This window comes from Aptenodytes patagonicus, chromosome 13 (assembly GCF_965638725.1).
Source record: "Aptenodytes patagonicus chromosome 13, bAptPat1.pri.cur, whole genome shotgun sequence".
Taxonomy (NCBI): domain Eukaryota; kingdom Metazoa; phylum Chordata; class Aves; order Sphenisciformes; family Spheniscidae; genus Aptenodytes; species Aptenodytes patagonicus.
In genome coordinates this window covers 10,809,945-11,098,302 of record NC_134961.1, presented here as the reverse complement: position 1 = coordinate 11,098,302, position 288,358 = coordinate 10,809,945, and the positions used below count along the sequence as shown (strand labels likewise).

The window sequence follows — 288,358 nt, the reverse complement described above, 5'->3', positions numbered from 1 at the left end:
TCTGGTGAGGAATTGAATAATTGCAAAACCCCCTTTTGAACATGGCATGGTAAGATGTTCCTCATATAAAGTGTGTCTTTTCTGGAACAAACAGAGGTGACTACCTCCTTTACAACCAAGGACATGAGACACTGTCCATGTGAGGACCAGTTATTTGGAGAGGTGCATAATATAAACACTGGATATGAGTCAAACAGCCTATTAGCACGCCAAGGTTTCTTCTTCAGTGTTTGAACCCTCTACAAAGATTAATAACCTTTGGATGTTTGAGCAGCAGGTCAAATAACTACTGTATTTTAACTCCATTTATATGTGTTTTATTATTTGTGGTATGTATTGCCTATCCATCTAAATTATGGGGTTTGGGGTTTGATTTTTTTTTAACTTTTCTATAGAAATAGGAACATGTCCTTCATTAATGCCAAGTCAAGTCAATGCTTGTTGGGATAAGGGAGGCAACCAGTTAGGAGAAAGAAGTATTTTAAATTCCTACCTTCTTCAGTCACTTTCTGAGCTTCACACAAGCATTCTCCTCCTGCTGTTTTACTGTTTCACATTTGGGCAAGAAATGAATGCAAGAAATATGTCTCAGACCCAACCCTGAATGGCTGCACATTGCCACTGATGTGTGGAGTCCCCATTCCGTAAAGCTTAGCACTTTTCCGGGTTGGACCCTCAGAAAGTCAGTAGAGAGGAGTGTCATTCGAGGTTACTTTTGTGAGAGGATTAATGCCTTAATCAAATGACTTGCTCGGAAGAAAAATTAACAGATGCTGCGGCGTTTCAAGTGTCCTTCAAAACACCAGTAAAAATTCTTTATGCTCACTAAGATCAGATACGTGTGTGACGGTCCCTATTCAACCTGTGTTTGCAGTTTACATATTTCTGTGTAAATGTGTGTCTTACAATTAGCTTGAGGATGTGCTTACAGTTGCTTTTACAAGTCCTCATTCTTGACAGTTTTACGGATGTTTGCACTAAGTAGCTTTTAGTGGCATACTGGTGAAACTAGGCACCTTGTTTTCCTTTCTTAAAGGCCCTTGGTTCTAATACCTACAAAGACTAATCCATTTGCCTCAGCTAATCCAGTCTAAAAGTACTCCAGTGCACTTGAAAGGATGTCCTGTGAGCAAAACATCTCACCTTGAGAATGGGGAAAAACTTGTTTTGGAGGTTGCTTCCCTCTGAAGCAGCAACTCCAATTGGCTAATCTATTTAGCAAAATTAATTAGAGGGCCATGGATTGAGTTTCATGGCAGACTAAAGCCCAGCTTTCTCAAAGAAAGGAATTCATTGTTGAACCTTTGATGGTCTAAAGGAGGAGAGGTGCATTCATATGTTTTGGGTAACTCCCTCATCATTACTAAGATAAAATAAAAAGGCTTTAAGGTTTCTTTCACCAATCACCCCACAAGTTGGCAATTATATAGGATTACTAGTATCCCATAGACCTGAGCTACCAACAGCTATTTTATTCACTTGTGTAATGCATTTTATGGTAATAACAAAAGAGCCCTTCAGGCTATTTTGTGGTCCATACAGATTTTGAAGCTGGGGGAGCTCTTATTTTTGTTTGTGTTTTGAGTGGGGGCGACAGGCAAAAGGGGGTTTGTTCTGCCAAGAGATTAGCGTGAAAGAATGAAATGAAATGTTTCGGTCTTGTTCAGTTCTAGTCTAATCAAGCCTACTCTCAAATTAATGAGCTCTTACCGGGGGGAACATCTCTCGATGCTGGAAGGCAGCAGTAAAGCTATGCACTTCTATTTTGAAAAAAATGTAAAGCAATATCCTTTTTGGCTTCAGATAAAACAGTGAAAGAAGCATTTTTCATCTTTTAAGGTTTGATTTAATGCTACACTGACTCACAGGGTTTGTGTTTATTGGAGGCATTTTTCTAGAGAGCTGAACAAATTGCCAATAATTTGAGGGTTAGTATTCTGGTCTATTTTGGCTCATGGTGAATGAAAAGTGTAGGACAAGGAAGTCTAGCAAAGGAAAATAAATTCCAGTTTTTTTGTGAAAAAGACTTCCTAAACCCTCTTCAGATCATACCAATCCTTCTTAAGTGCCATCTTCTAATAGCCCTTCCTTGTTCTTTCCTGAAGTTGTTCTGCGCTGCTCTGGCTAGCTACGGAAAAGTCGTTCAGCTCTGGTTCTTCCACGAAGGGAGAAAACTTTCCTTAAAATGTATCATGCATGAATGGCTGACAAGACCACAGTCTGAGGGGGTCCTCCTGGGCTGGGATAAAGCACAGGCACAGGTTTGTAGTGCCTGAGGGCTGTAGATCCTCATGTTGTAGAACACCACCGCATGAGAGAGTCCTCTGTGTGCCAACAGATTCAGGTCACCTTGAGGTATTCCACACTGCTTGGAGCAAAATCCATACATTTTCTACAATAACACCCACACACAGTTTTATACTACCAAAGCTAAGGCTGGCAAATCTCATACTTGCACAGTAGGAAATGCCCATTGAAGTCTCATGTGCAATTGTCGTTTGCCCTTTTGTGTGCCCATTATAGAGCTTTTATGAATTATCTCAACACATGCTGTTTTTCTCACTTTATTTAGCACAAAGAGTTGCTGGGGCTCACTGAAACAATGTGTGGTTTGTATTCTCTTGTAACCTTGTAATTTCAACAGTGTTTTCAGGTCTTATCTACTGTTCTCTATATCTAAGCATTGTACTGAACCAAGGTGTGTTCATATATTCTTTGAGTTTCCAATTATATTGCTACTATAGCTTGAGAATATTCCACAAGCATCAGTTAATCTTTACAACACCCCTGTGAGATAAGGCCTAGAAGGATTAAGCCCAAACTTGTCATATTTTCTAATGTGAGTCACGTAGGGGCTGACTAGCTAACTATACTGCACTTTGATAGGACAAAAGTAGAAATGTACAAATATAAACCTCATTGTTTCAGGTCTAGGTGAGATCCTCTTTTTTTTTTTTTGACAGGCTGGATCCTTCTGTGTATCAGGGGAAATCAGGAAAGGAGGAATTTACCATGAGTGAAGTCATATGGAAAGTTTCCTCTAAGTTATTTATCTAGCATCACATAGGAGCTCCCTGGCAGACTCCAGGAGAAAATCAATGATTTTGGTCAGGGATTCAGGTCCCTCAACCTCACCATCATCTGTGTTCTTCACCAAGGTCCCTGCCTCATTTACTGTCTGCATTCCAGTTCCTGGGATGTGTGAGGCAATGGCCTGGCTAACAACAGCCTCCTTCAGCACAAACCATGATTCATTTCCTCAATATCATTCTCAAATAGTGCTAGAGGCCAAAATGTCAGACACTACAATTCAGTTCTTCTAACGTTTGCTAACAAAATACCCTTGGATTATTTTTTTAAGAAGAAAAATGAAAAAAACAGGGCATATGCATAGCTTCATAGACAGCTCCCTGAAACTGGAAAACTCTAAGAAAGCTTTTCCAAAGTGAAAGCCATATCAAGTTGCCCTTGTTCATAGCATGCCCTTCTCTAGAGAAAGTAGCAAAATTAAGAGTTCAAAGCAGATGACAAACATCAACACACCTGAAATGGCTTAAGGACTTATTATTATTGCTATTATTATTATTATTATTATTATTATTATTACTATGTCTTACAGCAGTCAAATGCATTTCAGCTCAGAGACTCCAAAGTCCAAAAAAGAAAATCCAGCTGGAAGTACTGTCACATCTTTCTCCTTATCTACCTTCTCTTCAGATGCCATCTGACACATTTTCGTGCTTGCTTTCACGACAAACGAGAATCATTCATACATAACAGTGTCACTGAGACTAGCAAAATATCTCTGGCTCAGCTCACCCTGTAGCCTTTTTATGAGGCTGTCTATCACTCCACATAGTTGGCAATGATATGTGGACTACCACGGATCTGTTTCTGATCATATCTTCCAGTTATACTACAAATGAGAACTCCTAATATGGGGCTATCAGCAGACAAATTGCTTAAGCCTAACAATGCCACATGAAGAAGTGTAAACAACTGGAATCTGTTCCATTTAAGCAATGCACAATGCTTGCATTGTGTGCCCAAAAACAACAACTAGAAGGATCGTTTCTGGATTTTTAAGCCGGACTGTTGCCAAAGCAGAATGGGAAAGCACACAAAAAAGGGAATGTTTTAATGCATCCACTGACACCACTTCAAACTGGAGCAGGATCACAGAAAACTCCAGTACTTGGAAAAATCAAATGCTTTGCCCTTGAAATTCTCCCTGTGAAGTAGTGTTGGGAAGATTGGGAGGACTGAGAACAAACAGTAAACAGAAAAACATGTCATCCCTCAGAGTCTGGGTTTATTGGCACAACCAAATGAAGGTGCAGCTGGAAAACTGGTCATCCTATGAACGTTACCTGTCCTCCAGCTGCCACAGCTAAGAGGAGCAGAGAGGGCCGCACTGCAGATTGGCAGTCCTACCTTCAGCATCTTTTTTCTTGGCTCTCTTTCCTGTAGTACTGACACTTCCCTGACCATAGTATTGTGTAGACTTCTCTATTTTTTTCTTCTGTCCCTATTCTTCTCAAAACACAGGCAAAGAAAATTGGCTCACTCTCAGGTGACAAGATGTGGAGTTTCATCCTTTCTTTTAGGAGAGCACTGGAGGTAGAAGAAGGGGGCATGCATTGAAGGAACACGTTGTAAGATGCTGATATCCAGCTCCAAGGACTGAGAAAGGCATATGAACTTTAAGTCACCTAGATGACCCTAGCAGAAACTTCATTTGATGCAAGCTGGCCATGAATTCTGGACCTCTCTCTCACCACAGAGCCCTCATTTCTGTGCTGTCTTTCCCTGTGTTGTTGTTCTTTTCTCTACTAGAGATGAGGGAAAAACTGAAGGTGTGGAGAGAACTATTCCACACCTACCTACAGGGGAGAGTTGGAGGTTGAGATACTTTCAAGACAAGTTCTCCTTTTTTTGCTCCAGAAAGAGGCTACCTATTTTTTTACATTTTAGGAAGACTGATATCATTCAGTAAGCATAGCACTCTAAAACAGAGAGGCATCCACAGTCGCAGGATGTAGAGCCTGAGAGACCTGGCAAGTGCCCAAAGAAAAGCACCTTTGAGGGATAAAAATGTCCTCAGTTAATAAGGCTGTTTGTTTGGGCCTGTCTTGTTTGTTTGGGTTTTTTTAATGACAACAGGATGAAAATCTTTAGTCACATCAACTTGGAAGCTGATCTACATCTCCTATTCATAAGCCCTTCCTGCTACAATGTAGTTTGTGCAATCTCAGCTATGAAATCAAGCACTGTAGCTTTCTCCAAAAAGTTTTGTGCCATCCTTGGATGAACATGTCCCACTTTTGCTCCTTCTAAGAGATAACTCCCCAAGAGAGACAAAAAAATAAGCCTTTACCTCATGTACTGGCTGATGTTTATTGCTTCTTCCTAGTGGAGGAACACTTGGAGCTCCACGCTAGTGTGGTCACACCAGTTTTCTGTACGTGAAAGAAGGCTACTGGCTTGGAGCAAGATCTCAGAGGAATCATCAGTTATTTATTCCCCATATTCACCCAAAACCAGTATAAGAGTCTCCCCAGGAAACTGTAGCCAGTAGTTTCATGAAGACAGTGATCAACCCGGTGACACCTGGTCTGCTGTCCTCAGAACTTTCCCCTGCTGTGGCTCTCCATAAGTATGCTGCTTCTGACAGGGTTCACCTGGGGACATTTTGCTTGTGACCCACCATTCCTTACTTGTTATATAGCATAGCAAATTCTTGCAAAGAAATGTGAACAAAAGCATTCTTAATTGTGGTTAGGAATCACAGGTCGTGCCCCCGGGAGGAAATGTCACACCTTCAATGTGCATTTTTACTTTTGTAAAATTTAGAAAGCCTTGTGGATGTATCTATCAAGAGGGCAATTCCTCGCTGATTGATTATACACACAATTTTCATACAGCAAACCTGAAGAGAAAACATGTTGAAGTCAAGAGAAGGAAATGGACCAATGTATTCTCTGAAATTTCAGCCACCAGATCTTGAATCTGGAAGAGGAAAGCTTTTAATAAAATATGAAAGGCAGCGTTTAAAATAAAACAAAGCAAGTGAAGCTAGAACCCAAAAGACTGCAGGACTCAGGGAAATAAATGGGTTGCTTGATGAATCAACACTTTGTTTTCTTTTTGGGGATCTTTTTCACCACTGATAATTTTGCTCCTGAACAAAATGAAGCAGGGAATTGAAACTTCATTGCACAGAGATTTGGGGATTGCAGCAATTATATCATTCCCTTTCAGAGCAAAATTTATTTTCTTTCACATGGAAAACTTTTGCTTTGATAGAAATTAAAAGTTGTGTTTCACTCATGGCTGTTTTCTAATTTAAGGTAATATGTAATGTGGTATCGATTTTTAAAAACAAATGACACAATTTCAAAAGAAAATAATATGTCTGCGGGGTTTTTTTTCAAGTATGGAGCTAATTTAGGATGTTTCAACATTATTGGAACTTTTTCATCACTTTTTTTTTAATGAAATTTCCCCAAAAGCAACATGAGCTCACAAACTGCTTTTTTATTATTATTATTTTAGCACTACTGCATTTCACTGATGGGAAAAAAACCCTTCTCAATCAAAGTTTTTTTCCAATGAATACTACTCCTGAGTCAAGTAGGAGCGTGTCTGAAAATCTTTCAGATGGAAGATTTATTATGTATCATTGGGAAAAAAAAGCTATTCAGGGCCAAATTCTGATACAAGCTGGTTTGTGCAAATATACTGAGCTCCAGCCAGTGAAAATGAGGCCTTTTAAATGTACTTTGCACTCCTAAAAAAGAGAGGTACCCAGTAAAAAGGGTCAAAAATGTTAGCGTGTGTATGTGCATGTGCACACACATGTGTACGAACACAGCCACTCTGTTGCTGCTCCTGGCACTCAGGAAAAGCTTTCTAGATCATTTTAGAAATATATATGTTCAATGTGATGGTCCATAGCCATATGATTTTCAGGTGTTTTTATTGGCTTCCACTTCTTTAATGCTATTTTTAAAACAGCTTCTTTTTTTTTTTTATCTTGTGAGAGAGAATTTTATAATCCTATGAGCAGATATATCAACTAAATTTTGATACTAATGAGCAAGACCACATTTGCCAAGAAAATCAGCATGTCGCTTGCCAGTCACTAAGAGCTTCCCCACAGGACTGTTATTGGACATTAAAAAAACACTCACTTTGTGGAAGCACAACAATTTGTGGATTACAGAAGTTCCCAAACCAGCAAAAGGGTTAAGGAAGTTGTGGTAGAAGTAAACCAGCATGTTTCTCGAGTACAATTAATTATCCTCACTACAACAACTTTTATTTTTCGGAAGATGGTAAATAGAAAGATGTCTGTGTTGCCAAGCTTCAGAAACCCACTCAGCCCAAAGGTTGTCTGAGAATGTTAGTCTGATAATATGGCTTTACAGACACAAACATTGTGATGTGTATCGAAATATTGCAGAGGGGTAACTGCTCTGCCAAAATGAAAGCCAGCCCTAACAGATGTGAAGCACAACAAGCTGGGGTGATTCAATCCATTCCTATAAACAAGATGCAATGGAAAGAAGTTGCATAATTAACCCACTGCCCTAATAAACAGTATTTAATATGCCATCTATTTAAAATTAAACTGCTGTCAAAACCAGCATTTTTATTTCTCGTTTTAATTTTGTTCAAAGCAAATAAAGTCCTCTCTGCGGTATTGCCCTAGGCAATGACATTAACTGTTCCAAATGTGGCTTTTTGCAGCCTGATTTACAATGCTATGGAATGACCGACATTATATTGCTGTTTGAGTGACCTGGATACAACTGAGAAACACCCGGCCCTCATCTGGAGCAGGGAGCAACAATGACTTAACGCTCTCCTTGGGCCACCTGGATCCTGTCAAGTGCAGGCATAAATCAAAGCAACCTTCACATGACAGAGGCTTGTCCAGGCTGAGACTAGGTCAGATCCACTCCTTCAAGCAAACTAAAACTAAACTGTAAAAAGTTGTGGTATTATTATTTGCTTTGTAGTAGCTCCTAGAGTCATTTCACCATGCAAGCGGAGAAAGTCACAGTCCAGAAGGGTCAAACTCGTCTTCTTTCCTGTGCTCTGGACTCATTTGCACCTGCATCCACATTTCTTGGACAAGTTTGGCCTTGAGCGCAGGCTTGGCCTGCACTTCAGATGTAATATTGACACTACAACAGAGGACAAACAATTCGCCCATTTTCACACTACAGACTGGTGGCAAAGTCAAGGACAGGACTTAGGGCTCCGGAGGAGTCAATTAGGCTCTGCCCTGGACCCCAGCGCCTGCAGGGAGAACAGTGTTGCCAGTTAGATAGACCTGAGCTTTTCAGATGAGGTGATTGAGTCTAACTGAGAGGAAGATTTCTGCAGGTGGTAGAACTTCAAAATAGCACCTCTCTATGTGGTGGAAAGCTTCTAGTTCAGGACCACTTGATAATTACACAATTTTTAGACTTTCTGAACCTATCCAAGATAGACTGTAATAAACACTCATATGGCATATATATTTCATTTAGAGTAGTAAGTATTTATTCTTCTAGAGGTCCAGAGCTGAGCAGCACTGGATAATTGAGCTTATTCCTGTATGTACTGGCAGTCTTTGCCTACCCCAATGCCACCACATGTTTACTTCAGCTCTGACATGCAAGACCACCCTTCCATATTTATCCTCCATTGCGGCCATCATGTGAGTGGAGAACACCAATCACTCTGATCTGTGCGGAGCTTGTAGAAGGGCTTGTGTTGTGGTGACAGCTGTCCTCTGCAGTCAGGGAAAAGATTCTCTATAGGTGGTCTCTAAAAAAGGTAGATTTTGTGGTAGGTGGAAGCATGCTTCGCATTTTTCATATTCAAATACACAGAATTGTGCTTGAATCTGTGTATAAAAATGGCAAAGTGAAAGGTAGAAGAAACAGGTAAAACTACTGAAAACAAAGAAGACGTAATTGCCCATTAACACATTTTCTCCCTTCGCTGTTGGTGGAAAAGGCTAAGAATTATCTGTAAAAATCCGTAAAAAAATCCATCCCCTGCTGTGGAATTCTGCTTTATTTTTTATTGGCTCCTATGTAGTCCTTATCACCAGAGTATAAACCATTTCACTTCTGAAACATCATAAAATCACTGCCATTAAAGCCCTGGTAATTAAAGCTCATTTGAGATGGAACAGCCACAGAATTTGTAAGCCGCATGAGAAAATTCCTAAAGCCGTCTTTTACAAAGAGCTTTGATCAGAAACTCTTTCCAGATATGGGCAGCTGAAATGTTATAGAGACAATCTCAAGGCAATCTTAATTCATGTAACATTGATTTACTTAGGAGCTCATAGCTCAAACTAGGCTTTGATGGCAATAGCTTATCTCCTCGAATCTGATAAACTCTGAGGACAGATGTATTGCTACAATTAACATAAAGTATATACTGCAGAAAGCAAGGAGGAAAATAACTATGCTAAGAAAACAGGCACTCCTTAATGCCACCTCTCTTACACTGTACACTTCATAGCCAGGCTCCACGTTAATTGTAGGACTCACGAGTAAGCTCCAAGGAAAGAAATGTATACTGGGAGGCTCCCCATCATGTCTGGGCTCTTTCCAGAGGTGATTTTTACAGCCTAATTAACACCTGTCACCAGTCTCTTCCCTCATCTCTTCTTGGGGAAGAAAGCTCTGCTGTGGCCTTGTGTTTTGTGAAGCCAGGGGCAAACTTGAATCATTAGATTGGATTTCTGAATTGCTGGTTCAGTGTGATTTTGCTGTGTATTTATATTTTAAAAGTCCAGGCATTTGGAGAAGAAACTGAGGACATCTGTGATGAGACTGCATTCCTGCAGTCATCCCACCCTTTCAGACCCTCCTGAAGAAAGCTCTCCATTGTCCTGCAGAGACAGGTCTAGTAGAGAAGATGTCCCATAGTGTGGGAGTTGTCACTCTTCATTTTCATATATTGAGTATCCCAGGCACAGGCTATTGGTCTACGGTTTGGACTCTGGGGGAAGGTGGAGGAAAAGTGGGGCTGGGAACTACACTAAGACCATAACAACAATCTTACCAACATAAAGCAATGCAAGGAAGGCAGTCCCGTCTGTGTAAGTCTCCCATAAGATAGCATGAAACGTTATCTGAAAACCAAATGCTAATGTCTTCTCTAACACCAAAATTCTTTAAAAACTCTTCTTAGAGCATTCAGCAATGGTCGGAAATTGCTTCTTGGAGCTATCCCTCAAAACCACGTTGTCCTGGTTCCAGCTGTGGGATAAAGTTAATTTTCTTCCTCATAGCTGGTACAGTGCTGTGTTTTGGATTTAGGATGAGAATAATGTTGGTAACACACCGATGTTTTAGTTGTTGCTAAGCAGTGCTTACACTAGTCAGGGACTTTTCAACTTCTCATGCCCTGCCAGCGAGAAGCTGGGAGGGGGCACAGCCAGGACAGCTGACCCAAACTGGCCAGAGGGATATTCCATACCATATGACGTCATGCTCAGTACATAAACTGGGGGGAGTTGGCCGGGGGGGTGGTGACCGCTGCTCGGGAACTGGCTGCGCATCAGTTGGCGGGTGGTGAGCAATTGCATTGTGCATCGCTTATTCTGTATATTCTTTTATCATTATTACTATTATTATTTTCCCTTCCTTTTCTGTCCTATTAAACTGTCTTTATCTCAACCGATGAATTTTACTTTCTTTTCCCCAATTCTCTCCCCCACCCCACTGGGGCGGGGGGAGTGAGCGAGCGGCAGTGTGGTGTTTAGCTGCCTGCCAGGTTAAACCACAACACACATAAACACAATCAAACCACAAGTTACTGCTCTGTCTAGCTAGCTTGATGAAAATAACATGAGGGTGAAAAGCAAAGCATTTCCAAGTGACCAGTCAAAGGTTGCTTGTGCCACACTGTGTCACGGGGAAGGACTCAGCAGGAGAAGAGGTGCTGCTTCTCATGCGTTTTCTCATCACCCGACAAAATGGGTGTTATTTACTAGGAAGTGTCTACTCAGAGAAAGAAGGTGGGAGAAGGGAACATGAAGTAACATGGTAATTCCATAAAATTTCTCAGGTGCCTACCTTGGCACTGGCCCAGTGCCAGTCAGCAGTTGAAGGGTGTTTAGCAAAGCTGGTTGAAACCTGGAATTTCCCTTTGAAGCCAGGGATATTAAAAATCTTCTGGGTTTTTTTTCATACCTTACCTGAAAAAGAACATGAAAAGTTGAAATTTCCTATGAAATGGAAATCCTGAGTGATTTTGCTTTGATAGCATCAGAACATCCTATTGCAAAGATTTGATTCAACACGCCTGCAATCTTTGAAAGGTCACAATGCTTCACTTCCATGGAACTGTTTAGAGTTTTATAAAAACACAAATTCAGCAGGAATTTTTGAGTGAAAACACAATCTTTCGTTTTCATCAAAATGGTGGTTTTCAGTAACTTCCCCCTGAAAAAACAATTGGTTTGGCCATAGCTTTCCTTCATTGAATAAATATACTCTGTTGGAAAATTTCCACAATCTCAAGTCCGTTTCCAGTTAAGCCTATGCAGAGAAGTTTTGCAAGTGCTTACATGTTTGCAGGAGCCGCGCCATGGACATATCATTACAGTTCCAAGTTGTTTAATCTTTTGTCTAAATATAAATAGATGAGTGAATATCAGTAATTTCCTCCATCCCTCTAGCTGTAGGGAGTTTATCTGTGCAAGGGAAGGCTTTAGGATTAGGGCCAGTCATTGGGGCTGTTTCCAGGCTATCTGTTCAGGAAGGCTCATGAGCTGTTCAAAGATAACACCCCGTTCATATTTGGCCTGATCAGCCGTGCTCCAAAGGGCATCCCACATCAAACTGAAGCACCGATTTAAAGAAACAACAGCTCAGCTGTTCAGTGCCTTGCTGCTTCTGGTGCAAAATGGGAATTTTCCCACGAGGCTGAACTGACTAAAAGGGCATCTTTTCTTCCATTTGGTTGCTTGGGCCAACCTTCCATTTCTGTCATTCCCTGCTGGTTTGGTACCTGTCAGTGAGCAGAAATCACCTTTTCTCCATTGACCTGACTAGCCCAGTAAGATTGGAAGCTGTGGTTGGCTTTCTGCAGGACAGATCTCCTGGGGTTTCCTGCCAGTTTACAGGAGCTTTTGCTCCTATTGGCCATGGTGACCGCTCTTATCTTTTCCCATAAATGTTATCAATGTTTTTCTTTTCATCAGAAATGTCGTCTTTTTCTCCCTCTTGATCTCTGGTGGGCCACTCGCCTACCAAATATTCAGCAAAAGAGTGAGCATTCACCCTGATGAACTTGAATCCACATTTCTTCCCAGTCCCACCATTCTCCTCATATGACCCCAGTTTCTGCTTTCCCTGGCCAAGTCCTATAGCTAAAAAAAACTAACCCCATCACAGTGGCTAGCTGACATAACCAGATAAAGACGACACAGCTCACAAGGAAAACTTGGAAGGGAAGCCCTAAAGTTTGGATTGCAATACACAGGGAGTTAAACGTTATCAAAATAAAGTGCACCCCCTGCAAAAAAAATGTTCCTATGGGATCTCGTTACCCCCATAAGGATTAAAACCTGTGCTTAAGCTGGGCAACTCTCCTGCTTGGTAATGCCATAATTTATAAGTTTGCTGAGCTACAGCTATTTGTAGTTGTTAGACTGAAACGTCCTTTCATCTCTGCAATCTCATTCAGTCCCCTAGCATTGTGGGGACGCAGGCGAACCACTATAAATAACTGAGCCTTTTCATGTCAGCTGGTACAAATACCAGCCACTTCGAACAATCTGACCTTTCTTGGGGATTCTGACCAATTTGCAGTGGAAGACGGCTAATATCTTTCAGGATTTTCCATGGTTAAGGTATATATAAAAATTGCTAGCTGTTTGTGTGCACTCCAAATGCTTTCTGGCTTGTTTAATCTGGCTGTGACACTTTGTTCTGTGGTTAAAAAATGAAAGTAACGTCCCAGTTAATGATTTTTGATGAACCCATTATTCTCACAGCTATTTTTAAACATCACGGAAGGCAAATCAATCTAACACACCTACAAGACTAATATTTTAATAAACTAACAGAGGCAGTGGTCTAAAGCCATGGTATTTTTCCTCTGAACTCTTGTTTTTAAATGAAACCCTGTGAGGTTACCTTGGCATTCCTTTGCATGAAGAAAGCAAAACCTAGAAAATAAATTGCTGTTGGTGTCTCCTGAAGTTCATCTTCAGCTTTAAATGGAAAACAAAATAGAAAATGGCTTCAGCTTCATAATTAGCAAAAGCTGCTGAAGGATGTTACTGTAGAAGGTATTAAATGATTATGAGATTTCCTTTTCTTTCACACACCTGTTAAATGGAATGTGATAATGCCTCTCTCTTATTAATATCTTATGAGAAAAGTCAGAGGGGATGTATCCTTGATCCAAGAGATATCCATTTTATACTTACTGCTATAGTTCATTCTGGAATATAGGACAAATCTTGCCTCTGCGAGAAACTGAAGATATTGTCCCTGTTCTTAGTCATTGTGACCAGAAAGCTAATGAGAAAAGGTTATAAACTATGGAAAATAACCTAGACTGTGGCTTGCTTCCTAGATTTGCTAGAAGCTGTACTGAAATTTCAAGAGGATTTTTCATGTCTGGCATCCCCCCATTCATTCACGCTGTAGCTGAGAAGTTCACCCCCAGCTGCCCCATCTATAAGAAGCATAGCAAAAAGGATCACAGTTTTCACCCACTGGGAGAAACAGCTTAGGGAGGTAAACCCTGGGAAAAAATTAGACTATTCACAGAGCAAGGCACTACCTGACAGGAGCGAGAGTGGCTGTTTCTAGCTCACCAGATTTGTTAGGTTTCTTAAGCCACTTTGCAATCCCTCATGAGCATAGTGCATTTCAACTATAGGTGTTCATTTTTTTCAAGATAACAAATTTCCAAAATATATACAGAGAGCAGAAATGTATCTTGGTCTAAAATACATTTTAGACTTTTACCACGCCCTTTCTTGGGATTCCATTTTGCCCTTTTGCTGCTTAAAGGCAAGTTCCCTGTTGTTAGAGTTAGTTGAGAAGCTATGTACCTAGTAACAGAAGATGCTCAAGAGCACAGAACACCGGTCCTCATTCTGTAGGATCAATACATCTGGTCTGGGACTGCAAGATTAATTCCCTATCATGTCCTTATGTCAGCTCTTAAGTTGCCTACAAGTAAGCAAAGCACTGTGGTGGTGAAAGAGTATTTGCCTACTTGCTGTTGCAGAGTAAAGCTGGAGATAATGAAATTACTGCCACATTATGAAAGTGTATGCAAAAACATATTGTTTTCAAAAAAGTAGATGCTGATGTGAAATTTGAGAAGCCCTTCACCGGTTTAAAAATGCAATAGATTTGAAGGACATCAATGAGGAAAGGTGAGGAAGGACCAAAGGGAAGGGGATCAGCTGGAATACTTCCCCACCTCCCTGCATTGCCTTCCCTGCTCCCCAAAATGAGCAGGCAAGTTCTCCCACAGCTTCTGGGAAAAACTCACAGAGATCCTCAACTCTCCACTGCTCTGGGCAGTCCACAGCCAACGCAGCCACTTATTTCTTAGCCCGGCTCTTCCCATTGAAGCTCAACTTGCTCGTAGCTGTGTTGTGCTTGAGCCAGTGGCTGTGTTTTTACGTTTGAATAGACAAAATTTTCAGATGCATTTCTCAGGGACTGTGCTGTCGCTGCAGCTCAAGCCAGGAGCTGTAGCAGGGAGCACGGAGTGACCCCATGACCAGCATTAGCAGTGCTCACTCTATTAAAGGCAGCCCTCAGAAAAGGAGAGAGTTACTGAATGTCAATTAAAATGCTTCAGTGATTTGAGTGGGCAACTTCCATGCACTGCTTTGTAATGCTACACCCCTCCGTCTCCAGCTAACAGCACTGCTCTTACAGCAGCCCCTAGTCGGTGAATTTATGCAACAGCATTGACAGTGACCTTAAGGAGGGATCATTAAACTATTTTCCTCGCTTAAATTCATAACTCTATCTGCTTCCTCTGCAGGAGAGGATAAGACAAGGAGGGGATGGAAGGAGCAGCTCATTGACCACCCGGAACGAAAGAAGAACCTGAAATTACTTTGTTAGCCTTGATTCTTCTTGGTGACCACCCTAGGAGAACAGTGAGAGAAAAAGTTACAAAAAGCAGGAGATGTGATACCTGCAGTGGATAAGAGTTTACTAGTGTCTAACAGCAGAGCCAGAGGGGTCTTGCTCCCTGACGGAGCGGGCAGCACTCTGTAGGTTGGTGCAGGTCCGGGTGCAAGCGATGCTCCTCCACTGCCACTGCCAGGGAGGACAACGGGGCCCTTGTTCTCACCGAGCCACTGCTGTCCCCGGGCTCTATGGGCCACTGCTCTGCTTGCAAGCGCTGTCCCAGCAGCCTGCTGCCAGATGCACCACCAGCACCCGTCACGCTGAAACACGGCAAAAGGCTGGGAGGTGACATCCCGGCAGCCAGCACCACGCCAGTGGATGTTTCGGCAGCTGTGCCTGTTAACTTATGGGAAAGGATGACTTTTGTCACTTGTCTCATCTCAGACACGCTGCAAAGTTCGGCTGAAAGCTTTTAATGGTCCCTTGATGCTGAGCCTGCAGATACAGAGAGATAGAGAGCACAATAAACTTTCAAAATATGACCTAACTGTGTAACACATCAAATGGGTGTCTTAACTGTATCCAGTGGAGCTGAATGGAAACAAACACACCATTTCAAATCAGACCACACACAGCAAGATAATGCACATGACTAATTTTGATGACTGATTTCATATAAATAATGCACCGAGATTAGTAGATGCACTGTAATATCCCTTCATTCCACTCCTTTAATTAACTTTTCATTGAGACTCCAACTGGAAGTGGCTAATAAGGTGTTTGCTTTTTACTACTTAGATTAAAAGTACATCCTGTCCTTACCGAAAACAGTGAGAAACTGCATGAAACTTCGGGAATAGCCTGCTTAATGCCATTCAAAATAATGCTGGCATTATAGCTCTTAGCTGGGTGGCAAAGGAAGAAATAACAGGTGTAGATAAGGAGTGGGAAGAGTACAGTATTATGGTTGCTACACATTGTAAATTGCTATGGGAACCAAACAGTTTTGTTCTAGATCAGTTTTGCCACCTACACAAAAGGGGAATAAGACATAGATAACCCTACAGCTGAGTTCTGTTCTTCTGATGTCTGGCAATGTTTAAATGAACTCATGAAGGAAGTGTTGAGTAGCGAAAGACAAATGACCTTTTCCATCTGGGAAAGGTCTTAAAATCTTAAAGCTGCGATGCCTGTGTTTATCAGAAAAGAAAGAAGGGAAAATGCAGGTGAGGAAGAGAGAAGCCAAATCCTCACTATCTGAATTCAAACAGGATGGCAGGATTTAAAAGAGCTAGTGACCTTCAAGAAATTGATCCCGGTGTTGATGGATCACTATATATAGGACGCAAACTAATAGGTCAGCTGTTCCCTCTTCACTATAGAAAAGGTAAGATTTCTTACCCCTCCAAAGACAGAAACTTTAAATGGCTTTGAATGAAGCAATTTTAAAACTTATTACACCATCCGCAGGGATTTTCAAAGTATTTTGCAAATAAGGCAGGCAGGTAGGGCAGATAAGTCCTCCCATCCTGTCATTACTGATGGAAAAACTGATACAGAGAGATGTGACGTGACTTGTCCCAAAAAACCTCCCTAAGAGGGACTCTCATTGCTCGCTTCTCAGGTATGTGTTAACCACCAACCACCTTCCCCTTTTAACAAGTTTCATCGGCTTTCACATTGGAACTGTGCAGAACCACAGATTTCACATATTTTTTTTAATACTAAGCCATCAATTAGTCCAGGTTTACTCAAAACAGTGCCCAGGGTCTCTTTATAGGTCTATAAACCTGAGAGGACCTATTTGTGATCTTGGGCTGAGATTCAAGTTTTAAAGGAACAGTGAAACTGGGGCAATTTTTTTCATTACTTCAATTTTCATACTTAGTTCTCATATTCTACATTTGAATGTGCCTGAAGGGCTTGCATGGAAGGCAACTTGCAGATTTCCAAGGCCTTTTTCTGTTTCAGCCTTGATCCCAAATTTTGACTCTACTAAGGCTGGCAGCCCTTCCATGCAGCATTCGTAATACTGACATCTCAGATATTATTTGGATTGGACCTTCCAAGACACATTAGCAATCAAAGGCACGTTTACAAGATCCATCTGTAATGGGTATTGCCTGTCTGTCACACCATGGTGTAGGAGAGCAAAATACTACAACAGCGGTATCAAAGCTGGATAGGGGAAGGTAATAACAGCAAACAGAACAAGAAAAAATAAATAATAAAAGGATTACCCACTGCATGGAGAGCTTCCTAAGGCTCAGTATGACTGTGGGAAAGAATTCATAATCCCAGGTTTCATTCAGACCATTTCTGTGAACAAGAGCACCTGTATTAAAATCAGTATTGTTGATTTTGGCAGACCATGATCAAATAGAATAGAAAAGAATAGAAAAAATGGTCCAAATCTGATTATCCCTGGGCATATAATTCTTGGTGCTTCACACATCCTCTCTACCCTTCCCACATACATCTTGGCATGACCTGGTATCCTTTGTTTTGCACCACTTCTTTTTTGATTGAGTGAAAGCTGAGATCTGAAAATAACCTTAAGATGGTAATAGGGTGAGTATGAGAGAACACTCCGTAATTGGAGCGAGCAGGGTTCACAGGGGCAGCCATCCTATCTGCCAAGTCTCACCACAGTCTCCTGTCCCCTGGATCCTTTTGGAACCCACTCTGAGAAAAATTCAGTCGTATGTTTAGTTAATTTTAAGCTAAAAACCAACCAGAAGACAATCAGAGTTAATAGTACTCATTTAAATTAGAAGTTCTCCCGTATATGGAAAAAGTCCTTGACACAACTCCTCTCAGTCCATAGGCTCTGTCATAGTAGCTAAGCACCTTCCCCAGCACTTCTTTCTAAAGGCATCAAGAAAAGCAAGATGGGAAAATGAATAAATACTGGAATCATTCAATAAAATGTTAGAGAGATAAGAATAGCTAGAGATAATGCTAGCTAGTAAGGAGAAACGGGGGACTGGCACAGGATCCTTCCATGGCAAGGTGTGGAGCAACTGGGGACCGTCGCTGTATGGGCACCTCTCCTGAAAATAAAAATGTAGCACCTTAGCATGCCCCCAAGGCCCAAAGCTTTTTACAAGCAGAAAGAAGTGCTACCAGCTTAAGTGTCATTCACTACTGAACTGTAGCATGGAGTGAAAAACAGCATCTATTCAATAGCTGTTTGGGACAGAAAGTGAAAAACAACATGACCATTGAAACGGCAGGAGGAATTTCTGGTAGGCAGAGGGTAATTAGCCAAGTTGGCCTGTGGCCAAGACATGGAGGTTAGTCATCTCCTTTTGTGAAAAGTGCCATCAGATTTTCAATGACTAAGAGCATTCAGGACCTTGGGTTTATGTCTAATCCAGAAGATGGATAACAATGCTAAAGAGGAAACATCACAGGCGAATATGATCATAAACAGGGAGGATATGCAAGATATCTTCCAGATAGAGGGGGAAAAATGGAGCTCTAGGCACTGGCCAAAACAAACAGAAGTCACCATGAGTGGATGGGGGTCATTCCAGGCTACTATGCGAATTACATCAGGAACCGACACTGCCCTCCGCACGGCTTCACAAAGTTTGGCTTTAACACTTGAATGTCACTGGCAGAACAAGGCAAAAATGCTGCACCCACGGTCAAAGAAAGCCAAGAAGGAAACTCAGGGAGATAGAAATTAGGAGTCTGATTTCACTTGGGGGAACAATTAAGAATTATTTATCAAGGATGAACTAATGGATCTTTATTTTTAGAGGAGAGCTTTGGGGAATTTTAAGAGTTTCCCGCTCTTAGCTCGTATTTAAATAATAAATAAGTATCTATCTGAGTTCTGGGGAAAGTTCAAGACGGCAGTTCATCCAGTTGCAGCCAGGCCACAAGAAATTGTTTGCAAAATCGAAACGATGAGAATAACTAGCATTCCTGGAGCCAATTCAGATGTTCTGCCATCTTTTCAGAAAACACACAAGTGAATAATTTCACCTAGTGTTCTTACTGGGGTCTGTCCTGTTAAGACAGGAGAGTACCCCAAAACATACATTTCTGAAGTTACAGGATTGATCAGTAACACATCATTCAGCAAGAAAGTCTGCAACTGTGCAAAAATAATCCTGATCGATTTTCAGCCATCGACAGACTGAACAAGCCTGGATACAAATGCACTTGTATTGAAGTTTGTCTATGGCTCGTACTTGAGCTGAAAGAAGGGTCGAAAATCAAATCTGATGCTTTTCATCTGCTTCAGACTCTAACTAAAATGCAGACCCACAAAGCTAGCCCTAATTATTTACTTTAAAAACATTATGCACTTTGGTATAAGTACAGCCTTTAACTCTGTCTGCAAGCTATTTATAGGGATTGTGTCTTTCTCTATCCATTTCACACACACACTGCAGCAAAAGGTCATTCATAAGTATATATCAGAAGTGGAAGACAGTGAAGAGGCATCCTAATCAGACTTGCTCCTAACCACTTGCTGTTCAAAGAGCAGCGTGGGGCTAGATACTAATGTATATGACCCTTCAAAAGCTTAGTAGCCAATTAGCTTTCTAAAGGCTGTGACGAACTGCGCTCATTTACTGTGCATCCACACGTTCAACTGTCATGTTTAACAAGCAGCAGGACCACCTACAGCTGCCCAGCAAGGCCCTTTGCATAGTTAACGCTGAGGCCGCATATGTAGTCACTAGAGAGGAAAAAAGATGTAAAAAGCACAGCTTGGGGTGACTTCCACAAACAAAGCAATGTCACTCGCAAAACTTTAAGATTCCAGTCAGTTCCGTAACTTTCCAAAGTTTTCCTTGAATTCTCAGGAACGGCTCCAGAACATCAGTTCTTTTTGCTGCATCAAAGGCAGGTCTTATGTTTCCTTCCAGAGCACCATGGTCATAACCCCTGGAAAACCCCAGGTGATCCTTGACATCTTCATTGGAAAGTTTGTTACTAAAATGCCAGACCACATCTGAAGATGTTCACACGTTTGCTTGACATGTCTAACTCATGTTTCCCTCTGCCCTACCACAGTATACTTGGCCAATACTGGAGCTTATCATGTCAGAACACTTCATTCCCATCCATAACTCACAAACTGGCAGTGCAGATTTGCTGGTTTTCTTCTTAGATACCAAATCAAGCTAGCCAGGGCTCACAAAGCAAAGCCTAGGTAGATAAATGCAGAGACAGATTATCAGAGACTCCTTCTATCCCTCAGTGTCCTTCAATCGGTGCAGCACTTGCAGATCATCAAGGCTGATAGCACAGCAACCAAACGAAACAGTTGTGAACACCCTTTATCTGAGAAATAGCTGCACATACTTAGTCAGCTACTTGTGAAGGGCATTTATTGGTCTGGTACCAAATCACTGAAACACTTAACATATTCTTAAGTCACATATGTCCCACAAGTGAAGTATGTCCTTGGCAGGAAGCTGAATCCAAACAGACTTAAACACATGCTTAAATATAAGCACATACGTAAGTGTCTCACTGAACTGTGGCTGTGTTGACATTCGCATTACTAGCCAAGGTGTCAAGCAGAATCATTCATTAGTTTCTTCTCTCTCCCCATTTACTTTTTTTTTTGTACTGGAGTCTTCATAAACAGAAGTTGCACTTCATACCAAGTAGGCAGAACTAATCAGTCTTTTTTAATAAACAGAGAAATTAGGTGAGAAGGACAATGGTGGCTGTGAAATTGGAGAGAGATGTTGATGTCTTATTTTTAAAGCCCCTAATTTTTAAAAAAGTGCTGTATTTTAGCCATTGGCACCAGTGATTATGCAAAAATAAGGCATTGCGTTAGGCTACTTTGAGTTAAATTCTTCTTCAAAAATTTCCAGTAAGCTAAACTTAATGGAAAGTCAGGAGTGTTTCTTTCATGAATTAAAAGGAAAGTTTTCCCTTTTAAGTAGCAAAGCAAGAGGTGAGGAATGTTGCTTTTTTCTCAATATATACCAGTTATGCTGTTGTACTCTCAAAACTTCATATGCTTTTTATGTCTCTCCATTGAGCTGCCATGATCTGCCTAACAACATTTCAGTCCCGTGTCAATTTGAGGGCTACATCTAAGACTCAGCCATAATTCATCAGGCTCAGATGGCAGCCAGTCCTGAATGCATCTTCTGAGAGCTGGGACGCTTCTCACCCGTCATGGAGCAAAAACAATTATCTGAAGCTACCCACCTGCTCCAGGGCCACTCTGTCAAATACGATACTTCAGGGGGTGATACCTACCTGTCATACTGATTTTTTGGATGTTGACACGGTGGTTGGAGCGAACATCTGTTGCTGCTACTCTGCTGTGATCTCATTTAGACCCTCCAGAAGCAAAGATGAAAACATGTTTCAGTGCCTCCCTCCTGCCTGCTCCACCTGAGAAACCCTCTGCGCCTCGTCTGAGCAAATCTCACCACTAGTGGCATTACTCTGGGTATCTAGCTGTGCGTATGGCCATTTTCCCATCCTTTCATATAAATATGAAAGGAGTGAAGCTCGGAGTGAAGCTCCAAGGTTGGGTGTCCCACTGAATGGGGGTGTGCTGAGATACTAGGACAGGATAAGGGACCTAGTCAGTTAGAGCAACGTACTGGAAGCAATGGGTTGCAGCCTGCTGTCCTCCCTGCTATGGCTGTGTGCCTCCTGCAAACCATTTAGAGCAATGCATACTGTTCCTTATCTCTAGGATTTGCTCATTATTCAGGTTTTGGGGCTTTTGGGTGCTTTTTGTACTCTTCCTACTTTGTTCCAGCTGTGCAAGCAAAAAATAGTTCCTTTACTAAGCAGCTTCAGTGCATCTGGGTGAGTTGAAAAATGGCACAGGAGAGCAGGATCCACCACTGTGTGATGCTACTGTAAAAGAGACACAGGCAGGGTCAGGGAGGAGAGTTAGGCTGGGTAATGTAGAGACAACAGTCTATTTGGGTACCTGCTCACAATTAACCTGTGGGAAGCTGCCAGGGTCAGTCCTCACTCTGGATCTCAGCCTAAGTTACTTTTTTGGGCTGCAGGAGTGAAAACTCAAGCCAAAACAGCAGCCCTGTTGGGCTTTAGACTTAGATATGGTATCAACCCTGCTTTTCCAAAGCTGACAGCAATTAGAGGAGGATGGCAGATGCTTTCTCCCAACAGCCTCTTGCTTTAATGAGCACCTCCTCTACATCTAGCTTAAAATGTAGCTGAAGACCCTCCATGTCATGCACAAAGCTTACATACAGTGTCACTCAGTAAATAATAAAGACAGCAATATAATCATAGCTACCTCTGGGATAGATATTTTATCAGTGCGACAGCTTCCAGAAATTCAAAGCTTTGCAAGAACAGAGTACACGAAGGCTGTGTGTGTTAACTAATCAGTGTTTCCATCTCTATGTGATCACTTTCTAAATTGCCATGAAAGTGGCACCAAGAGCACAGAAGATGAAACTCTTCTGTCTGGGTGCTGTAATCACACTGAATGCATCTGAGCAGACTGCATAGCAAATGGGCACTGGAGATTTTAAATATCTCGGTTTTCATCATTAAACATCGCAAGCTAGTTCCTGTTTCCTTCCCAGTCACCTCTCCTGACTCCATCAGGCTATTGATGCAAAGCTGAGTGATATGTGGCAGCACGTTACTCTCAGTAGAGATTAATTATTTCTTTTTTAAGGCTTCTACAACCCCCACCCCCTCTGGGTCTCTCAGTTGGTAAAGTAGCATGTCAGAAACTAATGGGAAGGTGTGAGACGTGACATGACTTTACGAGAAAAGAAAATTTGGGCCAAGGGATATGGAGTTTGGATTTTGACAAGGGACTTTGTTTTTCTGTTTGTTTCTTCCCCCTAAGAATATGTTTCTATTTTTAAATCTGAATGCATTGCTGTGATTCATACTGTAATTGCTACAGGAAATCAGGAGGGACTGCACCTGTGTTGGACCATGAGGGAGCACAAAGTGATGCTGGTTCCTCCCCATACTGACTAATCCCCTTTGTCTGCTGTGCACAAACACCGCTACCTGCCCAAAACCCCTTCAGCCCTCAGATTTCCATTTACAGCTGTCTCCAGACTGTTGCAAGAAAAGATGATGGATGGGCAGAATTTTATTTCCATTAGAACGAAGCCAACTGAATATTTCCATCTGCTTTATTAAAAATACTAGTTCTCGCTTTGCTTAATCTTGAAAAATGCAACATGTTTCTGCAGCTGAGTTTGCATTTTGTCTAGGAAATGGATGCCTGAGGTGGAATGATTTTCTGTGGGAACAGAGCAAGGTGCAATTTAGTGCCTTCCCTCCCATGGGCAGAGGGCATCCAGCTTGGGAGAGAGAAGCTGATAGCCCCACAATTACCATCTCCCCAAAGGAGTTGTACTTCAGGTTTTCGGCAAGGTGGCCCCTGAAGTCCAACAACAAAGGCAGTCAGGGAGATAACTCAAACTGGAAACCTCCTTGTCATCTCAGCCTTGCCATCAGGCTCGCTGCTCCACTCCCTGACTATGTCCAAGCCCTGCAGAGCACCGCTTTCCCTCCTTGATGGGTTTCTATAATTCCTGCTCTTGACACACTGCTCGTGACTCGTAGCTGGCATCAGTTACAGAAGACTGCTGGAAGAAGTGAGCACTAAAGTCTTTGGGTTCAGTGGGGTGGGAAGGATGGGAAGGGAAACACATTAGAAGCACAGGAGCTTGGCATCTAAAATAGGGGCCTGAGGGAGTCAGGTGTGGGTGAACAACTGCTCTATCACAGTGCCTGTATAACTAAAACTCTGTCCAAAGAATAGAGTTTGTTCAAGGTTTTTCTTTTCTTGTATTGCTTTTTCTATTTCCCTCTTGTTTTCCCAGAAATAGAACATGACATTTATTTTTATGGACAGCATGATCTTATGGCTATTCCCCTGTGACAGGGTAATCTGAACACAATTATATTCTGTTGACAAAAAGTGATAAAAGTGCATTGTGTCAACACTCTGAACTAACAGATTTGTCATCTGCTTTACTCTCAGATAATAGAAACAGAATTAGAAAATGCTCTGACAGACTCTATCCTCTTCTATGGTTAGGTAAGCCCCAGCTCTGTGCTTGGTTACTGTACCCCAGCGTTCTCCCTCTTCCAGCAAAATCTGCCCGGCTGTGTTTTAAATTCAAATGTCAAATTTTGTTTTGATGGACTTCTTTTGGCAGCTTATAGCTTATATGCTTTGAAGTAATTTGACCTAAGTTCTCCATTTCACTTCAGTTCCATTACTCTCATATTTTTCCATGGCTTTGGAAAATCCAACTTTTTGTTTATCATTTTTTGCTCTGCCAATTTCCTTCTAGAAAATGTATTTGACAATAGTACCTGCATTACATCCTCCCTCCAGCTGAGTTCTTCATGAGTTCATGGACAGCAATCTACCTGGACTGTTGTTTTGCTGAGACAAGCACCCACATTTGCCCAAAATGTAGGGCCAGCCCTAAGCCCACACAATTTTCAGTGGGAAGATGTGCATAGCTTCTTAAAACACCATCCCATCCTAAGTCTGAGGACAAGTCTGCACTTCCAAGTCTTGGTTAGTTGGATGACAATTACTGCTTAAGAGCTGAAAGAATGATGATATCATTCAAGCAAAATAGAAGAAGCTTTTTCATGGCCAAAAAAAGCAATTTCCAAAATTTCTGTAAAACATTTTGTTTTGCAGCTGTGACTCCTGCACTGTTAAATGCCATTAAACAGCATTTCCATTCAAAAGGAGCACGTGTAATGTATATTAAGGCTTTCCAAAAATAGGAATCAATAGCCACCAGGTGCAAGTGTGGAATAAGTCAAGCATGATAGCATTTGGTCACCTGGCTAATGCCTGTCTGAAAAGATCATGAACATTGGCCTCCTCATCAGAGGAGAAGAGATGATAGGTGCCATGAAGATGCTCTTAGCTTACACGGCTGGTCCTTCCTCAGCTCATTCCTCCCTTCCAGGTTGAACACTATGTCAGTCTGGGACTCCTAAAATTCAGCTCTTTCAGGACCACAAGCATCAGAGTAATCCAAAGTCTACTCTGATTTGAGATGCGTGCTGGACTCCCTCTCTCCTCCAGCCTATCCACTACAGCCCACTTTGCTCCCCAACTTCTGCAGTGCCCCAGCGCATCCAGCCGCAAGGAGCTTGTCCCTGTGTAAGCTGCATTTTGCACAGACATTTCCTTTGGTTCGATACATTTGTTGTTCGAACAGAAAAATGCAATCAGTTTTGAGAGCAGGGTGAAATGAACTGAGTATGTGCACATGAAGCACTATTCTTTATTCCCCTGATCCATCTCCTGCCAGTGGGATTTTTTAGCGTGGGGGTGGAATCAAGGCATTTACATCCTGAAATGAGAATAATGGTCTGGAATAGTGGTTTAAGGTAGTTTGGCACCATATTCTGATACCCATAGCAACCTTTAAAGAAAATTGAGCTGGACATTGCAATGGAAACTTAGCACGATCTAAAATTTAATTCACAACCCAAATTTCCCAGAAGAAGCCACAGCTCATTACCACACCTACAGAACCACTCTTGAAAGAGAGCACAGATCTGACTCTTGTCTGACGACTCCTCTCTGACCGACAGCCTGCTCAACAAAAGGATGCTGTTGTGAGAAAAGAGCTAAGAAAAAAGAAAGGTGCTAAAGTTCTTTTCAGAATTGACTTAAATCAGTAAATATATTGTGTAATGAACAAGTTTGGATAAAATGAAGCAATATCAACAACAGATTTTTGCTTACTCACCAGGTTGATCCTCTCTCTGTTACCGCACCTAAGGCTTATCAAGTAAATCTCCTCGAATAAATGAGTATTTCTTTTGTTTTATCAGTAACTGTCTTTCTATCCTAATGTATTTGACCATATCAAAACAAGCTGCATATACCTAATGTGATTTATTTTACCAAAAACACTTGGTCCTAACTATAATAATTTTGTAAGTTTACCATCAAGGCGGTTTTTTGGTACGATTTGGTCATAATTTTAACACTAATCCAAAGTATCTTAGAATCCAAGATACTCGGCTTGTAGCACTTGAGTTTTCCACTGGAGTCAATGAGGCCATTATTCACATGCTTAAAATTAGGCATATGCTTAAGTGCTTCGCCTTTGGGATAAAGAGCCCATTTGGGACTCTTCGGTACTTAGCTCTGATAAAATCCATCAATCTTGCTTAGATGATTAAAACAAAAGCATCTTTCTCAGAACTTCCAACAGATGTTTTCATAAATTTTAACATACTTCTTTTCCCTGTCTCATTCATTTCCAGTACAAGTATTCCCTTAAAAGCTGAATGAGGAAATCTGTAAACTTAATGGACGAAATTTATTTGGATAGAAAGACATCTAAAGAAGTATAACAGCACTTGCAATGATCTCTGGCCAAATTCTGCACCCATTAACTTTCTTTATGCCTTTCGCCACTGCCAGATGTATCTGTGCAAATGAGATTTTCCAAAGTAACTATTGTCTTCTCTGAATCCCACAAAATCCTTGCTAATAGTCTCTGAGCAGAGTTTTTAACAAACCAAGTGAGTGTATAACTGCTTGCTCCATATGTCTGAAGTGTATCCTTCCTTCCACCCGCCCCATTTCATTCTGTCGACAACATGCGTTTTGTCAAACCTCTTACTGCAAATCATTCAGTCAATGAAACTGAAAGACATTTCAGCACATTTTTATCAACAGAATGTAATTTTGTGCAAATCATGCTGTCAACAGGGAAGAATGCCAAAAGAAAAGTGAAAGAACCAAAACTCATTTTGTCCACAAAAAATAAATTACAGTTTGCTTTTATTTTGTGCATGTAGACAAAATGGAAATAGCAAAACTTCCCCATCTGCGGACAAAATTAAGATTGATCTCTTAATTCAGGAGACCAAATGGTATTTGGTAGAAAATACCAACACTATGAAGGACAGCTGTGATGCTGAGTCAGAAGAATTTTTCCAGCACTGTACACCTTTCACTGTTTTCGTTGTATCGGTGAAATGCCACCTGAGTTATTTAATCCATTGTAGCAAAATATTCAGTGATGGGCTCGAATACAGGAAAGCAGGCTGAGCTAAAGAAAAACACAGATGCTATTTCACTTTCCAGATGATGAATGGCTTGGACTGCTCTGCAGGTGCATGCCCAATGTTGTCTGGACAGTGCTCTCCGGTCGCTGCTGCTCCTCACGGCTTTGTGCCATAGCTGCAGCCACCTTCCATTTTTCTCTGTTGTGACGCTTTCATCCTTTTGTTGCTGTCAGGTTTGCTCTTGTTATTACAAAGCTTGTTCTTTTGGCAATCATCGCCATACCTCGGGGTCCCGGGCTACCTGGCAGACTGATGGCTGGCACCACATGACACAGCCCTGTGGTCACTGAAGCTCTGCAGGTCAAAGCAAAGAGTGGTTTCAATAGCTGATCTGCAACTCTCCATCACAGGACTGAAACCAGTGTCTACCTGCCAACAAATAAAAGGCCTTTTTTGCTGGTCCACAACAGGGACAGGATTTCTGCCTGTCCCTCTGTTAACGCCCAGCAAAACCCACCTAGGCAAAACATTTGGCTTCTCTAAAGATGGAGTGAAAATTGGCCCCTGGGAGCAGAAGATTACAGGAGGATATTGAACCATTTGCTTTCCTACACCTACTCAGCTTTTACTTCAAGGTGTGCTCGGCTGATTATGATTATAAGCTTATTTTTTGTAAGGTTGGCTGTTCAATTCTCTTTAATATTTTAATACTATTTTTCTATGGAATGAAGTTATTTCTTAATATGGTAAAAGATAACAATAACCTTCCTGGGTTTTTTGGAGAATTTCACTGTGTTTTTAGATCACCTTATCCCTTCCAGTTCTTCAGTGAATTGTTCAAATAAGGCCTTGGAGAACTGACAGTCCCGAAGAGTTTGTGTGGGGTTGGAGGAGCAGAGACGGTGGCTGTTGTCCAGCATTTTAGAAATCAGAATGAGACTTACCACATGCCATTTTGGTATACGCTGTGGGGGACAACAGATCATTTTCTCCATCAGTCCCCAGTCTTTACTGGGGAAAACAATGATCCTGCCAAATTCCCTGAGTCCTGCTCATCCACAAAAGAGGGATGCACAGAGAGAAGGTACGCATTGTGCAGCATTAAAAATGTAACTGCTTTGAGACACGGGCCAACACACTGACACCAAAAGCTGGCAGCAAATATGTCAGAGGGATCACGAAGTTGGCATGAGAGGGTTTCAGCTAATACAAGAGATTATTTTCAGGGCCTTATTGCGTGCCAAACACAACACAAAGCTGGCCTCAGAGAGCAGCACTTCTGCTGGAGCCGTAGGGGGTGGCAACGGAGCAGAGCAGACACTCGGGGAGAAACCAGGCTTGGGTTTTTATCTGGGACAGCACTAGGGCTCTGCAGGGACCAGCTACTTTTTGGCTGTGTGTCACTGCTGTGTGTCTTAGTTAGTCTCTATTTGCAGCAGTCTGCCTAAAGTGCCTATGGGATGGGTCACTTTTCTGATTTTTGCGCCCACATTGACATAGTATTAGGAGGGGGACTTGGTGCATCCATTTGGCTGCGCCAGGCAGATCAAGTGAATTTCAGATTTGAAAGCCTTCAATTTTGTCAACATCAAGGACCTCCTCCTGTTTAATCCTTACCTGCCTTTCTATCCAGAGCAGCCCCAAAGGCAAGAAAGTATTCCTTAAAAGCATAGTGTCACTTTAAAAGTGGTAGATAGATTCAGTGGGAAGAAGTATCCTGAGGAATGAAAAAATTAATTTCATTCCATTTTGCTGTGCACTTCTCATGCCATCTTCTTGCCATTTTGGTTGTGGACAGTGCTGAATATTGAAAGGATTCATATCTGTGAGGCATAGAAAGCAAGCACTACAAAGCCTTTACTTGGTCTGGATCAACAGAAATTTTCCTCCTTTTAAAAGCTATTGTACCAAAGCCTTTCTGAATAAGTGGATGAGGGCAATGGCTGCACCTTCAGCCTGGCCATCCTTGTCCACAGGCACTAAATGCCCTCACCCTGATCAGTTCTGCTAGTGTGTGGCACAGGGCTTTTTCATAAGCGTAGTAGACAGAGAGAGACTGAAACTTGTGCATCCTCCTTTCCCCAACACTTTGTACTGTGACAGTCAGAATCGAGGTGTTGCTAACTAACCTGCTTTTTCTTTATATGTTGACTTCAGCTTGCACAAAATCCTCAGTCCTGTCCTAGTCGTGTCCACCCAACCCCACCTTTTCAACAGAATTTTGAACAAAAGAGAGGAAATGAAGACCTGGGAATTTCCTTTTTTTTCATGGCTGATTTATTGTACGCATGTTACACAATTAACTCACAATGAAAGCTGGAAAGCTTATATCAACATGAAACTACAGTACTCAGCTGTAGGACACCTGGAAATCAAATCAGTAATTGCTAACACAGAGGTAGATTGTACATTCCCTACTGGAATTTACCCACCTCCTCATTCAACAGCAACAATAAAATTATGGCAGTGGTAATCAGAAAAAATTATGCAGATTGCAACCTGTGTTGCTTGCCTATTATTCTGCCAAATGCAGCCCATCAGCACTTTTAATTTCGAGTGAAAAATTGGGCAAGGAACGGAAGAAAATGGGGAGAGGATCTGAATGGTTGCTTCACGGTTCAGCAGCGACTGCTGCAAAAGCCATGCCTTGTGCATGTTGATGGGAGTCCATGGAGCATCTGCATTGGTTCCCCCTTCACTTCAAGGGAGTGGAGGCTTGAGGTGAGTGGTTGAGAACAAGCTGTTTGCAGAAACTCATGAACTTTCCACCCAAGCAGCTTGCTGAAATTCACCCTAGTCCACCTACTGTCCATCACGTCAAGGAGATGGTTGCAAGGCCTCCTGGACCATCTTGCGATAAACATGGGACCTAGCTGCACACACAGCTGGCCTGTTCCAGGATAATCTATAAAGTGAATGCAAAATTTTGAGCTCCAGAATGGAACTAAGTCACTCCTTGGTACAAGTATGATAGTAAGGATTGAGCTGCTGGTTTGGAGATGTACCTATCTGTCAATGGAAATATGCCATTGGAGGAAAAAAAACTTAATGTTGTTACATGTAATAGCAACAGTCTCCCACATCATTGTGGACGTGCTGTTGTTGATATGCCAGATCATGGCCAGGAAGAAGTAGTAAATACAGTGCTCATGCAGAGCTGTAGAGAGGTGTGTAGGAGTACAGTCAGGGTCACCTGTTGAAGACTTTAGCTCCCAAACCTTCTGCAAAAAATGGCTATTTGTATTGAAAAGCTGAACTCCTGGTAGTAGAAACCTGGAAACCTGGGCATTTGTTTTTAAATGCCAAAAGCAGGCTACTGGCAATTTCTTGCAGAAGCACAGAACAGTTCAGGTTGGAAGGGACATCAAGACATTTCTGGTCCAGCTTCCTGCTCAGAGCAGGAACAAGGCTAAATTCAGCCCAGGTTGCCCAAGGCTTTGTCCAGCCCAGCCCTCCAAACACAACCTCTCTGGGAAACATGTTCTGATGTGGACAATCCTCATGGTGAATTTCCTTTTTTTTTTTTCACCTCCTTTGTCAGATAGAAACACCCCTCTTTCAATTTATCACCGTTATCTCTCATGCTCCCCCCATTAACCTCCTCTCTCTCAATTAGGGCTGATTTTCTTGCATACGTGTTACATGATAGAAGTTTTCAGTAATGGGAATCAATCAACATGCCCCAGTAATTCTAAGTGCACTATGGGGAAACAAAAATACAGCTTTCAGGCAGAGGTATCTGTTATGCAGCTAATTAATGTATAGTGGCGTTATGGGGGAGTGCGGCCCCATGAATCCAAAGTGATTTACTGTGTTCTGTTGTACATCAGGAATCTGCAAACCCTTTAAATGTCTAACATTTAAAAATATGTATATCTTCCAACATGCAAACCTAGAAAATGTTCACAGGCTTTGATGTTGATGCTTTTCGTTGCTGGGGTTTTTTTGTCATAATAAAATCAGTTCGGCTAATCACCATTCGTGATACGGAACTTATTTCATTTGATCTACAGTTCAGAGGAAAACAGTTCTAGGTTTTATTCCAGTCCCAAAATACCTGCAATTGAATTCAAAGATGTACTTCAAACCGCATCCTTTGCGAAAACCGGAGTTCAGCTCCCTGATGCTAGCAGTTGGATCCAAATCTGATGTCGCATCAGTCTTGGCAATCTACAAAAAACAGTGGCTTTCAACCCAAAAACCACCTGTATGCTAAATTATTTCTTAAAAAAACAAATCTGGAGCAGGTATCTGCAAGGGTAGGGAAATCAGCAGAGCCTGGCCTCTCTGCTTCGCTCAAACAGCTGGCATTCCAGGAAAGACGCCAATAAAGGACTCTGGGGCGATTTTTGCCAAGTTGAGTTTTTAATTTGTGTAGTTACATGACTGAATGCAACATAGATCTTTAAGGTTTGAAAATGAGAAAAGAAAATGGAGTTCACCAAAATCCTGTAAGGTTTAGTTGGGGTTCTTTGGCTCCTTCTTCCCCTTGCTCAAACACCTCTAAGCCAAGCTGGAGGGCCAAGTGGCAACCAAACTATTTTGACCTGAAGGGTATTAATAGGGGCTGATAATGTTCCCAGATCATTTGTAGCCAAATTAAAATCCTAGGACTCTGCTCCACCATGTGAAAAGATAAGCCCTGCAAAACTAAGGGGAGTGAGGGCAGTGGAAAGGGATGGAGCCTTCCAGCTCAGCAGCCACGATGGATTATTCATTAGAACAGAGCCAGCGAAAGATATTTTGACGATGCTGGGCTGCCCAATTTTCTCGTCTCCTCCATTTCATGCTTTCCTCGTAGTGCTTCCACCCAGTGATACAAATCACTGCCAGGGTGCTCTGCACTATCTGGGACACCTTGTGCATATGATCATTTTGGGGGGGTGCCTCTGAGCATTATACCTGCTTTCAAAAGACGGTGCACAACCTGTGCCCTGTGGAAAGCATTGCCAGTACTCCTACAGAGCAGGTGTAGCCAGCAAGCTCCCAAGCACAGTTATTTTAATGAGCAGGAGCTAGGCTTTCCTCCCATGTCTCACCCAGGGTTTTTCAAAGGCTCTCGCTTCGCATCTGAATTGCACTCGCTTCTAATGCATCCAGCAGATTTACACCTGTTTGTGGAGCACGCCAAGGACATTTTGAAATTACCTGGCCTATAATTTTGGCCTCCCTTTGCCTGCTGTGCATTTCCCTGATACATAGAATGAACTCATTCACTCCAGCTATTTGGATACACACCTCTCTCTTCCAAAACTGCTTGGTCTATTTTAGCATAACTTTCAAGAACGTCTCTTAGTACAGAGAGTCATTGAAAAGTACGGCACCGTTAAAGCACCCGACAACCAGCTGCATTGCTCCAAAACTGATTTATTGAAAGGGATTTGTGGAAAAAGGGATTTAACATGCCTACTCTTCCAATATAAATGACAGTGCAAAGCTGATTTGCTTTCCGGTTTGTTTGACTTACACGTTTTATATGGCACGTGTCCCTGGAGGAATTTATTAAAACGCACTAACAATTACAGTAGGGAAAGACATATTGTGGCCTGTTGCTTGCAGCCAGGCATCGGTTGAACTCCAGCGCTGACAGTGCCACGCACTTGCTGTGTGGCCTCTGGAAGTCATTTGGCCTCCAGGAATTGAGTTGCCCAGGTGAAAGGTGGCCTCAGCCCCCCCTTCCTCTCTCCAGCAGCCCCGGGCTGCTAACACTCTCGCCTAGGTCAGCTTGGCGCTGGATCCACTGCTGCCTGCACTGCCAATTGCTAACCACTGCCATCAAAACACGAGGAACGACACTTGTCTCAGGGGTATGGGATTAATTAATTTGCATGGACAATGGCATTTTGGAGATGCTGCACTCTGTCTAATTGCCAGGGACTGTAATAGGTCCCAAGTGCATGTTATTCTCTACAAAAGCGATGCTGCACAGACAAAACCATCTCCAGGCCCTCAGACTGCTGCATTATTACTGTGGCAAAAGCTTGTCTGATGGTGAGAGCCCTTTGAAGACGACGGCTGAATCAGCTCCCAGATGTCAAAGGTTTGTTCTGGTTGCCGCAACGCGCAACAGATTTCTGCTGCAGCATCTCTGGGTTAACCTCTCTATTATATTAAAGGTGGGAGCAGAAATCTCAAGACCCTAATGGTGAAAGGGAATTTTTCTGAAACTCATCACCATGTGTCCAGAAATGCTCCAGGCAGGATCCTGTTCCTCAGGAAAATCTGAGGATGGAGATATGAGAGTAATTCTTTCTGGGGCTGTTCCTCAGGCTCAGCCTGCATTATCATTTAAGAAATCATATGAAAGAGACTGGGAGAGGCTGGAGAACAGACACCTCAGAGCAAAACTAAAATTCAAACGTGAGATAAGAAAAGGTGGGGAAAAATGTCAGGGTTTCTCTGGGGAGCACACAGGAAAGAGCAGGCACTACCTGCTGCGGCTGTTTCGAGACATCAGGTTGTCTCCACCCACGCTGCATGCCAGCGAGCCTCAAACAGAGGCAAAAAAATACACCTGTCTTCTTCAAATCTCTGGGAGCATCACTTTCACCTTTTAAATGCTCCAGCCACCCAACCTGCGCCATCTGCGTGTCTCTGTGTAAAAGTCCAAACGTGCAAAACACAATAAGCCCCCCAAAGCAGCACCACAAAGGAAACTTCAAAGAGCTGCTGAAGCCAGCGAGGAATTTGCCTGTCAGAGGAAGGAAAAAATTAAAAGATGGGGAAAAGGAATTGCAGTAGCATATGGAGAGCTGTGACAGTGCGGGGAAACGCTTAGGAAACACTGCTGAAGTAGCACGGCCATGGAAGGACGTGCAAAGGGAGGTGTTATGGGACAGGCTGTTGGAGAAGCAAAGCCATGGTGGTCTGTAAGAGACGGGCCACCGCTGGAGCCACTGCAATGAAAAATGTCACCTGAGTCCTTCTGCAGGACCCAGGTGCTAGAGCAAAACCCACAGCAGCACCGGAGCTTGTTCGGAGGTAGCAACACCCACCTCCATGCAGACAAGCTGCTTTTGTCACGTAAAAGCAAGCTTTCTTTGCGCTCTGATGGGCTTTCACTCACACCAGTGAAATTTTGCAGCCTGAGAGCGCTGTGTAGGCGTTCGTTCAATCATTACCCAAACATGCCCGGCTTTCTTGGCAAATACCCCATGATTTACAGGTGCCTTAGCTGGGGACCTGTGCAAAGCTCCTCATGTATGTTTGGCATCCCTGGTCCCTACCCCACTGTCCCCATCCACCAGGCTCATGCTACCACTCCGACGGTGAACGAGCCATGGGGTTTTGCACAAAAGAAGGCCCTGGAGAAACACAGATGTAGGACTGGAGTCTTATATGCAACCTAGTGATACAAAATAAAGAAATAAAGAAATAAAGAAATAAAGAAATAAAGTCTGCAGTGCTTTCTCCATTCTTTCTGTCTTTCTCATTTCCTGTTGCTATGCCATTCCCCAGGCAAATACAAAAGAAACAGCTTCCTCAGCCACAAAAATGAGATTATTCAAAGAGCCCCTCTGTCTTCTCATATTTATTGTGATAGGCAGTGTTAGAAGTGTTTGACAACAACTCAATTATTCGCAATGAATAGAAGCAGGATAGGCAGGCAATTATCCACTTTACCCATATGAGAGACACCCATATTCAAAATCCACATTCAGAGAGATCCACATTATTTCCAAACCATTTTGCATATTTTTAATTACCAGCTTCAATTTAGCTGGATGGTTATGACTCCAATCAGTGTGCTTTGGAAGGGCTGAGCACTTGGTTTTAAGCCAGGCGAGCATTGTCTCATGCACATCAGCACGCTAATGTGCAATATTTGGACTGTTTGGGTTACATTTTAAGAAGCAGCCTCCAGAATGGTGCACATCATTAGAAAACTTGATTAAAAATTTTAATCAAAATACAAGAAAAGAGAAAAAATCCCTTGAATATAGATTTCAACAAGGTGGAAAGGTTATATCAAAAAATTAAATGACATGGAAATTTTCTATCATATGGACATTTCTTGAATATTTAAATTTTTTTTAGAACTTACTTTCAAAACAAAAATTATTGCTTTTTCTATGTAAATGTTTTTACTTAATATTTGAAATATTTCTACTTAATATTTTAAATGTTTTGAGCAACCTGAACTGTTCTTTCTAGAGGAAATATTTCTATGGTTTTGATTTTTTTTATTTACTGGGTGAGAACATTTCACAACTGCAGAACATCATAGGAAGTTGAAAATCTAGTTTCTACCTCTCAAGTAAATATATGGCCTTCTGTATTATTTGCTCCAAAACATGATTTCTTATTGCAGCCAAATTGGAGTTAAAAGGGAAATGACTAGGTAATTTTTACTAGCTTTCAGCTGAATAATAGTATGTTTCTCATGCAAAAAATGGTAAATCGCAGCTTAGGTGGCAGAACTGTTCACTCTTAAAATTTGAAATTGGACTTGTACATCCACTGTTGTGTGTGTTATCAGAACGTTCTGGCTACAGGAATCCACATTTCCCTGTGTGAAGGTTTTGAAGTTTCACAGTATCGGTATTATTCTTAACTCTTCAGCTGCTGAAGGCACAGGATTAGATAGGATTCACAGCTGCCTTTTTTTTTTTTTAAGAAAACCTTAAAACATTGAATTAAGCAAAAAGTATTACTAAGCATAATTTAAAGCCTTAGAACCAGAAGTCAAAAAATTTTCTATTATTTTAAGTGATTTTGTAACTGGAGGAGAAACTTCACTCATTATTTTGAATGTACAACTTTGCAATGACAGTGCTATAATTTTGATAAAGTTATTCCTAGTTTGCTGAGACATAACAAGGATCAGAAGTTGGTCCATGTTATTTTTCACAGCTTCTTTAAGTTTTTACCCTATCCAATTCAAACTCAAAGCACTACCAAGTGCTTACACATCTCAGAGCAACGAGGCTTCAAGCACATAGGTTGCTCCTGACTGCACAAATCTAACTGCAGCAAAAAGTCCTCCTTATGCCAGCTGTGAAGATTGGGTCAAACGAGATCAAAGGATCAAGGGCAAGGGCTTCCCACTGCTACCTCTCCAGAATATCATTTGAGGCTGTATACATACTAATCAATCCAAGAAACTCTCGGTTTCCATCCTTGCTATGTACTTCTCCTCCTTTTCAATTTTATTGCATGCTCTTCATCAATATTCTTCAAAATGTTGACTATGAGCTGGACAAAGAGTACATCTTGCCTGGACCTCACCAAGGTCCCAGACCTAGGACATCTCCTACATTCTTCTAGGAACTCCCGTATTTCTCAGCAGCAGCAGTCATCCACGGTACAAAACCACAATTCCTGGTTCCAAAGGCGACATGCAGAGCCTGCCTGGCTGGATCGAGCTGCAGCCAGGACCTCTGCAAAAACTGGGAGCCTGTAGTAAAATTACGCAGGAGATCCCAGTAAAAATTGAGCAGATCTGTTCCACTTTTTTTTTTTAATCCCTGTAGCAATACGTCTTTAAGGACATATTTGTGCCAAATGTGACATCGCCTTGTCTGCGTGGCACCACTTTGTGATTTCACTGTGTGTGTTTCAGGTTTTGCAGCACTGCAAGCTCTTCAAGGTAGTAAAGCTCCCTTAAGTCAATGAGCCTTGGATCAGCTCTTAAAAGTTTCAGTGCCGTGACTATTATTTACTTTTTATGTTTTCCTTCTCGTTCTCCCAGAACGTCAATAAGAAAACTTGTTCAGGGAAATCGGGGTCTATATTTGCATATTTATCCAGTAACATTGTGGGTAACATTGGCTCATGTTATACAGTGTGTTTGTTTTCATTGTGCAGATTTCATCTGCTCAGGGGGTTCAGTTATTTGACCTATATTAATATTTAATGATACAAATACTTAAAATAGAAGTCCAGGCACAGCCAAGGCTTTTGGTAACTCAGCTTTAAACAGCCACCCTTCGTTAAAATCTGGCTACGTCTGAAAAGTTTTGATTTCCTGCAGGGATTGAAACAAGGAGCAGTACTTTTGATGACTGTTTCATGACTGTTTGAATATTGTCTTGGCTAATATTGTTGTACATCAAGTCTACATTGTAAAGGACCTTTGTGCAGTTCTTGATTTACTGAGCAGAAGAGATCTGCAGAAAAATGAAAGAGAAAAACCTCAGCTAGAATAATAAAATCAATCATTGTATCAAAGCAATGTCTGTTTTTACTTTGCAGTCAGGCTAGGCCAGTATTTTAGCATGGGCAGTTACTGACAATGTAATAAAATGTTGCATTTCTCTTCCTTGTTTCCAAACTAGTAACTTCTTAGGTTTTTCACTAAGGACTGTAAAAAAAGATATTATTCCACTAACTCTGTCCTCTTCCAAAACAACGTTTCCTGGGTTGCCTTAAACTCCTGAATTTCAACCGAAAAACAATCTTTCCTGGCATGCCTGCGAAAGAAAATTCAGCCCATGGAAAGGGTAGGAGGCTTCTTGGCATCAGGATAAATTATCTGCATAGTACAGTTCAGTCTATAGATTTTTTTGCTATGAAGCAGCATGAAAGCAAGTGAATGACTTGCTATGAATCAACCAGCTGCTTTTCAGTACCTCTTTCATTAATCCAGCATATCTCAGCTTGCCTTTCACTCCCTGCACAGTGAAGAATATCCCTGTGTCTACCTTCTGTGAACAAAATGCACACTTTTGCCTCGGGCTAGGGATGTGTTCAGAAGTGGAAGAAAAAAACATAAACCAAGCCTCTAAAGAAAGAAAAACAATCTTTAGAAACACGCTCAGCGTAACTATATAAGAATCCTGAAAGCTGACCACATAAAGAAAAAAAAAGGAACTTAGAGCAAATGTGCAATCAACCTGGATATGATGCAGTTAAAAAGCACACAAAAGCTTTATACAAACTAATGAATTGATTTAAGGCTCCACTGGGTGATATACAATGACATATTATTTATGTAACCTGTAGTTTACTGTTCACATAGCAATTTCTACCTCCCACCCTGTCAAATAGAAGAAACTTCTTCACCTTAAATCTTAGATGATGATGAGACCAAATAGCAGGAGAGGATGTATAAATGAAAGTAATTCAATGAAGAAGGTTTGACTGACATGAAAAGACAATAAAAGTTATGATAATGTTAGGGATATCAAAGTGAAAGCCAGGTGGGCAGACGAGAATAGGCAAGTTCCCAAGTCAATCTGAAAGGCGTTCTTCAACACTGGGGAAAATCCAGCCATTTATTTTCCAGCTTATCACTCCGTGGGTCAAAAACTATGTATTAAATTTGGAGCACAAAGACCTGCCTTGTCTAACAATTGTACTTATTGTAGAGATGGGCAGGGAGGAGGGGGAAGGGGAAAACTTTCAAAAGCTCAACACATACTTTAGAGAAGATGATTTGGGATTTTCTCTCTAAAAAACAGACCATTTGAATCTCACCTCTCCTACTGTTCAGGGAGGCATATATTAAAATGCCCTTCTCTGGTGTTCATGATTGCTTTTTATTGGAGCATGGATTCCTGTTTCTCAGGTCGCTGGTTGGTAGTCACCATCTCCATTGAGGAAACAGCCTGGCTCCCTGCAAGTGTTCCCAGATGGGATTGCAAGACCTGGATTGTCAGAATAACTTCAGAAATGAAGCTCCTCAACTTCTCTGAAATTATTAAGCTGCCTACCTAATGCTTAGCGAGTGCGTGGCTTAGCCCAGCAACACAGTTGGTCTTCAGCTGAAGTGATGCAGTTTGGATAAGGCCCTTGCAGATGGCAAGTGGTTAAAATCCAGCAGATCAGTTCCCAAAATCAGAGTGCTGCCAGCCTGTAGAGAAGCCAGGCTGCATGAGCAATGGGTGCTAGGAACAGAAGGGCTGTCAGGTTGGGGTCCCACTGTTAATGTTGCAAGGACTCCCTTGCAACCCAACAGGAATTGAGTGGGGACCACCAGCAGCTGCCAACCCACAGAGATTTAGCTACTGGATTTGTACAGTGCTGACTCCTAGTTATACATAGAAGGGTCTTGCTCTTTCTGAGGTGGGCTGGACAGATGTTTAGACATTTTATAAATAATAACAGAAAATAAGCAAACACTCCAAAAACCCATGGCACTTCAGTTGTGTGAAGGATCCTCCACTTCAATAATATTTCTTTTCCTTCCTGTTGGATTCATTGATGGTTCTGACCCTGTTCTTATAACTGCCCTGCAAAAATATCAAATAAACAGGCTGGGAAGAGAGGTTTTTGCTTGAATCTCTTTCCATTTTAAGTTTCCATCTCCCCAGACAAAAAACAGAAAGTCCTGCTGAGAACGGAGTAAATAACAGTCCCAGTGATTAACTCCTTTCCTTTTAAAGCATACAGTCAGGTGCTCGGAGCACTGGACTGAGCCCTTCCAGCTTAACCCTGCCAAGTTGGAAGCAAAAAGGGTTTTTTTCATACTTTGGGGGGGGGGGGGGGAGGGGGGAAGTGCAAGACATTGTTCTCCAGGACAGAAAAGGCACGAATGTTTCTATTCTGAACCTGCTATTTTTGGGACCAGCCCAGTGAGTCAGCGGAGAGCCCCTCTCTGTGCTGACATGAAGGAAATCCCAGTTCTGGGTGTTGCTTCCGAACGTGCTCTGAGCTCAGCTGAGAACAATACAAGTGTGGTGTTTCCAGCAGGGACAGCTCAGCTCAGGCTGCTGCAATGGATGGATGGATGGATGGATGGATGGATGGATGGATGGATGGACGGACGGACAGCAGGGCAGCACAGCTGGTGGAGCAGTAAGGGAAATGGCAGGACCAGAGGGGACACGATCACATTGTCTAATTTAACCTGCTTTAGCTGGCAACCAGAGGTGCAGCATACAGGACCACGACAATTTACGGATCCTCTAAAGGCAAGGAATTGAGGTAGCCTTCTCTGTTGGGCCAAGTCAGCGCATCGTTCAGATGGCTACAGCTGGCATAATGGTTCCCAGTGGTACCAGTGCAGCTCCTCAGAGAGAGGACTGGGGAATTGCACCTCAACCCTCTCTCCTCTCCCTTATTCAAAGGATATTGCCAAGCAAAAAAAAAAAAAAAAGATCGAACTGTATGGTGAATCTTATATTAGCTGCTTTTAGGGCATTTGAGGCATGTCCTCACTGACATCCTCTCTGGGATGGCAGGGGACAAGGGACACACATTCTTGCACCTGTATCTTATATTTCCTTTACATACCTACGAAGTTAGCAAAGTTAGCATATTTCCTTTACCTCTCTTTTTTAATAATAAACAGATCTGGAGCCTTAAATTTCACACATTACCAAAACCTGGGTATACATGCTGGAAAAAAAATCCCTTTGTGCAGGAGCGCATACCGGGGCCACCTTGTGCCTTCCATCAGCCAGCTAGTCATGCTAGGACGAGTCTATACCAATGCTCCCCCCACGTGGAAAGACTGTGCTTTGGTCTTGGAGTTCAGTTTCCAGACAAACTGGGAAACAACTGCTGGTGTCTGAGGAAACACAAAATTCAGATGTTAATCTTGGATTAAACCTGATTTGATTTGCTTTTGTACCCCTTTTTTTTTTTAAGCCAGAACAACGTGGAAGTTTTGAGCCAAGAGCTCTCGTTCTATGCAAACATTTGAAACACTGAAAATTCAAAGTCTGTGAGTCATCCTGACAGTACAACCAATGTGTTAATCCATCAGGTTTCCTTCCGAGTACCAGTGAGAAGGGGAAATATCATCATAACAGAATGGTTTCACTTTCCAGCATCCACTTCCTCAAGAGGGTACTGGGTAACTAAAGATAAGGCCAAGTTTGCCAGCAGGTTGGCAGCATTCAGAGTCTCTAGCTTTGGGCATCTAATTTTGTCACTCAGACTGAGCTCCTTACGCAACCACCTTTGAAGACGTTCATTTAGCTACGCTGAATTGCCTCCACAACAACACAGAAAAGCAATAAAACAATGTTATTACATGATGAACAGACCTGTGGCTCTTTTCACATTTGTTTATTTGAGTTTCTTCAGTTCTGTTTTGAATATTTTTAATGCTTTCTGGTTGTTGGGCAATATTCTACATTGTGCTGGTGCATGGGTCAATTTTGTCGTGTGGTTTATTTTTAGCATCTCAATCAGCTGATCTTCATCTTGAATAAAGAAAGACAAGCTTTAGGGACCAGACTCACCTGTGAAGCAGCAGTTTCTGAAACCATTGGCTTCTCATCTGCAGCCCAGCTAGGCTGGGATCAGTAACTAATTCACAAACCTCTTTATGGGCAAGTGCTTAGACTGGGAAAAAGAGCCATGCCATGTAAACATAAGCGATTCTATGAAAGTGGTCACAGACACAACTCCTTCTGATGTTTGCGTTCTGCAAACACTTGTGTCGATACAAAACTATGGCACCAATGTTCATGGAAAGCAAAGGCACAGGAAGTGCAAAAATAGAAGTGATTCATTTTCAGACGCAAATAAATATTTCTGGGGAAAAAAATATTGTTTATCCATCCAGCTCAACTTGAATCCCTAAAATCAAAATAGGGTTACGGGGAGTGTTGACGGGAAATAGGAAAAGGTAAAATAGAGATACCTTGTTGAGACTTTAATTGATTTAATTGATAAGCAGGTTCCACCTGCATCCTTATAGCTAAAATGAGTTTATTCCTGCTTCTTCACCAACTGATGGAGCTCTTCACTGAGCGGTGTCTAGCAGTGATGAAGGTGATACTGTATCTCTTTGGAGAGGCAGCCCTCTCCGAGGATCTGTTAGTGTCATGACTTGCTAATGATGTATTGCTCTAAAAATGGTGCCTTCTACAAAAGAACAGGTCCTGGAGCAGATTTAGCCCTAATTACAGGAAGGAAGGAAGGAACAGGAGAGGTATGCAGATACCAGGAGATTCATCTTGCCAAAATAGAAAGTGTGTTGCTGCAAGCTGGAGAATTTAAATGGTGATGCTTTGGGAAGAGACCCATGCTAAACAAATACCTCCTTTGCAATAATCAAGAATTAGGCTAAAAAAATGCAGATATCTGAAACCATAATGTATGTGGTTTTTTAGATAAGAGATTTACTTCTAGCCAGAGAGACTCAAAATACCTTTTTATTTCATCTTCTAATATAGCACAGCGTCTCACATTGAATCTATGACTCAGTATCATACAATCACATCCTGTTTTTATTAGGTAATTTAGTCCTAAGTAGCAACTGAAGAAGTCCCACTCCCCTCTCGGTACTTCTCAGATTTCCCATATTTGTCAAATGAAGATGATTACTTGATATCCTGTGTTACTGCTAATTATCATTATTTTTTATACTAGACTTTTGCATTAGATTACCATGTTAGTCTAATAACGATGACACTCCCATGCCATGATACACAAGGGTGCACATTTGAGAGTTTTTTATGTATTTTCTCCATTTTACAGTGCAAGGCATAAAATGGTTGAAATTATTCTATGGCCTTAGACAAGTCATTTAAATTAGTAGCAAGCCCAGAAATAAAACCCAAGCAGTCTAAATCTCAGTTCCTACTGTAACCAGAGAACAACACAAATGTACCTCTGTATTGGCTCATTATTCTGTATCATATAACCACCAGTACATTGTCTTTGAGAGCTGAGCGTAGTAGGGACTAAGTTACTAAATGCTCTTATCATAAAACAGATATTGCAGTCCTCAGGTTTCCTCTGTTAATCTGTTTGTTTTGCTGTATCTGGAGGATAAAAAATGTAGGAGTATGAAACATTCATCTGTTAATTAGCAATTATAAAACAGTAATGGAGCTTGTGTGTTTTAAAATATGTGAGACTGTTTGATTTTATGCTTCATTTAGAAATATCATAAGGATCTAGGCATATTCTATAAATAATTTAAAACACTCTATATGAGGAGATACGTGTAATCAAATGAGAGAGAGACAAAATCCAGGCTGAAAATAATGACCTTTTTAGCAAAGGTGGGTGTGTTTGTGTAAATACAAATGTCTGGGTGCTAGCTTCGGCATTAGTACTTGCCTAATTCATTTAAACATATTCAAATGAATACAAGGTGTCAGGCTATACCAGTTAATTGCACAATGAGTTGAGCTTGTCAGCAAAATTTCCTTGCACTACCCTTCCTCTGCTCCACTGATAACAGTAACAGGACACTGACAGGCAGAAATATTTGTTCTTTCTGTACATACAGAGCTGAAGCATTTGGGGTTTCTAGGTGCTTACCTGACGGGGTGCAACTATCTTCATCATGGGGGAAGAGGAGAAGAAATCAGTCGCTGGTCCGCAGAGCCATTTTGTTTGACACTTGGTGGGATCATACATGTCAGGTTTAACCTGGCAGAGTTTCTGCCCCTCCTGAGCCATAAACTCCTGTTAGCTTCGTGCTGCAGAGCAACACCAGACAGAAATCCCCATGCTGAAAAATTTACACTGAGCCAGCAGGAAATTGAGCCATTTGCAAGTATGTTTGCCAGGGAGAAGCTGAAAGGAAAGGTCACTTTCAGAAAAGGATTGCTGTGTCCTGATTTCGTTGAGAGCAGTATTGCACTGGTAGGGGAAAGGCAAGCCCTGCAAGGTCTGCTGGCTGCGGCCAAAGCTTGCAGAGAGACAGAGCTGCAAAGGGCCATGGGCAGCAATGCAATAGTGCAAGACAGCAACAGAAAACCCGTTTCTTGTTAAAGGGATATTAGTTGGCCTTTATAACCAAGACATATCCACTTTTTTTATTTACTACTGTCAGGTGATAGACTGTGTGTGCAAAATAGCCTTTAAGACTTCTCTCCCAAACACTCACAGGAGGGGAGGAAACACATAATAGAACCATAAATGTTCATTTTCTAAATCTGTGCTGGTCCCAAATCCTGAGCACAGAGGAGTGCCCAGGTGGAATTGGGCTTTTCAGCCTGGAAAAGAGAAAAACAGGGGAGACAAAGAGGATTTGAGAAAGTGACGGGTGGCCTGGCCCTCTGAACTGACCACGAGCTCTGTTCATCTCACTCAAGCTGGCTCACCAGATACATACAGCAAGATGCACGAAGCATCCCTCACATACATGGTCAGCTCTGCTGTGAGGTTCCTGTTGTCTCCAGGCTTGTAATCCCATCTTATTTATTGTGAGATAGGACTTCTGCAATGCTTTCTTTGTCACTACGCCACATTTGGGGACTTTCGTGAAGCACCAAGGGCTTTGCAGCTCAGAAGGACTTCCTCACAGTCCAATGAACTGCTTTGTATCACACAAAAACTGCCTTATGAAAGGGTAGGAAAGATCTGAGTGATCTCTGAGATGACCGGCTTACTCAAGAGCTTAAAGAGTATGGTCAAGATGTTGAGCTGGCACAAGCAGTGACCTTGGGAGGGAGCAGAAAGGCACTGAGGAAGTGAGGCATCAATGTCCATTATTTCTGAAACTTCCTTCTTTGCCACTGCCTTCATTTCCAGATCCAGCTCGTTATGAGTGTACAGGGTTCCTCTGATGAATTTTCCAAGCCCATGGCCAGATCCTCACCTACGCAGAAATGGCATGCTTTAATGGCAAGCCAGAGGGAGCTGCCTTCCTTGCCATTAATGCCACCTGAGGATTGAAAATAATAGGAGTAAGTCTAGTAGGATGCCAGCCAAAGCATCCTATTGTTTCAGAAACAATGTGCATGTCATTAAAGCATGGCAGGGCAGTGCTCTCATTAGCTCCTTGAGACATTTCTCCCTTCCCATCACCATTTCCTTCCCATCACCACCCTGCCAAATACCTCCAGAAGTAGATGCTCTTTGTAACATCGACTGCTCTCCAGCAGGCTTGGTGTTATTTGTGTTAATCCCAATATTAATTATCACTATTAATCCCAGGGGAGTTGGGAAGGCAGTTATCAAGCTGCGTGCCAGAGCAATGCCAACAGCATCTCACTTCTGCAGGGAGTTTCATGTCCATCCATCAAAGGCAACACAAAGAGAGAGACTTTAAGAGGTCAGACATTGTAAAACCATAAAAAGCTTACACTTCCCTGGAGTACTCTGAATCCTATTCCCCTCCTTACTCTGCACCTTCTCTCGCAACTGCCCTGTATCATGGCAACCAGCTATTGGGACTGTGCAATAATAAAAATAAGCTCTGCAACCAGAAATAATTTAATATTACATATTTTCCCTCATTTGTGACTTTCACAAGCCCTTGCTTTTTTTTCTTTCTCTCTTCCGGCTGCCTTTTTCCTGAGGCTCTCCCAGGGGTTCAGACCCAAGCAAGCTGGACACAATTTTCAAATAAAAATAGCCAGCTTATTCATCAAACAGATTAAAACTGGTGGGTTTTTTTCTAAATTGGAGGTTTGGGCGAGTTCTGTGTATGTTGGACCTGAAGTTCAGAGATCCCATTTCACGAACCATGTGTCATGATGACATCCAAAGTGTCCTGGCTCTTTCGTCTTGGAGGAGTTTCCAAGGGGAAGCAAGTCTGCTTGCTCTTTTGAGAGACTTACCAGGGCATATGGGACACCAGTTGTGCTTTACTGCAACACACAAGCCTCTGCTGTCAACAAAACTATGCACTGCTAGAAAGAAAATAAAAAGAGAGGGGAAAAAATTAAAGTTAGCTTTTGTGGAAGGAAGTTGCTAGTTAAGAACACGGTTGTTGGAAACGGGTGTTAAACTTTACTGGCTCGGTCCCTGCAAGAGTCACACAGGGTGCCCAGCATCCCAGATGTCCCTGTGCTTCTTGTAATGTCATTGTCAGTTGCACCGAGAGTGAAGTGACTTCTCGTCCCTTCCCTGCCCTAAGAGACACAGAAGAAATAAAGGGGGAATATATTTGGCATGAAAGTCCTGCCTCGGTAAGTGCTATGCTGCCTCTATCTGCCATTGCCCATTACAAACAGTAACAGTAGTGATTGCAGCTCAGCTGCCAGACTAACTCAACAGCAAACTGCTAATATGAATTTTAACCAATGTATGATTTTCTGAGCTCTGGCCACGTTACTTGTCTCAAAGAAGTTCCTTCTTCCACTGCTTTAACACATCTTACGAGTTTGGCAGCACTGCTCCACAGTCCTGCAAACCTGCAAGAGGTTCTTGTGTCCAGGCAGGCTCATGAAAGGTTCATGAAGCAGTGGTGAGATGGGAGAAAGCTTTCAAGAAACTGCTCTGCATAGTGCACTAGGGCTATTGCATTGTACTTGATAACAGAAGGAACCTTCGGCATCGTACTAGACTTACTCCCACTCTTTCTGTGCGGGTAATAATAATGGCAAGAATTACATTTCCTTCCCTGTTCACCCACCGTACCAGGTGAGTCGATTTTTCAGACAGTATGATAATGTTCACAGTTACCTTATGAACAGATCCAGTTTGCAGCCATCAGCTGTAACACAGCAGCTTAAGTATGCAGCACACGCAGCTGTAACGTACATAGACAGACCAGCCATGTGTTATTCTGCTTCTGGTCTTGGGCAATTAAACATCTGCTTTCCACAGGGAAATAATCTTTTTTGTATAACCCTAAGGGAAAAGAAGCTGTTTCATTTCATTTTTCACACTACGCATTTACTCTTCATTAAGACAGATTACAATTAAGGCAGCCCAGCATAACTCAAACAATTCCTTTCCACCAGTAATGATAGAGGGCAATTTTTGATTGCTGGCCACTTCAATTGCCAAACTATCAATCTTTTCACAGTTACTGCCTGTTTATTCAAAGAGCCTTTGGGGAGCTACCAGCTAATGTGCTAGCTCCAAACACTCCCATGGCACGATTCACATCCCAGTCTCTTTGACCCACTTCTAATCATTACATTCAAATCATTATTTTTAGATTACACACTTATGAAAAATAACCTCTATGCAAGCCACAAAAGCCAAACTGAAGACAACTTGCAAATTCAAACCATCTCACACTATGGCAATGTCCAAAAACAGGGCCATAGAATCACAGAATAGTTGAGGTTGGATGGCACCCCTGAGTATCGTCCAGTCCAATGCGAATGCCTACGGTCACCTCTGCTAAGAGATACCATAAATATAAATCTGCAAGAACAGAGCAGAGAGATGTTGCTTAGAACCCCAGCATTTGCAATGGGATTTTTAAACTGAAATGTTTCCTGTGATGTGCACTTAGCTACAGACTTTTAGAAAAGCCAAGGGTACTCCTTGTAATAATTTGTCCATACAATTTCTTTTGTTAGGTATCCACATATGAACCCCCATACGGGCAGTCAAGACATAGGAGCCAAGCGCACACAGCTATTTACGCCCCGATACCTATTCTCTGTTTACTGCTGCAACAAACTGCATGTAATTGCTCATCTGTTTACCAAATGTGAACACAAATCTGGCCTCTAAACTTGCCCAGTCCATTCTGACACTTCACTAAACCACAGTGGCTCCCTCAGACAGGTCTTCACTTTCCCCATGTTTTCCACTTTTTACACATTTAGCACATTTCCATTTGCAATTTTGCACATTTTCCAGTGCAATCAAATGTGTTTTCAAGCAGTTGGGGGTTCACAGATATACACATATATTTTACACACTTTGAGACTTCTAAGGCAAGTGAAGAGAAGAAACAGTTTGGCTCCCCCTAAGCCGTCACGCGGATCTGGAGCGGACCCAAGAGGGTGTGCGTGCATGTGTGAAAGGAAGAGAGAGCACTAATGAGCTCAGGTTGCATCCAACACAAAACAGTTACTCATTGCCAGAAGCCAGCGGCTTTGCCTACTTGAGGAATTCCCATCCCTAACCTTTGCAGATAAAAAAAACCCATCGCATTTAGCCAGCCCCTCATCATCCTCTCATTTATCAAACACAAACAACTATCTCTAACAAGTCAACTAAAGCATACAGGGAAATGCAACGTTCCCAGCTCTTAAACCTATCGGTTACAAGCAAAGAGCCAGTGGCTAAACAAATAGAAGAGTAATCTTTCAGAGCCCAATTGGCTTCCTATCTATTCTGAGAGTGCCTGCAAATTCAACGGTGATTTATTAACCACTATTGAAGGACAGAGCTGTTAATAAAAGCTCACCTACAAATACCTCAGAAAATGTCAATACCCACTAATGACAAGTTCCTGAGATTCCCGTTTAGCCCTAAATCAGCCCAGCACAGTGCATAAGCAATTGCTTCCATTCTAATAATGTGCTTAAGTCCCATTGGTTTCTTTTATTTGAAATAAATATGTAGACCCAGAAAAAACAACAGCACTTTCCATGACTTAAGTTCTTAGAGGCACAGCTGGCAACTCCATACAGTTAAGATCACGTTCGGTGTTACTGAATCAGGATCAAACTCAAAAAGAAGTCTAAAAGTAGTGCCCAGAGGCTCACACTTGCAAAGATCGCTCATGTATTATGGCTTATTTGCATTTGCATGAAAACTACAGGTTTGGGGTATTTTTCATGTACACTGGCCTAAATTTGATGTAGTTCAACTGAGAGGAGAATTTGGCTTCATATCAGTGAAAGTGTTACGTGTATGATCTCTTAGGGTTTAATATTCCGTGTGTAATATCCTCTCTTTTTTGTGGAGAGCAGGATGTTATGCTAAGGGCCCTCTTCGTTCGTTTACAGACTTCTTTTTTAATGCTTGAAACATTTTAATAGTGCCAAGGACCATAAAGATGTTGTGGCAATTAAAAAAAAAATTGATTACATTTGTAAGTAAGGTACCAAAAATCATACTGTTCATGACTGCCAGAAATAGCAGCTTTGGATTTCTCATAAGAATTTCAGTACTGAAAGGAGAGAAAAAATGTCAGAGCAATCATTCCTCACTCTGGGAATCAGCAAAAAAGCTTAGTGGTCCAGACTGTGCAAGATCCACAGTCCAGACTCCCACCACTGTGCCCCTCCTGAGCTCATTTGGACATGTGCAAAGTAGGTAAAAACTTCTATTGCAGCAGAGAAATATTCCTGCTTTCCCAGTTTCCAAAAGTTTAAATGACAAAACTTATTATAGGCCAGGGGAGAATCGGCCCCATAATAGCAGTTGTTTAACTAAAACTCCCCAGATCTATTTTTTTTTTCAGGAAGAAAAATTCCCTGAGATTAGCTTTTTCTTGTATTATTTCTAATAAATTCTGGTCCCAACCCAATGAAAATACGTTGAAAAAAGCTTTTGTCAGACTTTTCCATGAAATTAAGAAAAAGGATCCAAGCAGAAAAATTAAAGGAAATTTTAAGAACTTTAATTTAATGTCAAAAATTCTTTCATTCAGGTTTGAGCTTAAATTAGGGGTAAAGCTTTGGTAGAGATTCCCCCTTACTTTATATAGGTAGTTTTGTTGGTTCTGACTTACACATCTAGAAGTATTTTCATTGCATTTGTCCCATGTGAGGGTTCATTAGACTGTTAAATCCGTTTTCAATAAAACATGTGAGGCTTTAACCGTGCATAGACTAATGAATGTCTATGCAATAATGATAGGAACTCTATCCAATATATGTGCTGTTCGCAGCATATTAGTAAATATCAGGCAGAATATGTCATTTGTCATAAAGGAGCCCATAATTTAAGACACCTAAGGAATTTCAGCACTTTGCAAGGCAGTACATGAAGTAACATGCAACTTATGCTGTCATTATGGCTTATTTGAGAGGTTTAGATAAAGGGGGAAAATGCCAAAAGCAAACTAACACTTCAGAGGCGCAGTTAAAAAATGACATGCTTTTTGGTGGGGGAGGAGGGGTTTTAATTTTTCCCTTGCTCTTTTTTTTTTTTTCAAATCTGAGTAATTATGACATTCCATTTCTTGCACAGCTTAATACCTCGATGTATTTCCCAGTCTGTGCTGCTCAAATACATTGTCAGGACACAAGCTTTTCTTTCCTAGGGCACAGACCGAGTGATCTGATCCTCCACTGTCAAACTACCCCGTTTGTTTCTGGAGCAGGACCCAGTGGGGAATACGCAGGAACCCTGCAGATCAGCCAGGAAGCACTCCAGCCCAGGAGAGACTTCCCTAATTCCCTTCTTAGGCGCCAGTGCCAACATAAGGTTTTTGGCTTCAAGAAGTGTGAGTTTCTGATTCATTTTTATTTTTAAATGAACCATTGCATGGTGGAAACCCCAAGTCTTTCCACTCCAAGAATTGTCATTATTATTAGTGACGAGTAGTAAGGGAACATTGAGTCTCACAAACGAAGGGCAACCTTTACTGGAGGCCAAAATACTATCTCAGATCCAAGCTGATAGCACTGTTTTGTGTGAGTAACCAGTTGAAGAAGGTGTAGGGAGGTCCTTCTGTCCAGGATGAGCAGGGTGAAGAGCATCATCTCTAGATTCATGATGCCACCATTGCTCACGGAAGAGGACAGGCTCCTGTTTGGAGCGCAAGGGCTTTTGGTGGGAGAAGGGAAGCTAGGAGGACAGATGTGGAGAGCGAATACAAAGAAACAGAGGCATGCAGGGTGGAGGGAAAGAGTGAAGGGCAGAGGAAGAGAGAGAGGAAAAAAAATTGGTGAACTCCCAATGACAGAGCAATAGACTATCCACTTCCCCTGCCCCAAATTTGCTCTGAGGCTTGCAAACACAGCAAGACTAGATGCTGCAAGGGGAAGTAACACTCAGACTCCTATTTCCATGGAGATACGACAGACTGGGCCTTTGCAAGCAGGGCACGCCTAGAATAGAAACTGCCATGCAGCAAGCACTGGCTTCTCTGCACCTTGCAGGCATGTCCCCATGTAAGACGGCTTTGTGTTTGGTTTTGGCCCTTTGCAGCATGGCTGCGAAGCCGTGGCTTTGATTGCATGCCTGGCTGTAGGCTACTGATTAATAGTCCTACCCAAAAGTGAGCTGGTGAGCAGCCCTAGATGAAGGAACCAACCTAAAGCTGTGACGTAGCTTTGGAAGCTTAATGAGATATGTTACTCTTAAGAGATTAACTCAGCAGAAGAATGGGAATCTCTTTGGAAATTTCCTTTTCTTTACATGAGAATTAGCCTTTTCTGCTCATTGTAAAGCAGACTGTGCCAGGCAAAGTCAGGATTGGGTAATCAGGGCTTGGGCTACAATAAATCTCACAAGGCAGTTGATACAAGCCGACATGAAGAAGCCAGGTAGGGTGTCACTCACCATGTTTTGGTTTGGGATATTTTTATTTTTTTTTATTTCCATTGATCTCACTTCAGGAAAAAAGGAAGCACACACCAGTTCAGCAGCTTCATGAGTGCAGTGTGTCACCCTATAGCCAGAGATCTGGGCACATCCCTTCCATCAGCTGCCCTGGACCCGCAGTCTGGGCTTCAAGGTGCAAATCTTGGTCAACACAAAACTATGCTCTTTCACATAGGGATACTTAAGTATGTAGCTGACAGCCCTCACCTGCATTTTACATTATAGAGATGGTAACTCTGCAGGCACATCAGCATTTAAAACACTCTTGAGTTACCGTGTATGTAATGGCTTATATGTTTGTGCCACTGGCAGGTCTGGCAGAAACCCAATATTACTCCTGACTATGTGGCAACGCTGAGTTTAATGATCAAAACTGAAAGAAAAAGCTTAGATAACAGTAAAATCACGTTTCAGCTCAATCTCTGTAACTTTGAACCACTAGGTCAAGGCTGAAAGTTTTCTGGGGAATTTTTCAGAAGGACAGCCATGTAGCTTACTTCAAAGCACATAGACTTCAAAATCTCATCCTTTCCAGGGGATGATTTAAAAACTGCCCAGTGTTGTTACAGAGCAGAATTCAGGTCCGAGAATGAAATAAACCATTAACTTTCCAACCTGCTACAACTGGGTGCTGTTCTGCTGAAGGGAGGGAGCCAGAAATTCACTCCCCACAGCCTTTTGGGCCCATCACCATTTTTGATTCTCATTAATTACCTCACAATAATATGGAGGGCCCCCAACAGTGCCTGACACCATAGATAGATATAGAGGGTGGGATTCCTCTCACCTTATTTTAGCTGTCTAAAGATTAGCTATCTAGTTTAAAGTAGTCGTCTAGACTCCCTTTATAGTCAATGGAGAGAGATAGGCACCTTTGTGGTAAAATTTGTCAAGGGTCCTAGCTGATGAATTTAATGTGCGTGTTTAGGCCTGAATTCAGCAAAGTACTTAAGCAACTGCTTATCTTTAAGCACATGAATAATCTGATCTCTGTTAAGTGGAGCACTTCAGCATGTTCTGAGTTTAAAGATCACCGTGGGCCTAAGTGCTTTGCTGAATCGCTGAGCGTGGAGTCAGGCTTGACATGATTAAGCATGGCAGAGCAGAAACCAAATATGCAGCATTAAGCTCAAAAGAAAGAGGGATTCAGGGAAGGGTGAAGGGAGGGAAGACAATGTTCAAGGCTGAAACTCCCAGGTGAATAAAAGAAGCTGGAAGGATTAGAAACAACCCTGCGTGGGTATCTCTGATATCTATAAAATTCCCAGCGGTCAAGAGTAGGTGCTCTGCCCTCCGTGTTGCTGCCACAGAAGAACAAGGTGATATTCAATGCAATGGAAAAGCAACAAATCCAAAACCAATAAAAAGGAACATAGCTTAAATCCAGGTGCAATGAATTTATGGACATCACCACCGTAGGAAGTCACAGAGGGCTTAACAGTATCAAAAACAAGGCTGAATATTTCTGAGGATATCCAGAGAGTGTCAAAAATAATACCAAGAGGGGAAATTGTGGTGTAATTACTCAGCATCCTTCTTTAGGGCTTGAGCCAGTTTCTAATGGCTAGAAATCAAGATGCAATCCACAAGGAAATGACAAGGGAGGGCACGTAACCTCACGGCAGCCTACGCTCAGATCCCTCCCATTACTCTGAAGCTTTTGACACCAACTACTGTCAGGTTCACACTGAACTGGTGTGCGGATCCATCCCTGTGGCCGTTCTTTTGAACCTTGGTATGTAAAAAATCCTATAACAATTTCAGCACTTCAATAAACCCCCTGAATTCAAATTTAAAACTCAAGCTTCTCCTGCAATTAATGGGTGTTGGTTGGAGCACAGCACTGCATTAGAAAAGGTTGGCCTGATATTGTAAAATAAGTCCAGTGAGACAACATTCATGTCTATAAAATACCCTGAATGATATCCCCACCTTTCTAAACATCCTGTTCCTTCAAAGTCTCTTCATGCTGATAAACGCAAGATCTTAATTGTTTCCTGAAGTGCGGGACAAAAACAACAGCTGAGGGGGAGTCTGTATGTGTATGCATGTTTCAGGTTTGCATGCATCTGTATCTGTAACCAAACCTGTCCTCGGGTCTACTAAGCTGAGATGTCTTTCCTAGCAGTTATTTTTCTAATCTTGGCATCATTCTGCCTGCAAATTGCTAACAGATAGATGTCACGCAGGTCCCATGGAAGAGGCGGGGGCAAAGGCGGGCAGCAGGTACCAAACACAGTGTAGGGAGAAAAATATCAGAGAAGAGACAAGTAAGACAAGCAGAAGACCCAAAGTAAATGCAGAAATTCAAATTGCACAGCAAAAATCACTTTCAATTGCATTACACAGCATTAGGACCTTTATGCAAGAACGGGTGTTTTACCAGTTTGGGTTTGTGACCTTATTTTATAACCAAGCTCTTCTTACAGAGCACTGCTCTGAGAGACATCTCTCTCTCTCTTCCAGGAAGGCCAAGTGATGTAAACACCTGGCAGGTCACCTTGCCTACAGCCCAGATTACAGAAAGTCACAACAGTAGCACAAAAAATTACTGCTGCACTTCAAATCAGGCATCTCGGATGCCGGTGGTTGGGACAGCACAAAGGCTGGAGAAATCTGAACTCTTGAGGAATAAATTCCCCTATTTTCTTACAGAAAATCTTTGAATGACAGGGCAATTTGCCCATGAGGCTCCAAATGGGAAACAAGCCTGAAAAACATCAGCATCTGGAGATTTTAGCTGTCTTGGTCTAAGAGACAGAGCAGACAGGGAAACCAAGATGATTTACTTTTTGTGGAAAAAAAGACACTCAAGCAGAAAGTTAGAGAAATCTTTGCAGAGTCTGATACAGAACCACCTTCACAATCATTCTCTTTCTCTGTTTATACTATATTACTTTTCTTATGTGCGTGATAGTTACAGGAAGCTGATTGGAGATGTTTTATAGTGCATGTCAGGAAATATTAATATCACCTTTTAATTACTATACGACACCCTGAGTGCTTTTACAGGATGTAATGAGGGGGAGAGCTTTATAGATAAAATGAGTAATAGAGCACCTTTTCGTACCTAAGGCCTTTGGAGTGCTGAGTAGAAAATTAAATTAAAAAAAAACCAATCAATATTTCTAACACAAATACACTGCTTCTAACTCTGTTGAATTGTCCCTCATCTCTTGGCATTTTGTTTTTCTAAATGGTCTCCCTGGAGACAAATGATTGCATGAGGATCAGAGCTTTTCCTTAAAATAGAAGAAACTGTAAGTTTTTAACTCCTGGTGCCTATGAAGAAAAACCTGAACAATGTTTCTAACAATGCAGAAGCTGAAAAAAAGGAGTCCTATATTTCGCACCCTGTATTTATCGTCTCCATTTTCTAGGCTCACCTCATTATATTTGGAAACCTGCCAGGTGAGATATGAATATTCATTGTAAATTATCAAAATACAAAGTAAAATAAATGGGGGCAATGAACAGTTTAGGCTTTAGACTGACAGACTTTGGATAAGTATTCCTGGGTTTTGTTGAGCACCCAAGCAGAAACCTGGGTGCTGGAGCTGCACCAAGCAGCCACACACACCAGCACACAGGTCAACCCATGGTCATTGATTTCAAAGGTCTTTGGGTCAGGTTCAGTTAACAAACTCCTGGGTTTTGACTGTTCCTTTAAACTTTATTCCTTCTGCAGAAGGTATTGCCATTGATTGATTAAAATCTTGGATCACTGGCCCAGGCTTACTCCACTCCCACATTGCAATAACTATGATAATTACTGCTTCAGTTCCCCACAAAGAAATGTGTGTTTGTCTCTTTGTGGAGGAAAAAAATAATGTATTTTCCCCAGTGACCAGCAATCCACATGGATTTCTAATAATCAAAGGGTTTCCTCTGGTTCAGCAGCACGTTGTAAAGTAAAGTTTATAACATTGAAACAGCAATTGCTGGCAGCTTACTTCCTTATTTCTTGCATAAGTGAAGTGCAGAGACCAATTTCACATTTTACTGTTACCTTCAATAAAAATTAGCATTTAACTTGTCAGAAAGAGCTATCTCTCATGCCAAGCAGTGTCACAATGTTGAACACTCTGCAGTAGTATGTTTCTGTTAGATTTTTTGCAGCAGCAGGGCAGCTCCCAGAATCAAGGAGCCAAGGTTCAATTTCTTGTAATTATTGACAGACAGTTCTCGAAATGCATGTGCTTAACAAAAAGGCAGGCACAGAAGTAAAGCCCAGGGCCAAGTTTAACGGTCTATCAGTGATAGTCTGTAACCAATGGACACTTGAGAAATGAATGAAAATGGCTTTTTAATTATGCTTCAGCTGTATAAGTTGTTTGCAGCCAAGCCACTTAGAAGCTGTGTGTTGGAAAGATCAAGACGAGAGTTTTCGTCCTGGGAGCTCTTGAGTTTGGTTGCAACTGTCTTGCTACTTAGGCAAAGCCAAAACCTTTTCTGGTGGTTACAGCTGAGGGATTTGGATGCTGCTGCCACTGTCACCTTCACATGCATGAGCTTTTTGCTTCTTCCCTCACCTCTTGCTGTCCCCCTCCACCGTGGTTGTGAGGAACGGTCTCTCAAGGTGAGCCCCCGCAGCTAGGCTAGCTACATAGCTTGCAGTGACATGGCCATGTTGACTTTGAGGAAGGTCAGTTGGACATTCCCAGCGTGGTCTACAACAACAACAACTGCTCAACTCAAGCCAACTCCCCAAACCTACACCCCACATCACGTTGCCCACCCTGCAGTGCCTGAGCTGACTATTTTAAATATATGGATATCTGCAAGATCTTTTGCCACTGCAATTAGCGATGTGTGAGCAGCCTGGGTGGGATCCATCTCATCCAACTTCAGCTGCCTAACAGGGAGGTGTCTACCCATCTGGGCTTTCCCTGTCATCAATGGAGAGAAGTAAGAACAGCCAGAGGGTGATTCATCACACCTCAGTTACAGGTTGGATACGGTGAGTTGGCTTCTGGAGGCAGGTATTTCTCTCCACGGGTTATAATGGGAGTCTAGACACCTATCTGCAGCCAGACAGCCAATTCTGAGACAGTGAAGTGAGAGGAAACCTACCCCGTGTACCTGTCTACAGTGGCAGGCACTGAGCTCAGCTACGGGCCTTCAGTGTTACTGGAATGCAATTAGTAAGATTCATAAATGTTGATAGGCCCAGTTGTCTGTGGGAAATGAATTTTTTTGGCTCCCTGACTTCCCAGAATTGCACCCCCTTGCATCATTTCCACTGCTGACTCCATAGCACTTAAACCAAATAGAACCAAGGGCAAGAAACATTTGAATTGGCAGATAGCATGTTTCTGGACGTTGCCTGACCATGTCATAAGGTTGGGCTTGCTAAAATACGGAATTTGATAACATTGATGATGGGTTGGTGGGTAAAGAGATTCTTCCTTCATTTTCAACCATTTCCCTTTGGACAATCCTTAGCATTAAATGGTGCTGAAAGTATGATTTCATTTGTCTTCAATAGGAAGATCAGGAATCGGTGATAGGCCACATCCTGGGACCATTACTCAGGAAAAAGCTTTCTTTGACCTGATCGAACTCTGAGTTAAGGACCTCAAGACTTGGTCCTTTTGAATAAACCAAAATGGAAACAATTGTGGTTGAACTAATGAGATAAAGATCACCCTCTCAGAGGGCTTTTAATCAAAAAGATTGTCTTAGTTTCTGTACAAGGGGGGCTTCTTTATACAAGCCCATTGTCTTTTGGAGTCTGGAAGGGATTCTGTAGGTTTCTGAAGGATTTTCTTATGCAAAAAACCCTAAACCTCTGATAGCAGACTACATTGAAGTTTAATCACTTTTCATCCCAAATGTTTACTAAGCCTCTATTTTAGGGAAAAAGAAAAAAGAAAAGAGAAAAAAAACCAAAGAGGGATAACTATTGCTTATCCTAAATCAAATGACACCTTGTGTAGACTTTTTCTCTTAGGTGGTTTGAAAAATTTGCCAAACCTATAAGGTTTTGAGAAGTGCTCAGATTTGGCTGAAATCCACACCACTGAAGGAAGGGTAAAACTCCAACTGACTTTAAGAAGAACAGGATTAGGCCAAAAACGTGTACTTTTGAAAATCCCACACCATTATTTTTATCAGTAATATCTGAAGGGAATGTGGCAGACGCTCACAATTCAGATTCACTTCAGATGTAGATCCCAAACTTAACATAATGAACTTGATTAATTCCAAGAAAATATAATTAGAACATGTTTATAGGCATTAAGCCGTTTTGATGAAAGAAATATTTCCCAGCCTTATGAAAAACAAGTCGTAACAGACTAGTGCAGGTTTAAAAATCTCAATATGATTAATGAATTGGATTGTACTTCTATCCGTAAGCAGAACAGTAATTTAATTCACTGATGAATAGTAAGAGAACAAAAATTAACCAAGCATCTAGTACCTTCAAGTGCAAAAAAACTTAGTAGCCCTACAGCACTTGAAGCTGTTCTCCACTTAAACCATGTTCTGTAAGAAATGTATATACCTTAAAAACGGAAGACATCCCTTTAAGCTGAATTAATTACACTGGTAGAACTATATTTATAGCCTTCAAACGTCAAGGATGACAATAGTATTTCTATATTGGAGAATGATCTGGGCTTTCCAGATGTTATTTTGCAAGTTTTAGCCTTACCTCTGATAGTCTTAAGAAACAGACAGGCTGCTTAAGGCATTCTTCCTTGAAATCAGAGACAGCACAGCAGTGCATCCCACACCACAAGTGAAAAGCTCTGTAAAGTCATTCCTAGGTTTAAAGCATTGCTTTGCATCTGGCCATTCAAAGGAAGCAATGGGACTTAGGGATTTTAAAGCTGGTGACTACAAAAACCGGTGAACGTAGCTTTCTGCAGTTGGCAGCAGGGAACAAAAGAAGAGCTACACTCCAACTGGTTTCAGGAATTCAGCCCAGACTTTGACAGACTTTCAGGACTTAAAAGGGAGGAATGGGAAGGGAGAGCAGTTGGATGTGAGCCATCCAAAGGACTTTCTGACCCGGAAGGATTTCTTCAAGGTAGAATAACCATTCTGCGGTAGGCTTTGACAAATGTGCTTAAATAAACAAGATGGCCAAAAAAAATTACACTTTATACCATGTTCTGGAGACAAAAGGACAAGCCGGCTGGAAGAAAGACTATCTGTTTGTCGTGGCTGATTCTCTTCAACTCACAAAGTCTCCGGTAATTGGGAGGGATTCACAGAAGTTCAGTACATTCCTGATTTTTGTATAACAGTGATAACAATGTTCGTGATACGCTTGGAAACTCACCATTTTACATGTTCAAAGCATTGTATAAACATCACTTAATTGATAGCTGCTAAACAGTGCTTTATTCAGGTGGTTCAGATATGCCTTTGAAGGGTGCATAAGTACTTAGATTGTATATTGTGAAACAATTTGATATAATTGTTCATTTTAATTAAGTTTTTCCATGTTTACATACATGATACAAGGTAGCAAAACATGATTGCACAGTGCTAGAAAGGAGAGGAATCGGGGGCCCAGGGGGATATAATAGAATGAAACTGGAAAGGCAAATTAGGCAGACTATCAGACAGTGTTTCCTACTGACTAAAAACTGGAGAACTTCTTAACTGTGCACCAGGCTATATTTATGGCAGTAAATGTATTAGCCAGAACGATGCATGAGAAAGCTCAAGGAAAGCAAGTGAATTTCAGACACACGTCCCAGAAATGCCATGGAAATATAGAGTCTAGTCCAAAGGCCATCAAAGTCAATGGAAAGATTCCTACCGAATGCAGAGAGCTCTGGATCCCAGGTTTCCCGAGGGAAATTGTGAAGGTGTCATTTCTGGCTCATTTTAAAGCAACAAAAAACTGTAGAAGAGAAGTCTGCACTGAACAGGGGTCACAACCAGTGTCTGAATTCTGCTCTTGCTTAGCCTAGTGATCAAGTAGCTGACCCATCTCAGCCTTCCTCCTTTATTTTTATTTTCATTAAAACTGAGTTAGTTGCATTGAAGTCCAACCAGAGCTACTCACCTAGTAACAACCTAGTAACAACTGATAAAATCAGTTATTTCCAAAAATTGGTCATAAAAGGCTATTACAGCAGAGAGAGCAAATGGCCCAAGAACAATGAGTATTGATTGTCCTTAAGTGTAGTCCTTAAATACTGACACCAAGGTCACATCTGTCACAAAAAGAACAATTCTACTGCTGTCCTTTGTTTACCATGGTCTTCTGCATTTGGTTCACTGAACAAGAGAAGGACGTTTACATGGTTATTAGAAATTATTGGAAATGTCCGGGGACTGTGGTCTTTACTCTAGATTTTAATTCTTCCCATAACATATTTTTCTGAGCTAATCTGATTTAGGGAGGAGACATAGTTCCTCTCCAGTGTTTCCCCAGAGACTTTGACCTCTTCAGCTCCTGGATTCCACCCCTCTGACCATTGCTAAATATGAAGACTATCCACCAAGTATAGTGGTGTATTTAGCCACACTCATTTACAAAGCTTTTTTCCACCCTGTTCCCAGCTTCCAGTATTCCCTCTGATTTTTTTCCTACACTGAAATATCTTCCTGAGGTTTTTTTTTTTCCTTCTGTCTGTCCAGCAAACCCCCAAAGTCTGTCCTCATACACTTACCATGGGAGTTTCTGTAGGACACTCAACTTACTAAAATGTGTGGAATTTCTTGGTCCTACTAGTTAGAACATGATTTGGTCTTCATTCAAAGTGAAAGGCAAATATTTGTCTGGCAAGGTGACTCTAAGCATTTACTACGTGTTACTTATCCAGTTGAGTCTTGGCAGTTCTCCCTACCCTCATGCAGACTGACTCTCCTCTCTTTCAGTTTTATGCTCAGATACACTCAAGTAAAACTTCTCCTGACTTACTCTGTTGCTGAGACTAGCAATGCTAATATCCATTCTCTCAGTGTGGGGTATAATACTGCATTCCCATTCATGTCTTCACCATCTGAAGCACAAATATCAGCCCTTCCTACCCACAAAGATAAACGCATTAAAGACTACGACTCGCTCAGGCAGGACAATAACAGAGCCCGTATAAGTACTTTGCTGGATAGACAAGACTGAGTCCTAAAATGGGATAAACTTTCATCTCGCTCTTCGTGAGGATAGTACAGCTATTTCTCTCTGTGGCATCTTACACGAAGAAATTAGTTCTTGTGAATGTTTCATTCCCTCCAACCTCATGAAGGACACTTGTTGGCGTGTTTCCAACCATGTTAGAAGATTGCTGAAGCCTCCTGGAGGCGAGCCAAGCCATGTCACATCCAGGGGGCCCACTTTGCATTTTTGGCTTGTATGTGATTTTTGTTTTCAACTATGGTGGATAAAGTTTTCAAGTATATGATTCATCAGTGCTCTATGTCAAGCCTACAAATCTTTGCTTCTGAAAGCCTTCCCTTGCTCCTAAATTATATGCCAGCCAAGGCCAGAAAAGCAGAATTGTCATTCAGAGGCTTGCATACAGCTCGAGTGAAAATTACTTAGTAGAGGGTGACGTGACTTTATGGTACCTATGCTGTCAACTGAGGAGGGCTTTTTTTAGTTAAATGTGATGACAACTGCACCCTATTTATACCAATGAACTTAGGCATATCAGAATAGTAACATCAAGAGGAATATCCTGGGCAAAATTTCACACTGCTCAGTTTACGCTTTAAAATAAATATTTCTTTAGCTTACAATTGGTCACTGGCTACAAATGTTAGAGAAGTGTTTCGTGGCTTTTACTCCACTCTGAAAACAAGAGAAGGTTTGGGTCTTGGCTCATTCAGGATTACAGGACTGACCAGGCAGACACGTGGATATAGGTTGCCATCCCTACGACCAAACATCCATGGATGTAACTGGACATTTCACTCTGTCTCCAGGGCAATTTGAGCAGCAAAACAACCAGCAAGGGAAGAAAACTTGTAATTTTGTGGTTTGCATCGCTCTTAACATAATTATTATTAAGGGGCTGAAGTGCCCCTGTCCTCCGAAATTTTGGAGTGCCCTTTCTGAGCCAGAATCAGTGCAGCTTCACCAGCTGAGTGCAGGGTGGAAGGAGCGCATCTGGAGGCTGGGCATCCCTTTGTACCATGGAATTTTAGGGGTGTCTTTAGGCCATGCTGAAACGAGAAGCAGCATTCCCCAGCTCTCAGCTTTCACCCTCCCTCCCTAGAGGCTTCCCGAGCAGCTGAGCACAGTCGAGTAGTGCAGGGCTTTTAGATGTATTTCATTTAATGGAGCAGGTGGAGGCTGTGCAGGCTGGTAGGACGAGCACACTGTTGCTTGTGGTCCCAGAAGAATTATCCACTGCTCAGCCCATTTACTTAGCTTCATGCCGCGGGAAGAATTCACCTTCAGAGGGTAGGCAAGGCTTGCCTGCATTGCTGAAACAAAACTCAACTTTTAATAGTCACATTTTCTCTTTCGTACCCTGTGGTATGATTACCAGAATTCAGTCTGCTCCCAAATCCCCCTTCCCACCAGCTCCCACAACTTTGGAACGGTTTAGAGGTCACTCTGCATTTTGCTGTATAGCCCTAATTACTACTCAGCACTATAATTGATACGTTAAAGCCTATTAAAATATGGAGCTGAGCCACTGCTTTACAGTCACTGCACTTCTAATGCCAAAAATCACTTACAGTTTGTTTCTGTGCTTCATTTCAGCTACTTTTAAATAAATGTCTCTCCCCAGGACCTGGACGATACGAAAGGGATTTAGTCTCAGAGTGTGAAACTTGCAGCCTGCAGCACCAGAAAAATAAAGCGTTCTTACAAAGCTATTCAAATGGATTTCCGTCACTGATTGCTTCAGCCAAAAGTAAATTATAAGCCAGACATTATCAAAGAAAATCGCTGTAGCACATTCCAGTTCATTTCACTGTACAGCAAGGATTTAAATGCAGAGGTGCAGGCCTTCAGTCACATTTTCATATTTGCAAGGCAAACTCACACACTAGAGCAAACATTATTTATATATGTATACTTTAACTATCACTTCTGTTATTTATTATGGCAGAGGATGCCTTCAGGACATTCTTGAGGGGATGAGCTGTCTGGCATGCATATAAAAACGAAGCAGCAAAATCAAGCAAAATTAAACTTAGCAGAACTATTAAAAGACTTAGACACCCAGCAGTCAGGCGAGGCTACTGCAGGACATTTCTAAAAGCTCATGAATACAAGATAAGGGGGGAAGGGGCTGCCAAATGCCAAGATGAAATGTGTGCTCTTGTATATCATTTCAGAAGAAACACTGGGAAACAGAGGGAAAGCAAGAGAGCTCAAAGGGCTGACCCACCCAAAAGCAACATGTGTCAGGGCAAAGAATAACAAGGAGAAAATACAAATGATGAGATAAATATAGCAGAAATTTATTAGAGAACAGCATTCTCAAAATCTAGGAAATAGAGGGGTTTCTCCAGGACATGCAAAATTCCACAAATACAGAAGGACTAAATGAACTCTACCTATTTCAAGAGAATTAAATAGTCTGCAGCTAAGATCATGCTGGGAAAACTCCAAGTCAAACTGAATTCTTTATAAGGCCTTTTAAGAAATAGTTTGGCCAAAGTTTCCAAAGGCATCTCAAAAGTCACTGGGCACTTCTATTCAGGCATGTAAATGGGCATGCACAGGCTAAAAGGGTTTTTTCTGTCATTGTGTTTGTTTCTTCCATCTGAGTCTTTTAAGGAGGCATTATATACATGGAAATAAATCTTCATCTGTGTGGCATCTGCCCCACAACATGGGGGACTGCCACCAAAGACTGTCAGATGTGCCAGATAAGATGTGGAGATGTCTTCCCAGCCTCAGGACAAATCTGGACTGACACCCCACAAGACATACAGCTTCAGAGGAGCTCAGCTAACTGCCTTATAACAGCGTCTTTATGTATTTCTCTGGTGCCACACTCAAGAGAGACAGAGGGAGAGGGGACAGAGAGAAACTCATTTCTGAAATCAGTGGGGGACTATTGGGTATGATACCTGAGACAGCAGGAGGCTGGACTTTCCAGCCCTTTGTTTCGCAGTTCCTGTAGCCTTGCAGTTCTCACAGGGTTCAGCACATGTGGATCTGTTTCTCCTTTCAACCGTGACCTGGATTTGGCCACTAGGGAGGAGAGCCCAGGACATGCATTGAGATCAGCTTGCTTTTCAAGATGCTGGGAAAAGCTCTACATCAGCTGCGTCTTCTACGGCACAGGGAACTGCCCGACTTAGAGCAAGCAGTGGTACCGAAGTGATAGCCACCAAGGAAAGAACACTTTTAAAAAAGAGAAAGCCTCATGGTGGAGGTCGTCTGAGGGATGTGTGGGGTCAGCGTGCCCCGTGTCCTGTCCAGTGGGCCACTTGAGCGAGGACACCGTGCTGCAGCTGGACACCACCCTCCTCCTTGCCCATCGCTCAGCAGACTTCCTCCTCTTTTCCATTTCACTCCTCAGCGCTTGCAGACGCAGCGTGGCCCACAGGTCTGGATTTAATCCGACAGGACATTCCCAGCAACAAAATGATGCCCGAACAACCTCAGCCTCTTTAGATCTTACTACATTTCAGATGTGATCCTCTACAGCTGTATTACATATCCAAACTCTGCATATCACACTCAAGTCTCTGATAAGGAAACAGCTGCTTCTGCAACTCTCGCATTTGGCTGTAACCAGTACGTTATGACAGTTTGGCTCCCACTAAATTCTCCCTACCCTTGGCACACTTGGGACGGTATCTAACTCCTCTCCCATCTCCTAAAAGAAGGAGGATTTTATTCTGGATCCATGAGAAGAAGAGATAGTTCTCTGCTGGTGTTTATGGGATACAGCTCAGCTTTATGAAGATTAACATTAACAATGTTTGAATACCTAACACTCGGTCAGCTTACTGAGGAGGTGCCATCGTAGCTTCTGGACTGCATTGGACTGACAGCCTGCAATATATGCCTTATACGTCACCCCTGCTACACGGTAGCACTGACCCAGCCTCAGCCAAAGTCAATAAAGTGCCATGAAGGCTCAGGATAAATTTTAACCAGAATAGCAGTAATTGTGTCTGTCACCCTCTGGAGATGTAGAAAAAGCAAAACCCTCTGATACTCTTTAAGGATCTTTAAACTGCAGGGCAGACTGGCCATGAAAATCCTCAAACTGAATGAGATTGTCCCAAGGAGGTGCTGGAGAGCCAGTGGGCAGGAGCTGCACACTGCGGAGCAACAATTTGTTCCAGTTTTGAGATATGCTGAGACTTTTCCGTTATTACTTCCAAACCGGACAAGAACAAGTCTTTTCCTGCCATCTGAAATACATTCTACTAGTGTAATACTGGATTAGGGAAAAAGAGAAAAAAAAACTATTTAAAAAATTATCTTGCAGTTAAGCCATGCCCAGAAAACATTGTGGAAAACAAATTTTGTCATGTGAGCGCTGGAGCATAGACGGGTGTTTTTAACCAACAAGATGATCTTTGTGCTCATCAAATGGACTATGTATTTCAAAATTAGTAGTTAATAATAAAATGTCAAAGGGTGAAGGAAGTGCAGGTTCCTCCACATAGCTAGGTCCCTGTTTGGGAGTTTCTGAGCAGTTTCCACATCCATTTGCTATTCAGCCATGCTGCCAAAACGGCCAATAAATGGAGCAGTCATAGTTGTGCTTTTTGTGCTATTCATCCCCGGTCACTCTACATCGGATGGACGCAACTCATTCACTTCAGAAGGCCACCAGTAACAGAAGCTGGGTGGTGAAGGCATCCGGTCCCTGCTGAGTTGGCTCAGGTCTTCCTCGCGATGAGGGTCACCATACACCACCATTGGCCCTTGGAACCGCTCAGCCGCCGAAGCTTATGTTCCTTTCTTCCGATTAGTGAAACAGAACCACACTGTCAAGGAAATGCTTGCAGTGATCTAATAGGTCATTCCTATCTTTAACTTCTATCATTCAAAATAGAAGGAAATTATTTTCCAATCGTTTGAAAGTTCGCATTGTGAGCAAAATAAAGCAAAGTTCACCAACCTTTCATTTGCTTTGTGAGTTTTTCCTCTTATGGGTATTTAAAGAAATCAGATGTGACAATCCTGGACAATTAAAGTCTTTAAGAAAGGTCAAAAATCTCCTCAAAATAGAGAAAATGCAATGCTTCCAAAAGGCTGCTAAATCCTTTCCAGTAGATTTTGAAATAATAATAATTTTTTTTTTAAAAAAAGGCCTCAGTTTCTCTGCCAAGTGCCACCAAACAAATCCGTATTAAAGCCAGAAACCTCTCTTACAGGCTAGTGCTGCACACCAGAAAGATAAGTTTCCTGATCTGAAAATTAATCTGAGTCATGTCTGCATTTTAGCATTTGTGAGGAGCACTTTTGTAATACTGCTAATTCCCTGATTAGTCTGACAGGACTTTTTTTTTTGTCTTCAGATAAAGAGATTCTGTAAGGCAGCAGACATTACCACATTGTCTTTGTGCTGTTGTAACTGCAGCAGGGAGGAATTGCAGGCTGGGATTTTCAAGGGCACATTAGCCATTCGGTTCCAGCTGAAACTCCACAGAATTGGGCACGTACCCCGCCCTGTAACCATCATGCTCCAGCTCTCCAAAATGTACAGCGGGGATTTCAGCCTCTTCTGGCACAGATTCCTGAGCTAACCTCACCTCTTACGTTAATAAAATCAAGTTTTTCCTTCTCCAGCAGAGAGTGGGACTGGGATGAAATTCAGCTCTGGCTTGCTAAAGTCCTATTTTAAGAGCTCACATGAGACTCTCTGCCTAGAAGAATCAAGAAAGTCTTTTCAGCCTCCGGCTATTGTGCACCTCACAGCAGGTGAAAGCAGTGTCTACAGCTCCTTGCTTGTTTTCCATGCAATCTTTCACAGTGTCGTTTCTCTGGAGGCTTAAGGAATGGCGAGGGGTGGGAGAAAGGAGAAGGACAAAAGGATGGCCTATCTACAGATGCTTTGGAAAGGTCGTTTCAGTGTTGGCATCTTGAAACTTAATCGTCTTGTGTGTGTGAGCACCTCCATGAGGAATAAACAAAGCCTGCTTGAAGGACTTACTGGGGAATGCAGTGAACCAGTGACACGACTTTGCTTTAATACTAACCTCCTACAGCATCACTCCTGGATAAAATAAAATAAAAGCAGAAATGCTCAGCCCTGAGTCAGAAGCAGCTCTGTCCTTAGGGCTACACTGTCACGCTGTGTCCTGGTAATCCAAATGTGGCTGACACTACTGGAGAAAAATGGAAATTTAGAACAAAAGACACAGGCAGACCTATCCCCACACATGGGAAGGGTAAATCAGCACTCGGTCCAGCTGCCAGCCCAGGCCTCCAAACACTGATTATTGCTACAACTTTCTAAAAGTTGACGGTCACTAAGGACATTGAGCAACGAGGTATCCCCTTTGCAACACAGGGTCTCTGATGCAAGGGATGTATTTTGGGCTGCAACCATTTTAAGTCTGCTCGCTGCTCTCGCTATTAACCACTCGTGTTAGGGCAGCACGCAGAGACCAGGAGCAAAGGCAGGGACCCACCGTGCCTTGGAAGTGACGGCTCTTCACCCAAAGAACAAGCCCAAACGACAAGTAAAGTGGGCAAGGGAGAGTTTTTATTGTGGTCTCCTAATTAGTTCCTCTGTAATGGAAAATTGATACTTACTCCCCATCTAGGTATTTTCCAACGATATTTTTTAAACTACCTCTAATCCCACTCTGGTTATTAGGTAGCAAACCAGCTGACTGCACCTACAGCCCCACAGTTAATGTCTGATGCAGTCACTGAAGCCAAAATTTGTCTCTGAGTACCCTTTCACAGCAAATTCGTTTATGGCAACCTGCTTAATGGCAAACTGGTTTAGACCAAAACCTGCACAGCAGAGGTCAGCTCTTACTCGCCCTGATGAGGCCAAAGGGGACATATTTATACAGTGACTCAGCAATCGTATCATCATAGATGTTTATTAACTGCGTTTTTGGGAGTGGCTGGTGATGTCAGAGGTCCTCGCAGCGATCGTCATTATCAACACCGCTGCTGGGCACAGCGCAGCATTGCTGCTCTTTGGTTTCCTGCTCCTCCACCTGACTCTCCCAGGAGGTTTCTGCATCGTGTGATTTGCACTCGCTGGCCTAGATATTGCAGGAGAACAATTACATAGATTTCAGCATTTATTCTTTTTTAAGTGATGCTAACTTTCCCAGTGTGACTGGATCATAAAAATATAGGCAAGCTATCATTTAGTAGGACACTGATGAATTCACCCTCTGCCTAAGTATTTTTGGAAGTATTATTGCCTCAGCAGGGAATTAGAAATGTATAAGGGAAACGTATTGAAACATTCACAATACCTAGGAGATAAATAGGCCACGCAAACCCAGTCCAAATGGTTAATTACCTCTTTCCATTTTAGAAAAAGCTTATGTAATAATCCATTCTTTTCATAATCCTAGATTTTAATGGATTTTAAATAAAGAACAATCAGACCTAAATACAATTAAGTCCTAGGAAATGTAGCAATATCTTGCTTCAAAAATGCCAGTTTTATACAAAGCAAAATAAAAAAGCTTATTTTCAATCAGATGATGTCAGTGCAAAAACGCGAAGAAGAAAAAAAAAAAGACCAAGAAAATATTTCAAAGGAAGTAGACCCCTGGGAAGATAAAAGTGCTGTATATTAAGAGAACGATAACAGGATTGGCACAAAATAGGAAATTATAAATATAGACCAGTGGTTCTCAGCCTCTTCTGTATCATGACCCCATCCTTCAAGAGAGAAAAATTTGGGACCTTATCCATGTAGCCATCAAGAAAAGAAGGGTGGTCGCCTGCTCCCTGGGGATGGAGAACCACAGATCCCACACAGAGGATACTGAAGCAAAACCCCTTGGAAACTCAGAAGTAGTTTCAAACAATAGCTGCGCAGCTTTTTGGAGGACTTACCTAGGTAATTTCTTAATCAAAAGCAATAATCTATCATCCAAGCTACAACTAGTGTTGCTAAAAAATGTTAATACCAGAAAATAGGCCCCTAAGTTATTTAGATATCTTGGGAAATGTTAATCTCGGATCTCAAGACCTATTTTCAAAAGAGGCCTGGAAATCAGGACTGCCTTGCTGAAAAGTTGATCAGCAGCTGAGAACAGCCCAACTCTTTGTGCCGTGGCTCAGATTTCAAAGTCCATGAGAACCAGGCTGCTGATTACCTGTACCACTCCAAACAATGTCATCAGTCACCTAAAGCAATTAGGACCCTACACGCCAGTTATCACCAAAGCAACCTAGTCATCCAAGTTTTATCTCAGTGACATCTCTTATTTCCTTGCCTTGGCCTCATCCTGGCCTCAATGGCAGAGGCAGCTGTTGACCTGTACCCTCTGGGGGACCCTCTCCTTCCATTCGGGAAAGTGGCTCCGAAAACAGCTCAAGCTGGCTGTTCCTCTGCTGTTATTAGCCTGCTGATAGAGGAGGAGGTTGACTTAGTCACTAGCATAACTACAAATATGTTTATAGGAACTCATATCCCCTGACCAAATGTTGAACTCATTGGGAAACTTGCCTGCTGCGTTTTGTTTAAAATGTGAATTGAGCGCTCGTTGCCAACACGTATTCTTCTTTGTCCATCACGTCTCGTGGTGTCCTGTCTGTGCGCAGCTCCATGCCTATTGGCAGGGCTGTAGCGTTGATGGCTTCTTGGTTTTCCCTTTCTGCCTTTGGCTTTGGTCCAGGGAAAGGAGCAGAGGTTTAGCTGGAGAGTGTCACTGACACTAACATCCTTCTCTGACCACCTCAGCAGAGGGGAAGATGACCGTGAAACCACTCGGTAACTTAGCTCAAATTTCACTTCAGTTCTTCCTTCACATGCTCCCCTTGTTTCTTTCAGCAGACATGGAGCATTTTCAGTTAGAAAGCTGAAGATGCCACAGGCTGGTTAACTTTAAAGGATTTTGCGGCAGCATGTTCACCTAAAATATGTCAGGTTCTCCTCAGTGGTCTTACCCAAATAACTAAAGTGCCCAGTGAATATAAAAAGCCCCTGGGAAGGCACCCGACATTCAGAAAAAATAGATTTGCATTTTGATTTTCATGACCCAGAACTAATAACATGTTTGTCACTCAGATGTCGCAGCTGTCCTCCTACATGGGGGAAAGACCATGAATATGAAATGCACCTCCTTTCCCTATGCAGCTCTGTGAGCTAGTGCCACCTTTCCCCACTGATCTATGTTGATCTCTCCTTTTGGGGAAGAAGGGATTGGTTCTTTTAGCCAGATTGGGAACCAAATCCCAAATCCCTTGCAAGCAAGAGATCTTCTGCAAAGGCTGGTGGTGCAGCCCTTCACTTGTGTCTGGCCATGCTGCGGGAAATGAATGGGACTGTCTCCATATGAGGCTTCTCAGAAGTGTCCCCAGCTTATCAATAGAGCATGGCACATAAATGAGAACTTCAGCAAGAAAACAGAAAAGCTCATCGAAATGCCAGCAGGGCCCCCCACCCTCACACACAAAACAAAAAGGACTTTCATGCACACAATGATTTTTTTTCTTGTATCTGACTCAGACAGCCAAGCACAGAGCAAATTTTCACTGTCTGGCCAGACTTGGGTGGGCTCTGTCTCCTCCCGAAGAGGGAAATGTTTATTGAGGAACAGACCTTAATGGTGTGTCTAAGTGGTGTTTGAGTGAACGTGACTTGGGGACAGCTGGGGAGCAATTCAGTGACTTATCAGGGAGTGTCAGTGAGAGCCAGGGCTGCTCCTTTCCCCATAAGCTGTTTCAGGGACATGGCTTAAAACCAGGTGTTTCTGTTACTTGGCTCCGAGGAACATTCCTGGCATTTCTGCTTCCTCCTGCAGGCTGGGTGTGCGGGGAGCACCAGGGCACCCTGTCCAAACACCCACCTGGGATGGGGCTTTCCCCCACTATTGCTTGCAAAAGTCTTCTCAGGCTGCCTGTGCTCTGCCAGGGGATGCTGAAGATCTGGGCCCTGACCTCTAGACTTCAAGCACCCCAGGACCTGCCAGGTGAGGGTCTTCCCCTCACCCTCTTTTCTTCCTCCACTGCTCCACCGTGTCTGAGCCATATCAGTATGAACAAGGTGATGAAGGAGGCCACTGGAGGTGTGGGGACTACTTGACCAATGGTGCTACCTTCTGCTACCAGAGAGGTGGTGACATCTTACACCAGCTGGATGCGATTCACCAAAACATGTCTGTCACCCTCCTGAAGCCAGTGGGGATTGCTGAAGAGAAGGCACTTCTGTCATCCATTTTTAAGGTGCATTTCTCCCTGGCATCCATGATATGGCTGAACAGGTTTTCTAATTTATGTCTGGTCAGAATCAGAAGAGAAACCTAAGCAAATATGAATAAATTATGGTCAGCATACTTAGCTGGCCTGTGGACTGTTAAAGATTTTCTGTTGTTCTGTTATATTCATTCATCCATGATGTGCTTTTGTGTTACAGTAGAGCCTCCCTATTCTGTGCTACTGCAGAACAGCCTCTCTGGTGGATTTATATAATTCATATCAGTAAAATTTTCATGTGTGCTAATACACGAGACAGCCAGAGAGAAGAAAGAAAGTTTGCTTTGCCAGGGGGGGAGGAAAAATACCATCAGCATCAGACTTAGACGTTTCACTTAATAGCTTTCCTGGAATATACCCATCTTGCCAATAGGAGATAGTAGCTTCAGTAAAGCCATCTCATTCACACAACATATGGGAGCGCGGAGTGTGGGGAAGATGAATCCTTAGAGCTACCTTTTGAAATGTAATAGGATCGCCTGGCTCGCTCAGCCGTGCTGCCTGTTACCGATTTAATAGTACAAGAATGAAATGTATCTGTGTATCTTTTTCCACTGCAGTAAATACTTTATCTGCAGCTACCAGTTTAATCACACCGTACACTGTACTCCGCTCCCCACAGGCAGCTCCCCGAGAGCTCCCAGCCACCCCTTTGCTGATCTGTCGCAGGGGCAGAAGCCCCAGGATCAACACTGCTGTCCCAGCAGCGGATGGGGAGGGTGAAAAGTCACAGCCTTCTAGTTCCTACCTTTCCCTCCTAGAGAAACCTGGCCGGGACACAAAACTGGGTGACCCCACGCACAGAAAAGCAGCAGCCATGGGGAGAGGCAGGGTTCTGGGCCCCTGCCACCTCCTCAGCTCTGAAACTCCAGGCTTTTCTCTCCTTGCTTGCAGTGACACTGACTGTGGGGTCCCCTCTGTCCTGCTCCTTCCTATCTGTTCAGGTCCCCCACCACCTACCATCACGCTCCTCTCTTGTGGGGGTTTTTTGCCCTCTTCTGATCTCTCCCCCCTCTCTCTCAGTCTTCTCCCCCTTCACACATTTCCTTCTCTCCACCATTATTTTCCCACCATTCTTCCCTCCTACCTCATCCGTACCATCCTCTTCCAAACTTCACCCCAAGGCATATATTCTCACTGGAGCTCTTACGCAGGAAAGAACAACTGGGCTCATAAAATATAGCTAAAGGTCTGCTTAAGCACATTTTTCCTCCTTCTCCTTCCTGCACACTGCAAGCTGTGGGGGCAGAGACATGATTTTCCCGCATATCTGCTGGCATGCATTGCACACTATTGTTCTACTGAGCTGTGAACCTACCCAAAGCTGTAGTAAAATCAAGTGGCTTAGACAAGGGATACAGTGGATATATTTGCCTTGTTTCTTGGAAACCTGAAAGCCAAAAACCTGTTTAGTAGAAAATGGTTGGACATTTTTGCACTGGGAACTGGAGGAGGAAAGAACTTTCAGCCAAAAAAATATCAGTTTTCTAACAGAAAATGGAAATGTAACTAAAGCAGATACTAATAAAAATGTTCAACTAACAATCCAGTTTCCATCTTGATGGAAAAATTTCCAGCAGCCTTAGCACAGTATTTTGTATAAGTGAAGATCAGTTTATAGTATTATGTTTATTCTCTGTGAGTTATTTCTGTACAGAAAAGCAAATCTTTTGCGGCTTACTCTTGGTGTGAAAGATTTTTCCAAGATTAGTCACCGTAATCAGCCTTCCTCATTAAAAATATTTATTGGAAATCAGTAAAAGATCAAAACATGAAATGTGAGGTCCTGATAGTTCATTAGACTTCTAGTAATGAATTCTTCCAGAATGTATGATTTTCCTTGAGTAATAAAGCTTCATATAGTTGTTTTAAATTCATTAGGTCTTGTCCCACCCTCAACCCCCCAAAAATCTTGAGAAAATCTCATTTCACAGTTTCCCATAAAACCAGGTGCAAAACAGCTGCTTTGGGCATGGAAAGATTCCTGAAGCACTTTGCTGGTATCAGTAGCCAGTGAAAAACCATGAAATTGAAGGGATTTTGATAGGTACATTCACAATCCTCCAAGAAGGTGCCATGGAGGATAGTATGGCTGAGCTAGTGTTTCCCACATTTGGAGGAAGGACGTTCACGCGGTCTAGTTTTCCAAACTCTGTGAAATTTTGCAGTAATGGCTTCGTTCAACTCTGTTTATTGTTGAAAACACCCTCGGTTTGCTCTGCAGGGATGATATGGGTGACTGCACTGATATCCCAAAGCTCGCTGAGACCATCCACTGGAGAAAGGAACTTTCCAGTCTTTCTTTAATGACCGTCGCTAAGATAAATGGCTTTGGCTATTTCATGCAGCATTCATGAGTTGTTGCTGCCTTCCCCATACACCTTCCACTGAATCACTTGTTCATATATGTCAGCTAAGACCTTAGGTAAGAGGGGGATTTTACCTATAAGTGTATCCAAAGCCAATTAAAGACAAAGTCTCTCCATAATTCATCTTCTCCAGCAGTACTTTGATTGATCACAAGGTTTCCTTCCACTGATTACCTGTCTAACTATGAGCCTTGCTTTAAAATTGTTCTCTCCAGGCAGGTTCCACAGGAACTGTAATTTAATTTAGCAGTAGTATCAAGAGCTAGGTGATTCAGTCCTAGAAACATTTACCACTTATGCCCTGTTCTTCCTCCACCAAACTGAGTTCTGCGGCTTCACGGGAAGATCATTTCAATGAACATGTTTTCATCCACCTGGAGAACGGAGAGGGTGAGATCATGTAATGTAATAAAGCCTGTAAAATTAATCTTAAATCATTGAGGAAGCAAAAGAAGCAGCTGCAGGTTCCAGGTCGCTAGCTGTTGGTGGGGTTTTTTTTTATTAGAATTCCATTGAACTACTTGGTGTTCAGCATTGATTTAAAAATATGCCGTTCTTAACTACTGGTTAGGCATTTCATTCACTATGTATGGTATTTGAGGAAGACATAATGATACATGCTTAAAAGAGTCAAAACAGTGGATCAAACGTTGATACTCGAAGAATGACAGTTCTTTTTTCCAACTCTACTTTAAATGATTGTCTTAAAGAAGAACGCTGAGCAAATTACAACGGCTTTAAGAAGACAGGTCGCCTACTGGGACAAATTCTGACTCCACTGTATTGTAAAGGATGTTTTCCAGGGCCGGGGGGGAGATGGTCATTCTGGCTGTAAGACTGATACCAGTGATATTCCTACTGTGAGGAAAGTATTCAATTTTCATCATTTGCTTAAAAAAGTACCTTTTTGTTTTAACAAATGGGAACATAAATTAAAGATATTTCTGTGTGCTCTGCTTACATGAATATTTCCCAGTGTTTTTATATCTCAGTTCTCCAAGGAATAATGTTTTCAATTTCCTTCAGTCTTGTACTGAAATGTAAAATAAGACCTCTGGGCTTAAGGACTCCATAAACGATAGTTCTTACTCACTTTCTATTTAATTAGCATGAAACAGATCATGTAATCATTCAGGGATAAATCCTGACCTCTCTGGAGGGAGAGGAGAGAAAAGAATAAAAGAATTTTCTTCTCTTGTCAATAGCAAAAAAACAAATGCAGAAAATGTATGAGGGTGAACTGACATTTATCGTTCCATTGAAAAGTCAACCACTAATCAGAGGGGCAGGCTGGCTGGTGAAAGCATCGTACCAGCAGTGGTTGGAGAAGGCATTTAAAATACTGTTCCACATGCTTTGTGACATTACAAATCTTACTCCGAGTAAACAAGAGTTTTCAACTGCTAAACAAGAGGCATTTACCTTCCACTGCTTACATTACCAGCATATTCCAAGTTGACTTTTGGTTAAGAAAAGGACACAGATGATGAAGAACCATTATATAACTATGTCCATAGGCAAGAAGAAACCTTGGCCCAGTGCTCTCGAAACTGTCATTATTTATTGACACTTCTCACGGTTTTCCATTGAGAAACCTGCCTTTGGAAAAGCAAGCAGCAATGTTAACACAGCCCATCATTGGTTAGAGATGCACAGCTGAGCTTTCAAGCTCACAGGCTCTGGAGACCAGAGCGCAGGGACTAAAACCAGGACATTTTCCATGAGCAATTCTCACATCCAAAGCCATGCCCCCTCCTTTTCCAAGGAGAGGACAAAATCAGTGATACAGGAGGCTTGCTTCACAGCTTGGGTTAGCCCTGAGCAGATGAGGTTGGAAAGAAGCTTTGAGATGCTGTAGTGTGTGGAAGGGATTATTTTAAATACTATTACACTGCTTATATATTGTTTGCTTTAACACTGGATAGCCAGACATCTCCGGATACAGAACAGGTTTAGCATTGACCGCAAAAAGGAGGCTGTTCCTCAAAGTCTCTGCTTTTGCAAGAGCTGCATACTGGTTTTGGTCCAGGGATTTGTTGGATGTTATGAACCTGACCTGCTGTTCTCCTGAACTCCGCATAGCTGTTTGTGCCCATGAAGTGCAAAGCAGGTACAAAGCCAGCCAGCCCGGTGTGCTAGCAGTCTGCATTTATTTTTCCCTGGAGAGGCTACTACAGACTATAGATGCAGCAATAAACATCTGAAATGCCAGGAGAGATGGTCTACTAAAATGCATGAGGGTAAGGACATAAATGAGTGGAACAAGCAGGTACTGGAGAAGCAAATTAGACACTTGGCTTCCTGTAGCTAATTTAAATGGGAAATGGGAGTTGTTCCAGGTATTCAGTAAACAGGCTTGCAAATTAGCTTCCCACAGCTTCCTTATGCTGCTGTACATGCATAAAGAACTTGTACTGCGGTTCATTGCTTTAACTCACTTTGCTTTCAAAATCAGTGAATTTCTCCATTATTTTCAGTTACTTACAGAAATGTTTTCATACCTGGTTACGAGCAAATAGGATAGGAGATAACCGAAAGTGAGCGCTGGACTGTTAATAAGCAGGTAGCTGGATTCTTTATTTGTTAAATATTTCTTGAGCCTGGTGTTACCAGGGGATACAAAACTGCTTTTCAGTAGCTGATATCACCCTGTATGAGAGAGAGAGGCTCAAAACAGCTTCCTATCTTCATCCCCTTCTTTAATTCCATATGGAGGCCAGTTCAGGCTTCAGAGGAGAAGCGCAGAGGGAAGGGGACTGCTTGCCAGAACTGAATCAGCTCCTGGTCACAGGGAAAAGGGGTCTGGAAGGATACCTGTTATTTAATAAGGAAAAAAATGGTGTAAACCAACCAATTACTTCAGACTCCAATTTGAGCCCTAGATTAGCTTCAATCCTTACCCAAGATTACTTTATATGACAAGAGATCTAACTGCCTGTGCTTGCCCTCAAAATATCTGTTCTCTGGCTAAAGGCAGCAATGAAGATGGTGTTACTGAGCTCATGATAGTCTTTGGCGAGTAGATACATGTCCCATAAGCTTTAACAAACAGTCCCTTCCTATGTGCTCCCTACCCTTACACGGGATGTAACACAAGAGTGGAGGAGCCCTGTTTCCCTTGCTTTCAAATTGGTCAGAGGCTGATGTGTTTTATGGTTCTTGGCTGTTGAAGTACCAGCAAATGGGCCAACAAAGCTCAGAGCTTTTCCTTTGGACACAAGGACACCAGAACTACACATAAACCATTTTTGCCGGGAATATTCAATTTGCTACATTGTCCATTTAATTTGAATGCTAAAGGCAAAAAAGAAATCAGCATTTCCAGTTCTGCTCATTCCTTATATGGTGAAATGTTAGATAACTTGTGTTATTTATAACCTGCACATTTGGTATTTTTTTTATAACGGGGGGAGGAGGAGGACATAGTGGGCAAGAAGATTTTTTCCAGTCTAAGTGAAGAAATAAGAATTAAACTGTGTCACAAGAGCAGTCAACTTTATACCTATGCCTTGTAGAAGGGCAAATCTTGAGTTGGGCAATTAAAATTGATGTGGTTTACAACTTTAAAAAAGGGACTTACAAGCATACCACATACAGCATGGTAAGAGGTAATGAATACTGATCCTAAAGCTTTGAGCTATAGGGTGGTCTTTAAATGTTTGTATTTCAAGACCTCCACACTTCCCAACTCAGTAACACTTCCAACAATAAGACACTGGAAGTAGGTTTTCTGACTTACAGAGATGGAAGATGTCTCATATAAGCTCCTGACCTTCTCCCTTCCATGACTGTGTTGCATTTTCAGTCATGATGAGCTGCCTGACACGGCTGTGCCGCTGCTCATTCCCAGGTAAGGCGCTCTCCATCCCCCTTGTTGCTGCTGTTCGTGCTGGGTTGTGTCATCTGGTCATTTTATTTATCATCAGTGTCATTGTTCCGATGCTAAATCCTGCCAAACCACACCAAAATGACTGTTTCCCCCCCCCATGGTGCTTATGTCATGCGTAGTGCCGAGCAGACCCATACCCCAGCCCCAGGCTTCACAGGCATCACTCAGCAGCCCCTCTTCCACACCCCGAGAGGCTTTTATTTCAGATGTGAAGTGAAGGTCACACCATTACCCCGCCACTTACCTCAGTCCCCTGATCAGCGTGTAATGACATTTTTCTGCCATATTCATGAACTGGACCTTTTTTTAAAATTGGGAAACAGGCAATTTTATTTCATAGAAATCACTTTAGGACAGATGACCTTTACCTTAATGCGTGTGGCACAAAGCTCTTTCAGGCATGCTGCAGGGGTACGTCACAGAAAACTCAGAGGGCACATAAAGCTGCCCTACGTTATCTTCCCAAAATGTCAGTTATTTTCTGCCTAATGGCATTTAACCTGGGGGGAAACCTCTTTGCATGCAACAGTTTTTGTCCTAACTCTTCATTCAGGAATAGCAATGATATACAGACGATCACAGGTTATTTCTAAGCTAACACTAAGCCTAAAGCAAAGGTAAGTAAGTAGGGCATGACAGATGTGAATTTAAAGGCAGCATTTAGCTGTGGTTAAAGATTGCTTGCAGATGTTGACTACTGATTTTTTTTTTCCTTGTTCTGCCTCTTAGAATATTGTTTTCAATGTCCTCATTGTCTTATTAGCTTTCCCTTCCCCCTGGATCCAGCGACATGCAAAAGGAATGACGGTAGATGTTACTTTTTCCTGCTCCGTGGCAGAGAGGAGTGTAGGGTTTCAGAGATTGTAAACTGTTTCTTCTGCACTGAGAGATTGAGACTGCATGGGTAGAGCCCATTAAATATAGCTATGCTGACAGTATTGCTTCGGAGAGTTCTGTGGGAAAAAATCTGTCTGCACTATGTTGGTACCTCCAGCCAGGCAGAGAGCTGTCTTGATAACTCATTCAGATAATGAATAAAATGTGGAATGAATTCCATGCAGGATCAGCGCTTTGCTGATGTGAGAACCGGTTGCAAAACGTACGACAGGATCCTCCTGTGGCTGTTGTTTTAAGCTTGGCAAATACCGCGGATTGTATATGCTAAAGTCAGGATATTATTAAAATAAACCCCCCAAAACTCCAGAGAGTTAAGATATGATGCGGCTTCCTTTGAGCTCAGGTCCCCTTATCGCTGAGATATCTTCTATGTGAATGCAATTTATATGAAGTTCTTTAAGACTGGAACAGCCTGTTATTTCTGCCATGCCCAGGAAAATCAGGAAAGGTAGCAGTAATAAATCAATTATTTCTTACAAATTAGACCGAGATAGCATTGCCTAACAGCAGTCTTCCAGATGGTCAGGATGAAAGGTGGACTGGGCTGGAGGGGAAGGGAGGATTTCTAGATAACTAGAATAAATGGGATACAGTTTAGCGGTAGAACTGAAAAGATCCAGAGGAATGACACCTGTGTGCGAGGAAACAGATATCTGAGAGCTTAGGTTATGTCAGTGGGTTGGCAGAGCAGGTTTAAACAAAGACATTTCCTAGACATCATCAAGGAGGCAAATTCTTTACGGTGTTGAATTAGGAGTAACCATGGGAATAGGAAATGACAGATTTAAATAAAACCGGGGTCATTTCTAAATATTCGGGGCAAAATACACTTTTCCCTAAGCGAAAAGAAACAGTCAAGGGAGGAGTGGAGGGGCAGGCACTAAAGCAGGCGGTAGGAAACTGAGGAAATGGGAGGGCAGCCCCAAAGCCAGCTGCTCCAGTGTGCAGAAATCAGCTGCCGGCCGCCTCCGACGCTGTGTGTCCCAGTGGCCGGGACGAGGATTGAGTGTTTTCACCCGCTCTTCTGGCGCTAATTGCCACTCTGCCATCATGCGTGTGGTGGAAACCATTCCCTTGCCACACAAGGAAGCCTGTGATGTGGCATGTTTGTACTCACCCGGTAACCCTCCCTCAAATGAGACAGGACGCCTTCCAGCTATGGCTAGAAGAGATCAGTCCAACACTTCCTCAGACTGGGATGTCGAAAACAATAGTTATTACCAAAAAAAAAAAAAAGGTTTTGATCCTGCAAGTCTATTTCAAATGTAACTCCCAGAAGCAGTAGACTTTTCAATTGAGCAAAACCCATAAGGAAAGAAACCTGATGCTGATTAGCTAGAAATTAACATTAACTCATTAATATATGTATTTGGACATATTAAAATATGAAATATATAAATACTAATATATTAATATTAATTATTCTAAAGTTCATCTGTTCCTAATCACGGGAGTAAACCATTAATGTTACTGAAGAATATCTATACATCGGTTCCCAAAAAGCAGCATAAGTTTGTTGAGCAATCTTGATTGTCAGCAAATCAGGTGATTGCATGAGTCCCTCAAGGAGGTAGAGGTTCAAAACCCAGAAAAGTCCTTGACTACCCACCACGGATGGCCAAGGGGGAGTCCAAGTAGCCAAATCCAGCCTGTGAAGTAGTTTTGTACGGTTCCCGTGACAAGCCAAACGGATAAAAAGTATTTTTGCAGGTATTTGTCAGCGAGGACTCAGAGGGTCTGGTGAAGCACCGCACAGATGCCAGGCCCACCTCTGAACATCTGGCTGGGAGTAAGAGTGGCTCTGGAGCGTAGGAAAGCTGACTGTGATAAACCAAATAATCCCTGCTAACTCTCTGTGTAACAGGCCAACGCGTCTCTCCCTGCTAACTCCAACAGGGAATTAGTCACACAGATGATTTGGGATGAACCTGAAGGAACAGCTTTTCACTCCGTGGGAAGCAAGAAACACTCAACATCATTTTGGTCCTACACCTAAAATAGTGGTGAAGAAATACATGTTTTACCAGGGGCATTTTTTCCAGCGTCTCTCAAATCTCTGCCACTTTCCCAGCACTCCTAAGACAATTCTCCAACATAATTTTTCCCTCTGTCACTGGGTTTGCTCAGGTCTAATTGCACTTGGGCAGCTGCTGAGAGCACGCAGTGCAAAAGCTATGTAGCTCATGGGGGACACACTGCAAAGGAACAGGGCAAAGACAGACAAAATTTTTATGTCACTTCTACCTTATGCAGATTCTGGCCTGAACTTGGTCCTGGTACAACATGGAATAGCCCCAGGTTCTGCTATAATTTAATTGCAGCCTCCCCACAGCTGCTTCCAGGATGATGTGAAGGTCAAAATCAGCTGAGAGCTCTCACCAGGTACTCAGGTCTCACTCTGCACTTTGCATATGCTCTGCATCAGTCCCACTGTCCTCACCAAAATGGCTATTTTTCTCTTTTCAGAGACAGAAAACACCCACATCTGCTATATTTGGAGCTGGACATCTGAAAAAAGAATCACCCATGAAAATAGCCTGAATGAACCTGCTGAATGGCAAACCACTGCCAGCTAGACTGAATGAATTTTCTTGCAGACATGGTTTTGCTATTTTCTCCTCTGAAAGCAAAAGAAAAGGATGGGGGAAAGAGCTGGTTTCTTTTCTCATGCACGCACCCATCATCAACAGCTTTGTTTAATTCCAAAGAACAGAATCTCTCTTCCCAGTAATGATGCAGTAACTAACAACCCAAATCCTGCATGTAATACTCAGAGGTGGCAGGCAGGAGAATGATTTCTGGGTTCTTTTTCTTGTTCTTAAAACTTGTCAATTCAACAAAGATATTTCAGATATTATTGCAAGGTAATAAATATGGAACCTCCCTACCTCAGAGTCCAGAAATTTCAGGGACAGAAGTATTTAACACAGACATAGTGAAACAGAAACATGAATCTCTGAGAACGAGGCAAGGAAAAAGCAGAGAGCAAGGCAAGAGGACGAGGGATTGTTCTGAGGTCCCCTTTGTAAGCGAAGAGGGTGGGTGGTGCAAGATAAAATCAGGAATTTGACTTCTCAGGACAGATGGATTTGAAAAAGAAAAAAAAAAATCTACAGGCCAAACTAAAAATGGTTATCATGGTGAAGTTATGGGCTGTTTCAGGCTGCCAAAACAAATAGCTCGCATCCCAAAGCAGTAAAGGTTACATGCATGGAAAATGGAGCTATCCCTGAGGACTAACTAATATACTGCAATTATTATTATAATTTTTTCAGAGAGCTGTGAGAAAACCAGGGCACACTGAGCTACCTAGTCTGGCTGCATCTACACAAGTCTTAAGAGGAGATGTTCCAGACTAGAAATGTTTTCGTATTCCTAGCTTGGCTAAAATCAGCTAATGCTGTTTGAGAAGTGAAGGCAGTATTACTTCAGCAATTAACAAGAACTGTTTCAGGTTACTGATATACTAAAAATGCTTTGAATTTCAGTAAGTTTGAAGTTATTTCCTAATACAGCTTGTGCCACTTCTGCGGGAGATATACCCAAGTAAAATGCAATCGCTTCTGGAATTTCAGCTAAGTATGGGTACTACAGGGGAAAAAAAATCCACACTTCTGACAAGGTTGTATCAATCTCCACTTATCCGCTGTTTTGATAAGACTGCCAAGGTATTCTGAAAGGCACAGCCTCCAGCCTTGCATTTGCACTTAATGCAGCCTTTCTGCAGAGTTTACTGCAGATTAGTTATACTATTATGTAATTATTGTAGATTTATATTAGTTATTATATAAGAATATTGCTTCTTTTTGGAGCAACCTGCACGGTTGTGTAAATTCCCCCATGTCCCATTTTTCTTCCAGGAGAATTGTAGCCTAATGGTTAGAGGAAAGGACGGACACTAGGATCTCCTGGGGCTTCTTTCCCAGCTGTGCAAACTATTCAGGGAAGGCTTCATTTCCACAGAAATCAATGAAACTCTGTAATGAACTTTCCTGGGAACATGATAAAATCCTTAATCTCTCTCTGCCTTCCTACCCTATCCTGCAAGATATCAAGCACACTAGCTCAGCCTGTCCAGCAAAGTCCTTAAGCATATGCATGTTAAGTGCAGAATTGCTGTAGCCAAAGCCCGTGCTGGCGGTAAGCGTGTTTCTAAGTGCGCTGCCATTCCCAGAGCCAGGAATGAGTGGGGGGCGATTATATTCATCTACCTCCGAAGGATGTTTCAAACATTAAGTAACAGGATTCTTGGAGACTGGGCACAGGATGCAACAGAGTGAGATTATCATTTCTATCCCTATTCTTAATACCTATTAATGGAAATAGATGATAGAGTATCTATATCTATACATATACAACATCTCTCCCATCCTGTCAAGGCAGAGCTTTATCTGGTAAAGAAGCAGTGGTTTCAGGTTTGAGGAGGGGGAATAAGAAAAAGGAAAAGCTGTTTATAACACATTAAACAGATACTGTTTGGAGGTTTACACTATCATTCTCCCAGGGGAAGCCAGAACCTACCTACAGGGTGTGTTGAGTTAGTTCCTCATTCCTTCTTTCTTTTTTTTTTTTTTAAACTTCTTTTGAAATCACTGAGTGTGGCGCATGCCTTGCCCCAGGGGAACATATTGCTGAGCTGTTACTCACACTATAAAAGGGTGCCACTTCTCGCTCCTCCCTTTCTTTGAGGCCCTGTTTTGAGGTGAGGAAAGGGCTGACTGGCCAAACCAGGGCTTATCAACCCTGGGGCACACAGGGGGGATGCTTTGGGGGGCTCAGCTTTGGTGCCTGCCTCTGGGGAGTTTATTCTGGCTGGGAGTGCTACAGCCTGGGATCATGGTGGGCTTCAAAAGCATAGTCTGTAGGCCTGGTGTGTCTCCTAAAGTTGTTCTAGCCTGGAAGCTGGGATTGGCTTAAGAAAGAGCTTGCTTTGGGGGGAATAGTCTCCTATGAAAGACTGTAGTTTCTCTCTCCTGAATGACTGGCTTTAGACAGGTTGGGGATTAGGAGGGGGGAAAAAAGGGGGTGTCCTCTGAAATTTAAAGCTAAAATCCCTCACACTCTGTTTCAGTGGACTCTGCCCCTCTTCTGTTTGCTTTTCCCTCGGCACGTGCCAGAGGTTGGCCCACAGCTGAGACCGACGCAGGGTCACATCGATGCCCAAGCGCCAGCAATCTCAGGCACTTCCCCTTCAGCGCAGCACGCAGGCGAGGCACATCACAGGCCTCAGGGCTGCAAGGAAAAAAAGAAATTCTTTGCAGTTTATAAACTTTGTTAAGTTCATACATCCCCATGAACCTGCAGCCTTCCAGCTCCCTAACACACCACAACCAAAGCTAGGTGAATGAAGAGAAAATCATCAATGTAGTTAGCTACCTACTATGAAATTCACTGATTAAATTACTGGATAAATATTGGAGTGGATCTAGCTGACAGGTATGTCATGCATGCAATCTTAAAATAGGAAGGTAATGGGAAATGAGGGAGAAATGAGCCAAGGAACAGGAACAGGAATGTGATTTCTGGTAATACAGCTCGTGTTCATCAGTGCCTTTTTAGCAATATAGAGGACGTGTGTGGTGAAACTGAGAGCAAGGCACCGTCATTAAAATAAACTGAGAGAAATTGCAGCTATGAAGAAACAGAGCATTAAGCAGCAGTTCTCCGGGAATAAAGCTGGTGAATGAATTTATGGGGATTTACGTCGGCTGAACCTGGCAGGTAGTTTTTAATGTGCTCGCAAGAAGCAGACGTAGCTATTTCCAGTAAAATCTTGGGAAGTTGTGGCGGGTGTGGGCTCGCTGGAGAGGCACGATGCTCACACTGGCCTCTGACGGTGCTGGGCTTGTGGCTCCACATTGGCTCCACCACCTGCCATCTCCACGGGGCGTTGTTACTTCTGCAGCCCGAAGACCCTATGTTTAATTTAAAAGATGAAAGGAAGAGGTCGTCCTGTTGTACAAATGCATCAGGCCAGGGCACAGCAGCCAGCAAGACTGCTCATGAGCTGTTGAAACACGCACACGTGCGACTCCAGGCAGCATCAGCGAGGGCAGGATTAGGCATCACCACATCCATCAGGTCAAGCCCGTGAAGGTCTCTAAGGACGGGTCGATCATATTTGTGTCATTCAGAGTAAACAGTCTGGAAAGTAATTGCTTTAAAACACATCTAATTCATTTTTGACCGATTTTGCAAACGTTTCCCCTTTCCTCAATGCAGCATTGACTGGCCCTGCAAACCATTTGGCATTGGCCTGTGCGGTGTGTGCAGTCGCTTTGCTCCTTGATGTTACCTCATCAAAGAGCAGCTGAAAATGGTATTTCCAGCCAGACGTTTTTCAAGAGTGGCCGGTGAACTCGCTCTGCCCTGTGCCCTCCAACTCGCGATTAGATAAGTTTCCTGTATGTCAATTCAGCTACAGATCGGTGATAAATTTAAGATTGCAACATGCTGACCAAAAAAAAAAAATAAAATCATGATGGGCTATTTTTGGTTTCAAAAGAAATTCCTCTCGCTAGGTCTTTTCAAGCCCTCACCTCCACGTACAGCTGCAGCGGGTAAGGAAAACAGGATGCAGGGTTGTAGTGTTGGAGGAATCGAGCGTAAATCAAAGGAGACAAGCTGGTCCCTGTGTGTTGCCTGGTTAGACCTCAACCTTTGAGCAAGGTGAGCAGTTGTTGCTTGCTGGGGACTCTCCCAGTAAGAGCATTGCCCAGCCGCTGGAGCGTTTATACTGGGCCGTAGCCGCATCTCACTTTTTCCTCCCACTGTGTCACCTCCTTCCCTTGTGCTGACAAGTGATTTAGACAGCCTGCCCTGCTGGCCCTGCATTTGAAATGTAAATCAAACACATGGGACATAAAGCTGGGTTTCAAAGTTGACTATTAACTAGGGCGGAAGGGGTGGCGTAGCAAAAACAAACAGTTCCAAGTTCAAGTCTGAAACCATAAGAGCAGGCTGAAAAACCTTCCTCCTCTTCCGTCGCCAGCCAACGTGAGGGTGAGCACTTTCCCTAGGGCAGAACGTATTTAGTGGTTCCCTGATTTCCTAACCCAGGTGCTCCGACTCCAAATCAAGCCTGACAACCAACTTCAAAGGGAGGAGGGTGCTGGGGTGCTAAGGCTGGCCTTACACATTAGTATGCAGTGGCTTTAGTCAAGGGTTTCTTGCAGTTCTTGATGTCCTGAAAGCCTTTGACGTTGAGCTCTGTGGTGTGCTTGGGCCAATATGTAACAGCCCAGAATGCTAAATTAACCGGTCTCTGGTATGGAAAATCTGGTGTTTAAAAGTAGTGTTTACTCAGCTTCCCCTAGGAGAGTTAATGACCAACCGTACCTCCTAAGACGTGGGAGTCTCCTAAATGTGGAGGCCCCCTCTGCTGTCCTCATGCTTTCAAAACCAGTGGAAGTTTTGCCCCCAAAAATGTTGGAGGCCCAAAGCAAATCGGTATGAACAAGTTTTTTATCGAGTAGGAATGCACCTCTACCATTACAGAATGTAGTTTAATATTTCTTTACCCGTCACCCCAAATAATTCTGGGGGAAAAAAACAACAGCAAATCCTATTTTCTTTGAAATAATTTCTAGCATGACTTAGATAATTTATCTTTGATAATTCTATAGTGACACTCTCACCATTAAGGTCTAACTTGGAAATCGGAGACATAAGCAACTGATAATATAGAGAGGCTTGAGTCAGTTCTGCTAAGCCCACCCATTCGGGAGCGAAGCAGTTTCCTGGGCTTGGCCAGGTAAGCAGCAAATCCTACCTGGATATGAAGCAAGATTTCATTGCTCTCAAGGACAATCCAACAGGAAAGAAAATCCTCGTCTTTTTCTGAACTCCTTAAACCAGTATTTTTAATGCAAACTTTCTGCCAGTAAGACATGGTGAGAGGAGCAGCTGTGAGAAGTGCTGTCCTCCAGCGAGTAGCAGTGGTCCCAGCGGTGCTGGGCACCAAGCTGGCTGAGCAGGGGATGGCTTGAGCCTTCAAACACCTTACTCTGATAAATGGGTCATGGCCCCCGGTTGGCAGGGTGGTGTCCTGGGACTCCAGGGAGCACCTCTGACTGTCAACCGGGGCAACCCTGGACACATCATTGCATCTTTCTGCACCTCAGCTTCCCTATTTGTGGAGTGACAACACTTACCACTTTGAAAATTGATTTTGGGGAGGGAAGCAACGCTGTGGCGCTGCTGAGCGATGTTTCCCCATAGACTGAGTTCCGTATCTCTGTCTGCAACGCCACCAACAACGGGAAGGGCTCCGCTGGCATACGTGTATGCACAGGCGGCTTTTCCTTCTCAGGGATCAGCTCCACCCCGGTGCTCTCTGAAGGCAGAAAGCACTAAGTGCAATTTCACGTGAGCCGCTAACCAACGTATCTGTTAATAACATTCCTTTGTTGATAGCTTGGACCGTTTTCAAACAGGCTTTGTCGTCTCCTCCAATATGGGAAAGCATTGTCCGAAACCGTACAGGATTATAATTATGTAGTAGTCTTCTTGTAAATAATGTGGTGTTCTAGTGAAGTAAACTGCTCTGCTCCTCATTAGGCTGCATTGCAGAGCAAGTGGAAGCCAATTTACTAGAGTAGCAGTGGGGATATCATTGCATGATCTTAATTTCCATTAAACAACTGGATCTAACTCTCTTTTACTTTTAGGCTAACCATGATGAGCTTTAAAATTTCCTTGATTACAATGTAGCTTTTAAATTATTTGTCCTGGCTGATCATTTTGCACATGAAAGTTCCTACTAGCTGATTAGGAAAAAAAAATCCACCATTGCTTCTTCTATTGCTTAGGAAATTGCAATCCTCAATCTGCAGCTTGAAAAGCATGTTGCCATGGAAATGATGCTTATGCTGTCGTAAATAAAAGTATTCTAGGGTCACCAGGGTCTGCGGCATAAACAGGGGCACAAATACTGCCTGGAAAAGTGCCAGAGTGGTTTAAACATATAGAAAGATAATTTTAATGGTATTTCACTTTCCACGTTATCATCAGAAGGACTGATGAAGGTTAACATGTAGCTGTAACCTTTGCACAAAAGCAAAGCAGAAAAAGTCTTAGCTATTGGTATTAATAACAGAGTAGAGAAAACAATATTGTAGCCCTCCTGACCAGCATTTCTCTGCTCGATCGGATCACTGTTCCTCTCCCATTGTATTTCTCACACATTCAACAGTGAAATCTAATTGTATATTCATTCAGGGGCAGTTTTGTTGAATTCATGAGCACAGCACACGAGAGCTTAAGAAAACCAGTTGATGCTATATAATGCTGTATCGTGGACTACCTGATCGTGCAGTGAATCTTCCCCGATTCCCCGGCTACATCCCACCCGCAGCGCAGGAGCACCCATGGGAAATTGGCCTTTCCTTGGAGGGGAAACACTTTTGAAGAACCCGGCTGAGGGAAGGAGCCTGCGTGCCTTGTGCTGCTCCTGTGCAAGGGCGCTGTGAAACATCTCCACACAGGACCAAGAGACAGCACTGACACTGTTTCAAAGGAGAAATACAGAGGCCAGCAACAGAGAGGGTTTGGGATGCTTCGGTTCATGTGAATTTTCAGGAGCAAAGGAGGCAGTTACAGTTTCTGATGGGTTTTTAATTGTTCAATGGACTGCTCAATGGCATTAAATGGGCCATACCATGAAGCTGCCTTGGGCAGTATCAGATCAAGGATACATGCTTTTCTCTTTGTATTTTTAATACCCACACAAGCGTTTAGCGCACAGGCAGTCACTTTAAATAAAACTACAGAGATTGCAAATGCCACAGCTTGCTTATTTACTTACTGTCTCTTAGTCTGCCCAAAATGTGGAAATAATGTTTCCAGAGATGCTGGAATTCATGTGCCTGTTGAGGATCCTGGCTCCTGTCCTGGATGATATTGCATATTCAAGGGATGATTCATTCACTCCTGAGAGGGAGGAAGGACTGTACCAGCTGTACCACCTCTCCTTCGCTGATTGACAGTGTGGTGATGTTTCCACATGGAAGCCTCGTGCCTCCAGGTTAAGCCAGCAATTATGGAACAAACAAAAGAGAAGTGAAATGGAGAAATGATTCACGGGAGAGAAAACAAAAGAGAATTGGAAAGGTGATGCCAAGCCAGACTCACAACAATATCTTCATTTGTCTCAGCCCAAAGTGTGCAGACAGGATTCTGCATTTCTTTTGTGTGTAAATTAACAACGTCCTTTGCCATCTGCATGGGAGGACCCAGGAGGGAGCAGCTCAGTTCCCAGGGCTTTGCCACTCCACTCCTGCAAGAGGGTGGTAAAACCTACAGCCAGCAGCCCTCAGTTAAAGACGAGTAAGACCCAACCCCAATACCCTTGACTGTTCCGTAAAGCGACTTAAAAGTTCAAGAAATGGGTTTTCCCTTTTGAACTCCAATTTTTTAAAAAATTTCATCCCTGCTGGGACAGGAACTGTGTGGGATACGGGGCTGATACCACGCGCATTACACACCTCACCATGGATTTAACACAGAAGGGCTGGCCCAGGCTCTGAAGGCAGCTGACAGCTCCCAGCTGGCTGGGGGCTCGCTCGCGTGGCCTCTGCAGCTTCTTAATGGGAACAGGGTGGAAAAGCTGGGCTCAAAGGTTGCCCAGAATGACCAAGAGAAAAAATTCCTCCTGCCACTCCTGTGCTAATCAAAGGGGTGTGGAGAGGAAGTTTCGATCTCCCATGTCTCGCACTGCCAAACAGAAAAAAAAATATATATATATATATTAATTACACAGCCAATTCCCATATTAAGGAAGAAGCCTCCACGCTATCAAAATCAGTCTTGAAATTAATCTTGCCTGTGGTATATGGAAACTGAGCCAGATAGTCCAAGCTCCCTTAAAACGTCTTTCAAACACACCTAATCTGTTTACTCCGGGCTTTTACTGCTGGCGGTACCTGGGACTTCGCCTCAGAAATTTCCTACAGTTTGTGGTCTTAGCAGGTCAAAGTTTCCAAAGGTGGGGAGAAGAGAGGCAATCCCTTCCCTGCCTGTGCGAAAGGTATGTGCCTCTGAGCTACTAATTTAGAGCCAATGAATCAGAAATAAGTAACATAAAAACCGTCTAACATTTATGTTTACAGAGCACCTCCTCTAAGCAGACAAAAGCATGTGTCAACAGGGAAACTGCCATGTAGAGCTTGTGTGGCAAGCGGCTCGGCGTATTTAAACAGCTTTTGCAAAGATGTTAACATGTTGCTAGGGAAGCAAGAGCCTGCAAGGATATAGGTGCCCTCCTGCACCGAGAACCGCCGTCCGTACAATGGGAAAATGGAGCTACCCCTGCCCTCACAGCTTTTTGTTTTCATCTTTGCAGCTTAAAAAAGGCAGTTCTTCCAGCGGCTGATTAATGGTCCTTCTGCAGAAACTGCATTTTACGCATATTTAAAAATCTTGGGCTAGATAACACTTTGACCTAAAATAGAATAGGTTCATTTTTTTTTTCTGATAGTGTCTGACATTTGTAAGTTTTAATACCTTATTTTTTAAAAGAGTCTTTTCTAACTTGAAGAACAAAGGTGGCCAGGCTGTGGCTCTGTGTGCGTGTGCACCCCCCGCACGCGTGCGGCTGGTGGGTGCTCTGAGCACACCGCTAGACCAGCTCTGGGACGTACAGACACATCTCAGACCACCGGGAGAGACGTCCCAGTCTGGCACCAAGAGGACCTCCTGGGCTGTGGAAATATGCCCTGCACAGTTCCCCCTCCCATGGGGTGCGGTCCCTGGGAAAATCAATGTCATCCCCTGCCTGTGAACCATTCCCCACATTTTCTCTTCCCCTGAGCTCTCCGTGTGTGTGATACAAGTCTCGGTTATATTAAGCCCATTGCTCGAAGGACCAGAAACGATGGCTCCCACGGGCACACAACAACTACACTACAGAAAGAGTGAAAACTTCAGGGAACGAGTGGCACTGTGATGTACCATACCTACCCGGAATATATCTGTCCATGTACCGATCTCTATAAACACACCCATTTCTCCATATGGGTGGGTATATATTTATATGTACCAGTCTCAAAATGCCATTAAGTTTTTATTAGCCCCATTTGCAGATGGGGTAACGATGACAGACGAAGTGCTGTGATCCCTCTAGGCTGCTCTTCTCAGGAGGGGAGAGTTTGGGTCTTCTCTCTCTACAAAAGGTAAGAGAGGGAGCTGAGCTTTCCCAAAACCCAAGTAGCTCCTTGGTGCAGGAGTCTTGCTCAGCTCTCGCTTTAAATCATGCTGGCAAATAAACATGAAAGTGAAAATGGTATTGTGAGACAGTTATGCAAGAGCGGGCGGATCCCGGGACCGAGCCATTGTTCCAAACGTTTAATTAACATTATGAAAGCTGATTAAAGGAAAATCTTTAACCTCCAGGGAAATCCCATTTTCCCTCACTTCCCATACCTCTGCAATTTTCACAATGTAAGAAGGAAAGTGTTATTTCAAGGCATGATTCATATCAGCTACAACCTGATCTTTGCCACAGCCATGTCCTGCAGCTTAAATAATTGCTAGCAGTGACACTAGACGGGGACACTTCTGAGGCAGCATTTTTCCCCTGTTATACCATGACCTGAATTGCCATCATAATTTCTAGACTTTGTGTCATCCTGGCACGATGACAAGTGTTCACCCACGCTCAAGAATTAAAGTTAGCTCGCAACGACAGCGATACCTTCCCAGACGCATCATCTCAGATACAAAGTGCGAATGATACACCACGGTCCGGCTTTGTAACAGCAGGGGCTGTTTGCTTTGGTCACTGCAGCAAATTCCTTTGAAGGCAGGAGACTGAAGCTCCATCTCCAGCGACTCCCCATCTAACCTTGAGCAAATCACTTACCCTTTCTCTTCTTTCAGAGGCAGGGATAAAGGCAGTGTTACCTCTCTTGGGGGGCACTGCAAACATTAATGAATGTAACCAGGCACTGGAGATGTTTAGGTGGAAAGTGCTATTGCAAAGTTATGTTAGTGGAGAGATTTGCTTTCAGCTGCAGCGGGCTTCTGAGCAAGCACAGCCCCCCCAGTATTCAGCTGGTATGGATTGCATATTGCCTCTCTGCTCTCCTAGGCCTATTTTAATTATATGGCATGGCCAGCCTGCCAGAGACTTAATCCCAGGATCTAATCTTGGAGGCAATGGACAGCTGACTGCACTGTTTACTCGGAGGAGCGCCCTTGGGGCTGCGTCGAGGGCCATGCAGCTGATGGGGAGGGAAGACATGCACCTGCCCAGCACGCAGAGCCCAGCTAAGCAGGTACCTGCCCAGGGGGTAGCCAGCACCCTGCTCACCCCACCTGGCCCGGGCACCTCAAGCTCTCCAGCCTCTCTGATAGGGATGGCACGTGGGTGGCATCGGGCAGATCCCATGGCCCTGGGTCCTCCCCTGGTTAACAAGGGGAGGACCTGGGTGGAGGATGCATCTACAGACACCCAGATCTAATTCTTGAGGATACACACGGCTTCAGTCCTTCCCAAGCATCAGGCTTATATAAATACATACACATATAAATACATGATATAAATACAGCCCCTGGCAGCAATAAGAATCTCATATGCAGATCTTCAATAGTTCTTCCCATCTGTAGATCTTGCAGGACAAAGACATCGCAGAACTTCAGGGACCGTTCTGAAAAGGGGAAAGATTATCTTTTTCCACAGTTGTCTGCAGTCGTCTGGTGCAAAAACCATTTTAATTATGATGTAACAGGATCATCCTCACTACTCTGACTATGAAGAACAGGCACTGGTTTTGCGCACACAGACATATCAGTAAAGTAGAAGCTTTATTTACAGGATGAAAGTCCTCCTTCAAAAAGCGCTAGAGATAAACCAAAGGAATATTAATGCAACATCGTGAATACCAAATGCATGAAATTCTGACTGAATAAAAGGCAGACAGCTGAGTATTCTGATAAAAATGGGCCTTTATTTTTTAATTCTTCCTTTCATTACCTGGATTCTGTGTTTGTCAAAGCAACAAAATACAGTTTCTTTGATACGCGGCAAATCTGAAAACAATCCTGCAAGTAGCACAACACAAAACCTCCCACAAAAAAGGGAAAGCTATAAAATTTGAGAGGCGACGAGGCTTTCAGAAGTGCCCGTTTCCCAGTGCAATGGCTGGAAGGGTGGCCTGGCCTGGCGGCAGTTCAATCATTTTGTAACGAAGGACAAATACTTTCAACATCCTGAGAAAGAGGGCGGGGGGGAAGGGGGGCACGGCTCCCTCGCTTTCCCTCCTCCTGCTATTCTTTCTCCTCCCTCCCCCCACCCCTCGGATTTTCAATAGCTCTTTAGTGTTTCCATCAAAGGCTTTTACCATTCATCCTCCCTTCTGGTGCCTGCCTTCCACCTGTCTATCCATCACAGCCCTAACTCAGGTCCTTTCCCCCCCCCTTTGCTATTTTTCACGCGGTGGGATTTGTTTATAAGCTTCTGTATTACCTAAGCTCGAGGGGAGGAGGCTGCTGGGAGGAAAGTGAGAAAGCAGGATTAAGGAGTAATAATTCAGCTCCGTTGCATTTCCATCTGAACGGTCATAAAATGTGCAAATCCTGTTCCTGGGAATTTCATGTCAGAGGCCTTCCCTGCCATTGCCCTTCCCGTGCCCCCTCTCTCTCTCCCTCTCACACAAAAACAAGCGTCGGGAAAGATGCTTGTAACTCCACGGACACCAAGCCACGACGTGTGCGCCGGCGGGGAGAAGGCTCCTACCAGCACGTGTGCAGGGCAGACACTTCAGATGTGGCCGTAAACTACAGACGAGGGTGTGGGAGGCAGCAGGGATTGAATCCGGCAGGACGACAGGAGTAAGCAGGGACAGGCCGTTTAATACGACAGCTATATTAATACCAACACCCCCAGCTATAATTAATTAGCCTGGGTAAAAAAAAAAAAAAAAAAAAAAAAGGTAACTTTCCAGGCTTGTTCGCTCTGTAAGAAAATGATACAGAAATTCTATGTGATTCAGATTCCATCAGCTTGAAGTGTTTTTAGCTCATCTACCATCACAAGGCACCAAAATAGACACGGGCCGGCTTTCTAGATCCCAGAGATCCACCAACAATCCATCTTTGATCAAACTGCAAGACAGAAGAAGGACCACTGCCATATAAAGGTCAATGAAGCTTTGTCATTGATTCAAGCAGAGGTCAACGCAGCTGGATGTGGCCTCTGTGCAGCCTCGCTACCTGAACGAACGCATTCAGAACAGCAAGTAGTGCTAAAAAAGGGAGTGTCCCTTAACCTGTCCCCAACCCTAGTGAGCCCACAAACCTTTTCTTGGTGGAACTTCATGTCATGTCTGCTGAACCTGGCAACAGCTGGCAGCTTTCTTCCACTTATGGACACATCTTGGAGATACTGAGGATCACCCAACAGGTAGCACATGTCACAATAAGTTCCTTTGATTGATAGTTATTTATTATTTTTAAATAAAATGAGAAGAGATTGAATTGGTTGCCCATCAGCAGCTCAGTTCTTTGTTTGGCAACTTCTTGGACAGTTTGACCATACATACGACAACACAAAATAAATTTCACTTGCTTGCAGTAGCAGTTTGGTATAAACTCAGTCCATCAAGGATTTATAGTTCTAGCAGCAGTGGGATATATGAAATGAGAAGCCCTTTCGTCCTTAAACTGCTCTGCAGTCTGGTCGAGATGATGAAAGTCATTGTTTCTAAGGCCAGAGGAGAGCAGGAGTTCATTCAGCCAGTTCGGCTGTGCTAGGAGGAGGCGTGCAAATTGGGTCCAAAGACGAGAGGAGGCCCAGAGAAACAGCAGCCCTTGGTTTTGCAGAACAGTCAAAAAGAAATCCTTAATGATGTTAGCCTTGCTTTGCAGGCTGGAGGGGAGCAGTATTTCCATCAACTAAATGATCTCAACTCTTTGGCTTCCCTGAGGGCACTGCAAGAGGACAGACTGCGATCCCTCACCAGAGTCACTCTCAGATGTTTGTGTTCTTCCCACCCACCAGCAGCCTCGAACCTGAGCATGTCTTTGGCACAGCAGGTGGTATCCTTAATCCCACGGAGGGCCAGCCCGAAGCGAAGATTAGCAGAAGAATTTGTTTTCATTAAAATCCAACCTACCATTACCATCCTATCTGATGGTGCCGGTTTAAAATGCGCATGTCCAGCTATTCTAGCAGCTCTGTTTCTGCAGGGAAAGGGCAGTTCAGCAACCTGCCTCTTCACTTTCTAATCTCTTTCTTTCCTTTAATCAACAAGTAACCAAGACAGACACAGCGAGGAATGTTAAATGCACCTCCTCCTGGAGAATTTTGCCAGCAAGGTCAATGGAATTGGGATTTCGCCTTTATTATGTTTCTTTTGACTGTGGAACTGGTCTGATTTTCCTCCCAGAGAAATTTTGTTTATGGGCCCATGGAAAAAGAAAACCAACAAAACAGAAAAAGACATACAAATAAACACTAATACGTGCAGGAAAAATACAAACCTTAGCACCATGCACTCCCCTCATTATCAGACAAAGGTTGGGAAGGGTTCACAAGTGTAAAATGCTCATGTGAATTATGAGATTACTGCTCAGTTTTCTTTCAAGTCGTGGGCTGGAAACAGATGGTGGCTGTAGCATTTATGACGGCACAACATGTTACTGCAAGCCTAGCCATCTCTCTCTCTCTCTCCTCAAAAATGCAGCTGCAAGGAAAGTTGTGGAAAATCACATTAATAGTCTCTTCCACCACACAGTTTTCCAGCCCTTCATCCCTGGCCAGCACATGGACAGAGCCATCTTGTATCCCAGTAAGAATACTCTTCTAATCCCTGTCCTGAATAGTTACCACTGACTGGCTTATTTAACGGCTAGTTAAAATGTGGGGTTTGTTAGAATCGTAAAAAAGCCTCCAGAAAGGAGGTCCTTAAGGTCAGAGCAGATGCCATGTGACCCCAAGCGCTCCATAAGGGAAACACTCCGAAAGAAGCAATCAGACTGTCCTTCAGCTGTTTATTATTTAAACATTCCGTTCAGGCCAAGCAGGTTGATTTATAAAGAAACAGAAAGACAGATACAACATTTGCAAAAGCATCTTTGTGACTTAGGAGTCCAAATCTCGCTTTCAAGCATGAGTAGAAGCTTTCACAAGGGCAAACGTCTCTTGATTTTCAGTAAGACAGCCTTCCAGTAACAAGTTTAGAAGTATCTGATGCCTAAAGATACAAAGAACAACTAACCCGGTATTTAAATATCTTGCCTGTATTGAAGAAAAAAATGCTCAAGCTTCACCACGCGTGTGCTTCAGTCCTGATGGAAATGCCTTGCCACCTAAAATATGTTCAAATATACAGCAAAGCTATCCTTACAATCTGAGTGAAATACAAGAGCTGGCGGGCGGACATATTCCCCCATGGTGGAGACCAGCAAGGTAACCAGCACGTGTGCAATACCCTGCACGTGACAGAGGTGCACCCAACGCCAGCTGGTCTTAACTTGGTGACAGCACATCCGGACTTGAAACCATGAGCTGAGCCTGGGGCACAACCCCTCAACTCTCTAGTCACCATCAAGGGGCCTGCTTACACCAGGGAACTCTTTAAATAGTAGAAAACTGTTACTTGTCATCCGTAGGATCTCTGGGTGCTTTACAGATATGGAATATTCCTGTTTCACAATATTTCTGAGAGCATCAACTCACTAACAGTAAATCCAGTAGCTTGGGATTCAGGCCCTTGTCCAAAACCAGGATTTTAGGATTACTTCTTCAGCTGAGTTAATTAAGAGTCTGTCAAATATTAATTTTCCAGATCAGCGTCACTGGTAAATCTGAGTATCCATTTTGCTATTCTCACTTTGCTGGTCTCACTACCTGATTGAGAACATCAGCACCAACTTTACCATGTTCATCCTTAGTCATTCAAATGTGTTCCTGCTGTTGTTCCTGCAGCTAGATATATGCAATGCAGTATTTTGGCCTCCTAGGATGCAGAACAGGACAACTGCAAACAAGATAGACTTTTACCGCTCCCTTTATCACTTTTCACAGCTAGACCAGGAAGTTGCTACAGAAATTCAATAGTGTACACACTTGACACTTTAAAAAGCCTTCTCCCAGAGATAGAATCTTTTTGGATGATATGACCGTACACATCCACTGCGTATCGTAACTGCAAAAGCCCTGAGACCTTTCCTCTAAGATATAGAAGGTGCCATTTTTTTTTCTTTCGGAAATCTCATCCTGCAGAATTCATTAGTATCCTATGCAACAATGTACTTCCTGTAAGTAATGAGCTATAAAGTGTATTAGAAGTTTCCACTTCTGGTTTTATCTTTTCCTGATCTAGCCTGAAAATTCTTTTGAAGTTGCTCAAAGTGTTCTTCATGTATGCTTGTTTTAGGAAATACCAGATCACTACTGGCAAACTTCTCCTTAATTAAGCGAGATAAAGGAATCAAGATGATATGATCTGCTTAATTTCCCACCTTTTTAAAGTACTATTTTAAGATTTTTTTTTTTTCACTTGCCTTCGAAAAGAAACATGCTGAAGAAAATAAGGAAGGAAGAGACCTTAGAGGCCCAGAGAGGGCAGACATTGCTATGGACTGTCTAGTGGAGCTGGGCTTGCTGGTAGAAAGCCACTGAATAGTTACAGCTTTCCCTCAATGCTATGGAATAGTTTACTGAAAGGCTGCAGACCGCTTCTGAAACTAGCATCACGCCAGGCAATGTGTAAGAGGAAAAGACTAAGCTTACACTGTGTTAGCACAGTAGGCTCTTCAGGGCCTCAGCTTAGCAAGCCAACTCAGATCATGCCTAACTTCAAGCACGAGTAACTTCAAAGAAACATCTCACATGTCTCAAGTGCAGCTTTGCACTGACTCTCTTGCTGAATCACAACTTAGGGGAATGCAGGGAGCTAATGGGAAACATTTGCACTTGCTAACCCCAGCTGCAAGGTCCCAAAACCCCCATTAGATATGCAGACATAGCCTAACCATTTTGGATCGGCCAGCAGGCTCTTCACAATAAACGGATACAAGCTGTTAGGCAAGCTCTTCTGAAGCACATGTAAGAGAAACAGATATCCCTGAATAAATAGTGACTATTTGATTTAAAAGCAGCATTTGTGGCAATCAGTAAAGTACACAAGCTGAGCATTAACCTGCAGGACTCATACATGGCCTGTTAAAGAAACCACTCTATCTGTGATAAATTGCTTCCGTCACTTTTGCTGTGGAAACCCACTGCCGTCAAGGAAGAATTCAGATCCTGAAGATGTATTTGAGTAGCTTCCTGGCTCCAAGAAGACGTCTGAGCAGCTTATTTTACTGTGGGTGAGGTTGGACCAAGACGGGTCTCCGAAGTGTATGAGCACAGAGCCCTGAGTCTGCATGGGAATCTTGCTGCCAAGTAGATACCAGGTCTCCTCAACCACACCATGCAGCATGATACCCTCCCCTGCATGAGGGACATGTAGGCATCAGGGAAGTATCAGCCCTCAAGGCAAGGGGGAAAAGGAGAAACTGCAGTGCTTGGTGGCAGCCAGGGAGGATGCGTCTTCAGGCAGGACCATTTGAGCACAAGGAGGCATATCTTGGCTTCCCTGAAGTGCTGCAGCATCTCTCCCATCTTCTCTGGCCCCACACAGCAGGCACAGCTGGGCAACAGGCTCCAGCAGAACAGGGCCCATAGCAGAAAATCTGGCTTCTTGAAACTTCCCTGGTCTTCAGCTTAAACCAGCACGACCTTTATATAGAAAAGACATGTAAAACCAAAGTGCTAAGGAAAAGGTGAAGCATAGCTGGAGTAAGGAGGACTCCCCACCTGAAATGTCAGGCTGTCCCAGCAGTGAACAGGGCATGCAGCAGGCACTTGAAAAGTCACTGCTGGGAAGTAACTACACCAAAGAGCAGAAAGCTAACCTGGGGTTCGAGTGCCGCTACCTAGGAAAGGAAGGCAACACTCACAGCAACATCCCTGTGTCAAAATTAGCCTCTCTGTGGAACACAGACAGAGGGGGTTTGAAGCCAACTGAGGTTTATTGAAAGTCTTGCAAAAATGAGTTAAAATTGGATGCCCAAATCCCTTAGACTGCTGAGAAAAATCACAGCCAGGGATGTCCAGCAATTCTGGAGGGCTCTTGATACTTCACTGCGGTCTACAAGTTTGAGTGCATCCCCAAAAGGAGCTGAGGCCGCTCAGCACTTCACCCACAGGCCCTCTGTGAACAGAGTCTTCTTTCTTGTGGTCAAACAGGGGATATCTTGAATTTATGTCGTGCTTCTCCCCTTGTGAGCAAACAAAACAATTTCTATGAGTAATTCTACCCGCTAATTGCCAAGGAAAAGTCTAGTAACAAATGCTTTGCATTTTTGACAGGTCAGAGGCTTCCCTAAACAAAGTTGCTGTTTTATGTTTTCTAACAGCACATGTTCACATCCGGGGACCTCGGCAAATTCCAGTATGGATGAGTCTCTGTGGGAAATTGCTTTTCCAGTTTTTCTTGTTTTAACTGCTCCAGGAAATGAGTCTATTTTTACAACAACACTAAACAGCAAAATATGAAACCATTATCTGCTTCGTGGCAAGAGTTTCGGGTCAATTCTCAGGTAACTGTCATCTCCAGTGAAGTCAGTGGAGTTGTATCTATTTATGCAAGTCAGTGATCTGGCCAATCATGTAATTGGTTGATCAGTTACTAGAACATAGAGCTACCATTGGCCTAAGGAGTGTCCCATTTTCATACGTCTCAAAGTTCATCCAAGCCCTGATGTATCGATAAGTGAAGTATTCAAATATTATGGTCTGTAAAGACGATCATTAACTGCTGAAAGATTTAAGCATGAGCATTTTCTATGAACACCTACTTTGTCACTGAATGATCATTACATGTAGTATATTTCCTGGATTCTTTTTTCACCTGCCAAATAAACCAGGGTGGGATTTTCAGAAGTGTTTAAAATGCTTTTCTTCTACTTATTTGTGATTGCTTTCAAGAATCAAGATGTTTTCAAAATCCCCAGGGGATTTCAAGTGCTATGGGCTCAACTGCATCTCTGGGTGCTTCTGGTTTTTGCATACCTGATCTGAACAGCTACTCTCAATTTCCAAGATGGACAGTAAAACCAGTTGCCTTCATTATGTAAGATCAAAGATAGCACGTGGAGGCCAAAACACCGGGTCTCATCTTGGGAAGATGAGTGTGCAACGCTTGCTACAAACTTGGCTCCTTATTTACCTGTTTGAGGGACTACTACTACTCACTCATATGTGAATTTCTTTTCTGTTAAAGCACACAAGTCAGGCTTTCTTTGTGTATTTTTATCTAAGATCTTGGAAGACATTTGGCATGCACAAGTATCAATCCAAACAGAAATTTTTAGATGCTAAAAACTCAAACCGAGTCAGATTTGATGGCCTGCTAACGAGTCAAATATAATAATGATTGGATTCCCCTCTAGGGGAAGAAGTAACACTGGAAGAAGGTGACACTGAAATCTTCAGTGACAGAAATTCTATCACCAGGATGTTGCCAGAATTCCATCTACTGATCATGAACAAGACTAAGAGTTAGCACTTCCTTAGTTTCAGGTTGGGAACTACGTATTCGACTTTCCACCTAACTGAAAAGCTCACCAAACGTCACTCAAGAGACTAGCATATGGAAAACAAACTTAGAGACAATATCTAAGGAAAACAGTATCCAACCTATGACTTGTTCTTTGATTTACAACTGTGATTGCAGGCCCCACCTCAGAGTCATATGCCATAATAGGTAGCAGTTCAACGAGAACCAGCTGTAACTTTTTACGTGTTATAGTGATTCTGAGCTACTTCAGCACATAATTTAGCCTGATGCAGCAAATAATTAGAATGCCTAAAGGGAGAGGTAACATTCCACAACTGAAAAATGAATGACCAACCTTTTGATCTTGTTCATTTTATTTTCTAATTCCTTTTTTCCTAAACTAAAAAGTGCTGTATTTCACATGAAATTCACTCTCACTATTTTTCCTCATCTCAAACTTGTCTATTATGGATATGACTGTGAGTTCGCAAATTATATTCTCTGAGATACCTAAAAAGATAATCTTAAATGGGATCACTGGCATTAGTAATTGCAGTCCTGAATCTACCCACACCGGGAAAGTACTTTCCCGAAAAAGAACAAATATGTATTTCAAAATGGCAACCTCCATGGGAGTAGAAGAGAGTGGAATTCTCCCAGCTGTTTTTCTAGTTGTACGTTCTAGTCTTGTTACTTCATCTTTGGGGTTGCTTACAACATACTTCAACACTCTAAGAGCACAAAGACCCCCGTCCCACAACTGGGATCCTGTGTCAGGAAGGCACACCCTACTCAAAAAGAGTAATAAAGCATCAACTCTGCTCCATTTGCCTGAGGTCAATGGGATGTTTGTCCAAAGTTACAAGCGTGCTTAGGCACTGGTTTGAAGAAGGGCAAACACAGGCACCTCTTAAAGTGCTTTTCCACGTTAGGGCCTGGGAAAAAAAATTCAGGATTGGGCCCATGATAAAACCAGTTCCCTTAGGAAATGTTACCCACACCATAAAAGGAATGAATGACACTGAACTGAAGGGAAGTACAATGAAAATTGTCTACCGAATTTTTGAAAATTCCCATAAAATCCGAGACTTGATTTGTTCTATGTGCGTAATTTTCACTGTAAGTCACAAAAGGTTGACTCCTTAGAGATGCAGGAAATGACTAGCTCATGATAGCATAAAAGGCTGCGTAATTGCATGGGCAGAAAGCTGGATTTTTATCAGTCACTACATTCTCTGACGATATGGCAGTGGTTTTTGATCATGTATCCGATGCACAATAATTAGGCAAAATGACTTACCCTCAATCTTTTCAGTATTTAGCTCTAAGGGTGCAAGGATTCATTCTTGGAAAGGGAAGATGGTCGTGTGATTTAGGGCACTGGATGAGCACTCAGATCTGAGTCCTATCCCTGGTTCTGCCATAGCCTTGCTGTGTGACCTTGCACAGTCATTTCTCCATGCCTCGGTCTCGCCTAAAATGGGATAACAATAGTTCTTTATTTCAGAGGAGATATGAGTACAAACCAGTTCAAGACTGTGCCGCAGAGATGCTACAGCAAAGAATGGCACAGAAAAGCTCAGACATGGAATAATACCTTGCTATTAAAATGTGGGAAAACACACAGTAATTAAATGAAATAATAAATACAAAACATAGGCTGATTTTTGAGGAATGCAACATTGATAAGCTTTTCTCTGTTACCTGAAATTAAAGCAAACTTAAGTGGGATTCTTATGGGTTTAAACGATTTTTACCTGACTCTGTTTCTGAGATCTGCTAGTACTAGAAGCTGTGTATTAGAAACACCAAGAAAATTACTTCATTGACAACCTCCACATTGTTTCTGTTTTAAAGCAACCATGATTTCCAGCCCAAGAGAGGGTCAGATAAATATTCAGGGTAGGATTTTCAAAGCTATGGAAGGGGCCTACAAACATGATTTCCTTCAAATTACAGTAAAATATGAGCATGCAAATCTGAGGTAGCTTTCAAAGTTCATCTTTGCTTTTGGGTACACTTTCAAATTAAATTATAAATGGGGCCACTGATCTTAATTGAACTGTCAGATGTCTGGAATAGCTTCAATACCACTATTCCAGAGTTACGCTGTTGCTGGAATTGGACAGAGCTTTAGCAGGGAACCTTCAATAATGAGTATTTTTCCAAATGCAAAGATGAATCTTTTTCTCCCCACAAACACGCATGTACACAACAACAGCATTTGTCTTTCATGTGGGGGTCAGTTATGGGCCTGTACGCCTGAGAGACAGGATCTCGGGGCACATGCCTAGATAAAGCAATTGATTTGGAGATAAACAGATCAAAGGCTGTTTTGTCAGGCAGGAGGAGAGAGAAGAGATATATGATGAGACAGATCCTAGGAAGGGAAAATCATTTGAGAGACAGAAACAGAGGGATGGGAAAGTCAGGCAGAGAATAGCTGGAAAGTAGACCACAGAAAGGCAACATGGACCCGAGGAAGACAGCCAAAAGAACCTCATAGCTGGAATGCTGAAGCCCGTTGGAGGGAGGAGACCCGTGAGATGCTGTTCCAAGCAGAGTAAAAAGCCTAAGCTCAAAGACACAGAAGTGCTGGAGCTGCCTAGGAACCTCCAGGGCTGGAGAGGAGCAACTGCCTGTAGTCACCGTGCACTGTCTAATAAAGCAGATGCCAAGCAGGACGGAGGACAGGAGAAAAGGAAAGCAAACTGGCATGTAATCCTTGATTTCACTCAACAAAAGCAACTGAAGGGCAGCTCTGGAAAGATGAAGCACAGAATTAAATGTAATGAATTGGCTAGAGAATCAGCGATCACGCACCATATTATAACACTGAGATTCTTTTCAGGCAGTCCACTACACATACACTTTCTGACCAGAAAAGACCACAAAAAGGATGAAATCAGACCAACAACTCCTGAATCTCTGGACAGAGGAAGCAACTTCAGAATGTAAATCAGAAAAACGTTTTACCCCCAAATCTCTACCTAGTATGTGCAAGGACAAAAACGACAAGGTGTTAAAGGATTGCATGGCAACGTGACTTACAACTACCATCTTCAACTCCTTCATTAAGTCCCCTACTAGCCCCCCACCCCACAAATAACAGAGATGTCAATCAGGCATCTTGCGGCTCCAATTGCTCACACCCTTCCCTGTAACACTCCAAATCTTGCACTTTAAAAGTCCAGATGGAGTCCACCTCCAGTAGACAGCAGAAGAAGATATGACACGGCATTCACAAATGCACAGAGAACTGTTTAATTTACAGCCACAATGGTGAAACAAACCATTTCAGAGCTTGGACATTCAAAGTTAAGTCTGACACTCATTCTTATATTCACTTATTGTGCTTAAGTATTAGAGAACACAGGATTACATTAACAGTACACGACAATCTGAGATCCCTGCAGGACCGAGTAGTGAAAGGGATGAGCAAGAATGAGGGACCAGCCCCTCAAGTGGTGTAAGCTGGTACAGCTCCATTGCAGGCAATGGAGCGATGGTGATTTACACCAGCTGAGGATATGGCCCTTGAAATGTCCAACTTAACTTTGAATTAATGTCTCCTGCGTCACAACCTTTAATGTTACTGTTCCTTCTGGTTCTATCTGCCACCTTGAAGAAGGACTAATACCATAGCCTGTAACGCTCAGAAGGCTGGCGGGTAGTATCTCAGCTGGACTACAGTAAATGACGCATATGTCATGACACTACTCCTTGTATTTTAAAAACCATGGACTGGATCCTCATCTGATGTAAATTAGCTTAGGGGCAGCTGAAGTCAAAAACATTTGCCAATTTATACTAGCTGAGAATATAGCCCTGAGATTTTTGTGTTTTCTGCTGCATGCCGTATAAACACGGTGCTGGAGAACAAAGACTCATGTGCGTTTCATTCCTGGTAATAACATCAACTCGAGACTACAAGTCTCAAGCAAACAACTACTGGAAAAGACTCCATTCGGTCTTCATTCTCTCCTGGTTTTCTGAATTTGGCGTAACACATTTATTTGCTGGCACCAATAAAATGCATGCCTCTCAGTTTGCTTTTTTTTCAAGACTTCAATATAGGGCCAGACTCACTCGCGATGTAAATCAGCAGAGCTCCATTATACTCAATGGACTCACTCCGGGGAAGCTGGCCCACAGATCTGAATGCAACCTTCTTGTGCCAGTGCAACCATAGGACTCTCAAAAGTTGTTTTGCAAATTATTCCACTTAAGTGACTTTGACATCCTTTCATACCTGCACAGTGTCTGAGTGGGTCACATAATGCTTTTCAACTACATGATTTTAATGGATATATGTTTTTTTTCATTAGATATCTTTTAGACAAAAAAGGAACGGAGCAACATTATTGGCATCCCACTGAAACATAAATATATAAATTACATTTTATACACTTTTTTAAACGCAGACACATACATTCATGTGCATAACATTGTGAACAGTACACTTAGTGGAAAACAAGCACAGACAATCTTAGTTAAAGGTATTTCCAGTTTTGGTGCTCAACAAATACACTGGGAAAATGATCACAAAATAGAACGGTGACTAACTCTATCTCTGCATTAGCATCTGAAGCCAATAATGCCTGTTAGCTAACATTGCTTTGTTTGGTTGAAATTGGACATAGCTGCAGGAACAGGAGGGGAATGTCTGAACTATATTTAAAGAAAGGGAAAGGTTAAAAATCTCTCTTTTGTTGTTCTAAGGTTCTGCAGTTCATTCACATTTGAAGATATTTTTTATTTGAGTGGAAACACTGTCTTCAAGACAAACTTTTTTGTCGTTCCAAACTGAGAAAACTCTTTCAACTCTTTGTAGATGTTTCACAAATAAAGAATCCAGTAGTTCATTGTACATATCCAATGTGATAATCCAACTAAAACAAAGGGTACATAATCCAAACTACTGGGGTGGGGCAGTGATTTTGGCCAAGTGAGTAGCCATGTCATATCTGGCACAGCCCTGAATTTCCAAAGCAGTACAGAACGATTTAGCCATGTGGCTCCCACTGCAATCCGTGGGGAACTGAACATTTAATCCTTTGGCACTTTGAAAACACAGGAGCTGGTGCCAGAGTATTTTATCTGCCCCGCTATAGTTAAAATAGATTTTGATGTTATTTGGGCTATTCTACTACAAAAATATGACCACAAAATGCTTTTTTTTTCTTTTTTCTTTTTTTTTTTTTTTGGTTCAAGAAAACATAGCAGGCTTTCTCAGGTATATAAAACTGTTAATTTTTAGATAAAAATACAAACTTCACCTTTACAAAAACACATATTTCTGTTGAATACACATAAAGCATAACATTTTACCAAAAATAAAGAACTTTAGGTTTTGTTCAAATATTTGCAGCAAGGTAGTTCCCATGCCACCATGACATTGTACAATGCAGATACAAGAATTTGTACATTTCACACAGCTCCAACATGTGAAATAAAAGTATCTGTTTACTGATAAGAATGACAATTGCTAACACAATATCACTAGTAGGCAACTGGCATAAGTCTTAAAGGAAAAAAAAGGATTTTTGCATGGATATCCTATGATTTGTTTACGCACATGTCTCTTTTTTTCTCTTTTTATGTAATGCTTTAAATTACGGGGGAGGTTGGGGAACATAAACCAAGAAACGTCTAGAAAATTATGCATAGGTATACCATTTTTATTTTAATACATCTCATTAGTTTGCATCTCACTAGGAGAAATACCATAATGTTTTGTGTTCTGCTTATTGTTATACCAGTCTTTTATATGTGTTATTGGCAAATGTAGTCCAAGAGATAATAAAAAGCTAGGCAAAGAGTAAAAAGAAAACTTAATAATCACTTTATGGTGTAAAAAAAAAAAAAATCCACTTAAGGCTCCCCAGAAGGTTTTTTTGTATAGACTTTTAAAACACCACCAAGCAAGGATGTATTGTTCTATAGTGTTTGCGTGGCATTTGATCATTTCATACATTCCTGCTTTTTTTGTGCCTGAAGTCCATCAGTGTCCATCCATCTTCATCAAGAACGCAGGCACATTTCTTGACGTAAAGCACCGTTGACTGCTCTGACAGAAATCCACTATTCACTTAGATTTTTGTCATGTTTTTGAGTACTTTTGGTATCCTCCATTCATTCAACTGTCTTTTTTTCTTTTCTGTTTTTCTTTCTTTCATTTTTTTTCTTTTTTGGACAGGGAAGCTTCCTATTGTTTCACAGAGTGCTACAATACTTGCTTTGATGTCACATTAAACAAATGTACATTGTCTCTTTGTTCTCATTAAGTGTTCTTTTGAGCCAGTTTTTTCACACAGGAGAACAAATAAAGTATACAGTCAATAAGCACCATACATAGTAGGTTCAGGAATGTAACAAACCATGTACATCCATGTCCCAGAGAGAAGTTTTTTTTCTAGCTTATTTTCACCTTACATCTGCAGGAGAGAAAAAAGATACAATAACTCTATGATTAGAATCAAAGGTCCTATCCTCTAAGTAGATGACTTATTAAAAAAAAAACTGTTCTGCATGAAGAGTCACTAACCTGGGACAAGAAGTTCTAAATGCTGTTTTGATTGAGTTTACATGCTCACTTTTAAAGTTGAATTTTAGAAAATCTTTGCTTCTATCATACTACTCCCAATAAATACCTGTTAATCTGAAACAGGATATCAAGTTTAGCATTCTTTAGAAACGATACATCAGTATAAATGAAAACTGCCATTGGGAGTTTATGTGCAAAAATAGGTGCTTGAAATTAAATTCACCACCATCCAGGCATTAGGCACATACACTGCAAAATCCAAATCATTCCCGCTCCAAATACTAGAATCAATTGCAAGTGCTGCAGTTTACATAATTTCAAGTGATTAGGAAATGGAAATTCCATACTCAATTTGGAATGTGTATCGCCATCGTCGCACACTGCTAATATGCTGCCCAAAGGATTTCAGGCATTTTTGCATTGAGAGGGTGTTAATTTTTCACTACACTGAAAACTTCATGAATTTTGATGACTGTCATCACCCTACTGAGACTGAACAGACTAAAAAAAAAAAATCTTAATTTTCTGGTGTAAGTAACACAGGGCCCTGCAACACAAAAACATGGTATTTCTAAGCATCTTCCTTGTCAGGTAGGCAGATCGGACCATCTCAGGTGCATGTACAATCAATCCCAGTTCATGCCAAAACATGGGTTTGATGGTCATGCATATAATAGTATTTGCTGTATATACACTCAATGTTTTACAGCCAATGACTGGGAACACAAGAATTTGTAACCTGGCAATTCATTCATGCAGTATTATGTGATGCTTTGACCTCAGAAATCAATAATAATGAAACAAAAGCAGAGGCAATGGAACTTGAGATTTCAGAAGCTGAAGTATTAGCACCCTCCAAAAAAAAGAAACAAAAAAGGCAAGAAAAGGAAGTAGCTCAAGAATGTAAGATGCTGATGGTGATGTGGAGCTTAAAGGAAAAATACCAGCAGGTAGAATTATCAAAGCCAATCAAATCTTATCTCTTTGCAGCCTTGAGGTAGCAAGTGTCAAGATTTTGAACAGTGATTAAGTTGAAGTGATGACATTTGATTAAGTTTTCCAGTACTTGTGCTATTAGGGTGTTCAGCATATAGGTCCTACCTGAATATCAAATAGTTCCAGTAGGTTTTATGTTGGTTTTAACTTTTTTCGTTTCCGTTTTTTACCTGATTCCCTAGGCCTTCCTGTTAACATAAGGGCAGGGCTGGTAAAAAGCCCTAAGGTAATGCATTTCGTTGAACACTGAAGTAATAAATACTCAAACCGTTTACATTTCAAAGAAATCTCATTATCTTTTGCATTAAAGTAATAACTTTATAACGTTTGATTTGACATTCCGTTTACAAAGTAATTATACAAAAGTAAAGAAATAATAAACGAAGTTAGCATTGCATACGTCATTTCCAAGATCCATCTATAATTACTGTTACCATGCAGTATTCAACATTTGCTTTCAGCTCTGTAGTCAAGCTATTTTCAGCTCATCATCCACTTGCTGGTGCAAGTTTTGTTCCTATCAGTAATTAAATCCTAGAAATCTGTATTCTTCCATGACAATTCTACCCCATTTTTCACACACACCAGAAAGAAAAGTTTTCATCTTAAAATCTTAACTGCTTAGTCTTTGGCAATTAAAGACATTTTGGAAAACTGAAATTCATCTAATGAAAGGTTTTTTCCAAACAGAAAACATAGGAAAAAAATCGAACCATGCACACATGAAAATAACCATTTTAAATGTGGGTTTGTCTACTCATAACTCAACCCAGTTTCAGCTAAAATGCTCAGCTCAGATTATAAACTGATGTCCAACAAAATCACAGCAGAGGCCTAACTTTGCTTTTATACAAATTCTAATTCTTCTGCTCTGTACATAGCAACTGAAGTTTACGTTCACTTAGACCAGATTTATGTCTCCATGCTGGATGGAAACAGTACAGAAAACCCTTCCTTACCCAGCCACCTATGAATTCCATCACCTTTGGGCAGCTTTCCTCCTATATTTACTTGCTCTTCACTGACTCTAATTTTGGGGCTGGCTCTACTGCACCCCTAAATTCCTGGCAGAGGTGAAAGCAAACTTTTGAGGCTGCCTTCAACCAAAATCAGGAGGAAGGGAAGTGTCCTTTCTACTGTAGTGAGTTTCCTGAATATGTGTCAAGTTCTGCATTGATTGCACCCTAGTAAGAGGATCCAAGCTAACGATTTTAAGTGGTTTTATGAAAGTCACATTGAAAGTAAAGACTTTTCCCCATAAATCTTTCCCCATGGTAATTTAAATGTTGGCTTGATAAAGCAAACTTACATTTAACGTGGCAACTGACAATAAATTCTTGACTATATATAAGTAAGAAAACAACAGGAACAGGCAGTGTTGTTTCAAAACTCCTTACTCCTGAATATTGAATTTATTGCTAAGTGCTTTACATTCATTTCATTAATATTTTCCCCAAGGTCAAGTAAATCTCAGCCTTATACCTGTCTTCACAAAGTCTAAAGAAATTAGGCAACAGAGTTCACCAATAAGCTGGAACATGACAACCTTTAACTTAGTTAAGCAAGACATGAATACTATCGGGCATTTACATTTATTTAAAGGCTAACCTAGTGAGAATTGATACACTGTAAACTTCAAATGCAAACTCTTTATCCAGCACAAACTGTCCCTAATTTTGCATCTTCAACACACAGAGAAGTAGCTGGGAGCTTCTCTACTGGGTTCACTGGAAGCAAAATTTGCTTTACATTCTTTACTAATATAAAAAAAAGGTCCATATGAAATCAGCATTAATGCAAAAAAAAAAAAAAAAAAAGGGGGAAAACATACCAGTTTCTTCTTCTCTATAATCTGAATTAGTATTTGATGATGTACAGGTGCATTCCATATGCTCTTCTAATCTCACCAGAACTTCTTTTAATTTTGGCTTTTTTCTAACATATTCCACTTTTGCCACCTATAAAATACAACGAGGTATGTACTGAGACATTAACATAGTTATAGTTCAGAACTGAAGACAGGTGACTATAGACCTCTGTTTTAATGTAGCCAAACCCATATAAAATGTTAGCATACTAATCATCTTTTATCTTAATTGTGCATCGTGTAACTATTTATTGCACAGACTATTTGTTTATTCAAGTTCAGCAGTTTGAAACAATTTTCTTTTCCCCCAAGAGATAAAACGATTTCGCATTCATTTTGGTTTGAAGTTTTAAGCAACTCGGTTTTCATGTACATCACAATAAACTTCTATACAGATTCAAATCAGTGATTGTTCTTGTAGACTGCCACTTTTAGCATGATCTTCTGTACATGTTGACCACTGTTCTTAAGCTGAAGGCTAACAGTGAAGGCATTAGGTTGGTTTGTAATACATTTTACAATTTACAAGTTGGTGTCTCCAGAACCCTCTGAATGTAAAGTGCCCAACTCTTTACAGAACCAGGATCTGAGTATCAGCTTAGAAAGCAGCAATCTCAAGCCTACTCGCTTCTTGCAATGACCTGGGACTTGTTTAGAGGAGTTCCCATGCACTGTTTTTAGGTCCAAGGGAAGTACCAATCGCAAACTGGATCCAGCCTTTGGCTTTATTGTGGATAGCTGGCAGGTACGCTATTTCTCTCCAGTCCATTCATCTGCTTCCAACTGCACTGCTCCACTTTGGACCAAAGCACTGGCATCCTTAAAAAAAAAAGTCTGGAGGGAAGGTGAGGTTGGAGGAAGGAGCATGCTGGAGAAGCTCTGGCTACATGCAGGTCTCACATCTGAAGGAAACCAATGCAGAAGAGAAGGACGTTATGGTGGGGGGTATACTGAATATGAGGGCATCCTGACCATCTTGGTGCCGGCAGCCAGGAGAGGAGGAAAGGTGCAGGAGGCAGGAACACTGCCATGCTGGAGCGCTGAAATGGGTTGCGGGATGCTGAACACAGACTTATGCTAAGTGTTAACGGGCATGATGGTCATGGCCATGCAAGGGAATACGGCATAATGTGGGCAAAGAGAGTGCTAGACAGCATGTAAGGGGTTCAATGTTTAGTTCACAATTGTGTTAAACACTGCATGAAGAGGTGGTAATCATTTGCTTGAAATGGAAATCGCTAAAATGAAATCATGGCTTCTCAGTCCTACTAATGATTTATCTACCATTTGACAAAAGGAGGCTGCAATGTGGCTGTCCCAGCAAACAAGAAGACTACGTAGTACAGGTATGCATTACAAATCAGATAGATAAGGGATTAGAAGGACAAGAGAGGCTGGTTGTCTCTACAAAAGTTATATGACAAAGCTGTAAAGTCTGATCCAACCAAAAGCTCCAGTTACTACCAAATAAAGCATCCACAATTACATGAGACTCTCCTGGTAATGGTTTACTTGTGTATTTGGTGGGGATTTAATGCTCCAAATCAATCTTCACACTATGAAAATGATTCCCTGGCCCTCCCAAAAGTGGAACAACAGTGTCACAAAATGAGAGTGGTGGCTGGAAAAAAGCATCACATTCCCAGTTCCCAGAAACGCTCTTCTGGCTCTGTGGACACAAACTACCAAGGACCTCTGAATGACGGTAACAGAAGCTAGAGCAAAATCCTGGCATTATTAAAGTCAATGGGAGATCTGCCACTGCTTTCATGGATCGAGGAGTTCAGATCCACATTTTAGTCAACACCTCTTCTGTCAACAGGATCTGGAGATGATTTTCATTTACCCAGCAAACAAAAGTTGCAGGGAGACAGATGCAATAACTAAAGTGTCCACATTAAAAGGTATCTTCCAAGACTGCCAGATCTCCATATAAACAGATTAAGAACTGGCCGTGACATACAAGAATGCTTTTGCTGAAAGACTAACTATGGATCGGAGCAGTGTATTTCAAAATCTCCTATTGGAACCCAAGTCCATCAAGCCTTTGAACACAAAAATTTGAAAATGTATGGTACAACTGAGTCATCTGGCATCAAAGGATGACTAATCCTTAAAATTTACAAAAATAAACAGTAATTAAGACACCTCCACCATCAGAGACAAAGAAAGAGACCCAGCAATCATGAAACAGCTTTCAGATCTGCCATGCTTATTACAGCTGTTAGAATAAACCAGTCTTACTGAAAATTACGTGCAACAAAAATAAACTGTAATCAAGCTTTTTAAAGTCTGTCCTTGTTTTGCTTTGTTTTCCACACTGAAAGATACATGCAGTTCCTGTGGCTATTTGGTATTAAACAACAGTAAAAAAAAACAAAAGAAGGTAATACTTTGAAGAATAGGATCATAATGGATTTATGCAACAACTGAGAGCTGTTTTTTACTGTACTGTAGTTAAAATACAATCCAGCATACGTTCCACTGCCCCACTTCATGCTACACAAGTTAAAGGAATGTCGTTTTTTAAGATGTTGCAAATATTCAAACTGAAGCAGCACAAACCAGATAAATTGCTGTGCTTGTGTCATCTGTTAATACCTGCTGCCACACAGGATCTGTAATTAATGCTAATCTAAAACTATATGGGTTGCAGGTCAGGTTTTCAGTGGGTAAAACAGGGATAGCTATGCTAACAGCATGGGATTTGGCCTTGTGTTAGCATCTTTTTTCTTCTTTGTATTTTTCTCCCTGGTGTTTATCTCGTACAGTTACTCTCAGGCATATTACCAAATGCTTTGAGATGGTCAGTCCTCAACAAACCAACATCAGCTTCTTTTACTTGTCTCTAATGCAACAAAACTAAAAACCATGACAACCTCAAATCCTCCAAAACCACAAAATATCACTATATAAAAACTCTCTAAGAGAAAGACAGTGAAATAACTGACTAGTTTAGTTAAATGGCATATAACTGGTGGCACCATACTTGTATCAGTGTAGACTCTAGGCACTATCCTGCAGTGTGGTGTGGTGGCTAAGTAAAAATGAAAATAAAATCTGATAAAAATAGGTGGCCTAACGGAAACATCATGGCAACACCTTTTCTAGAGCTTCTCCAGGAGACATGAAATCAGGGAGTAAGAACAGGAAAAAAACAAGGTGCCAAGCAGAAGTGCCCAAAACACCTCTAGCACAAAGCCAAAATTTATCATGGGCAGGACCTTGCGAGAGAAGTCTCAGCACAGAAAATTCCTCGTAACAGCAAAACTCATGTGGCTGATAACTAAATACAGGATGGGAAATAAAACCAAAAAACAACTGAATGAGGATGCTTTTTGAAAGCATCTATTTCCTCAGTATTAAAATAAATGTGTGCTGATACAACGAAGGGAAAACCTCCCTTCACCTTGCAACTGTGATCTTTACAGCCCTCAGGTCTGCGAGGAAGACATAAGTCAACAGGGCATAAAGGCACCAGAAGGACTGAGCAGGGATCGGGGATCCTGGGGGGCCTGGCAAGTCAGTGAGCATTTTGCAGGACTGGAGCCACGGCTCCAGGGACAGGACGGCAGCACTGACGCGGTGCCTTCCAGGACACACCACGGCAGCTGCGCGCGCCTCCCCAGCGCAGGCAGGATGGGAAGCAGTGGGGATGCCAGCCACCTCAGAGCCTGGCAGCCACCCATCCTAAAATAGCCACTAAAGACATTTACAGGGCACTCCTCAGGCAAAACCCCTACCTAACAAAAGCCTTGTGCACAGTTACTTAGGATGGGGTAGGCAGAATTTTCCCTGCAGGGAAGCAAGGCCCAGGGGCACGCTGTCCTTTTACCGCACAAGGGGGGGCGGCCCCGCCACAGCTCCTGGGACAGGGGGTGGCCCTGTCAGTGCCCGGGACAGGGAGAAGCTCTGTCACAGCCCCGGCTCGGGGGGCTGCGGCCGGGCCGGGCCCCGGGGCGGCGGGAAGCCCTCTCACGGCCGCGGGGCACGCTGGGAAATGCAGTCCCCGCGACGCGGGAAGCTGAGGCGGCCGCGGGGCACGCTGGGAAGGCGTCGGGATAGGGGGGCAGTAGGCAGAGCCGCCTCTGAGGGCGGTTTGGCGGTGGCTCGGCGAGGGCACGGCTGGAGGAAGGGTCCGGGGGCAGAACTGGAGGGTGCTGCAACAAACCCGCAACCCCTCCCCCGGGGGGGGGGATGGCGGATGGGGTGTCTCTACGTCCTCTCTCTGCAAGCGGGAGCAGCCACACCTTGCCCTCTGTCAGGCAACTTGCGATGGCAGGGTTCCTCTCACGCTCTTGAGGGCACCTCTCTCTGGTTTTCCATCTTGTCTTTACCTGTATTGGGGTTTTCCTTGTTTCTCCCATTCTTAAACTGACCTTTGATACCTGTCAGCTGGTCCTGCCTGCAGGTCCCACCAAGTGCTGGCAGTAATCTCCAGTTAAGCCACAGCTAAAATCAAACTGCTCTTTATCCTAATGACAGAAACAGTCACTGAAGAAAAATGTTCTTAAACCTGCAAACGTTACATACAGCCACTGTACCCACACACGCAATTTGTTCCGCAAGGCCTTTTTAACCTCTTCAGAGACTGGGTAGCTCTGCTGAAGAACTCGTGAATTTCTGCATTTTTTTCCATCTCCCTTCAAAACCTCTGAACAACCCCCAGATGACAGCTGAGGAGCTGCTCCTGCATTCCTTCCTTTCCAGCTCCTTTTCTCTGTGTCTTTCCCTTTAATTTACACTAAGAATATACTAGGTTAAATTTCCCCAAATCAGCTCAACATTGAGTATTAAGAAATGGCTAAAGCTGGTATGGCTATGGCTCAAGGCCAAGCAGAAGGCAAAGCTGAGGTAGATGGACTGATTTAGCTTTTGTTTCTTAGTTTGGAAATGAGCATTGCTGCGAACAACCGTAATACTCAGCTTGGCTATTCAAAATTAGCAGTATAGGCAGGATTTGCCCTATATTATTAACTGCTTTTTGCTGCCGTGACCAAATACACGAAGAACATCATGCTCAACATTACGAGAAACCTCTTGGGAAGACAAAGTTCAGAAACCCCCCAAATAAATTACGGTCTGGTACTTGGTAAATACTTGATCTCGCTGTGCAGAAGCAACAGAATCTGCAGCTGTTACTGAAATGCTTTTGCAGACGGGAGGAAATATATCTGTAATAGACACCAACACCCCTAACTCACCAATCCTTGTCACCATTACTCTATCAGGAAAGAAATGCAATTCTTTCCTTCCTATCAAAGAGCAACTCCCAACCAGCCGCTTTATTTCAGTCCGATTTTTGCAGTGCTGTACAGGTACAGCTTGCTGAATAGAGATGTCTTTAGAACCAGGAGGCTGTGCTCTCATGGGCTCACTCTGTTATGGTGCAGGGCAAACCTACCTTTTACTAACCCACCCCATGAAAGGGAAACCTTAGAGGACCCGTTTTGGGGAAGCTGTGCCACCAACACCCCTGGCTTGGAGCTTCCTTACAGCTCCAATTCCACAAGCCCATTAACGGTACTTCGCTGACCAAGGTGCAGTGAAGGCAAAGTAAGGACAACCCCGAACCCTACAGCCTTTGAATCATGTTCCCAAGAAAGGAATGCCCCAATGCAAGCACCTCCGCTGCTCCTCCCACACTGCCATGGCTGTCTTTTAACCTTGACTACAGTGGCCCTCAGTAAGACAAAGAAAACACCCTTTGCTCTCGCCTGTTGGATGATGCAAACCCACTTGCTGACCTTTCTGGGTGAACATTTTTCTAGTGTGAATGGGCCAGCTATGATCTCACTACCTTGTCAATGAAGAGGAAGTGGGGAAAGCCTTTTCAGTGCTTAATCAAAAGAGGGCTTTTATGCAGCCTGACATCAGGGGAAAACACAAGACGGCTTTCCAACCGCACTGCAGGAACAGCTGAGAAGGCTCTCCAAAACCGCTCCCCCTACCTTTCCAGCGACCCTCACTCTGGGCCAGCTACTTAATGGCATGAGCAGACATTCAGCTCTGAACATAGGATTGGCAAAAGGCTCATAAAACCATCAATTATATCAAAGCTACAAGAGGAGCTGACTCTGGAGGGCATAAATATGGATTCTGTTCAGAGATTTCTGGTGTGACAGTGGGGTCAGCCTACAACCTTTACAATGAACATCCTGTTCCTGCTTGACCTCTTGTCCTTTTTTTCCCTTCTACTTAGTGACTGTTTGGAGCAGCCTTGGAGCTTGGGAAAAAAAAAAAGTCCTCCAAAGCTGGCTGACGTATATTGATATTGCTGGTGGCAATATATTTACACAGCCACAAAAACCAGCTGCTCAGCTGAGCCTACTTTTAGCTTGCGCCCTACTAAAATGAATGCAAATCTAAAAGCACTAAAACCGTATCAGCAGACTGAATGAGAAACTAAGGTTTCTTTAACGTGGTGGTGCGCTGGGGAAGCAGCCCCAGCAATGACATTCTGCAAAGCTGCTGCCATTAGTGGAGTTCGCAACTTCTAGGGAACGCTCGGTGTCCCCAGCAGCAGGGGACTTCGACAGCCAAACCTCTCTCTCTCTCTCTCTCTCTCTAATCTTCCCCATCACTGCAGGGGTAGGAAACAAGCACAGGCTTGCAATGTCATACACAAGTACCAACAGCAAGCTCACAATACACGGCTCAACTCTTTGCTGGGCATCTCCAGCTGCTTTGTATGTATTAGCTGCTACACAAAATTAACTGGAAGCTGTATCAAACCCAAAGGCAACAGCACTAGATATTATAACCCTGAGGCACTTTACTGTTTAGGTCCTACTCTGAATGGCTTAGAATTGTAGTGCTTCAACTTCCCCAGTTTGTTCTCAGCCCTCAAATGATTATTGAGCCCAATTTTTTCCTCATTTTTAATTGTTTCTGCAAAGTGTATCCCCCAAAAGAAGGGCAGCAAGCAAGTGTAAAGTGTAATTATTTTTTGAAAGACTGAGGAAATCTTTTCAGATGTTTCTCCAGCTTATTTGGGTGTGAAAACATTTTTCAGATGTTCAGAAACGGAAAAGAAAAAGAAATCCTGCTCAAATGCGTGCTTGTGTGTATGAAACACAATTAACTGGCTTAAATGCTGTATTTTGTGTTTAGGACGTACAGTGCTACACGGGTTAAAAGTACCTTTCTCAATAAGAAATCCATTGCAAGTACAGTGATCAGTATGTTGTGCTGGGCAATTTTATGTTCGAGAATGTGTTGGGGTTTTTTTAAATTCTGCTCTTAAAATACTCAGGGCAACAAGAACTCGGAGTCTTAACAATATAAATGCTAAGTGTAAGTCTAATCTTCTACATGCAGATGTAAATCAACATTACTTGTTTAAATACTGATAAAAATTAGAACACAGTGAAGCCAAATGAACATAAGAAACATTTCACGTAATATTTACTGGAAAATTGCAACAGGGATTTTGTCTAATGAGTAAATACAGCATGAAGCCGTTGAGTCTTCTATCCCTGGGGTAAGATAATTTGAAACACATTTTTTCAGATCAAAAGTGTTATGTTGACAAATATAAAAGCCCAATTTAGGCTGCATAATATTTAATTAAGAAAATGGCATTCCATACTGCGATTTATTTATTTTTTTAAATCCAATGCCCCTTGAGTCATTTTATCTTCTTAACTTTAAGATTTGTACTGTGCGAGATCATGGGAAAGACACAATCAACTTTGTTTTCATTACAAAAGAAGAAAAACCTAAAGGGAATCCTGTGAAAATCAAATCCAAACCCAAGATTTTCCAATGATCATGTAACTTGAAAAGGCCATCTGCTCACTCAAAATGGAGAGGAGCATTGTATCTGATCCTCCGGCTATGAGGATGGATAATAAAGATCCAGGTCATACAGAACAGCCACAAGAATACCTGGACTTTTTAGACTTAAGAGGACCCTCTTCGGGCTCTGCAGCCACGATTTGCTCACCTTGACACTTCTGTGATGTATCCGCGATGGCTGGCATTTCACACTGCTGGTGTTGCAACAGCCAGTGCAACGTTTCACCTCCACGCAGGGTGGCCATATCAGGAAGTTGGCAGAGGTCGGATCAATCTGACTCCGAGGTATCTCGTATATAACCGTCCGTGTTTTGCAGACAGCCGGGATGGCTTCCTCTGCGAACACAAGAAATTCACACTGCCAGGTAAGCAGCTGCTCTCACCTCAGAGCACCCAGATACTTTACACCATCGATTTGAGCGGCACCCTTAGCTGGCAGGTTGAGCTGATGTTCTCAGTTCCCATTGCTTACTGACAAGTCGGTGCTGAGTACTGTTTGCCTACCACTAAGCTGCGTGTGCTAACCCAGAGAGAAGCTTGACTCACTCCCGAAAGCCCAGCCCTAAAGTGAGGGTTTACAATGGCCTGGCTCCCAACATAGCTCAGAGCACATACCATTATCTAGGACAATTCTGGCTCTTTAGAAGTGACAGCAAGCCAGGGGCTTCTCCAGATTAGATGATCCACTGTTATTTTACAATATTTGGGCCACCATTGCACACACATATTATCACAGAAACATACAATACCTGGCAAATACCACCACATTAGTTGCACTGAGGATATTTGTATCACACCCAAATTTGCTGAGCTGGCAAACAACCTATGCCAGCTTGAAACTTCTGAGTCTTGGGTTTCCACCTCTAAAACCTTAACATCCCCTCATCAGGGAGTCTAGTCCACCTGCCATCCCAAAGGGCAACTGCCATTTTTTGAATGAAGTTATCAAAGCTTTGCACATGCTGGGTTTTATTTAATTAGTTATTTTTTGAATGAGGCAAAACCACAAGAGTAGCATGACCGAAGAACCTGCAGTGTAATTTTCAGCTAAACCAATATCCTGCTGGGCTCAGGTAAGATGAGCTTGCAGACAACCTTTTCAGCCACATGAGGATCAGAAAGAGTAGCTCCATGCTGCGGCATGATGCTGCCATGACAAATCCAAACCATGTATCGTTCTCAACCCAGGGACTCCCTAAGAAGTCAAGCTGACAATTCAAAATGGTCCAGAAAATAATAGCAATTACAGGGACAACTTGTTTGATAGTAAGTTCTCAGAAGGCAGCTTAGATTTTTTTGCCTTACAGTGGAAGCAGTGATAGCTTTGGGTTAGATGTGTCAGGGAACTAGAATACTGCCTGCACTTCTTCAGTTACTTCTGAAGTACAAGAAGTTCAGGCCTGGCCTGTGCCCGTAACATGAAAATGTAGGCTTAGTTTTGAAAGAGGTGCATTTCAGCCAGCTAAATAGAGTGAAAATTCTTCTTCTCTGTCCCCAGTGCCATGAACTCAAGAAAATTAACGGATCCAGTACTGTAAGATAGCTGGCAACTCCTACAAGTTATTGAGCATACCCGGTTCCCACTGAGTTTTATGGGGAGGCATTCAACACCTTGCAGAGTAAGGTGCCAAGCGTAGCAGACTGTTTCAGAACCGCTGTTCTCTAGAGGCATTCAATGTGACGAGCGCGCTTGCCAGTTCACACTGCAAATCCATGCTGACAGCATGCTGTGCTATCTACTGGGTAGCACTGTAGCTTAAAGTACAAATATATTGACTCTGAATTACCTATAATAGGTAAGATCATGGATCTTTTCCACAGTCAAATGGAATAGTGAAAGACTCAGATCTAATCAGATGAACAAGCATTGCATACAAATCCTATTCTAAAATTCTTTAACATCTCTTTAAATTTGTATTTGGGCTTTGTTGGATCGCCATCATTATTGTTTAATAAGAAAAAAATCCCCTGCAAACATGCCTGGTGCCCTACGCAATGACGGAAATCAATGCCCCAGCGTTTCAGTCAATGGCTTTTAATTTTTTGGATAAACTGTTTTTTTCCTTTGAATAAAGAGTCAAGCTGTTTCCTTTTGTGGAGCTTCTGTACTGAAAACTCCACCAACTGTTGATGTTTTTTAAAGCACACTGCTGTAGTTGTTCCCCACACTATGAATTATACATTGAATATCACAGCATTTCCTAACCAAGGTCTAGCTTTCTAACATGCTGCAACAAGAAAGTGAATGTAAAGAATTCGCGCTTGTCTGTCTCCTATGGACATCCTCCAGAAGACAGCTTCTCAGGCAACGGCTCGTTTTGTGCAAAAAGAAAGGCAGAAACTAGAAATGGCCTTTCTCCTTTGTGCGTGTCACATTTTTCCAGCGAAATGTCCTGCTTGGCTGACCAAAAGCACCCCCTCTGTTTTTACTCCCCAAGTACAAATAGCTTGTTTCTTACCAATGCTTCTTTTTCTGCGAATGGGCACAGGACGATTCTCTTGCACATGTTTAGCAGAATGAACACTATAAGATCTCAAGTTTGTTTCTGAAACATCATCATATCCTAAAACAGGAAACAAAATATTAAACCTCAGCTACGTTATTCCATCATTGTCGCTACAGTGCTGTTCCATACATATAAATCTGTGCTGTACATGTGCACAAGGCCAAATCCTGCTGCAATTAGTCTAATGTAACTCCTGTCAATGCAATTGCAAGGGCGTAAGGCAGGGAAGACATAGACATTAGATGTCATGTATAAGCATGCACAATTTAATTCTAATATCCATTTTACTGAAAGGCCCCAGAAGCAGTGCACACTCTGTGACACAAAACCATATCTAAAGTAAAACAGTTGCATTTTTATGTGAAAGGCATAATAAAGCTTTTCTTACTGGAAAGGTGTAGAAATAAGAACAATAATATTTCACGTGAAATGTTTCTTGCAAGAAGGTTTTTGAAGTTCTGGCATGAAGCTACAGTAGAAAATATGGTATTACACACCCAACAACAACAATGCTGCCTCTGTAAATTTTCTCTTGCTTGGTTTTCAGGGCAGTACTAGGACAGAATCAAAAGCAAAAAGTAACTAGCATGGGTTTCCTTTTAGCCTCTCTGTTGCAGAACAAATCCCCTGTGAAGTATCCTAACCTTTGGAGGGGCATCTGAAGCTACTGCAAACTCTGGGACTCCATCCAGGCTTGTCTTGTTCCCTAAATAAGCCTACCACATGGGTTAAAGGGCCATGAGAAAAAGCAAAGATGGAAAACTTGGCATTTCATTTATCATAAAAAACAACAAAATAACTGCTCCAACTATTTAGTTTTGTTAAGTGAAGCAGTCCAGGTCATGTCCCATGCAGTGGGGTTCTGAAAACGACAAGCACAATCTGCAAACAGGGGATCAGGAAGATGTAAGCAAACTGAGAACTGCATACAGATTCCAGTACACCAAAACTAAGATTTTTAGCACTCTGCTGCTTGGAGTGCCCTCTGTAACATCGCTGGAGAGTTTCAAGGTTTCACTGCTGGCTCCAAAGAAAACTATGATGTACACTAAAAAATGTAAATGGTTATTACACAGTACTCAATTACCTTCTCTACATGCTACCAACGTCCTACACTCCTCTGTCTTCTGCACTGTCACGCTCCTTGCTTCCAGTTCGTTTTGCATCCACAGTTGACTGTGACTCTGGAACCTGTTTTATTCTCAGCTTTATTAGTAATGCACATCATAAGGGTCTGCTCTACAAACCAACCAACTCCTTTTCTCCTCCCTCCAAGAAATCCTGCCCTAAAAAGCCTGCAGCTGGTGAAATCAGCTGCAGAGCCTGGTAAGACGTGAAGACAGCGGTATCTTCAGCACCTTAGAAAGAGCTCTGTGCCCCCAGGTCTACCTTCACTCCTTGGAAAATACTATCATAGGTAGCTAAGAGAAGATGAAATGGGAGGTCCGAGAGGCAGTGCCAGGATCACCCACTGGTCCTGTCTATCTTCCTAATCAGCTGCACAGATCCTTGTCTGAAGTAAGTCAGTGTGAAATCCAGGCTCTCAATTTACCCAAATAAGTTGGCTCCTACTTCCTATGTAGAGTGCTTGTTTCCCATTGATTTCGATGGGAAATTTGGGAACCTGATTAGCTGATAGTGGGCCTTATTTGCAGTCCCAGTCCTGTAATGTAACACAGCAATGACTAATAGATTTTATTTCTGCTTTTATTGTACCCCACACTCCAGAAAACTCATCAGTGGGTAAATGAAATGGCTTGCCTGAGACCCCAAGGAAGTTTGCGACTGAGCTGGGGAGCGGAGCCAGGTCTCCTGCATCCCAATCCAATGGCACCAGGCCGTCCACCTGATCCCAAATGGTGTTATGCAAAATGAGGACCCGTTCTGATGTTCCTCCAGCCCTCTTCTGCTTCCTAACGCTCAGCCACCCAACAGCTTCATGCTGACCTCTTTTTTGGCAGCTTCCAGTTGTCGCAACCTCTCCCTCAATTTGAGGCAACGAAGTGATACTCAAAAGAAAGCAGCATGAATTCTGCTCAGTGTAAGATCCAAGCTAGGCTCAGAGCAAGAAGCATCTCTGTCTGCATGCAAACAGTGTTTAAAAAAGATTAAACACAAAACTAATGCCTTTAATCCGAACTGCTTGGTGGGCACAGACATCTTGCTGAAAAGAGAAACCATCGATGATGCCAGCTGTACGGCAGGCCTGAGCCACAGGTCCTAATCCCACATTCAACACGCTGGCATAGCTCCCTTCTAACATGACTGATTTCTTGCCGTCTTGTTTAAAGCAACTGGTAAGACTAAAGGAATAGTATGATCAGCTAACCAATATGTTAAGCCATGTGCTTATATATAACTGCTCAACTCAGCTGCAATTAGCCATATTCTATCATCATGTTTATAAAGCAAAATGACATGTCGAGGAGCATGTGTTGCTTATAAGATGATTTCTAAGGTGAAGAAGGCCTCTGGCTCATACTGTATCTCACTGTCTCGCTACATATCTTAGGCATGTATATCATTTCAGAAGTTCATGTCTTGCTGGGGGGGGTTAAAAAAAGAGATCTACGCAGCTAGCACAGCAGACTGCAAAACCAGTTCCAGTCAAACCTCAATGCATTATGCAACACAAATTATATTATTTCTTTCGACACAGCATCAATGTGCTTTTTTTTTAATAAACAGAATTATGGAGCGTATGGCTGGTGCCAGAAGACACTATAATGCTAAAGGCACTTGGTGTCCCCCTGATCCCCACAGGCATTTGGAAGGAATTCCACTGCCCGGTGAAGTCAATGGGAAAATCACCGCACTTCAAGCAATCCGTAAGTCAACAGGAGTCCCGCCCAAGCAGGACTGAAAAATCAGAAAGTCAGCTTTGAAACCCACACTTGACTCTGGATGTGTGGCCAGACGACTTTCTTTTATTTCACTGAAACAACGATGCTACGGTCATTACAAATAGCACTCTCTAGTTTGACTTTAAAGAAGCCTGACACCTACAATCCGGCAAAAGGATTCCCAAACGAATCACATCAGGATTTGCATCAATTTCCCCCCCCAATGTACTGACTTAGGAGCATGAAGTTGCAGGATAAGGTGTTTCAGCTCTTAGCAAAGGAAATGGGAGTTTATGGGTGCTTAGCGCCTCACAAAATGAGGCTTAGAGCAGAAAGCTTAGAAATGGGTGGTTCTTAGTTTAGAAATTGAACACTGCTTGTCACTAAGTGAAGATGGAGGATGCTGCATGGAGCCAGATTAATGCAGCTCTCTTTTAACGTTTTAATAATAAAAAAATGTTTTCGTGGCAGCCGATCAAGGAATTTCTCTGTAATCTTTTATGTACTGACAACATATCAATGATGGGTAGAAAAACTCTCGCAATTAGCCTTGGTCAATCCATTAGTGTAGCTGAAATTGTTCTTTTTTGTCGAACTGGCATTTTTCCACTGGGTCATGGAGTATAAATCACAGAGTTCCTGCGACATTCTGCCAATATGTGATTACTCTTCTCCCTAAATAAGCATGTGGAAAGTATCCTAAGACTACTGTTATTTTATATTTAGCAATTTATACTTTCACATTGCTATCTCCTTCCCAAACAATTTATGTGAGGTACAATCTCCAATATACGCAGTCTTAACACAAACCCTTCTAGATGTCACTTTGATGTGCATCCAAAAAGTATAGGTCCAAGACTTCTCGTACCAACAGCAGCAGCTTAGGAAATTCTCATTATCTCTTTTTTCAGGAATCCAATGTAAGGTACAATAAACTGAAATGGTCTGTCTTACAAATCGGTCCTAGAGCCAGAAAGCCCAAGGCAACGTCAACCTGTTTGTTTGATCTTCTTTCTGGCTGATGCAAAGTATGCCCTTCTGACATCCAACTGCAGAGATAGATGTCATTAAGTTTTCAACTTTGATCTATTAAAGGAAATGTAAGTAGCAGCCTGCAAGATCCTGTTTTGTTTAGGTTTTTTTCCCTTTACCTAGATGCGATCAACCAACTGTAAGGGAGGAGGAGGAGTATTGCCTCTATCTGTCTCAGGGAAAACACAGGACACACAGGGCAGATGCCCGCCTCTCATAATGTTTAAGAGGTGCAAGGAAAGCTAACACATTGCATTGTAACATCCTTAATTTGGGCGCCACACCAAAAGCCACAAAGTCAACAGAAGATTTTCCAATCGATTGAGCTCTGCAGCAATCCTAACACTTTTCCATGAAAGTATACTGTTAATTTAGAATGTTTCTCCACTTAACAAAAGCTGCTCTGCTAGTTCTTAATCACAGGCCGTTAAATTCACATGGCCTAAGGTGACCCTGTGGTTGATGCCCTTAAACCATGCAAAGAAGCACGCTCAGCCCTGCCGTTTCCCCACGCAGGGAGATGACTGGGGGAAAATCTGTTCCCAGCGGGAGGCAAACATAATAGGTGATGAAATGAACTCTACCTCCCACAGGACAGATGGGAGAGGTGAAGCGCGAGGAGAAAAACCACGCTGCTAAGCCAAAGAGAACTTCACAGGCAGAATATAGGAAATGCCCCCGTTTCGGTGATTTAGTCTGTTAGTAGTAAAACTGTACTCTGCACGCTACAGCTGCCTACTTCCTGGGATCATGCACGCTTTCTCTTTTAAATAGGGTCAGACTCTGCTCTCCGTCACGCCAATGAAACTCCGTTGCTGACTATGGATCCCAATCACAGCAAATTATTTTAAGACCCTGTTTTCTGATATAAACAGAGAATTTCCATGTTGCCTTTACAGGGATATCACTTTGAATCGGACACGCAGCACTGGGCTCTGACAAATCGGCCTGGATTTTCTTTTTTGAATACAATGATAAGCTCCATGTTGGGTAGTGTTTTTCTTTAAGTAATATGCCAGATGGTCTGGGGGTGTGGTTTCTAATTTTATGAAGGGGGTTATCAGTCATCTCTGCGCTACAATATAGAGACCAAATCTGTCAGAATAGAAGAAAAACCTGCCCACTCTGACTTACAAAACTTACTTTTCCAATTAAAAATATATGCTTTGCATTGCAGGAGAGAAAATGACTGTTCTTCCTTCATGTTCCACAGATTCTGCCTTGTTACTCAGGAATATCAGACATTTTCTGCGTGCATGCCTGATCCTGCAAACTCTTCCCTTACAAGATCATTCTTAATTCTCGAGTCCACCCACTGAGTTTAAACAGGGCTACTCACATGCAGGAGGACTGGCAATACCATGCACTAAAATGAGGGAGAAAATAATCACTGGAGTGTTTTTATTCTGAGCCTCAGTTTAAATCAGTACATGCTACAAAATAGAAAATATATCTACTGTACAAGCCCTCACTGAACTAGCCCTTCCCTAAATGCAATTACAGCCCCAAGGAAATACATTTCAGAAATACCATCTTACCAGTGACAACTAGAAAACATTTGATTTGCTAATCCAAGCTAATACTAAATATAGTAAATAGGCACAATCCTGTTTACTGAAGAAAACATGGTAATTTCAATGATCGATTAGTCACTCTGATAAACCCTTAGTAAGGATTACTGATGACAGTAAAGACTGCAGGACTGTGCCCAGAAAATGTAAATGCGGGTAGTAAAGACCGGTTACTCTCTATGAAGATCCAATCCTGCCTGTGCAGCTCAGAAAAGGAGCACACAAGCAAGAACAGGGTGAAAGGCGGAATATTCTGTTTTTATAATATTGTTTGAGTTCCATGTCTTAAGGCATCACTGTTTCATGTTGAAATAGTAAAATATTTATGTGTCTTGTTTCTCTAATGGTTTCTAAACTGACAAATTGCATGAAAACAGCAAAATGAAATGGTAAACTTGTGGCTGACCTCTTCAATTTTTGGTCATGCATACTCTGGTTAATATTTGCCACGAGTTAAATAATTATTTTCTGAAATAAATTTCTCTCCTCTGCTACATCTACTAATTTATTCAGCTCCCGCCCTTGTTCCACTTCTCTGCTTGATTCTCTTGCAGTGGAGCCATGTGAACTTTTGCTCTCCTTGTAAGCGGTATTTAAAAACGAAGCGTGTGCTTGTTACACTGGGGTATTTGAAAAAATAATGTATTCTGGTAGCTATAGAATACTGACTCAAACGCAGAAGAAGCATGCAGTGTTTTAAAATGCTAGCGCTCAGATCCAGCCCTTCTGCAACAGCAGCCAAGCCTTCCACCGAGTTCACTGGGAAAAAGATTTTAGCGGTAGTGCACTTGTCTGGTCCAAAACAGTCTTCAGCGGGGAAATATGTATTGCATACCCCTTCCCTGTTGTGAAAGCTTCTTTAATTGCAGTGATAAGCAATAATGATGAAGCGCTGCTCTCCAAAAATATTAAACCGATGCCAACAAATCTGGTAATTAGTAATTAGCCTCTGTGGTAAACTATTGTGCAAGAGAGAAATATTCCCATTTTCAGCGTAATGGGAAACCATTTGCTCCCTAATCACATGAAAATTGAAAGCTATGTCTGTAAAATACGTTCCTAGTGCATTCCAGCTCATTAATACAGCACTATACAAAAAGCAGTGAGTTAAACTCTAGAAGGATCCTGCAACACTGAATGAAGGTGATTGAACCTGGCACAGACTTTACAAAAATACACAGCATATGGTTTAAAAGGAGATGGCCCAGTACCAACGCAAGCAAGAACTCATTCATTTTTCTCCATGTTTGCTCTTCAGAAAGATGCAGGTTTCCCTTGGGCACATCAAAGGTGCCGGGTTTATTCTCTCTCAACTAAGGGAAGAAATCACCAGGAACAAAGTGCATCAAGTGAAACCAAATGATAAGAAACCCAGTAATACAGTGCTTCTAGAGCTGATTTACTGCTGCAACGATCTGTTTGAACTGCACGTTCTCACTACACCCATTTGCATGCCTAATGAAGCAGAAAATAACCCTGCACTATTTTCTTTTGGAAAAAAGTGTATTTTTACGGGTAAGCTTCATACGCAGGTTCCTGTTTAAAATCAGCACGGACAGTTTATTTTCCTTTTAATAAAGCCCAGCGCTTGAAGAGACATTACTTCATTCATAAATATTGTTTCAAATATTTTAAATACCTCTAGGACAGTAGTTTAAAGATAACAGAGCAATGCAAGACCAACAACAAACCTTATGGAAATTCTTCTCCGCTGAGAGACAGAGAGGTCTGAAAACACAGAGGGTCACTAGGTCCCTCTCCACCCTGAACCCCCCGAAGTTTTAATTCCCGGTCGGCCCCCTGGCTGCCGCCTCCCTTTGAAATAAAGCTCCCCCGCCCAGGGCAGCCTGGCTTTTGAGGCTGGGTCCCTGCACGGGTCTCGTCCCCGAGGCGGGGCAGCCCGGGCCGCGCCGCCGGAGCGGCGAGAGGTGTACGGGGCGCTACGCCGCGGCCGCCCGCGGTGCCTCCCCCCCGGGGCGGCGGCGGCCGACGGCGCGGAAGGAAGGAGGACGGGACTAATTTACCTACGGAGTCAATCTCCAGGAGGCGCTGCAAGTCGCGGATGCTGTGGATCTCGCTGTGCGCCAGCCGCTCGATGAGCTCCTGCGGGATCTCGGCCTCCTTCAAAGACACACACAGCGCGGGTTACCGCGCAGCCCCGCGCAGCGCTCCCCCACGCCCTTGCAGCACCGAGCATTTAGCGCTTCGGGACTGGCGGGTTGGGGGGGGGGGGGGGGCTGGGGCTTTATGGAGGGTCCAGCGTGTTTGCTGGACGTGTTTGGAGGAATCAGGGGAGAAATCCACCCCCCCGCTCTACCGGGCGCTGGAGCGCGCCCCGCCGCCCCCGCCTGCGCGCCCGCGGGGGCTGCGAGCCTCCCGCCGCCCGCTGAACTGCGCCACGGCTCGCCCGGGCGGGCAGCTCCGCACGGCTCCGGCCTGGCGGAGCGTGTGCCCGGCAGAGCTGCGCCTCCTCTCCCCGAGCCCCGCTCGACGGCTGGACACCCACCCGGGGCAGCCGGCTGATGAAGTTTGCCCAAGCGGGCGTGAAGTCCACCGCGGGCGCGGGCTCCCCCGACCCGGGGGGGGAGGAGAAGGAGGGCCGTGTCCCACGGGGCCATCGCCATCCTACCAGCGCCCACGTCGCGGCTCCCAGTGCCGAGCAGACCCGGTCCCGGGAAAAGTTAGAGTCGCCGTGCAGCGCCGAGCACCGCGCTCGCCCCGACCGGGGCCACCTGTAGCAACCCCACGACGCGACTCCGCGCCCCGCTCCGCCCGGCTGGAGCCCGACCCTCGCCCGCTCTGAGCCGGGTGATCTTTAAAAACCAGGGAGGGGCGTTTCGGGGGGGTTATTCAACCAACTTCTGCCCGCAGCACTAACGGTGCCCGCGGTCGGCTGTGTGCAGCGCCGTGCGCTGCGGGGGCGGCTGCTGCCAGGCGGCTCCGCGCACCGCTCTGCTTGCAAATAGCCGCAGCCCGTTTGCACCCGCGGGGCGTGAAAAAATATATATATAAAAAAATAATATATACATAATTTTTAAGGGCAGCCAGCAGCCCCGGAGCGGAATGCACGGTCATTCCCCTTCGCCTCTGGCATGCATGAAATGGCAACTTGCTTTCCGCCTGGGCCGCGCTGGGGCTGGGGCAGGGCGAGCGCTCCCGGCGAGGCCAGGGCGCGGAGATGCCCGCGGAGCCCAGGTGGGCAGCCCGCTCCCCCGTGCCCTCCGCCGCCGGCTCGCCCCGACCCCCGGCTGCGGCGTACCCCGGGGACCGAGAACGCAGAAAGCCGCTCTCACCTACCTCGGAGAAGGTAAAGGACAGGTAGCCAAAACCTATCAGCAAAACGCAAGCCCAGGTCCTCATCGCGGTCTAGTGCACTTTAGACACGGAGGGAAGGCAACGCTGATGGAGAGGAGCTGCAGGCCGGCTCCTGCCGCGCAGAAATTCAGTACCATCCCTCAGGGGAAAGGCAGCGGGGTGGCTCGGGGGTCCTCCGCATCCAGGGTGGGTCGGGGCTGCCTCGGGGCGGCGGTGGTTTAATTACGGCGCTGCCGCTGTTTGTATGTTCCCCTCGCTACGGGAGCGTGGCTGCTCTCCTTTCTGCTGCTCTCGCTCGCTCCTCTTGGCTCTTAGGACTAGACCAGCCGGTACTTCTGCATATTTGCTTAGATCAGACCAAAGTGAAACCCAAGGAGTCGATCCGGAGCGCAGCCGAAACGCCCATCACCTGTCTGGGGCGGCTGGCCCCCCTCCCGGCGGGCGGCGCTGGGGCCCGCCTCCCCCCGCCGCCGCGGCCTCCCGCTCCGCGCCGGGACTGAGGGATTTCTCTATTTGCCGGCTTCTCCCCCACCCCGCTATGCTTGCCCTCCACCCTCTCCCCCTTCTCAAAAAGGGAAAAAAAAAAAATAAAAAAAGATCTTTATTGATATGGATCGAAATGTTTCTCTTGCTGGGAATGGTCCCGCTTCCCTCCCCGGCTGGGGTGAGGTTAAAAATAATAATTAATTACGAATAATAGCAGTGATAAATCGGAGCAATATTGCAAGATCTCGCGGGCTGCCTTGGTGCAGTTCCTTCTCCACTTTGCACGGGAGAGAAAGAGAGGAGGAGGAGGAGGAGGAAGGAAAAAAAAAAATATATATATGCAAGAAGGTTTAAATCCCAAGGGGATCGGAGACGAACTGCAACTCCTGGCGGAGGGAGGATTCCCGGACTCGCTCCGAAGCGGTGGCCTGTCTGGAGCGTGGCTCCGGCGAGGAGCAGCATATACCGCTCCCCTCCCTGCCATGCGCCTCCCCCGTCCCTCCTCCCGGTACTCCCGGCACCAAACCCACAAACAACAAGTAGTGGGGGCTGCCGCCAGCTGCAGCCGCTGCTCGCAGGGCGAGAGGGGCTCTGCCCACATGTAGGGGAAAAAAAAAAAAAGGAGCCGGAGGAGGGCAGGGGGGGCCGGGGAGGGGAGCGGGGCAGCCTGCCCGCCACCCCGGCGCTCTGCGGCACTGGGGCGGGGGAGCCGCCGCGCCGAGGCGCGGGGAAGGGCTGGGAGCTGCTGCGCCACAGCCGCCGTGTAACCTTACGGGATCCACCTTGTGCCCCTGCTTTTTATATAAGGCGGAAGAGATCGCCATGGCCACGGAGGGTTTGGGTGGTTTTCTTATCGTTGTTATTTTTTTTGCGGGGGGGGGGGGGGGGGGCTCGCCTTTTGCAGAAGGGGAGGGGCAGGGTGGCGATGGGTTGTGTTGGGGGGGGGTTAACGTAGCTTCTTCGCTGCTGTTGCAGCGCAGCCTTGACTGCAAAGGAGAAGAGCCCCCCCTTTAAGAAATACAAAAGCCCCCCCTCCAAATAAATAAAAGGCTGCTGGGGGGGCGGCGGGCGCCCTCCGCCCTGCGGCACCTGGCTGCGGCATGCGCGGGCGCGGGGCTCCCCGCCGCGGCCGCGGAGACGCGGCGCCCCGGGGCTCCGCTGCAGCCGGCCCCGGGCCCCCCGCCCCCGCAGCCAGCCCGCGAAGCGTCGGTGCCGGAGCCGGGCGTTGGCAGCTCGCTTTCCTCTCGCATCCTCCCTCCCTCCCCGCCGCCCCGGAGAGAAAATGCCCCCTCTTCCCCGGCGCAGATTGGCACAAGGTGCCTGCTGCACCCTGACATCTCCCTGGACTCATTGTGATTTAAATAACAGCCCTTTCTCATCTAAACAAAGCATCTTAATAGCAGATGCAAAGAATTCAGCTCATCTGAAAATCCAATAGCATTTAAGTGGATTAACTGCAATAACACAACTGAGGAGTGATACTATCCTTCATGGAAGACAATAGACTGTAAATGCACAGCCAGGGAGACTTATCCTTTCATCTCTGAATTTCCTTCAGCATTTCAAAAGCGAATGCTTTCTAGAAGCCCTGAAGGGGTTTGCACGCTACTGGCTTGGACATGCTTCTAGGAAACAACCTGTGCTTTAATGGGCACTTTGCAATTGCATAGAAGTTCCCACCAAAACAGAAGTGGCCTTTCAAGTACGTTTAATTCTCTCTCATGATGTCATGTAGACTTACAGGGTGGTCTCCAGGACCACAAGGGGGGAAAAAAAAGGTGGGGGTTGAAAAGAGAGAAAAGGAAAAGAGATGTAAAAGATTTGGAAGCACTTTAAAAAGGAGAATGCTTTTTTTTTTTTTTTAAGACAGAAAATGCTGAGCCAGTGTGGAGCCATTCTCAAATGCCTCTTGGTATAAAAAAAAAAATGATGCGAGTGCCACACTGCAGCAGACCCATCCACGCAGGCTGCGCTGGCAAGCAGCAGGGCAAGCGGGAGGCAGACCAGGGCAGGTCATTCTGGTAGTTGCCATCACTTTTCTTACACGGGGGTTGACATCGCAGAAGTAAAAAGCGATGACTTTAGTTTAAGAAAAAAAAAAGGTCTCGTCTGCACTTATCATTTGCTGGGGTCAAAGAAACAATTCTTATGGTCTGTGTTGTCATAGTAATAAAAAAAAATAATTACCAAACAATGAAATAGATTCTGACAGTACCGGCTCGCCGAGCATTTACTCCTCTCCCTCCTTCATTGGCCGATGTGTCTGGGATCAGAAGTGCTGGGTATTTGTAGCTCTTTCAAGTGGTATTCCACTGCTAAAGCCAACATAGAGATAACTACTGCTTTATCTATTGGTAAAAAAAAATCTATGCAGTTTTGATTTTTCTTACATTTCCCTCATTTTATGAGAAACATACTGCATCAGCATCTTTTTTAAATCTGTCATTGTGGAGCTCAGATAAGCATCTTTCCTCTGGGTCGAGTTACACTTGGAGTAGCTTTTAACATTAGACTGTTTATACAGATCATTGCAAATATTTGATAATAATGCAAAATATGTAAGATCCCAGAAGAGACCAAAGACCAGGGAACGTAAATAAAATTCACACAGATTCTGCAAACAACTTTATACTTGGGTTGTCTGTCTGCTTACGAAACACATTTTCTCCTTGTCTATTGTTTGATCTAAAAATGCATTTGTGCCGTCTAAGTTCTTACAAGCATACAAAGATATGTCTGCGTGAAAAACATCACACAAGTGCATCTTTACTTCAGCATGGCACCTTCCTCCGGTCTACAAGTCTATTAAACATATGTGCACCAAACATGAAATATCATCTTTTATGTAATGCCTGCAAACCACACATGTGGAAAGGGTGACAGGATGGTATTTATAGGTTTAAAAGAAAATCAGTACAAAGAACAGAGCACCAGAAAATTAGTTTTTGCACTTTTTTATTTATCTGAGATCAGCGAGGAAGATATTGCTTGTCTAATTTAAAGCACGTACTGTTAGAAGTTCCTCAAATGTCAGGAATTATAATAGAATTATACTATGACAGAGTGTCGAGAGGGAGGATTTCCAGGGTTTGCACAGCACTTGGCATGGGGGAAGGGATGCAGAAGCTCCTTGACACGAAATGAAACTACTTCAGTGGCACCAGTGCTTTCTGCAGGCGGTGACGCATGAGGCCAGGGTGCCCCAAATCAGGCTTCCAGCACTGGCTACAAAGCTCATTTAAATCTCTGCTGCCTCAGTTATAAACACAGGTCAAGCCATGTAGCGGGACCAACTCACGTTTCAGAGAAGCGTGCCGGGGCTGCGATGGGCGAGAGCAGCCCGGCCGCGGGAAGGTCGCTGGGAGAAGCGTGGTCCGGGGGCAGGCAGCGAGGCAGGCACTGCGGTGCTCAGGAGGGGGCTGAAGCCACGGAGGGCCGTGGGCTGGCTTCAGAATGGTACCTGCAACCCACGGCTGCTGTTTCAGAGGTCGGGTTGAAATGTCGACGCTTGCTTGGCCCTCCTGACAAGCCTTAAAGTTGGAAGAGGAAACGTTTCATTGCTGCTGCAGGAGTCTTGGGAAACCTGTCTGAGTCTTTTTCAGGCTTGATTTTAGCGGGGATTTTGCTTCATTGATAATCACATTAAAATTAACAAAACAGAGTTAGTTTGGGTAAGGGTTTTACTTGGAAGGGTGGCCTGCTTTTATTGTAGTGGTTGTTTGGGGCTGGCCAAAGTGGTTCGGTATGCTCTGCGGGATACATCCTGCCACTGCAGCTGAAAATGGACCAAGAGCCGAGAGTCCTGGCTCCAGAAAGGGACTGTAAGAAATACTCTCAGCGATTTGGACCCGCACCATTCAGTGTCAGTGCCACACAGTATAATACGAAGGATAAAAGTTCAGAACATAAAATCCAGAAAGCGAGACAGGAAGCTCACCCACTTCGGGTGGTTTCTCTCTGGTTTGAACATTTCTTTGGCCTGTAGTTTCAGAGGGGCACGTGCCCCTCTGCTGCTCGATTGCTACCTGCCTACAGAAACAGGCACAAAGCTGTTGCAGGTGCAGGTGAAGTAGAGGCAACGGATTACAAATGCAGAAAGTGCTGATGGCAGGCAAACCATTGCCTTTCCTGAAACTTGGCCCATAAGAGCAACAAGAAAAGCTGCAAGGAGACCAAGCAAAGCAGTTATTATTCCAGCTGGTACACCTACAAACATTATTTCCTCCTTTTCCAGCTCTTCCTTTTGGATCCTTGCACTGGCTCCATCCTTCTGGCTGAGCATTGTGTTCTTTGAAACTTTTGTTGGTGCAGCTTTCCAGACGCTGTCATGGTTGATAATTTTCTTAAATAGCCATAAGATGCAAATCTGCGACAAGGTTTCAGCTAAGCGGAGTGATCAGAAGGGGCTCGGAAAAGTTTTACGATGTCCCTGCCCCTGAACAGAGGGGGTAGCCATGGCCCGCACCACCTACACGGGTTGACGCTTAAAGCCACAATATTTCTGGAGATGCTTTGCCCTCCTATGAATGGGGCAGGGTCCCACTAGAGCTGATCCTCCCCCCAAAACTGCCCCTTTGACTTCAGAGGGGGTTAGACCCAGCTCTCCCTGGAGAAATGGTCTGGTTTAATAGCAAAGAAAGATAGTTAGTAACGCTCTTGTTAACATGCTCTTCTCTCCCCCCTGCCCAGCTGCTTCTTACCCAGGAGGTTCAGCAGCACAGCCGAAAGCGAGGGGCTGTTTGACCTTCCCTGCTGCAGGAGCCACTGCTGAGTGACACACAGTTCACCTTCAGGGCTGGAGTACGAACTGGCAGCTCTGCCAGCCTGGGTAGCAAGATACCATGTTTAGGCATTAAACTAGGGCACTTGCATACCAGCACAGGCCGCTATTTTAGTGGGTATATGAAGCTCTCCACCCCTATGGGACAACGAAGCTGCTACAAGCACGGGATATCCTCTGCCTGGTGGATAAAGCTATTAAAAATGGGCTGTGTTTTGTCAGTAATACTTAGTTCATCCAGCTGAATAACTGAAAAGTACCGGCCCAGCCTAAGGTATACTGATATACGTTGTAAATGAAAGCAATACGCTCAGGGCTCAGCCCCCGGGGTCCTGTGTGTGGTGTGCTCATGTCTCCTCAGCAATGTGGGTATAAAACTCTTCTCCTCTGACTCAAATCAAAGCCAGTTGCAGTGATTCTGTGGAGACCATCCAGGATGTAACTCAGCCATGCTAAGTACCATAAAATTGTGATATTATTCTGCATTGTTTGTAGCTTGGAAGCCTGTAGACGCCTAGCTTGGAGCAGTCCATTTTATTAAGCTCCATCCAAACACAGTGAGATAGTTGTTCTTCCGAAGAATTCATATTCTCAAAGTGCAAGCCGCCCCGTTTGTGTTCTTGTATCCATGCAACCTTGTTGCTCTTACAACATTACACATTTGTCCTGTGAGATTCCCTCCCTTACAATAAAAACTCCTGAGAATGATACACACATTTTCAACTCTGCACACACCAGAGACTGCAGGATCCAGCAGTACCCAAAGGACAAAGGATATGAAGGCTGCTGTAGTGGAATTGCTAATTTATTTTGAACTGCAGTGTTTGTAATGGCTGTGAATTTTCCTAATTGAATTTCTGACCCTTTTTTGTCACAGAAACCCAGTTAATATAGGGGAAGGAGAACAGCAAATAAAAGGATTGGTTTGCTTTTTTTTTTTCTTCTTTATTTTTTAACAGAAAGTCCAGTGTAGATTTCTGTACATTTTTCTTTTCATTTTCTTACATCTAGGAACACAGCAGCCTGGTCCTCACATGGTCTCAGTGGTTGCACATAGTTCAAAGGACCATGCATGAAGTCCCCAGTGCAGTGCAGTATCTCTCCAGAGGGCTTCATGGAGCCCACGCTAACAAATTCCCACAAAGCTAATCCTCTCTGAGCGCTTCCATCCTTTCGAGGCACTCTGTTATGCACAGACCCACTAATGGTGGTGGCCAGACCAGAGAAGGCAACCCACGTTGTGTCTTCTGTTCCTCAGCAGAAATTCCCAGGGAATTCAGTGCTTTCCAGCTGCTTATTCTCAATACTTTGTACTTACGCAATTTCTTACTAAAAGCTGGTGAAGATCCTCTATAACCACAAGGCACATCAGTAATCAGAAATGCAGAGAGGACGTAGTGAAGCTACGTAGTGAACCTGCCATGTGACTGTGGCCAAGTTGCAGATGAGAAGCTGGGAGCAACCGTTTCCAAAGCTCTTTTTTCTCAGCCACCCACCACCTCAGGACAACTTTTAGCATTGTCCTGCTACGTTCCAGGTCCAACAGACCTCCTAGAAGTACACAGTGGTCACATCATTTGGCTGTGTCACATCTAGATGTCTTAGCTCAGTCTGTCACCTGCTAGCCACCATTGCATATTCACTAGGAGCATGTTCTTGCCCGTGATATGCTGCTGGGCTACAAAGGGGACACGTACCCACATTTACACCAAAAGTGAATGTCTTGGTTCTTGCAAAAAGTGAAGTGCAGAACCATCTTCTCCATCCTATTGAATGTAGCATTTGTTTACCTTTCAGCAGTGTTTGTGATGCTGTACCCATCGATCTGGATATGTAACTCCTTCTTTCTTGGAAATGGGTGAGAAATACAATGTTAAACCAGAGCACAGGCAATGGCCCTTTAAGCATTGTCTGTTTAACTGTAGCACGATCTCTCCTGCACTCGAGTGCTTTCCATAAACAGCAAGTCATCCTGGAAGGGGAGGGAGAGGATGATAAATAATCCTGTTATTCATGCGACTGCGTTCTTTCATGAAACTGGGAAAAGGCAAAATAAAGTGGCAACTACAAGACTGAGAACAAAATGCAGTGGGTGGTGTTGCTGCAGTTATTCTGGGCTAGAAGAAAATCTGAAAAGAGAAAGGTGAGCAGAAAAGGTTTAAAATGCCAAGAAGAAAGCCAAGAGACAGGGCATAAAAGAACAGCTTTCTCTGCATCCCTGCTTTGTGTCTTGTCTAGCTGCTAGGGCTGGCTGTAGCTCTGGCTGCCCGCCACCTGCTCCCATGGCATGGCTACCTGTGCTGGAGGCTTTCTCCTGTGCACGCGCCTTGTGGAGAGGTGGGAAGTGGGAGATGCTGGAGGTCCAGTAAGGACAGCTGGGCAAGGAGAGAGGCAAAAGTGGGCAAACCCTGGGAAAGAAATCCCATGGAGCAATGGGGAAGCAGAGAAGAAACCTGTTTGCTGAGGGTCCTAGCAAATGAGCTCTAATTAGTTTTGCTGGGACAGTCCATGGTGTTCCCTCCATCATGCTTTGCCCCTGTGCCAGAGGTGCCTCCCCATTTCATGGCGGAGGCGTCGGTGCCCACGCTGTAGCTGCTCCAGTTCTCTGTCTGCCCTCTCTGTGCATCCCCCCGGGTCCTGACCTGGGACAGCTGAGGCCCAGGCATCCATCCCATTCGGTCACCTCTGCTCGCGGGCAGCCTCCCGCAGAGAGCCCGGACAGACAGCTGTGGGGTAACGGCTTAAACCACTGCAGCTGTTTGCTCTCCGCATGTGAGTCAGAGCCTTCCATCCCCGGGATGCTCCTGGAAGCAGCTTGGCCCCATACTGCAGCCAAATTGCCTGGTGCCAGCCCAGTCTTCGGTTTGTAAGAGCATCTTATACCAGGAGAGTGTCAGCCCCTCTTAAGACTTCAGTAATGACACACATCTGTTTCAGTGGTGTGGCACTGGGGATTAGGACAAGGTGGGCCATATTGTTACAATCTTCCAAAAGTGTCTCTTCCCCGTGTAACTTCTTGGCATCAGTGCAATTCCTTCAGGCTTATAAAAGCTTAAGCCGTTGTAAACAAGGCAGCCTTGGAGCCTAGGTATTGTAGAGAGAGAATTCCTCTCCATGTCCTAGATATTTCAGATGGAAAAAAAAAAAAAAAAGGAACATTTAAGACGTCAGCTTCTCTGCTAGTGTAAATGGGACCAGCTCCATTTAACTTCAGTCCGGCATCTCTGTTATACCGTCATTGTGTGAAGCTCCCATTAAGGAAAATGGGAATTACACATGGTGTGATGAGAAAGCAACAGATACCTTTGTAAATACTGCACAATCACATGAGCCACATGTATCTTTCCTGAGACACCCTGCCAAACTAGCAGGTGTTTTTTACATCAGGCCTTACATTAACACACTCCTACGTATGTCTGGCTGCATCTGCTGCATTAACGATCGTTCGGTGCATAATGGCTGGGTTAGTTTGTGAAGTTAACTACCATGGGCAACAGCCCAGCCACAATGCATACAAATGTTAAACTGCTTCTGTTTGTATCACAGGGTTTATTACTCCTGTTCCTTCGCTATGGCTTTTTCTTGCTTTCCCCTTCTTGCCGCATTTTTTCCTTGTTCCTACCCATCCTTTCCCCAGTTTGTGGTTTCCAGATCGCCTCCGTCTCTTTGTTTTCTCCATCTTTTGCCATAGCTTTCCTGTCTCATTTCAGTTTCTGTGGATGCCAGAGAAGATGAAAGTTGCAGCAAGCCAGCCCCAACTGCTCCAACATACCCCGACAGCCCCGGAGCGATGGGATGCTCCTCCAGCCAGTGCATGTCTGGAGTCCAGGGGCAGTGCTATGAGGGCTGCTGGTTGGGGACGCCACCATTTCGACTCTGGATGCTCATAGTGACTGCTATGGAAGTGAAAAAGGCCAGATCAGGGACTGATGATGTTTGAGTGCCTGGTCCACTTCTACTCTGAATGCAGACAACAAGCATAACTGGTGGATCTGTGTCAAGTCCAAAGCCTCTGGGGAAAATATGTGCCCTTAGCAACACCCAGTGTAAAATCCTGCTTTTACAGAAGTCAGTGGTAGAAGTCTTTGGGGATTAGTCTTCTATTGCAATTAACAATGACTTTAAAAATATTCTGTGCCCAAGCATGAAAGCCATTCAGAAACAAGGAAGGGCCAAATCTGAAGCCAGCTATCATAGACTTCTACCAAAAAAACCCACCTGTCTTTGTAGGGCTGATACTGAAGTTAGCTAGAAATTCCCAAGGGCATCAAAGAGGTGTGCATGTTCAACTCCCACTGAAGTGGGAGTTGGGAGCATTTCTTAATGAGAAGGATTTGAAAAATACTCTTCTGTCCTCCTTTGTTTAAAATTAAGATGCCAAATCAAACATCCACGCTAGCATGGTGTCCGTTTCCATTGCTCATGCTTTTAGTCTTGTAGTTGTTGTCATGATCCGTCACGGAGGTCTCACCTTTGGTCCCAGGCTCTCTTGGCCTAAGGTTTAGTTTTTTGCAGTACTTCCACGGCATATGCACATACACAAAGCACAACAGCTGGTAGATCTCTTATTCATGGCTTAATCACTTCCCTCCGGAGGTGTGTGGTGTGATGTGTGGTCTTACTCAACCCTGGCATTCTGAGAGATGGAGAGGCAGGGTCAGGCACAGCCCAGATTCAGCCCAGCACTTAAGAGCATGCCTAATCCAGAGCGTGGAGTGTTCTCTTGACATCATTAGGATGGACCTGCTTCTTTTCCTGGCATTAAGCAAGCATTCAGCCTTTTGGAGTTTGTCTTACCACACCCTTCCCATCTCATGCACATCTCAGTGTCACATTGCTAGCTGCCCACTGGGTTTCCACACATCTCCGCTGACTTTCCCCAGACCGTCCGTCTGATCTCATAACCACATCTTCTCTGGTGGTTTACCATGTGCCCCTGGTCCCACCCTCCGTGGGGGTTTGCTCTATCACTGCTACTTTCCCGTCCATCTGGAATTTCCCCTGAAGCCCCTGAGCCACCTACTCCCATAAATGTCATCAGAAACCTTTTGCTGGGAGGGATTTTCTGCATTGCGTCTTGTGTTTCTTTGCTTCATGCTTGCGTAATCCAAATTGGCTGTCGATTTAATTTGAAACGCCATTACACCAGAACAGGGCCTCAGCATTTGCAGCACTTGAGAAAGATAAAATAGTGATAGGGAGCCAGATGGCTCAAGAGACTAGGAATCAGTGATGGAATCTTTAACTTCTTCATCACTGCTTCAAAATGCAGCTCTGATCCACAGTGAACTTCATGGTCTCACTCCAATTTCTAGTGTACGTATGGTCATGCCAGAAAAACTTCCCCCATAATACACCACCTGCTTTGGCTGGGAGGCCTGAAGAGGTCTGTGGTGGTTGCCTCAAACCAGAGTGAAATGTCACCTGCTGCTCAAGGGGGACATGGTCACAGTGGCACTGGCAGTACTCATGCATGGTCTGTGGCAAGGGAAGTTCCAATTGCAGCGCTGTCCACCTGGCCGGCTTCCGCAGGAAAGACATTTCCTTCTCGCCCGAATTACCTTTCAAGCCATTTTTAAAATAGCCTTTTGCTAAGTCTCATGAAGACTGTAACTCTGCAGTCCCAGAGGTCTGACTTTGATCCCACATGTACCTAATGAAAGACTCCTCGGAGGTGAGGGACACTTTGCCAAAGTATCAGTAGAAAGAGTAAGAAGCAAGTAAGAAATTCGTGTCTGGAGTGTCCCTAGGATAAAAACAGTGTGAGAACAAAATCTGGCTGTGCACACAGGAGCCAAAAGCCATACTAAACTAAGCTACAATTTCTTGCGGCATAGTCTTCCTTCCTGATGATGGTTATTTTCTAACCTAGCTGTGCATGAATTAGAAAGAAGCAGGTGCCAGAGAAGAGGTGACTATGAAATGGGACTAAGGTCATTACACACGGAGCGGGAGAAAAGCAATCCAACCTTCCAGGTTTCATTTACTAAAGCCATAGTAGTCTGATAGGGCATCAGACCCCTTACTGGCAATGTCTTCACTGTATGTGAAGGCAACAGAGCAAATGACTGTTTTTCCTTGCAAGGCTTCTTGGCTTGAACGTTCTCCCTCCTCAGCCCATGTTCACTCAGCTGCTGTCTCCCGGGTTCCCCTTGCCCCCACTGGGAAGCTGCCCAGAAACTCCCTCCCCAGCTTAAGGGCCAAGACCAAAACAGCCGAGTCAGGCTTGTTGTTTGGGTCTCTGCCCCGCCTCGCCTCCCCGTACAGGCCCATCTCGTGCCTTCCCCCGTGTTTTGGCTGCATATGCTCCCTACGTCCCTCGGTGCTCCTGGCTGTTAGATGCACACAGCCAGTCGGTGCGCTGCTGCTCCCGCGTGCCCCCCGTAGCCAGTCCCACACTGCATGTCTGCGGCCCCGCGTCAGCTCTGGGGATCTGCTTCGTACCATCAGCAATTGTTTGGTTTATATTTGCGTATCGGGCTATGACCCTGAACTGGCTTCTCCCTTTAAATTCCTTCCACTTGGCTCTGCCCACACTGTCCACAAAGCCTCTCAAAGAAATGCAGCTTGAAAAACAAAAATATCTAAGAAGAAGAAAAACCCCTTCACAACAAAATGTCCTTCTCTCTCCCGGTAGCTCTGCTTGGGTGCGGTTTTCCCAACACTCCCCCACAACCGAGACGCAGAGTCTGTTCGGCACTGCTCACTCCGGCACTGCAGGCGACAGGGTCACCCCACTGCTGGGCACAGAGCACTTGCAAGCTGTCCCCATCCGCAGGGCTTGTCCCGGCTCATGAAGAGCTGGGTGCCTGCCTGGGGTCATCACACTGCTGCAAGAATGTGCTTTTATCCAGCTTTCATCCCAAGACCCATATCACCCTTTCAGCATCTGCCGTTACGCAGTGCTGCATCCTGTGCTGAGCTCACGAGCCGGGTAGCGTGGCCCCCAAGTCTTCTCCACGGTGAAGAGCCCGTGAAAGCCCCTTGCAGTCTCATTCGCTCCCTTATATACAGACAGGATTGTCCCCATAGAGCGGCAGCTTCACGCCTGTGCCAGTGGGTGGACAGCTTTGCATTTGCCCTCATGATTTCATGCCAAAAACATTTGCAAGTTCAGCTTGTTTCTTGATTTCCCTCTCTCTTGTTCTCCCTTTCGCAGTTGCTCTCCGAGTCTAACGAAGGCGTCCTGCATTCATCCCCCCCAGCAGGCCATAAGCTCTCGTGCTTGGGTTTCTTCTTGCATCCCTACAGCTTTATCATTCCCTTGTCCTGCCCCAAGTTCTTAAAGATTTTCTTAAAGACTTTCAGTAAGATCAAAATAAATTATGTCATACGCATTGCTGTTATCAAGCCTTCCCTTTCGCCTCTATTTTCAGCAGCTATTTTGGGATGATTAATAATTTACAGCGAGGCTTGGCACAGCAATGGTTAAAGGGACGGAGCTGATCTGACGCAGGAGCCTTCTGGACAGAAGCAGTTTTATGAAGTCTTATAAGTGCTATTTTTTTCTTTAGGAAAGGAGTGGATTTTTTTTAAGTGTTGTGAGAACAGGAATGTTTCTTTTTTAGCCAATTCCACATACTTTTTGTTATAGGAGAAGATGTGGTCTGAGGGTTTTAGCAGAGGCTAAAACAGGGGAGAACTGGATCTATTTTGGTGGTGTATCAAGTGAATAGGAAATAATCGAAAATGCTGCATTAAAAAATGAGTTTAGCAGCAGCTCCAGGCGAACCCTGTTCCGCAGACAGCCCTCCCCTTACCTGCGCGGCACCCAACGGACCGCGCCGCTGGGTGCAAACGTGCAGATTTGATCCATTTCCATCCTTTGGCCAAAATACATTCCTTTAAGCATGCCCTCCTGCGAACGGAGGTTTGGTGTGTAATTGCTTTTCTGTTGGTAAAGTGAAGCATTTTGGCTCCCAGAGGTTGTTGCAAGGCTGTTTTCAGGACCGTATGTTGGATGGTGGACAGACAGGTCTTGCTTGGGGCTCCACCGAGATGCTCTCACACATACTGGTTAATGGGCAGCGTGTGGCTTCGCTCGGTCTGAAGCACATCGAATAACCCTTGCTCCCCACGGTGCCAGTGACAGTGGTGTGGCAGCAGCCTTCTGCCTTGTGCAGAGTATTTCTCTTCCCCATCTGCTGCTTGGGCTGAAATCAGAGCTCAGATTCATCCATTCCCACCCCAGCACCCTGTCTCCATCACACCCTGCTCGGTGGAAAAGTAATGGTGTTTTTTCAGGACCCCACATGACAAACACATCCCCTGCTAAGGACACACACCGGTCCATCACTTCAGATACACGTCCAGGTCCGCCGACAGCCTCGCCTGTCATGATGGGTGGGACGTGAAACGGATTAAAAACTAGAGGCCAGAATTTTTTTTAGGTTAATCTGCTAATGCCAGAGGATCGTATTTGGCAGCAACATAAGGAGAGTTCTCATCGGTTTACATTTCTGCTTTTCTTCCCTTTAACAGTCTAATTTTGTACGTCGCTGTGTGGAATACAGATACAGATAATCCTCCCCCAGTTAACACCACTCTAGTTGTGCCCTATGGAAAGCTGTGTGCTGCCTGTGGGAGCTGGAGAGCTGTGGGTGCCGTACTGGTCTAGAGACTGTCTGGAGGGGCTTCAGAGGGTAACGGATAGCTTAGGGTCACAAGAAGGGCTGCTGGAGACGTGCGGAGCTTTTCATGAGCACTTTTGAAGAAAATGACCTTTCATGTTTGCTTTGCGCTTTGGTGCAGGGGATAGTTGGTAGCTATTGGAAAATGAAGTATTTTGATTGTTGCAGAGGAGAAACTCATAATTTTCTCTGAAAAGTTTCACACCAAATGGAAATTTTCTGACAAACTATTCAGCTAGAATGACCTTTTGTACTACAGAACAAACTGTGATGAACATTTTTTCTACCAGGCTTTTCTTCTGACATTATGAATCCTGATGGGAGATTAGCTAACATGGCTCGTTCTCAATGTACGTAGCATTGGAGAGGAAGACTTGAAGCTATGTGAGATCTTGAGAACAACCACCCGAAGCGATTTGAGATACTGCTAGAGCCAAAAAGCAGGAACCGTGGGCTAAAGTCAGTGCTGATGTTACTCCTAGCTATGGGTGAAGTTGCCCCAAGGCTGAATTTGCCTCAAGAGGGTCAAGCTGGGGAGTGGATTAGCTTCTAAGAAACTCAGAATGAATGAATTAGGGGAATTAATTGGTAAGGTCAGCAATGAAATCGTGAGTCCATTGCAGAGGAAACAGGGTTCATTTCTAAAGGGCTAAGAATGGCCCCTTTTCTAGATTTATGGGGCTAAGGTGGTGAGAGAGAGGTCAGATAATAACAACCTTTCAAATCACCAAGGCAGACCAAATATGCTTTGCCATCGTCCGCTTGCTTTTCAATGTATGTGCGTCATGTTTGGAAAACAAGGCCCTGTCTGTCCCTGGTGAAACAGAAGCAACAAAATAACACTGCTTGTTAGGGAAATGCCAAAACAGAAAAAAGATAATTGAAACATTCAGGCTGGCAGTAAATGGGGGGATAAAGGCAACAAATCTTGAAAGCGCGCTGCGTTATCTCGGGCAGGAGCTGCTGGCCCTACTCTTTGGCCAGCATTTCGCCAGCCCGGGGAGGCTTCCTTCGGTGTCCGGTTATCTGGAGTGCCAGGCTTCAGCCAAGGCCACCAGCTTGCGATAGAAAAGGGACATTGACTGGGAAAAGATACGTGTCCCTCCTGCTGCAGCTGTTTTCTCTCCTAATCAGAGATGCTCTGCGTGGGGAAACGGCTGCAGGTGACACAGGGTTTATGAACTAACCCCACAGGCACATGGCCAGCAAAATGCTGCAAAACAGGAGGTGGAGAGGAGTGGCTTCACCGGGGAAGGACACACGGCCCTTGACAGAGCCACGCCAAGGCTGCCTAGCACGGTCCTGGTGCTCCAGCATCACCCAAAGGGCTCGGTGGGCTGGAGGCTGCCGCTCCGGTACTAGCGGCCTCCTACACCATTTCGAGGGCTTTCCTGATGCTTGCACAAGCCAGTGATCCCTAGTGACTCTGAATTTATTTTAACATGAATAAACTCGGAGTAAAGTGGTCAAGGAACCCCCATAATTTGGCTACAAATTTGATATAAAAGAAGACACAAACTTGCCTTCTGGTTTTATGTGTAGCTGAAACACGAGCAACAGAGGGGGGAAAACCTGCAAACAAAAATAGTATCTTTGAGTCTTCTGCTTATTACATGGCAACAAAGGTATGTGATGCTGCAAAGCTCTTGGCTCGTGGCCTCACCCTGCTCTCACACAATTCCTGGAGAAGTTATGAATGTCCAACGGGAATTCGTGAGTTTTGATGAGGAGTATCCCTGCTTCCCACCTTTCCTGCCCTCGTGACAGGAGTCAGGACAGAGATGTGCTGCAAGGCAACTGGATGATAGTGACCACTTCATTGCTGCCCATTGCACTCCACGTCTTTGTTCACCCAATTTTCCATGCTCAGTGTCGGCTCTCCTGTTGCGGTGTTAAGGTTCGTCTGTGAGTGATTTTTCAGCCAGCAGCCTGTGCAGGGTCACCTGGTGGGACGTGGGCTCCAGGGAGCACATCAAAGCTGGAGGACTACAGTCTGAAGAGCAGCTCCCCTTTGAGATTTTTCAGACACCACCCTCTGCCCTTTTGCTTGCTTTGATGTTCTTCAGATGGAGACGGGATTTCAAAATGCTTGACTATAGGGAGGACAATGCTATTTCTCCCCCCGCTTCTTTCCCCCATCTGCTCCAGGGCTTGGTCCTGCAAGTACTACCAAGACAAAACTGCAGTGGGGAAAAGATGTTTTCCAAGACAGCTCCAAGGTGGGCAGTAAGCACAGAGCTATCAGCTCCTGTCTGTGTTGCTTTGGGCTCGTCAAGCGGTGGCCAGAGACTCTCCACGGAGACCTGCTTTTTCTAAGGTGCCGGTATAGCTCCTTACACAGAGCACTTCAGTTTGAGGCCTCAAGGCATCACTGCAAGACCCCAGCTTGCTATGGAAGTGTTGATCTGGTGAGGATTACCCCTCTTCTGCAAAACGCAGCCCTTTTCCTCTGCTGTTGTAATTTTTCTGCAATTATAACTTACCACTGAACAGCTTAAACTGCAGGCACTAATACAACACAGGCAGCAGCCTCCCTCTACCTTCGGGTGGACAGCGTGTATCAGATGGCACCCGGATGGTTTCAGCATGAATCACTCGCTGCCTCTGTAACCAACATTCCCATAACCTAAATCTATCAAAAAGAACATAAACCACATCAGAAGCCAGTTCTCAGATACTCATTTACTAAGGCTTTGGAAATCTCTTATATTAAACAGATCGTCTCTTCATAGGAGTATGAAGCTGCCCTAATTACACAAAAGGTGGAAAGGGACAATCTTCCATCTGGGAAGGCTGTTTAACTTTTTCTGGCTTCCTAAAAAGCCATTGTCTTGTAAACTGAGCATTCCTCCGCTAGCCTGGTAGACACAACATTCCCCATGTCCCAACCAAATGCCGTGCAAGGCCAGCTTTGTTCTCTGCGGAGCAGCGGTACCCGAGCCGGCCAGCCTGGAGAGCCGCGGGCACAGCCCCATGGGGATCAGAGGTGCAGGCAGGCTGGTGCCGGCTGCCCCTGAAACACCCCATTCGGAGCACGACGCGCTGCCAAATACGGTCCTGCGCTGGCTTTTGCGTGTGGACCCTCAGCAGTGGCTTCTGGCTTCTTGTTTTTTGGAAGGTTGCACTTTGCTCCGGGCACCTACTGCGCATCGACTCCCTTCTTTCTCCCTCCGCTTGCTGGTACCCTCCCACGCCATCCCTGCGTGGGGTGCCCACTGAGACTCAGCTCCAGGCGATGTGGCAGAGCAAGAGATGTTAGTCTTCAACCTTTTGGTTCCCTCCTCTGCCAAGCTGCGTGATACCAACAGTGATTCCCGCCCCTTACCTCCCCAGTGACATTTTAAATTTGGGAATCAAACCTAGGAGCTCTCACACCACGAGTCACTGGGCTTGCAGGATCTCACTGGGGTCAGCAGCAGCCTCTGAAGCTTTGATCTGGTGGCTCTTAGGTTTCTCCATATGGCTGGAGATACGATGAAAACCCTGAATCTTCAGGAAGATGAACTGCTGCATTACAAAGGCTGCCTCGTTTCTTACCAGCCACCTGGACAGCAAGCAGGGCCAGGCTCACTCACACTGACCACCCGAGGAGGGTGACATCTCAGGATACTAAACAACATCCATCAAACGCCCTTTGCTTGCAAACCATGCACAATTTTTTTCTGCAGCTAAAGAACCAACTGTGAGTAGCAGTGAGGTGTCAGCTACTAACACCAAGTCAGATTTTATAGGGAAGATTTTACTTCCACGTTATGTTAATTCCAGGCATTTTTATTCTGCACCAGTAGCTTTTATTCTTAGTTTCCTTCATCTGTCAGTGATAAGGTATTCAGTTTCTATTTGTGTACATGCTCTGGTACATGCTATTGTACAGCTGATGGTCCTTAAGTTCACGCTTTGTTGAAGGTATATTTCTTTCAAAAAGGTTTTACATTACTAAAGGTAGCAATCCACAAAATAAAACCATTGTTGCAAATATCATTTGAAGTTAATCTTCATGTAATCCGCAGTAAATATTTATATGCAATACAGAAGTGGCTGGATTTGTTTACAGTTTGAAATTGTTGGAGAGAGGATTCCATATAGATTAGTCGGCTAATCTGCTGTAATCTGCTTAAAAAGCAACCAAAATGGGTTTTCTTTCACTGAATCATGTTAGCCGTATGTGCGCAGTGACTTCAGATAGGGAACAGATTCAAGCACACAAGGACATTTACCTTGTGGGTGCACAGAGCATTGCTCGCATTGCAGGAGCGCCATAAATTTCCTCTTCTGCCTTAAAGAATGGGACAGCTGCAGTGACTGAATTTAAGCTGAGATGGGTGTCAGGCTCTTCTATCTCATTTCCTTGCTGCAGCATTTGAACTACATCACCTGGGGATAAACTGATCTTTGATGAGGCACCTGCAAGGTGTTTGCACAGAAGTCATCCTTTCTGAATTTATTCTGTTTTATTTTGCTCCTTCTTAAGAAGGATCTACTTGAGGTGCCTCTATGCTAGCATGTTCCTGAGTTAGTAAGGAAAGCATCCTGCTAGTTTTCTTGATGCTTCTAAATTTTAGGAGGAATGGGAAATTATCCCATATTCTTCACTCACAACTCAACTTTGCTCACAAGGAAATTGCAGCTCAAGGTGGATGTGCTGGTTTTGGCTGGGATAGAGCTAATTTTCTTCATCGTAGCTAGTATGGGGCTATGTTTTGGATTTGTGCTGGAAACGGTGTTGGTAACACAGGGATGTTTTAGTTACTGCTGAGCAGTGCTGACACAGAGTCGAGGCCTTTTCTGCTCCTCACCCCACCCCACCAGCGAGTGCTGGGGGTGCACAAGAAGCTGGGAGGGGACACGGCCGGGACAGCTGACCCCAACTGACCCAAGGGATATTCCACACCATGTGACGTCATGCTCAGCATATAAAGCTGGGGGAAGGAGGAGGAAGGGGGGGACGTTCAGAGCGATGGCGTCTTCCCAGGTAACCGTTACCTGTGATGGAGCCCTGGGGGATGGCTGGACACCTGCCTGCCGATGGGAAGCAGTGAATGAATTCCTTGTTTTGCTTTGCTTGTGTGTGCGGCTTTTGCTTTACCTATTAAACTGTCTTTATCTCAACCACGAGTTTTCTCACTTTTACCCTTCCAATTCTCTCCCCCACCCCACTGGGGAGGAGTGAGCGAGCAGCTGGGTGGGGCTTAGTTGCTGGCTGGGGTTAAACCACGACAGTGGAAAAAGATTTTAGATACTCACCATACTTCACAGAAGGTCTCTGGCTGATCTGGGCTCCCATGGGACCTGCGTGTCCCCTCTGTGCAGTGGCTGCAAGGCTCAGGCTTGGACCTTTAATAGCACAAGGAGTTAAGAGCAAAGCACGGGCAGCAGACTCAGAGGTCCTCCTCCAACCAAGCAATGAGCTTGGCGGCAAGGTTAATTTCACACATGGCTGAGACGGTGTGAACGGTGAGGAAATCCTGTTTTGTGGTTGTTCATAATGCAGCAATATTTGGAGGTTGCGGAGGGCAGGGGGATCCCTCTGGACCCCTGTCCCTGATGTAGGGACGCCCATGCAGAGGTGCCCTACTGAGACAATGCGCTGGCTGCAGCATGGGTGAGTCCTGAGCCCTCTGCACCCTGTCTCTCCAGGATATAGGCATGAGCCAGGCAGGGAGCAGCCGTGCTGGGGGAGAAACGGGCTGAAACAATCCTCCCTGTGGGTCTCAGGACACTTTATTTCCCATTTACCCACCACACCTGGGACCGACCAGACAGCCATCAGCAGAGCCCACTGCCACAGAGGACGGGGCTGCCCTCGTCTCCCTGCTCCTCACTGGTTTCACTCCCCAGCTCCTGTACACCCCGCACTGGGCAGGCTGGGCACCCACCTGCCTCTAACCTGCTCCTCCGTCTGGGTCAGAGCAGTAGCTGCATCCCAGCTCTGCTCCTGGGGGTTGAGACCAAGAACCTCCCCAGGGAAACCCGGGGAAGGAAGAACACATCTTGCCTCATCCTGTAAACAGCAACACCCGCAGGGCTGCAGATCCCAGCCTGGGAAGGGATCTGGCCCATCACCTGTGCTGCCCTCTGGCAAAAGCTTGCGGTGCCCGGGCAATCACTTTTTTTCCCTACCACATATTGCCAGTGCCGGTAGATTATTTCAGTGTGGGTCCCTCTGAATAATACATTCATCCGCAGTCCTTCCCCCACCCCGTCCTCAGCAAGGCCTTCATTAGTTGAATACAGTGGCTCAGCTCCAGCACGCACAGCTGCCGTCACTGCTGCAATTCTTTTGCCTTGAGAAAAAGCATATACAATTTAATATGCTCCTGGCACAACAGCTTTTCTGTAGCAGAGGAGGCGGGTTTGTTTATGGCTATTTTGATAGGGCAGCTTTCATCCGGACACAGGTTCTGCTGCATCTCCCCGCTCGCACAAGGGTGCCTTTGTTGGGCTGGTTCTCGTGTTCCTCGGAAACCTCTGGCCATTTCGGTACCTTCTCCTGCCCCCTGCAAATACAAGTTTTAAAAAGCCCTCCTTGGCTAATCCTGTATTTCTCTAAAAGCTAAATCCCGGGCTAAGAGCCAGAAATGCAAGGCAATAGGAAGAGGGTGTGATGCTTTACTGGATACGTGTCAAGGATATGAACCATCCTGCCATCTCATGGGAATTTGGCCCATGGTAGCATGTGCTGGATGCATCTGAGCATCTGCGTCAGTGGGAGCGGAGCTCGTGATGCTGCCGGTGGCCATTAGCAGTGGCTTACAGGCTTGCCAGGCTCGGGAGCAGCAATATTGCTTTCCCAGATAGCTTCTTTGGCCTCACCAAGAGCCGTACAAACCGTGCGCGGGGGCATGACTCCTTCCTCCCGATTGCAGGACCAAGACCAGGGCTTTTCCATCTCTGCAGGAGTCAGAGCTAAGAGATGCAGATTCTCCTCCAGCAGCGATTCCCGCAGTCATCGTTACGCAAGTTAAACTGTGAACAGCGACGCATCTCCCTGCTCAGCGCTTCTGCGGCACGTTCAGCTCCCCGGGCAGGGTGGGGTGCAGAGGAGATGCACCTCCAGGCTGGAGAGTCTCAACCAAATAACCCAGAGTCTGCAAACGCAGCCAACTACTTCTATCTGGCAAATTGCTTGAGCTGCCCCTGGATGAGAAGGAGAAATAATCTCTTGTATTTTTCAGCTGCTAAGTCTGTTCCCTCTCGCTGCCCTAGTGGAAATAAATGGTGGGAGGGTTTAGCCAGCACTAATTCATTGCTGCGTTCGATGTGAAGTCACTGCGACTTTGTGCTTGGCCCACAAATACAACTGAGAAAATGAACTGGCTAGAAATACGACTAATCATCCGATCATCGTAAACACATGGTAACGAAACAGAGTCACTCTGTAGCGCATATAAATTCCACACATGTGGAGGAATGCAAAGCAGCTATTGTACCCCCACTTTGCAGATCCATTTCACTATTTTCCCAGTTTATCTGGAAAATACATACTGCATGGTACTGTACGTCGTATTTCACTGCTATGCACCATGATGTCTTCTAATGGAACAATCGCCATGCTTGTAGTCTAAGGGCAATACAAAAGTGCTTTCAAATAATAACAATACATTTTCTGTATAAAGAGGATAGGGAGTAGCCACTTCCCAGAAAGGCTTTATTTCCCTAGAGCCAGCAGTATGAACATCCAGAGCACCAGTAACAGCAGGCAGTGGTGAGAAAATCCCTACCTCATCATCAGTCTATACGTCCCGTCTCCAAGTGCCAGTTCTTGCAAAGAGCAGAGGCTGTTAGCACCCACCAAGGGTAAGGTGAACGTACTCAGCGAGTCCTGGCAGCGCAAGGCTCAATTTATCCCATCAGGGCTTGGGTGATGGGCACTTTTTTGGCAACTCAACTCTTTCGGCTTCGAACCGAAGCTGTGAGTAAAGAGGAGCAGCGTTCTCGCAGCCCAGCTACCAGCGATCATGCAGCAGCGCAGCATCTGCCAATTCGTTCAGCACTGCTGGCCCATGCAGCAACATGGCACGCCGCTGTTCCATGTTTGGAGACAGTTTATACTGGAATAGGAGCAGTCGTCTTGGGTAAAATGATTATTTTTTTTCCTCCATGAGAGCTCATGACTTTTTTAAAGAGAACTCTGCGCACTTAAAATTGCCTAAGCACAAGAGGATGAGACGTGTTGCAGCTTGTCTGGGCAGCGGAGGCTTTCTGCGATACTTTTGCAGAGAGTGACTTGAAAACAAGGATTAAAGCACGGCTGGGGAGGGGCTGGAACACTCAGAGGTGAACAGTTACCCATGCGCTTCTGAGCTAGGAGTCAGAGTATGCCCAAGGAGACGTTCATGCTTTGCTTTCCTTTCCCAGGCAAAGTGCAGCCTCTTTTCTAAAAGCTGAATCCAGATTTTCAGACATCAGAAGAATCACTCTGGTATTGGAGCCTGATCAAGCACAAAAAACATCCTCAGCCTTCACAAAAATACCAGATGGCTGCAGATGCCAGCTCCTTTGGCCAGGCAGCTTTTTCAGAGAAAAGGCCAGCTTGTTGTGCAAGTGCTGCATCCCAGATAAAACTCTGCCGAGCAGCAAAGAGCCATAGAGAAACCCTTAGAGGAGGAGCATCGAAGCCAATGCATTCCTGTAACATCAGATTTTCAAGGCTACACATACGCTCATATCCAAATATGTTCTTCTCCGGAGGGAAGTGGGACCTACAGAAGTGACTCTGGCTGTGGAAACACTCTTAGGAGTTTCTGAGCAGTCGTGTGCGTTTGAAGAAGGCAAAAATTAGCTCCAGTCAGAGTTGCCAAATCATTAGAAACAAATTAAAAGAACATGCCTGGGAATGTAAGAGAAGATAATTCTGTCTCTAAATGGTGAGCTGGTCTTTGAAATATCAAGTGAGACCCCACCTGCAGCACTGCGCCCAGCTCTGGAGCCCTCAGCATAAGAAAGACACGGACCTGCTGGAGCGGGTCCAGAGGAGGGCCACGAAAATGATCAGGGGGATGGAACACCTCTCCTATGAAGAAAGGCTGAGAGAGTTGGGGTTGTTCAGCCTGGAGAAGAGAAGGCTTCGGGGAGACCTTATTGTGGCCTTTTAATAAAGGGGGCTTATAAGAAGGATGGGGACAGACTTTTTAGTAGGGCCTGTAGCAATAGGACAAGGGGGAATGGTTTTAAACTAAAAGAGGGTAGATTCAGACCAGATATAAGGAAGAAATGTTTTACACTGAGGGTGGTGAAACACTGGCCCAGGCTGCCCAGAGAGGTGGTGGATGCCCCATCCCTGGAAACATTCCAGGTCAGGCTGGACGGGGCTCTGAGCAACCTGATCTAGTTGAAGCTGTCCCTGCCCACGGCAGGGGGGCTGGACTAGATGACCTTTAGAGGTCCCTTCCAACCCAAACTAGTCTATGATTCTATGATTCTGTGAAGTGTGAGCTTTTAAACCAGCTAGTGCTCATTGAGTCAACAGTGCAACAACAAAAAAATGTCTTCCTACTCTGCTAACTCCCACCCACCTGCAACAGTCTTTGTATTCATGTAGCACTGCATGAACAGCAAGCAATAGGATCTCTGGCTCTCTTTAAGATCATCATGGTTTTGCCTCTGCACAAAATATTCTCTCTCTCGGCTGCTACACAGAAATGTGCGCGAAGAACAAACATGATCTCTCCATAAATAGGCCAGTGAAAGGATTTATGCACCATTTAAGACTTCAAAACTGAATGCGATGCACACACTTCATGCAACCTTCACAACAGAAGAAATGTCACCCTTCGTGCGGTGACTCCACTTCTGAAGACCACTTACTGCAAGAAGAACAAACCAGCAGCCAACAACCAAGCTGGCGTGCACTGGGATTACTTGATTCTCTGCAACAGCTCTTGTTTTCCACCAACACCTGAACAGGTAACATGCTGGCAGACTGTGCTCGCTGGAGGATCAAGGATTCACGGGGTTCATACGACTCCACAACTTCAGGCACCGATTGCCACAAAGCGGTGGGAATGCCTTAGACAGCTTACAGTAATCTGATACACACACTAAAGACCGGTCAGCCACATGGCCCTCATAAAAAACCTGGATGTACAATTAGTTTCTATTAAAAAAAAAAAAGTCTTTTCTTTTGTCTTGGGAGTCCTGAAATGGCTGCGACACAATTAAAACCAACCGAAAAAAGAATGACAACGAGGAGTGGTGAGATGCTCTTTTCTGGGGAGTGTGGGCTGGTAATGTCCTTCTGGAAGAACCTCAGAGAGAGTGGTCACTTCTGATTACTACATAATGTGAGTAATTCTCTGGAAAGATGAGTCCTTCCCGCCTGAATCATAGCAAAGGGGGGAAAAATAACACGCTCCAAAAATGGAAAGCTGGACAGCCCTTGGATGCCGGGAGCCGCCCAAGATTCCTGTGCGGGGGCCACCACAGAGAAGCTGCACGGAGTGAATCTGCAAGTCCTGCACGCTGCTCTGGGGTGACGGCTCCAGCACCGGAGCCAAGCTTGGACCACAACATACCTGCTTATGTGGCCACCCAGAGCTCTGGTGGATACGGTAGGTAGTGTGGCACTAACAACATGCTAAACACCTCTTCCTCACCCAGAAACCATACTCTCCAGTGCTTCAACCCATGCATTCACCCTGATGCAGGAGGTACAGGTGGTTCTTTTGGAGGCTCTGCCTTCTCTGAGAAGTTTGTCCTCAATGTAGTTCTTGGCCAGCCCGTTGCACGAACGCAAGCCATGGCAGCAGCACAGTACACCTCTGGTGCCAAAAATGGCTTTGTGCTTCAGTTCCAGGGCAGCTGCGCTTCTAAAAATCCACGCATGGCCAGAAGTTGAGAGGAACGACTGGGACAGATCCCCAGGGTGGTCGGGGCCATGGGCTTTGTCTATGATACTGGGGGGGGAAAGGAACCACACTGGTATTTGAGAAAGAGTCTGTTCTTCCCCAATTCTTCCCACTGGCTGTACAACAGGCTCATCAGCAGTCTTGTGGGTTTCAAAGCTCTACACAGCGTCCCTAGGACCAGCGAGACAGCTCATACACTTCACGTTCCACATGTGCTTGAATGCCTGGCTAAACTGGCATCTAAACAACAACATGAAGGTCCGAGAGACACCTTGAACCCCTACGTCTTTATATAGACATATATGGTTACATTTAAACACAAGAAATTTTTTTCTTCGTGCTAATCCTCCAGAAAACCAGTTTGTTTCCATGACTATATATAGCACTGGGATTCTTGGTCTATTTTGCAGATTTTAACTAGAACATGACTTCTATTCATACAGACTCCCATTATTAATAAACCCACAACGGCCACATATAACGTAGAAGAAATTTATTCATACCGTAATTCTGTCCCATCATCCACTGCAAATATTACAATTATCTTTAAAATGTCATCGAATATCATTTTGTTCCACTTAAAGCATAGGAATCCTGGTGTCAAATGGTTACACTTCTCTTGAGATTGCTTATAACAGAAGCATAATTCAAATGTATTTTCCATGAGCTGTAAAGGTTTAAAGCAAAGAATCCGTGTTGTGTGTGTGCGCTCGAGTAACTTCTAAACAGTGAGGCTAATACTTGGTGTTTAACAAGAAATGTATCTTGCATATTATGCAAAACACAATTTTTTACCAATACAACAGAAATGCAATAGGTAGAAGAACATACATGAGTGACTGGTAACCTTTAAAAAATATTTCTTTTAAAAATTGCACAAGAGAATACAAAAACAGTGAAGCAAATCAGAAGTTTTGCAAATGCATATACATTTATCTAGATATATAATGGGGGTCTGCCTATATAAACGTACGTGATAAAAAATGCAAGGGTGAAAAATGTGAATGGTCATATTTAATAACATGTGCAAGAAGCATAAGATAATCATAATAAATAGTAGCAACAAATATACACTGACAGGACCACTGAAAACACGCTGAAATAAATTAAGCACCTTGAAGTGATGAGAGGAGTCTGAAGTCGAGAAGCAGCCAGCTCTGTAAAACCCGCTGTGGGCAGCTACTGGAATATCGGGCCCTCTTGGTGGGAATCGATACGAAAGTCCCAAGTTAGTTTTTGTTAATTCCAAAGAAGAAAGCACGTTGCACGTCAGTAAGAGTAATTTTAGCCATGTTCTTCACTAACACCTCTAGTTTCAAAAGGGAGATTGCTGCCTTATTTCATTGCATAACCTTTGGCATGTAAAAGGTACAGAAAGTTTGTATTTACCCAGAAGAGTGCTATCATAAAGAAGAAACCTAGTTTTGCCACAACTGAAAAGCAGGCGGTGCTGTTCAGGGTAGCTGAGATGCAGACCTTTGCTGCTGTTAGCAAAGACAAGTTTTCCTTCAAAGGAAGAGCTTCCCAAAGAAGAATCTAAAAGATCCCACCCTTGAGGGCTGCACAGCAGAGCAAGGTCTGGATCTGCAGAAAGCTCCATGCAAGAGGAGACCCGTGTCTAGGCAGAGCAGCAACAACTGCCAGCGAGGCTGCACGCACCTGGGGGGACCTGGGCTCTAGGAGCTTGTTGCAAGATCCTGGTGCTTTTTGTTATGCGATACCTGTCTTCTGGAGGACAGGCAGCATTTTGAAGCGTGTATTTGGCTTTCAGAAAATCCTAAAAAATCCTAAAATTTAGTCATACGCTAAAAGAAAGGCATTTGAATTTAATTAAGTGGACCTTATTAAAAACAAACTGCTGTTGTTGCCCCTGATGTACACCTGGCACTATCTATTCAGCTTGTCCTATAATATTGAGAGAAGTGGCTGAGGACGCTCTGCTGCAGATAAATACGTTTTGAAGCCCACTTAATTCAGCACAGAAGTTCCTGTTGACTTTTAAGGGATCTAATGCAAACCTTCATTTAAAAAAAGCTGAGGACAAATAACATAGGTCCTAAAGGCTCCATCTGAATTCTTACAAACCACTGTCCCGTGACCTCTTCACCCAGAAGACTGGAGCAGGCTGTTTGGCTCAGCATATCCTACAAAGCAGACCTGAAAGGCCTTGTAACACGGAGGAATACGGCCCCTGTACCTAAGTCACAAACAAAATGACTCAAGAGCTCTACTTTTCCCTGGCTTGCCGGAACGATCAAAATCCTCCTCCAATCTTCTCTCTTAAACTGCGCGACTGTCACTCGCCCTGTGGGATTTCGGAAACCTCCAGTCCACAAGCAGTGAAAAGTCTTTTACAAGTGACAGGCAGAGGGACATCGCTCGATCAAAGAAGCTTGACAAAAGGTGAGTAAGACCAACTTTAAAGATAATGAGGGAAATAGAAATTCGTATGTATTTTAAATAGTTAAAAACACAGTTTTAAGCTATATGATCCAACAATAGGTAAAAATCTTTCCTGCAAGCCAAGAGCCTAATCTTCCCCAAAGCTAGTCTTGTCCAAACAGTTGTCTTCCTACTTACATAGTACATGAGATTTGAACTGACATCCAGTACGTGACATAAACAGAAAAAATACACATAAAATGCACACCTTTTATTTTTTTCTTCATAAAGCTATGGAGCTGCACAGAGCAAATTTAAGTGCACAAGGTCACACAAAGGCAGCTTTCCAGAAGGAATCATTTAGACGGTGAGCGAAATGAAACTGTTGTATCTCTGAATGTTTCTCTTGAGGATTTCGGAACAAGGACCGAGCACTCGTTCAAAGCGGGGCCGATCCAGCTTTACGCACTTCAGGGGTCCGCGTGCCACCACCGTAGCGGCCCGGGGCCGATTCAGCAGTAACGCTATCTCACCTGGAAGTAGGGATAAATACGCTGTCACACGCCCTGTGCCTCTTTTTCGGAGGGTGCATATTCTAGCTACCATCCAGTTGCTTTGGTCGTAGAACATCTCCCTTTATGTATCTCTTGATAGACACTCTACATAATTCTGTTGACAGTACAAATGCATTACACATGCATAATGCATGCGTGTAAAATGCCTTTGAAAACAAATGCTTTCAGACTGTTTTGCTGATTCTGGATCTGTCTCCTGTCAGCTACGCTGGTGTAAACCAAGGAATGGTTTCAGCTTCACTGAAATCTCTCGGTATCGCTGAAAGCAGCAGCTGACCTACACATAACCCCTCACTTGTAAAAGAGTAGAACGCTAATTAAGACAATAACTACTTGATACAACTCCACGTGCCTGTCTTTCTGAACCATACTTAAGCTGAATTTTCTTACCAAAATAATCTGATGGACCAAGTCTTCCGACTTCGATGTACTCCTCGTTGTCAGACCTGCGCTGCAGCACAGAAGCTGTGCCCTGGGAAGAGAAGTGCAGAAAGTCAGTTGGCTTTGCTTGAACCGGTTATGCTTTAAAAAGTATCGAGTCCTGAGTATTTCCTTTTGCATGTCACACTCCTTTAGTTCTGCTTTGGGAGAGACGACATTATATATGAATGGAAGGAATTAAAGAATTTAAAAAATCCATCAGTATGGCAAACTTGATTTCTCTCTTACGAATTGTTTGGATGCAGACAGATTCGGCTCACACAGAAGAGAAGAGGAACGGGACAGAATTCAGTAAATCCTATTGAACTAATGCAGATCACGCTGTGCAAATGTATGCTTTGATATAGTTTATAAATATGTTCTGGGTGGATGCAGAACCTTACAAGAGATGCAGAGAAGATTTACATCATGAGGAATAAAAATGCAATTTTCCCAGTCGCAGTCTTGGGGCATGATTTTGTAAGACAGCAACTAGAGCTGATTCCTCACCTGATCATCCACTGGATCTATTGCTGAAATGGTTGGTAAAGCGAGTTTTTAATGCTTGTTGCAACAAAGGGTGATTTTTTTTAGTGGCGTTGCCCGCTTGTGGCCTGTAGTGATCTGGACACCTGCAAGTCAGTTGCTGGAGAGATGGAATGTGTCTTGTCTCCACTACCCTTAATAACTGCTGTACTTGACACGTGCTAATACATGTCAAAACTCAGTTACAGTCTACTTAAACCTTCAAAGAGGTTTTACATGCAGAAATATTCTAACCTGGAGGAAATCTTAAATTATTGTGGCATAAAGCTTTTGTAGAGGAATTGAGAAGGTATCTGCTTTTTTGGAAAAAAATTACAGTAACATATGAAATTATCTTCTGAGTCCAAACCAAAAGCATAGGGAAAGGCAAACTGTTAACATATTTTGATTTTAACCGAAATTAAAAAGGTTTTTAAAAGCCAAGATTTTTAAGTAGACTGGAGAGCCATTTTTTGACAGTGCAGTTGGAGAGCATCGACGTTTCGACCTTTTTTTAAGATTTTCAGCTCGGAGAGTCATACGTGAGGGCTGATCCTGCCCCAGCCAGGACAGGGAAGGGGAGGAGGCACCGTAATGTGGACTATGCTCAGAAGATTGATGCCAGTTATCAGAAAATATCACAGCCCTCACTCTGCAGTTTAACACCCAAGTCTTGCATTGCTTGGCTCGTCGGCGCTGTCGGTGCCTGTAACCAGCTGCAGGACCACCCCAGCCTGGAGCATGAACCTCCCCCCAGTGCAGAGTATTCAGTGCAGAGTCGCCGGCTGCGAACACCTTGCAGCTTCCTTCCACCAGAATAAACTTGTGTGCCTCAGGGTATGGTGGGGGGCTTGAGGAGACACTGAGCACCCTGATACACCTTGGCTTCAGTGCAGTTAAAGGCACTCAGCACCCTGCAGAACTGGCTCTTCACCTTTGCACTGCATTTAAATACACCCTGTAGTATCCCAAACATGGTCATTGAATTGCAAATCTGAAGAGGAATGCAAGGCTGCTTCAGGTCTGACTTTCACTTTTCTAGGACCTGGGGCCCCAGGAATAACCAAGAGCGGTAGAATATCCACTATTATGTAACAAACGATCATAATTTGCTTTCTTCTGAACAAGCACAACTAAGCTGCTGTAATACTGTTGTGTTGCATCATGCCCTTTTTCATAACAGGGTTATTTTTAAGCCCATATACTTTACAAATTACCGGGCTGCTCTCTAGGTTAACTTATAATACACATAAGTACCCTTATGTGCTATATAAATGAAGGGGTAAATCTTATTTCTGCTGATGCCAGGAACCAGAAACAAAAATCAAATAATGGTGCAAGTATTGTTTGATATATACTAAGCATCTGATGGTTTTTATACAGACTTGGATGTACATCAAATTAATCTGACACATTAGAAGTTATAATTTCTCATTTTGCCCATTAGCAGCAACCTGTGCTTAGTATAAATCCCTAGATATCAGACTGTCAACACGTTACATTGGTCACGACAATTTACCGTTCCACCCCATCAGCTACATGCCGTATCACTATTACAAAAATACTGAAGAAACACCAGGGCTGTAAATTCAGGACCGTTTGAAAACAATCACAAAACCCTTCTCGGCTTCAATGCTTTCACTCTTAGTGTGCCAGGCAGCTGATGGCAGAAGATACAGAACCACGTGCTAGGCACAACGTGCATGAGCAAGGGCACCTGAACTGGGCAAGGTTGTCCAAAAATAAGCCAGACACACAGGGAATCGTTAGTTTTGGTCTTTTGTGGGGTTTGTTTGGGGTTTTATCTACCATTAAAACATGCCATGCACATAAAACTGTCCACAGCAAGTGTAAGGCTATCCACAGAAGTAACCGAAAGAACTGGATGTAAGAAAGTGATTTGGTGCCTGTCAAGTTTCCAGCAAAAATTCCTTATCCTTGATATAACTAAATTGTTCCGCCAAAGCTGCTGTTTTCCAAGATGTTCCAGTAAATCTGCAAGGGCATGAAAATGCAAAGATAGTGTAATGAATTTTGTTATTCACACTTACTGCAAGTCTTCAGAACAAACACACATTCATAAGCAGCATTATTGGAAATACCCCATACAGGCAATGATGCATATATCAACCTCTCTCTTGCCAAACTTCAGATCATGTGCAGCTCACTAAATTGATGCTGTTCTTATTGCCTGTGCAGTGTAGACAGATCAGCTTCAGAATCGCTTCCAGCCCCTGTCCTCCTCTCCGTCCCCATCTGGAGCCTGGCAAAAACCTAACCCCTTGACCCAAATAGCTGTCTGCAATCCATGTCTCCAGTCTCTTTCCCAAAACTATTTTTAAAAAAAAACTTTTATTACAGATGTTTTATTACATAAAACAAAAAAAATCCCCGGAGTAATCATATTGACCGCCCAGGTCAAACAAAGAAAGGACACAATTCCCCACTGCCCACCTTGAGCATGTTGCCATAAAGGTAATCACAGTATCAAGCAATATTGCTTTCATCTCCCCAAGTGTCGGCTTTTATTGTGGCTCGTATTTTTTTGACAAGGTCCATATGATATAGGACTCCAGTAAGTCAGTCTTCTGAAGCAATTTCTTCCAATGTTCCACTACAGTCGGCCTTTTTAATCCAAGAAACACCATGATATCTGTTGTAGGAGGACAGATGTGTCTGGCCTCCACAATAAACACTTGGCTTGGCAGGATAAAGCAATGCATATTCCAGATACATATTTTTCCACTCTTGTTTTAACAGTCACATAGGCTTTTCCCGTTGCCCAGTGAGAACAGGTCTATCACGGAGCAAAAGAAGTTTCCTGAAATCCTGACAGCGAGCACCCAGATGTAAGATCTGATTACACCGTTTGGCCTCTCGTTGCACAAGTCACCAGCTCCACAAGTACATCCTGGAGCATTGTCAGAGTGACCTTCACGGGAAGACTGTCCACACCATGAAACAAAGAAGACGTATTTATAATTATCTGTCTGCATCACCTTCACTTTGCGTGTCTTATCTCTGGAAACAACGCTATTCTGACTGTATTAGAGGAAGACTCCAATTGTAAACGACCAGTGTAACCAGGGCAAAAATAATACAGAATAAAATAATACAGAATAAAATACGACAAAAACAATCCCTTATTACCCATATACTTAATGAAGTAGTCATACTAAATTAATTCGGTGCTGACCCCTGCCCTTGTTCCCATCACAGGTTTCATGGCTGTATTTCATTTTACTTTACTTGTCAAATCCTTCCGATGCAGTTTTTGAGCTTTCTGTCTTTCTTGTGCTTTAGCAAACCCTACCTCTTATAAATGATACAACTGAATAAATGTACCTCCCGGGAGGTACAGGCATTATCTAGCAAGGATTCAAGGGGCTTATCACTCTCACCCCAAAAAAGCATTTGGTCTCCGTGGGAAAGATTTCCCCGTAAGTGGCACACAGAACTTGGCAAGATCAGTCTCTCTGAAATAAACTGCACGATCCTAGATTTGCAGGATCAGGCTGTTCAGTGCTGCTCAATTTAAAACACGGTCTTGTACCCTGATAGCCATTTCAGCCTCCTACACCACCGAGCGAAACCTACAGAGCACGGGCTCAAAGACTGTCAAGAAGTTTGACACCATTTAATAAATCAGGACTCTGCGATGATATTAAACTGAACGCAGACAGGCATGTCTTTCTGCTAGCAGACACTTGGGAGTGAAATGATGATCTTCGGTGGATCCAGGAATATTCCCTTTCAGTCACTGGGGAGTGCCTGTATTCCCAGGAACCGATATCATTAACCTTCTCTCCTCTCCTCCAAGTAAATACGGGCATCTTATTGCAAAAACAACAAGAGTAGCGGTTCCAAAAGCAATGTGCCATCACCACCTCTCTGCCATCCTCACCCCACGCACCTGCTCACTCCCTCTATCACCGCTCTGTCATGGTGCTGAGAGTATTTATTCGTGTCTTTCAAATGCATCAGCAGTTTGTTTTGTAAAAATTTATGGCTTAGATACGGCACCATAATTTAAGATATAAAAAATAAATTAAGGTTTATAATCCATGAGCTCCCATCCTCTCCAAAGTAATGAGATTTTGATAGATGTTTCACTTTTAAACTATCGGACCAAATGGATGAGTGAGACATCCTACAGCGTAAAGGCAATGACCCATCTGGATCAACATTGAGATCCCCAGGCCCTTATCCTGCATGTACTTTTAAGCACAAATTGCTTCAGGAGCCCTATTTTTATACTTAAGTATGAATCCTGTAGCCAGCAGTTGGCCTAAGTAGCCTGGCTGCAAAAGGCAAGTGTTCATGATGCTAAAAACCGAAATCCTGTATTTTCTCCTGTATTCCAGCTCAGCGGATCAGATGGGATCATTCCCGGGCAGCACAAGGCAAAATGTGGTGGACAGTGATGCGTCCCCGTTACCTCTGGGTGGGACAGGCTGTGCAGTATGGTCCCTCACCAGGGGCGGTGGGTGGGAAGGGAAATTCATCACTGTTTTAAAAACTTTTTGGTTCAAAAGTCGATCTTGTTGATGTTTTGGTTTTGCTGGTCTAACCTCCCATTTTAAAGATATAGCAACCAGTAAAAAATATAGTGAGGCTCCATCTGTAATAAAGGACATATTTATCATTATTAAAATTGAAGAATATTTATTCTACCATGAGTGTATGCAACGTCAATGTCTATGTCCTTTTGATACACTAAGTACACAGAATAAATTTCTACTTTTTAAGGAAAAGAATTTTAATTTTCATAAGCAGGAAGTTACTATTTCTCTTTCCATTTTTATTTCATATTTTTTTACTTACTGCTTTTTATAAGAAAAGCACGGAAGACAGTTTTTTCCCCCATGCCCTCAAAATGTTACATTTTTATCCTAGTTTTGAGCTTAGAAAGTTTTTCTAGCCTTTTTGTTTTCTTCTTCACCATCCACTAGAACAGAGCAGCGCAGTCTATAGAATTAGAGATGGAAAAGGTCAGGCCAATCCATCTGCTATTGCTATTAACCCTATCAATTGCTATTATGAACATACCTTTGCTCTTTCTCACTTTGTTAATCCGCACACTCCATAATTCACACATTCAAAAGATAAGTTTCCCCTCACTCCACAGTCACACAAACCCTCATTATATGTCGCTATTAAATCTTTGCCAAGTTACTACAAAAGACGAACGAAGAGGCTGTGAAGCGGTGTAAAACGCTCCTGTTCACACGACGAAGCAGACGGGACTGGATGTAGAGACTCCCATTGGTTTTAATGGAAGCTACAGCAGATACGAAATGAATTGAAAGATCTTTCACACAGTATGATTCTGGGAGTATTTTATTTAATTGCAGGCAAGACAAGGCTTGTGGAAGTGATATCTTTCATTAGACCAACTAGCATAGCTAGAAAAGGGAGGAGAGCTTTTGGGCACACATGCCTTTCCCCAAGTTGGCTATTTCTCCGGATATCTCTAACAAAAGATACCATTCACCTACAAACACTGTCTGGGCAACGTTCTTACACCATCATAGCTACAACCATGATAAGTTACACCCTATTTGGTCATATCTGCCCACTTACTGGTTCATGCATGCAATTAAATCATTCATAGAGCATCTCCAAATCATTACCTTAAATTAAGGAGAGTCAAAAGCTATAGGTCCCGATGCTACAAAACTCCTGGAAATAGTGATTGCCTAGTGAATCTGAGAGACCTGCTAAGATCTGCCAGCTAACATTTCACCCTCCACTTTAAAAAATGGTCATTTAAATCAGTTTGGTCGTCTGATGTGAAACCTCAAGCAACTTTGGGTCCAGTTCAACAAACTTTACTTTTATGACTACCATTTATGATGCGCCTGTTGTAATGACCGTTGAGTGGGTAAGGGCTACAAGAACAGACCCCAGGTTTGCATTGACTGGAAAGGTGGTGGTTGTTTGGTTTGCTTATCTCTAGCAAGTGAGTTTGTTTCTGCATCCATTAGGGTTCACTGCAGATTACAGCACAGAGATGAGACAATGCCAATGCCCAAGTCAAAACCATGAGGTCCTGACAGCTTCAGAAAACAAATATACAACATTTTACGCATTCAGCTTTTTTAACTGGGCCGTGACTCTGGAAATCTTGAGTGCCACTGATTTCAGCGGATTTTCAGAAAGCCAGCATCTCAGGAGTATCTTTAGGATTTATCGTGCAATGTCAAACGAGCTCAAAAGGCAACATTATAGGGATAACGGGTGCAGCGTGGTACCCGTGCAAGCTCCTTGAGAGAGAGCAGTGCTGCAGAAAGTGCCTTTACACTGCAACAACCACAGTGACAATGTCTATGATTATCATGACATAGTCATCACAACATTATAACATTCATGCATCATATTCTTATTGGCCATAATTGTCAAGAACACTAATGCACACTGCAATCTAGCAAAGATGGAAAGTAAATATTACTACCCAGCTGGCACAAATCCTATGTATTACCTCTACAGCCACGCTTGATATCAAACAATCTGCAGTTTGCCGTGTGTACCAGCTATATCACACCTGCATAAGACTACTCTACGTATGTCTAAACTTCCACCACTTGGGCTACCTAGGCACATTTATGTTAGTTTAGGAATAACATCCAGACCCGAGAGAGAGGAACAAAGCTGTCTAGAGCCGTCACCAAAATAGCCACAAACATAAAGGTACTTTTAAAAATGACAATCAATCATAAACCACGTGTAGCTTAAAACAGCAGAAACAACTGAGCCACAGGGCATTTCCTAGGGATATACGAGAGGCCAGGGTTAAGGCCCAGACATGACTACACCCAGCCCGTCATTAATCACCAGGAAACGCCTTCGCCTTGATCGTTTACTATTTAAAATCGTAGATGTTTGACATGGTAAGACCTTTTCAGTCATTTGTTCATCCTCCTATTGCAGTATCTCAGACAATCTTCCCCTTCAGTGTTTCTTTGATACAGTCTGCATTAAACTTGTGCTGTACCTAATGTATTCCCCTTGAAGTAAAATAAATGTTTTCATTAGATGGAACAAGACAAGATTCAGGCGGAGAGAGACCAGTAAACGTAGTGAAAAGCCCAAAGAAGCAGAATACACTGCACCAACTGCAATTTGCTTCATGCATGGAGAGCCCTGCAATACCTATGCAAAACAAAGTGGGTTTTGCAGGAAGAATAAAAAATTGGGATTTTTTTCATTAAGCCTTTTCTGTTGAAAGGCTTTTCAGAATCACGACATGAAGCTTTATAGTCTTTTGACTTCAAAATGTTGCCCTTGAGCCACAGCAGCAGAGCTAACATCAGGCTAGATCACACAGGTGTCTGATAGAGGCGTATCCGTGTGTTGGGGGACTCAAGACGTCATCCGCAGTCATCGTCATCCCCCATCATGAGATGGGGGAACACCACGGTGGCCTCTGTGCTCCCCAGCCTCGGTGCCACAGTAGTCCCGTGCTTCTCTTCCATACCACCAGTTGCCAAGTGGGACTGGGAAGCCTGGGAGCGAGGGGATGGTGACACAGGGGTAGGATACCAGCTCTGAGCCATGGGAGGAGCCCCTTGCCTGGGGCGTGATCCTCCTTGGCTAGTTGTCCTGGCTCCATGCCCAGAAAGCTGGGAAGCAGTTGCACCACAGCCCAGCCTTTGGGGTCCCTCTGCATTGTTCTCTTTACTCCTTTTCTAGGATTTTAGTTGCCCCTTTTATTACACATTCAGTCCACCTGCCGCAGTGGTGACGAAAAGCAGATCCGCTCAGTAAAGGTGGGCTCAGATGCCGGGTTTTAATGAATCATCTTAGTGATACTTGGCCTTGACTAATCAGTAGCTTCTGTGGGAAAACAACTGAATTAATATTCATCATGGTGCCAGATTTTAAAGACCGTCTGTGCCAAGCGCTGTGGATTATTGGCAACAAGGCACTGTCTTCCTCCCTCAGACATGTCAGCGTACAAAGCAGTAAAAGTCACAAAGGAAAAAAAATGTTGCATTTTAGAGATTCCTTCTTTCTACAAAGCTAGCCATTATCTTGACTCTCACTGAAGCCAGGAAATGTCCACTGAGGCAACATAAAAGTGACTCTATAATGGGTTATTCATCAACTGTTCATTTTTGTGACCGACCTGACAGGGCTCATCTCCTGGAAGCAGACAGTGCAGAGCGCTACCACCTACAGAAGGGGCAGGGTCGAATGCACAGGAGAGAAAACAAGAAAACAGTGCTGAACCTCCCTCACCCTGCCCACAAAATCCTTCCTGGTGAAAATTGTTTTTAGCTGTTAATGTTGTTTTACGGCCCAATTACTCCTACCACCATCTGCTTCTTTGTGAAAACATTCTGTAGATACTGAAGTAACCAGACCAAGCAAAAGGCTGAGACAGACATCGTCACTGAAGTCTCATAACTAATGCTGTGACCAGGGCTGGGCAAGCAGCTGTGGCCAGCTAGGGCAACAGCTTCTGAGCAAGAAATAAAACTTGGAGCAAACTGGGAGAAGGAGAGAAGGGAGTTTATCACGGAGATCAGGAATATCCCCCATGGAAAGCTCTCTTCAAGTCCTTTCAGTTGGCGAATCTTGTGTATTCAAAGGACCAAATTCTGAAATTCAGAAGAAAAAAACTCATGCGTTCCAAGTTGCCTCTTCCTGAAGCACACTGCGGAAAGCCTTGCACGCTCCACAAAATCCACACTACACAGCTAATGAATGAGCCCTAAGGAGCATATTCTTACTAGATCTGCAGTCATCTCAACGGTATCTTTGCAGAGGAGGGACAAAAGCCACCCCAGTAAGGGACAGCTTTAACATGATCCAGAGAAAGGGCTGAACTGCAGCAGAGATTAGGAAATTCTCCATTCCTCTTCCACTAGGTTGGACACCACTATATTTCAGGTCTTGTTTACATTGCAGTATTTTTGCTTAAAGACAGAGAAGTATTCCTCAGGTGAGCCTCAGGACAGAGCTCCTAGCTCCTGAGACAGCAGATGCCTTTAATTTCAATTTAGATTTAACATGCCTCAGGCCATGAAGTTCTTGGTCATGTTGACTAAGTGCTTTGAATCAGGGCTTGTGAGCTCGGTTTCAATGCCAAAAGAGCTTATAAGGATCCTGAGAACCTCCCGAAAACCTTGAGGGGTAAACAGCCTGTGCTGCTGTCCTTACTCACATGGAGAGGTATTTCGTTACCTGGGAACCTCTGCTGCTTTTGCAGACTTCTACGGTAGGAAGACGCTACTGGACAAGACTAAAGAGAGAAGAGTCAAAGCATCAGCCATACCGTAAAGCAAGTATTAGCTAAATACAAAGTCACGGGCTGTTTTGAAGATGGAGAAAATCTAGCACTCTGATTTTTATGAAAATTCAAATGGAGCATGTATATATTAAGAATGAAACTGCCAATTACTAACTTCAGGTTTTACTTCTCTGCACACCAAACGATCTCCCAGTTTTCCACGTATCCTATAGTGGTAAGAGGCCAGGGTGTGTCTGTATTTCCAGCATAAACTTCAATTTTATGGGTTTACAAATCAGATGTTTTAAATTACAGCTGAATGAGACTGAAGACTCCTACACAAGTTGTCATGTCAAAAGTGAACTGGGGAAACATTCATACACATTTTTTTGCGCTGGGTATAGCATGTGCAAAAGAGAGGTTATGAAAACTACTTTTAAGCCTTTGAGAATAGTATGGCTATGCTGCATCCTCCCGCTGGTTTGGATTCAAGACCTAAGTTTACCAACATCCCAGCGACACAGAGTAACACAGCAAGTCCTGCATGTACCTCATGATGCTGGCATAAGCAATGTTCTCAGTCGCAACGTCCTGGAAGACCACTAGCATATCACTCCTCAGCTGCCATTTTAGCCCTTTGGGACTGCTGGTAGCATCATTCCTGGGACGGCTTTTATGTTACAGCTAAAGATCAGCAGTTCTAGGGCTACTTTCCAAGAGGAGACAAATCCTTTGAACTATGTAGCCAAAGACACTGCAAATATTCCTTTAGCCAGTAAATAATCTTGGATTTTTATTATTTGCCAACCTTTGATTTATGAAAGACTTCTATACAAAAACAAGGGAAGAAATAAACAAATTTCAGTCAGCAATACAAAGTGCAAGTGACTTCCACATAACCTGCAGTTAAAAAAATAACACCCATCATTTTTGGGTGGTAAAATTTAACATAAAGGCAAAAGGATGGTCAGTTGATGTATTAGCCTGGGATTCTGTCCATAGGGCTAACACTGCTTCTCTGCCTTAGACCTTCTGCGAGCGAAATCATGAAGGTCCAGACCTTCAAGGTGCCTAATTACTGTCGATTGTCTTCAGCAGGAATGAAGAACTATCTTAATTCTTGTGCCTGTGCTTCAGACCACAACATGCAATGTGGAGGTTGCTTCATGCACCTCATCGCACAGGTGTAGTGAGGATAAACCCCGTGAAGTTCATGAGATGTTCATGTAAGACAGATAAGTAGCTAAGATAAAATGAGCTGGTTAAAAGGCTACCTATACTATATACCACAGTCATTACGACTCTCAAAATTATGTGGTCATACTCCATGGATATGCTGATCCAGGTGAGAATTTTTTTCCATAACAAAATATTGGCTGCGTACATTGCTTTTACATTGGTTTCCTACCCATCAGACTTCTTTTTAAAAAAGTTTTATTTTCATAATATAAAAGCTAGACAATCTTCATGGTGTTGGAGAAGGATGATGCAACAGGACTTAATTCTGATTGTGGACTCAAGATTGAGTCATGACTGGGTTTGACAGTATTTTTTTAACTGTACATTTTTAAACTATTATACATTATTCTCCAGTCTCCGGGTTCATAGCAACTCACAGAATTTACATACAGTTGTCCTGGTTTCTGCCACAAACGAGGAACAAAATCTGCAAAGTTCTAAAATAGACTAGAAATATTGGCTAATCTGAAGTTTCACAAAATTGTTAAGAAAATGCTCCATCATACATCACTTCTGAGGTTTCAGATTTTGCAGAATTTACCGTAGGTGACTGCATTGCGGTGGTTATTAGTGGGGCTGGAGAAAGAGTTGGAAGGAAGGGCCAAAAGCGGCAGTCACTGAGAGGTCCTCCATGGCTGGCGGGAAGAAGAAGGGGAGCAGCCAGTTGCTTCCTATGAAACACTGTCCCTTTCTGACAGAGGATAGATGAGGATATGCTCAGGATTGCATGTATATGGATATTGCATGTGTGTGCAGCCCGATCCACTGCCCACGGAAGTCAAAGTTGAACTGAGTTTAACAAGAGCTGGACTAAGCTGATGTTTTAGTCCCTTTGACTCAGCAAAATACTTCACCTCCATCCCTAGTCAGGATGGGACCCAATCACACACCTAACGTTCAACCTTTGATGTCAGCTGGCCACTAAAAATGCCATCCCGAACACAGATGAACTTTGAAGCAGGGCCAATGGAAATGCTATTGCTCCAGCACAACTAGGTGATAGCAAGAAAATTGAATCTGCCTTTCCTGTACGAGCTCTATGGGAAACAATGTCTCTGCAGTTAAAAATAAGTAAAGTACAGCGCCCTCAGTGACGGCTGGCTGTGTTTATTCGGTATATTTTGTTTATTAGGTATATTAGGAGTCGCTGTAGACTGCCTTTGACAAACATTTTCGGTATCAACAAAATCCTGGTAACACTGAGCAGTTCGGATTGTAGCCTTTGAAATGCCTTTTCTAGACAACATTCATCTTCCTAATTAATAATTAATCACACTGTGTTTTTAAAGAGATTATCAGGTGTGATAGCAGAGTGTGCCTAAGGCAGTGACTTCATTAACCATACGGACGAAGTTTACTTTGTAGTTCTCCTGCCTGTCGCAGGGGTAGGAGCCAAAGGGGTCTCTCTTAGGTTAGAAAGTCACAGAGCAACAATTTAGAGCAGGAAACAATTGGGCTATTATTTTTCTTTTTTCTTTTCCTTCTTAAGGAGCTTTTAAATCATAAATCTTCAGATGCTTGTTGTGCAATTTAAGACTCAAGTCGACTTTTCCTACAAAAAGGCCCAATTCTGTGAAGAACGGAGCGCCCTTCTGAGTTAGACCGAGGACCTTCCTCTGTTGGTGCACGTTACCATGGTAGGAAGAGTTTACAAACACTGTTCCACCTAACAAGGCTTTGAACTGCATTTGTGCAGAGACGCTCCATAGCGTGCCAAGAGTGTCAGCGGGGCTGGAAACACTGATTTCACCTACAGGACTGTATCTCAAGTACACTCTCAGCAAGAACTCGCAGCGGATCCTGCCCAGACTGGACCAGTTTGTGGCCCTGACTTGAAATGTCAACAGCAGCATGAAAGCTAGCAGCCCCCCGAGGATTACAGGACTGCTTTCAATGTAATCAGCCAAGAATAGTGCTGGACAAATAACCACCAACAACTAATTTTATTTATTTTTGTCAATCGGGCAGCTCTATGCATTAATTCTGGAAGGATTTCTGCTCTATCAATGAAAATGTTTCTCTTATTTGCCAATTTTGCTATTCCTGTTGCCTGGTTTTAGCACTGACGGATACTTTTCCCATTAAGCTTTTGCTCACCTTTATGAAGTGTCATTAGGATTATGGGGAAACAGGGAGGGTAACGTTCTGTCCACAGACTAGACTGATAATACAGGTGAGACTGAAAATCAGATGCCCTGACTCTGCCTCCTCTCTAACCAGCAGGATAATAACAAAGAACACAAATCCCCAGCTTTTTTGAAGTGCTTTTCACAAAGGAGTTGCAGAGGAGGGTGCAACCTGTACCTCCTGTAACTTAGCACTAATCTACAATTAAATATACTAGTTTTTAAAGTTAAAAACAAAAAACTAATGTGAAACTACTTGATACAATGGGTCCGTTTCTCCTTGAATTTTCTCCTGTGAATTATCTTCTATTTTTAGGGCTTTTATTTTTAGGCTGCTGCATGCTATTGCTGGGCAACTCGACCAACTATTAATTGGAAATGTTTTGCTTCTCATGCAGTTTTATTTCTTTGCTTTCTGCACCACTTAAACCAAACTGTCCTCCGAGGAGACGACAGGCTACGGAGAGCACATTTAGAGGACAGTTACAAGCTGTGCTCTTCGGGCGCAGTGTGGCACCATTATAAACCTTTTGCTGTTCCCTCCTCCTACACCTGCGTAAGTTTGTGTCTGTGCATGCATTTTTCTTAAGCCATGTCAAACTTTATGGAGTATTAGGGCCATATGGCAGCAGTTCAGCAAGCTCTCAGTATGCAGCTGAGATTACAAGACTCCCTGAGCACAGTCGGTGGAGTCCCGTGACAATATCCGTGTGCCGTCTATGGTGCTCGGTCGTGTCAAGTAGATCCAAATGATCTGACATGGGGCGGGGTGGGAGCTGGAAAACCCAGCAGGGCACTTCACGGCTGCAGGTCCCCGCATTTTTGACAGCTGCCTTACGGACTTTCTTCGAGGTGCTGTGCCACTCAGCCAAGTTCGAAGCTGAACTTCGGAGAGTGGTACATGATCATAACCGCTATTTTTAATACTATTGTCACTACCTTTCTCAGTAACCTAGACAACAGCAAAAACCTCATTTCTTTCTAGTTCCAGAGCACTACTACACTAGTTTGAACTACTGTTCAAACTGAAGTCAGTGGCAAAGCACGAGTCAGGAATAAAATCAGCCCCCATTCAACTGGCATTTCATTTAAAGGGACTTAACATTTGCTGGGATGTTTAACTCTGCAAAGCTCACATGCCTTTGCAAGCTACCACTTTAAAATGCTAGCTAAAAATATTTGTGTTATCTGAAGTCAGATGAATAAATCCTCCCTACTGCTGGGTACACAGTGTGGCAGTGAACAATACAACTGCAAATTTATTTGTTAGAAACTGTACATCTGTTATGATTTACGCTTGCCAAAATGTAATTCTTTATGGCAACAATTGTTTCATGGTGCTTAAAGTTTTTCACCTCTGTGCCAGGAATCTCATATGGGATAATTCCATGACCTTGGAATCCAGCAGATACATTCCACATCTGTCTGGTCTGGGAAAGCCCGAGTTTGTTGTGTGAAAACCAGAGTGGGAAAATAAGACCTGGAAATATCTGAAAATACAGAAACTGCAGGGCTGCTTCTTTTTTTCTTTTTTTTTAATTACCAGCTTCAAGTGCAGTAAATCAATCTCACAGAAGCAGTTACTTTGCTTTTGTAGCAGACATTCACTTCTGATCCTATCTTCAAATTAAGGAGTATGGTATAAACATTAAAATAATTCTATCATCTCTGGAAAAAATCACAGCCTGTAAATATTAAAACTCAATCTTGTTGAAGGCTGCTTGAGATTTAAATGGAAAAGCACCCAACCTACTGCAAGTAAACATCTTGCTGGTGCCTGTGAAGATTTAGGATGGCAGAAAAACTGTAGCTGTCCTGGAATCTCAGGGTAATACTTTTCTCATTAGACTTCTTAACAAAAAATGAACCATAAACAGCTTTGTGAACAGTGAACTTGAAAAGCCCTGGTTTCCTGTGACTTTTCTGTTTTTCTAATAATTTGGCTGAGCTCCTGCTGCAGCCTTGCTCTCCATGGGGCACTGTAGCATTTTTATGCCTACAGCCTGCACCTCAGTAACCTGCATCCTGCTACAATCTGTGCAACACTGGAGATAAGACAGTGGACAGAAAGCCGTGGAAAAAAGGTTATACCAAGAAAAAAGGAGAAAAGGTGAATGTACTTGCTTGACAGAAGGGGGAGACTAAATATTCTTGTCCATACTGACCAGGATGATATCCTGGTTTAAAGCAGGAATTGCTGTTCTGATCATCACCTAGGCTAGAAGTCTCCCTTTCAAAAGGGTTTAATGGTTGCACTTCAGTCTGCAAATCCTAAAGGTGTCAATTCGCTTATAGGCTATGTCCTTCTGCAGGACCAATATACTTAAAAGATGGTATCCCAAAGGGGTGTTGCACAGGAATGCAGCGTTGCAGGCTAACCAGAAATGAATGATTTATTTATGACATTCATACAAAACTGTGCTAACAATTTTAAATCCATGTGGGAGTCTTGGGTGCCTTAGAGAACCTTTTTATGATAGCAGTCACAAGATCCCACTTGGAACCCATATTTGTGATGCTGGTGCACCACAGCTTTGTAAATTGGTAACTGATTTGTCTAAGGCATGCCATGAATGACATGGTTTATAAAAAATGAGTACCTTGCCCAAAAATTGTGTGGCAAAGTTTAGCTTTGTACTACTGGACATACTGTACTCCAAAGGAGGCTGCATTTTGACAATATATGAAATGGCTTCTGCATATATAGCAGCCAAACAAGTTGGCTGCATTTTGAGTGTTTTGGATTATAAGGCCACGAACATCAAAAAACATATGAAAGAAGCTAATGACTTTTCAACATATTGTGACAACAAACCAGCCAAAACTACTTTCAACCAGTTTGTAGAATAATGTGTTCCTGGCGGCTCGCATCAACTCTCCTGCAGAAAAGTTTAACATCAAAGATGTAAACTCATGTGAAATCAGGATTAAAATACAAATCTTAAACTATGTGTGAGCGGGCACAAATACTACTGCAGCGCAAGAAAGAGTTGATACTGGATGTTCATTCTTTAATGTAGAAAAATATAGGCAATTTCCAAACTGAGAAACTATGTTAGATTTATAGTGGAAGGGTGAGGTGAGCAGATACTTTATGATTATGCAGTATGCAGGGTTAATACTTTTCTACCCATTCAAGTTGTAACAGCTGCTCCATCAAGAGGGGGAAAATAAAGGCCCTTGGTAATTCTTAAGCAAGCTGCCAATTTTCCACATGGGATTCAATGGCTAAGAAAATTAGGTTTTCCTAGTCTCATGCTGCGGCAAGGAATAACAGCACACTTAGCAACACTAGTAGAAATAAAAATTCCCTATTTCTGAAAAAAAGTTATATTTCCTAAATTTTTCTTACATACTAAATATCTTATTAACAAAAAGAAATCCCTATCTAGTATCTAGTCTTTTTTATTCTGACACCAGTGTTTTGAAGGGGCACTACTTGTCACATATTTAAAGTTCCTTAAGTGTCTAACTGTGTGATATACAGGTGCAGTTGTCTGCACTGACAATTCTGTGAGCATCAGAAGAGAAACTATGTTCATAAATCAAATACGTATTTCCAACACTCAAGAGGAAAGAAGGATGGAATTTTAAGTGTCAGATATTGATAATGAACCAAATTCTGGCTGCCTTGGCAGAGGCACCTGTCCAAAAATCCACAGATAAGGAGCAATTAAAGAAAAACCTGTTGGCCTCTAAGCCATTTGCAATGGGTGCTGTACAAGCCCTTTATCACCTGAGCGGGGCAGGGTCTCTTTCCTCCTAAATCACATTACAACACAGCAGCCTGATGGAGCCAGAGATGTGTTCTGCGTACATACAACTGGATCCCAAGGCAACACAATGATACCAGCTTCCTTACATCCACCTGACCCTCCTTCTACCACAATGAAGGATTCAGATTACCTCCTAGCTCCTGTGCCACCACGGCCTTATTGCGGTCATGTAACATCTGGCCTGGGATTTGCACTGAACTGTCACCACAGAGCCGTATGTTGGTCATTCCGTCTATAGATTTGTGTATGAACACTCACAGCTGGTATTGAAAAGCTCCTACTTCAATACATATACAATCGGATCCTAATGCTGTCTTGTTATTCTTAGTCTGAGTCTCTCTAATGCCTTTTTATAACTTGTTATATCACAGCGCCTAGGTATCTGTATGAGATACCAAGGATCCAAATATTTATGTCAGGCAGGGAGGAAAAACCCCGTCAGCATCTGTTTGCAGAAGTGAGATGGTGGAACTGAAGTGTCAGATAATCTCCCAAAAAGATGTCAGCGTTTTCAGCTGCCTGATAGATCTGTCTGCCTGTGTGAGAGTAAACAAGAAAGTGGCTCAGCCATTTGGACTGAGTTTAAGGCAAAACAAAGAACAAATTATCCATTTTCAGATCAGGTCTCCTGTTCCAGTTTACAGACGTCAGTTTGTGATTTCCCCTATAAGTCCCTTTGGGAACAATGATCAATGCACTGTGTGGCTGGCCAGCCTTGTTAAAGTATTGGCAATTTAAACAAGAAAAATCTCATGTAGAAAACAAACCTTCAAACAGTAAAGGCACTAGACACACCTCAAAATTCCTCTGCGTCTTCAATTTACTGGAAATTAGGGATCATCCCACTTAAGACATTTCCATGGAACTGGTGTCTGAATTCATTTGAATTTAGAGCCATTCTCCTGGTTTGAGTGGAGTTAGTTCAGATTTATGCTGAAGTAAGAGATTAAACTGAACCCAAATGTCTTTCAAACAAAGTCTTGATCTTTAACAGGAAATGACAGAGCTGATCAGGGTGCCAACCTTACCTCTGTAATAATGAAGAAGTCATCACCGGGCTCTCCCTGCACAACAATTTTTTCTCCATCTTCAAACTGGACAGGTTCCAGCGCATCAGCCACTGTCAGCCGCTCCCATTTGTCCAGGGACTCTAAAATATTGAAGATCATAAAGCTTTATTATAAAAAGACTCTAACTTTGGCTGAAGATTTGTATCTAAACCGACAGCTCTGCTATGCCTGGTTCTGTTATAAAAGAAACATTTCTTTCATCCAGGCACTTTGCACGAACCTCCAGTTGGGAAACATGAATGTATTTATTCATTGTGTCTTAGACTTTAGTAATCACCCAGATAATAATCTTAAAAGTTGGACAGGAAAAGTTGGCTGCAGTTCCCTATGCCTGTGATCTGATCTGCACTGCCCTGATGCTGCAGCGGATTGGAGCAGCCTAGGAGCTGTTTGGAGATACCAGCGATACGGGAGCGCCAAGATCCTCTCTTACCACATCCTACACCAGATGTCAGAACAAGTCCTACTGTCTTTTCATCAGAGTTGCTCTCAGCTGGTTACCGATGGCCCGCAGATAAGCGATGCAAAAATGCCGATCTAAAAGATGACTCTTCCCCCGTGGGTGAGACCACGCACCACTGAAGCCAAGGGCAAGACCCTGGTAGCATGGGTGGCAGTGGGACCAGAGGCTCAGTATGGATGAGTGAAGTGGCACCTCTGTTTCATTTGCCAGTGGGATAGCTTACAAAGTGTTCTTCTTTTCACTCCCCCACTTAGAGAGAAAAGTTCTAAAACTTCAAAGTAAACTTCAGTAAGAAAATATTACCGGTCTGTTTTATGAGTAATGGAGCAATACAGCCTGGTTCCCGTGCCTTTGTGTCCCATCACCCACCCGCAGCTGCCACAACTTCCCTGTGATACCTACATGGCAAAAGACAGCCTGCACAGCGGCTAGTCCAGGGCTGCTCACTGCCCCGCTGCCTTCCTCCTCCTGCATTTGCTAAGGGATGAATTTTACCCGTCCTGCCTTCGGGGAGAGATGGGGTGCCAGCCTGTGTCTCTCTCCTCTACCCATTTGCATGAGAATTCAAGACAATGAATTGTACTTGAACTTCTGTACTTTTATCAGATTTGACTGAAAGAAGTGACAGGTTTAAAAGTTATTAAAAGAAGCAGATAATACAATGATACAACCTTCACTGCCTCAAAAAGCTGGGCTAAAATTCATGTACTAGAGCTCTGCTGATTCTTACTTATTATGACTTATTGAACTATGGTAAGTCAAGACACAGCTCCTGACACCAGGATTAGATCTGGGCTGTTCTCTCAGACTCTAGTTTTCCCATTTTGTTCAAAATATTGCTTAGAAGTATTGTGTGAGGGTGAAAGACTTGTTCTTTGAAAGTTAAAAAGCCTTTTGGCTGAGCTCAGACGTGCACGCTGAGTCTGGTAACAAAACCAGATCGAAGGGATCAATGCACCAAAGGTAAGTTTTGAGTTGCCTGACACAACTAAGTCTTCGTGGTTTTATGCCACTTTCTGTTGCTGTTTGGGAAATGATTACTTCTAATATTTTCCTCACCTATAATCACTAATGCACTTTCCTGGTGTATTTGTGGCTTTTGCTGCAGAAGCATTAATATCAAAGACCAAGCCCATATTGTCAATTCAACATTCAAAAAGTGCTCTGTTTGGCTAAAAATAAGCGTAAAACTCTTTCATACAGGCTAGAGTAGACTTTTTCATTTAAAAAAAAAAAAAAGAACTCGGTAATTAACAATGAAAAGAAAGAGTCTCTTGAAACTTCTTCTTCAGTTGGCTTTATGAAAAATTCAAAGCTAATTCTAACTGTAGTCACGAAGTGTCTCTCTTTTGTCTAAGGGAATTGTACCACTACAAATACATTGGTTAACGGTTCTTGCAAATAGAGCATTATATAGAAGATTGTACATGATAAAACTCCTAAAGTTTTAGTTGCAGAGTTAAAGTCAAGCATCAAATGAAATAGGCCATATGCAATTTTTTGCAATTTCTAATTTGTACGTATCAATTCATGGCTTTACATTTAATTAAACTCCAGAAGAAAGATTTTAAACAATTAGCTTTCTCGTATCTTGTTCACTACACTATAAGCAGCTACTGATAATCTAAAAAATCCTTAGATTAAAAAAAAAAAAAATTGCTCTTACAGTTATATGGCTAGCTACAGACACTACGCAAGCCTTGAAAAAATATATATCAGAAGCAGGTAGAGGTTTTTCCACCACGAAATCACTGAGCTCTGACCACATAAAGGCATGAAGTGAAGTTGACTTCTCAGTGCTGGGCTGAGATTTCTAAAATACCCTTCTGTTTCCCAGCTGTCATCTACTTTTTAGACATGTGAAATAGATCCTTAGCCATTTCACCTAAATTCCTGACGCTCCTGAAATGATGCGTTATTTTGGCTGGTGCTTTGCCATACTTAAAAATGGTCCAAATCTTGAAGTCCTACCCCATTTTTTGCTGAGATCGAAAAGCCATACTACAAACTAGGATATAATTATATTGCGAACCGCATGTTTAAGGAAGCGCATCTTTGAATAACCTTTCTACTCTGAAATTGTTTTGAGATGTCTCATTGTTGTAATTGCTTCTCATTAGTGCAGGTGCAGAGATCCTTTTTTCTTTAAATACTCATTGTAATTTGGTATAATTTGTGCTCTTAATTTAGGAAGATTTAAATTAAGCATAAAATAAGGCATTTAAATGATGAAAACTTCATTAGTAAGTGAGCAATGTACTTGTCCTTACTTTAAGCATACAAATGTAATTGAAAATTTCATGCATAGCACCTCCCAGAAGTTCAAGTATATTTTCACTAAGACTCTCATATTTCAGGTAAATAAGCTCAAGTGGTAGAGGAATACCGTAAACAAGAAAATTGTTTAAATAGAAATAGAAGTATTTTAATTATATAGCAAATTAACCCTGTAGTGGGTTTTTTTTGGTTTTTTTTTTCAAAATAGTCCCAGCAGAAACATGATGTTTCTCCTACAGCATCAACATTTCATTGTACTGTCTAACACTGTCCTCCTTATTAGAAGCTTTTGTTCTCCTAACAGTGATTGATTGGTCAGGCATTATGGGTTTGTTGTTTTTCCTACTGAAGGCCATCAAGAACGTGTCCGAATTTCGTGGCTATCACATTAATCAAAGGGAAACAAAATCCAAGGACAAGAAGCTAAACAGATGTTTTAAGAATGTGAGACAGGGGCTGTAAAATACACAGAAGAAAAAAAAAAACCAGTCTGTTTTGATTTGTGAGGTTAGTTTGTTTAGTGCGCATAAATACAGTATTCTCACAGGAAAAAGCTTCTCACCTGTCACCTGGAAGGACGTAACTAGACTTTATGACAAATTCATACCTCTGCACTGCTTTCTCCTCTATCCATATGATCTCTACTGCAACAGCAGCTACCAAAAGGTTACCAGTGCGTGCCTGCTCCCGTATTTAAGGAAAGATTTGCCCTTCAACAAATGTTCAGTGCATATTAAAGAATGAGAAAAACAAGTCCTAAAAAGGGCCCTTTACACTTTCATTCCTTCGGAAACGATGCAACCGTGAGACCTTCTGTTTGACCACCATTGCTTTCATCGTGCCATCAAAGACCAAAATTCATTCCGCCAACATGTATAACAGAGGAACTAACACGCAAGTCCAAAGGGCAACTGACCCAAAATGGAGACCTTGCTCAGGAATTCTTCATACATCTTCCGCTTTCTCAGCGTGCTGCCCTGTTATTAAAGGAGAGAAAAAAAGGAGGTAGAACATTACACAAAGTATTTTTGTGATTTCTTCCTACAGCTGCTCTTTTTTTTTTCCCTCCCCTTCCAAATCTTAAGCACAGCCAGTATAAACAGCCTAAGGCAAATGTTTCCCCATAAAATGTCTGGGCAAGTTGTATTCCTGATAAGCAAAGACAGAAGGAATCAAATTCAATCCTGGTGTAATTTCACTGACTTCACTGGTGTTACTGGACACCGTGGATGAATTGTATCCATTATTTACAGGCACTTATTTTAAAGCCAGAGCTTCATCAATTAACTGTTTAGCTAATTCAATATATATCTTGTTACCAATGAGGCCCTGCTAGAAGGCAATTTACAATTACAAAGTAGGATAAAACTTAAAATGTCCCCCTCGTGGGTCCCATCCTTTTAGGTTAAGACCTCTTTAATGCTAAGAGCATTTATCTGTAAGCCTGGTTTATATTCTGTACAGTGTTGTATGTATTGTTACTGCTGAGCAACCTATTCATATTATTATTTTAACAAGATTTAAGTGTTTTGGAGCAGACAATCCATCAATGTGTATGCAGCCACCAGCACAGCCATTCCCACTCTAGTAAGATTTTATTGTGTGATAAATTACTGAGAAATCTTCTGCTTACATAGTGCTTGATCACCATAGACAGAAACCATAAGTAGCCGTTCCAGCACGCGTTTTTGAAGGAGATTTAGGTGTGAATAAATATGATGCAGTTTTACCAATACAAAAATAAGTAATTCATCTTTAACTCCTCCTGCAGTGACATAAATGACTTGAAAACCTTCCCAGGTACTCAAGAACTCCAGGGTCTTCCTTGGTACTGTGCGGTTTATTCCACACTGTTGTATGACAGCCCGCATCGTTTCTGCCTGAGTAGATTCCCCGTGGATGTCGAAGGCTGCCTGGTGCCTGCTAGTCAAATCTACAGGGCCGGAGTACAGCATAAAGATGATACACTCATCTTCTGAAGAAAGGGGAAATAAAGATGGCATTCACTTATAGGCTGGGCAGAGGAGACAGAAGCAAATGTCAGCGTCTGCCACAGAAAAAGACACTTCTCTATTCCTCCTTCTCCAAGTGAGCACTGGTAAGTGCTGGAAGCAGAGGCAGAAAGTGGGGATAGACAAAGGAAAAGGAGAAGAAACATTTTACCCTCCACTGTCAAAACATTCAGAAATGTATGAAAGGGTGAAAATGGGAAAGGCTGGTGTACTCAAGTCCGATGATATAACTAAGAATTAAACATTGTCCCTCTTCCTACATGCATTGTGCAGGTGGGGCTTGATCCAACGACCACCAAAGCAGCGGGAATCCTTCCACCAACGTCAACAGGCTTTGGCATCAGCAGAAGCTGCCGGGTGCTCTCCTCTGGGGACAGCTCCCATTTGCACCCCTCTCCTGGGGCCACCCCTGCCCCGAAACAGCCTCAGTGCTGTCAGGAGCTGCCACTCTTCCCAGGTATGTCTGGATCAGCAGCAGCACCAGCTACCGAGGTCTCCCCCTCCGCACCCTGTTCATAATTTCCGAGTCTGGTGATGACAGTTCGCCTCTCAGCGATAGCATCGGTAACCCTTGTCTGACCTCTCTGTCTGACAAACCTGGTTCTCAACCTCGGGGGCCCCCGAGAGCATCTGAAGTGCCAGAAAGAAAAAAAAAATGAACTTCAAACAGAGGAGGCTCTGCAAACCACGCCAGATCCTGACAGCTCGCTGCGAGACAAAGAATGGAAAACTGGTCACTGCGCAGTTGTTGCTTCCCTCCCTGCAATCGAGTGGAAATGAGACCAGCAAAATTGACAGCTGTGGAAAACCAGATTGGTGGTTTAGTTTGATGGGCTGGGGCACCCAGGGACAGATGTGGAAAATGCTTTTTAAATTACTTGCGGACACAGATGAATTTTAAGAAGCAGTAATCAGTAGCCATAAGTGACGCCTGACCACAGCTTCAAGTATTTAGAGACACAGACAAGACCCAGGAAGGTAAGAATTGCAGGCATCCCGCCTGGCCCGGAGAGCAAGAGCCCATCACTTCCTACAGGAAAATGGGTGTGTTACATCTTGGCTAAACTAAGCCAGGGCAGCGGTACGGAATACACCGTGAAGACAAGTGCAAAAGCAAAACTGAAGTGGAAAGAATTAACTAAATGTGCTATTATAATTTTTTGTATTGTGATAGTATCTAGAACCTCAGTGGGACTCCACTTAATGCAAATATCCCATGTCTCAGAATGATACCACAGACACAGGTAAGGGAGAACAAGAGCTTAGGGAAGAACTAGTGGTTGAGGCTTTCCCAGCACACGCACTGAAACCCAAGGTGACCCAACTGATGGCTCATGACTCAACCTGTAGGATGGCTCCATCCAACCCTCCGTCTCTCCTGCAGGAGACAAACAACAGCCTCCAGGGTAGCACGAGCCACCCAACAGCAGAGCTTCACCCAAGGGTGCCCAGGCAGGCACAGAAGCTGCCTCTGCGTTTTCAGAGCACACGAGGCTGGATCCCAGTCGGCACAACCAGATCCCAATTTCTCTTCCAGAAAGGAGAAGCTTGGCTGACCCTCATGCACATTGTTTTCACTTGAGTGTGTTTTCCTGCTCAAGCTTTCATAAGCACAGAGAGGGGATGAGATTTTGAGAGAACGCTACTCTAATATAAGCTAAAAACAACACAGCAGTAGAAATCTTACAAACAACCAAAGCATGTGCTTATTTCCATTGGTATTAATCATCTTTTCCTCCCCATGAAACAGGCAGAGAACACGCCTACTTCTCACCTTCCTTGATCAGCCTAATATTCCCCTCTCATCCCCTCCCATAGGCATAATGTCACCTCTGACTCCTGATGTCCTTTTTATATTTCTTTTATGTGGTCTAGTTGCTTTACCCAAATTGTTGAGGCCGTGAGCATGAACACCATCATAACCTCTTCTACTACCCTTCAAGTCATTTCTGCAGAAGTGTCAACCTGCGAGCTCCCTGGGACATGTCCTAAGTCTGTTCTTATGCAATATTTTCATGGATCTTCTAGAAGCAGCAACAAATCAGACAGTAACGATATCTGCAGACTAGAAGATACTATGAAAGCTTGCCAGGACAGGAAAATAACAAGAAAGGACCTAGAGACATTAGAAATGGGAGTAGAAAATAATAGAATGAGCTTCTGTTTGGAAAATACAGCTAAGAAATGCAAAGAAAAAAAAAAATCCAAAGCACAGATGTTTGACGAACGGAAGAAGACTGGACAGTTGTAAAGCTGAAAGAGATTTACAGACAGTAGGTGAGACCCGGTTTGCAACATCAGACTGCAACAAGAATACAGCCAAAGCTATTTTGGTCTGTATACTCAAAGACATCATCCAGGAATGAAGTTTAGAGGCTCCATCTCCATGGCTCGGATGTGACGGTGCCTGGCGTGCTACACTCTGCCTGGGTACCTCTTCTCCAGAAAAGTGCTCCCAAACCAAACAGAGCCTGAAGAAATGTTAAAATACTTGGGGAGAGATGATAAGGGATGAGCAAAAGAAATTCAGCCTATATAGGTCAGCTCAGCGCTGGGATCATGGGTATGTCATGCTCATGGCTAGCATGCATTGTTGCAAGGGTTTTAAGTAGACAGTGATAATCATCTACAGATATATGACAGAAAGAAAGGGCAATTTAGTACAGCATGACTTGACATCACTCAAAGTAATAGGAGAAAATTAAGAAAATCTAATTTAAGATTAATATCGAAAGTTTTCCCAACTTAGGAATTATTCTCTTGCAGAAAAGTTTCCCAAGGGAAGCAGTAGAAATCTTACTGCTTGCGCCAGATAAAAACAATAGTAAATGTACATGAATAATTCTGCACTGGCAGAGTTCTTGATGGCACGTTTCAAAAAGTCTTTATTCATTCTGCTTTTTCTAACCTATTAATATCTTATTTCAATAGTCGCTGCTTCTCCCTCTCCCCCTTTCCTTTGTCCACTTTCTCCCCGGTTCTGAGCTGTCATGCACAAGCTCATCTTCTTAAAGACAGTGGTTCCCCCTAACTACGAGGACTCCATATGCTAAGCTGCAGTGCTCCTCCATGAAACAGTCCCAGGGAGAAACAAGATCACTTGCATTTGCCAAATCCACCCAGAAAAGAGCTCAAAGCCAGTTTTAGGACACTGAAAAATGTAGGAAGCCCTAGGCTTAGCTTAAGCAATAGACAGGCTCGGAAAAATGAATACCCCAGAGATTATAACAGGTCTTGTTGAACAGGACTGTTGCATCTTTTTTCCAGCTGCCCCTTCTTCACTTTCCCTGTTTTCTTCCATTTTTTCTTCCCACTCCTCCAGTCCACTCTCTGTCTTTCTTCCCCTCTGCTCGCCTCTTTGCTTTATCCCTCCAGCACTCTTCATGTCTTCTTTCTCGCTCCGTTCTTTCAGGTGTATGGATGGGCTGGCTGGAGTTGATCGGGTCCTTCCTAGAAATTCCCACCTTCAGTAAGCAGCCAAACAAATGACTACCAAAAGGCAAAGCATGGCTCAAGTTTCAAATAAAAGAGTTATGCTGGCAGGAGGTGCCGGAATGACCTTCTGGACTGCTCCAGCCCCGTTTAATCCCTGTGTAAACCTGATATTGAATGATGCTTTGGGTGTACTTTTTTACAGGAGCATGAAAGAAAGAGTCACCATGCATATTGGCCATGAAAACAAAATAGCCCGCAAGATCCCGGTGCTACATTGCACAGATGTCAGATGGATTGCAGGCTTTGGATTCGCTTTATGTTTTGGCCATCACGCAACCCACATTTTACGGAAACACGAAGTCCTGCTGACTTATTTTGTCTGAGAGGAAAAAGGCACTTGTTAAAGAACTTGTTCTCAGGTTCAAAGCTGTGGAAAGATGGTAAAACAAAGCCAAAATAGCATAAATAAAATGAGGCAGAACATTAGGAACTGACTAACCTTGATTTGTCATGACTTACATCCCAATATTACAACTCACTTTCTGCGAGCAACGTTTGCAAAATAGGCAAAAAGTATTGTATCCCATGCAATTCCACTCTCAGAGCCAGGTATCTTGGACCATGAGAACTACAGGATAGTTAAATAATCCTGAATCGAGCTGCCTTAAAGAAGAAATTACAACAGATTAATATTTCAAATTTCCTCAGTCTGGGAACTGAATTGTCTGGGGGATCAATCTGATGTTGGGATACAGACATTTGCTTCTCTGGTATTTGTGGTATTTGCTATATTTAGAATACAAATATTGTACTACCCTGGGATGTTCTCCACTCCGTGATGCTCTTGAATCCCAACTGCAAAGAAGGGAGCAGCAACATTTCAGCAACTGAATTACATGAGAATCCTATGGCAAAATATTCCTTTGCTTCTCTCCCAGAAGAATGTTAAGTAAATAAATGTAGAATGTATACATAAATGTGTGTGTGTGCTTGTGTGTGCACACACAGAGAACATACACATAAAAAAATTTGCAACAGAGTGAAAAGTATGCAACTCAGCACAGATAATTTTATGAAATAAATGGAACGCACAGATGGACAGATAATTTGTGAGTGTACTGAGGGCGGAACATGTTGAAGTGGTTTTTTGTAATCCATCTAGTACGATGAATTTCATGGTATAATACTTTGTCAAGGGCTGCAGTGAAAGCCAAGCAATTTCACTGCAAATCCTAACAAAAAGAACTATCCCAACATTTACAATCATCACAGCTGCTAAAACAAACTTGAATGTGACCTTCAAGCCATCAGGATACCTAAGCTGAGACAACGAAATATAAAGAAATATATGTTTTAACAAACTTCTTTTGGGACAGGCTAAATAATAAATGGATGACAAGTGTAACTAAGAACCAGCAGGAACTTTTTGCATCAGACTTTGTCCATCCAAAAAAAAGGAAAACCCAAACTCCCAAACCTCCTGAGATGCATTTTATTCATACCATAAACCAGTCAGGATCAATGAGACACGTAAGTGGGGAAAATGGCACTAAGCAGAAATAAAAACTGGAAATTACTAAATGCGAAGCAAAGAACCAAAACAAAGCCTGCAAGGAGAAATGAGGTAGAGAGTCAAATGTCTCATGACAGGATAAAATCTTTTTGGCAAGTGTGGATCTGAAGGCATGATTTGCAAATAAATATTTACAACTTGAATAAAATTTCAACACTAGACTGGGAAAACATGAGGCTGGTCATGGTCGGGAAGGAATGCAGACGAAAGAAAAAACTATCTCACGTTATGGAGGGGCTTTATCCAACTACAGGAAAAAAACCGTATCTTTGGGAGAAAAAGGTCATTGATCCCTTGGACAAAAGTACTTGCAAACAGAAAATAAAGAAAAAAAAAATGCTCCCTCAGTTTTAAAATCATCTTAAATGATATATTTCAAAAGATATCCTAAGCATTACTACCTCTTATTTAAAGGCAGAAGCGTTTCTACATCCAAAATATCCAGCAGCTTTCTAAAAACATAAGGTTAGAGGCTAAATGGCAAGAAACCATGTTTCTTGGACTTGAAAGGCAGCTACTGCTGCATCTTGAAACTAAGTACCGCAAAACCAGTCGTGTAATGGTGGAGTTAGCTTCAAGTATGAAATGCAGGCACTGAAACATGATGTAATTAATTCCTGGGCTTGAGGAAATGTGCAGAGAGTCACTGTAACCTGCCCTCACACGAATGCACAAAGACAGGTGTCTCATTTCACCTACAGCAAAGAAATTATCCACGCTGCACCTACAAATAAATGAAAAGACGACAGAATTCGTGTAGTCTGGATGGGTAAATTGCATTCACCATGGACAGCACTTAAAATTGGGCATTTTCTATACCTGCAGCAATGAATTCACCATGCTACCTGAAATATTTCCTATCTAAGTATTGGGAATATTATAATTACACTGTCTGGGTATCTAATGTAATGCAACAGACCACCAATTTTTAATGGCCCCATCTGTAAAAAAACACAAGAAGAGAGGGAGGGAGAGAAAAAACCTCTGTGTTAAGTTAAAAGTTTCATCAACTGCAGAAACTGAGCTCGCTAGGTAAAGTACAGTGGTCACTAGTTCAGAGAATATGTAAACTAATTTGAAAAGCACTTAGCACTACACTAGAATCAAATAGAAGTATATCCGTAATATTCAAGTTGTATGTATGGCTAAAGCTAGCATTAAAAACACGAGTCTTTTCCACTTGGAACTTTAAACCCTGTTAGTAAAATCCTGTCTTGGCATCAAATATTCATCTTCTGAAGGCTGCTATCAGATGGTAACGGACACATGACCAAACCTGAACTGCTCACAGGGTTGGATGGTATTAGGTACCACTACTTTCATCAACGCTAAAACTGAAATTACCTCTAGGCTACGAGGCTTGTGGATGTGTCCCTTCAATTCTTTAGTAGCAAGGTTACAAGCAGCTGTCAAAAGCTATGCTTAAAAAAACAAGGAATACGTGGCTTGTCCTGACATTTATTTCCCTCCTATATTCCTTCTCTTTTATACCTTGGATTCTTCCTTGCAGCACGCAGGTTCATCGCACCAGTTATCCCAGACACCCTTCCATTGCATCCATGTAGGACATGGGACAAATAAGTTGAGTGTGCCTCTTAAATCTGTTAGGAAGTTCTCCTGCTCTATGGTTTAGAAGTACCTTGCAGAAAGGTCTCAGTTACTACTGCCTGCTTCCCCGCACTGGGAAGCATTCGAAAACTATTCATCCTGCTTATCCACAAGAGAGAAGACTGTACGCTTCTCGTCATTATTCCTCTCTTTTGTCTTGGAGTGATCAGGCTGCATATTTTGGGATAGAGTATATTTCTATCAGATGTACTCTCCTAGATGTCAGTGTGATGTTTGTTTATGTGATTCAGAACCCAGTCCATGAAATACAGAGTGAAAACCAGCAACGTTTCATACAGACATCCAACAGCCATCACACAGTATAAAGATCACTCTTACACTCTGTTGCTTAAGAACTAATCATTTAAGTGTAAAATCTACTCAATTCTTTTGCTAATTTTTCTGTTATCCATGACATCCACTGGAAATACAGATGATCTCAAAATGCACACTCCTTTATTCTGAGAGCATAATGTAATTCCCTTCAGATCAGAATGAAACAATGCAGCTTTTAGAGACAAGCCCTATTGAGAAAGAAGCTTTACATAGAGTTATCTGTCTGTTAATTATCAAAAAGAAAGGAATATTTTATGGAGAAGGAAAAGATATGCACGTGGACATCGGAAACAAACTCATTAAAAAAAAAAGTTAAGACACTGCTAAAGTTAATTATCTGTCAAAGTTTCCATTATAAACTCACCACCTGAGAAACAACAACAAATCCATAAGCTAGCACACACCCCAGGTGCCCAGAAGGTCTGTTGAGCTTTGCTGCAGAGATCAGGGAGTTTGAAAGGAGCAGAGCAACGAATCATTAGCAGGGACGCTGCAGTTACCATCCTATGATACATGTGGCTGTGTGCTGGCTAACGAAGATGGAGGGCACAGTCCAACCGAGACTGGTTTTTTTTTTGCGGAGCTGGATTTGCCTTGTATTGCCTGCCTTGAAGCGTATAATACAAGTTCAGACAAAGACCTCAGAGGCAAGGGAAGACATTTTGAGGTTCATGATGAGAAGGAGAGGATTTGCATAGCTTTGGTGGGTAACGGAGGCCTCCTGAGGTTTTCATTCATGTATAATAATTATGAATAACGTTAATCAACTGCATTTCTGACTCAGCATCTTTCTGCTGAATCTTGTCCCCTTTTCCTTCAGTTCCCTTAATTTAGTTACTCAATGTTATTGTCATGTCCTCTCTCTTTTATGCAGCAACACAGACCGCGCAGCCTTCTATCATCAGTGTACTCTGAACACACAACAGAAGTGCTGGTACTACAAGAGAAAGTAAAATTATCAACTCCATAAACAAGCCCTTCTCCATAAACTTACCATTAAAATGCGTCTGTAGCTGTCTCTGTCGATGCCCCAGAGCTTGAGATCTGTCTTGGCCTTGACGGTGGCGGCCCGGGGTGTTCCATAGATCAATGCCAGTTCCCCGAAGCTGCCTCCTTCTCCAATGCTGGTGACCCACTCCCCGTTGACATAAACCTGCCACAGCACAAGACAAAACGAGAAGCAAAACCAGTTTGGGGACTCAGTTGCAGTTTTCCTCCTGCTGCCAGTTACCTAAAAAGCTATTAGTAATTTCCTTTCTAATCGCCAGTGCTGGGGGGACAGAAGGAAAACAAGAGCCTAACAGTTTCCGCAGTTGGTCCCCAAAGAGGGCAACAACCCGCTTTGTGGACAGAATTTCAAGTTGTCTTGCTTCAGTACAATGACTGTATTTACCCTCTGAGTTTTCAGCTCCTGTGGTTAACTGGCATCGTGTTTTCCCTCTTGTGTTCAAGGCTCAGACAATCAACAAGCAGAACTGTCACAACTTTGGCTTTTTATTAACACTGTCAAACTTGAAAGGAAGGAGATTTGTTGATATGTGTAATGAGGTTTGCTGAAAAGCACCATGGCCATGAAACGAAAAACACTCAAAACAGGGAAACATCTTTTGAAAAGGAACATTTTCTTCTTCCCTAAGCCTAGTGCCTCCAACAACCATTTAAATATAACTATTGAGATCTGTTTCTCCCTTAGAGAAGACTACTAAGTGCTTTGGACTTGAGAAGCTCTAGGCAGAATTATCCTTTGTCTTTAACATCAGCTCTACAGAAGCAATATTTGACCCACATCATATTTAGGTAACATATCCTCTTGAAACACAGTATGGATCGACACCACTACCACAGTATTTTTCCTGGATGACATCTAATCTGAGAAGAATTCCTACACTTGAGTGCTATGTAAAACCTTCAGTGGAGAAAGGGGGACTCGTGCAGGTGCTTCCCGCTAGGCTGCGTTTTCCTCGCTATTCATATGTACAGCTCATGAGACATAATACTGTATTCAAAGACTGCTATGGATTGTGTATTCTGCAGCTTGCTTGTTAAGCTTGCTGCTATAAACCTACACAATAAACTCTTTTCATTCTGTTAATGTGTCTGTAAGTTTAGAGGGTAGGAAAGGCTGTGTGCATTTACCAAGTGCAGAATATATCCTAATCTGTTACAGACCAGTAACACCAGAAATCAACCAGAATGAATGTCACTTGTTTGGAAGCTCTGTGAAGAAAAATAATAAGAAAATACACAGGTATTCTCATCTTAAGCAGGAAACTATGGCAAAGGAAAAGACCATAACCTATTACCAATTAGTGAGTAACAGACTAGCAGTTTTTTAAAAATATATGAATTAGAGCTGTGTTCAAGCTGGGCATGAGAAAAGACGGTGACCAAAATAAATGAACTGGGGTCAAAATTCAACAAACTGTCAGTATTAATTTTACTTCCATCTTCATTTTATGATGAAAGGCATATTACGAACTATAGCTGGAATCAATCCCAATTTATCTTCCCAATATTCAGTTAGCATCCGATCCAGCTCCCACTGAGGTCAGTGAAACGCTGGTTCAGTAGGAGACGGATGAGGCCACGGAGCAGTTCAGCTGATCAAGAGACCTGTTGGCTCTCAGCTGAAAAGGAGCAGTATTAGCATCACTGCTGAACTCCAGGCAATGTTGGGGCTCTTGGTGTTCCTGGAGCACCTGAGGATCAAGGGGCTGAAAGAAAGGGTAAAAATAATCCCAAACAGGCAGGTGGTAGCAGACTGCCGAGAAAGAGCTCAAGCCACAAAAGCTGTTTGTAGCTTCATTTCTTCACCGTGGCAGAATGAATGTCACATAGGAGAATATCACACAAGAGAATAACAACAGTGTTTCCTTTCAGACTTTTAAACTCACCGCAGAAAGAAAACCTCACAGAACGTTGAATCTACTTTTGATTCTCCTCATAATGAAAAAAATGAAAGCAAAAAAAGTTTTAAAAAAGCCAGGCAAACCCAAGCACTTTCCTGGTGAAACAAGCAGGTAATACTGTGGCTCCTGGATCTTTTTTGTGAGAAAAGCAGGAGAAATGGATGAATAAAATTAGGATTCTGAAAGGCTTGTAACATAATGAGAACGCATGAAAATTTTTAAACTCAATGAATCCACTGCAAAATTGTCCAGATGTGTATTTGAATGTAGGGATACCCCCTTTCTGTAGGGATTTCACCAGATGGACCCAGGGTTTGCTAAAGTAATTCATGTTCTCAGTAAAGTCTCTGGGATGATGGGGAAAATCTAATAATTTCAATGAGTTTTAGACCCCATCCTGAATGTCAGCTGACATTGCATCCTTGACTTTTTTTCAGCACACCAAAAATACACGTGTTTCTCTATGCTCTTTTGTTGAAAAGCACAGGTTTGGTTGTTGCAGAAGAGGTGGTGCGGTAAAATGATTTGTTAATGCAATGGCAATTTCATTAAGGAACATAAACCAAGGTCTGAAGTATAAGCAGGAAATAAACGGATTCCAACATGCACTATTTTAAGCAGTATGGTGAGATTTCTTGTTAAAGCAGTTTGCATGATATGACTGCAGCCCAGAGAGGGGAATTACACTGGTAAAACTCAAGGTAGAGCAAGTGAAGGGTGGACATTTACCGTTGCACAGTTGTTATAAAGAGAGGCTACTACTAAACTCCTCTAAGACTTCTTTAATTTTACTGTCTTACTTGACAAGACTCCCCAAAACATATTTGACATCTGGCCTGTAAACAGTCAATGCAAATGGCCATTCCTCCACCCTAAGGGTTTTAAAGTACTCTGAGGTGAAACCAAATCTCTGATCTGACAGTCTTTGGGCCCAGCATTAGCTCCCCCAATAAAAATGCCATTTCCAATATCAATCTCCAAAAGAGAAAACAGCTCGAGAATAACTGTTTTTTTCTAGGAGGAAAACCATTGCACTTCATTCTCTGCAAAGGCCTAAGTCAACAATCAACTTTTGTCTTCATGATGAAGTTAAAGTGCATTGATGGCACGTTACACAGCCATTCTGCCCTTTAACAGAGAGTTCAGCTCCACTATGAATCCCCTTAAAATATATTTTTAAAAAAGAAGTAGAAAGGAAAGTAGCTCTGTTTGTAAGGTGTGGGAAGTAAAGCTATTTTAGGCGCAGAACAGCTTATGAAAGCCAATGTTATATGGCAGCAGCTCAGATGATCTCCTTCTTTATCCTAAAAAATGCTGGGCTGAGGTTTTGGCTCAGGCAGTTCGAGGCATTTGTGAACTCTCACCAAAGTGGCGAGTACATAAGTGAATTATTCCCAATTGTTACTTGACCTGCCAATCACAGCTCTGTAATAGCTGGAACTTTCTTCTTTCATGCAGCTGAAGAGGAATGTAGAACTGCAGATGCCCAAATATAACGAAGCCATCAGGACCACCTACTTTCCACAGATAAAAAGTACTTTAGATTTTTATTGTTTTCCATCATGTAGTATGAGCACTGCAATTTTTGTGGGCTTGAAAACCACACAACTTGGTTCACGTCATTATTTTTTTTAGGAGGCAAATGGGAAAAATCTCCTGTGAACATCAGCAGTTCCTTTCTTCATAGGCTGCGATATACATACACGCTAACTGCGAGAGAAAATGCAGTGAGTCACACAATGCTCAATGCAATAGGAATGCGTCTCGGCCTCACTCATCTTCATGTTGTCTAGAGAAGCAGAAAGTAACCTTACCATGAGCAGTAATACAGACATTTTACTTTGAAGGCAGGATATGAACATCCATCTCTGAGCTTCACTGGAGTGAATTTACCTTTACTTTGATTTTGTATTGCTGATTTCAAGTTAACTTATAGCATTGTTTTTGCTGCCACTTTGTGATCTATGTGGACAACCTAATTTGTTCCAGGCATTGCAAGTTTTAGATCTTAAATCCCCTCCCTCGGATCTGTTTGTAATAATTTGTGCTTTGTGTCTTGTCGAGCCTTAATATTTGTTATGCAAAAATGAAGATGAGGCTTATTTATTCTTGGAAAAATAAGCAAGTCTTAAACATGAAGGGTATTTATATGTGGGTAGTTTTCTCAGATAAAGCCAGTGCTTTATTTGTAGTATGAATGTGCTTTTCTTAAATATAAATATACAAAATTGGAGACTGCCTTGAGAATCCTTAAAAATTCACGCTGAAAAACTCTAAACTTTCAAATGTTCTGTTTCAAATTTCAAAAAGCATCCTTCTGAAATTCAAAAGAACATTAATGATGGAAGAATTCAAACAAAAAGCAACCTATGGAGTCTAACCATAAAATATAACTAGTTTTAAAATGCAACACTATTCTCACATAAACCGCCATGTAATTTTCATCTTTGTACATACAAACTAGATCGTTTGTATATACAAATAAGGGCTTCAAGAAGACTTGACCTACAATCAAAAGATAATCTTATCTATTGTCCACAATATTCATGTATAGCTCCACATAGAGATTTATACAGTAAATACAGAACCTATTTAAGAAAAAATACTGAAAAGTCTTCATTTTGATTTTCACCATACTATAGTTTGGCTGCTGTTGTTTTACAAGAAGAAAACCTGAGAATGACTGTAGAGAAAGTTGCTGTGACATTAAATAGAATAGGAAGTTGTTGCATCTAAAAAAATACATCTGTTTTAAAAGGGTAGTTGACGGTGCTTTTTAAAGTAAGAAATGTGAGGTTATAAGATTAAAATAATAAACAGGAAGACATTTTTATATTTAGAAATATGAATCAGAGATTTTTGCAAGACACATACTTTAGCAGGTACTTTCAACATCTTTACTGGAAACTATAATTTAAGCTCTGCCAGCTACTTTGTGGCATACATTCACTTTTGTCTGAGCAGAAAAGCTTCCGGTAGACAATTGACCTCTAAGACTTCAAACCTCATGCCATCATCTACCTAGTGTAAACTTTATCCATCTGCGGGGCCGGGTCATGAGTTAACAATTCTCCTCAACTCTGAGCAGCTAAGGAGGAAGACTGTGACTGATAAGGCTTTAATGTCCTTTCCCATCCAATGCCTGCTTTGGTCAAAGTAGTACCCAGTGTATGACAGGAAAAAACAGGTTCTCCAAGACCTACCTCTTTTTGATTTCTAAAAATTTAACTTTTACATATGAAAATTTGTGCCCTTCTCCCTTGGCCTACAGTCCACGTTGAGTGTGATTGCCAACTGAAGAGCATTGCATCTTCTTTGGCATCCATAGTAATACCAGGAAGGAAACGTACAGATACTTTATTCTATGGATATGCTAACAGGGCTTGCTTATACCCTAAGAAAGTGTAAGGGTTGAGGATAAAGTGTTATTATATTTAAAAATATTTTATTTTACTTCTAATTTGACTCAGATTATTTCTAAGGGAAAATATTAGAATGCTCTTACTTGCTCTTTGGGGTGCCTATGCCAAAATTCTAACAGTAAATTACTTTTAAATGTTGGGGGTTTTTTAAACTCAAAACATCACACACTGCTTTTGTTATTTTGGCTTTGTTAGTTGGTTCTGTTTGGTTTTGGTTGCATGGTTGATAGATTATATTTTTTTTCAGTTTTACCCTGACTTTCTCCCAGGGGATGGCAATTTTATGATGGCAATTGTGACCTCCGTTACCTGTATCTTTGCATGTGTATGGAAAACGTGGGTGCTTTTCAGTCATGATGTTCTTGGAGTAAATTGCTCCTTGAATCCAACAGTCCTGGTATACCTGCCACTTCTGTGCAGGTGAGGGAAATTATGAAAGCAGATAGCCTGGCCAGGGGTTAAAAGCCTCCATGCATATGCCAACACCAGCTGAACTAGGCAGAAAATGGTTTGAGGCTTTAAGTCTCGGGGTCAATTGTCTACTCTCCAAGTTGCTTTTTTTCTTGGAGAAGGGTGGAAGCATGCCAAAAAACTATCTGGCAAGGCTTAAATGAACTGCAGCTCGCTTACTAGCGGTCTGGATTTTCTTCAGACAATAAGGATTTTAGCACTGCTGCCCAGAAAGTGGAACTCTTTTCTCGGGAGCACTGTATACGGTGTGATAGTGCACACCCATGGGCTCTGGGAGCTGCTGCCTTATACGGGAGCAAGTTATTCTGCACTAACTGCCCTGGTACTGGCTTTAATCTGGGAGAGGGAAACAGGCTCGCCTCCCTGCAGCTTCCAGGCAAAGGCAGTCACCATAGGTAACTTCTGCAGCTACCAGGGTGTAGTTCCAACTTGCTCCTGGGTGAGTGAACGTTTCTTGTGCCTTCCACAATATCTGGCAAAGGAATTCAGTGTGTGTTTTGGCTGAAGATATAGAAAAGGCTTAGGAAGGAGAGAGCACCCAGCTGAGAAGGGTACCGGAGCAATAAGGTGCAGCAGGATGAAGGAAGGGGGATGCTGAAGGGGAACAGCATGAGAGTTGGTCACAGAAGAGTTCTGCAAGACTTAGAGGATCAGGAGCTTTGGTTGTCCCTGGAATAAGCTCAGTCCAAATGACATCTCTTAAGTCTTGTTAGGATGTATTTGTCCACAGGTCATGTCAGAAAACTGTCCATACCCGTGTCTGAGAAGTGTCAGGATGACATTATTGTGGATCTGTTCATTTTGATCTGTCTTAGCAGCTATGGGCTGATTTTGGCAATTAGAGGAGTAGGAATTGAGAATGCTCGTGAAAGCGAAAGAGAACTCAAAGAAACCCAGTTACTTCATTCATACCTTAGAAAATCTGCTGCTGCAAGTCTCAAAGACAAGGCAGGAAAAATGTATATCCTATATCATAGATAACTGACTGGAGAACTGCAAACTACTCGGAAGACGAAGAAAACTTCTGCCTTCAACAGTGTAAAACAAAGCTGTGCACTATGCTCTTCCTTTAGCAAAACAGTGAGTCCCACTGAAGTCAACAGAGCTGCTCACGTGCTTAAAGGCCCACCGGTGCTTATGTAGCTTCTCAAATCAGGGGTCTGGGATAAAATATTCCAAAACACCTATACAGCTTAAGAGCCTACGTGTAGCATTGCAGAGGCACTGAGGCCATTTAGTCACTGCGGTAGTTTTTCAGATTTTACCCCAAATCCTATCTCAGAAACCTCAAAGGCCCTTGAAATGTTCTGGGAAATATAAGATTAGTCTGCCTAAGACTTTAATGAACTCAAGAAACCATCAATGAAAAATGATCTGGACACTTGCCTCTTCTTGGGCTATTTGTGGTCAAGATCAAAGAATTTCAACTTTCCAGAAAAAACCAAGGAGAACCTCTGATAGACAATTAACATGATGCAGTAAAGGTGTTTCTGAGTAGACGCCAGGCTATACCTGGGAAGGGAGCTAAGACGCCATCTTACCTGACAGAGAGTACAGCAACTGGTGCTCTAAACAAGTCCTTCTCAACGTTTGCAGAGCCACGGCCACCTTGGCCATTAGTGGCAACCACCAATTACAGAAAACCCACAAACCACCTTTTTTTTTCTTATAAGCAGACACAAAGCTGGCTAGGCCCCGGACATTTATTTTCCCCATTTTGTCACTGCTTTGTAAGAGCAATATGTGCATATGGAAGATTATCTTTTTTGCAATTAATTGCAAGGGTTTTGCAGACTGTTTTCTGATGTCATTCGGTCCCCCACTATCCCTGAGCCAAACACTGAAGAAAGCTTTCCTAAATGTTTTGAGTGAGGACAAATTATTTTTAAAGAGAATTAATCTATAACTTCACTATGTGCATTTGCGTATGTTTGTGGGTCTGATTCAAAGCCAGTGAACTCATTAAGCTCAGTATCGGGCCCTAACCAATTATTTTAAAACTAAATTTTAGCGCTGTTCTATAAATATTGCTCTTTTATTTTCTGGCCCTGTGGATGTGGCAATGTTTGCTATTGAGAGGTATGCCTGATAGGAACAGTGAGTCAGACGGATTTCCTGACGAGCAACTTCCAGAGGCAGAGGCAGCATGTGAGGTTTCTCAGTTCCCAACAATACCAATTAGATGGTCTCCTGACACAAACAGACTGCTAAAAAAAATAACTTTCACTAAAATAACTGTATGCCTCCTGCCCGGATTTAAAATAAATTACTTTCTTCTTTAAATATGCCACACAAAACTCATCTGGGCATCTGAAGAGCAACGTTGCTAATGAGCTAGCCCGTCCTATCCGACAACTATGGATATGTAAGGTGTGTGTAGAAAATTCAGTCAAATGAGGAACTTGCAGCAAAACTGCAAAAGGGTGAGTTTCATAAGGGGTAAAAATGATAAGAGGTGAAGAGATTATGATTTGGAAGGCAGGTTCAGAAAGAAGCCTCTTTTCAAAGACTTGCTGATTAAACCACCGCATACTCCTGTAAACGTTTTGTGGTCTAACAGATCACTTTACACTTATAATAATCCTTGCTTTATTAATATGCTGCATTGTTCGTATATTTGGACCTAATTTTAAAAGCAAATTAAGGTTTCTAAGATGAAACTCGCTGCCTCAGGCTGTATCTCAATTTGGGGAAAAAAAAACCAACACATGAGCTAAGCTAACTGATTAAAGAAAATATTTTCCTTATGGTTGATCTGAACCCTCGGGTGCATTCCAGCATGGTGGCCTGCTCTGCCAAAGACTGCACACCTCCAGGTGTGGTTAGGGTTCTAAAGATAATGTCAGTTGCTTGGTTTTGATACCATATTTTCCTGCTTGGAATGGACAAATAAGCTAGGATGTAAAACATGCCAATTATAAAATTATGCACAAATGACTTAACACAACAAAAGCAAAGTAATGAGACCAATCCTGTGAAATGTATTTCAAGAAGAAAGGAGACAGAACCACAGCACATGGCTGGATAGAGCTGTGTGCCAAAGCATACAATTTTATTACGTAGCTTCAAAATAAATATACTGTAAGAGTGTACTTACATCCACCTCACCTTGGTCAATCACATAGAAGTTGTCTCCTTCATCACCTGGAAGCAAAATAAAAAAGGTGACTGTTTCCTGAAGGTCTGCTAAACTGTTCAATAATTTCCTGTTTCCATATTTAATCCTGTACATATTTGCACAGGTTTGTACACCAGATTACTTACAGAGAGGTTTATTTTCTGAAACCTCCTTGCCTATTTGCCTTCATAAATCAAAATATTGCTATGATTTCTTCCTACTAATATCTTTCAATTGCATTAATTTATCTCTTTTGATTGATTCAACACTTCATTCAGTGTAAACACATAAGAGGCTTTAATATAGCCTGAGGGTAATGAAGTCCTCCACAATACGCTGCAGGCATGCAGGTAAGTTGCCAAGTGCGATAACGACGACACAGCACAATGAGGTGTTGCATATTCCCAACAACCATAAAAATATTTTCCATCTCTAATTACTCTCAGCTAGCCTGTGCCACCCTTACGCATTCTGAGCTGTGCTCTACTTCCTGACTATCTTCAGGTAAGGAATGAACATTTTAATTTGAAATGCTATTTATCTACATTTAACTGTAGCACTTTGAAACCCTGGAGATCTACCAGCGTGGTTTTGTAGGAGATCTCTGCACATGTAGCAAAAGGCCTGCATCCATGAACTTATGATATAGCTGCACACTTAGAAGCTTTTGGAATATGGTTATTCTTCCCGTTGAGCAAAGAGGGTGAAATCTCAAACGGAGAGATGTGAACTGTACAATCTCAGCAAACATACAAGGGGAAAAATGAGGGGAAGAATTACCCTGTTGTATGACTGTTTCTCCTGCGATGTGTGTGACGGGGAACATGGCATCGAATATGTCACTGGAAAAGAAAAGAAACATTTATTAATGAATCAGACCTATTTCTTATCTAGCCAGCAGACCTACCTTCATTGTTTCATTTAGCCTTCATTAACAGCTTTTGCAGAAAAAGAAAAGGAAGATGTTAGTTGTAACTGGAAAGTGAGCCCCTGTTTGGCAAGAAATCAAGCTGGCACAAGCTGTGGTTTAAAACTAAGTGAGACCGTGATTCAGTGCATGCTATTTTGAAAGAATTATATGCATATAGGCCACTTCTTATAGCACTTATAGCACTGCACAAACTAGCCAGCAATTGTCTAAGCAGACAGATTTCAGATTTTCAGCTGCGATTGGTGTGTGTCACAGCAGTAATTGCTAGATGCCTAAACGGGAGCTCTCCTCTTCTGAACATCTGGCCTCGCGTTTACAAGCAAAACCTGTTCCACAATACAGAGCACATTTGGAAAGGTAGATGGCTCAAAATTAATGTAGCATAAGAGCTGGCAAGAGATTGCACTCACAGTGCAGAAGAGGCCAAACTCTGAGAATCTCAGTGAGTTACTCGTGAGAAGGGAATTTGACCAGTGCTACAGAAACACCAAAGCTTCAGAAGAGGCTTGGACCCATTAATCATCCCTGAATTACACACCTTACTGTGGTCTCCAGCATACTGTCACATATCCTTAAAAGGCCAGGCAGAGCAGTAAGGACGGGAACGCACCCTGCACCAACACTTTGGGCAACTTGCCCAAATCCAGTCCTTTGTTTATTGAGGGAGACAGCAGGCTCCCTGGAGCCAGGGCTTCCTTTCCCCACAACAGATTTTTGGGGAACTTATTTTCAGAAGCATGAACCGCACCGAGGCGGGCACTCCCCACCTCTCTTCCCCTTCCTATGCATCAGTCTCAAGGGCTAAAGGAAATAGCTCCCCGACACAAACAAAAGGCAGCAAGGAAGAATTGTTAACTAGTCTCTTCCCTGGTCTGGTCTAGGAATGGTCCATCCAGGGACCACCGACAACAGCGGCGAGATGAAACACTTCAGCCAGGAATGGAGCGAAGTCCTCACAATCGTAACGGAGCGCAAACAGTGAAGAAACCTAGAATTTTCGTCAAAATAGCCAAAGATCAGCAAACAAACCCATGCTACATTTCAATGCCTTATATGGGAAATGCATATTGTAAAATCCCATTATTAGCTTATTTCCTGTTCAACTGTTCCAGAATTTATTCAGGCTCAGTTCTAGGAAATGTTTCACTCCGAAGTTCAAATTGGTCATGTCTTTCCTCTTCAGCAGCCAGAATGTTTTTGCTCAGTATCGCAGCTCTGCGTCAGCACCACTTGTAGGAGAACTGGAAGATTTCAAACCAGGCACCTCCTGCTGCTCCGCAGTACCTGCAAGGGATGCTTAGCCTGTGACCTATAATAAAATTATCTATTTTACCCCTGTTTTTTCATCAGGCCCACCCTGTGCTATTCCTACCCACATTCAGGAAATACCTCCACCACTGGTAAGAAGCCTGCTCAGAGGCTCTAAGGAGAAACCTCTTTCTCACCTCATTCTGAGCACCAATGCAAAGATCTATAATAATTCTGAAAAGTATATGGACTGTATTCTTAAATCCACTAAACTAATTTTTAATGATCTTAAATGGGTTCAGCATTTCTCCAGTTCGAGGACTTCTCTGTTGGCAGAAAACAAACATCTGTCTGGTGCAGGCTGTGGAGCTGGTCCCTGTGCCAACCCTCGGTGCCCTCAGCCTAAAAGAAATGGGATCTGAGGTTCAGATGGGATGGGGGAAAGTACCGCGATGGTAGGTGCCAAACTGGAATGAATCAAAATGGAAAGTGATCGAGGGACCTTATGTCAATAAGGCAAGTCTAACTGTTCTTCAGTAGCTCTGGGACTTGGAAATTTGGTGTGACAGAGGCTCATTTGCCGCCCCGTGGTTTCCCTTGGCTGTGCCTGGGCACATCACAGAGCTTTAGAAACTGTCCTGCAGCCTGCAGAAGATTTACCAGAGGAAAAGGCACTCTGCGTGGCAAAGATTAAAGTCTTCAATGCGATACATCCAAAATAGACACAACACTGTGAATATCCAAACCAAAATGTGACTGAACAAACTTGGAAACTTCTTTTTTTTCAATAGAAATACAGAGGAAATAACTACCCACAGTTTCAGCCTTTCATCTTTGTTTTAAGGCTGTATTTTATTTATAACTTAACGACTGTACAAATAGTGCCCAATAAATTATGTATAGCACTGCACCCTTCTCCAAAATGTTCCACATCTCATTTCTACAACACCTTCTAGTTTTATCACAAAACTTCTTTAAAACTCACAAACTTTCAGCTGACGGTGTAATGAACCCAAAGTCTATTAGCAGCAACAGCATTTTTGCACTAATGTTCTGCTGCCTAGAATATTAATGTAAATATTCTAGCACCGCATTTATGATGTGTTCAGCGAAGTCTCCATCTTATTAGACCAAGACTTGGATTTTTAAAGAGACCTTTGAAGGACATGTCATCAAACATGAGCCTAAAACACATATAAACCCACAAACACACAAGGTACCCAAAGTCATGGTGATGTTGATTTACATTTCCAAAGTGAAACTTTGATAAATAAATGCAAGTGACCAATAATATCATGACTGTCACTGGAAACACGTCATCATGTTTCTTTTCTACTAGGGAACTATTGTTCTTAATTGATATGATTAGGCCAAGATCTCTCACAGTGATTAATGAGTCGGAGTGTTTCTGCTTTTGGATGCTCAATTTGAGATTCATTAAATAGACTCAGACCTCAGATGATATGGATCAGCAGGCAGCCTCAAAGTTTCTCAACCTACAAGTCTGGCAGCCAAAAACTGGGACATTCAGAACACCACCAAAGAAAACCACCCTTCTGGAAATTATCATCTCCTAAAGAACCAAATGCTTAAGGTCCCTGTATGAAATCTGGCTTTTGATTTAATTCAGACTAAGTGTAGAATTTGTTTTGAAAATTTTCTTATTGTCTTTATTTGCAGTGTCTGAAATAAACACAAAAATGTCCCAAGGATCAACATGCCAAAATACTTTGAAAATTTGAAAAATTTGTTCCTGACCTAAGCCAAAATCTGAAACTACAATAAGCAGACATATTTTCCACCTCCCTAATAAACGTCCTATGCTCCATATGCAGTTTCAGCCATGTGTCCTGGGTCTGTACTATGTAGAGAAAACAAGTAAATCTTTAAATACTGAATTAGTTAAGAAGTGGCGCTCACTAAAGGCATAAATAATACGGCCAGGGCCAAAAATATGGTCTGCTGTTTTTTTCCTGTACCGTGCACCTGTTTTTAAGTCATTCAAAATCACCCTCTGACCATTACAGTAAAAAAAAACCCTTACAAATACAGTGCTGCAACCATCTCACCATCAGGCAAAGACTGTAGCCACGTTCTTCTACAGCTCTGCAAAAGTAGGTAGTTGTATTTCTTGGGTTTGAAAGTTTTGTTAAATAATGAGGGCCAGACACACACATACAGATTCCTAACAACCAAAATTTTTTTCAAGCACAAGCAGGTTTTATTCCAGCGAAAACAGAAAGCCAGAAAATCAGTAGCTAAGTCTTCACCCAATGCTGAACTACCATGATTTCATCTTCTGTCTGAGCTGCAGCACCAAGAACACAGCAGCCTCTGTCTTCTGCCCTGCACCAGCTATTTAACTGTTGACACCGACCGTGCTAGCAATGCTGTGCGCTGAATTGATAGGGAAAGGGCTTGATTTTTTGCCAGGATTTTTATGATTGTGCTGTAAACGAGAACTGCTCAGAGGGACTTCCTTATTTTGTTGAAAATGTATCGTTTGCCCTGTTTACAGATGACTTATTCAGGTGATGGAAGAAGAAAATAGGGCACCAGTTCTGCTATTTCAGCTGTTGTTCTATGAGACTGCAACCACGAGATGCGCTGCACCCAGCGCATCCCGGGTTCAGCATCAGTACTTGGAGGGCTCTTTCTCGCCCTCTCCAGAGCCAAAGCTTTTGACAGGCTTTGCAATTTTTTCACAGCTTCCCTACCTACTTCCAGAGGATCAGTATGTGGTTACTCATGGCACTTAGAGTCAAACATTTGTTCCAATCAGAAGGTATCAAGGGCAATTTTTGGCTTGGAAGTGTAGCTGCAGGTGGGACTGTATGTACCTGAATATTCACATTTGGATCCAAAGGGAGACACTAGCAGGACATTACCAATGTTTTCCAGGGGGATTTCTGCACATTTAATTCTTTGTAACTTTTTGATAGTATAATTCAAATACAAATTACAAGAAAAGATTGTGAGCAGCATAGAACATACAGAGAGCAGTTAACTAGTTCAACAAAGTGAAACCAAGAAATGCATTTAGACATGAAATCTCTATCTATTCAGTCAAAAAATACCATCTGTCTTCTTAGGGAATATCAAAATTTAAAAGACTGTTTTAAAAAGGTCAATGATATTAAAGGCTTGCAGGAAGTTTTAACACATAAAGTGTCTCCCATGAGTGTACAGGAGAATTGCAAACAACTGCGATCAGACCTGAAATCACAGGTCAATCCTCCGCTGTCTGTAATGGCTTCTGGCCACCCGTCCAGGTTGAGCCAATTCCCTTTTCATGCAAAGAAGGAAAACTCCACTCGAATCAATGAGACCACAGCTATTTAGACCAGCAAAGAGTCTATCACAGTGATTGCAAAATAAATATGATGAAACACTTTGCTGATTTAATTCAGTAGCATTTTATAGTCCCCATTTGCCAAGATGCAAATGACTGTGCTAAGAGGAAGCCAGTAGAGAGGGCAGGCCCAAGGGGTTCTCTTTCTCATGAGAAAAAGTGAGTGATAAAAATAAACCACCTCATCTGCTTTTACACCGAGGCTGCTTCGAGTTGACATAGAATATGAGATAGACAAAAAGAATAATGTGCACTGTAGGTAATACAGCACTGGCAATGGGCAACCGAGAAGCAGCTTGTTAAAACAAAGCGAGAGAAGGAGGATTCCAAGCACTTTCAGAACCAGACCATGGCAATGGCCAAAATAGGGAAACTATGTAAGACAATTTATCAGTTTCACAATCAGATTTCTTTCCAGCCCTTGCTGTGCTGAATGCATTGCAGGAAAGGAAAAATGGAAGGGACAAAATGTACATGTGTTAGGCAAAAGTGGAAAATCTTCGTTATACCTGCAGGTTATAATTTGTCAGAGTTCAATCAGAACAATTTCATTGTGCAGGCAGACTCAGAAAGCCTTCAATGTGTGCACTATACAGAGTTTTTTCTTCTTTTGCTATCTCTCTAGAAAAACAAAGCAAGCCCTGTATTGTTGAGGATAGCTTTAAAAGATATGTAGCTGCTCTGGCGTAATTCAACAAATGACATGCAACGTTTTCTCGGAGTGAGGCTGTCCTAGCAGGAAGATTCGAGTGTTTTAAACCTTTCCTACTTATGTACCTTTAAAGTTTAGTAAACATAATTGATAGTAACTCTGCCTTTCTTTAGCTGTAGCTCTTATATCTGGGTACTATTTTAAGATTTCTAAAGTTTGGGGGGGGGTGTTTCTCTTCTCCTGTATGCCTAATATTTTCTTATGATTCATTTCCTGAAAAGACAACAACTTTCTAGCAATTGTTCTAACAACCGCTTCTCCTGCTCTGTAAGGATGAAGAGCACAGAATTTAAACCAGATGACTGGCTTCAATTAACATCTATGTAGTGAAGGAATAAATGCAGTACTTCAACACTGAATAAAATGCAAGGGTCTACGCTATGTGTAAGTATAAGGGGTCAATCCACACTGCTTGTTCCTAGGAATGCTGCATGTCATTGCTGATGTACAATACTGAAACCACCAAGAAACAATTAATTACTACTATTTACTGGCTATTGAGAATAAAAGCAATGCACACAGGTAAAATAAAAGATTCCTTTTTAGAGGTATTTAAAACTAACAGCCCAGAGCTTACAATTGCTGTATTCAAATATGTGGTGTCGCAGGCATGTACCTAAGAGGGAGAGTCAGTACTGAAGCCTTAACAAAAACATTTCCCATCTACTTCTGTTATTTTTTTTCCTGTTACGACAGCAACAAATTAATTACAGCAGCATACAAAGCTATTAACAATTGAGAATATCTAATTACTTCAGTATAATGGCCAATGTTTAGGTATTATTACAATTAAGACATACATTCATTTTACCATAATGACCATGTAAGTCTTTGAAATCGGACATGAGAAGACATTCTGAATAGCAGGTTAAAATTAAAGTCCATGTCTAATTCCGTAACATTTATTAAGTCACAAGTCCATATAACTAACAGGCATGTGAAACAGAAAAATAAAAAATTGTCATCTTCTATTGCTATTTCCATTTTTACTGTTTTATGATGTCCTTTTACAGGTTCATGACTTATTACACCGAATGAACTGAATGAAACTTTATGAGCAGCGCATCAATTCATTTTACAGACTCTATACATCTACATGTCAATGGTTCACATCATCTTCAACATGTTAACAACAGCTTTCAAAGAGAAAGAGCATGGGCAGAGACCTTCATCTGGAAAACCATCTGCTATGGCCAAATGCAACAAGAGGGTGACTCTCTAAAAAGGGCCAAAGCCTTGTGGCTCAAGAGTGACAAGGTCCAATCCCACAGCCTACCCCACTGCTTTCACCTTGGCCTCTTTTCCTCCTGTCCACCCCTCCATGATTTCGTTGAAGTCATGCTGCCAAGGCCACGGTTGTACCATGCCCATCCAAGAGGCAGGGCTTGGTGGAAATGTAACTGGGTCCATCTCTTACTATCACCTCTAGCTAACCTTTCACAAGGTTGAGGGAAGACCCACGCTTCCTTCAACTAGTTCCAGTTCCAGACCCATCAGCCTGTTTGCATAAGAAGCCCTGTGGCAAGGCCTGCAATGGATGCTAGAGGGTAGAGGAGGACATTACACAATGTTCATGCTAAGCCAGGTATCATGCCATGTCTAACACCGAACTGCAGCCACATGGCATCCTTTCTAGCAGATCCAGCTGAACACAGGGCAGCTCTCCAGAGTCTCTCACTGCAGACCAGTTTCAAACGTTTTCATAGCTTGCAGTTCAAGGACAACTGCAGACAGGGCTGTACCAACAAGAGTGTAGCCAGCAGGTTGAAGGAATTGATTATTTCCCTCCGTTCAGCCCTTGTAAGACAGCCTGACATACCATGTCCAGTTTTGGGCTCCCCCATACAAGAAAGACATTGACAAACTGTAGTCAGTCCACAGTGGCCATCAAAACCGTCCAAGGCCCGGAGCATACAGCAGGTGGAGAGAGGGTGGGGGAACTGTATTCTTCACAAAAAGATCGGGGAGATCTTATTGCTGTCTAGAAGTGCTGAATGGGAGGGTGTAGAGAAGACAGAGCCAGACTCTTCTTAGAGCTGCACAGCAGGAAGATGTTAAGGCAACAGGCACAAATGGGAACAGAGGAAATTCCCACCTGATATAAAGAAGAAAAATTCACTATGAGGGTGGTCAAACACTGGAAGAGGGGCCCAGGGAAGCGGGGTTGTTTCAAAACTCAACTGGGCAAAGCTCTTGGTTAGAGCAGCCAACTCTGACCGGACCTGCTTTGAGCAGGAGGTTGGAGTAGGGATGTCTGGAAGCCCCTTCCACCCGCCGGGAGCCCAGGGTTTGGCACCAAGCTTCTCCCAGTGGGAGAGATGAGGTGGTCCTGTGCTCAGCCGCAGACACCGGGGAGGCGGGGGAGCGTGAGTCAGGAGGCCAGCTGGAGGAAATCCCATGCATAATGCACGGAAAATATGCTCTCTGCGTACTGATGTAGGAATATCTGTGTGCTTCTGCATGAATAACTGCAATGAGACTGTATCCCAACTTCACATCACTAAACATCAACCGCTCATCAACAAAGTCTGTGCATATCAGGAGGCCTTCATTAGAAAGTAGGTAACGTTTTTTTGGGGGGAAAAAAACAATTTGCTGAAACTGAATATTCCTGTGGAAAATGGCTGATGTAATTTCCCATTTAAAATGTTTAAAAGTTTCGAAACCATCTAAATGTCCTACTGTGATATCTTCAGAGGATCTACTTATCACTATGAAATTACTTCAAAATTAAGTTTCTTAGTAAAAGGTTAAAATCAAAATAAGGCATTGTTGAAAATGATACATCAGTTGAACTTAACCACATTTGTTTGCTTGTTTTCTGTGTGTGAGCATTCTCAAGATTTTAATCTTGGAACTGAGATTCAAGATGGGGGAAAAATTTAAATGCCAAAAGAAAAACAAACAAGAAAAAAAAAAAAAGACCCAGAGAAACTTGGGTCAATAAAATACACTCCCTACTTGGTTATGATGTACAGATATGTATATACACCTATAGAGAAACACACACACTAGACTGCACAGGCTTCTTTCTGGTTTAGTAGGTACAGGATAGTGATTAGAAACTCTTTCCTTAGCCAGCAGGTACCAGACTCTACTGCAAAGATAGAGACATTTATGGAGGTTATATACTACAAGAACACAGCACTGCTGCAAGCATACTCTACTAAGCTTTTACTTTGAGAAAGCTCCAAATACGTTATTATTAGAAGCACAGAAGGGCACTGTAATGAAGTCAAAGGCGTCATTTGTATGCGTTGGCATTGTAGAAGTGACCCAGGGAAACGCTTAGCACAATGACAAACCATGTACTTCAGACAAAGTGGGCCAAATTCATCCCTGGCATCACCGAAACGAGGTCGGTGCATTTGAGCTGACTAAAGAGAAGAAGGATGGCCCTTTAAGTCACAGATGAGTATATATGATTTACATTTTCCACACAATTAATTATTTGTCATTTTCTCAAACATTCTGGAAAAGCAATGGCGGATACCACGCTGAAAAAATAAATATTTTAACTTAACAGCTGAAAGAAAATTGCTTCTGGTGGGACAGAAAGACAACACCACAATAATAATAATCATCCCCAAAACAAGTCTCTGTTGTTATTAATATGAAGCAAATGCCACCAGTGATAACGGGTTACCATAACAAAGTTCCCATATTTGAACAATTTATTCCTTCTGGTACTTTTAAATCTTTTCACTCTTTAATGTCAAGCTCCCTCTTCTGGACTATCCCAATGAAGCTCGAGAGTCACTACGCACCACTCCTCATCCTTACTTTACTAATCAGGTAATACAGCTAAAGAAGCCCTTGGTAAATGGCACTGATACAGATCGCTAATCACCGTGTCCCAATTTCATGGTTACTACAGCTGAAGTTCGTTGAAAATATAATAGTATATGCTGAGATTTAAAGAACTCCCAGAGGCTTGCAGTTATAAATGCACTATTATGCAGTCTCTTGGAGTAGATGAAGGAGGAGATGTCCCTCAACATAGGGACACGGGACATATATCCCTAGGGTATCCCTATATAGGGATATAGGACATTATTTTAAATAGTGAACTATGATAATTGTATTTCACATGTACATAAGTAAATATGAACAAAACCATACTACGTACATTATCTTACTGTTCACGTTATGCAGTGAAAAGAAATACCTCCCCCACAACAGTAATAGCATTTTTTGGTTTGCCTTTGAGATTGAGATGAAGGACATTCTTTTGTGAAAATGAAATTATATATATTTATGTTTTCTTGCATCCCTATGATTAGCAAACTGTTGACAGAGAAAGTTTTATTCTAATAATTCTCCCAATTTTCCTATTCAGAGCATGTCTACAAACAAACTGTTGTGGTTGTGGAACTTGGACATGAACACAATATTCATCTATTTTCATTATTTTCTTTTATTTTACTTTTTTTTTGCATTCTGTGCACTTCTAACATTTTCTAGAAATATGGGAAAATTAAATTGCATTTGATAATTATGATTGTTCCTTCGAATCATATACTTACTGCTCCTACGCACTATTTTTATGACTACAGCTTCTGCACCTAGAAGAAAGGCTTGAGTGCCGCAAGACAGCACCTGTGCCTGGCAACTATATCAGCACAAAAATAGATAAGAATTATCAGGTATTAGGTTAAAATCTCTTCCCTTCCGCGCCTGGTGGCCCTTGCCATTAACATAAAAATCAGGATACTGCAAGAATGCTAAAGATGCTAATGCTAAAGAATGACACGATGCTAAGGAATGACAAGATGCTCAATATAAATGCAGTTAGAGGGGGTTTTTATCATGTTCATGTAAAATAGTTTTGTACATCAGGAAACTCCTAGGGTAATTCTGGTACTATGTGTATCAATACGTAGTGCCGCTGGAAAAGCTCGGAAGCGATCAGAGACTGAAGCCAAGGCTCTGCAGAGTTGTAGTTCCCAAGTCACTCAGCCGAGTGCCTGCTGCGAGTCAGAGGAACGCATGCTGCAACTGATCAAGCAGTGTTTGACATGCGTCTCCTCTGGCTGACAAGCACAGAACATACAGCTGCAAGCATCTCCCACATCTTGCTTAATTAATTTCCATCCTTGTTGTGTGCTCCCACACCTGGAGATATCAAACAGCTGCGTATAATAAAAACATTTTAACCTGTGTTAGCGGATAGGATTCAATTTAGTTTATAATTGGATCAGTAAACGGAATCATTATAAAATAGCTGATAAAGGTTCCCTAGAATGAGTCAGAATTATTTTTTAAAAGTGTGTAAATCTAGTGTTAAATAGCTGATGAAAAAAATTCATAGCTGACACAAAACCACATGTCCACAAGCACTTGCTTTTCTATTTGCATATCTATTATAGCTTACAGACATGTGCAAACTCATACACCCACACGTTTTCCTTATGTTTTCCCTAAGTTTATCATTACTCCCCTTCATCTCTGATTCACAGCATTTCTGAGATAGAATCTTTTACAATAAAACGAACTAGAGATAAAATTTCCCTAGACAATAAATACTTCTTTTGTAGGAGCTTTTTAGTGAACTATCGCAATTAAGCAGCTTCATTTTTTTACAGCTCCACTAATTCAAAGAAGGAGAAAATAGAGATCGATCAGATCAGATGATACTTGCATTTTTTCTTAAGTGATCTGTATTTGCAGGGGTCTGAAGGACAGGGAGCTTTTTAAGCTTGAAAAGCCGTTTAAATCCACAGATGCACAAACACAGACCTAAGGGCGTGCTTTCTTCATACCTGCATCAATAAATTCAGACACAGTTATATTACTTTGTTCCATCTTTCTTAGTAATTTTCTTTCCGAACCTTCACTAACCACTAAAATGTACATCAAAGACACCTTGAAGACACCCAGCAGTATTACCAGCAGCAACACCTGCTACTTCGAACCTCACAGCACTAATTCCCGAGCAGTTTGCTGTGTTTTATAAAACCTGTCTAGCAAACATGGCACTAATCTCATTCTCCTGCATTTTGCTGCAAACAATAAAAAAATCAAGAGTGCCCAACGTTAAATTCTGCAATGTAACGTGCACGGGTCTACTTTTATCTTTCCACGGTGATAGCAAATCTGGAAATCTCAGCTATGCTGAGCTTTCATTAGCATTGCTGGGATGGGAGAGGGGAAAAAGCAGTGTTGTGTATGCCTTCCTGCATATCTGCAGTACATTTTTTAAATGCCTGGTTGAAAGGGAACATGAAGAATTCATCAGGCAGGCTGGTGGATCGGTATTAATGCAGACATTTGTGGTCACTCTTAGTCCAAACCTTCAAACACCTTTTGCTTGGCTCTGCTAACTCTGTTTGCCTTCATGCCGGTATCATTTTTAAGCAATTTCTCAGCAGGAAGAATTGTATTTTATGGCATTAAATAAACCAGGACAAACTCAGCCCCGAAACAAATTGCAAAAAAGCTTGCAGGAGTACATTATCACACGACTCATGTTGCTTCCTCCCAACTAAATAACCCTCCCGGTTCACAGATTTCTGTTTAATTTGGCCTCTGGCATGACAGAAAGGAATTTTTTGCCCATTTACACAACTCTATGAATCAAACGTTGACAACAGTAAGCTGCTCTTCAGTCTGACTTAGAGGCATGCATCGAAAAACAGCCAAGTGCTGTGCTTGCTCTATCAGGTCTCACGCATAAACCAGCTACGATATGGCCTGTAGCATACAAATCCTTCTGAAAAAAAAAAAATGCTTCACGGTTCCTTCTCTTGAAAACTTGATGTATCAGCAGGTATAATTGCTCCAAATCTTGAATCGTGGCTGGGTACGCTGCTGTGAACTGCTCCAACACGGACACCTTAAAATACTCTGTCTGTAAGCTGAGAACTGATTTAGGTTAGGTTTAAAAAATAGTTAAAAAAAATAGAAGATTTTACTATTTAAGAAACATATCTCCACTTGTTTAAATATATTTTTAATGTAGGGCAAGCAGGCTTTATCTGTGTTGATATGACATTCCAAAACACGATAAAGAAATGAAGCAGAAATTTCTATACTAAAGCCCACTTAAAAATAAATCCAATTAAGGGAATAAATAGGACAAGAGAACAACTAATTCCTTGTCTTTGCTTCTCTTCAAGGAATATTCATATAAATCCCCGGTCTGACATTTATGCTGTTTCATGTGACAAGGATCAGAATTCTCCGTAGCACAATGTTTTTAAACCATTTACCCCGACAGCACCTTTATAACAAATAATAGAAACCTCTCCACATTCACAGTACATTTTCTATAGGCTCACAAAGGGTTTAACCCTGCAAGCTTTTATCCATGTGAACAGTCAGCGCTCATACTTGAAATAAAAGGAGTAATTTAATGAAAAGGGGGTGGTAGAATCAAGGGTTTGGAGTGAGAACGTTCTGAGATGAAGAACATCTCTCTTACCTGTGCTGGTGAAGCGGCTTGTAATCACGAATATTATATACGTGCTTTGTAATGCAGTAATAATAATAACAAGGAAAATTTTGAGCTCAGTGCCTGAATTAAGTAACTGTCCTGGATCGTGTAAAAATCTTGCCTTCAGGTTGCTTTATTTTAAAGAGAGGGTTTCACAACTTGTGGACACACATCATATGCTTCCTTTACACGTTCCTGTGGCCAGAGGAGGTGGAAGAAGGTCATAGGCATTTAAACCCCACTTTGCGTCTCACTTTTTAGGGGGAGGACGTCAGGAGGGACCCCACCCATGACTGAACGGCTCAAGATAACATTTAGGTGCAATGCTCACGTCTAAGTATATACAGGCAGGAAAGGGCAATGTCTGTGCGTGTTTAGGGGTGACAGTCTGGAGAGACTCACAAAGCAACGCTCCAGACTTTGGGACACTTCAGTCTGAAGCTAGACTGAGATGTTATCACACCAAATCAATGCAATTTAAAAAGAAAACTTTACTAAGAACACTGCAGAGAAATTTCATCTTGGCGAGGGTCAAAAGAGAGGGGAGGAGGAAGGCGGCAAAAAGTGTTTCTTAAATAGAGGAGGTAAAGATGGCAGGAGATAAAAAGGTCAGACTAGGTGGTCTAAAGGTCCCTGCTAACCCTAAACTCAGTGACAGATACAGAAAAGCAAACACTTGATCTCAGGAAGATTTGCTTGTGCAAAGAAAGTATTGAAAAAAGACCAGAAAAGCACCAGCTATCAAAGCAACGCTTATACGCTGGTAGTAGGTAAACGCATGATGAACCGCACAAATATACACTGGTACTCCAGGCCACCTCCCTCTCCATTTGAAATAGCAACGTGCACTCACATTCCTGAGATTCTCCTCAAAAAACATACCGCATGCTTTCTGCAACACCTCGACCGTAATATCAGAGGTTATTAAACAGATCTTAAATGAATAAACAGATCTGAAAAATAAACTGCCAATGTGCCATAGGATTTGTAACATTAAGTTGACTTTAAAAAATAGACCAATACATGCAAAGGTCATGAAAATATTTATATTAATGATGGAGCTGAACACTAAGCAGATATTGACTTCTGTTAAGGTGAACCTCAAGATTTATTGGCCTAAGAGGTAAACATTGACTGAGATAAATCCAAGGTCAATATTTACTACCAAGGACAATAAATCTTGGTGGCCTATGAAACATGAAATAAATAAATATATATGTATATATACATTCATAGACACAAGTATATCTGCAGATATTTACACAAATTATTTGGAGGAATGATCATCAATATCATTTTTTACAGCATGTTTTCTTAATGATGCTAGAAAGAACCAATGAGCAATTATGAACCAGTGTTAGATACATCTATTCGCATATGTCAGCACTGATGATATCTAAGGGTGACATTTCTGCTTCTCCAAGTGACTCCCTTTGCCCACTGAGCTGGGTGAAAGGTTTCTAAGACACAAAAGGAAGTCAGGACCCTAAGTGCAAATTAGCTGCCCTATTTCCACCTCAGCTTGAGAATCCACACTTGTAACTTAAGAAGCAGAGTTACATACAGCAAAGTAGTCTGAGTAATTGTCAAGTTCTGGACTTATCAGCCAGAAAGATTTCTGATGGAGCACTTCTGAATTCGGTGCACCTTCACCTGAGGTCAAGTTTCTTCCCACGCAAGGCAAGCGCAGGAGGGGAACACGTGGGTATTCTGGAAGTGTTTTAACAAGAGGCACTTTTACTGTAGTTGTGGTCAATTTTGTATGAGCTCAGAACAAAGACGTATCAATCAAACTGAACAAAATAAATAAATAAAAGCATTGGATGACTTTCACAGTTATAGGCTTTTTCCTTGAACTAGAAAAGCAAATAAATTTAACAGGCGTGCTGACAAAAGTAGACCTTCTTCCTCCAAACAGTATACAAGATCTAAGCCAAAAGGAAACAGATGACTTTGTGTGTTTGTAGGAAGTGATTAGAGAAGATAGAACTTAATTTATTAAGATGGGAGATGGTGATTCTTTTGTTGACTTTTCAGGTCAAGTGTTAAAACCTTCTGCAAATAAGGCAGTAGATAGGCTACAACTAAGCCTTAATGGTTCAGGAGACTGGGCTTTTTTGATACTCTAAGTTTTTCTTGTTGTTTGAACAATTGTTTTGGAAAGCCAAGTGAGAGAAATTTGCAATTCTTACCTATGCCTCCTGGTGGCCTCCCCTTTGCAAACTGCACCAGCTTGGGCAGTTGGAGCCTGGTCTGGATCAACATATACTTACCGTCCCAATGCAGGACACTGCCTAAAGCCAACAGGGACAGCTTCCACATGACTTCTGAATTTTTTCCTATGCACCCAAGGGATGACAGAACAGGCAAAAAAGAAAAACGAAGAAAAAAAGGAAAAAAAGGAGAAAAGAAAAAAAAGGGAAGAAAAGACAGAACAGAGTGCTCTAAAAAAAAATGTCATTTATCCACCAGTCTGACAAGTCTCGGGGAGGAATGCGGCGCTGAGCAGGCAGTGCTGGCCACTGGATTTGCAGGAAGGAAGAGCAATTAGAAGCAGTGGGCAGGAAAAGGCCTGTTAGCACTGTTACCTTTAACTTAATCTTTAATCTCCTCCTATGCCTCCAACTTGTCACCACGGGCATTAATCACCTTGCAGGTCTTATAGCCGTCTCAGGCTCATTTATATTATTTGTTTTAATGGCCTCTCTCATGCCATTGGTGTTCAGTGGTGATAGTTCTGCCCCTATTTCCTGCTGGCTGGTTTGGTCTATCAAAGCGATGTGGTTTATTTTTACGCAGGTTTCCTAAGGCTACAGTATAGCCATAGGTTTCAGTGATCGTATCACAGTTGACCTCTACAGAGAGTACTCCAAAACAACCCATGAAATATTATCGCTCTAAATATTTTAGAAGCCTCTGAAGTCTCATTAATATGAACACTTTGTATTTCATTAAATTTTATTAACATTCTTAGTAATTCAAGGAATGGCAGAATGGCTACACTCTTAAGCAGGATTTATTTCTTATAGCTTGCAAAGAAAGGAAAAGTGACTTTCAACTATATAAAAATTGGAGCATGGAAGGAAGATAATAAACTGACAAGCGAAAGACAAAATGTCTTTGCACCCTGTCTTCTAAATTCAGGTGAGATCTCAGGATAAGTGTTCTCTCAACAGACAGAATCGCTATGTAAAACTTATAGCCAAGATTTTCAAAATTAGAAGCCAAAAATCCACACTTACGGGTTTTCAGAAGAACTGATAATTTCAGGACAGTCCTGTTCAGGAAAATATAATGCCAAAACAGACTCAATTAATAAGCACAACTTTGAAATGCTCAGCAAAAGGACTGCTGTCTCCTTTGAGTAGAAGCTGTGTCCAGAACAGGCAGATCTTGTTTCTTGCAAATTATTTACCCCTGTGAGGATGCTTGTAAAAGGGACTATCAGTGAATAGTGGTAACAATCACAATATTCAGAATATTTGCATTTAATGTCATTTCCACTTTGAAATAGTGCCAAAAATTTTCCCTTAAAATTGAAGTTCTTTTGGCTACTGTGAAGAGCCCACTATGGATTCTTAATGCAATACAATATATATTTTGTACGGTGAACTCATTTATATGGTGAAACATTTTATATGATAATTATTTCACAGCGTGCAAAATGATGAGGAAATAACAAGGAAAGTTTTGGATGAGATTTTAAGAGAAGTAGTGACTCAGTGACCTGCTGGGAGAAAAAATGGAGAAGCATAAACCTCTTTCAGTTTGATTTTTTTTTAATTAGAAATGGAGATTTCTAAAAATACTGTCTACTTCACTAGCATTTTGAGGGGGAGATAGCCTAGTAGTTAGTTTTCATGCAGTTGAAAACTAAATGTGTTAGACAACCCACAGTCTGAAATTCTTATTCCGAAAGGCTCAGGAAGGTGTATTTTTCCTGACGTGAAATCAGGATTGCAGCGTGAATGTCTGACCTTTAATTAATCAACTCAGAAAAGACTGAACTAAAAGGCACTTTGTTCATCATCTTTGATGGCTATAGATTGGTGTCATCCCAAGGTAACCTGTGCAGCTATAGATTCACCAATAGTCCAACCTCAGTAATGCAAGGCTTAAAAACAAATTTTGAAAGCAAGAATAATGAAAGTCATAGAGGTAATTGGAAAATGAGACACATTGCAATATCTGCTTTCTCCCTTTATTTGATAACTGATATTCTAGACAAAATAAATCAATCGATTCTTCAAGGAAGCATGTTCAGTGCTATGAGGTAAACCGCTGGTTAAAATGGGAAAGTTGATTAGGAAGAAGAACCATAATGTGCTTAAGGCAATAATTTAAGGTAGATTAACAACAGTTGATATTGGAAGTGGAAGAGCAAGCCCAGAGGTAATTTTAGTAAGAATATTTCAAGGCCCAGTCGTAAGAAGTGGAGATGCTGCGTTCGGAGGTATTACACAGAGTATCACAGGGAAAAAATGGATGCTTTTGATGACCGAAGTAATACAGTTGGAATGAAATTCAGTAATCTAACATGAAAGGCCATGCATGTTGAAGTTACAGCAACAATTTCTACTTTAATCTGAATTTATTAAATCATTGGATAACTGTAAGCTACCCTTTTTACCCTTGGCCAGGGAAAAAAGCAAAACCACCCTATATCAGTATAAACTGGGTCACTTCCAAGTGAGCAAGGAAGTGTTAATGCCACTGTAAAAAGCACTTCTGTAGATGATCTCACTTCAACATTGTGCACAATTCTAATCAACCACGTGCAAAAGAAACAAAGAAACAAGATGCATTTGATTCAAGAAGATGTAGAAAAAGGTATTCTGCGGTGATAGGTGTAATGGAGAGCCTATCTTTTATAAAAGAAGAAAAGAGTTTGAATCATTTACAGCAGTAAAGTAAGTAAAGAACAGATATCATTTTAATTCATAAATACATAGAGATGAGAGGCAAGGGTAAGGGTGAACATCAGAGTTGAAAAAGAGCTGTTTTAACTAATGGACAATGAGGGCATGAAAAATCAACACATATAAACATTTAGTCTGGAAATAAGATGCTCTCTTGCCATGGGATCGGTAGTGTTACGGAGCAGCTTTCCAACAACTGTAGCCCAATAAACTGGAGAAAATAAAAATAACTTCATTGAGGTTATCTGAGGGATATGACTTGGTTTTCTACAGTACCAGATGGCTGAACTCAATGATTCAAGAGAACCCTTTCAGATAGTATTCCCAAGGAGAAGCAAAAAGATGTTTCCTAGCAGGGCAACGAAGAGTAAAACAAGTGCAGGATCGCTGTCGGAGAAGACACACTGGTTTCTGACAGCATACTCTTGTAACCGAGACGAAATAGCTGGAAACCTCATCAGATTTGTTCCTCTCAACTTTTTAAAAGATGAGAGGCAGTGCCAAACACTCAAAACAATAACATCTTGCCTTTATAAACAACCTTTAGTATCACTGGATATAAACCAGAGACTTGGACATCTGTTGAGCATGCCTATTGGATTGGCATCAGTGCTCTCTCCCTGGCTCGCACGGAAGGTGACGGGGTCAGGAATGAGACATCTTGTTCTTCAAAAACAATCTTCCATTTTGCCACTGGTAGCTTTCAGAATCCACCTCCTATATAGCTGAAGCCTGTTTAATTTTGCCTGCTTTAGGAGTTTTTCGAGCATCCTCTAGATTTCAATCAGAGCCGGAGAATCCGTCTAACTGCACGTGTTGTGCTGAATTACTGACTATCAGGAGATGTGTGGAGTTCAGCCTCTTGGCACAGCCATGGGTAATGCTGTATGTCCTGGTACATACTGGGAACAGATTGTCTGAGACTACTGTAAGAATTTCATTATTACAGATGTAGCTTGGAACTGCCTTTCTTGCTGTTCCACCAAACATCCTTCTCTAGCCTTTAATCTATCTGCTAATAAATGTTATTTTTAAACTGCACTAGCCCTCTCCATATTTTGCACGTTCCCACCAGAGATGCAGACAGCCTTTATCCAGACAAACATGCCAGATGGACAGGGAATGACAGTAACTGGGAAAGGTCAGTACCAGTGGGACAGCAAGAAAAAAGGTGTAAGCCCCAAATGATGCTATCATTCCCGTATCTTCTGAATTTTCCCCCTATTCTTCCACCCTTGCCATGAGACAACCCTACTTGGCATAGCCCAGCATCATGCTGGATGAGATGCAGAACGCACCAGTGCCACGTGCCACAAAGCGTTTCTCCAGCTTCAACTAATGGGATGATTAAACCAAAATAAGAGTTGTGGATGAATACAGTAACCGGTAAAGGCACTGGGTGATTCAACCAGGCCAGAGGGAAGGCAGGCATTCGGGTACTGGAATAAGCAGCGTGAGATCATTAACACCCAGCTGATGGATTAAAAGAAAGGCAAAGGAAATCTCTGAGGTCTCCCTGTTTCTTCCTTTCACCGGTCTGCAGACCGGACAGAAATATGGGCATGTGTAGGGGAGTGTGAGCTATTTTAACCAAAACATTTCATCCATCCCTAAATATGGTCACAAGATTTTAGATACTTGGCTTACTCTTAAACAGTAAGATTCTGAACTATCTCCAACTGTGTAGGCTGTAAAAGAAAATGCATAAACCAGCAATCCTGCAAACTCCCTAGAAACGTATTCACTGCCAGTTTTTTCTCTGTAGCTGTTATATTAATCAGTGTCTTAAGAAATTAGAATGCCCTGTGATTATATCTCTTTCAAACCTAATAAGCAACGCTTTGCAATTAACTTCAACTCGCTCTCCTTAATGTCATTATCTATCATCTAGAGCTTTGAGATACACCAGAGGAAAATGCCAAAATTATGGCACCACGTATATGGGTTGCATTTTCCTTTCAATGAGCAGCAAACAGCAGTATTTCAGTGGCATCTTGGTTACTCTCTTAAGATTTCTAACCCAAATGGAAAAAATGTGAAAAGATCAGCTGTTCTCAAAAATATTGCCAGAAAAACATATTCAAGGGATTTTGCCTGAATCGGAACTCAAATCATTTTCCAGAATCTGGCCTTGAACCAAAACTCAAGAGATCAGCCCGGATTTCAGGCTTCAGTTTTACATCTTATCAGATATTCATATACAAGTTCATCTTTCAAAGCAACTTATATGCACATGTGCATAAGTGTGAGCATACACACAGTGAGTGTGACACCGGGGTATAGTCAATGGATTTTATTTCTGTACTTGTAAATGTATATAGTCTCACAGAATCATCTCTCCTCACCTGCCATATGAAAGTGCTATATATATGGAATGAATGGTATAAGGTATTATCAACATAAATTTGGAACAGCCAAGTTATTTATAAGCAGGCTTGGTAATATCAGATTTTAATTGACGAATGTTGATAAAAATGGAATTTATATTGCCTTTCAAGACTCATGGGCCAGAATTATTTTTTTTTCTGAAATTGAACAGATGCCAGAAATAAATCAGAAATTGCAAAGTGGAAGAGAGATGTAAGGCAGCGCGCCGAGGGCCGGGAGGAGAAGAAAAGTGGAAAATTACCAGAATGTAAACCTGATGGATTTAAGAGAGAAAGGCAGAGTGGCATCACTGTGAATACCAGGGGAATAGAGATAGGAAGAGAATCCAAGCTGACCAGAAATTATAATCAATAATGTAAGTCAGGAACTAAAAACGTCCTGTGAGTTAAACCCTGGGTTTTCAATAAAAATAACTGCAATATCCTATCAATCACCAAATCTCCAAGTGCAGTAGATGGATTTTGCCAAGCAACATACATAGCAAACATGGGTGAGTCTTCTCTCACATCTCCTTTGCATTTTAGAAAAGCAAACTGTCATAAAGTTGCTTTAATATATGACTTTTAATTATGCTGATTTTTCATGCCTCTGTGACTGGAAAGCTGGGTCACCCTACTACCAAGAGGCTGAATCAGGGAGCAAAGAACTAAAAACCACTATGAAAACTAAAAGAAAAAACAGAAACTTTCAAAAATTACAGACAGGAAACTATACTGGTTTTACAGTCATATACTTGTAATCTTTGCAATGTTGTGCTGATGCAATATTACACTCCTGCATAGTAAATCAACAAAAATAAGGAAAGGAAAAAGCAGACTCCAGTAATGAGAAAACATTAATTCAATCACATTAGAAATACACTCTATTTTATGTGAGACTTCCAGTAACTATGAAAGGCAGCCAAGTTTAAACTGCTCCCACAATTCGTAAAAACTAATTAGTGACTTTCTGATTGAGTTAGTTTTACAAAAGAGCTATCTAAGAGCACAATTTAATTCTCTCCTACCAATATTTTCTGTTGTTTTGCTCCCAGTCCACAGCTCCTTTACTTTGGCCGTCAATTTAATATCGACTAATCCTCTTGCTTGTAGTAGTTCCCACTGACGTCCACTGAGGTCCTCCAGATTATAAGAGCTTGTTTGCATAGATCCACCGTCAGGATCAGATATTCACTTTGTAATTTTATTCATCAACCACAATAGCAAAGGATATCCAAAAAGTGTTCAACATAGATAATGGTTACTTACCCTTCTTAATAAAAAGCCCAAAGCACAACAGGCAAAGAGCACCTTTTAAGAGTCAACTATTATTAATATAAATACATTTCACAAAGCTTTCCATCATTTGCTTTTCACTGCCATTCATCCTTTCTACTGGTCTCCTGCACAGACCTTCTATCAAGCTACAGATCAGATCCTACAGCTGGATTCTCCTTTCTCCTGAGACTTAACGCAGTTAGATGTCATTAATAAGTATTGATTTACATCCATAAGGATCTTCTTCTTCTCCCTTAATCTTCTATCTGATCCATTAGCAGCAGTTAACTGAGGACTAGACGATGTGCTTTCGAGGGACTGCTCAAGTTCGACAGTGCTTAAAACAACTTAGGCCACAGAGGAGGCAAAAGTGCAGTCAGCAACTCCAAGTGAGTTAGCAATTTATCTTGAACATAATCAATCAGTAACAAAACCCATCCTGCTGCATACTACTGCAGTCATGCTGCTTTGCTGTGTCAGGAGGACCGATCTTTCTAGTCCCTACAGCAACAAGTAGTGCCACCGAACCCTCCCTTTTGCCCTGCTCTCGTGACAAGACGATGAGACTGGTGTCTTAGCACTGAACGTCATGTTTTCTCACCCAAAGGGTTGCAGTTCTCTCTTACTTCACATTCCACACATTTTCACATGTGTAAAGGGAAAGCAGCTGTGCCATATTTTTAGCTTAACTAGTTGAAAGGAAAAGCAAAGGAAGCTAAAATCAGAGGTATTATTTTGCACTATTGAGGATATTAATGATGCCTTTCCAACCTCATCAACATTCCCATCAAAACTAACATGTTAATTTATATTCTTCATATAGTACTAATTATGTGTACAGCAGCATGATACCCTGTATGAGGAGCTATCTCACTATAAGAGATGAAAACATAATGTTCTGACCTCATGATGATATAAGTAATGAATTACTCCAAAGAATACTGATTATAATAAGACTAAAATGTGGCCCTTACAGATGCTTTCAAGATCATGTAATTAAGAACGATGCTAAATAATTTTATTTAGAGGTGCTGACAGTGATGCAAAGTTCATTTGAAAAGGCACAGGAGTAAGGCAATTCTGACTATATAACCCTTCGGCATTGCAAAGAATGGATGATTTCCATTTGCAAAGAGATACAGAAGAAACGCTACTGTGTGCAATACTGTTTTCATCCTCCTGTTCTTCAACTATACCTGTAACTGAAGTACTTACTGATGCACAGATATGTCAACAAAAGCATTAAGTAAATTATACACATAATTTCTAATTAGTAATGATAAAAAAGGGTCAAAATATCCATTTACCAATTTTCCATACTAAACAACAGCCTGGATTTCATGAAATGTCTTGTATAGCCCCATTATCTAGAAGTTTCAGCAATATTTAGCTGAGAAAAAAAAAGATGCACTCCATAGATAAAAGTTATGTTCTTCAGCTCTAAGGGAGGCCACCCAGTGGCCAGGTACAGCAGTAGAAATATGTCTTCTGGGTACCTACAGGTCTTTATAAAAGGACTTGTGAGCAGAATAGAGTGGGAAAAGGGTTTCTGTGCCTTACTGCTTTAGCTTTGACTTTCTCATTCAGGCTACCAGGCAGAAATTTTGCAGCTGCTGTTAGAGACAGCTCTCAAAGAGAGCACTGGGGACATCCAGCTTCAGAGCAGCACACACACTGCTGATGCCGCTCTGACAATAAATGGGACTTGAAGTAGCATTTGCATCATCTGGAGCTGCTCTTTTCCCAGCACATAACCAGCCTTTTCTCTCTCACGATGAAGCACCTCCACAGAAAGATTTACATCCACACAGCATTCTGAGGAGTTTTAACATAAATACATATTTTGACAACTTTAAGCCTAGCCAGCTTGAAAATTTAGCTAAAGTGCTTTTAAGAAGTACTGCAGGTACGTAATATATCATGTGGGGTTAGCTGAGACAAAGGTTTAAATAATAGCATACTTAAGAAATTCTGTAAGATGGGTGCAGATTCAAGATATATATTAGACTCACCTATAATCTCACATGTGTAAATAATATGAAAAGCCACTGAGATATGTGCAGCAATTCCAGTGTAAAACAAGATCAGCCTCAAGACCACTGAAGATTTCTCAACCACAAAATTACACTGCTACGAAGATCTTTAAAGTCAGTTGTAATACACTGTATGAACCAACAGGTAGAAGAACTAAGACAAAATTCAAGAAGGTCTACAAGAGATAACGCTTTTCTTGTGTTAGTTCATCTCTTGCTTTATACAAATCTCTGACCTGTTAAAGCAGACTTCTGTTTACACGCTGATATATAGGGCTTCATTTTTTCACACACAATAAAAATTTCAAGTAATTTGTATACTTATGGCAATCTCAATTTTAGCCTCCGGGGGTTAGGGCTTGGAAGTATGTTTTTACTGCTTATATTGTCTTTGTTACTTTATACTTCTCCTTTTTAATAACCTTGAACACAGTGACCCCAGGTGGCAGATACAACGACGGCTGCTTTCAGAAGCTGAGCTAGACCTTCATATTTCATCACGAGGCTGAGAAGTCTCTGTGTCCTAACCGAGAGTTCCCAGCATCAGTCCAGGACAGCTCGGTCCCTGCTATGGGACTGGGGAGGGTTTGTTCCAAGCAGATCCTTTTGGGATGGAGCAACAGGTCCCGTTAAGGTTTTTATCTCAGAACCACCATTCCCCATTTATGCATGGAGGTTTCTCTAACAATGCAGCCTTCAACTTTGCTTGAGCGCTGGAAGGAGTCCAGCAGCACAAACCTCTATATCTGGGCTAATTCAGGCTGCTGAGAAGCCAGGTGAGGTACCCAGCACAGATCCTCACGCTGCCACAGCCAGGCGGTTGCTTTGCCCTGACTGATCATTTAGGTAGTTCTGTACTACCAGCTTGCCCTGTAGACATGCACGAAGTTGCTTATCAAAATGAGACATAGATCTAGATCTGACAAAAAACGTTACGTATTCTCCAACTCCTTGATTTTAATAGGATTTAGGCATCTTAATGCCTTTCTCCAAGCCCCAGCCGCCCCACTTTGCTGTTCCAACTGCCTGAACAGCTTACTGTTTTTTCTCATTATACTGCCTGGAAAAAAATTCAGCTGCAAGAAGTTTGCATTTTGTGACCCATAGTGTAAAACAGCACAAATAAAAGCATTACCAACACAAAATACAAAATTAACAGTAGGCAGGCAACTCACAGGAGCTTTTCCATCTTTAAAAACCTGTTTTATTTCACAGGTAGAAGGGATCGGTGAGTCACCTCTGTTCTGGTGCGAGAGCATCTGTAAGGCTTTGCTCAGAGGCTTCACTCCCGAAGAGAAAAGCGTGCTTTAGAGTTGATGTAAACAAATTAAAGTACAAAGGGAGACTTTTCAAGCTGTTCACCAAAAAAAAAGCTGCCCAACACTATTTATTACATGGTACTTTAATTTGTAGCAATTAGCCATCACGTTCATGTACAACGTTAATTAACTTCACGTGTGTGATTTTCAGTCTTGAGCCAAACTAGCTCTGAGAGAGAAGGAAGCACAGGGTACGCCAATGCCTTTCCAGTGAGATTGCTCACCGATTGCTAAAGAGTTCCGTAACAGCAATGAAACTATCCTGCCATTGCCAGAGGGTGTCACTACGGCACTAGAACAAAGCAACAAAACAAATAAAACGGATAAACAAGAAATGTGGAGAAGTTTAGCAGAAATAAGCTCTATGTAACCTTTGCATGAATTGTTCATCATTTCACCCGTGGGCTTTAAGAACATGGTTCTGGAGTCTAAGAACAATATAACTCTGCGTTTTCTTTTCCTCCCTGTATCTCTTGTGCTCTAATATGTTTTCTAACACTAAGTATTGAAGGAAGAAAGGAGCTACCTATTAGAGCTGTTCGCGGAATCTCCATTGTTCCCACACAATTTAACCTTGTTTTTCATGAAAGCATCCTTTGAAAATGAAACTATTCTAAATGCACATCATTCACGTTCACAATAACCGTATTCATCAGGCAATTGTTTTAATAGGAAGTTGCTGCAAAAGAAATCTAAATTTTCTGACATAATGATATATAGCCCAGATAATTAAAAAGAGCCTACACTGAGCATATTAAAGTGAAGATCAGATCTCAAGTGCTGAATTTGGCTAAAATCCTAAGCCAGAAGAGGAAGGAAGTCCCAAAGCCAAAGAGCACAGGAAATGAAAACACTTAGAAGCCAGTGAAAAAAAGAAACCTGCAACATAAGGAAGATCCCAAGGTGCATCAAATTAGCAGGTTTATTGTCTTTGTAGTCTAAATGAAATTTACTTATTACCAAAAAATGCCAGGAGTCAGATGACCATGAGCCTATACTAATAGGGTATATCACGGCCAAGAAAACTTGACAGATGTTGAAATCTATGAAGAACTCAATTAGGACGTGTATGTAAAGGATCAGACATTAAAAAGGCGTGTGTTGCTAGCTCCTGCTCTGAAGATGCCTGTCAGTATCAGAGGGTGGGGTGAGTGTGAAAAGGAGACCATTAAGTCCCAGATGCCGCAACACATTGCCCAAGCAACTGAGCAGCTTTATTTCAGCTGTATTTTAGCACCGGGGTAAACCAACTGACATTGCTGAGGACAGTTTTGATTAGGAAGGGCTGTTCCTGCAAAGTGCTGCAAAGCTCTTGTCAACCTGTCAAGGAATCAAATCCTGTGTTCTAATAATAGAACAATAATTTCATATTCTTGGAAATAAGTTCTAGTCAAAGCACGGGATTTAATAAATAAGAGAGGAAACATGACACACGACATACCATGAAAGAACAAAAAGTAAACTTGGACGAAACACAAGTTATCACTATTCTAAACCAAGTTTCTAAAAGCAAAGGAAAATCTGCATGGATGTTGTAACCACGTTGCAGAAAGCAGCTGTATGAGGAACACAGGTCAACTGCGGTGATGAAACTGTCAGGACTTGAAATCAGGGCACTGCTACAATATTTTAACATAGCAAATCCACTCTATCATGGTGAAGGTTCAGTTGGCTGTTCTGGGAATTATTAGGATGTCAAAAGGCCAAAGTCTGTTTCTGGATATTGAAAAGTAATTCCCATTCACCTCATAAGATAGTGATGTGCCTCTGTTAGGGAAAAGAAGAGCAAGCATTTCAAAGGATGCAGCAAAGTCTTGTTACAAATCTTTTCAACAAAGAATAAAAAAGACAAAATTAAATGCAGAAAATACGTAAATCTGTTGTTTTGTTTCTCTTGTTTCTCCCTGACTTTTCACAACAAATAGATCTCACAGACTATCAGACATATGAAAAACACAAAGATGTGGAACCTGAGCTGGAATTTGGCTCAGGTCATAGCTGTCATTACTGACAGCAAACTTGGTCTTTCACTGAAAATGGAGAGAGGGACGTCAGAACGTCTAGCCTTTACGTGGACTTTGTAGTAACTGTAAATATAAAATAGACTACCAGGACAGCAAAGTGCTTTCCTATTAATGAGAATTAAAGCTCTAGATTGCGCAGTTTATTCTGCTTACCTCAATTATCACATCTGGAAAATCATTCAATTTATGACAGACTTTACTCTAGGACATTCATTCACATGAGCACAGAACTTTCAAATCCTCTGGGGTCGTGACATAAATCTACTTTTTTCACGTGGTTATATCCACAAACAGAAGAATAAACTGTACTTGATTCTGCAAACAGTGACGATAATAGGCAATCTTTTAGTTACTCAGATGGCGCAGGATCAGGACCTAGGAGTACAGGGCACAAGAAAGTAGGTTATATGTGATGCGTAAAAGAGTTTTTGTAAGAAGCCATCACTATGCACCGCTTGGAAATACTGAAGCAAATCACTTAGGAGCAAGCTTGCGCCAGCATGGCTCTTTGGGCAAGAAAACAGTGTTCAGTGCTGAGACACCCGTCTCATCGTCTGACCAGGAGCACTCTGCACGAAGCAAAGCAGAGAGCTCGGGGGTACCATTTGCTGGGCGGTACCCCCTTCTCCGTCAGCGGTAAGATCAGCCATGCTGTGCACCACTGAGACTTAACTGATGAATAGATGCTAAAGCAACTACGGCTTTCCTGATACTATCTAACACAGATTACAAAATCTCAGAGGCTCCTGAATAATATCCCATCCTTTGTAATTGAACTAAAACAATAGTTTAGCAAGAGACCCAATATGTGCCTATTTCAGGCATCCAAAAATCAGTCAAGCTCCAAGTTGTAACAGCTTGGCTTTCAGGCGTACCGAAGTCATACAGGCGTTTTGTTCACAAGAGATGGTTGCTGACTCTTCATTAAGTGAAATAAATTTTCATGTCATCACATTTTGCCATCTTTGAAAAAAACCCGACAATATTCTGGAGTGCTTCAGAAAGTGCTGCAAGAACTAGTAACAGCAGAGAGCCAAGCTTGATCTGAAGGCTTCATGCAATGGAAAATCTGCCACATCCCGAGCTAATTTAAATTATGGATCAGTTCCCTGATTACTCTAAAAAGAAAAAACTAAACTTTTCCAGTCTGAATGTGCCCAACTTCAGCCACCAGCTTTTGGATCTCACATGCCTCTGTCTATTAAAGAGACCATTGCTATCACTTACCTTTCCCTTCTAGATGTGGTAAATTCACCTTCATTCTGCTTCATTAAACTAAATACACTCTCCACATACAAAACTGGGAAGATGCTGTGTGCCTTAAAATAGCATCTGATGCTGTTTTCTGGATACATGCTATTACATTTTCTATTTAATGCACCACACAGAGGAGCATGTTATACTTTTCTAATGCAAATTTCATCTGTCAACAAGCATGTCTTCATATTGCTTATAAATCAGAAGTTGAATAAATATAAAAAATAAAATCCCTACAAAGAAAGTGATAATTTTGTGTGGTTTTTTTTTTTTTAATTTCTGAAAGCAAAAGCCAAATTGAAAACCCAATTTATTTTTCTGGCTTTTTTTTTAAAGAAAAACAGAGAGAAAAGGAATCTGATGGTGCCAAAGGGTTAAAGTATCCCATTTCGGGCAGTCTGAATATCTGAATTTAGCAGCTGACAGTGCATGGTGTGTCAGTCTCTTACAGCTGTTCCAGTTGATTCAAAGACCATCTTTGTTTCTTGAAATCTTAGCAACTGTAACTTTTTCCCAAAGACAATGATAGACCAGCTGTTACCTCACAAGATGCGATGTACTTCAGGTCAAAGTCTTTAGTAAGGAACTTGTAAAACAAGAACTAAATCATTGTTTGGGTTTGTCAGATTTTTTCATTAAAACAGAGCTAGCAGCCTAACAGTCAAATAACTTACACTCGGTATTTCCATTAAGTGCACTGGAATGACAGAGAAATTTCATCTGGTTGCTGAGCTGAATCCTCTATTTCTATAAGGAAAAAACCCACACTAAACCTCATAGTATTATAGATTATTTTTTGTTTGAAGGTCAGTTTCTTTCTGTCTTTCCAAACACGGTGTTACTAAGCAGGTGTCATCTCATAATGGCAATGCACAGGTCTAACCATTCAGAACGTAAGATGGGGATTTTCAAGAGAACCTTATAGGAGTTAAATGTTCACTTCCCACTGTATATCAATCAATGTGAATATCTAGTTCCTTTCAGCTCTTTGAACATCCCCTTCTAAATGCATAACTAAGCAACTTAATCATACAGTTGATCCTCCAGTACCGGTACCGGTAATACTCCCACTTGAAGACACACGCAGGCTTTCAAAGCTCTGCAAGGTTGCAGAATCAGTCACCTAATGAAGACTTATTAGAGTAGGAGCAACTGTTGACAGATTACCTACAACCCTTCTGGGGGGGAAGAAAAAAAAGGAAGCATCATTTTAAAGAGCTTTAGTTGAAATAAACCCTTGTTTGTCCATGCACAAAGACAAATTACTGCTCCCAACAAGCTTCCAGCTGCTCTTATGCAGAAGACAAAGACTTGCTGAGAAGAGTGGATGTTCTTTTATTCAACCTTTGTATTTAATTCTGGAAAGCCTTAGCATTGAGTAACGCATTTTTAGAACCACTGCCAGCTAACTGTTGTGTAAAGAAGCACACAAAGGCACGGTCACATATACTGCAGTGGTAGAAAGATTTTACAAGGCCCGCTAAAATTCGGCAGTAGTCTTAATTTTTCTATTTTATATAGAGAGAAGTTTAGACTCAAGATTTTTTCATGAGCGTGCACGAATACTATTTGTCTCAGGCTTTTTTTTTCTAGATCTAAAAAGGATTTATGTAAATTACTTCTCTGCTTTAACTCTGTTTTTCAGAATGGGTGGCATACTGCCCATATGTAAACCACTACTTTATGCAGAATTAAAAATAACTACCATTAGGAATGGCGCCGCTAGTATTTGTGATGAAGAACATAAACTGTCTAACAAAACACTGAGGGTGAATCACAACCGCTAAAAAGCTATGAACTGACAGTATTTGTTTCTCAAGATAAAAATATCCATAAATACCAAATGTGTGTGCTTTTAGTTATGTTTAAGAGAATAACCTATCTACCAGGCCAAAAACTGACATCACAAAAAGTACATCCCTAGTACAACGTCTGTACGCTGTCAGGCTGCTGTAAAGGGATTGATACTAAAGGAGATACGATCTCCGGATGACTGCTGAGAGCACAACTTTGCATAACTAATTTAAAGACTGCTGCCTGCAGGCACCACAATGGTAATTAAAGACAATAATTCTTGGGTAAATGAGATGGATGTACTGGAAAATAAAGTCAGTGTTAAATTCATGGCTAATCCTTGAATGGAGAATTGGATCATTTATTTTCCAAACGGCTGGGCAATTCTACCTGGTTTCATTTCCATCTCTGCTGCCAGATGAGTGTTTTTCTCCAAAATCCATAACTTTTTCTAATTTAAGTAGTATTCCTCATTGGCAAGCTCCAATTCAGCAGGACTGAGTGTGCTTCCATTTAAACACATGAATAGTTCCTTTGACATCCATAGCAAGTCAATGGAACAACTCACAGTTAAACACGCTCTTTTAAATACCATGCTGAATCAAGGCCATAAACAAGGCATAAAAGGCACAAAGGAAAGCTGGTTTGCCAGGCAGTTTACCTGGAAAATACCTTGGTGTTATGCAAAGAGGGAAAGCTTTGTTTGGTCGCCTTGGTTACTTTGAGAGGGTTATTTCCTCCTCCTGGTCGCTTACAAGTAGAATTGAAAGGACAGGCTAATCATCTAACATGACCGATGGTCAGAAAAAAATCTCCCCCACAGAGAGGTTTTGCACCAGTCTCTTCGGTACCAGATCTGTTCCATGCACATTTAACTTGTGTATACACATCTCCTCTGCCCCCAGGTTACCACAGTCTGCTGACTGTGCTGGAGCTCCAGCACAGGTGGGACGTTCACGCCTCTGCAAACCTTCACGGGATGCAGCCCGCCCCGCTGTGCACCCTGCACAAAGTGCATTGGGGTGATGCTGTCATCCTCCTCTCTCTGTTGCTACTCCCAAAAAGGAGGGGAAGGAAACCCGTCCAACTCTTTGGTCACAAAAAATCCTAATATAACCCAAGGAATCCATGTTATTGACTCAACAAAGCCCTCCGCCCCCCACTCTGCCATGCCTCGCTGTGCAATTTCTCTCTCTTATTCTTTCTTTTCATTTCTCATCTTCTGAATGGCTTAGCTCTACATTTTGAGCGTTCTTGGCAAGGAACGATAGCTCATTATAGAGGTATTCACGCCATCTATTTCCATCCCCTGACTCTGTCCAATGACTAGTAAAGGAAATTAAGGTGCAGTTTTGCCATCACTTAATTTGATTTCGGCCCCTGCTGCTGCCAAAAGGGGAGGTCCTGCCCTGCCCTCTCCTCCCTTCGGCTAGCCAAAGGATTGCTGCAGCCAGGTAGAGGCTGAGAGGAAGGACTGGAAACTAACCCTCCGGGGGAGGATCACTTTTCAGAGAGCTGATCTGGCTAACCGCGGCCACGAGAGCAATAGGAACACGCAGCCAAGGTTTGGCACTCGCTGTGTCACTTCCTCCTTTGGTACCAGCTCAGAATTTGGCTTAAATCAACAGTGAAACCATACCCTGAGGCTCCTAACTGAGGTGTTTTGAGCACCAGCTAACTTAGACGCCTGCAGCAGGCAGAGTAAATATCCCCCCTTACCATCCATGTGGTTTTAGCACAACGTGGACTCCTGGAGATATAGAAATACTAATGCAGTATCACGGGAAGGGAATTTTTCTTGCACTGTTCTGCACACTGTAGGCATATACGAAGCACAGGCAGAAGCTAGATCTGTGTTTGTTTTTTAACAAAAGAGTTAAGTTACAAATGCAAGGAAAATAAAGGATGTGTAATGAGTATGTCATAGCTGTGGCATCCTGTTTCTAAAATATCTTGCTCCTGAATGGTGCCGTCTTAGGTTTCTTCCACATATATGAGGCTTTCCAGCTGGCCTGCAGCCAGTGCTTTAATAAAACATGGTATTACGCAGAAGTGAATAAAGCTTATAGCAATAATAATGTCCTTGAAATTCACTAATCGCCAGAGGTTTCAAGAATATTTTAATATGAGATCAACAGGACAACAACTAAAATTCATCTGTTAGCTATAGAAAACCACTTTTCTCATGTTAGATTATGCCTGTACTGAAAAAAGTACCCAAGTCATTAGTGACCTGGATAAAGAGTGTGTTTTCTGAATTTGAAGACAATACCTAGCTGTAAAGGAGCTGCAAGCACTTCAAAAAACATTAGGATGTAAAATGATTACAAATTGAAGAAATGGTCTGAGAAAATAGATATACTTTCAATAAAGACACAACAGCTAAGTATATTTAGTATAACCAACGGCATAAATACATGGTGAAGATTCGCTGCCAAGGTAGCATTTCTGCAGGACGGGATCCAATGATTCCAGTGATCACAGGCTAAGTAGGAGTCAACAATATCCTGTTGCTGTGAAAAATACAAAGAAACAAGAAAGAGGTGGACCAACTGGAGAAAGTTGAGGAGAACAACAAAAATGGCCAGCGGTCTGAGGAACCTGGTCTGCAAAGGAAGACGGGGAGAATTAGATTCATCTAGCTGAGAAAACAGAAGATGTGCAAAATAACAATAACCCTTCTAATAGATTAAAAAAAAGAGAAAAGAAAAATGTCTAGAGAAAGAATACACTAGTTTCCCACTACTGAGGAGCCAAGAATTACAAAAATAGAGCTAAGAGACTTCTCCCATCCAAACAGAGGACAAACTAAATTATGTTCAGAGAGATTTACCTAACCTGTTCTTAACAATTACAGATTCTACAATCTATTTAAGTATCCTTACCACTAGAAATTATTACCACGTGTCCAGTTTACATCCATCTTGTACAACTTAAGCCTAATTCTGATGTTTTGTCTTCAGGGGACACAGATACATGATTACTCATTTCCCCTCCGTGGCAGCCCTTAATACATTTTAAGAACGTTATTGTGTCTCAATGCTGAGGAAGTCTTAATTTGGACACTAATGTCTTTCAAATAGTGTATGTTTATGCCCAGTAAGTCCCTATAGGACTCCACTTTGCCACCAGTCATGGCTTACAAAACTGCCTGAATTGCAGAACACAGGTTACTTAAAACATACTTGTAGAACATTTTTCTGAAATGCTAACAGCAAGATGATGGTATATACAACAACTTGCCTCCAATTTTATCTACAGTATCACAGTAGCATGTGCCCTCCACAATGTTTGGGAGGATGCTGGGAAAAGGGTAAGAATTTTTGCTTGAAGAAAACTCTTGGTTGGCTTGCACGCCCAGTACAAGTGCCAATTTTCACCTTTTCATCTTGGCCCCAACAAGCACAGAAAATAAAACATCCCCTTTATTTTCATACCTTTGCCATACAGGCAACACACAAGAGTAAATGCAACACTGTGTGTTGCTGTAATAAATACTGCAGTTTTGTCCACTGTTTAGTTCATTTGTTGTTGCTTCTTTTGCGCCTTTATAAGAGCTCAATATTTTAGTAAAAGCATTAAATACAATTTCCTGACTCTTGTTTCCACAGCAGTTTCACACCAGTATACTGTCCAAACAAACCAATTTATTATTAATCCAAGTAATAAAATACACAAATGTATTCTGAAAGCTGTTGCAGGCATTACAGCTGCCTGTACATTAGTAATAAAAAATAAATGCTTGTAAAAATTGTGATATTAGCTGAAATGCCAAAAGTGGAATCTGAAAGTGCACGTTAAATATTTACCTACTCTCTTTACTCCTTGATGAACAAGTTTTACATAGCTTTTACATATAAATTTTACATAGCATTTACATACAGATATGGTGAATGTTTAACCATTCCACTTCTTTATGTGGTCAGGAGGCCACCGAGCTTCTGAACAGGGGCTGACAGACGTGGCTCATGACTCACAGCAGAGCAGGCAGGCACTGGTGACATCCTGGAACCAAGACTGACACTCCTGCTGCTCTTGGTCCTGCTCTCTCACCCACTGGTTATGCTTCAGTTATATTTCCTTCTCCTCCTTGACAATCATCAGCTTTGGGTCCAACTTCCATTCCCACAGCAGGTCACCTCTGAACCTTCTCACTGCCCCCCTCTCAGTGGCTGCACCCGTCCAGTAGAGACAGAACACTCTGTCAATGAAATGACATGAAAAAATATCTTTTATTTTTATCCACAGAAGGAAAATGAACAATCTCTTCCTTTTTTTTCCCCCTTTACTATTCAACATCATGGCAAAGCCAAGTGGGTGTACTTGTATTCCAGCATTACATGCTGAACCAATAAAAATTCTTACTAGCTACACTGCCAGGTTAGAAGAGATTAGGACAATCAGACTAGCCCCTTGTCACCAATTTTGACTTTATACACCATTTCACAACTAGGAAGCCTTAGAGGATGTTACTCTGCTGGATATCCAAGAGTGGGAGAGGAAATAAAATGCTGCCAAGTTATGGGTGTAATTCCATCTTTGCATAGATAGAAATCATTCACTGCCTGCTGACTGAACAAAACCAAAGCAGCAGAGAGGGCATCAGCACAACACACCCTGCCTTGCTGATTTCTCCCATATGCAAAACTCTCAAGCGTCACAGGCCAAAAGAAGGGGGAAAGTTTATGCAAACTCTTAACAGCCTTCAGAATGGACCTGAACCATGAGATCACATTGGAACCAGGAGGGACAAGATCAGCAAGGAACTTCTTCCCCTTATTCAGCCATTAGAATCTATAGCACAGGCCACCTAGGACAACGCTTGAATGTTATTAAGTGTAACTTCCCACCAGCATTCTGGAGGGACGTTACAAAGATAGATGCACTTTCCGAAATATGCACTTCTGCAAAGTCTGTAATTTCATCTTTGAGTTCTTTTTATTAGGTACAAATGCCATAATCAAGGATTTTTTTTTTTTTCTGGGACTTCCTCTTGGATCACAGGTGCAATGAAGACCAGAGAAGGAAGATGGCTTCTGCCCTCAACTGACGTTAAAGACAAACTGTTGCAAAGAACATAATCTATAAAAAAAAAATTTATGTTTATAATGCAAAAATCCCTCACAGTTAATGTTGCCATTTCACTTTTCCCCAGTATAATGAAAGAGAGGGTGAATGCCTCTTACCTGGCTGTAGGTCCAGCTCCACCGATGTTTTCTCTCAAGGCTGTTCATCCTTGAACAGACTGCAGAGCAATTCCTAGTTCTTCTGGGTGCACAGCCTGCACAGTGCTGTCTTCTGTATCAGAAGATGTCCTATGCTGCAAGGAGCTCTTTCAAAGCTGTCACACGAGAAGCTGTTTTGAAGGACTGTGCATGAGGCTTTGGTGAGCACCAAGTCAGGACCAGATAGGCACAGAGCTGCTGATCTTGCAGTGATCATAACTAGCAGGTCTTCAGAGTGCTCTCCACCTGGAAAAACTGTCCTCTTGGTGGCCATCTCCACAGCTTCTGCATCATGTTTGCACACCAGGAGGAACTATGCTTTTCCAAAACATCTTGCTGCCCTCACATCTGAGCTTGACTAACCAGCTCCACTGCCCACCTAATAAAACCCTTTGAGCAGTCTCTTCCAAGAGTTTTTGAGTGGAGTCACGAAGGAAGTGGAGTACGGAAAAAACACAGAATGAAGGGGAAAACCCCCATGTGGACATGAGCCAGCCAACACGTCATCATATGGGGTGGGGGAAAGGAGGAGAGAGAAGTTAGAGCACACGTGCCTAGGGACCTGCAGGATGATATAACAGCACTATCAAAATCCAAGCCCAACTACCCAGGCATTAAATACATCCTAACTGCAAAGTAGGTACATCAAGCCTCAACAAAGTGAAAGAGCTTTGCCACACATCCCAACCACGGAAGCAAACCCCATCAAAGCACATATGACATGAGGCTACTCTGAGAAGACTGTAACTGAGTTTGGGATAATAACAAGACAAGAAACGAGGATGAGCCCAAAGGTAGGCACACTGACACACATGCACGTATTCTCTGCAACTCGCTAAGCTGTTTAGTCCATAATTAAGCCCATCACCCCCTTGACATCCCTCTTCTCCCCACAGCTCATAAATATTTACCCTGCCTGTGACTATTTCACAGAAATTTTTAATACAGTCCAGTACTTTTTAGATGTGCTATACTTTAATAAACAATCCAAATCAAAATATACCTACTAAAACACAATAAGAAATTAATTTTGTGAAGCCCTGATGTTGCTTTAACTTTTTACACTTAGTTTCTCATCAATTCAATAGAATTTTGGATAATGAGTGTGTGATACATCCATGTAAATTGAAGGTTTTGCTGTCAGTGTACATGTAACAGACCAGCTCTAGGCAAAGGAGGACACACAGAAAATATACATCAGGTGCACATGTGCAGAAGCACAATTAAAAAGCCACACATTCCTGATTTTGCAAATGAGAACAACAGCTCTCTAATAATTAAAAGCACATTTCCACTTCAGATAATGAGCATTTTGCCACTGGCTTTGAGAGAACCAGGACCCTACTCCAGAGTTTAATCAAGATCTTATTGAAGTCAGTGGAAAAGTCTCACGACAAAACAGTGGACTGCCACATCACTTCGCAGAGCTGCACTGTTCTTTATAATATTAGCGACTCTTGAAATGAAAATTTTGGCAAAAGTTGCTGACAACTAGCTCTGCTGCTTTTAATACTGAGGCAGTTAGTTTCCCTTTTATTGCACTTTTCATAATAATTTTACCCTAGAGACTGTGTGTACATGTGTGTGCGCGTGTGTGTGCATGCATGAGAGAGATGGCAACTCTTTTTTAAGCATGGCACATGAAAAGATGCTATCTAAAATAAGACTTGAACAAAACTATTTCAGACACCAGTACAAAAAGATATTAGTTTACCTTAACTTCAGCATGACTTCTCATGAAATTAATCATTCATATGGAACATTTGACCACTGAGATAACATGCTACACACTGCCTTTATAAATAAGGGTTTATGTCAGACATAAGGACCTTCACAGCTGCCAAGCAGCAAGTGCAACACAAGTCATGTGGACTGCACAGCCATAGAGCAGATTAACATAAATACATTTTCAGAGGAGAAGGAAAAATGTGTCATCCATTGTAAATGAGGAATTAAGCCCTGCTAGTCCACCCTTCCCGCATCTGAACACCTCCTACATCTTGGTGAATGGTCAACCACGAAATTAAATGAAACAATGATACTGTCTTCAGTGTAGAAGGCACTGAGGAAAATAAACACCAACACCACCACTGCAGCACAGAAAACAAAATATCCTCACCTAGGTTTCCACCGTTCCAAGAGGACAGAACCCAAATGAAGTCATACACCACTTACTTTACTGAACTACGTATCTGCATCAACAAGATGCAAACTGGAAGTGATGGCAATGGTATGCTCCAACTTGCTGACTTCTCCACACTTGACAAACAAAACCAGACAAGGGCAATAGCATGATGTCAAGAGTAAGCTCAGTAAAATGCAAAGAGAGAACAATTTATTCGTTCATTGCAATCCTGTCTGCAAAAGCAGAATGCATACGTCCATCGGTTCCTTTTCTTTCCCAATGTCAGCAACAGCTTGCCGTGCTCATCATGAGGCTTGAATGAGGCACCTAGACACATCCTTTGAGCAAGAGAGATGGTATATAGCTGAATATGCTCCAGTGCACAACCCAGAAACCAAGAAGCTTCTAAATCTTTTGACAGCAAAGGCAGTATACACCTGGTCAAGCCATAGTTTGAGGACCGCAAAAGCAGATAGTCTACAACCCATCTGCAGCACACACATGGGAATCTGTGCACATCTCTTCAATCTTAACGCATACCCGTAACAGGAAAGTCTGGCTGACAGAGGTAAATGGGACATGGGGAACGGGTAGGAGAGACCATGACCATGATGTACAATCAGCACAGTGCAAGAAAAAGCACTTTTCCTTCAGTTTTTCTCTCTCACCCTACTTTGATAACTTATTACCAAAATGTCCCTTTTCCAGCTCTAAAACCTACCATTCCAGTGCCTGTCACGTTAGCATGCTGAAGGTATAATTAGGATTTATAGCAGTTCTGTACAAGAATTCTCTGCTGTGGGTGAAAAAGCTAGAAGAAATGTGCAAAGTTAATCCTCTTCTAATTACTCCAGAAATCTGCATGCTAATGCGATACCATAATAATTAGGATTGCAAAGTAATTAAACTGTGTAAATGCCTGCAAGAGGGAGCAAAATTTGCACACTTGGAACGTGCTTTGACTGAAAACGTGTTGAGTAGCCCCACAGAGGGACTGTACTGCTGATGTTCTGCCAGTACTAAAAACATCAGTGTAGACAAAGTCTTTGTCCTTTCTAACCACAGAAGCACAGAAAAGTGGGGTTGGCAAGGACCTCACGACATCACTTAGCCTATCTGCTGCAAGGCAGGACTGACACTACTTATGTCATTCCTGGCACACCATAGTCTAATCTGTTCCTAATGGCCTCAAGTGGTGGAGACTCCACAACCTACCCAAGCAGTCAGAGACCTCTTCCTAGTATCTGACTTGACTCTTTCCTACTGCACATTAAATCTGTCATTCTTTACCCTTTGGCATACACAGCAGTTTATTCCTCATATACCATTATTCATACACAATTATAAGCTATTATCGTGTCCCTCTGCCCCTGACTTTTCTTCTGCAGGCCAACCAATCCCATTCTTTCTTCAGAATTGATGTTATCTAGATCTGTGATCGTTCCCACTGCTCTTCCCTGAACTTCCTCCAACTGTTTATTCTTGAAGTGCAGTGCCCAAAACTGGACACTGGGTTCCAGCTGAAATCTTTCCAACACCGGGACATGTCCTGCATGTTCTCCTGTTTAGTTACCCCAGTAAAACATTAGTGTTTTCAAAACAGCTTGACATTAGTGACTAATGTTCAGAGCATGATTCACAATAAGCTCCACATAGTTTTTCAAGGAACTACCAAAACTGCAAAACCATCTTATAGTTTTAAAGGTGTTCTTCCCGCCTAAGTATACTTCTCTGCATTTGGCTCAGTGACAATCCATCCTGCTAGAACTTTTCTTCAACCTGTCAGCATAATTCTGAATTCTAGCCTTGTCTCCCAATGTTTCAGCAGCCCTTCCCATCTTCATGTCATCTAAAAATTCAACACTCATACTCTATTCCACCACTGAGGTCATTAATGACAATAATGACGAAAACCAGATCAACCCTTCCCACACTTCAGTATATCTTTCCATAGGAATGATTTGCATAGACTCCATAGCGGTTGCACTGAAGACATGTTTCCCTTGATTGTTCATGAAACTGACATACACATTAATGTCGAAAACATTACTAGAAGTCAAGCTGTTTGGCCTCTGTTGTGCCTTCCCTAGCTACAAGACTTGCTACTCAGTTGTAAAAAGACATTTTCAATTTAAAAGTCACGTTGGCTGTTACTGAACTCCTTGGTCTCCTTCAGGTGCTTACACATAATTTGTTTGTTCCAGTTTTTCAAAGAACAAAATAATTTACCTGTAATTCTCTTTTACCTCTTTATAGACATCACGCTTTCTCTTTCCCACTTTTCCAGCACTTGACCTGTCTTCCCTGAGTTCTCAGAAGTAACTACAAATGCTTCTGAGATTGCTTTAGCCAATTCCTTAAGTACCCTAGAATAAAGTTTATCAGGCACAGCTGACTTGAAAATATTAAATATGTCTGAACACATTCTATCCTGTTCGTGCCCTTTTTTTAGCTTGTGATTTTACCCTCTGTGTGTGTGAGGGTGCATCTAGTATGACTCAAATGCATCAGTGAGAGTAGTTCTGATCCCCGAGTTAAAATTTAATATAATTTCTTGTCCTCAGGTCAAGCTATAGAATCCTTTAAATCATAAAGCACCTCATACCTTCGTTCATTGTCATCAAGATGAGCAAAGAGCACGTTCTTGGAGATGGCCTTTGCCAGAGCAGTCATAGTTTTATAGTCCTTTGGAATAACCTGTAGAGAAAAGAAGGAAGGGTAATTACATGCCTGGTTGTATTTCTTCATAGATCTTGAAATCTATAGAAAATTCCACTATTCAAGATAATGGATGCAGTTTGATTTCAAACACTGAGACAGGTTTAGGCTATAATATAAAGCCACTAAGAAAGTAATAAATTACAGTTTTGATAATGTAAGGTTAAGAATTTATGTTCTCAATATGACAACCAGAAAAGAAATATAAGATCCAGGATGAGTGGGGAGAAGGATATCCATAAAATACTATAATTAGCAGGTACTGGCAGCTGTGTAGTCTCCTTTCAAATGTCTTGGACTGAGGAAAACATATTTCACATTCTTCTTCCCCCACAAACAATATCAGAAGCTACCTAGTTTTAAAACTAGGGAATAAGCAACATTTCTTTAGGTAAAAGGTAAAAACCTGTTGATTACACCATACTTTTCAGTACTGGTTGTGGTATAAGGAACGGAGCTCCCGAGAGGCCCACCTGGGTCAAAATCCTGTGCATTTGCTTCACGGCAAACGAGAAGGACTTGCACTTGAGGATGAAGAGGCATTTTTATTTGTTAATTGGGGAGAAGGCAAAAGTCCTGTTGTACATGAATTTGCTCAAAATATATGTTGAAATTCAGGAGTATGACTTCATATTGGGTAAAGTTTTTTTATAAGACTTTTGCAAGTTAGGCTTTCCATTTTTGGTAAGCATTTTGGTAAGATATTAGTAAAGACACTGTATCTCTGTATTTGCCAAGCATCTACTTCTGCCAGTCAGAGACTTTGTGATTACCAGAGACACAAAAAATTTGTAACAAGGTTATGACTTGTAACAGATGTTCTTTGACTGTAGTAACGTGCTTTTCCTTAATAGTTTCATTATAACGGGACAGAATCAAGCCTAGCAAAAGTTTTAAGTGTTAAATAAACCTTAATCCAATCTGAAAATCAACATCTGTTTGCCTGTTTTAATTACTGTACAAAAAAGGTCTGATAATGGACATTTCTTTTTCACATTTTCTTATAATAGAAACAGTATTTCTGTCTTATTTAAGTTACTACGTATGCTGATGTGTAGGTAGTTTCCTTTCCTCATCCTAGAAAGATAAGATACTACCCATCCAACCAGAAGAAGGCTGTCTCAAATGGGAAAACTGATGTAGAACCAGGTCTCACAAAGAACTGACCGAGATTTATTTCAAGGGAAAATACTGCACTGTGAAGATCTGAAGTTAAACTCTGGCTTCAGGCATCACTTATATTGACTGCTGTAGTCATGAGACTACTCAAATTAAGTATAAACTGCATATTTGTATCAGAGTGAAACGTAATCTAATTTAACTAAAACTTTAAATTCCTTGATATTAAATAAAATGAGCATTTGGCCAGTTTAATTCTTGGTTTTTACCCTATCAAACAAACCCTGGATTGAATTGCAGTCCTGAACCCTTGCTCTATTAAGAATACCCTAGCTGTTCAGCTTACTGCTGATGAGTCAAAAGGGTAGATAATCAAATCACTAAGACATTCAACTCCAACCTTTCTAGCTGATTATGGAATGGTGTAGACTAGCCTTTCTCAGTCTAAATCTGCAGCAATGAAAGCCACAAGGCAGGCACCGAAGTGGGTCTGTTGGGGCAGGGACACAGAAAACACAGGAGAGGTTCTTTAGGTGTCACAGTAACCAGGCACCGGACCAAAATCAAATGTCGGGAAGAATCACTTGACCATTTCTTACATCACTCTTCCAAGTAATCACCAAATGTTCTCTTCAAGCTGACAACCCTCTTTACAGCAAGATTCCTGTTCTGCTAGTTGTTAACTATATGTTATGTCAGATGTGTTGACAAATATTGCTTTCTCTAATTTCAGGAATGATGAAAATATGAAATGAAATAACCCTCCGCAGAGATCTTCCTTTGTGCTCCTCAGAATGGAGCCATGCCAGCTGCTTGCTCAAATCACAAAGCTAAATCTCTTTTGCTTTCTCTCCAGTGGCATAACTCATTGCACTGCCTTTAGCACTACTCATCCTATAGTTCACCCCTTCAAGGGATCCTTTAAATTGGCTTATGACCCAGATGTGTTTCTATCCAACACCTGAATTCAAGCCAGTGGTTCTTCCCGGCTACTATCTAAAAATCCATCTGTTTGCAATAGTCTAACACAACCCTTGCCTTGCTTTTTACACTTTTAAATTAGTTTCACAATTTGTCCTTTCAGTGTCTCCCTTTATTTCTGTATTCTAGAAATCTCTGTCACAAACACACATCCACGGGATTCACCACAGGATTCATTTGCTGACGGCAGAAGACAAAGCACTGACACAACCCTCACAGTGCTAGTTCTATATTCCTTGCAGCATCTGTAGCCTGACAAGAAACCATCCCCTAAATTACTATTATTTAGGCTTAGTCAGTTCCTAGGAAATTAAAATCATAACGGCCCTATTCACAGAACACACAGAATATGATCCGTATTGCTTCTTCTGGCTCTTGCCTACCCATGCTACTGTCAGGGCTTATTGGCATCACTGTTGAAAAAGGAAGAAAACAAAGTTAACTTCAGGTTCCATTATAAATATAAAAGAATTACTCAGGGGTGTGGGAAGGAATATTTCTTTTGATTTTCAGAAGAGTCAGATGGAGTCCATCTTAAGCAGAGACAAATGTGATCTCTTCATGGAAGTTTTTAAGCGGAATATTGCAAACTGCACAGAAAGAAAAGTGTTTGAAAGTGGCTTTTAAAATACCACGCAAGTTTTTTAACAGTGCAGTGCATTAATAGCTTGACCACAGTGCTGTTAAAATTTACTGTATACTTGCAAGCATTATTTAACTGCCACAAGAACACTCCTCCATACCTGTTTTTAGGATAAAAGGCTCTCCTAATTCTTTGTTTCTTGGGACAGAAATCCCCAGAGTAGCCAGTGAACTTGTATCAAAAGTGGATGACAAAAGCACATCTGACTGCAAAGGCAAAAAGTATTCTGCCAAAAAAACAGTGACTGACAAAATATATTCCCATAAAGGAAAAGCTCTTTGGGTTAAAGCTACTCCAGGCATGCACAAAAGCACATTAGTAGCATGTCAACCTTATGAAATGCATTTTTAGCCTAGCTCCCTAAACAAACATGACATACGCTATTGTAATGTCTGTCTTCTAATAACCTTTGAAAGCATTGACCAGTTTCAAAAAAAACTGGAAGAGTTATTAAGAGATATGAAGGATATAACATAGCTAGATATTTTTGTGAAAAAGGCAGTTAAAAAAAGAGAAGCCCAAATTAGTGCTCCTACTGAAGAAATTACCTAATTTGGGATTGGCATTTCTTCAAAGATAATGGTCACATAAAATCGCCCAAGTATGGTCAACAGACTTCCGAAAACCCCTGGGTTAGGTGGTACCCAATCAACATAGGAACCATGTGCCTGAACGGTCTAAGGAACCTAAATGACCTAGGTTAGAAGAAAACTTGAGCTAGAAGTGACTTTAGGAAAAAAAAAGCAGGAAATGCAGCAATAGAAAAGGCTGCTTTTCAAAACTGTGAGGTTCTGACAAAAGTCAGAAGCTGCCAAAGTCTGTGAATATCAAGAAAACGGCTGAGAATTACCCACCCTGTTAAAGGGGGAAACAGATTACCAGCACATCTCAAAAAGGGGAAGAATAGAGAATGCTGAAGCAACACCGATGGGGAAAGTACTTAGTCAAGGAGGCAGCAAAAGAACTTGAGTGTAAAGAAGATGGTCAAGCCATGCATATGCCGGCATGAGGACACCAACCTACAGGCTGACCCATGATTCCAAATTATGAGCAAAATATGAGTCACTTGATTGTCCTGTACATCTCAGAATCAGATAGACAGCAACACATTACCTTTCTGACGTAAGAAACAGCATCCTCCTCTGTGTACACTTCTGCACTGACCCCCCCTCTCCTGCGTCGGGCTTTTACCACTGGGTTGGGAGGAGGAGGGGAAATCTCATCATCATGAGAATCAGACTGGGAACTGGATTTCTGCCGAGCCAGTATTTGTTTGCATTCTTCCTGCAAGGCAAAAAGAGACAATGAAACATCTCTTACCCATGTAGCTTACTTGCTGCGTACACCCGATTCACTCTTACGACTCTCAGCAGCCCCTTCCTTTCTACATTTGGATGACTGTCAATTTACACATGTTGCTGAAAGAAAATCAAAAATTTAATGTGAGCAGCATGAAGGGCTGACACTAACTGCAATGTGTGTACAGGTATCATCACTCCAATACTTGACCTGTTCCAACTCTTTCTTACATATAATGGAAACCAATGTATTATAAACTGCAGACATATCATTGCAGCTACTCCTGGCTGAGAAAGCAAAAGAACAAGCCTCTTCTGCTTACTCTCCAACATCACAGCTGCTATTTTCTCAGTTGGCTTGTACATATCTTTGTCTCTCGTACAGAGAACGTATCAGAAGTCACATGTCAATATATTAGATAGGTTTCTTCATCTTGCTCTGCTTTGCAGGCTTACTATCACCAGAAAGGACAAATATGCTCCCTACTCCAGAGTTTCTGCCATATAACAAATTTACAATCAATGGGACTACTTCCAAGCAAATAAGATCCAAGGTAGGCTCCAGAGGACTATGAAAAATGATGGCTGGCCTAGCACCAGCTGGCCGATGGGAAGGTTATTCTCCAAATTTCACACTTATGGAACAGAAAGTAAAATACAAAGGGGAATCCCTGAAGAGATAGTAACAAGAGCAGGAAACAGTATAGAAAACCTTCAAAAAAGGATGTCAAAGAGTTGCAAAACACTGTCAATTCATACACTGAATTATTTGACTTCTAAAGAATTGAGACAAACAAGATTACCCATAATTACAGTATTTTCCCAGAGCCCATCTCCTGTTCTTCAGCTTCCTGGGATTCAAGGGAAAGCACACAGGAGTAAAACTCCCTTTGCGTCACCCATGTCTATCAGCCAAAGGAACGGGGGCCTGTCTGCTCGTTCCCAGCCTACCTCCTCGCCCCCTGGTACCACCTCAGCCTGGCACCCTGCTCACAACACAGCACGCCTCCTTTGCTACCTCTTCAGTGCCTTCTTAGCTGGTTCCTTCTAGTCTTTGCTGACCCTGCCTAAGTCAGGGGAGAACTGGAGATGGGACGGACAATGCGTCCAGTCCTCAGCTTGTCTGATACAGGGAACCGAAGGGCACGTGCAGGAGAGACATGAGCACTGTAAGGAGGCAAGCCGACCTGCGAAGCAGTAGTCCAGTAATTTTTTTGCTATCATCTATTACATCGCTGTAGGGATAATCCGCACCCTGACAGTCTCAGGGCTATGTTGATCGACATACATGTAGCCAGCTATCATCCGACGACTCCCTGAACAACTCCAGTATTTTTGAGACAATTCAGATTAGCAGCGTTACAGGCTACCCAAAAGAAAAGGCAGTAATGCTGAGGTCCGTGCACACCCTGTAAAACCAACGTTCCTTTAACAGAGGTGCCAGAACCTGGCCTCTGTCTTACACAATTAATTTCCAACGAGACTTTCCAATCAGAGCTAATACATGGAGTCAGTGGAGGAGGGAGGATCTGGGAGCACCAGCGCTAGACATGTGGCGGATTACCAACATAGCCAGTTGGTTTCATTGACAGAGGAAATGAGTTAGAGTTAACTCATCAGGTATGACACCAGAAAAGAGTGGTACAGAAAACTGGCACATGTTCACAATTTTTAAGCTTGCAAGAAAAACAGATGATTAATATATGTTTTGCCACTGATGTTTACAAAAGTCTGACAAATCCAGTCATGCCACTTGTCTTTTCTGGTCTTATTCCAGTTTCTTTCTTCACCATCACTGACATTGCCCCTCTCATTAATCTAAGGAGCCTTTGACACCAATCTTTGATGTATTATTGCTACCTGAAATAAATAACTAAATAGTATTTCCCATGCTGCACAATTCAAAGTAACAAGTCACACATTCTTGTTTTGATTAAGGGACTACTGAAATATTTAAGAGGCAAGCACAGAGACAAAATGTAGAGGGCTGGCTAAAGATCTGACTTTTCAAGGTCCTGACCTGCCTCAGAAAGTGCAAAGTTCTTTCTGAGATCAGTGTTTTTTTTAAATTGAGATTACAACAGCACAACTCCTGGGCCATAACACAGTTGAGCTAGGTGTTCTAACCAAAAAACAGAAAAAAACCTGATTTCAGATGTATTAAATTCTTACTGAAACTTTTTCATTTCTAATTCAAATTTCAAATAGCAGCACTGGATATGTAAAAAATGACTCAGCTAGATTTTCCTATCATGTAAGAACTGCAAGTCCTATTTAAGCATTCTCATCAACTTCTTCCCTACTCCTCTCTGTCTCTAGCCTCCTTAACTACAATTATGCACTTGTAGAAACACAAATATTTAAAATACAAATGTGTGTGCTACATATTATCATTATATTTAATACCTAGTCATCAAAACCAAACCTATGACTGAAGAATTTCAAATAATATTACTGGCTACTGCAGCTTACGTATCTCTTTGATAGTGTTAACGTTCTCTGTTTATATTAAATGAACACAACCAAATGCACCTTCTTCATAAGATTAACTGAAAGGTAATGAAGACCTTTCTGGACAGTAAGCAGCTGAAAGTATACTAAAAGGTCACTACAACAAGAAGGCATTCAGGTAACTATTTAATGTTATGCAGCACTTACACAGTTCTTTTTATATATAGCATATTTACTCATAGAGAAGCGTAGTAGTTTGCCCCATTTGAATATCAAATACACACTTCTTCAGTACCCATTGTATAAAAGGCACTTCCAAGGAATTAATAAATAATAACTCCTCTGCCCCAGCACAGATTTATACACGAAAGAAAGCTCAGTGAGATAAAATTAATATCACAAAGCATGCTCTTAAACCCAAATACCTTTTAAAGCCAAAAAGATACTAAAGGATTATAAAAGTGAGTTACCATATGATTCATTTTAAAAGGAAGTCTCTTCGCTACAAACTCCTTTTATATAAACAGCAGATAGTTGACTGGCTGGCTTTTCCATATGCCGCTATTTGTAGTCTAGGTAGGATTTCCATTACTGAACTAAAGAGTGCCTTTTGAAAATAAAAACGTACGCTCTGTCTTGGGTTAAGCTTTCAAAAAGCCGTCTTCCATATATCCTGGGGTAAAACTGCACAAATACAGCAAATATTTTAAAGGAGGAATGGACTCTCTGAAGAATAGTTCTTCAAACACTGATCTTCAGACACAGCTTGATGTGAACGCTTGTGCAGAACTCACTTTCAAGTAAATACCTCACCATCTTTTGTTGTCATGACAACAAGCATCTCACTGTCTATTCGGATGGCACAGATAATTCACAATCATATTGCCCAATTATGTCCACCTTAAAATGAGAAAACACATGGAAGACACAACTGCAAAACAGTGTAATTGCCTTTGACCAAGTCCCAGTGAGCATCTTGTTCTTCCCTTTACACCAGTAACTGCACTGCCTTCAGTGGAGATGCTCCTGACTTGTAGGACATGTAGGGTCTGATCCAGTTATCCATAGTCCAGTGCCATTTTGGGTGACCTTGCTCGGCTTTCAGCTGCCAGCTGAAAAGACTCGTGAGGACACGAGTCTCATGCTGTCCTGTGTCACATCTACCAGCCCCAACGGACATCGCACTTAATTTACGGAGTCTTAAATGGCAGCAGGGCACCACCCGTGTGCTGCTGACTGAACAGTCCAATACAATGATATATTAACACACTCCAAATCTACAAAACAACATTGCTGTGTGGCAATAACACCTTATTTCATATAGACATAATCTAATCCTACTTCTATTCAAACCATGTTGCAAGTGACCAAAAACCTAGCTGAAGTTGTGAACAAAAGTCTTCCCTGGGATTTCTGGGGGAGATAAATGGTGAAGCTGAAATACCATCAGTGACTTCAACGATACTAAACTGGAAAGGAAAGAAAATATACCATCGTTGCCCCAAATTAAAAGAAAGAAGAACCAATAAATACAACTGCAGCGACCCATTTATCTTTTGAATGTCCACCTTCAGCTAAGACATTTGTGCTAGAAGAGGCTGAGGTATAAAACACAGGAATTTAGCATGCTGTCCTCAGCGTATGGGGTCATCGCCTTTCCCGATTAATGTTTCCACGAGTTTTTAATGAGTCTAAACACTGCAAGTGAAGTGGCCACAATGCCGAGCCAGTTTTTAGATTTACCCTTCCTTTCAGACTGCTGCTGAGGAGCACACACGCTTCCTGACCCAGAAGCTTTCTTCTCTATCAGCCAGAGCATTTCCAAACAGAAATTCGCTTCCAGTAGTTCCTCTCCCAATCTCTCCTTTCAGGCTTTGTCACCGCCTGGAAACTCAGATGTTTCAGTTGGAGGAAGGACAGCATTTGAGGAGCCTCCAAATCACGGGCAGCTTTACAGTAACATCCCAAGGAGACTTTTAAAAGCAAGTCAGCCGTTCGATATCACTGCTCACTATCTCTGATCCTACAAATTGCCTCCTACAATTTATCCACTGCATTCAAAAGCAACAACACAAAGTACACTCTAAATGAAATACTTTCTCTTTTTATTTTTTCCTCAAGCACACTCATAAAGTTTTCTGACTGACAGACCTGGAATCCGCTTTCTATTTATCCACAGAAAATGTGCAGGATACTTCATATGCACGTAACTAATCTCTCTTTGCACTGGAATTGACCCAGAGGAGATGCTCTCAATACAGAAAGGTTTCTAACACCGCCCCATCACTCCTGGAGGCTGACACAATGATTTATAGCAACTAATAAAGGCCAAAGGCAAAGCACTCTACTTTGTTGGAAGCACAGGACTGACTGATGCCATCACTGAAAGCTGGAGAAATTTGGGAGGTCTTAATGTCCTTTCCAGTCTTGTCTTTGTCACGCTGCACAACTCTACTATCTTTATGATCGTTCAGCCTTGTAATCGGAGACTTTTCACACACTCCAAACTATTGTTCCACTGCCTTCCCGATGCGAAATGCCACCTTTTCTTCTACAGCATCACTAAGAAATACCTTTAACATCCACTCCTCCTACTAACATATTTATCCACTCCATAGTTATCCACTGCTTCGATTACTACTGCTGCATCCTTGGTGGCCTCTCTGCATCTCAATTCATTCCCAATTTCCAATCTAGGCAAAATTCTCCTGCCAAAAATCCACCTACTCTTCTGCCGCTCTGACTGCATTGCTCGCCTTCTTGAGTCCCTTTACTGGCGTCCTTTTACCTCCTGCAACACGTTAACACTTCTTGTCTTCCCCTCCAGTGTCTTGCAGTATCTCAACCCATCACCACCTCTTCCCTACTTTCTTACATACGCCTCACAGTAAAGTAAGAGAGGTTATGTTACAAAACACAGACCATATTTTTGATACTTAAAAGCTTATATAATCAAAGAGAACCGCAGACAACACTTCTGATTTCTAAAATCCAGCCAAATAACAATGTATGCACACATACCTTGTATAAGAAGAAACATGCCCACACAGAAGCTCTATTTCTACTAGACAAATATAATTTAAACTAAAATGCTAAATATTATGCCATATTTCTCAGCAACAACCAGAACACCTAAGTCACTCTGAAGTTTTTAATCACTGGATATGTAATGCCAAAGCTGCTTATTTATTTTTTATTCCAGCCTTCTAACACAGCAGACCCTTAATCCAAGAGAAACACCACCAATCTCAGTGAGGCTTATACGTAAGAGGCAGAAATGGACCATCAGAGCACAGGAAGAGATAGTTGATAATTGAGGTTATCAACAAAGAGGGAATCATAAATGCTAGCATGCCATTTTGCTCCTTAAAATACTTCTGTTGTGTAGGCCTACTTAACATTTAGAAGCATACTGATGCCCTTAGATCAAATGTGCTGCTGACAGCAAGGGTGGTTATTCAAAATCTTGTGTTCCCTCCGTCATTTCAGAGTGGAAATTGTCTCTAAAACATTTCTACATTTTCTACTCTTCAATAAAATTCTACTCAATTTATTCTCTCTTCTAAGAAATTATCTGATGTTAATACAAATAGGAAAATACGTGTGCTGGGCTGCCCACCTTAAATATACACTCAGCTTTTTTTTCTCTCTTTTATCCTCCTCCCTTCCACATACATTTCATTTTTGAAACCCAAAACAACTTCCATGTGCTATGAGTGCCTTCATTGGTACAGTGTATTAAGACTAGATAGCAACTTGAACAGCACGCTCAGGCAAGAATCCATGTGTCCCGCTTAACCCTTCAGTGGGATGCTCACAACTCATTAAGTATTTTTTTCTTCACAATTAGCCAATAAATCCAAACTAAAATAATTATGGACATGTTTTTATTTTGTTTCCCATAGCTCACTTTCTCAGTTCCCTAGTGTCTTGCCCAGGGGTGATGGAGCTGGCGGGCTGAGCTCCCAGGAGTTGCAGAACCTCAACAGCTTGAGCTTACAAAGCTGTCAGGGTACAGCTCCAACACAGGCTGCCAAGCAGGCAACCACAGAGGCGCAGACCTCAGCAGAGCACACCGGAAAGCAATTAATTCCCCTGCCTATAGCATTTCAAAATCTAAGGTCCTTTTCTTAATTGAAACAAAGTCAAATATCAAATCATCTTAAATCTGCTATGAAAACTGCAGTTCTCCACCCAGTCTTACTGGTGTCCAGTCGGACAGTCTCAACCCCCATCCTATGTGCCTAATTAAAATGAATTCATGCAGCACTAAAAAGGTATTTAAAAATAAGGAGTCATCTTTTTCTGCATTTAGGAGAATATTAACGAGGAACTACTTGAAAACTAACTGAAAAACAGGAGCAAAACCAAAATTCATCCTCATATTGGAAATCTGGTTTGATTTGTATCATTTCTTACATAGTCTTCCTCCTTGCTATCATTCCTATTCGGCATGCCCCTCAGTTTAAAATAATTACTGTGGGAAGACAGAAAAGGCTTAACTACCTCTGGTCCTCAAGTCACCTCCTACAACTGAAAGAGAATAAAAGGAAATAATTTTGAAGATAATTTAGTGCCTTCCAGAAAAGCTACTGCCTTGCCTCAGCTAAGCCATCGGTTGTAATGGAAAAGGTTGGTAGCTGTCAGAGCGCCTTGCCTGATACTCTGACAACTGTAAAACACAGAGAACGAGGAGGAATTGCAGGACTCAAAACGCTCACATCCCTGAATCTGGAGTTTTACTTTGTCTGAGGCAAGTTGCTATGTAGTACAACCGGCCTCTCAAAAGATTAGTGAAGGAGTTGCTGAGCTGCAGACAAGCAGGAGGGTAGGTACTCAGCCAGTTCTGCAGCCACAGACTCCAATACAGACAGGATTTAAGCTCAGGCAAACTCTTTTTCAAAAATCAATTGGTAAAATAAGGCTTGAGGGCCCCTACATCTGTTTGGGAGCCTATAAAAAGCTGCAGTCAGCTGGGGGCAAATGTGTGTAAGTACCTGTTCCTAGCCGTAAAGGCCCGTTAGTATCAGGAGCTTTCCCAGAGTCTGTTGTGATCTAGTGAAATCTGCCATCAGACAGTGCCTGACCCAGCACCATTTTTAACTTCACACAAATTTGGCAAGGTATTTCATTCATGTGTTTAAAGCTAAGTATGAACCTGTTTCTTTAAAGCCACTTAGATGCTTAAAGAGTAACATGGATTAAGTATCCTGATGAATGTAAAACATGATAGCTTGAGATGTGAAACAAAGGCGACATCCAGACAGACTTCCCTGCTCGTTCCACCACTGCGCTCCATTTTTGTTAGTTTTTGACTTTGAGACCTGGAAAGCTACTCACACTTGTAGACACACAAAGTAACCAGGGAGCTCAGTGACGCTCTAATGTGTTCTGTACAAGCTCGTAAGAGTACGGCTTCACTTATAACCGATTTTATTTCTTAGGAAAAAACTTTCTTTCTCTTTCTGCTCTTATCCCCTTCATCCTCCACCCTTCCCTAAACCTCCTGTGTTTAGGAAAGCCTGCCTGAAGGGTCTTAAAAATTCACTTAGTTTTTACTTTACCTCTTCCAAGAAAACTCTCATAACACTGCCTGTGGCTGACTACGGCAATCACAGAGGTCCAACCTGATTTCGGTATGATTTTCATCCAGCTCTCTCCGGTACTGGTATCAGCGGAGAGGCAGCCGCAGAGGCTGCCCAAGCCTACTCAGAACCGCAGTCACACGGCAAGGGCACCCGGTGCTCCCACCACTGCGTTGCTATCAGCATCTCGGGTAGCTCAGGTATGTCCCACATGCTTTAGCAACATTTCTGACCACCGAGCAGATACCGCCCGACTGCTTTGCAAGCTTTGAAAGATACAGAAATATTTGCTGTATTAGTCTTTATCAAACTGCTTAATTAATGCATTTTTTCCATAGTTTTTCCTCCATAAGATTTTCCTTCCAATCCATAACCTCTCCCCAGCTTATCTTAAAGGAATTAGTTATACTTAGCATTATCACCTGTACCTATAAGAATGAATTTCATTTTTGGCCAGATTCTGGTGGAAATTATTGATTGAAAAATTTCTTGTTGTGACAAAATGTAAATACTGGGAGAGACTACTGTTGCAGAAGAAAAGCCTGATGCTCAAATTTTGATGCTCAAATACCCTTCATTCTGAAACTCTTTATGATAAATAAATAAACTGTATTTTACTAACAGTGAATGAATTTGTATTTTACTACACACCTTCTTTTCAGTGCTAGTTTACAGCAAACCTGTCACACAAATGCCTTTATTTTTCTGACCAGGTCTGTGTGCAAAATTGCCTATTATCACCAGGTGGAGCTATGCAGATAATCTCATTTTGCTTTATTTAATTACAGACTACCGGTAGAGTCCTTGTTTTTCTAAAACTCTCTTTTTGGAGGGTACCTTAAGACACGCAGCATCAGCCTGGGTCCATAAAACCACTGTCAATCCACAGCAATCCAAGACAGTAAGCTCAGCATGTGCAAGACAGTATTTCTTGTATGTGCACAGGGCAATAGAAGGGACCAGGAGAGAGCTCAGGTCCAGAAGATATCAGCAAAGACCACCTGGCTCAGCTAGCAAAGCCGCTGCTCTGAAATACACCGCATGAAAAATGGCTTCAGCAGAGTACTCGGTAATGCTTAAACATATCCTGCAGGTTCCTGCTGCCTCCCCTTCTTTTGTGACATCTTCTTCATTAGTTCTACTCTTTATTATATTTTTTTCTGCTGAACAAAAGTCTAACTTAGCCTGGCAAGACAACTCCACCTTTGATCACATAATCATGGCACTGAACAGCCTGACACTAATGGAAGTTCTGCAGTCTCAGTATAGCTGAAAATACAAGGCTTTGCCTGTAACTTCTTAGTAATTAACTTCTTTACATAAGGTAAGAACCGGAGATAAAAGATGGGTTCCCTGTTTTTTCTGCTATGCCTTCTTTGGTCCTCAGGTAAACAGGACCTAATTACAGCTGTTAGAATAATGCCACAGTTTCTTAACTAACATCTATTCCCCCGCTCTAAAAAAGCCAATTAATACCCCTAAGGGAAAGGTTTTCCTCACCCCATCCACCAACAAGAAGTTCTATACAGTCACAGGGAAATGTAGAACAAATTATGCAAAAGAAAACATTACATAATTTTAAAAATCTCATGTATCTAAACCATTTTCAACTCTTTTCTGTGCTCAATGGAATGTTAGAGATTTTTACAAAGTAACTGCTAACGTGATCAGAGTAGATGTCATCTTGAAGTTTGTAAGTCACAGCATATAAAAACTGACTTGCAAACTTCAGAATATAGAAACTTAGGCTGATTCCCAGCAATTACTGGCATCTTAAGACAAGCAGGTCCTGCCAGTACTAAGTGAACAGAAAAATATCTATTAAAGTTCTCCTACAATTATTTTCAGAGTTATGTTTTTTAATACTGTACTTGATACAAATAAGCTGCCAACTTATAAAGGCATCAGACTCTAACCTTGGCACTTCTCCAGCTGAAAACGACAACTGCAGAATCAAACATCAAACCTCAATCTCTAGCACTTTATTCATAAGTATTTATTCATGTTCTCACTTTACAGCCCTCTCAGGGCGTGTCAATTTGAAATAAAAAATGGCCCAGCCATGGTCCTGAATACTAGCCCAAGACAGTCCACATCTCTCAACTATTAGCTCATTCCCTGGCTCTGTCCTGAGGTGCTTGAACTCACTCCTGCCAAAACAAACCTGCTCCTAGACGTGTTAGACCTAAGAATTATATTTGGGGCCAGTTAGTGTCGTGGGGTCAGGGGTTAGTCCCTGGCCCTTCTTCATTTAGCAGTACAGATGAAGGCTGAAGGCAATGGACCTAACTCTGATGTCATCAGAAGTAAGGCAAAAAGCATTTATGATATGGTCTGATCTTGCATATGATAATAAATCTTGCTTTTCTGAGTTGATTTTATGAGATGTAGTTAAGAATTAGCAAAATGAAATATACTTCTTTTTTTTATTCACCTCTGAGGTAGCTCCAGTACATTGATGTCGATCGAGCTCTACACGTTTTCCACAAGCTGTTTTTTTAACCACTTGAAAAATATCCCACACTTCATCTCTAAACTGCCCACATGAATTTTTAACAGATACAGTGTTATTCTACTGCTCTCTTCAGTGGAACATGCTGTCTATTTTAATGAGTTTGGAAAATAACCCCAAAACACCACACTTTGGTGGAAAAATGCATGACTTCATTTAGAAAATCGTGCTTAAACCCAAAGATTCTCACTCCTCTCCCTACACAGGACCAAAATTAAAGGAGCTAATAGCAAACGTGCCATATCAGTGTATTGCTCATTCACATACAAAAATCTGTAACAGGCAACTGCTAAATTCACAATTCAATTAGCATTCTTCAGAGTACCTATAGAAGAAGTACCTTTAGAAGACAAGTGTCTTCTAAAAACAGGGTAAAACTTATTGAAATGATTTCTCTATCTTTACAAGGCTTCCTTCAACTGTTATTATGCAACCGACCAAGTCAAAATATTATCCTACAGCAGAAAATCCTCCACAGTGCAATTCATCTCAAGAAAGTCCTCAGAGGTGGTGGGGCAAGGAAGTCAAACTGCTGTAGGAACAGGAATTACAGTGCTGGAAACCTCCAGAAGCATCCTAAAGCCTTTAGACTCAGCAGGCTTAGCTCCCAGGCTGCTCTACAGAGTCAGTGGCAAGATTGCTTCCTTCCATACTAAGCACAACATTCATCGAATTTGATGCCTTGAGACTGGTCATTTCTAAATCATCTCCCCTCATTTCGAGACAAGTGATATCCATCAGCTTCTGTGTTTGCATCCTGGTCGATATCCTGCTACAGAATTCTGGTATCTGCTGTTCTTTGGGAAATAATAGGAGATTACATGAAAGAATATATAATTTCTCAAGGGTAGGAACTGCCTTCCTGTCTCAATTCTGTGTACTGTGTTTAGATCAATAAAGTCAAACTCCCCCAATACAACAACTCAAGTAATCCCACTAGCTATGGAGAATACTCTAAAATATTACAGCATATTTTAACATTTTTTGCAAAAATGGTGTTTATTCTTCTAGACAGGAAGTCCGGAATTGCACACATTAAGATGGATAACAATTCACAATACAATAAAGGAAATTCAACAGATTTCACTCTCTTGAAATGGGTCTTAGCTCTCAGAAGTTTAGAATATGCAGAACTAAGAGATTTTTTTTTTAATAAGCATTACAATTAAAAAACATCTTGTATTTCCTACCCCTTCCTGATGTTCCAGGCATTCTTACTGGCCTTCTACCAAAATGCAATGTTTGCATTTTTTTAAAGCTACACAAATTTGGCATATACTCGCCTATACCAAAATTTATCTGAAAAGTGGACAATGAGATGTATAAAATGCTTGTATCACCTGTAATCAGCTCTATGTATTATTCACTAGGTATTATTGTTCTTTCTCTGTCCTTACAAAATTCTGTCTCTAGAAGGAAAAAACTACATAAAACTCATATCTTAAGCCTACAAACTTTAGACATTGCCTTCAAAAAAAGGGAATAATCCTCTTCTTAAACTAAGTACATGAATAAAGTCTCTGGCAGACTGAGGACTGGTATAACCAACACCTTGCAGCTCTGTGCTCCCATTTATTTCTGGAGAAATCCCATCCCCAGAGAAAAGTTGTGCTCACACAACATGATCTTCCTGCAAAAGACACCCATAGGCCTTAGTAAGAATTTGTCTAAGAATGTTTTAAAATGTTTCCCCCTCTGCACTGCTTTTGAAGACAGCCACAGTATATTAAGTCTCTCTCAATGCCTCTCTTGCTGGAGGATCCTGGGATAAGAAATGCAGACAGGCAAGAGCAGTAAAATTAAACGGCAAACTGCCTGATGGTTTTCAGAACTTGCTGGTTCCCTGATTTTGTTCAGTTTTAGAGGAAGGGAAAACCACATCACCTGACACTGGAATAAACAGGGAACAGCATCTTTTGCTCTCACGGGCAGGTTCTTCCCATAGATGAGAGCTCAGGACACCATGTATCGTAACACAAAGTATGCTCGTAACTCTTTGGGTCATTTTTAACAAGTGCAGTTTGTTGAGAAATTATAATCTTGGTGTTATGCACAAAGAATTCTACACAATAGCCAATATTATAGCAGACATCAGCAAATAAAGGGATGTTTTTTTCTTCTAACAGCCTGTTTTTTAACAGTAGCCTGATAATTTAAAATTTAAAAGGAAAAAATGTAGCAAAATATTTGAAACTTTTTAAACAATCTTTTTCAGTTTAAAAATCAAAAATTATAAGTCACCTGAAAATCACTGACCTTTTCTAATTTTTCAAAGTGTTCTCTGAGGAACTTCATGGGTCGGTCTGGCTTTGCTATGCAAAGGTTTACAATGCACTCTTTTAAAATCTGTTGGATGTTGTGCTTCTGAACATAGAGTTCACATCCCTTCAGGCTCTCATCTTCTTCCACATTGCAGGAAGAAGCAGCAGCCATCTTCAGGCTTGTAAACAGAAAACAGACCTAGGTAAGAAAATGGTGCAAGAAAGAGATAAGAGACAGTTCCCAAATCCTTTGTCAGAGAGATCTGGAGGAGCAAAGGCATTTTAATATTGCCTGTTGCCTATTCAAGAGCTATCGATTCTGAACATTTTAATGTTCTGGGGCTGTACGTGGAAATGCTGAATCGTGTCATCTTTGTACGATCAACATACCAGTAAGTACAAAAAGAGCATTTTAACTCCTAGACGGCAGTCAACCTTTGGAAATAACAGTGCAATTAATCATACAAGGCCGTGAGTTTCAAAGACAGCTATTAAATGACGGCGTAAAACCTTGCTTTTCTACTCCCTTGGGGACTCCCTCCCCATCACCAGAAACCCAGTTTTCTGCAACAGAAGGATTTTTGGTAAATTTTAACATCCCCCCCCTTTTACAGCGAGCAACCCTTCGCGGTCCCGGGGGAGATGGGGAAGAGGGGGCTGAGCTGCCCAAAGGGAAGTTTGGTAACTGGGGGGAAAACAACCCCAATCCCCTCTGTATTTCCCCGAGAGCATGTGACGGCTCCATTACAAACCAAAAACCGCGAGGGCAGCTTTTGCACCGGCCCCCCGGCCGCCCCCGCCCGGGACGCTGGAAGCCCGGGGGCTGCAGAGGCCGAGCGGGGCGGCGGGGAGCGGGCACGGCGGCCGGGCCGCCCCCGACCCCGGGACAGGCCTCGGGCGGCGGGAGAGCGCCGAGGAGGCGCCCCCGGGCCCGGCCGGGCGTCCCCCGGCGCCCGAGGCAGCGCATCCGCCGGGCCCGGGCCGGCGGATCGGCCCTTCCCTGCCCCCTCCGGGCTCCGCGCCCGGCTGGGCTCGGCCAGCGCTGCTGGGGAGCGCCGGAGGGAGCGCGGGGCCGCCGGGGAAGCGGGGGACGGAGAGGGCCGGTAAATACCTGGGTGGCTGGAGCCGGCGGAGCGGCGGCGGCTCCTCCCTCCTTCCCCGGCGGTGGAGGCGGAGGAAGGGGCTCCCCTGCCGCTATCCGCACTGCAGCCGCCGCCGCCGCCTCCTCCCCTCGCTGCCCGCCCGCCCGGGGCCGCGGGGCGCCGCGGGGACCCTCCCCCCCGCACCCCGCCGCTCCCGCACAAAGGCTCCGGCCCCGCCGCCGCTCGCCCGCAGGAAGTCCCGCCGCTGTCACTCATCGGCGGGCGCGGCCTTCCCGCCGCCTCCGCGGGAGAGGCGGCACGGACCCGACCCGACCCGGCCCGACCCGACCCGCACCGCACCGCACGGCCTGGCTGCCCCGCGGCGCCACGCTGAGGACGGGCTGGCCGGGGAGGACAGGCTGGCCTTGAACGGTGGCCCGGCCATGAAGGATGGGCCTGGCCAGGAAGGAGAGCCTGGCCATGAGAGGTGGCCTGGCCATGAAGGACGGGCTGGCCATGAAGGACGGGCTGGCCATGAAAGGTGATCTGGCCACGAAGGACAGCCTGGCCATGAAGGATGGCCAGCCCATGAAGGATGGGGCTGGCCACGAAGGATGTGCCTCGCCACAAAGGACAGCCTGGACGTGAAAGGTGGCCTGCCATGAAGGACAACCTGGCCACGAAGGACAACAGCCTGGTAACAAAGGATGGGCTGGCTATTAAAGGTGGCCTGACCATGAAGGACAGGCATGGCCATGAAGGATGGGCTGGCCATGAAACGTGGCCTGGCCGGGAAGAACGGGCTGGCCACGAAGGATGGCCTGGCCGCAGAGGACAGCCTGGCCATGAAAGGTGTCCTGGCCATGAAGGATGATGTCCTGGCCATGAAGGACAGGCTGGCCACGAAGGACAGGCTGCCGAGTCGAGGCAGGAGCGTGGCAGCCCCGGTGCTCTCTGTGGCATGAGCCGCCAGGGCTGTTGCACCCCACAGCTCTGGACGGGCTGGGAAGGGCGGCTCACCAGCTCGGTGGCTTGGGTATTTAAAGTAGAGCCATCACGCCCAGGAGCACCTCTCTACAAGGCCCGCGAGGAGCGTGGTCGCAGCTGGGACTCGGCCACAGGCCAGGGCCTTTGCCGGGCCAGGCGCCAGCGCGCTGTCAGGAATACTCCAGCGTACGTTAGTGTCCCCTCTCTTCCCAGGGAATTCACGCTCACGGTTCCCACAGAATAAAGGGTGAATAAGGACCCCAAAGGTTCGCAGTCAAGCTCGGAGCAGCGTAACGAGAATTAACTCCTTGCTGGTAAATACAAGGCTATTTTAAAAGGATAATTTGAATTATTTCTGTAGTTTATTGCACTTTAAATTGAGTATGATTAGTCAAGAAAAAGACCCTGACGACCCTTTTGGTTTGATGTGCGTTGGTTGCGCAGTCACCAGAATAGCACACAAAACGTTATGTTGTGTAAAGCGCATGTAAGTACAATACGAACACAATATAAATACACATTAACTAATACAAATGAACACTAAAAATCATATAACGCTGTTACAGACACCAGTGACTTACTGCCACTGCAGTACTGATCCCTCCAGAGAAAAAACAGGGGTGGAAAGCGATGCGAGTAACGCGTTAGGTGTGAAAGTTTCCACGCAGTAGCCCCCTCATCCCCAGCAGTGTGCTGCGCTGTGGGGGTCCGGCACGGAGGCTCCGGCCGGGCCGCTCCGCCTTTCCCCTCGGTCTTTCCACCGTCTACAGCCGCCCGTGGGTTCCTCTCAGGTTTGCGTCTCTTTTTCCCCGCGTGATACGCGTAACGGGTCGCTCTCCTGCCGGTAGCTACCGTCCCTGCGGAAACTACCGCCCTGCCTCCTCGGGGCTTTGCCGTGGGGCCCGGGACGTCCCCTCAGAGCGGCGGAGACGCGGCGAGAGCGGGGCTCTCCCCTCCCGCCCTGTCAGCGCCCGCCACACGCCGGGCCGGCAAAGCTCGGCACCGCTCCACCTCGCCGTAAAGCGCTCGCCCGCCGTCGTAAAAGCCTCGCGCGTCCTTAGCAACGCCGCCGCACTTCCGTGGCGACGGCGGAGCATGGCGGCGGCCGGGGCGGGCGAGGTGGCGCAGGCCTTGAGCCGGCCCCTGAGCTGCCTGCAGGAGCCCGACTGCGGCCGGGCGGCGCGGCTGCGGGCGCTGGAGGCCATCCGGGCCGAGGTGCAGGAGCGGCCGCTCTCGGGCGCCGTGGTGCAGGAGGTTTTCGGGGCGCAGTTGGTGCGGCCGCTAGCGCGCTGCCTGGCGGGGGACGCGGCGGAGCGGTGCCGGGAGCTCGCCCTCCAGCTTCTGTGCCACGGGCTCAGCCACGGCGACCGGCCCGGCGAGGCGCTGCCCGTCCTCCTGCCGGCCCTGGCCCAGCGCCTCTGCCCGCCGCAGGGCTTTGAGCCCAGCGAGGAGCTGCGCCTCGGCCTCGTCCAGCTCCTGAGCCTCCTCCTTCGGCGCTGCGGGGCCTCCGTGGCCCCCTACCTCACCGACGTTATCCGCGTCCTCCAGGCCACCCTTCTCGACCACTATGCCGAGGTCAGGCGTGAAAGTTGCAGGTGCGCCGTGGCCTGCGCCCAGGCCATGCCAGGTGGGGCCTAGGGATGGGCAAAGCGGGGGAGCGGTGGGCTGACCTGAGCCTGCGGTTTGCCGGGGAGGCAGGGGCTGAGTAGGGAGCGGTAGGAGGTTACAGGGATGCAACCGGGGGAGAGGAAGAGACATGAGAAGTTGCACACACCCTCACAGCTGTTCTTTGCAGGCCTTGGAGTATCTGTTGGAGAAGAACTATGCCAGGGATGGATGCTGAGCAGTTACAGCATGTGGGTAACAGTGGGAGGAGGGGGCTAGGGGAGCGCACGTGGGCTAGCGTTCAGCTCTAATACAGTGTAAAGTTAAATCTGCATGCTACATAAATGCAGCGATGTTAATCAGGCTGCTGTTCATAGTGTTATGGAAATCACGTTGCTCAAGATCTGAGAAAGGCATATTTGAAGTTTCTGTCTCTCTGCCCTAACAGAGCACTTCCATATGCAGTCAGAATCTCTGATAAAACCCTTAATGCAAACAATTTCGCACCAGCACTACAGAGTTCGTGTTGATGTAATTCAGGCTACCGGCGCAGTGATACAGTTTGGAAATGGAAAGTCTGTGGATGATGTTCTGTCTCATCTGGCACAGAGATTATTTGATGAGATTCCTAAGGTGTGTTTTTCTTCTTTTTTTTTTTTTCTGGATTTATTTTAAATCTGTTTCGGGGTGATTTTATCTGGCGTCCCCTCCTCTTGCTCCCCCCAGTTTTCAGCTTTCATTCATTCAGTTGAGATATGTAAATATGTCACATGCAGCCTTTGTCAATTGTACGCTATCCAAAACCAAGTTTGGTGACCTGTTCAGCTGCTGTCTAATTCTGCAGGCTGTTGAAGTTTGTAGGCACCTTTTTATTTTAATGGGTGCCTTCAATTCTGTCTTAAATTCTTCTGTCAAATCTCTCTGGGACTTGATTCTGTGGCCTTTTCATGCTTAACAAACACTTAGGGTATTGGTCCCTTCGTAAGATGCAATTGAGGCAGTAATTTTAAAATGTGCAATTTAATCATAACAAAAATACTTTAATTTTGGGGTGGGTGTATTCACATTACTTAACTTAGGCTTCCTTTATAGTGAACAAAATTGTCTTCTGGAGATGTGCTTGGAAAGCTTCAAATTCCAGAGAAACGTATGTTTCTTACATTCTCAGAGAGATATTAACAATGAGAACTTAGAGTTTTCTGAGTTAGGTCTGAATCTTGTCTTCCTCTCGGAGATGTGCTTTTGTGCAGCAAATAGTCTAAGACTAACTAAGCCAGAGTGGGAACACAAGAGGGAGCATGATACCTTACATGTTACTTAAGATGCCTGCGACAAGTGAGGAAATCTTGGGTTCTTGTAATTTCTTCTGAGACTATTGATGCATTTTACCAAGTCTTATATACTGAAAGCAAATACTATTTTTTAATTAGTCTGGTATTTTCCTGACATATTTAAATAGTCTTTTTGTATCTGTGTAGGTTCGGCACGCTGTAACAACTGTCATTGGAGAATGGTTGTTGCACCTACGAGATAGATATTCTTATTTTCACAAGTTGATCCCTTTGTTACTCGGCAGCTTTACTGATGAAATTCCTGAAAATATGTAAGCAGAACACTTCTTTTTTTTTTTCCTTTTCTTTTTTTCCCCCCTTCCTTAAATAGTTGTTGTACATGGAATTGTTTCTATGTTCACAGATGTATGGCTTGGAAGAAGAAAAAACACTTTTTGTTTCTTTTTCTTAAACCCAAAATGATAGCATTATCTTCAGTAACTTGTGTTATATTGTCCTTTTGTGCTGCATTCAGGTAAGTATGAGAGAGATGAAGACAGAGAGGTAGACAGAGACGGAATTATCCTTTGGAAGAGGTGACCTCTGTCCACTGAGTACAAAAGAAGCATAAACTCTCAACTTAATGTGCCTATGTTAAATAGCAGGAATGCTTCCCATCCTTCCAGCTGAATTTAAGAAGTCAGAGTTTCCAGAAGTCTTATTTTAAAATGCTTTTCTTTTGGTGCCATGGTGGTATAAAACTCTTACTGTATGTCTAGGAAACTGGCTTGGACTTACTGGGAAAAGATAGGCTCGCAGTGGGAGAAAGAGAATGAAGAAGACCTGAAGGATAAGATGGATTTTAGTGTTTCACCATCTCATTATCCCAAAGGCGGTAAGTGTTGCGCTGAAAGTGGTTTTTACTTCCGGAATAATCCCTGAGAGCTGCAGTGCAGTAATGACAGCAGAGCAGGATGTGTAATATTCATTACAAGATGTAATATTAGTTAACGTGTAGGGGTAGCTTATATATAAAAATATAATATGTAGCATATATGTATATAAAATTATTTATGTTAAATTTAAGTTTTAAAAAACGCTTGTTCAGTAACTACATTCAGTTTTTCCATTAATCCCAAAATGCATTTTGGAGAAAGAGTAAATGAAAATGCCTATGCTGACAAAGAGATAAAGCAGTGATGCAGAAGCAGCAGAAAGTTCTACGTGGGCCAGCAGCCAGGTGAAGAATGGGCATAGAGATGACCGGAAAGGAAGGCAGGATGAAAGAACCTCTGAGCTGAGTCCTTGAATAATGAGAACTAGACACAGCATTAATGATCCACAGAATTGGCGTAGAAGAAAAATTTGCAGTGAAATGATTTCAGACTTCTTTGTGAGATGCTGGGATGCTAACTAAAATCTGCCAGCGTACATGAAGAACATGGGAACAGAAACAATAACTTCCTTTATTATGTACAAAAACCCAAGATATGCAGCACGGGTAGATTACTTTTTAGTACCGTATGATTTATAGGTAGCTTTAAAACGATATGTTTGCAGTAGCTTGAAGCTTGTTTCCTCTCTCAGGTTCATAAAGTTAATGTTTAAAAATATGCATATGGGTGTTGGTGAGAGAGAGGGTTTAAATGGGTCATTTATTGATTTCTATACTCATATTTAACAGAACAAAAACTCTTTTGGTGTGAAAGAACAGGTTCATGCTTGACTTGTGCCTACGTGACAATCACATCACAGAATACCCAGCAGCAAAATCCTTTCCATGACAGTGGGTTCCGGAGTCCTTTCTCCTTTGAAATTAGACTTTTTTTTTTTTCTTTTAAAGTTGCTTTACTCAGTAATGCTTGAGTGAAAGGGGAAGCACTTCATAATGGTGACTGGTTTGACAGAACTGTTTAGCTTTGAAGACAGTCAAGTTGATCTGTTATCCTTTCCAATTCCTTTTTTTTTTCCTCCTTATTTTATGTATAATATTACCTCAGGGGTTTGTAAATGGTAAAGAATGCTTTTACTTCTGCTAGTGATGGCAGAAACATATTTCTTTTTTTGGCAGTCAGAGAATTTTTTTAATGTATATAAACTGGCTAAGTTGAGTGTCTAAGCTCCAGTCACTTAGTTTGTGATGACCATGATATAGTGAAGGTCATCAAAGGCTTTATGTGCTAGTCCTTGAAACAGTTGTTATCGTTTATATTGCTAATGCTGTTACCTTTTCAGTTTTCTCTAGGTGTGTGTTAGGTTTTGTGTATGTGGAGTCTTCTTTTTTTTAAAGGGACATCTATCAATTACTTCATAAATTAAATGATATAAACTTTCTGAAATAACCTTCTTAGCATAATAAATATGCTTCACAAATTTGAGCAACATTCCAGCCCTGCATTTAATTGACTTTAAATGCATCTTGCTTGGTGGAAATATGCAGTTAAGGCTTGAATGTGACATATGTACACACTTGAGTCCCAAGTTAATGGTGACTTTAAGATATAATTTCCTGCCGCTTACCTTTACTTCCAAATTGTGTGTCCTATTAACGGTCGGGTTTTATGTGACAAAAGAGAAAAAAAATTAGAGGAAAGGGTGATCATCTACTTAATCTTACAGATACAAAACTTTGTCAAAGACACTGGTATACCTTCGTTTCAAGTAATAATTTGTGGTGTCTTACCACAGACCGTATATAAATGAGTTGTTATTATGTCTGACCTTCCCCCATCTTTCCCCTCCGCGCACATTTGTATTTTTTTATAATATGATAATGATGTATTTTAACACTTTGTTGCTCCTGCTTCTGACTTCTTCAATGTCCTGGAATATCTTTTTATAACCATGAGTTTATAGTACATTTTACTTAACTATCTTAGTCCAGCTGTCAAGCTAACAAACCTGACATATGAGCCCCGCTGTGCTTTGGTCTCAGGATGACAGATATTGCAGGTCAGAGGAAGAGTAGAGTTAGACCTCGTACCTGGTGTCATCCAACCAGCTGAATAGCCTTCCATTGAGCAACAGCAGTCATTGCCTTAGGATACAGGTGCAGACAGTTTATAGCAGGGACCTTTTTGACAGGAGTAGCTACAGGGATAAATGCCTGCATTTGAACATCTGAAATGAAGGAACTACTGATAAAGAATGGTCCAAATTCTTTAAACAAAGTTCTGCCTCGGGTGGAATAGGATGCCAGTCTGTATTTGCTGTTTCAAGTTGATTTCTTTATTTGACCTTTTGCTATTCATTGTCAGTTTTCATAATCCAAAATGTTATCCTCCATTGACAAAAGAAGCAGCAATTCATGTCCTGATGCTTGAATTTTTTTTTTTTTTTCCCTACTCTAGGTATTTCATAGGCATTTCTGTAAGCCTTTTGTATTCTTCAGGCCATTTACTTTAGACTGTTTTCCTTTTAGCATTTGTAGTTACACAGACCAATGCGGGAAAATATGCTGAGACAACTCAGTCACTTCCTTTCTACGCATTTACAGGAGAACTCTGTACCAGAAATAAAAAATGTACTCGCACATTCAGTGTTTTTTGATACCTCATAATGAATAACGCTTCCTTCTCAAAACAGTATGCGAACGTTGTGAGTGGCAATAATAAATTGGTGGTTCTTAGAGAACAACTTTTCAGATTTTGTCTGTATAAGCATGTACAGTATAAAGGAAAAAAAAAATCCTCCTGTAGAAAAAGTCACTGAAAAGGTTTATTGCAGTTCTTTGGAAAGCACTGTCTTAGCTTTGTGTAAAGTACACATGTGGAGGCTTGATAGTTGCTTGTGATATTGGTCAAATTGCTTCCCTGAGTCTCAGTGACTTATAAATGAGCTAAGATGTAAATTTTGATAAGTACCAGACAGGACGGTAAGCATTTGTTGGGGAAGTTAAGTTTATTAGTTCTCTAGAAATCTGCCTCCTCTGTTGAGGTAGGGAATATGTATTTGTAACACTTCGGGGGTTTTGTTTAAAAACAAAAAACAACAACAACAAAAACCTACGTTCCACAAAATTTTTTACAAATGGAATTTAATGGGGGGGGGGGGGGAAGATTCCCCCAACTCCTGTATAATCTTTCACTTCATTTTGAAATGTGTTATTTAATATAAAAACCGGAGATTGAAGAGATGTATCAGTGAGCCACTTTTCCCGAAAAGGCCTTAGCAAAGAGATTGTGTAATAGCTGTGATTTTTAAAATAGTATCAATTTTGTTGGCTTGATCTATTACACAGCACTTGTACAAGTCGTAGTACCCTTTCTGCTTTTAATTTGCTAGATATACTTTTAACCTCTTCCTTTAGAGGGCACAATTGACATTGTCTGTTTTACTGCAGTTCATGTCCCCTGCACTGTTTGTGACTTCTACCTTTCTTTCCCCCTCCAAATTACATTTAACTCAGCGATACCACAGCGTTTGCATGCAAAAGTCTTTCTTCTGTTTTATCTCTGTGTGTTTCAGTTTATTTTTTTAATGGGATTTGTGTTGCCATAAAAATTAAAAGGAAATTATTAAGCTGTGTTTTCCAAAGTGGGTAATGTCCCATATCATTTAAGTTCTCTTTCTCTTCCCCTTCTGTAAACATTTTAAAACATGCAATCTAAATCACCATCCAGTAATAAATACAGAAATTTTCAGAGGGCTGTGTGGAGTTTAAATTCTGCAATATATATTAAAGAAATGCAGCTTGCACAGGTAAATTCCTCAGCAGCATTTGGAATATTTTGTTCCTTGCTGAAGCAGACACTCATAGCTCTTATCTCGGAGATTTTAAACTTTTCTAAGGATTAATGTTCATTGACTTTTCCTTTGATATTCTTTTTCTTTTTCCCCCTTTTGTTTGTTTGTTTGTTTTCTTCTAGTGACTCGACCAGGACTAGGTTGTCGGGAACTTGTATCAAGAAACCTCTCCAAAATTCTTCCAGGTCTCTGTCATGACATAACGGACTGGGTTGAAAGCACAAGAATAAAAGCATCCCAGCTTCTGTATACATTATTGCTACATGCAGAGGATCACATAACACAACACATGGAGCTACTGCTTAGAACTTTGTACCAGGCATGCTTGGATGAAGAAAGTGATGTGGTTAAAAATGTAAGTTTACTCTGTTAAAGTATCTACTGTACACTGAATAAAGACCCTATCCTTTATAGTCTTGAGTCAGTCTTCTGAGGGTTGATCTTACCTTAGGTGACTGGAAATTGCCCATGACTGAAGGATCAGGCTCAGGTTTTAATGGATGTTAAAAACGTGAACATTATACATACATACTGTGTTAAAATAAACGTATTCTTGTATTACTGGTATGAAGACCAATAATAAAGTTATTTAAATACTCTTTAGTTGATATGCCAACCCTATGAAGCATTGATAACGATCTCTTTAAAAATCATAAGCAGTGGATTATAGTATAAAAGCCTTGGGGCAACAAATTCCATTTAAAAAAATGTGCAGGTCATGCCCTTTCAAGTTAATTTCACTTATCTCCCCCTGCTGCATAATCCAACTGTAATTCCAACCAAACGTTGAGGTATGTTTATTCCATGTGATACCCATATTCAGTGTTTGAATACTTGACTTAATGCTTGTAAAATGTCTTTTTTTTTCATGTTTTTTGTGAGGAATAACTAGTATCCTTTTTCCTAACAGTTGATGCTGTCAACACTTTAATCAACAGCATCAATAAACACAAGTAGTTGAAGACACTAGATAAATTTAGCAGAGGATAGACAGGTGATAAAAACATTTTTACCATTTTAAGAGAAAATCTTCTGCTCGTATTTCTACACAAGCAAGAGAACATATGTATAACAAAAAAAAAAATTCCACGTAACTTACTTTAAAGCTGCAAATTTTATTGCTTTGGGAAATTGGAAGAATGTGTTCTGCTTACTCAACGCAAGCAGTCCAACCAATGTCAGAAAAGCTGATTTCCTAAATCAGGCTTTTCTTTAGGTTCCTGCTATCAGTTGAGCTATATAGACTGTGAAGTCCATTTCTGAAATGGTCCTTTTTCTTATTTTTTTCCTGCAGTTTCTTGTTGTCTTTAGTCTTTCTCAGTACTAATAGTTGTCTCTTTTCTTTAATTTTTCCTGAATTGTTCCTTCCCTTCCCCCAATTCTTACTCTGTTATCCCCTTCTACCTACTCCACCCCTTCCACTTTCCCTTTCAGAATCAGCATCTGATCTCTAACCATATTGCCTTTCACTGAGACTGAGCTTGTAAGATAAGCCAGTCACGCACTGATCAGTAGTAGAGAGAAGTAAACCTGGAATACTGTCGGAAGTCATCTTGTTGTTTCAAAAAGGGCTATATGGGCTATATGTGCCTTAGGAAATCAGTGCCCCAAGGTTGAAGCAGGAGATATGCCATTGTGGGTATGCAGCTTTTCAAGTTCCTTAGTACTTGTATAAAATATATAAGAAAACTTAAATAATTACAAGAATAAACCCACATGGTCCTGCTGTCCTGATCAAATTTCTCATCTAGTGCTTGTTGCTGTAAATATAAATTCAAAAGTATGTGTTTAAGCAGCACATGGTTTTCCCTTTCCTTTTTTTGACCATACTTGTCTCTTTCTTAGAATTCCACCACTAATCTCGCAGGTGCTTCCAGAGATTTATTCCCAATTAGGCGATGGTTTCTGTATTTAATTTTACTCTTCCTTGTGCCAAAATTTAAGATTCAGCAACTTTTGTTTGTGAATGCCTTTTATCTCCTTAGTGATGCTGCTTCGCAGGATACTGTGATTATCTCCTCTATCGTTTGTCACTGTAGAACCCATTTCAGAGCAGCCACCAACTTGGAAAATGTGCATGTCTTCCTCCAGCCTAATAATACCAAATGAGATGTATAAAAGTAAAAGACCAGATGGTCTCTTATCCTTTTTTCTTTTTTTTTTCTTTCTTTTCTTTTTCCCCTGTTAAAATGAGTAGATAAATTGATCCATACAAATGCATCAATTTGTATTTTTGAACTGTTTAATTGTATTGCCCTTTTCCAGTTTTCAGAGCACTAAGAGTCTCTTTCTTTCTCTATGGCAAATATGGAGGAGGACAGGGTTCACATCTACATAGAGTATGTCATAACTGTTTTGAGTCTTCACCCTTGCAAAAGGAAACAGTTATATATAGTGCAGATTTAAACTATAGAATGCATGGTTACATGCTTCCGTTGACTAAAAAAAACTAGAATGATTCAAGTATTAATTAGGTGCAATTAAAAACCCATGGCTAAATCACTGGGCTAAAAATTATATACAAAGGGGAAATAAGCTTTCGCGTTTGGGGAAATGAGCCAACCCTTAAATAAATGGGTCAGGAAGAAATGTTCCTGTTGCACAGGTAATGGCGCAGTAATTGACTATATCTTTATTCATGCACCTGACTGTAAATATTGGGCATCAGGGAGTAAGTTCTGGTGTGACGGTATTTCATGTGGAATACAACATACCTATATGTCTGCAAGGCAGAGACAGGATCAAAGAGCATGAGTATCGTGTGGAATACATAGTAATTTAAGCCTTTTCAGTTAAAGAAGTAAGAGATTGAAAGCAGTGGGCAGTTCCCCCATGGCAGTGCTTCCACACTAAACCAGATCTGTAATGTCAGTGTCAAAGTATAGTACAATAACAAAAAAATTCCTCTTCCAGGGTTTTATTGTTGTTGCTTTTAATAGACGGGTGGTGGGTGCATTGAGGGCATTCCTCAGAACAGCATTTGGAGGACAAAATGCTAAACCACTAAATCTGCAACATCTGGTTATTCTAAGCTAGAGACTTCATTACACTGGAAGTTGTAGTCCTCATTTCTGTGCATTACTTTCTCGTGGAAGTTTGTCTGATGCTGAGAAGAGTGCTTGCATGCCTTGTTATGTGCTTACTGAACACATGTCAAGAAGATTTCTTCATGCATATAATCATTACTGAGCAAGTGGAAGAGGCCTACAAGGCAACTGCTGAAGCATTTAAAATAACAGCTGGAATCATAAAAAGAAAAAGCCCATGATATGTCGAATGGTCTTTGTGTTTTCAGGAAAATCCTCAAGTTACTCCTGTTCTGTTTTAGTGTGTGAAAGCAGCAGAATTGATTGGAACGTTTGTCAGCCCTAAGGTGTCATTGAGATTAATCACATCAGCCTTTGGGAAGACACCTAAGCCGTCTTGTATAATGGTTCTAACTGCAGTGATTCGAGGGAGCCCAAAAGAAATCTTACAGCCCCATTTAACCGATCTTGGCAACACACTGTCACAAGCTGGAGTTTGTCAGCGATCTGAAGAGGTAAGGATAACTGGAAAATACACAACAGACTACAGTTTTAGACGGGTGGTTCTCTAACTTATTTTTCCCCTTGTTCTCCCTAAATGCTCCCTTGCACACCTACCCCACCCTATCTCAGGATATCATTGTGGACGTGTGTCTGAGACAAAACAGGAGCTTCCCTATACTGCCTGGGCCATGTTGTGGTCTCCTGGCCAAATCTGCTGTTCCCAAAAACTTGCTAGCAGTCCATCCTCTCAGCAGATGTGGGTTCAAGTTCGAGAACTGCTGTAAAAGGCTTCAGATAGTGGGAGGAGAATGAAAAGGCATGACAGGGAAAGAAGCAGCTGTTTAGTACTGTACTAATAGAGGACTACCTTGGCTGATCCAGAGGCAGAATTTAGCCCATGTTTTGAAATGCCTTGTGTTCACAACCCAAACAAGATCATGTATTTCAATCCTCATCAGTAAAAATGACCGAAAACTTTTCACAGTCCATTGTAATTGGCATGTCGGGTTTCCCAAGAAAGATTCCCTCTTGATATCATCATCTTATTTTTGTTTTGTATTATTATTGTTTTCCATTTTAAAAGGAAAGTACCAGTACTCTTCTGTGTACATTTAGGAGCATGCTTTGTAAACGGTTGGGCCTGGTTGCTTCTCTTTAAGTGACAATCTAGGAGGAAGACTTTTATAAATTAGAAATTTACTCCCCAGTGTACCCTTAAGTAATGGCTGAGCCTGAAGACCCTTTTCATTTTAGCATTTGAAGAATATTCATCAATTGCTATACAAGGAGGTGAGAGATTCTCTTCAACGTGGAATGGAGGTTTTTAACTTCCAGGATTTTTTTTTTTTTCCCACTTCAATTGCCCAGATGTGGAAATAGATCGTTAGAGATGCACAAGAAGAATCCCTACAATTTCCCCCACAAATGAAATCCTAGCTTTCATTCCACCAAAAGTTTATTAGGCCTCTGCTTTTAAGATGACCAAAAAAGGGCCAGTGCTGTGCCTTCAGAAAACTCTGACTTCATGTCAGATGCAGACTTCCCTTCAAAACAGTTATTCATGTGTGTAGACTGAATCTAGCGTAATTGTCTTTTTGAGCCAATGTAAGATATACGTTTGAAGTTCTTCCCTCATTAGGTTTCTTCCCTAATGGAATATGTACCAGTGATGCAGGAATTAACCTTAATCTCCATGAAGCCTGTGATGATTAGGAACTCATATAACTGGAAGCACTATAACCCGATTGTTCAAATAACAATTCCCTGAAGTATATCTGCAAAATTGCTATGAGGTCTTAAGCTTACCACTTCCATTTGGCATTAGGTACAATAGACACATTCATTTGCAGCTGAAGCGTTTGGCGGAATTGTTCTAGCCTTTGGTCTTGGAAAACAGTCTTTCTCTATTTTAGACAGCGAATGCTGCATAGACACTGTTTAGCTAAGGATTGACCATGTCCATGAGATTAATACCACTTAGAGCTAACCTATTGCTAGACTTGATTTATTTTTTGGAAGTAAATTTGTAACCATGGCCTCTTCTGTTTGTTGAATGTAATCTGACAGCTTCATGGAATATCTGATGCGCTTTACCGTAGAAGTGATTGCAAACTAACTGACAACAATATTGACTTCAACTGGTTATCAGTTGGGTCAAGATAACATGAATTATATTGCATCAAATGAGATAAATTGGCTGAGATAAAAGCAGATGCTCAGGTTTTCTTGGTTTATATATTTAACCATTATTGTTCCATTCAAAATAGTCAAACATGGAATAATATTTGAAAAAGTTGTAACAAATATGTTATTAATTAACAAATTGCACTTCGGAATGAGAAAGTACTATCGGTAAACTTTCCAAAATGCTTTGATGTTTTTATTCACAGTGGAACAATTGTGTGATTAAGAGCAGGGTCATTTATTTTGTTAATAGGACAAGGAAAATACAAACAAACAGTGTGGGAGGAAGATTATATTGTATTCTATAAAAAGTAGAATGTAGGTAATCAAAAGAACTAACATGAAATTATCAATATGTTACCAACTTGGGGGATTATACAGTGCTCAGATTTTATCATTGTCATTTCCCATATCTCTCCCTTAAAGAGAATGTTATATTTTCTAACAAAACATAATCAATTTATGCTTTTATTAAACAAATAGGTCTTTTATATGGAGCAGTTGCTTTGTTGTGTACAAGCATTGATTGATGTATGCCAGGAAGACTGCAAAGAAATCAGCTTGCAGCTAATGAAAGTTTTGGTGACAATAATGGCAATACCGTGTTCTCAGCACCTTAAAGAAAAGGTAAACTATGAGCTTAATATTTTGTTGTGTTTCTGATTTCTAGTATTGATAAGACACTTTGTCTAAACAGAGCCATAATTATTTGTCTTGCTGTTAGGTTTAAACCACAGAAATCCTTAACTAAGAGCTCATCCACAAAGATTGGTAGAGTTGGAAATGATTTGGTGTTGCATGACCTTGACTGTACCCTCTGTCTGTCTCCTCATCTTTTTCCATAGCTGAAATTACTTTGGGTTTAGTCTGTTTAAAACACATAAAGGCAACTTCTCCAGAAGAATAAATCATTAAAATCTTATTTGTAAGAGTTAAGAACTTGTATGATACTACTAGTTTTGTTTGGGCGTTGCTTATTTTTCATCTGTACGTGTGTGTGTGTGTGTGTGTGTATAGCAATCTGTTCCAAAAATTATATAGAACTAGACTAGTTAAATATTTAGATATACATATAACTTCAAATTAATCAGATTCACTCTGTTAGAATGAAAAAAGCATGAGGGAATACTTGGATTCTGTGTTTAGTCATAAAACTGTTCTGCAAAGATCTATCCCTATGGCACTGTTCTGGTGGTTAGTTAATATTCAGAAGTTACTGTGAAGGCTGAAAGATCTATGAATTTGTCAGTCAAAGTATTGGTATTTCTGCTTTGCCAGATCACAGTTCATCGTTGTTAGGTGCTACATCTATTTCCAGACAACAGTTTGAAGATCTTGGTTTAATGTTGAAACCTGCAAATCCACAGGGCTGTAATTAAGATTAGCAGCAACAGAGACAAGGGTCTTATAGGTTATTTCTTTTATGGAACTGGAAGACAGAGTAGTGCTAGGGTTAGGGTGGGACTAAAGTTGAGGTTAAAGTCTAGGGCAACAGTGGTGCCAGAAGAGCTGAATGTACTGTTGCATCTTGGAAGCACTATAAGACTAGAATGTACACTGGTGTTTCTAAGGCAAATATTAGCTCCTACGTTAAGTGTGATCTGCAGAAATCTGGTTAATATCTGAGTTTGGCTGACGTAACAGGAAAGGATATTACTCAGGTAAGACACTTAAGAGTTGGCCTTATTGCTACATCTTGTAAGGCTTGTTCACTGGCAGTGGGCTGTACCAGTGGGGAGTAATGGCTCGTGGCTAGTCCAAGGTTGTGCATCTCTCACTGTACATACTGTGTATGATTAATACCAGAATTAAGTTTGGAGCTGGGTTTTCAACTTGGGACAGCAGAGCCTGGAGAACTACGTTTCTTCATAACTTTGGCTGAAGGTTCATAGAGTTAGAATATGTGCTGGTTCTGAGAAGGGCCCTAGAATTCAGTTTTATTTTGTGGCCGAAAACACCCAGTATGGGTCTGTAGGCTACAGTCACAACTAGATTTATTTTTTTTTTTTTTTTTAAGTGTGTTTAGATTAGGTTTCAGAATAGATGGCTTGAAGTACATTACTGGGACATGGGAAGCTCACAGTTGGATGAGGGCAGCCATTGGCCTAGGAGAACACTTTACTTGGGTGGATATTAATCACTGGGCCATGGTTTAGGTAAAGTTTTGGGACAGGAGGTGTTCAAGAGTTTGTTGCTGGATTGGGCATGCTGTTGGTGCTGGTTGAACTGTTGATGCTTACTTTTTAGGTGGATATAAGTCACTGGATTATTGTTAATGTTAGGTTATACACAGGAGCACACAAGTGGCCAGGAAAAAACTCAAATTTATTTTCTAACTATTAAAGAATAATTCACCTATAGATCAAGAGCCCTACTATCTTTTTTATCTTTAGACAAAGATCAGACTGATTTTGCAGTAGTTGACCTTTTTACCTCCCCACCAGAACCAAAAGTTTAAATGTTGTAGGAATGCTTTAAAATCAAGGACATCTGTAGATGCCCTGATAATAGATGAGCTTTTTTGGCTAAACATTATCTCACCCCCTTGTTTCTCCCTTCCTCTTTCTTCCGCAAGCTAAATATCAAATAAATCAGCAAGCCATCCTCATGTAGTACAATTGTGACCTATCCAAGTTGTCTTTTTTCAAACGTGTGCCTTAAATGCGATGGCTGTTCTACTTCCTTTTCTCTTGCTCCCAGGCATGCTATTCCAAAGGCCTGTGTAGCATCAGTATTTGTGGCCCCATAGCTGACAGGTGGCCTCCAAGGAGGCATACGCTTAAACTACTCCGAAAGAAGTAAAATAGAGCAAAGCTTGAAACAAATATTGAAAGGACTTTGCAGATCAAAGAGGTAGGGCATGAAGATCTGTCTCATGGAGAGACAGTGTGAGAGTGGGATTTTTGGGGGGCTTGTTTTGTTTTAAACAAACAGTCTGTCCAAGTAAGCCTCGGACAGATGGATCTGCTATGTTTTGCAGTATCGTGTCTGTTTAGCCCTGCAGTGGTCTATAAAGTCAGCAATGTCCATTTAAAACCTTACAAATTCATACTCCTACAAAGAAAGCAGTTCCATGGAGATAAAGCCTGATTTTCATGTACGGAAAAGTTAATCTCCCAAGATTATTAAAGGTTTAAGATGTTCCTGCAGTTACAGATGATTTTTAAAGTTGACAGTACTTTGGATGAGAAACCTTTTTCTCATTAGCCTTTCTTTCAGCTTAGGCAGTTAGAAAATCTGGCAACGAGATTACATAACTGCAATATTTCAAATTTGTCACAAAGACAAATACAGCTTGATTTTATTTTTTTTCCCCTAGTTACTGACTATTCTAGAACTTCAAAGTGAGCTGTACAACTTGCAGAAGGCAAGAAGTCTCTGTTAAAATAGCTTAAGACCATATAGAACAAATGTATTACATCTAGCTTTACAAGTATAAATTTGTTGTTCAGAAAAGAAATCCGTATTCAGGATCAAAAGATTCGGAGTATAAACATAAATTATTCAAAAACTTGCATTATAGAACTTCAATTCAGGCTTTACTATAAGGGGACAGAAGACCACAGAGATAGCGGAGGCCACAACTGATGTGACCTGACTGCGAACACTCACAATCTTCCTTCATTTTTGGCCCCTTTGCTTTGTGTTGATCAGTATTTCTGGTTGCTTAGGGCTAAGGAAAAAGATCAAGACCACCAACTGAGCAGTTCGGTATCATGACGAGGAGTGTGGTTTACAGCCCCAAATAGACAGAAGCCATATCAGTTGTTACAGTCTAAGCATGTATTGAGCTTGTCAGTGATTTAACTGGTGACCTAAAGATAAGATTTTTGTTTCATTACCAGCGGCCTGTGCTATCTTGGCTCTTCTTTTGGCACATGCTGATTATTACCATGAAAATATTGCATCATTAAACTTGTTAGCTTTCAAATATAGGAAAGAAAATCACTCTTGCTGCTTTTTTTTTTTTTAACAGTGAGACACTTCTTAATGACAAGATATGCATCAGTGTGGTGGGGTTAATAATGAAGAACAATTTCTGTCTTGACACATTCTGTTATGTAAAATGTTCCAATTAATTTACAGATAAATTAATATTTTACATATAAGCTATTCTGAGTTTTGGCTGGCTGGCAGAATGTTTCCAGAGAGGAGAAATCTGTTGTGCTTGAGGCAGGCAAACCTGCTTTAAGAGTAACCTTTGTCCTTAGCAAATCCTGATTTCCATCCCTCCCCCCACCCCCAGTCTCACTTATTTTCTCCACATCTGGTACTTCCATAATAACATCTTTGTCTGGCAAGTGATTAGTCTGTAAAAATCTAAAGGTCCTAGACATGTTTCAGTTAACTTGTGCGGTTGAGTTCAGCTTAAAAATATTAAAAATATGACTACAATTTGTAGTTCTACTGAACCACTTAGCGTCCAATGATGTCACTCACAGCGCTGCACTACATCTTTCCCTGCTAGAACTGGCCATGCTGACGACATATGTTATTTCTCAGTAGGGTTTCTAATGGTGTCTTGCTCCCCATTCTTGATTCACTGTCCACTGAAATCACTAAGACTATAGATGCTGCTTTCAGCATGCTTTTAATCTCTTCCTTAGAGAAGTTTTGTATCTCTGGTAGGAGTCTTCAGGAATTATAAAAGCAAATTTTCCTTTGCTTTGAAATACATCTGCTACAAGTGGTTAAGAAAATCTATATGCTTCCTTGCCAAGCATGATCATGTCTGGAATTCATTTAGTAGTTCTTTTATGTACATGTTTTATTTGCCTGTCTCATGGAATAGCCTAAATGTAAATGTGAAGAAGGTATTTCAAATGTAACAGTGAATTTTGGTACTTCTAAGCAACAGAAGTTGAGAATTTCAAAATTAACCTGCCCAGCTATTGCAAAGAGAGAGCATCTTGCATAATTAAAACTGGGGGAAAAAAAAACGGGGGGGGCTGGGGGGGGAAATACCATGTCTTCCTCTCTGAGCTGCAACAGCAATAGTTTTTGGAAGCTGCCATAGCCTGCTAGATGGGATTGTGAGAAATTCCCTCTATGTTAATGTTTTAAAGCATTCTTAAATTAAGAAGAGAAACCACTACATCTTTAAAACTAGTAAGAGCTTTTTTATTATATGGTTAGCTTTTGGATAGGTTTTCACATGGATTAGAGATTCTTTCATTTTGCTGTTACATTGCTGTGTTCCCTATGATTTCATTTTGAAATAAGGACAAATGTTTCACTTTAAATCAAAGTTAATGGATGTAAGTATAGGCAGACATTAAATATCAATCTTGATTGTCCAAGTAGAAACTATGGAAATCTTCTTGTGTTCCTTCTGTTCTTATAGTATAATTATGAGTTTTAAAAGTTTTTTCCTTTTTTTTTAATATTGTTTCAGTTAAGATAAAGTATCCTGTCTCTGTTTTAACAGGTAGAGGAAACAATGTCTTCATTAGCTGAAGTGCAGCAATTGGATAGTTTTCTTTATCTCTACAAAGAGCATATAATTCAGCTTATGGAATGGGTTTCAGTATCATGTGATTGTTGGACATGCTATTCTCCAGAAATATTACAGTTAGATGTCATCGCAACTCATTCAGGTACGACTTACTTATTAGTGTGATAGCTCACCTAGTTCTAAAAAAATAAAGTCATAATCTCCATAGCCTGCAGACACATTGTGTTTTATAATGCACAGTGTAATATTCAGGAACTTCACAAGAATATGATGGAAAGCAAAATGGAAAGTGTTGGAAGCAGCTCAAATTCCAAAAGACTCCTTGGCTGCAAGGAGCATACTAAAAGCACTTATGTAAAGTACGCTTTCAGGTAAACGAAACGGGTAAGAATTATGGGGAGACGAACTGATGTAGCTTATGTGTCCAAAAATTTATCTATTTTTTCCATCTATTCACTAGCCTTCTAAAAGAAACTATCTTTCTGTACAAACATTTCCTCATGTACGTTCTTCAATACGTTACTGTGTATAGATTAGTGAAACACTTTGGCATACATTTCACCTAAGTTCAGATCTGCACAGTGAACGTTCCTCTGATGCAGCTCTCCAGATTGCATCTACAGGCAAGGGACGCAGTGGCAGGCAGTTCTTTTCACCTAGACACCCATTTTAAGATGATTAAAATGGAAAGTCCTGTTTGTTCGTTTTTTCCTTTCTGTTAGTTAAAAAGGGGATGTAGACAGCTACTTCAGCTACAAGTGAAGTAGTATTATTGCTACTGCAGATAGTTAAATGTGGACAGGTATGTTTCAAGGGACTGTATCTTCTGCACTTAATCCTTGAATCTCAAAAAAAGCCTCAACAAACCTATATGAAGCACCCACTTGCTGGTTTGTGCAGCAACCAGCATAAGTACTTTTTGTTTTTTTCATCTGTGGAAAGAACAAAAAGTTTTTTCAGTGCAAGATCCGAGAGGCCGACTTTTCTGTGTATTTGCACTCCCATTTCCATGACTGAGGGAATTCTAGACAGTTGTCTCTGTTTTTCTTAATGCTAAATAAATCATCAAATGTCTGGGCAAACATTTTGGCTTGCACCCAACACTGGTAATATGCTATTGTCTGTGTTTTCTGTCTGACACAGCAGCTCCTAGAGCTATTCTCTCTCCCCCCCCCCCCCTTCTTTTCATTCCCACACATAATGTTTTTAATCAATTTCATCAGGCTTACTAATTTCAAATTTCTCGGGGTTTTTACAGTTTTTCAGGAATGTATGCTTACGCTGCAATTAGCAATGTAGTTTATTTCGTTTATTTTCCATCTGTTGAATTTGCTGTTATCAGTTTGATATTAGTAGTATCTTTTAAATGTCTCAGAACTCACATGAAGCAATGTGTTTTGAATAAATGCTGTGAAAATAAAGACCTATTTGTTGGCACAGGAATTTAGCAAACTGCAGTTCAACACCCTGTATTGCTTCAGTCTAGACAGTGAAGGTTTGGGGTGTTTTTATTATTTTTACACACTAAATTTCCAGATATTATTAAATGCTAATGAACTTGTTTGGGAATCTTGAATACTTCAGTCTGTCCATTCCATGTGTGAGGAATATTCTAGTCATCAGAAATGCCAGTGTTGTGTCTCCTCCTGGGAGGATTTTCTGAGCGACTGGGGTTGAACGGAGTGTGCAGCACAAGGAAGCAAAGCAATAGAAGTTCCTAGAGGAAAGCAGTTTATTGCAAACATAGAGCAGAAAGAGCATTCTACAGCAAGAAGCTTGCGGAATAAAGCATGTGTAGAGTCTGTATGTATTCTTCCTCTTTAAAACCATGCAGATGTTAATCATTATCAAGCAGAAAGGCACAAGCTTCCTTCTGTTTTGGGAAAACAATTTCTTGAAACGTTGGGATAACAGCTTAGGGTTGTTTGTTTGTTTGTCTATTGTTTAGTGGTAAAAACAGAATTAATCATAGGATGTGAAAATGTTAACTAGAGAATGCATTTGGAAAATATTTTTATTTCAAATAGTAGCTTCTAAAATTCATCATATTTTAGATTCTCTTGTAAAATGCAAATAAGCATTCTTTAAACATGGAGAAAGAATACTGCTGCAATAATTCTGTTATCCAAGTTTTGAGGCTGACCCTTTCAAACATGCCCTTTCCTGTGCCACTGGGAGTCATGAACATCTTTCCTTGAATGCTGCACATGGAAAAGCTTGAAAGAAGAAAAAAGCATGGTTAATGCTGCTATTTGGAGCGGTGTCATGGTCATACTAGATTCAGTATAATTTTTCATTAAGTTCAATAAAACCAGAACTTTGTGCGTAGCCTCAAGCTTTCAGAGCTACATCGTGAACAGCGTTAATCCCCCCCCCCAAATGCATTAGTCCACCCAAAATGTCATCTTGTACTGCTGGTCCCGGCAACTAGCGGGTGTCATTGATATGTCCATGCTACATAATGCAATGTAGTACAGCAGTACCAAGCTGGCCGAATGACATGTGAGTAAACCGACCTTCAGGGAGCACCACGCTGCCGTGGCTAAGACTTGCGGGTACCTGAGCCCATGGAGAGTTAGCCCGGGTATTTGTACACTGCCTACTACGGTGTAACACGGATACATCAACAGCTGCCACGCAAGAGTGGAAAGTTAAGTACTGTTTCAATACCAGGCATGTTACCAATTCTAATGCACTCACATATAAAACATCTAAATAGAACTTACTAGTACTCTGAAATAAGTCTTACGTGTTTATTTTGTAGGTCCTGTCATAGGTGAAGCTCTGAATAACTTTATTCTCATTCTTAAGACATGTCTTCAGCCGAACAAAGATCCCCAGATGCGGTTAAAACTTTTCACTGTTTTATCACAGTTGCTCCAGAAAGCAAGTGAAACGGTCAATTCTCAGGGGTAAGTAGAGTTCTAATTTCACACAGCTATTTGAACGCTACAGTGGCATTAAAAAGTAATGACCGTGGTAGTTATTTAACCCCTATAATTGTGTCCATGTTAGCATGTCTGGGAGAAGAAAGACTTTCCCACCATCTTCTACAGCATGTTTTTCTTGCTGTATTTTTTAACAATGCTTAGAAGGGTGGAGTGCAATAATTTAAAAAAAAAAAAAAAAGCAGCCTGGACTTCCTCCACTGTAGTCTTCCTACCTCTGCCACTATGGAGAATTAAAATGGATGTCATGCAGATCTGGATAGTTTCAAAAAATAAAGAGCTATAGTTGAAAAGAATGTATGTTTGAAAGCTAAAATGGGGATTCTTAGGAAAGAAATGGGGGGGTAGTTGTTTTTTCCTTTTTTCCTTTTTCTCCCAGCCAACTCCTAAATCCTTAAACTTTGCCTGTAGCCATTGTAAAGAAACAATAAAACACCCCCAAAAATGGGCATTTTTAAATGCCCATGATATAACATGGTGTTTACAAAGCATTAAACTAAAAGTTTGATAAGGAATTATTACTACTCTCAGTGACTGATGACGGAAGTCTCCTGTTGCTTGGCACTAGTTATGCATTGCAAGTACAATCTAACTGTAATTTACGGTGCTTATAAAACCCCTCCATTTATTACAATCCCAACAATGGGGATCTTTTGTCATTATTAATTTAGCCCTACTAGTAGTGCAAACACTTCTGCAAATCTGTCCTGAATACATAAACTACATCTGCTCAGCTTTTCCCAGTGAATTTAGTATGTAAATGTATTCTGATGCATATTTTTTTCATTTTTAACTCTTTAAAAAAATCAATCACAGGAAGCATTCTTCCTCAAAGTACTTTGATAGCAATGGTCATTTATGCTTAAAAGTTTTTTTCATCATTATTCTGATGAGCAAACTGGCACTCAGTGGGCATTCTTGTATGTTGAACATTCATTCAGGTTCTGTGAGGCCATGGTAGTATGAATGTAGATGTACTTTTACCATTTTTAGATATATTTAGTATATTCATGACCTGCATCCTATAATGTAGGGGAGGAGGAACCCTGGTGTTCCCATTCAGTGGGGGATTCCAGGTAAGCTGAAGAACCTCTGCTAATGCCTCCCCTAATAGATTTTGAGCTAGTATGCTTAAGATGGAATATAGTGAAGCTGTCCTTTTTTAACTGAAAGCTGCTTGTGCCACGTGTGGTGTTGTCCGTTTCCATATTTTCAGGATCCAGTATTAAAATCCCTATTAATATGAAAAATCTCTTTGTAGTCAGTGGATTACTTGTTTAAATAATCATGTAACTGAATGGAAGTTACAAGATCAATCTAGGTATTCAGGAATCTTCCTGAAAGAAAGAAAAGCACTTTGAAAACTATTTTAAGTGTTCGAGGATCTGACTATTTGTTGTAAGCTAATCTGTTATATCTCAGATCTGTATCATCTAACTGAGAATGCAAAGACCGTGAACACATCTCGCGTTCTGTGGTGCCCTGAGCACAACAATAATGCTTATTGAATGTGTAATAACATATTTCAGTCTAAAAATGGGATAATGTGACCCTCTTCTATCTATTTATTTTTTTTATGGCCTAATTTTACTGTCCTTTATTTACTGCAGAATACATTATTAGCTCCTGTTCATCTACCATACAATCACACTTACTATTTTCTACATTTGTTTTTAAAACATTAAATATATTCATTCTTTCAAAGTATTTAATCAAATTCAGACCTGGTCAACAAGTTAGTCTCACTGGCATTTCTTCTCTATGCATTTTCAGTTATCTGGTCTCCTGCTCTTCCTCCTCAGAAATAGCATTACAGATTACAGCAGAATAGAATTTGAAGGATTGAGTTAAGTTTTCTGTTCTGCCTCTCAGCTGTGATCTACAGAAAATCATTTAGGCTGCACCTAAGCAGTATGACATGCCAATTACAGGGCATGCTACAGGATCCTGACTTGCAGTGTTCCTGGCTAGGGTGGCTAGGAGGTAGGAAGACTTCTCCGTTAACACGTAGCCTTATTCATTCTTTGTTGCTCACCTGTACAGTAGGACTGGTAGCACTTCTCCATCTGAAAGTCTCTGAAGTGCTCAGGTGAGTATATTAAGTTAGATCATGTAGGTACTGCTGATAGAGAGTGATCACTGACAGATAGATCAGTGCAGGACCACATAGAAAACATCATCAAAGAATAAACTTTTGTTTTGGCAGTAGTCAAAGTAAATAGGATGAAGAAAAAAATCTTTCATCTGCAACCCAGTCATTTGTATAAGTAACGGAGCCAAAGAGGGGAAGAAGAACACCAACCCAATGAGCTGGCAGCCTCACTAGGATTCCCAGGAAAGGGAAATTACCAGTGTGGAAAAAATAGAAGAATATGTTTCAAAGTAATACTCTCAGCGAATATACATCACACCGGCTCTCCACAGACAGCAATGATGGAAGTTGTTTTGCTCAGGGCAGTGTGAGTGAATGGCCTTTTGTCAAGATTAGATACATCCAGTGAGGTTACTAGACCTGTTCGTACAAAGAACACTCCTGGCTAAGGATGGCCCAGTCCAACTCATAATGAGGCGCTCTGTCCTCTGAGAACAAGAGCAATGCAATGAATTTTACCAGGAGGTTTATCTTCAGAAACTAAAAAGCAGTAGAGGGAGCTAAATAGCTCTTTGAAGTCTTGATCCTACTTACCATTGTAACAGCCAGTGCTGTAATGTAGGAAGTAACATGTAAAGTTTCTATGTTTGAAGAGTTGTTTGTAAAACATTTTTTGAGGTTTTGATTTGTAAAAACAAATCCAATTTTGTTTTGAATTGCCTGGATTTAGGATGTTAAGTTTGGAAAAAAACAAAAGCATACGCACAAGAAACCCAAAACGCAACAACCCACAAACATATAAAGCCAAGTGCAGCAGTGCCATAAAAGCAGAAAAGGAGCCAATCCAGAGCAAAAATGTATAAAAAAAATAATTAATGTGGACTGAAAGTTTAAGTATATAAGCCCATAAAACAGCGGTAGCAATCAATGTAAACCCAAGCTCTGCTTTTTATATCTGCATAAGAGCTGGGTATTATTGTATGCACAGATCATGTTTTAGTTATTTCATATGCAGTTGAGAATAAAGTCTCAAGTCTGTAAATACGAATAGCACAGACAGGGTATGTTCTTTCATGGAAATGACTTGCTTTTAGAATTAAGTTCCATAGATTTACAACAGTAAGATCTGAAAATGGAAAGAGGGAGAATTTAATTGCATCAGCAACAGCAAAAAATACATCTTAATGGTAAGGACAGATAGTGTAGTGAAGTAGTAATAAGTTCTGGTTGCGCAGTCACATTCGCTGCTGGCAGTAATTTGTTTAGCTCCTTAAAAACATTCTAACAGTTTAGATAGGAAGGCTTTCTGTTACTATGCTAAACACAGTTGTGTGGTCATCTAATTTTGTTTGAGTCTGACATGATTGAGTCAGATAATTGCCAGATACTGCTCTACTGATTCTATTTCAAGGCACTAGAACAAATATTCTCACAAATAGCATAACGTTATGGTTAACATAATGCTGATGGAATTTACCTTTATGTTTTGACAGATTGGGTTTTCTTTGCAGTTTAACAGAAGGCTTTATTAAAAACAGAAGCAGCTACTGATCAGATAGCACAAAGCTTTTTTTTTTTTTTTTTTTTTTTTTTTAGCTTTGGAGCTAAAAGGAAATTTGGAATGACGGTGATCATTAGTCGTATTTTTTTCCGGCAACTTTTTGAACAGAAAATTATTAATTCTCAAAAATGTGTTTAAAATAATAAATAAAGGTTTTTGACAAATTTAGATGTGCCTAATGGGACGTCAGATTTCTTGTTATTACTGAATCTTAAGTGCCATCTGCTGGACAGGAAGCAAGAACGGATCTGTGACTTTCTCAGGCACCGAGCGCTCCCTTAGCCAAGGGGCTAAGCAGCAGCCAGGTGTATCTATTTTCATCGTGTTGAAGATAGAGATCTTCAGTTTTGCGTGTGAGCAATAGATGATTAAGGCCTGGCAGGCTAGCTGGTCATACTTTAGTCAGGTTACACCTGGGTGACACGGTCTAACTGCAGTGGGTAAAGGGCAGTTACAGGAAAGAAGTAGATACAATAACATTTCTTATTACATTGATACAATATTATTACGGATTGTTTTTTGTTGCTGGATTTTCATTGCTGGATGATTTTGTTTTGCTGTTGGGGGGATTGTTTTAAAAGTACTTAGTGATAATTGTTGGTTGTTAACTTCTACTCATTGTGTTCCTCCTGTGGCTTGGCATTTCTCTGTAGGAGCCACTTACTCATCCCGGAAACGTAGGACTCTTAGAAAAGTCAAAACCAGCTCCTTCCCTTTCTGCCAGGCACCAGGGCGGTGATGTGCTGTTTTGCACTCAGGTGGCCGCAGTCCAGGTCTGCAGGAAGTTTGAATAGAGTGGGACACAAGTCAAGGTAGATTTGGCCTGTTATTTGTCAATCTGGTTTGCATGCTGCCAGCTGCTTTTTAAGGCAGGGAGGCGCAGTGAATAATCTGAGCCTTAGTTATCTAGTCACAGCCAGGCACACGTGTCTCTCTGATGCAGCAAAGTCTTTTAATTTGCATGTAAGATCTGTATCTTTTTCTCTTAATTTAAAATTGTTTGAGCTGGAATTAAATGGGTGTGAGGAAATACTGCCTAATGCAATTGCTGACTCTCGCAGCAACTTTTAACATTATAATAGCCCTTTCAACAGAGGAGGAGGAAGAAGCATCAGCAAAAATATCAGAGATTTATGTGTTTGTAATGAAAACAAACTAGTACTGGGACTGGCACCATCTGAAAATCCTACAGACCTCTCATCCTTGAGGGAGACGAGTTTCTGAGCCAAGGGAAAGCTGAAGTATTCTGTGTAGACTCCCTGCAGTATCAGTAGTTCAGGTCTCATCAATAGCATTCATACTTTTCACGTTATAAATACTTTTCACTGGACAGTCTTAAAGGGCCTTACAAATATTAATGAATCCTCACAACATTTGTATGGGGTGTTATCTCCACTTCACAGGCGGAGAAAATGAGACAGAGAGAAGGTAAGTAGTTTACCCAGATAACACAGTGAGTCATGGGCATCGTCTGAAGTGGGAGAAAGTCTAGCCTCCCCTTTCTGTGAATGTTAGGTATTTGTTTAAATATTATCTAGAAAAATTAAGTTATGAAAAGCTTATCACATACATTATAATCACATTGGCTTATAAGATTTTTTTTTAACAGTCTTTTTTTTTTTTTCCCCTGCCTATGTTTCTATGACAGAAAACTCTCTTTTACATCCTGTCAGTCTCTTTATCACTTTCTCATGAACCTTTATTTTGCTTTCTTATTTTTGGCTTCAGGCTGTTCCCTAGCTACCTTGAGACTGTGATAAAAGACATACTGGCTCCTAATCTGCAGTGGCATGCTGGAAGAACAGCAGCTGCCATCCGCACTACAGCTGTATCATGCCTTTGGGCTCTTATTCACTGTGAAATGCTTTCACCAAAAGAGGTAAATTCTCTCTTTCTCATCAAATGTACTTTGAAATCTTAGGCAGGAAGACAAAATAAATGCAAGGGGGAAAAAAGAATAAATCCTTATTGTAAGTAATATTTTCAGATGGACATATAGTTTTCATAACAAATTCATTAATTGTAATTGCGTATTAACAATTGAAACAATCAGTAGTGGAGGGACGATGATATCCTGATAAAGAGACCTCAGGCCAGCAATATGGTGAGCTGTAGAACTCGCCATCGTCAAATTTTGTAGATCTTTGTTCTAACATAACGTCAGTTCTGTAGCACAAAAAACTAACGGCTATTAGCACAACAACTTGGGTACTTGGCATTCTTGCACCCCTCGCCAGCGCCTGCACAGCTAGCCAGGACATGCTTTTGTGTAATGTGGCAAAGGCAAGCTGTCTGGTTGCCTTGGAGCCCACAGGTCCATTTAGGAAAAAAAAATTCTAAAAGATTCCTGGAAAGGGCAGGAGGACTTGAGATGGAACTTGAAGGGTATCTGTAGAAACTGAAGTAGAGCACTTACAAGGAGTACACCTCAAGAAATGTTACCCACCATAGTGATTAAGGATTAATTGAGTCTGAGGGGGTTTTGAAGCATCTTTGCTAACAAAAATAGCATTTGGAAATGATGCACTAGAAATATTTTAAATATAAGGGCATTTTTTAAAAATAAATGGAATTAAAATGTTATTAAATGTTCATAGTCTTTATTGTCTTTATAACAGACCTTAATTGAACAAAGTGCTTTAACACATGTAGCTGGCTGAGTTTACATATACAAAAACATTCATATCGGAGACTACTGTTCTAGTTAAATGTTTTTTCTGAACCAGTGCCTTAATGCCTTTTTTGCATTAATGTATACTAAATGTACATATTAAAGTCAAATTACAAAACTCACTAAAACATTGTATTACAACAGTCTTTACTTAAAAGCTTCCTTTTAGAATGAGAGCACCATCTTCTGGTACGTACACATGATCCTCATCTCCAAATTATTTAAAGTCTTGCCAACAATTTTTTTAAAAATAAAAAGGCGAGTAAGTTTAAAGCTTTTACAAGTTGCATAAAACTCATCTGCATATATAGCGAGCATTCATGAACTGGATGATCAACTGGTGGATTTTTATTTCCCAAGCTTGCTTAGAGGCAAAAATAGAGCTGTGAAACTTCCAAGATTTTCAGGTTAACTTTCATAGTCAACTTTTTCTTTTAAATTAAGCAGGCCAGTATTGGTCAGAACTAATGGTAACTGATGTAACCAATAAGCATATTGTTTTAGAGCGACTGAAAAGCTGTTGTTCTTCTATGCTTTTCCTGTTAATTGTAGATCTTAAAAGTCAAAGATGGGCTAATGCCCCAAATTATTGCCACTATGGATGAGGACTCTAAAATTGCTCGACTGATGGCTTGTCGTATTGTTGGTGTTTTTCTGAAAGTCTGTGGGAGGCAGTTCGATGAAGATAAATTTACCAACACTTACACAGGTAAGTGTAAAAGTTTAATTTTTTTTTTTTTTTTTTTTTTTAATCCAGATCTCCATGTTGAAGAATTACAGTTACTTTTTTACCTGAAGTATCATAGTTAGCTTAGCTTTTAAGGATGAAAAGCATCATGCTGGAGCAGTAGGCAGATTCACTGTATAGCTTTAGGATTCACTGTGCAGGTTGTCTACCTCACCTGCAGATTCACGGCAGGTGGTAGCAGTGAAAGCACTAACACAGACTAGGGAATGACAAAAACTGCTCTATGTCATTGTGGTGTCTGGCTTTAATCCCACGTAAAGAGCAAAAAGCCTTTAAACAGCTTGAGGTGCAAATAGGGGCAGATTTTATGTAGGCTCGGTTTCTCAGCCATTCTTATTTCACTCCCGTACACATATTCTAATGCTATTTCTGTGTTCTCTTATCTGGTGTTTTAACTATTTGGGTAGCTCTCCCCCAGAGTAATTTTATAGATATTAAGGAAATGGAAAAAGTGAAGTGCTGCACAAAATCATACCATTAGCAGCATTTTTGTGTATGAGAGGCAATTTAATGTCTTAATCCTGCAGAGATTAAGACATGGTCTTAAACTGATAAGTGAGACTGCTTAAAGTGTGCAAAGTACACATACACATTTTAGAAAATCCAGGTGTTAAACACCTGAGTAGGTGTTGTTGAGTGTGACTCCAACAGCACTTGCTTCTTGCAAGGCCTTTCTGTAGTAGCTTTTTAACTGCAGTATTTCATTTCACTGAGGTGTTGTATTGCAGACAAGTCAGTATCTCTTCGGAAATGCCCTCGCTCCCGGTTGAGCAGAACTGAGCAGTATTCCCAACGCTATTATGCATTAGACCACTAGATGGAACTTCACTCAATATTACGGTCTTTGCAAGGCTTGCCAGTATTTCATCTGCACTGCTTCCTAGTTTAGACTATATGAAATAATGTTCTAACTATAGTGAAAGCAGAACAGTAATGCATTATATAAACGGTAGTCACATTGTTCTCCTTGCTGTGTTTCAGAGTGCCAAGAGCAAACCATTTCATTGTACCATAAATAGACCTGAATAGGTAGTGGGCTGGGTTTTTTATTTAAAAAAAAAAAAAAAAAAGGAAGAAGAAAACCTTAATCTAGACTGCTGTAATGTCAAATAGAGCTATTATCTGTAATGCTTCTTAGGATGATGATTAAATGCTAAACAATGAATCAGGAGAAGTACAGTCTATGCGTTCTCAGAGATATGTACAAATAAATCAGACTTCCCAAACCCAGCATCTTAATGACTGATACTTTTTCTTACATGGCACAGTAGAAATCTAACAACAAACATTTTTATTTTGGAGAAATACAGGATCGGACAATTGTCAAAGTATATCTTTGCATCTTGCATATTCAAATAGTCTGTGATGCAGTCATTCACTGAAACAGCAATATTTGATAGAAATACTGTGCTTTATAGAGCATAAAAATACTGAAACTGTACTTCTGTAATGCATTGACATTCATAGTACCTTGTTAGGAAGAGTGCTAGAGAATGTTCTACTAATCTAAATAATTTTGTACTTTTCTTTTAACGTTTTTGACAACATAACAATCCAGTAACAATGCACTGCGTGCTTTTAGGAACAATGTACTATGTGTATTCGCAGTGTTCAAAAGACATATATGTCGCAAGTGCAACAATAATTTCAGTGATGACAAAATACATTTGGTTTTTTGAAATGCAAAAGATAACCAAATAGCACCATGAACAGCGAAGTTATGTATATGCTCCTTTTCAGAAGTTTTAAAGCGTCTGGATGATGCTTCATGTGATGTACGACTGGCAGCTGCTCACACCTTAACTAATTGGTTTAAATGCTTAAAGGACAGTGATGTGAAATCTGCAATGGAAAGTCATATTGAGTTTCTGTACCAAGAACTGTTGATACATCTCGATGACCCAGATCAAAATATCCAAAATGCAGTCCTAGGTAAGACTTTCAGTCACACGTATTTTTAACAGTGCTTTTAAAATCATGTTTTCAAGTGTTACATGAAAGTAGCACATACAACTAGAGGCTAATCGTAACAGACTGGAAGCTTACCTTTGGGTTTCAGTGAGTACGAGCTCAGACCTTCTACCAGTGTGCAGAATGTAATGTTTTATCTAGCGTTCACCAGAGGGGGAATGTCAGTGCATCTGATTTATCCAAAGACTTTATAGATGGTAAACAGGATGTGGAGCACAGACACTAACCATTGCAGGATGTGACCGTATCCCAGCTTGCTTGATGGATTCTTTGGAATTTGTTAGCGTATCGGTCTGTGTTCAGGCACGTACATGTCAAAATACAGGGCTCGGCAAATGAGGGAGGAATCAGGTTGTCACGACTGCGCAACTTGTAGAACAACAACTTCCAGGTTAGGTTTTGGCTACTTTGAGGGAACTCGGGTAGAGAAACACAGAGCGGCTAATGATTTATAAAACATATTTTTCTTTTACAGAAGTTTTAAAGGAAGGAAGCGTTTTATATCCAGAACTGCTCGTGAGAGAAATTGAAGGGGTTGTCCACAAGCATCGAATGCCAGTCTATTGTAATCAACTACTACATCACATTCAGTCAGCCAAAGGATCAGCTTTATGAATCAGCGCTGAAATCTTTTTAGTAAACTGTATGTGAAATCTGTATGATCTGGATTACTTTCATATTTTCATTTGCTTAAGAAAGGCTGAGCAATAAATAGATTGTTTTTTCTTTGTAAGTTCACTATTAGCTCATTTAAAAGTCAAATTGGCACAATTCTATGTTCTTTGCCGTTTGAACAGATCTTTGTATTCGCTAGCAATAAAACAATGTTTTAATTCACTTTGCATTGGAAGTTTTTCAGATACAAGGTTTAAAGGAGGAATGTTTTTCAGGAATTTGATGCTTTATAATTGAGAAAGATAATTTATTTAACAAAGTAATAGTCTAATGTCAAAGTTATTAATGTGATACAGTGAGGACTCAGTCTTTCAAGGAGCATTTCAAACACTGGATAATATTCAGACTTTGCAGAGTCAGGTCTGTGAGGATCAGTTTTATCAGAAAAAAAAAACAGGCAAACTTCTCTTGCATAATGCAGCAACATTTTTATAATGTTTTGAGTACTCATAATTACTATGCTGGTATATGGGGACATGTTCTGAGTAGGTGTCACTAAAGGAATAGTTTTTATTGTCATATTACATTTCATGACTGAGAATAAAGCTAACCTTTTTTTAAATAAAGCTTTATACATGATAGGAAATGTGCTGTTTTGTCATTTAGATTAACAGTATTTATATTTTTGTATTAAATATATCGCATCTGCAGTTTTTATGTTTATATGATTGTGCCTTGGAAAGCAAGCAACATTTCATTTCATATTACTTTGAAATTAAATTCTCCAATATTAGGTTAAAGCTTGATTTATTTTTTTAAAAGACTTTTGTAGCGTATAAGTTTTAGTGTCGTCTCACATTCTCAGCTATGTAATAAAGTAAGTGAGCTCCTAGATTCTTGTCTAAGGCATTGTGCGGTAGTGTGCTATTTGTTGCACACACAAATCATGGAAAATCAGGATCCTGATTTTTTTTATTATTATTTTTTTAATTATCTGTATTGTAGACAAAAAGCGCTCTTTGGCTTCTAACTCCTAAGTGCCTTGGCTTTGTATCAAGTCTAAAAACAGACTCAGTTGGGTTTGGTAATAGTCCTTATGCTGTGAAAAGCCCTCATGTTTGTTTATCCTTCTAAGGTAACTTTGCCTTTTCAGACTTGTGACGTAATTGTTAATCAAACCATGATCTGTTTACAGCAACATCTACTTGCATTCTCAAAGAAACATTTGAGAGAAATTAGATGCATGAGACAAGTCTTATTCCTAGCTTAAAAGCGAAGTCATGCGAACTCATGGCCACTTCTCCACAAAATACTGGGTTGCTTTGAAAACTCTACCAAGAAAGGACAATAATACTAAGGATATGGAATAATTGAGTAGTTTCTTACGGATCCAAAAGCTATTTCGCATTCCCGTAGAATAGGGTACCCATTTTAGATCATATGTACTGTCTTTGAAGTTGTCTTTTCTTTTCATGAAAAGCCAAAATACAACCATTTCTGTATCAAGCAGCATTTTAGTTGACTAATAACTATGTAACTCACTATAACTGGAGGGTCAGCTTAAATTCTTAGAAGGCACAATGTGAGTGAAATAAAAATCCCTAGAAGACATTAAATTGAATGAAGATGTTGTGGAGGCTCCAGCCTTGGAGATACTCAAGATCTGACTTGACACAGTCCTGGGAAACCTGTTCTGCCTGACTCTGCATGGGCAGGGATTCGGACTACCTGTTCTCCAGAGGCCTCTTCCAGCCTCAACCATTCTGTGATTCTGTGAAATTGTTTCCTTAGTCTAATCAATGATTAAAAAGCTACTTAAATTACACTGGAAATAGACTACACAACTATCCTAGCAGAGCCCTTAGAGTTTTCATTCAACGCTCTGCAGCGCTTTGAAACACTATTTTTTGAGAACAGAGCAGCAGGTTCTTCCAATGCAACCTCAAGTTTTGCTTCAGCAACAACAACCCAGTTCTTATTGTAAAGTTCGCTTGGAAGTCCACCAAATAAATCCTACTCGCACAAATAGTAAGAGCTGGTACACAAATAGTAAGAGCTGAAGTATTCATCAAGCTTGATATCTTCAGTAGGCTGGGAATTTTTTTTTTTTCCTGCATATGTTGAGCATTTTTGTTACCTTTCAGAACAGTCCGTTGTGGGATGCCTCCCAAAGAAAAATCTCCACATCATCCAACCAACCAGCTTTTTTCTTCAGAGCCAGGAGAGCTTTGTGAATTGAATATTCTAATAGTGCTTCTAGAGATGTGTTAAACAGCAACCTGGTCTTGTTTATGCACGTGTGACAAGCTAGATATCCTCCACTATGTCCTGTTAGAAAGTGTTCTGGACGTAGGACTTCAACAATATGCTGACCCTGCTTATAGTTTACCATACTTCAACTTACAGAACCCAAGTTTCTCAAATCC

General features: G+C 42.1%; 3 protein-coding genes across 8 annotated transcripts; 1 reads left to right on the top strand and 2 right to left on the bottom strand.

Moving 5' to 3' along the window:
* Positions 1 to 92,825: 92,825 nt before the first annotated feature.
* On the bottom strand, positions 92,826 to 128,084 carry PDGFA (platelet derived growth factor subunit A). 5 transcript variants are annotated; one of them, XM_076351554.1, is made up of 7 exons: positions 127,649 to 128,084; positions 126,376 to 126,472; positions 118,858 to 118,962; positions 116,547 to 116,734; positions 108,563 to 108,689; positions 100,489 to 100,662; positions 92,826 to 94,322 (listed from the first exon to the last, which is right to left on the bottom strand). In XM_076351554.1, the coding sequence occupies exons 1-6, from the start codon at positions 127,709 to 127,711 to the stop codon at positions 100,529 to 100,531; spliced, it is 714 nt and encodes a 237-aa protein (XP_076207669.1). In that variant the 5' UTR covers positions 127,712 to 128,084; the 3' UTR covers positions 92,826 to 94,322; positions 100,489 to 100,528. The 5 variants fall into 5 exon arrangements, 4 of the variants coding, with proteins under 4 accessions (XP_076207669.1, XP_076207670.1, XP_076207671.1 ...); XM_076351555.1 differs by lacking the exon at positions 92,826 to 94,322 and adding an exon at positions 97,354 to 97,366; XR_012996450.1 differs by lacking the exons at positions 92,826 to 94,322; positions 100,489 to 100,662 and adding exons at positions 102,433 to 105,625; positions 105,736 to 105,849.
* Positions 128,085 to 152,887: 24,803 nt separating this feature from the next.
* Positions 152,888 to 255,992, bottom strand: PRKAR1B (protein kinase cAMP-dependent type I regulatory subunit beta). 2 transcript variants are annotated; one of them, XM_076350799.1, is made up of 11 exons: positions 255,618 to 255,992; positions 252,963 to 253,166; positions 239,974 to 240,144; positions 236,005 to 236,096; positions 196,162 to 196,223; positions 195,361 to 195,407; positions 186,456 to 186,614; positions 177,414 to 177,474; positions 173,716 to 173,837; positions 155,757 to 155,838; positions 152,888 to 155,324 (listed from the first exon to the last, which is right to left on the bottom strand). In XM_076350799.1, exons 2-11 carry the CDS (start codon positions 253,137 to 253,139, stop codon positions 155,152 to 155,154), a joined length of 1,146 nt encoding a protein of 381 aa, XP_076206914.1. In that variant the 5' UTR covers positions 253,140 to 253,166; positions 255,618 to 255,992; the 3' UTR covers positions 152,888 to 155,151. The 2 variants fall into 2 exon arrangements, with proteins under 2 accessions (XP_076206914.1, XP_076206915.1); XM_076350800.1 differs by lacking the exon at positions 255,618 to 255,992 and adding an exon at positions 254,079 to 254,226.
* Positions 255,993 to 256,131: 139 nt separating this feature from the next.
* DNAAF5 (dynein axonemal assembly factor 5) lies at positions 256,132 to 286,794 on the top strand. Its single transcript, XM_076351111.1, has 13 exons — positions 256,132 to 256,663; positions 257,090 to 257,274; positions 258,120 to 258,244; positions 258,692 to 258,807; positions 262,781 to 263,013; positions 265,987 to 266,199; positions 268,355 to 268,498; positions 273,300 to 273,468; positions 276,091 to 276,238; positions 281,656 to 281,806; positions 283,151 to 283,307; positions 285,087 to 285,278; positions 285,793 to 286,794. Exons 1-13 carry the CDS (start codon positions 256,132 to 256,134, stop codon positions 285,930 to 285,932), a joined length of 2,505 nt encoding a protein of 834 aa, XP_076207226.1. The 3' UTR covers positions 285,933 to 286,794.
* Positions 286,795 to 288,358: the final 1,564 nt, after the last annotated feature.

Coding starts and splice junctions, on each gene's coding strand:
- PDGFA (XM_076351554.1), bottom strand. CDS start 127,711: ATGAGGACCTGGGCTTGCGTTTTGCTGATAGGTTTTGGCTACCTGTCC. Junction 126,473..127,648: donor TGTCCTTTACCTTCTCCGAG/GTAGGTGAGAGC, acceptor GTGTCTTTGAAG/GAGGCCGAGATCCCGCAGGA. Junction 118,963..126,375: donor CCTGGAGATTGACTCCGTAG/GTAAATTAGTCC, acceptor TTCCTGTTTTAG/GATATGATGATGTTTCAGAA.
- PRKAR1B (XM_076350799.1), bottom strand. CDS start 253,139: ATGGCTGCTGCTTCTTCCTGCAATGTGGAAGAAGATGAGAGCCTGAAG. Junction 240,145..252,962: donor ACTTTGAAAAATTAGAAAAG/GTCAGTGATTTT, acceptor TTTGCCTTGCAG/GAAGAATGCAAACAAATACT. Junction 196,224..236,004: donor CTTGATGACAATGAACGAAG/GTATGAGGTGCT, acceptor TTTCTTTTCCAG/TGACATATTCGATGCCATGT.
- DNAAF5 (XM_076351111.1), top strand. CDS start 256,132: ATGGCGGCGGCCGGGGCGGGCGAGGTGGCGCAGGCCTTGAGCCGGCCC. Junction 273,469..276,090: donor TGTCATCGCAACTCATTCAG/GTACGACTTACT, acceptor TTTATTTTGTAG/GTCCTGTCATAGGTGAAGCT. Junction 283,308..285,086: donor ATTTACCAACACTTACACAG/GTAAGTGTAAAA, acceptor GCTCCTTTTCAG/AAGTTTTAAAGCGTCTGGAT.